This window comes from Staurois parvus, unplaced genomic scaffold (genome assembly GCF_062004578.1).
Source record: "Staurois parvus isolate SC_StPar_1 unplaced genomic scaffold, SC_StPar_1.0 ptg000078l, whole genome shotgun sequence".
In the NCBI taxonomy this organism is placed as follows: domain Eukaryota; kingdom Metazoa; phylum Chordata; class Amphibia; order Anura; family Ranidae; genus Staurois; species Staurois parvus.
The window spans coordinates 100,440-365,705 of record NW_028317874.1 but is presented as its reverse complement, the minus strand read 5'-3'; the positions used below and the strand labels follow the sequence as shown (position 1 = coordinate 365,705).

At 41.5% G+C, this 265,266-nt stretch overlaps 3 protein-coding genes across 3 annotated transcripts; 2 read left to right on the top strand and 1 right to left on the bottom strand.

Annotated features, from left to right (window-relative positions):
• The first annotated feature begins 42,286 nt into the window (after positions 1–42,286).
• On the top strand, positions 42,287–112,920 carry SGPP2 (sphingosine-1-phosphate phosphatase 2). The gene is made up of 6 exons (XM_089669490.1): positions 42,287–42,618; positions 72,562–72,612; positions 79,840–79,998; positions 100,300–100,479; positions 105,573–105,662; positions 111,021–112,920. Exons 1-6 carry the CDS (start codon positions 42,382–42,384, stop codon positions 111,561–111,563), a joined length of 1,260 nt encoding a protein of 419 aa, XP_089525616.1. The 5' UTR covers positions 42,287–42,381; the 3' UTR covers positions 111,564–112,920.
• Positions 112,921–117,436: 4,516 nt separating this feature from the next.
• Positions 117,437–205,943, bottom strand: FARSB (phenylalanyl-tRNA synthetase subunit beta). The gene is made up of 17 exons (XM_089669489.1): positions 205,795–205,943; positions 196,039–196,094; positions 194,829–194,983; positions 194,578–194,650; positions 193,171–193,286; positions 187,600–187,750; positions 182,749–182,857; positions 182,122–182,192; positions 180,319–180,380; positions 178,476–178,527; positions 177,961–178,022; positions 175,191–175,398; positions 173,924–174,004; positions 172,014–172,106; positions 168,852–168,969; positions 144,559–144,711; positions 117,437–118,424 (listed from the first exon to the last, which is right to left on the bottom strand). Exons 1-17 carry the CDS (start codon positions 205,850–205,852, stop codon positions 118,273–118,275), a joined length of 1,770 nt encoding a protein of 589 aa, XP_089525615.1. The 5' UTR covers positions 205,853–205,943; the 3' UTR covers positions 117,437–118,272.
• Positions 205,944–213,289: 7,346 nt separating this feature from the next.
• On the top strand, positions 213,290–264,085 carry LOC149469220 (2-acylglycerol O-acyltransferase 1). Its single transcript, XM_089669488.1, has 7 exons — positions 213,290–213,427; positions 227,213–227,353; positions 238,266–238,444; positions 243,212–243,416; positions 250,959–251,133; positions 255,793–255,992; positions 257,145–264,085. The coding sequence occupies exons 2-6, from the start codon at positions 227,260–227,262 to the stop codon at positions 255,842–255,844; spliced, it is 705 nt and encodes a 234-aa protein (XP_089525614.1). The 5' UTR covers positions 213,290–213,427; positions 227,213–227,259; the 3' UTR covers positions 255,845–255,992; positions 257,145–264,085.
• Positions 264,086–265,266: the final 1,181 nt, after the last annotated feature.

Sequence of the window (265,266 nt, the reverse complement as noted above, 5' to 3'; positions counted from 1 at the left end):
GTTTATGAATGGGCTGCAATCCTCTGGAACCTTGGAAGTGTCCCAGAGAGATGTGGGGGGTGCTGAACTTCCGGCTCAGTTTGTGAACTCAGCCGCAAAATAGAGCGGGTACCTGTTAAAAACAGGTCATTGCTCCCCCCCTAAAAGGTGCCAAATGTGGTAGTGGAGGGGGAGGAGGCAGAAAAGAGGAGCTTCCACTTTTTTTTGGGGGGGGGGGGGATTCCACTTTAATGCATTCCCAGCATTAAGGTAAATATGTCCCAGTAACAGTATCATCCCCTAACCCCCCTAAACACTTACCTCACTCAATCCAGCACTGTGCCTGTCTGTAGCCGCTCCCTGCATTCACAGGACAGAGAGGCAGCAGTGGAAGCCACTGGCTCCTGCTTCTGTCAATCAAATCCAGTGAACAGAAAGTGAGGGCAGGGCTGAGCCATGCTGTGTTTGTCTATGACACACACAGCCCAGCTAAGGATCTTGCCATGGTGGCAGACACAAAAGAGGAGGAGCCAAAATCACTGGTGGGGGACCCCAGAAGAGGAGGTTCAACGCTGCTTTATCCAATTCCATTGCGCAGAGTTGGTAAGTATAACATGTTTGTTTTTTTAAGACAAAAAACCCTCTATAACCACTTTAAATAACATGCACATCTCTGTCATGTATAGAAAGTGCTGCAGCGCCATTTTGTTCTCCTGCTAGAGCAATTTGAATCATGCTTACTGGGTTTTTTTCTTTCCTCTGGATCAACTGTAGGTATAGGATAGTGTTTATGGAGGTTTTCTGTTTCCTCCAAGGGTCTGCTTTATATTTTGGGACATCTTTGGAGGGGTCTGTGTCCTTTTCTTTCTTTGAAAATGTCACTTTTGCTGTAGCACATCCAACAGCAAGAATTACGATACTTTTTTTTTGTGAAAAATCATGCATGTTCAAGCAATGGTAAAGGCACCTCAACATACCTTACTAGTGTGCACATGAAATGGCATGCCAGAATGCATGGTAACAAACTACCATGCATTTTGATGTGGAGTGATAAAAAAAAAGGTAGCTGAGCTTCTTTGGTGCAATTTTCACACGTAGGGCAGCCCATTGAAACGAATGGGCTGTCCTAAATGCGGCACTCAAAAACTCATGCATAGGTGTGAATGGAGCCTGGGTGTTTGTTCAATAGCAGATTCACTGTTTTATAAATATGTACCTAGGTGTGAGCAAAACTGTCCCAGTTGGCCATTTAGTGCAGATGCTTTGAGCTCAAATCTAATTCCTTTTCTTACTGGGGCATAACAAGGCTTAGACTGGACAATCACCCAACTGGCTGCTCCTTATTTGATACCTTCCTTCCAAAATTTCTGTCAGTCATCAGCAATTATTTAAAAAAACAAATAAAGGATATTATATTTCCCTAAAAAAAGCAACATTGCCTCTCTCAAGTAACAATCATTAGTAACAATCATCAGTGTTATTTGCTATTATTCAGTAAATGGTGCTTTTAAAGGGTCTGTGATACTTTAAAACAAACTTTCTGAGTAAATTATGTAATCACCATTGCTGACCTCTCTTTCAAGTACTTTTTACCTGACTGTCATGCTGATTCAGTGACTTTTATGCTATCTGGGTCATGAACTTGGAATATACAGTATATGAAGATCAGGGGAACTGACTTCACTTGCAACATGCTTGTTCAAGGTCAATGGCTTATCGAAGTCAGTATCAAAATGGTTGAATCAGCATGACAGCCAGGCAACTATCAGCTTCAGAAATGGCAGCCCACATGTTTCCCTCAGCTATGACAACACGCATTTCCCTCAACACAAGCCACAGCCATTTAGTATATTGAATAAGAAACTCCTGCACAAGGGTTCCAATGGCTTATAGAAACGTTGGGGAAAATCGCAATTAGTTGCTGACTTCTGTGATTTCTGGCTCTGATAAAAAAGCATGAGCAAACTAATGCTGTACATCCTGCACTGGATGATGAGCTCCACAATGTCAGTAACCCCACATAGAGTACTTTTTGGGAATGCAAGCCTTGCTGCCCTAAACGGACCAAGAAAATCCAAAGGAGCTGTGTGCAAAGAAACAAACAGAGGGTGCACGGGCCTAGTGCATTACCTTCTAAAAATGAGATTTATTGAATAAAAAGTAGTATACTCACAAAAGAATAAAATCAAAGGCACATCACAAAAAAGACAGCATGGTCCAATCTCCCTAGATGGTGGCTGTTTGGGGACTGTAGACCTCCAAAAATCTGACGTGTTTCGAGGGCTCTGAGGAAAAGGTTCTGCCTCGAAACGCGTCAGAATTTTGAGGCCTACAGTCTCCCAACAGCCACCATCTAGGGAGATTGGACCATGCTGTCTATTTTGTGATGTGCCTTTGAATTTATTCTTTTGTGAGCATACTACTTCTTATTCAATAAATCTCATTTTTAGAAGGTAATGCACTAGGCCTGTGCGCCCTCTGTTTGTTTCTTTGCACACAGATTTCTGGCTCTTGCCTGCCCACCCACTTTCTATTTGCCATTAAAGCCATAGTAAACATTTTTTTTAAAGGGTTCCATTCAGTGTTATGCATAATGTGCTAATGTGCACCACATACTGTACTAGCTCAATTGGCAGAATTACCTGTCAAATGCAGCCCTCCAGCAGTGAAATTTCTGGTGTTCTTGCCAGTCCCTCTGCTTTCCTATTAAAAACTGACTACACTAGGAAGAAGAGCACAGCGTGGTCAGTTCTCTAGCTGTGCTGAGAACTCAGCCTGCTCTCCTCCAATAATCAGACTTTTGCTAACACACCCCCCCACCCCACCTGCACAGCCTTTCACTGAGAAGACCAGTGTTCTGCAGTTTCTCCTCCTTCAGCTCTCTGTGCTCCTTATGCAGCTGAGAACAGAGGAATTTGAGGGGTGAAAAAGGGGTATTATAAATGTTTTTTTTATATCTATACACAAATGTTTTGCCTTTCATTTCTATTTTAAATTGAATGGGTTGTTGTACAAGGTGAGGGTTTGCATACAGTATACTTTAAAGGCAACTACAGGTTTCTATAAAGTATTTAGTTTAAATCTTGTGTACAGTATATTGTCCTGTACTAATACTACCAAATCTACCTATTCTATTTCTTGTGTCCTAGATCATGTGATGGCAGGTGATCTGACCAGGTAGTAAAAGCAGTGGTTAGAATGTTTCTATATATTTTCTGTAAATAAAGAGGCAGAATCAACAAGTCATAGTCACTTGAAAGCATGCTGTGAAGCGTCAATATAATTGCTTAGTGAATTTGTGACATGGTACACGTCAGGATCCAGCCAAAAGAGAGTAAGTCTGGATCATATTTTCATAAACATTTTTAAGACCATAGTACAGGCCTGTCATGATTCAGTCAGGGTAGAGATAACTCAGAATATACATGGCATTTTAACAATACAATGTCAAAGGAAGGTCAAATATTTAATTTGTAAATGTTCGCATCAGGGGGTCGAATCTGCCCCTCAAAATCTGCAATCAGAATTTTGTCATTTCTGAGGGGTTAATCTGTGTATTCCTGCCAAACTCAGAAGCAGGAGAAATAGTTTTTCTGTACGTTTGTTTATCCCTTTTTGTTTTTGCATATTTGCATCTTACTTTGTAACCTCTGTTTTTTTGTAACCCTTTCTATGCATTACAAGCTTAATGTTATTAAAGCTGAACTCTGGGTATTACACAAAAACACCCTTGCAGTGGGGCCTCCTTGTACTGCAAGAGTCTATTGAATGGAAAGCAAAGCATTCTTTGACTGGATGAGGTGGAGAGGCGGGTGGTGATGTCATTACCTTCACCTTATTCAATCAGAGAACAATCATTAATTGAGAAAATGTAAAGTGTTTTCTGAATGGCGCCCATACCGACTGGCTGAACTCCTGTGTTCACAGTGCAGCAAGGCAGCCACTCGATATGGCAACCCAAAGCAAGTGGAGGTGCCTGGAGCAGAGGTGTCTACTTCAGTGACTTCCAGTTTCCAGGGGCATTGACCAGGTATGCTATATACATAATACTTTGGTCTAAGCTTGACCAATTTAACTATGAATAAAATATCCATAGTTGGAAGATTACTGGCATGCTGGTTTTGTAACCATTTTTTATTTCCTGTGCCTTGCAGTGTTTATAGATAGCTTGGAGAGACTTCTGATGACAATCTACTGGCAGAAAATGGCAGTTCACTTCCTGATAAAATGACTCATACATACACTGGCACAAAGAATGTGACAGTTATATCCAGTCACTGCTACTGTAAATACCTCTGAAATCCAATCAACCTTTTTAACTTGCTTTGCCTTTGTACATGGAAGATAACCGAGCCAAGTTCTACATGCATCTAGTCAGTCACAGCAAATCATTTCACTTACATCTGAACTGAGCTGGGCAGATTACAGATATCCACAGTTATTTTTATTACTAGTAATGATTTCTAGAATACGTCATTTCTCATAATGTTTTACAACGTAAGTGTTACACACAAGATTGAGTAATAAAGAAGATATACACTCACCGGCCACTTTATTAGGTACACCTTGCTAGTCCCGGGTTGGACCCCCTTTTGCCTTCAGACCTGCCTTAATTCTTCATGGCATAGATTCAACAAGGTATTGGAAACATTCGTCAGAGATTTTGGTCCATATTGACATGAAGGCATCACACAGTTGCTGCAGATTTGTCAGTCGCAGGGGCGGACTGACCATTTGGAAACTCGGGCACTGCCCGAGGGCCTGGGGTCTGTAGGGGGCCCCATGAGATGCCCCTGGTACCTTTTTCATAGGCTTTTTTGAGTTTGGGCAAGGACACAGGGGCCCCATGATCCCCTATTGCCCGGGGGCCCCATGAGTTGTCAGTCCGCCCCTGGTCAGCCGCATATCCATGAACCATAGATTCAAGGCAGGATGGATCCATGCTTTCATGTTATTTATGCCAAATTCTGACCCTACCATCTAAATGTTACAGCTGAAATTAAGACTCATCAGAACAGGCAACATTTTTCCAGTCCAATTTTGGTGAGCCTGTGGGAATTGTAGCCTCTGTTTCCCATTCGTAGCTGACAGGAGTGGCACCTGGTTTGATCCTCTGCTGCTGTAGCCCATGTGCTTCAAGGTTCGACATGTTGTGCGTTCAGAGATAGTATTCTGCATACCTTGGTTGTAATGAGAGGTTATTTGAGTTACTGTTGCCTTTCTATCATCTCAAACCAGTCTGCCCATTCTCCTCAGACCTCAGCAAGGCATTTTCGTCCACACAATTGACGCTCACTGGATATTTTCTCTTTTTCAGACCATTCTCTGTAAACCCTAGAGATGGGTGTGTGTGAAAATCCCAGTAGATCAGCAGTTTGTGAAATACTCAGACCAGCCTGTCTGGCACTAACAACCATGCCCCGTTCAAAGTCACTTGAATCCCCTTTCTTCCCTATTCTGATGCTCGGTCTGAACTTCAGCAAGTCGTCTTCACCATGTCTACATGCCTAAATGCATTGAGTTGCTGCTATGTGATTGGCTGATTAGCAGTTTGTGTTATGAAGCATATCAACAGGTGTACTTATTAACCACTTGGCAACTGCGCTACAGCCGAATTATGGCAACAGCACAGCTGTCCAGTTCTGGGAGGGCATCATATGACATCCTCCCAGAATGGGCCTTCCTGTGCGCCCCCAGCGATCTCCAGGATGGCTGTGTCCTAAAGACACAGATGATCATGTGGTGTGGTAAAAGGCCAATCACAGCGGCCTTTTACCACGTGATCAGCTATGTGCAATGACAGAGCAGATCACCGGGTAAATACAGTTCTCGGTTATCGGCTGCACTTTCTTCAGTGTGAGCAAAGTACTACCAATAACCAGCAATTGTCAGAGAACAGATTGGCACTGATTATCAGGGCACTGATGATCAGTGCCCAGCAGTGCCGCCCATCAGTGCCACCCACCAGTGCCCAGCAGTGCCACCCATCAGTGCCCAGCAGTGCAACCCACCTGTTCCCATCAGTGCCAAGAAGTGCCACCCACCAGTACCCAACAGTGCCACCCACCTGTGCCCAGCAGTGCCATCCACCAGTGCCCCCCATCAGTGCTGCACAGCAGTTCTGCCCATCAGTGCCCATCAGTGCCCCCCATCAGTGCTGCCCAACAGTGCCGCCCATCAGTGCCACCTATCAGTGCCCAGCAGTGCCGCCAGTCAGTGCCTGTCAGTCAGTGCAGCCCATCAGTGCCCATCAGTGCTGCCCATCAGTGCCACCTATCAATGCCCATCATTGCTGTATATCAGTGCCACCTCAACAGTGCCCATCAGTGCTGCCTGTCTGTGCCACCTCATCAGTGCTGCCTATCCGTGCCACCTCATCAGTGCCCATCAATGCTACCTATCAGTGCCCATCAGTGCTGGCTATCAGTGCAGCCTCATCAACACACATCAATGAAGGAGAAAAATTACCTGTTTGCAAAATGATATAATAGAAACAAAGAAAAAAACTTTTTTTCAAATTTTTGCTCTTTTTTTGTTTTTGTAGTGCTAAAAATAAAACACTCTGTTCTGTCTCTCCAATCTAAGCATTGATAGTGTGATCTCTGTAACTTACAGTTGTGATGAGATAGCGATAAATTCAACCTCAGTTGGATACCACAGTCAGTGACTCAATCGATAAGACAGCTTGTAGGTCTTGTGAAGTTTATTCCATAAACTGAGAGAATCTTACAACAATGAACATTCGATAGGTCAAAAGATCATAATGTTTCCTGCTCCATGACATGAGGCTAGAGCTGCAATGCAATTTCTGGAAAAAGGGGAGGGCTATCTATACAGCATTAACTAAACCAAAGGAAAGGGAGGAGCAGAGACAAAATACAGAGAACACTTAAAGGCATATGACAGTCAATATGACATGACACACCCAGTGGTAATTAAATACCACCAAATGAAAGCTCTATTTGTGTGAAATATGGGTACAATATTGTATGACTGTGCAATTGTCATTCAAAGTGTGACAGCGCTGAAAGCTGAAAATTGGCCTGCGCAGAAAGGGGGTACAAGTGCCTGGTAGGCAAGTGGTTAAAGTGGCCGGTGACTGTAGATACAAAGATTGAAACAATGAATGCATAGGATTACTTACGCTGTTCACATTTAAAAAATACATTTAGTGATGTAATAATAATTACAGCGCTGCATTCATTTGTCTCAATTATTCGTAAATTGTGTTCAGCTTGTATTATTATATTACAGTACATTTATATAGCACCAGCAGTTTGCGCGCACTTTACAAAGGCAAGTGAGACAGTACAGTTACAATACAATTAATACAAGAGGGTTAGGAGAGCCCTGCTGTGAGAACTTACAGTCCAAATGGACAGGCAACTGATACAGAAGGTAATAACTGTGTTAGGCTTCCCTAAATAGGTGAGTTTTCAAGGTTCGCCTGATAGCCAAAAGGATTGGAGTAGGGAGTTCTAAAGGAAGGGAGAGGCTCTGGATTAATCAAGAGCTATAAGATCAATCCAGATAGGCTTTCCTTGTTCTGGGCATTGGATCGCTATGACAGCTGGACACAGGGCTACTGATAGAAGCCAAAGGGTCCCATACAGCCATCCTGCCAGGCCCCCCCCCCCCCCCAAGAAAAAAAACACAGTTTACTATGCTTCAGTTATGAATGAACACAGTGAGTGATCAATACCAATCATTGTGTTCATTCAGGAAAGGGAGAGGATGGTAAATGTGACATTCTTACTGAACCCTTCCCCCACTCTCCATTCTGAACGTTCATATTGTGTGATTGCAGCTGTGGGTATGAAGGAGAGGGAAGCAGCCGGCAGCACTTCGGGGGTGGGGGGCACACAGATGGGCCTGGACAGCAGGGGGAAACATATGGTTCACAGGGAGGGTGATGGGCACGGTGGGGGGCAATTACTGGAACCAATCCCCTGTATCATTTTCTGTGTAGCAGCTGAAAACCAGCAGGAGGGAGAGAAGACAAAGCCAGCTTTGAGCTGCAGAGAGAGCCATACAGGGGATCGGTTCCAGTAATTGACCCCCCCTGCTATTCTAATCACCCTGCCCACATCAAATTCACCCAGCTGCCTGGGCCCCCCTGCTGGCCTGGGCCCTGTACAGGAAGACTGGTGGTACCCCCTTATCCACAGCCCTGGCTGGACAACTATCATTTTCAGAAAAAGGAGTTAAATTGGTCATTTGAAGATCTGAAGTTCAAATTGAAAGCAATAAATGTCTGGCAACACTGAAGCAAAATGTTTTCAAATAACAGCTATTTAGTTTTTGAAACAAAATATGCTTGGATTTAATAGATGTAAACCATATGTTCAGGCAGGCGCAGACAAACCATTTGTGTAGATTGTGGAGCAGCACAAGGGCCCTTTGGGATTCAGGGGGCCCATTTATACTAGATGTGATGCAGGGACCTTCTTCCATCATCATATTGACCTAGGGCAGGTGAGGAGTACAGGCATTTTTCAGGATGCTTTAAGTGTGGTTGTTGTAATATATGTATGGTCTGGGCCTTTAGATCCAGAGGCCTGGTCCCTCCTGTCTTTCCCTGCAGCCTCCATTTACAAGGGCTGGAAGGAAGTTTGAGGGCTACCTGGAAGAAGTATAGGGCTGCCCAGAGTAAGTATGAGGCTTTCACAGAAAAAATTATGGGGAGTCACAGAGATAGTTTGAGGGTCGCAAGAAAAAGTAAAGGCCAGCACAAAGAACTATGAGGGCTGCAGAGAGGAAGTTTGGAGTTTTGGGCTGCAAAGAATTTGTATGAGGACTGCAAAGAAGACGTATGAGGGTTAGGTGGAGGAAGTGTGAGCTTGTGGAGGAAGTAGGGAGATTGCAGGTTTGAGGGCTGTATGGAGGAAGTGGTAAGTCTGCACAGGAGACGCATGAGGGCTGCAAGGAGGAGGTATGAGGGCTACATGGAGAAAATAGTAGGGTTTCATGGAGGAAGTAGAAGGACTGCGTGGAAGTAATAAGGCTACATGGAAGAAGCAGGGGCATATTTATCACAAGGAAAGCAAGGCATTTGCCTAGGGCGGCATTATTCACAGGGGCAGCAGCATGTTTCAGGGTCGCAGCGGCATTTTCAGGGGGGCAGGGATGGAAGAAAGGACACACGCAGCATGGGGACCAGGTGGGATCTGAGAGAGGCTGACTCTTGTTCCCAGGGATGTCCAGAGCTGTGAAGGTGAGTGTCTTCTCTCTCCCCAGCGTGGAAGGGGTGGAGGGCAGTGGTAGTGGAAGGCTCTGTTGGGTGGGGTGTTGTTGGTCAATGCCAGACTCTCTTCATGGGGGAGAGGGGTGTTGGTTGGTGTCAGGGTCTTTCCGTGGGGGAGGAAGGGAGCCTAGGGCAGCACGAAACCTAAATACACCACTGGGAAGAAGTATGAGGTCTGCTTGGAGGAAATATTAGGGCTGCTCAGAGGAAGTATGAGGATTGCATAGAAGATGTCTTCCAACCCGCCCAATCACTGTTTTTCCTGGGACACCTCTGCTGGCTTTTTTTGCAGGTGCCTTATAGACAATGCATCATTACTCGTTTTCGGCAACATCAGGAGTGTGTTTATTTAATATCTTCCATGTTGTACAGCTTTGTATTCATGTGTGTGTACATGTCTACATTTGTAATACTTCTAACTATCTCAATGGGTAGTTCTGTCTTTGTATATTTAGACCTCTCCCATGTTGGCTGGTTATTTTTATACCTGCCCATTGCAAGACACACCCTTTTTGATAAGAAAAGGAACAGATCCTTAACCTCAATGAAGCTTGTTCCTGTTCTGATAGACATATGCCGGCTACTATTTCTGATTTCTTTCTGAAAATACCACTTGCTAGTCATGTTGATCTAACATTAGGTGTTCAAGTAGATGTTGGTCAAGTAGAAGTGGTACAAAACCGAAAAACCAAAACATTTTATATATTGCAGCTTACCAATCATGAGATGTGCTGACTGCTTTAGTTTGACTTTTTTAGAGTTTTTCCCTCTATTTTCACCTGGTGATCTGGCCAGTAACACACTTCCTGTATTAGAGTTTCTCCACCAGTAGATTTAGATACACTAATACACTGAAGCCAAATACCAGCTAACACTTTATAAGCAGTTACAGCAACATAACTTTTCCGCTTTGAGATAACGGTTTTACCTAAATGAATAAAAGCTGATCATTGTAAGCACCCTTATCAGTGTTAAATGGTTTATCTCATCCTTCTAACTGCTACATCTGCTGGAAAACTTACTGACCAGATCTCCAAGTGAAAGTAAAAGAAAGAAAGCCTAAAAAAGGAAAATTAATGCAGTCATCACATCTAAGAAATGGTAAGCTGTAATATAATACGTTTGCTTTTGGGTTTAATACCGCTTTAATGGTTGATTGAGACCAAAACATGGTGCAGGAAAGGTACGTTCTGTGCTCCTTTCCTGTGCCGCAGGTGAACACACTGCCCTTGCAAGATTGTGCAGGTGTCAATGAATTGTTAATGGCACCCCAAACACATCTCACAAACACAGCACATTTGCAGGCAACAAATCATATGGTAATTAATTGCAGTTTGGTACAGTGTATTCTGAAAAAGTGGCGTTTGTACTACTGTCTCTGCATTCCAGTGCATTTTGCAGCCTATTCAAATAAATGAATACATAAAAGTGCAGTGCTTCAAAAGTTACAAATAATCATAAGAAGACAGTGAAAAATGTGTCAAAAAAACAGTCCATCCAAAAATAAAATAAAATTAAAGTCCCAAAGGCTGTGATGAAACAAAAGAAATCCAAAGACAGTTGTTGTGTCACCAACTACTACTACAGAAGGCTTACCAGAAAGCCATGACCCCCTGATAAGAGTGGTCAATCACGCTTTGTTAAAGTCTGACACTCAAATCCTCCTCCAGATCATCAAAACAGCTGATAAGGATCTTCCAAACAATGGACCTTAATTAGGGTAGCTAAACCATTCAGGATAAGGCTTGGACTCCTAGTGGGAAGCATGCAAAGAAAGAGCGCTCCACATAGTGTAAAACCATAATCACAACATTTATTTAAAGTATGGTTGCACTCACATGTAAGCAAACATCATTAGGCATTGATTAGGCATCGGTGCCCCTGATGATGTTACCTGTGATGAAACGCGTAGAGTGGAGCTACACACACATGCTACTGCTCATGCGCAAATGGCCATTTTGGAAACTGGAAAATTTAGATTTTTTTGCCAATCAGTGCCTTATGATGTTTGCTTACATGTGAGTGCAACCATGCTTTAAATAAATGTTGTGATTATGGTATTACACTATATGGAGCATTCTTTCTTTGCATGTTTTCCACTACAAGTCCAAGCCTTATCCTGAATGGTTGAGCTACCCTAATTAAGGTCCATTGTTTGGAAGATCCTTATCTGCTGTTTTGGTGATCTGGAAGAGGATTCAAGTGTCTGGATTTCTGGATTGTTTAACAAAGCGCGATTGACCACTCTTAACAGGGGTCATGCCTTTCTGGTAAGCCTCTGGGACTTTTCTTTTCTTTTTGGATGGACTATTTTTTTGACACATTTTTCACTGTTTTCTTTTGATTATTTGTAACTTTTTAAGCGCTGCACTTTTATGTATTTATTGTTGATTGCCTAGTATCAGGTTTTTTGTGTTCAGCTGCTATATGTTTTACACCTCATTTTTGATTATTGATTATCTATTGTGGTTCTTATTAGCACAGGTTTATATATATATTTATCCTTATTCAAATAAATGGGCTGCAAAACTGGACTGTGCGGGAAACGTGCATTCTGGTGTGAACTGCCCCTAAGGTAGAAAGTGGCATTGCTAGTCGGGTGCGGAGGGTGCGGACAAAACACAGGTGACACAGGCCAGAGAAGTGATACCCAGGGCCTTTCATCGGATTGCCTCCATTGTCCGCTGTCACCAACACAGCAGAGTAGACAGCAGAAGGCAGAACACATACAGAGAAACAGCAGCGCTGAAAAGAGGGGGGAGATGCCAGAGTTAACTTTCCAAGTTAAACAGCAGGTGATTGGTCGCCAGGTGGTCTTAGCAACCAATCATCAACTTGTTAATATTAAAATTAACTACAGCAGCTCCTGCCTTCTATTCAGCGCTGCTGTATCCCGCTCTGCGTGCCCAAGCTGACTAAGGTAGGAAGGGGCAAAGTTGAGGAGGTTGTGTATTGTGAAGAAGGGGGAAGAGCTGCAAGGGGCTGTGTAATGTGAAGGAGGCTGTGTAATGCAAAAGGCGGCTGTGTAATGTGAAGGGGGCTATGCAATGTAAAGGGGTCAAAGGTGGAGGGGCTGTGTAATGTAAAGGGGTCCAGAGGTGCAGGGGCTGTGTAATGTGAAGGGAGCTGTGTAATGCGAAGGTGGCTGTGTAATGTGAAGGGGCTATGTAATGTAAAGAGGTCCAGAGGTGCAGGGGCTGTGTAATGTAAAGGGGTCAGAGGTGCAGGGGCTGTGTAATGTGAAGGGAGCTGTGTGATGCGAAGGTGGCTGTGTAATGTGAAGGGGCTATGTAATGTAAGGGGTCAGAGGTAGAGGGGCTTTGTAATGTAAAGAGGTCCAGAGGTGCAGGGGCTGTGTAATGTAAAGGGGTTTTTCGTGCATTTTACCCGCAGTTATAGCTGCAGTCCTATAGAGTTCTAATAGGTTATGAATTATTTTCTGCATATACTGAAAGCACACTAAAAGTCCTGTGTGCTGTATCTTTGGTGCACTTTCATAAAACAGGAAATAAATATTTGGGGGGGAGGGTGTCACCATGTTGACACCAACCCTAGTGACATCACTGAAGGCAGAACTAGCAGTTAACTGTTGTAAATGCATATGAAAATGCAGAGAAAACAAAAGATATTGTTAATAAGAAAATATGCAAACCATGCTGATGGCATTATGGATATGACAGGTTTTTCTAGGAATTGTATTTTTCTAGGCTTAGAATATAGTGGCGTCCATAACAGTGATCTGCACCACTGTTGCTGCTCTTAAAACCCTGTATATTGTAGAAACCACACTGTACAAGTAAAAATAAGGTGAGTTAACACATTTCAGCCCACACGGCTTTAGTCATAACTAATAATGCAACTTAATGGACATATGTTACAGTTGTGCGACTGTAGATCAGGCACCCGTGGGTTCTACTGATGCTGGATTAATTAGGTAGTAGCACTAAATATTTTTTTACTTTATTGTTAGAATGTGCTGGACACTATAGATAACACTATAAATAACAGACAGAGGTTCTTCATCGGCTACCAACTGCTAAGAGTAAAAAGAATCAGTACAACTGTACTTATTTGAGAATCTGAGTGATCAAAAGTGAACTTTTCAGTAACTTTACAAGAACAAATTCCTGGTATTTCACAATATGCTGCAGCGGTATATTATTATTTTTTTAAAAGCAGTCCATGAAGTTTAGCTCTAACTTTTAAAGTAGAACTAAATTCCTCAGCGCCTACCTCTCCTTCAACAGTCCAACATCCCTTATTGGCACCAGCATCTTCTACCTGGCTTCTTCTGTGTGCTGGGCTGCGGTCGTCTTCATTGGGGGGCACAGGATGATATCACTTCTGTGCATGTGCAGTAGTTCAATATTCCACGCAGTATATGTGCTGGGATGTAAACTTAGCTGTGCTTGTACTTTCTAAAGAAAACTGCAAACAAGCAGGTAGGTTTGTTGTAGAAGAGACATTGCATGTGTTTTCTGGAATAAAGGCCAGGCAGCTCATAGTTTTTAAAAAGGAGACTTTAGTTCCACTTTAGTTTCACTTGTGTGAATCATCCTCACATAAATGAAAAAAATTAAATAAGTTGATATATATATATACCTGCCATGAAGACAAAGAGGCCGGACCAGTGCTGTCAATAGGAAGGGCCGGACAGCAAGAGGAAGTTGGGAACCCCCAGGGTGACAAAACACCAGGACCCAGTCACAAGTGCAATCTTTGCAACCCAGGTAGTTCAGCCACTGAAGTGGACCATTATATGGAGTTCCCTGATGTGCTGGTGACAAATCTCTTGCTTTCCTATACCATGGGGGGCCCCAAAACAGCAGGAAGGGGGCCCGCTGCAAACACGTGAAAAGGTTCCACTGTGGGACCGTAATACAGGACCCTGCCACAAGATTAAAGGGCCCCAGGATTAGTGGGCAGGGCGCCAGGCCTGGAGGGAAGGGGCAGGTTCTTTTAAGCTGACCATACTTACCTAACAAGAATGACTGTAATTCAGTAATTTGCCAAACATGATATATGTGGCTTACAAATAACTGAGACAAAGGAAACAAGTGCCAGTGAAGTGACAGAGGAATCTGTCAAGTTGGAAAATTGTATCAGATCTGAAGCAACAGTCTATATAGATTACTAAGCACCTTGCTGACAAGCATTGTAAAGTGGATATGCAAATTGATTTCTAATGATATCTTTTTAGGCTTCCAGGCAATTGGGCCAACTTTGTGCAGGGCTTCTGCCAGTTTGTGTAGCATAATCAGCATGATATTTACTCCTGAATGACCCAAAGTAATGTTAGTGGTAATGGGCGAGCAGACTGTTGGACTTGCCTGGCTGTCACCATTGCAGATGTAATAAATGGTGGGATGGCCTAGTGCTCTAAAGCTTTTGTTGGGTTAAAAAAGCCCTGAAAATTTCAGTGCATCCCTTTGATTTTAATGTACCCTTATGTAACCCCTAAAATACAATGCAAATATGCAACAACAATCACAAGCATGCTAATCTGTGCTGGCTGCATGGACCTCTCAGTGTTTTGTGCTCTCCAAGACCAGTGTTAATCTTAACACCAAATTTCGATTTAGTTTTATTCATATCATGCTTGTGCAGTCACTTGAAGCCGGGCCTGGTGACGTCACACACCGTCTGTCGGGTTGCATATAACGCCGCAGGCTGGCGCTCTGTCCCCTGTGACTTCTGTTAGGGCAGTAGCTCTAGATGGTGTTCTTGCTTTTTGTGATGTTATGGCCAAGTACTGGTAAGCTAACTTTGATCCAAGGGAGGCAATTGCTTGACATTGTATTGGGGAGATAGCTATACGGATGTGTAATGTGATTTGTTTCCCCTTTTAAGCTCATTTGCCGTTGTATGCCACGCGGCGGTAGACCGCCAATGTGGGACTGATATATACAGTGTGGACACAGTTATGGTCCTTTTTGAATGCTATTACAACCGTATTATTGTGATTAGGGGCCATTGCCCTGACGGGTAGGTTTTTCTTCTTTGAAAAAGGAATATGATTTTAGATGCTTTTGTATTTATACTAATGTGGTGATTATATATCCCATTGTTTGTAGGTCTATGTACCTTCCTTTTTCATTCTCGGCCTTCTGGTGTTTTCCACCGAGTACAAGCCCCCCTGTTTTTTTCTGGGACTGCAGGTGATGCGGTTATCCTCTAATTTTTTGGTGTAAGAATATACGCATATATACTATACTATAAGGTAAAATACTACCTAGAAAGTTAGTTTCTGTGTATTAACATTACTGAGTAGAAAGCGGCATCCTTAGCCTGTACATATATTTCTATCTAGGCCCTTATTGGCTTTCCAACTTTTGCCATTTACATTGGGAACCAAGCCTCTTGAGGTTTCCCTGAGTTTCCGACCTGCTGCGATCTTTGTACCCCCACATCTGACCCCTGGAGTGTCTCCCCTTCACCTTAGACTCAAAGGAGGCTTTCCCCTTTATGATTGAAGGGTCCACTGCTATCTGATGCATAATGGTCTATTTTGAAAGTGCTAAACTCTTTAACAATTTTACAGTGCTTAATTGTGTTTGCTGTTCATGATTTTCTGTTTGCCTAAGTATATATATATCTCTTTTAGATATACAATTGGCCCCTGAGGAAGCTACTGTCGTCGCAAAACATGTCGGGTATTCTCTTCAGTCTTTGAATGTTCCTTCCCCTCCCACAGGATTATTTGGTGGTAACTTCTATGCTGTATCACTGGTTGTCATCCTTTTGAATATGTGGTGGGCTTTGGGCCATTCATTGCAGGTACACTGTACAATAATATTTTATCCAAAATTGTCTATATGTGATGTGATGTTAAATGAAGGAACATTGATCTTACTTTTCTGTATGTAGTCTCTGTGCCTATAAAGTCCATTTATACAATCTCCTCTTTCATAAATAGTTTTATTCATAGTCTTTTGACTAAAATGCTGTTTTAGTCATATTTTAGTCTTTTGACTATAAATATAATTTTAGTTTTAGTCGTATTTTAGTCTTTTGACTAAAAATGTCATTTTAGTTTTAGTCATATGTTAGTCTTTTAACTAAAATGCCATTTTAATCATCTGAATTGTTTTAGTTTAGTCGACTCAAATCTCCGGTACATTTTAGACAACTAAAATCTTCAGTACATTTTAGACAACTAAAATCTCCAGTACATTTTAGACAACTAAAGTCTCCTGTATATTTTAGTTGACTGAAATCTAATGGGTTTAGTTAAATTGTAATACATTATTTAGGCATTTCTCTAGAATTGCTGACCTCAATATGTACTCCTGGAATAAAAATCTAACAACATGTTATTATTTATGGTATTAAGGTTTGAACATGCACTACAGACACAGATTTAGCTATTGTGATTTATAATGTCTTTATAAATAAAACCAAGTTTCATAAACAATCCTGTATACTGTAAATCCTGTATAATAATCCCGTATAATAAACAAACAAAAATATTTATTTTTGACAAACAGAAATGCAAATTTAAAATATAAAAAACCCTAAAAACGGTATTGCAGGGTCCTGTCCACGGCAGGAGTTCTGGAAGATCTGGCATTTCTGCCAATACTCTACATGGCCGCAGAAGGACACATCAGCCTCAGTGTGGTGCCAGACGGCCTTTATAAGGAGGCTCATCACTTCCTCTGGTTGCTGGATGATCTCTAGCTCCCCGTGTCTTGTTCCTGGTTCCTGTGACCTGTGACTTCCTGATACCGACTCGGCTTGCACTTGGACCTGTCTACTCTAATGAACTCCTGATCTGACCTCGACTTGGCTAAAGTATACTCTCTCTCTCTCGCTCTTCTGTGTATGACCTCGGCTATCCCATCTGACTACGTCTGCTCTGATTCCCACCTGGTACCTGACCTTGGCTTGAAATGACTATCCAGTAAATGTCTAAATCATGGAAGGGCTTGCATACCACGCACAGGCGCCTCCTGTCTGCAGACCTGTCTCCATGCACCAGCTGTGCTTCTGAGTGGACCACCCACCAGCACTCCTACAGGCGACCTGTGCCACTTTGGGCCTGACTCCCGCTGTCCCACTCTCAGGGGAGTCTGGAACCTAGCCGCAAGGGAAGCCCTCTCTCCATTGGCCTCCACCACCAGGTACGTGACAGGTAAACTCTGTTGGCTTTAATGCCATTGCATATATCACCTAAATATATTACCAACATTAAATATTAAGAAAAAAAAGGAAAAGCCTTTTGCCTAATGTTTTTTCTTCTAGCAGCTTAGTAGTTGCCCCCTACTTATTCTTATGTGGTAGTGCAGTGTTAATTTTAATGTCAATGTTCAATTTAGGTTTAGTCATAGTCTTTTGACAGTAAGCCAGCTTTCAGCTTTGCTTCCTAAAACTGCTTTTAAAACACCCCAGGATGTGGTCAGCTAGGAAAGGGTGCCTACTTTTAAATGTTGTAGCTTTATATAATATTCAATATAGAAAGGTTTATTTTAATATATTAACACAGATCATGCGGGGTTATAATAGCTATGCAGAACCGTGACTTGCTGACAAGAAACATAACTCCTGATGGCTGAGAAATGCTATTGGAAAAAAAACATTCCCAGGACTGAGCCTTCATAACCCAAAACCTAAAAATTGGGGATAGTAAACAACTTGGTACAAAAACCACCCTGGCAGCTATAAGCACATCTTATCTGTAAAGCACTAGGCAGTATCATCTGTCAATAGCACAAAGTGCATATTTACACTTGTTGACAGAGTAGAGGAGAATACGCAGGAGAAGGTAGGGCATTACTAAAGAGATCCTCTTACCTACATTATGAAACTATCTACTGCATAATCAGTCCTTATCAAGGATCATGATCTGGTAGACTAGATAACTTTAAATGTGGCCATACACTATAATATCAAGCCAGTTGAGCTAATTCTTGGATATCGGCAACTTGACAATACACCTTCATGGCTCAGTCTATAAGATCTGAATCTTCATTGCTGCAGGTATAATAAAAATAGCTGCAATATAGGTGAGCACAGACAAACCACATCAGGAAAAGCACTGCAGCAAGGAGTACTGGTAGCAAGAGCCTGGAGCTGGTATTGGGTCTAAGTCAAGCCTGCATTACCTGTCTTTCTGCTAAGGTATATGGGTTGACAGGTGCCTTACTATTCAGACCACGGAGGATATTGACCACTTTTTTTGGCGTAGTGTGGGTTCACACTACAGGAAGGACAGCAGATTCCTGGAGCACTTTATTTTTGGTTTATTTAGCCTGCACCACCTGTTGATTTGGTAAGGTATATGGATTGACAGGAGGCACATTTGATTGCACTTTATGATCACTATTGGCAGTGTGGCATGGCACATACTGTTTTTCGAGGAGTGTGAAGTATAAAGTTATTGTTCGTGAATTTTGGCTAGGGGAGGAATTTATCACTACAGATAAATGATCACGGTGATATTGATTGTGATATACACGCACTTCTAATATTTGCATTTAAGGATAATGCACTATGTCTAGTTTATTTGCTTTGAGGTACTTGGAATACAAGAGAACATATTGGTTTGATGTATACAAAAAAAGTGGAAGAGCACCAAGTACTGGGGGACTATATGGAGATCCTATAGGGTGCATGCACTTATACTGAAAAGCAACATTTATTGAACATTCGGTTTATACTCACGGTGACTGACACTGTTTACATATAGGGTGACTGGTAACTGTTTACATTTATTGTTCACTTCCAGGGTGGAAGGATAGATTATACAGTCAAAGGGATTCTATTTTGTAGGTGGATGTAGTTTATTATATATATTACCTTTTGTGCAGATGCAGTCATACTCTGGCCAAATATTCAATCTGATATGTGAAAGAACGCAGAACAGGCAGGGTAATGCTACCCAAATATGAGCCCATTTTAGTAGGTTAAGTCTTAGTTCTTATCTTCTACCCCAATATCAGGCTATATATGAGTATGATTGGGCCACAACAGTTAGGAGACAATTACTAAAGGCTTATATGCTGTTCACTCGGCTTAGTGAATGAGGTGAAGCTCTGCTGACTTTCATCATCCAATCATACACAATCAAAAATAAGACTTTATTTAAATTCACATGATTGGGTTTTCTTTGCAATAAGGATTTTCCCCACATTTCCCTTTCAACGCTTATTTGCCCTTGGTAAATCAATCCTAATGCCTCCCAAAGGTTTGTTTTATTAATAGGCCAAAAGGTAATTAGTCCCAAGGAATGCAGGGACATAAATCTCAACAAATTAACTTTCAAGCAATGATGCTTACAGTAGATTGTGTAATGGTAAAAAAAAAAGTTCAGAGACCTATTATTTTAGTGAAGAAATGATTATCTTTCATTTTATGAGCTCAATGTTATTCTATCTGAGTTAAGATGTTTCCTCAGAAAAATAAAAAAATGTTTCATTTTTACAAGGTACAATGGGCGTGAACTATCATGTTAAATACACAGGGCATGCAGTTCACCTTTTTGACACATTTGTGATATATGTACATGCAGTTTTCCTTCCTTGGACCACTTTTGGTAGACCCAGACCACTGCAGACCAGGAACATCCCACAAGATCTGCAGTTTTGAGATACTCTGACTATAATTTGGTCAAAGTCACATAAATCACTCAAATTACACTTATCTGATTTTCTGCATTCAACACATCACACATCAATTTCAGGGACAACATATTCACTTGTTGCATAATATATCCTACCCACTTTCAGATGCTATTGCAATGAGATAGTCAATGTTATGCACGTTACTTATCATATATATATATATATATATATAAATTATGGATGCATGAATACTATTTTTTTCATAACAAGTAGGAGTACAGATATGTTTTTTTTACTCACCAATTACCGATACCTGCTGGCAACTGTTTTCTTTACACTTCAACTATCAGCTTGAGAAAGCCCACTGACAGCTGAATGCGGGGGCCCCACTCCTTAACCACTTTGGTTCTCCCACCTGTTTACCCCTTATGAACCAGAGCAAGTTTTAATTATTAATTGTTTATAAAATAAAAATGAACAAAAAAAATTATCAGGAAAATAAAATAAATAAATAATAAAAAAAAAATAATAATAAATGGGGAAGAAGAATAGTGAGTTAATTAGGGCTGATTCAAGTAAATTAAGGGTTAATAAGGAGTTAAATAGAGGAAAATTTTATTAAAAAACAACGCCTTTTTTTACTTGATAGGTAGCTCCCCCCCTTGCAACTGCTGTGTCCAGCTGAATGAAGATCCTGGTGAACGGGACCCAGTGACCCAGTGACGGTGACAATGTAAGCAAAACTGTTATGAATCAATCTCATTCATAACAAATCTGATCCTCTTCCTAGTGAGCTGTGATTGGCCCACAGCTGTCACATGATACATGGAGCCAATCACAGCACCCTGTACCATGTGACCAACTCCAGCCAATCACAGATCACTATCTTGAACTGTCAAAAACCTAACTCATTCATGACAGTTCATGACAGCAAGCTCTGCATTGCAGGAGCATTGTACTGTTCTAATAAATGTATTAAAAAAAATAATTAAAAAATAAATAAATAAATAAATAAAATAAAATACAAAATACCATATTGAGAACTTTTTTAAAAATATTTTTTAAGGGTTGTTTTTTTTTTAACTTGCCAACCCCTTACCACCAACTACGGGTGAGCAGCAGCTCTTGGCAAAGCGGCGTAATCTTGCGTTGCTTCCTATTTTGGGCTGTGAACAAGCCTGTGCCCCCTTCATCTGTCCAGGGAGAGAAGAGAGAACACGCCACCAAGTAAAAGAACTACATTTTACAGACACACATGTTAGATTAGCACATTTAACCTTTTGATCACCCCTTTTAACCCTTTGATTGCCCTGTCACCCAGCCAGTGCCATTAGTACAGTGTCAGTATATAGAATTTTTCACTGATCACTCTATTACTGCCACTAGTGACATCAGATAGCGATTAGGTCAGTAAGCACCCCTCCCAGCCAGGGTCAGATAGCACACTATCGCACTCACATTATAGGTCACTGATCACCCCCATTACTAGTATAGTGTTTGTACGGATCAATATATTGATTATGAACAGACCTATACTAGTGGCTGCTTAATATAGTGTCCCCAAAAACACAGTGTTAGCAGGATCAGCCTGTTCACTGCTAGCACTAGTGTTTAGCCCTTCCGCTATATAATGTTTGGGGGTTCAAAGTAATTTTCTAGCAAAATAACTGTTTTTTCATGTGAATAAAACGTGACACAAGAAGGCTTTGGTCTTCAAGAGTGGGTGGTGTGTAGAATAAGCTTCTAATCTTGGCCCTGAAATGCCAGGATAGTAGAAGCAACCCCTCCTAATGACCCTTTTTTGGAAAGTAGACACTCCAAGGTATTTGCTTAGAGGCATGATGAGTATTTTGCAGATCTCATTTGCTGCCATGTTTTTGGAAAGCAAAGAAAGAAAACAAAAATGTATTTTTTCTTTTTTCAAAACGCTGTGCCAAAAATGATATCTGTAAAATAATCACTATGCCTCTTATCAAATTCCTTGGGGTGTCTACTTAACAAAAAGGGGTAATTTGGGGGGGTGTTTGTATTATTCTGGCATTTTAGAGCCTCCAAAACTGTGATAGGTAGTGAGGAAGTGATATGAGGAAATATGCCCTTTGAAAGGGGGTATGTATGTAGCTAGGCTGCCAAAAAGTCTCTCACATGTGGTATCCCCATACAGAAGTAGAAGAATGTGTTTTGGGGTGTTATTCCACATATACTCATGGAATGCATGAGTAATATATAATTAAAGTGAAAACTTATGTTAAAAAAAAAAATTGTAATTTTCAAAAAAATTGTGGCAAAAATTAAAATATCCCATGGACTCAACATGCCAATCTGCAAATTTCTGGGGGGATCTACTTTCCAGAAATGGTCACTTGGTGGTGGTGGGGGGGGGGGGGTTGTAGTGCCCTGTTTTTTTTAACACCTCAAGAAATGTGATAGGCAGTCAGGAAGTAAAAGCTACCTAAATTCAAATATATATACCATAGTTTGTAGATGCTATAACTTTCACACAACCAATTAATATACATTTGGATTTTTTTACCAAAGACATCTAGCAGAATACATTTTAGCCTAAATGTAAGACTAACTTTGAGTTTATTGTATATCTTTTATAACCAAAAGTGGAAAAATATTGCATTTTTTAAACATTTGTGGTCTTTTTTTCTATATAGCACAAAAAGTAAAAACCGCAGAGGTGATCAAATACCACCAAAAGAAAGCTCTATTTGTGTGAAAAAAATGACTAAGTTTGTTTGGGTACAGCATTGCATTACCGCACAATTACTAGTTGAAATAGCGCAGTGCCGAACAGCAAAAATTGGCATGGTCATGAAGGGGGGTAAATCTTCTGGAGGGAAATTGGTGAAGGATGAAGAAGTGCCAAAGTCGGGTTGTTATATAACCAGCTATAATCACAAGACCAGTCTCAGTGATGTAATAAGAGAAAGAGTGTTGGGAAAACCAGTGAGTCAATAACATTTTTAGAAATGAAATTTCAATGTTCTATACATGAACAGTAGACAGGAGTATATAGGCTTCTAGTGTTGCCATGTCTGTGAGGAATTTTTTGATTCTTGGCAGTTATAATAAACCATGGCTGACTACAGAACAAGATGTTGAAATATAAAGGTAATTTGTATTAACAATGAAATACAAAATAGCTTGTGTAACAATATTAAATGTTACATACATTATTAATCTAAGCAAAAATTTTACATCCCCCATCTCCTGTCCTACTGTGACAGATCCTGTGTGAAAATGCCTTCCTTATATAACCTAAGGAATATTCATTAGCAGACAGGTAACATCATAATGTTTGTTTCCAAATCCCTTCAGCAGATTCTTTTCAGAAATATATTTTGAATGCACTCCATCAAGGTGAAACTGGACATTCTCCTAAAGCTAGCCATAGACGTCCCTGCAAGCACCACCCATATACCCATTAATAAAGTCGGCTACTTTGCACAGTGAACCTTTTCCTTGATACTGATTTTTGAGTGGTGGTATATTGCATTGGAAGAAATCGCATCCTGGTACTTATGAATGGTCAAGTTGGTGACAAGATGCACAGTGGGTCCAACCAAAGATGTGCAGTGAGACCTGTCTAGTAATAGAAAGTCCATCCATTGCGGTGAGTGTAAATCCATGTGGGGTCACCAGGAGCACCTGGAAGTGGTCACCTGTTTATCTGTTACTAATGGCACCAGCACCTGTTCACCTATGTTTTGGTTTTTAAGCAACTATTATTTGAATGGGAGTTACTGATACATTGGACATAAGTTGTATTTTCTGGTGTTGTTTATTTATTTATCTATTTTAGCACTTTTACATGTGGCAAACTGTATAGCAGCCTTGATTCACATTCTTGACAGCGCGGTCTATATACAAATTTATAGGGTTCGCAAATGTAGAAATTAGACACATTTTGAAGACTGCAGCAGCCATAATTACATTCATCTATGTTTCCTTATTTTTTTGGTGTCTTTTGGTTTCCTCTGTGACGCAGAGTTTTCATTGTTATTTGACGACAAAGATGCAACCTGCAGTATGTGTATCAAAGAGGAGAACACAAAACGTGTGTTGCTCTCTTGCATTCCAAGTTTAATGTGAGCTTGTTGGTATCATTCTCCTGAAGTCACACTATAAATCATCAGAACTCCCTCTAGCTGCAACCTAGTAATAGCATTACTGCAAGGTTTATTCATTTACTTGCTACTATAACAGTAGGACAGAGATTGGTCTGCCACTAGGATTCACATCAATAAATTATGGGCAGCTACAGGTAAACAGCCAGACCAGAGGAATAATGGCCTAATAGTCTTTTCTTCTGGTCTGGATAAAATTGCAGCAACAGCTCCTGCATGTGGACATGTGGAGTCCAGAAACTTCTCTATTTACTTTTTTCCTCTGAGGCTTTTAACCCAGCCTCCCAGAGATAGGAAGTGCATACATAAATAACTGTGTAATATTAAGAGCACAAGTATTCACCAGCACAAACAGTAGAGGGTAGCAGATCCCTACACTCTTTATACTAAATCTACAATATTTACACAAAAGGAGACACCTGCTAGAAAAAATCCTTCTGCAAATTTTTGTAAATGGCAGTCATACACAATGAAATTCTCAACAGCCTCAGAAGAAAAGTGCATTCACGGCAGACTGTAGACTTTATCCCTGCCTATAATAGACCAGAACCAAATTGTAGACACAAAGTTATATAACTACAAATGGCACAATTGTCTAATAATTGACAAGAGCATATGGGAAGGATCCAGGATGTTCCGTCATTTTCAGGACTGTAAAGACCATGTTTTATTAGTTACAATTGTATATCATCTCTGGTCTCCTTATAAGGATGCATGCACACAAGCACCAAGCTAATACATTTGACACTGACACATTTATCTGTCTTAAACTAAACATAGACATAAGACAAATGTCTCAATAAAGGTTCAGCTTTAGGATGCACGTTCCTTTATTTAAGAGTCACGTTTTCCTTAGATTTGATCTGCTAGATCAGCTAAATATATTGATAATTAAATATGTAGTGCAACATCAACTATAAGAAATCTATAACTGGTGTTCCTGAGTTTTTTTTAGATTTATAAACAACTAGTGCAGTGGTTCTTTCTGTGATCTGTCTACCAGTTTTTCAGCCATACCTGATTGGAAGCTCCATGTAAGTCTGTTGGCACTGTATGTCCACACTCTTAAGCATTCTCTATTGTAGCAAATAAAAGGTTGGCCAACCTGTAAGATAGAGTAGGGTCTGGCCCAGCAATGGGCAAACTACGGCCCGGCGGACCTTTTAATCCGGCCCGCGGATAAAAAAAAAAACAGCCAGGGCAGGCAAACATTGGCTGTCAGGATGTGTGTAGGCGGGGCAGCGTGACGAACGGGTTGGAGCTAGGCTCCTCTCACAGTCCGCCCTGAAGACTGGAACGGCGCGGGAACACGGCGAGAGGAACGCACGGAGCAAAGGTAAGTAAATTGACACAGGGGGGACTTGGCTTACTACTTGGGGGGGAATAGTACTATGGGGGATGAAATACTATATGAGGGATGAATTAATATGGGGGATGAATTAATATGGGGAATGAATTACTATAGGGGGGATGAATTACTATGGGGGATGAATTACTATTGGGGATGAATTACTATATGGGGGATTAATTACTATGCTTACTATGGGGGAATATTACTATACTTACTATGGATGGCATGGTAGTGGCTGGGCCGGCCAGCAGCTAGTGGGGGGCGGGGCTCATTCATCTACTCTTGGTCCGGCCCCCGGGTCCAATATATGAACCCATTGCGGCCCTCAAGTCAAAAAGTTTGCCCACCCCTGGTCTGGCCAGAAAGGAATCACTTCAACATAGTTGGCCAGCTTGAACATGCATTGCAATATACTGTATATGAACTAATAATCAGCATTTTATAAGCAAGAGTTTGCTATATATAAGGATCAGGACTGTCTTCAATATTGATTGGACCCTGGGAAAGCATTTTCTTGCCCCCCCCCCAACACACACACACTTTGAGACATACAACAAATAGCAGGTAGACTCAAAATCAGTTTACTACGGCAGATCACACAGCAATTGCATTTGGTTTCAAGAGGCTAAAGCAAATCATTACTACTCACTGATGTTGCTAGAGGTTAAAGCCCACATTCTGGCTCACAGATTAGTTGCTAGAGGTTACTGGACATCATCACTGCTCACTGATTGGTTGCTAATAATTACTGCTCACTGATTGGTTACTAGAAGTTACTATACATCGTTGTGAATATTATATTAGTGAAGCACAACACAATTATGTGTTATACCATCAATCAAACAAAAACATAAAAAACAAATTTCTCTCTGATTCTTAGTCCATAAACATAAACAGGCCTACTGAAGAAGCCAAATTGAAAAGAGCAACGGGTCTAGGAGGGAAGAGCCGAGCTTGTATTGTCACAATATTTGAGGGTGCAGTGGTGAGCAGACGGATGACTATATACTGTATACAAAGCACATTGTGATTTTTATCTTGTAAGTGTATTGTATCTGCTGATGTTTAAATAAATGTTTTAGAAACAGAGAGCAACATGTTTTTGCCTTTCTGTTCCATATGATGTATATTTGATGACACACGTGTGCATTTGGAACTGGAGGGTGTATCCATTCAGTGTCTGTGGAGAGCTGTAGAGGGTGTGCTGAGTTCAGGATTACTGCCATTTGGATGATACAGATGAGCCGGTGTTGAGTTTGTTTGAGGTAAGCAGGTTTTTCACCTGGTTGGTGGAGGTGCTGTTTGGGGTGCTGGACAGTTTATACATACTTTACTTCACCTTTCATGTTGAATGTTTATGGACTATGAATCACAGAGGAATAGGTTTTTTATGTTTTTGTTTGATTGATGGTACAGCACAGTAGTGGCGAACCTATGGCACTCGTGCCGCAGCAGGCATGCAGAGCCCTCTCTGTTGGCATGCTAGCCAAATTGCCACAGCAGCCAAGCATCGGTGCACATAGGAGCCAATGCGCATTCTCAGAAAGGAGTAGCGGCGCCAGGCGATGACGTCATGAGCTGCAACTCATTACCCGCAACTTGTCGGGTCAGTGTGCTGCAGGAAAATTATATATACAGTTGCAAGAAAAAGTATGTGAACCCATTTGGATTACGTGGAGTTTTGCATGAATTGGGCATAAAATGTGCTCTGAACATCATCTAAGTCACAACAATAGAAGAACACAGTCTGCTGAACATAATACTACACAAACATTAGATGTTGCCATGGTTTAATTGCACATAACATGTAAACATTCACAGTGCAGGGAGGAAAAAGTATGTGAACCTTTGGACTTAATAACTGGTTGACCCTCCTTCGGCAGCAATAACCTCAACCAAACGTTTCCTGTAGTTGCAGATCAGACCTGCACAACGATCTGGAGTAATTTTGGACCACTCCTCTTCACAAAACTGTTTCAGTGTAGCAATATTCTTGGGATGTTTGGTGTGAATCGCTCTCTTTAGGTCATGCCACAGCATTTCAATCGGGTTGAGGTCAGGACTCTGACTGGGCCACTCCAGAAGGCGTATTCTGTGCTGTTGCAGCCATTGTTTTGTTGAATTACTTGTATGCTTTGGGTCATTGTCCTGTTGCATCACCCATCCTCTGCAGAGCTTCAGTTGGCGGACAGATGGTCGCACGTTTTCCTGCAAAATGTCTTGATAAACTCTGGAATTCATTTTCCCATCAATGACAACAATCCGTCCAGGCCCTGAGGCAGCAAAGCAGCCCCAAACCATGATGCTCCCTCCGCCATGTTTTACAGTGGGGATGAGGTTTTGATGTTGGTGTGCTGTGCCTTTTTTTCTCCACACATAGTGTTGTGTGTTCTTCCCAAACAACTCAATCTTGGTTTCATCTGTCCGCAGTATATTTTGCCAGTAGTGCTGTGGAACATCCAGGTGCTCTTTTGCAAACTTCAAACGTGCTGCAATATTCTTTTTGGACAGCAATGGCTTCCTCCGTGGTGTCTTCCCATGTACTCCATTCTTGTTTAATGTTTTCCTTATTGTAGATGTGTCAACAAAAATGTTAGCATGTGCCAGAGATTTCTGTAGGTCTTTAGCTGACACTCTGGGATTCTTCTTTACCTCATGCAGCATTCTGCGCTGTGCTCTTGCAGTCATTTTTACAGGACGACCACGCCTAGGGAGAGTAGCAACAGTGCTAAACTTTCTCCATTTGTGGACAGTCTGTCTTACCATGGACACATGAACATCAAGGCTTTTGGAGATACTTTTGTAACCCTTTCCAGCTTCATGCAAGTCAACAATTCTTGATCGTAGGTCTTCTGATAGCTCTTTTCTGCGAGGCATGGTCCACATCAGACAGTGCTTCTTGAAACCAGTAAACCCAAAACAGGTGTGTGTTTTTTAAGGGCAGGACAGCTGTCAGCAACACATCCAATATCATCACACTGATTGGAGTCAAGGTTGGCTCACTCCTGGCTCCAATTAGCTCTGGGAGAAGTCATTAAGCTAGGGCTTCACATACTTTTTCCTCCCTGCACTGTGAATGTTTACATGTTATGTGCAATTAAACCATGGCAACATCTAATGTTTGTGTAGTATTATGTTCAGCAGACTGTGTTCTTCTATTGTTGTGACTTAGATGACATTCAGAGCACATTTTATGCCCAATTCATGCTAAACTCCATGTAATCCCAAGGGGTTCACATACTTTTTCTTGCAACTGTATATTTACTTTGACTGGGATCACTGGACTTGATTTTAGCAGAAGCCCCCTACAAGGTGGAAAATGCACTCAGATGCCTTTTTCAGAATAGGCCAAAAGCTGGTGGTCAGTGGAACACTGCCCGTCTGTGCTGGTGGTCAGTGGAACATTGCCCCCTTGTGCTGGTGGTCAGTGGAAATTTGCCCCTTTGTGCTGGTGGTCAGTGGAACTTTGCCCCCTTTTGCTGGTGGTCATTGGAACCTTACCCCATTGTGCTGGTGATCAGTGGAACTTTGCCCCCTTATGCTGGTGGTCAGTGAAACTTTGCCCCTTTGCGCTGGGGGTCAGTGGAACTTTGCCCCTTTGTGCTGGAGGTCAGTGGAATATTACCCCTCTGTGCTGGTGGTCAGTTGAATATTGCCCCTCTGTGCTGGTGGTCAGTGGAACATTGCCCCTCTGTGCTGGTAGTCAGTGGAACTTTGCCCCTTTGTGCTGGTGGTCAGTGGAATATTACCCCTCTGTGCTGGTGGTCAGTGGAACATTGCCCCTCTGTGCTGGTAGTCAGTGGAACTTTGCCCCTTTGTGCTGGTGGTCAGTGGAATATTACCCCTCTGTGCTGGTGGTCAGTTGAATATTGCCCCTCTGTGCTGGTGGTCAGTGGAACATTGCCCCTCTGTGCTGGTAGTCAGTGGAACATTGCCCCTCTGTGCTGGTGCTGAGTGGAACATTGCCCCTCTGTGCTGGTGCTCAGTGGAACTGTGCGCCCTTTTGCTGGTGGTCAGTGGAACTGTGCCCCCTTGTGCTGATGGTCAGTGGAACTTTGCCCCCTTGAACATTGTGTAATAAAGCTCTGTTATAGTGTTTTTCTTTTAAGACAAAAGATATTAATGTATGAGTAGTTTTTTTTCTAAACTAAAACTTCAGTATTCAGGTTTAATTGCAGTGTTGGCAGTTTGTGATAAATAAGTGGGTTTTGGGTTGCAGTTTTGGGCATTCGGCCTTTAAAAGCTTTGCCATCACTGGTATAGCACATAATTGTGTTGTGCTTCACTAATTTTTGTATATTTACTTTGGTTGAAGAATTGTGATATCACCTCATACTGTTATAGCTAGCTACACATTTATAAAATTCATTGTGGTTGGTATAATTTTTAAGGGGTAGTGAGAGTTTGCGCTGATTGTGTTATAGTTATTACTGGTTGCTAGAGGTTACTGCACATCATTACCACTCATTGAGCAGTGGACCAATTCCAAATAATAGAACAAGTAAAGCAACACATTAAGGATCAGTTCGCACTGCTACAATGGCCAAGTCGTACGACTTTGCCCTGTGATTTCCTTCCGACTTTGTTGCGACTTTAGACATTAGAGTCTAGGGGCTGAAATCCTACCCATGTTGAACCAAAGTATTACATGATTCAGAGCGACTTGTGTAGTTTCAGTTAAGATAGCTCTCACAGGGAAACATTGAATTTCACATGTCATACAACTTGGGGTCTCACAAGTTGGATCCTATGTCACAGCATTGTGAACCAAGCCTAATACACATACTGCAGGAGATGGTCAGAGCTTACAGACATATTATGGGAGATAATCAGAGACTGCAGATGTACCACAGGAAATGACCATAGACTGCGGATGTACTACAGGAGATAACCAGAGACTGTGGATGTACTACAGGAGATGACCAGAAATGGCGAATGTACTACAGAAGGTAATAAGAGACTGCAGATCCTCACAGGGAAACACTGAATTTCACATGTCATGTAACTTGAGGTCTCACAAGTTGGATCCTATGTCGCAGCATTGTGAACCGAGCCTTATACACATACTACAGGGGATGGTCAGAGACTGTGGATGTACTACAGGAGATAACCAGAGACTGTGGATGTATGGCAGGAGATAATCAGACACTGCAGATATACTGCAGGAGATGACTAGAGAATGCGGATGGACTACAAGAGATAACCAGAAACTGCGGATATACTACAGGAGATAATCAGAGACTACGGATGTACTACAGGAGATGACCAGAGACTGCAGATTTACTATAAAGACTGCGGGTCCTCACAGGGAAACTCTGAATTTCACATGTCATGCAACTTAGGGTCTCACAAGTTGGATCCTATGTTGCAGCATTGTAAACAGAGCATAATACACATACTGCAGGAGATGGTCAGCGACTACAGATGTACAACAAGAGATAATCAGAGAGTGTGGATGTACTACAGGAGATGGTCAGAGAGTGCAGATGTACTACAGTAGATAACCAGAGACTGCGTATGTACTACAGGGAATGATCAGAGAATGCAGATGTACTACAGGAGATGGTCAGCGAGTGCAGATGTACTACAGGAGATAATCAGAGACTTCAGATGTACTACAGGAGATAACCAGAGACTGCAGACATACTACAGGAGATAATCAGAGACTGCAGATGTGCTACAGGAGATTAGCAGAGTTTGTGGATATACTATTGAAGATAACAAGAGACTGTGAATGTACCAAAGGAGATGACCAGAGGATATATTACAGGATATGGTCAGAGAATGCGGATGTACCACAGAAGATAATCAGAGACTGCAGATGTACTGAAGGAAATGAGAGACTGCGGATGTACTACAGGAGATGACCAGAGGATATATTACAGGATATGGTCAGAGAGTGCAGTCGTACTACAGAAGATGGTCAGAAACTGCAGATGTACTACAGAAGATAATCAAAGACTGTAGATATACTATAGGAGATGGTCAGAGAGTGCAGTCATACTACAGGAGATGGTCAGAGACTGCAGATGTACTACAGAAGATAATCAAAGACTGTGGATGTACTATAGGAGATGGTCAGAGAGTGCAGTCATACTACAGGAGATGGTCAGAGACTGCAGATGTACTACAGAAGATAATCAAAGACTGTGGATGTACTATAGGAGATGGTCAGAGAGTGCAGTCGTACTACAGGAGATGGTCAGAGACTGCAGATGTACTACAGTAGAGAAGATAATCAAAGACTGTGGATGTGCTACAGGAGAAAACCAGAGAGTGCAGATGTACTACAGGAGATAATCAGAGACTGCAGATGTACTACAGGAGATGACCAGAGACTGCGGATGTACTACATAGGAGATGGCCAGAGACTGGGGATATACTACAGGAGATGACTACAGAGTGCGGATGTACTACAGGAGATGGTCAGAGAGTGTGGATTCACTGCAGGAGATCACCAGAGTCTGCAGATGTACTACAGAACATCCTGCCTCGCTGCTGGCTATCCCCTCTTCAGTCGATCCTGAAAACGGCTGCCAGACTCATTCACCTTTCCAACCGCTCCGTTTCTGCCACCCCCCTCTGCCAATCCCTCCACTGGCTTCCGATTGCCCAACGGATCAAATTCAAAATCCTAACACTGATGTACAAAGCTGTCCACCATACTGCCCTGAACTACATCACTGACCTAATATCCAAGTACCACCCAAAACGCACACTCTGCTCCTCACAAGACCTCCTTCTCTCTAGTTCCCTGGTCTCCTCCTCCCATGCCCGCCTCCAGGACTTCTCCAGGGTGTCACCCATCCTCTGGAACTCCCTGCCCCAACCCATCAGATTATCACCTACTCTCCTCTCCTTTAGGCGCACCCTGAAAACCCATCTCTTCAGGGAAGCCTACCCCACCCCCTGCTAACTTGCCGACCTCCTCCACTCCTCCTACCACTCCATCCCCCACAGCTATCTCCTCCTGTACCACTATCCCCTCCTTCTTAGATTGTAAGCTCGAAAGAGCAGGGCCCTCGATCCCCTCATGTTTTGCATTGTATTGTTATTGTTCTGTCACATGTTCTGTCCCCCTTTGTAATGTACAGCGCTGAGCGAACCATTGACGCTTTATAAATACTGTATAATAATAATAATAATAATAAATAATAATAATCAGAGACTGCGGATGTACTACAGGAGATGGTCAGAGAGTGTGGATGTACTACAGGAGATGACCAGAGACTGCAGATGTACTACAGGAGATAATCAGAGACTGCAGATGTACTACAGATAATCAGAGACTGCGGATGTACTACAGGAGATAATCAGAGACTGCGGATGTTTTACAGGCGATAACCAGAGACTGCGGATGTTTTACAGGCGATAACCAGAGACTGCGGATGTACTACAGGAGATAATCAGAGACTGCAGATGTACTACAGATAATCAGAGACTGCGGATGTACTACAGGAGATAATCAGAGACTGTGGATGTACTACAGGAGATAATCAGAGACTGTGGATGTACTACAGGAGATAATCAGAGACTGCGGATGTACTACAGGAGACAATCAGAGACTGCGGATGTACTACAGATAATCAGAGACTGTGGATGTACTACAGGAGATAATCAGAGACTGCTGATGTACTACAGGAGATAAACATAGACTGCGGATGTTTTACAGGCGATAACCAGAGACTGCGGATGTTTTACAGGCAATAACCAGAGACTGCGGATGTTTTACAGGCGATAATCAGAGACTGTGGATGTACTACAGGAGATAATCAGAGACTGTGGATGTACTACAGGAGATAAACAGAGACTGCGGATGTACTACAGGAGACAATCAGAGACTGCGGATGTACTACAGATAATCAGAGACTGTGGATGTACTACAGGAGATAATCAGAGACTGCAGATGTACTACAGGAGATAATCAGAGACTGCTGATGTACTACAGGAGATAAACATAGACTGCGGATGTTTTACAGGCGATAACCAGAGACTGCGGATGTTTTACAGGCGATAACCAGAGACTGCGGATGTTTTACAGGCGATAACCAGAGACTGCGGATGTTTTACAGGCGATAATCAGAGACTGTGGATGTACTACAGGAGATGACCAGAGACTGTGGATGCACTACAGGAGATAATCAGAGACTGCGGATGTACTACAGGAGATAATCAGAGACTGCGGATGTACTACAGGAGATAACAGGAGACTGCGGATGTACTACAGGAGATAATCAGAGACTGCGGATGTACTACAGATAATCAGAGACTGTGGATGTACTACAGATAAACAGAGACTGCGGATGTTTTACAGGCAGTAACCAGAGACTGCGGATGTTTTACAGGCGATAACCAGAGACTGTGGATGTACTACAGGAGATAATCAGAGACTGCAGATGTACTACAGGAGATAATCAGAGACTGCTGATGTACTACAGGAGATAAACATAGACTGCGGATGTTTTACAGGCGATAACCAGAGACTGCGGATGTTTTACAGGCAATAACCAGAGACTGCGGATGTTTTACAGGCGATAATCAGAGACTGTGGATGTACTACAGGAGATAATCAGAGACTGTGGATGTACTACAGGAGATAATCAGAGACTGCGGATGTACTACAGATAATCAGAGACTGCAGATGTACTACAGGAGATAAACAGAGACTGTGGATGTACAACAGGAGATGACCAGAGACTGTGGATGTACTACAGGAGATAATCAGAGACTGCAGATGTACTACAGGAGATGACTAGAGAATGTGGATATACTATAGGAGATAACCAGAGAGTGTGGATGTTCTACAGGAGATGACCAGAGAATGTGGATATACTACCGGAGATAAACAGAGACTGCGGATGTTCTACAGGAGATAACCAGAGACTGCAGATGTTCTACAGGAGATAACCAGGGACTGTGGATGTTCTACAGGAGATAACTAGAGTCTGTGGATGTACTGAAGGAGATCACCAGAGACTGGGGATGTACTACCGGAGGTAATCAGGGACCTTTCACCAATGCAAAGATTTACAGTTGGTCAGGTTTTAGGATAACAGTCCACAGGCAGTCTATAAGGGAAGGTCCTACCTGGCCAGCCAGCTTCTTCATCCACTCTCAGAGGTCCAGGAGCAGGGTCAGAAAATCAGTGGAGCTCCTGGCCCCATCCCCTCACTGCTCCCTCTGCATGGGCTCAAGGGGCAGCTGCTTTGGGCCCCACAGCAATGACTGGGCCCACGGCAGCTGCCCCTTTTGCCCCTCGTTAAAGATGGCCCTGATAAGGAGTAATAAGTGGTTACACCTCTTTAGTATCTGATGTGTTGTATATATGGAAGCAATTCAGGATCTTAACACTCATACCTCTTTTTCCACTACATGGTGCAAGGTAGTAATTAAAAACAGCAGGAATGCCAGAAGTTGCTATTTTTAAAATAAAACTATAAGTCTATGATTACGGTGCTGTAACCCCTTTTTATTATATACTGATTACTTTGGTGGGCTTTTTTGGGGAACACACCTGATTATGTGTGTAGATAACTAGCTTTACCTGATGGTGCTGTCCAACCTCCTAAACTTTACAGGAGAATTTGAGGCACAGCCTAACTACTCTTATAAATGCTCCCTCCTATCGCCTATGCTGACTAACCTGTGTAAGAAGGATCTGTGCACTTACCTTTTTTCAGGTAGCTCTGGTTGGGTCACATGATCTGTCTCCGTTCTGTCAGGTAACGGCTGCAGAGGAGAGAAGGGAGCACTGACAATGGAGGCTATGGGTATCATCATTGCTCCCAGGCACTACCAGCTGCTGTCAAGCACTCTTTCCTATCCCGTGCAGATGGCAAAGGCTGACCCAGGGGAGATCACATGACTGGATCAGTATGGCCTGAAAATTGGTAATTGTACAGATTTTTCTTACACAGGTTAGTCAGAATAGGTGTTAGGAGGAGGGAGGGAACATTTTTAAAAGAAATTAGGTTATGCATGAAATTCTACTTTAAGTCTATGAGCTGGCAGATGTAAACAGGTGTGTATCTGTTTACATCCGCTTGCTTCTGAGTTCGTCCACATCCAGAAACAAACTGTAAAAGAGCTGCATCTTTTTCCATATTTCTGGACCTAAACATAATAGATCAGGGGTAGCCTGATGTACATGGGTACAAGTCCGCTTTCATTCTACCGCCCATAATTCAAACACAGGTCCAGAAAGGTCAGCTGTCAAAGTCCAGAAAGAACTGTACACGCATGGATGTCAAAAAAGTGACACCAAAGAAGCAGGGTATCTGTTCACAGAATCAGTATTGTACGCTGCTACATCCAGGAGATGTCAGAGGTCCCAGGAATCCACTGCTCCAACCCATGTGATGGACCACTGTGTCCCACTGTGTTCCAGGAAGCTGGGAACCTTCCCGGGGCCATTCCTGGGAATTCAGTTGGCAAGGCCTAGCATTCCACAGCCCCGGGTAGGTTCCCAGCTCCCTGAAACACAGCGGGACACAGCAGTCCGAGCAGTGGATTCCCGGGACCTCTGACTTCTCCTGGATGTAGCAGGAACACCAATCGGTGTAGTGCAATCTGTGCATGTCCTTCTCCCAAATGTCAGTTACCACTTGTTGTTTAATAAACTTCTTATGTTTTTAATGATGCACCCAGAGTGGCACCCGTTGTTGTTTTTCATTTGGAAAAACTACCCTTTATCTGGAATTCCTTCTTAAAAAATATCCATGCACGTAATGGTAGGTGGATGTGCCTAGGCACGTCTGTGCTTACAGTCTCATAGCTGTATATCTGCAGACTGAGAACTAAGGCACTGCTGTCTCAGGAGATACTGAGTGAGAATTGGTGGTGTCACTACTGTGCTGCTCACTGTTCTTGCTGATGGCTCTGAGGAAGCAAACCCGGCCTCTACAAAGATGGCTGCCTCCATATAGGGAAACAGTGCACAACATGGTGTGGTAAATCAGTAATGAGGAAAGATCAGTGGCAGGAGAACACAGGCAATAATGATAACTAGTATGTGGGGAGGTGCAGCATTGTGCGGTGGCAGCAAAGACATATGATCCGGTTGCAACAAAACTTAGAACATGTACTGAAGAGAATGCAAATACAAACATACCAGCCAAATAACACAGTTTGGGGAAAACACTCACAGTTCAGTCAAGATGCTGAGGGGAGAGATTCGCCAACAGAGTCTGTTTCAGGGGGTGAAGTGCAGCGTGGCCGATCCAGTCCTAAAAGGGGAGGCTCCCTTGAGAACAGCCAATCCCTAGCCTGTCCCTCCTTGTCAGAAACCTTTCCCTGCCACAAATCACATTCCCTGTCACACAGGGTCTCTCTGCCTACTCTACCCATGTTGCCAAAGTGTGCCAAAACAGGAATTATAAAGACCCTGCTGACCCAAGATGGCCACCAGGGGTCACATGGATGCAACTTAGCCAATTGGCACGCTGATCTGCGACCCAGGAAACCACAGATAAACTGTACCTGCCTAGTCCTTTTCCTTGTTCTTGCTCTTTTTTTTAGCACAGGTATCAGAGTTCACATCCAAATATTTAATATATGGGAATATAATTTTAAACCAATTTTTTTAGCAACATTACAGTTTATGGAGCAATCCTGAAAAACAGCAATCCACTTCCTGGTAGGTGAGGGTGCCTAGGCACTTCTGTGCCTAAAGTCTCATAGCTGTTTATGCGCAGTTTGAGATCTAAATGTTACCAAGGTTACCATGTTATAATCTGATCATACAATCACCTTTAGATTTGCCAAAACTATGTAAGACTTGCCATACATGAGTCTTTTTTTTTTCGTTCAACTAGCATGTTGTGTCTTTCAGGAACAAAAGACAATGAGTCAATTCTGCACTCGATGTGGATGGGGGAATCCATCCTGTTGAGTCTTTGTATTCTGACAGCAGGGAGATTTCTCTGCCGTCAGAATACACTCATCAGCACAACATTCTATGATCGAGAGAAAATTTTCCAACAGGCTTATTGTACAAAAGTCAATTGATAGATCGACTTGTGTACAACCAGCCTGCCCATATATGGATTTGACCGGTCCTTGCTCAACCAGAGGAATTTCAATCCATGTATGGCAGAATTAACATGAGCACTAACCTAATCAATTTGTATCCAATTAGGCAGGCCCTTGTATTACATAGTTTTTGGTAAATCTAAGGGAAATTGTACAATCAGATTGTAACATGTGTGGTAAGCTTAAAACATTGCTGCCTCTGACTGGTAATCTCAGGAGATTTGGAGTGTGGTTTGGTAATGTCGCTACTGTGCTGCTCACTGTTCTTCTTGCTGGAGGCTCTGACAGGAGGAAGCAAAATCCTATCTGCAGCCTCCATATGTGGACACAGTGCAGAACAAGGCATAATAAAGCAGTAATGGAGAAAGATCAGCTGCAGGGAGACCACAGATAATACTGGTGACTAGTCCTTTGCCTTCTGCTTGTCTTATTTTGGCACAGCAATTAGAGTTCAGATTCTCTTGAATATAATTTTTAAACCCATTTTTTTTTAGCAGAAAATAAATGATTAAAGTTTTTAGAACAATCCTGGTTTAGTGAGCTAAATCTTGTAGACTTCACCTCCGCAACATCTCCAAGATACGCCCGTTCTTAACCTCGGAAACCACTAAGCAATTTATTCAATCCCTTGTTATATCTCGCCTTGACCATTGTAACTCCCTCCTCATTGGCCTACTTCATCGCAGGCTACCCCCTCTTCAGTCTCTCATGAATGCTGCTGCCAGACTTATCCACCTTACTAACCATTCTGTATCCACCACCCCTCTCTGCCAAACCCTCCACTGGCTTCCCATTGCCTAATGGATAAAATTCAAAATATTAACAACAACATATAAAGCCATTTATAACTCTGCCCCAAATTACATCACCAATCTTGTCTCCTAATCACCCAAACTGTACTCTCCGCTCCTCGCACGACCTCCTACTCTCTAGCTCCCTTGTCTCCTTCTCCCATGCTCGTCTCCAGGACTTCTCCAGAGCTTCCCCCATCCTCTGGAACTCTCTACCCCAATCTATCAGACTATCGCCTACTGTGCTCACTTTTAGGCGATCTCTTAAAACCTATCTCTTCAGGGAAGCCTATCCTGCCCTCAGCTAATAATGGAATCTTCTACTCCCCCTACCAGTCCATCCCCCACAGTTACTACCTTTTGTACCACTAACCCCTCCCTCCTAGATTGTAAGCTCCAAGGAGCAGGGCCCTCCTATCCCTCCTGTATTGAACTGTATTGTTGCTGTATTGTCTCCCTTTATATTGTAAAGCGCTGAGCAAACTATTGGCGGCATATAAATTCAGTATAATAATAATAATAGTGAGCTCCGATTTATGTCTGTGTTGAATCAAAAACACCTGTTCCCGTTTATGAGGGATGGAGGTTGCTGAAATATGCAAGTAAATGCCGTATGTAAATTGTCCATCCTATTATAGACATCATGGAGATGAATAGGACCTGTATTGCACCAAAAACTATTACAGCAGAGCTCCAATCTCCTGTCAAAAAAATAAAAGCAGCTACAAAAACTGTAAAAAACAGCCACTCACCTGTCCCATGATCCAGTGGTATGCTCACCCCAGCTGGGTACACCTGCCGTCTTCTGTCCCCATCATCGGCATCTTAGCTGTGGACTCTTGGCTGTGATAGCTTGCTGCTTCATAGCTCGGTGCCCACTGCGCATGCGCAAGTAGCGCAACGCATTGTGAATGGTCCTGCAATCCTCTGGGACCTGTCATGTGTCCCAGAAGACTGCGGGGAGGGAAGGGGGAGGAGAACTTCCACTCCTGATTGCCTAGGCGGTCAAAGCAGAAGTGGAAGTGGGTACCTGTCAAAATCAGGTACCTGCTCCTAATGGTGCCAATTCTTCACGGGGAGCAGGGGACAAGTCCTTAACCATATCCCCGCCGCCCTATAGCTGAGTGTCACAGCTGCTTCCCCCCCCCCCATCAGGATGACCTTCCCCCCTGCTGTTTCTTGTCCTGCCATGGCTCTTTGAAGCCGAGCCGCGCAGCACAAGAGGCGCGGCCCCTCTCACCTTTGCCACTATCTTGTTCCCATCTGTCTGCGGAGAGGTGCGAGCCTCCTGCAGAGATGAGAGGGATCACGGCGACAGGCTGACGCCGCACGATCCCTGTCATCCGCAGCGCGGGCACGGGTTGTCCCTGGATAAAGGTCACACTCACGAGAAGCACGGCCTGTGTCCAGGGGGTGTGCCTCATTGCCGGGCGACGAGGCACGCTGCCCCGGCCTGCCCCCAGTTGCCAGGACGACCGTAGAGCATCCTGCATCAGCTTAAGAGGCAGATGCTGGGCTCTCCCCTCTTCCATTCTGCTGTGTAGTCATGGAAGGAGCCCAGCTGCGGAGGGACCTTCGTGACCAGACTCTGCCTGCGACCCCCAAGTCTAGGGGGAGATCACCCACACCTGCCTGAGACCCCAAGCTAAAGGGAGATTACCTGCTACCTGCCGGAGACCCCCAAGCCTAGGGGGAGATTGCCTGGCAGTCTGCCGGAGACCCCCAGCCCAGGGGTAGATTGCCTGCAAGCCTTGCCTGAGACCCTAGCATAGGCGGGAGATTGTTTGCCTGCTGCCTGAGACCCCAATCCAAATGGGGGAGACCGCACAAGCCAGCTTTCCTGAGGCCCCAGCAAAGGGGGGAGATTGCCTGCCTGCTGCCTGAGACCCCAGTCTAAAGGGGGAGACCGCACAAGCCAGCCTGCCTGAGACCCCTCGCCTGTCCCGGACCTTCAACAGGTACCTGTGTCTTACTTTCTTATCCCTGGGAGACCAGACACCCTGTTGGATCCATGGGCATATGCTTTCCTCTGTTTTACCTGAACTGTCCCCGTGATGATCCCCTAACCCCTCTGTTGGATTACAATCTGCTACAGAGACTTTTTCTTTGCTTGATACTGGACTACAGGTGTTTTAGCCCCTCCTTGCTGTCCCCCTACTGGCGAGATCACCCTCCCTGCCATTTCCCCATTGAGTGACTGTCATTTTGTTGTCTCAATAAAGCTTTGTGCGTTTGCTATCTGCTCTGTGTGTCCTGTCCTGCCTACCCTCCGTCACACAGATATACTGCTACAAGGCATCAGGGGTGCGCAAAATCACATATATATACGTGATTTTGTATTTCCCGTGCCGCCATTCACGACCCCGGCTGTCAATCACTGTGTTCTGGCTGGTGATTATCGAGGATCTCCGATGGGGAGGAGGGCTGCTTTGTTTACTAACAGTCCTCCTCCCTGTTGGCTCGGGCACACTGCTTTGGATGGCTGTGCACTGCACAGCCATCCAATGCAGTGTGATTACAGTAAAGTCCACACACACCGCCCCCAAGTAAAACACTCCCAGCAATCAGTTAACCCTTTGATCGCCCCTCATGTTAAGCCCTTCCTGCCCAGTGCCATTCGTACAGTGTCAGTGCTTTTTTTAGCAAATCCAACACAACAAACACTTTACTCCTGCACTAGGAAAGGACTCAGTAGACCCAATAGGAATTTTCTGGAATATGCACTGCTTGCTGCCCTCAACAGACCAGGGTGGTCCAAATACACTGGATACAAATGGAGAAACAGAAGAAGGGCGCACCGACCTAGTACATTCTCGTTTAAAATAATTTATTGAAGAAACAAAATAGGTATCATACTCACAATGGACATAATAACACAGGCATGTCAAACTGAACAAGATGTATGATCTAAACAACATCTGAGTCCATACGATGGAACCCGGATGACCAACTGGCTAACCTTCCTCAGGTTGGCTCTGAGGAAGAGGTTGTTTCCTCCAAACGCGTTAGCTAGTTGGTCATCCAGGGTTCCATCGTATGGACTCAGATGTTGTTTAGATCATACATCTTGTTCAGTTTGACATGCCTGTGTTATTATGTCCATTGTGAGTATAATACCTATTTTGTTTCTTCAATAAATTATTTTAAACGATAATGCACTAGGTCGGTGCGCCCTTTTTCTATTTCTCCATTTGTATCCAGTGCTTTTTTTAGCACTGGTCACTGTATTGGTGTCACTGGGGATTGTTGCCATTATTAGTATAAAAAAAAAAATTCCAGTATCTATACCACCATTTGTAAATGCTATAACTTTCATGTAAACCAATTAATTAAGAATACATTTTGGAATAAATTTATGACGAAATTTGATTTTTTACATTTTTTTACTGACATGTTTAATAGCATATAGTCAAAAATATTGTTTTTTTTCTCAAAATTGTTGGACTTTTTTTTTCATAGCGCAAAAAATAAAAAACTCAGGCGATCAAATACCACAGAAAGAAAGCTCAATTTGTGGGGAAAAAAGGACATAGATTTAATTTGGGTGCAGCGTTGCATGACCGTGCAATTGCCAGTTAAAGTAACGCAGTGCCATAACGTTAAAAAATTGGCCTGGCCAGGAAGGGGGTAAATCCTCAGGAGGGCAAGTGGTTAAAGCAGAACTACCCCTTTTGGGAGAAGCTGGGCTTTAATGTGCCATCTAATGATATAGGTTGTATACCTCACTCTATACATTATGAATTATGGCCGGTACTGCAACTAACCTACCTGGACTGCAATTTAATATACAATGCTGATAATTTTCTCTTTTTGTATGTACAGTATTAAAATGCATTTAAATAAAGGATTTATTTAAAAGAATTTATGGTTATACAAACACAAAAATCAATGTAAATTGTATGTAATCTATTCACCATCCAAAGTAATATAGTTACTCATTAATCCTGCTCACAGTGACAAAGATCTTCATAAACAATGCTCAGTACTGTACATCCTAAACTGGAACAAAGGTGGAACAGGTCCGACCTGTCTTTGCAGACATGATGGAGAGGACGACTCTTTGACTCATGTAAGGTGTGTTGCTGCTTCTGCTGGGATGGAATTGGCAGGGAAAGTGTTACTGTTGCAGATTCAGGTGCTTGGTAGTAAGGTGTGTGGAGGCGCTAGGACCGCCCTGAACACCTGTTTCCCACGCTCTCTACTTTTTACAATATCAATACTGAGCAAAGGGCATAGCGAGGGCTGGATCTGGTCTATTACCTTTTTTCTAGTCTCAGTTACATAGATCATGGACCTGGAGCTGATCAAAACTCTGCAGGATCCTCAGCTGGTGGCCCAGTTCCAGAAGTCTTGTGGCCTGACCCTTTATCAAAAGGGTGAGGCTAATGGGGCTGCTGCAGGGCATTCCTCTTTAAAGTGCCTACAGGGAACCACAGAGAAGACTGCAGGAGGCAAGGGTGTTCCCCAGGAAAATGGTCACAAGATCTACAGCAATGGATCATATGCAAATGGCACACATAGGCAGGTAAAACACTCACCTTCAGTTGTTTTTGGAATAACAAACACTTGAATGATACTTGTAACCTGAGAATGTGAACTTCATAGGAACCCGAGTCTAAGTTAGTTGTCTAAGTAATATTCTTCTCTTCATTCATGCAAAGGAGAGAAGTTCTAAGACGGATCCATGGAAATAACGCACTTTCCCTTAACAATCAATCGGGTCCCATGCTCTACAGTTTGGTTGCTGTAGACAACAGAACAATTCTACGTCCTGGGATTTAGGCATTAAATGTTGATGGCATGATTGCCTGTTCTGTATATTCCCAATTAGAATTTGATATGTTCTGTGATTTTAAGGCTAGATTTACACCTTTTTGGGACTACATTTTCCTGACATTTATGTGTGCATTTGATGCCTGTTTCAACATGCGTTTTCATGCATTCTGCATTTTTTGTTTAGCAATTGAAAGCCAATAGAATTTGCTAGATGATGGGGCATGTTGTCTTGTGCTAAAAGCACAAAGAGATGCATGTTGCTTATGGGGTTTTTTTTTTTTTTTTTATGCACTGCTATTGAAGTCTATGGGGCCAAAAATGTGTGATGCACCAAAAAAACACATCTTTACTTTTTTCCCATCACAGTGCACAGGTATGAATAGGCCCTATATAGCAACCTATTGACGTGCATTCAAGTAGAACTTTAAGTAAGAAAAACACATTTGGCAAACAGGCAGGATTTTTAATGCAGAGGAGACATATTTTTGTCTTTCCTGCATTAAAGCTTCATTACCTGTCTGTATGCCCTGTACACTGAGATGTACATATATCAGCAATGCAGAAATGAATGAACTCCCGTACATGCACAGGAATGACATCATCTTGGCTGGGCCAACTGTGTACCTTTTTGTGTAATGGATGTGGTATGAAGTTACTTAATTCATATATACGTGTCCCTAAAGTTCAAAACAAGCCCAAGATGTTCCAAACTCAGTTACTTGGTAGGAAACAAAGTGAGAGGTTTCAAAATTTCTCATATCCCCTGTCCCACTCCATACAATATAGTCAAACTCAAAACCCCCTTTTTTAACTTAATTTTTCCTAGGAGTGTAGAAGTTTTACTTCTTTGCATCTTTGACATCACAGGGGCTGTTAAACTATTTTCTCCAGGAGGATATATCCAAAATGATGTCCCACATCATTTTCTCCAAATGCAGGGTGCCCCATTAAAAAATGTGGACTCTCTTGATTGGTACTAAAGAGAAGCGAAGACAACAATCACCCCCCAGCAAGTTAGCAACACAGCTGCACAGGGTGACAACACTGCAGTAAATTCACTGTAGGCCAAATAGCGTTGTCACCCTGCAGGTGGAAAGCTATGTAACTGGCAGGATCACCAGATATTTATGCCATGAAGCAGCAAGTTTTAGAAAAGCTCAGTGAAGCACTTGAATATATTTGTTTTAGATGTTTTATTCCAGTGCCACCTGAGTATGGAAGCAGGGCCATGCCAAAAGGTAGGCAGAAAAGGCAAACACCTTAAGCACTTCAGCAGGAGGGGGGATGCAAACAGAGCAGGACCTGCAACCTATGCTGCCAAAGTAGTTCACTGCTCATTTGGGCAGAGGGCACACTTTGGCCTTTTCACCTTGGGTGCAAGTGGATTTTGTCCTGCCACTGGGTTGTAGAATTTTAGCAATCATCTAGTTGCTAAGGAAAAATTATTTTCTCTATCTCTCTCATTTTTGTGAACTTCTTTACCAGATCTTGATAAAGGCTGCTAAATCAATGTGTACCAGATGTGTGGGAACCATTGATTTCACTAGGTACCCATTATACACTGCTTAGCCCAGGTTCTTATTCCGAGCTGGAGTGATGTCTGATTCCCTAAAAACACAGCTAGCTCCAGGGCAGTGTGGACATGTACCCCCCTTAGAACCCCACCAGTCTTTGAGGACAGATGATCACATCCTCCGATTATAGAAATGAGCCCTAGTTGTGTCATGTATAAAGGATTCTGGCAGGTTACCCCTCATACACACATAGTCATAGTCACATACACGCAGTGACCATGTACGCAGACCATTTGTGCCGATTCTTGCCACCATACTGCCCTAAATGAGACATTTGGGCTGCTGCAAAAATTTTCATTTCAAAATAATTTTTTCCCTTTGTGTGTGTTCATGCTCTGGTTGTTGAGTTATTCGTTTATGATATAAATGGTACGGTGGCAAAAATTGGCACAAATGGTCTGCGTACATGGCCACTGATCTGTTCCTACTCCATTGGAACCAGATAATGTGCAGTTACACGTGAACAGCCATGACAACTTGTCATTGATTTGTACAGGTTTCCTGTAGAGTACTCGTACCTGTGATCTCAGATGCAGATGTATGCTGATTTATTGCTGTACTACGGCCTTAGTCAGCTGTGTAAATGAGGCTTTTAAATGCTGTTGCCCCCCCCCCCCCCCATCAAATTGTATATAATGAAGCACAAATTGCAATGTAAATAACCCCCCCCTTTTTTTTTTTTTTTTTCTTCTTCAATGTGGCCAATGGACCCTGGCCCCTCTGTGTTATGTGAAGCTGGTGGGAGAAGACTATAAGACTACTGCTTCCTCTGTCAACATCTAGAGCAGAGGATGCAGGTGAGTGACATCACTGTACTAGGGAATTCCACCCCATAGTCTGCCCTACACATAGCACAGAGGGTTCAAGGCTTTGTGGTCACGTGACCACATGAAAGTGAAGAAAATAATGTATTTATAGAAATTAGAAACTAGGAGTTATGGTGCCTACATTTTTTTTTCAATATCTTCTATATATATTTTCAGAAGAACCTGGTTTTCATGTGAAACAACAACTATTCTTCTAACTGCCATTTCCTGTCAGGACTCAGTAGTTTGAGTCACTGGCCAAATATGTACGTTAGCAGTTCTGATCTCACTTTCCGCATACTTTATCCAGACTGGAAACCCTAAATATTGAAGCCGAAGGGTCAGCATAACAGAGAGCTAGCAGTTTTACAAGGTTTGGAGCAATTGCAATGCTTGCCTTCTATCAGGATGTGTTTGCTTTAAATGGGAAATGTGGATACAGCTGTCATTACTGATACTAGTTGGAAAGCAGGTGAACTCTTCAGGTAATGGCACCCAACCAGTCTTTGGAAAAAGACTGAAGGAAACAGCCTTTATATGTTTCGTAGGTTTGGTTTAGATTGGCAGACTAGTCCCAGGTTTGGCCTTGTTATTGCATACTAGCTCCTTGGTTCAAATTTCAGTAGCATTATTGTTGTCTGTGGCTTACTGTTGTTAGTTACTCTTCCTTAACACCTACAGGACATCTCTAATGGAAACAACTAATATACAGCATCCAGTGCATGCCTATGCAATGTAAGGGTTCCCTTTTCTTATAAATTTCATATTAGAAAGCTGGGGTAGGGCAGCAAAATCTTAAATATTCATTTATCTATAGAAGTCTACAGGATGCTTACAAAGGTTATTAATTTCATGTACGACACTTTTTAACGGTAAAGCGCAAACTTTTTTCCACTGAAAATCATGAGCCTGCGCAATGGATAAGAATAACACCAAATTAGGGAATGTGTCAGGGTTCAGTTCAGAAGGCAATCATAAAACCCAAATTCTGCCCATTTTCAAGACTAATAGGCAAGAGATTAGCAAACAAAAGGTGTAGGGGCTGGGCACTGACACGGGACATGTACCAATGCAAAAACAAAAATACTTTATGGTGGGTAAAGGGTCCAGCTTTTGGGGTGACTTGGAATAAACACCAATCCTTTCCATTACATGCTTGGGAGATGCATTTAAAGTGATTGTAAATCTACTTTTTATAAATTAAAATAATAAACATGTTATACTTTTTTACCATTGCATAGAGTAGCCCTGAATCTCCTTTTCTGGGTCCATTACAAAAAACAATCTTGTGTAGTGAGATCACATTAATGCCTATCCCAAAAATAAGATCGATAATTAGTGAGGGGCAGGGATTCTAAATGGCACAACACACAAAAATGTAAAAAAAGTATACATAGTTACTTTGTTGACAAGCAGCCAAAAAAAAAGGCTCACTGACTATACATGTATTTAAAAAAATCCCTATATAGCAACAATGGGGTGAACTATCCTAATGCAAAGAGTATGGTCCCAATGTCCATTGGGGTCCCCCACCAGCGCTGTCTCCTCCTTCTATGGGGCAGTTGCATGGGCACATTCCTGTGCTGGGCTGTGTGCGTCCATAGACACACACAGCACAGATTGACCCCACCCTCCACTCTGAGGATTTGATTGATAGCAGTAGGAGCCAATGGCGCTGGATCGAGTGAAGTAAATATTAGGGGAGTAAGGGTGTAATACTAAAATTGGGTGATTACTTGTGAGCCACTGGGGGTTATTATCTATATACAATCTATATTAATTTTATACGTGCATAAAACGAACAAAAAAAAAAAAATATATATATAATTTGTGTACTTAAAAAATAATTTGATTTTTAGATCGCTAGGTACTTCATACACCCTCTCTAGGTGCGTAAGTGTAAACTGATATCCAATATTGTACCGCGCTCTAATAGGTTCTACCTCTTGTGATATATTAAATACCTGTGTTTGTCACCAATTACCAAACAATTTCATCAATCAATAACACTTATATCCATAATTAATGTAAATGTAAATTTCATTTCTATTAATGTGAAAAAACAAAAACAAAAAAATTTATAAAAAAAAAAAAAAATAAAAAATGAAGTGGGAATGATAGTTCACCTTTAAATGGATAGAGATGGTATTGTTCTGACTGGGCTGTATTAAGGATCTGTGTCCACTGCGTGACCCTCTCTCTCCTCAACTCAGCCTTCTCAGTTAATCTTCCTCCGCTGGCTGCTTGATTTAATCCTCCATATATGAGACATGAAAAGAAGGGAAAAGAAACATAGTGTCTTATCCGGGATTTCAGCTGTTTAATGTGCTTTGATTTCTCACTCACATTGTGAAAGATAAAGTAGCGCTTTACATAAAATGTATCCAAATCGTGTTTTTGGTCAGCTTTATAGGTGTGTCTGCCTTCAGTGTGTATACTCGCCGTTCCTCTGTGGATGCGTGATGACGTCACCGCCCCTCCCTGTAGCGTAACGCGTGGTGATGTAGTGGCTAATAAAATATCAGAGTGCATAAAAACATTTTAAAAGCTCAACCCCACGTTCAGTGTACTCCTTCCAATCAGGACTTCAGGTATACGATTGGTAGAAACTGCAGCATGTCTTCTTTAACGTACTTTCTGCCGACAGCAACATTGTGGTCTACAGCATATCAGCCATGGTAAAAGTACAGCAACACATGACCATGCACCAAAGAGCTTGTTGGGAGCAACACCTCAATTAGACAAGTCGGCAACAAAAGACACATGCTTCAACTCAAGGGCACATAGCGGTTTTTTTTTTTTTTTTTTTTTTTAGAGCTCATGCACATGGGTGGTTTGGCCCATACATCAAATAAAACTGGCTTTTTATGACACAGGTGCAGCCCACTCCCAGCAGCCTTTCAATTTTGATGACAGGCTGAAATACATGCTAGCTGTACACTGTTCCAAGTGGTAATTGTGTTTTGGCCCATATGCATTCAGGGACGTATGTGCTAAACACAGGAGTTCTGCAGTTAGACTTTTATATATAACATGTGCCAAACCACAGTATCAGGTACTCAGCTGCCTCAATTTTTGCCCAGAAAACCATACACTAGTTGTAGCAATTGTGCACACAGAAATGGACGCGGTCATCCATCTTGCTAAAGACCCTCTATTTTGTATCTCTCTCTCCCTCCTCCAATCCCCCCTCCATCTCTGTTGAGTGACATGTGGTCTGTATGATGCCGAGAGATAACTGGCCCAGCTGGAGAGCTTCATGGTTATAAACCCAAATTAGCCTGGCCCCAGTATGTCTGTTGGACTCTTGCTTGGAAAGGATCGTAAAGCCATGAACCAGTCCTACACTGGGCTTCAAAAACATTCCAGCTAGCTGTAAAACAGACTCACATTTAAAAACCCACTTTTCCATATAATTTTATATCTTAAAGTAGGAAATAATTACATAAACATAAAGCATATATTCGGATAGTTCAGTTTAATACAAGTTGCCTGATATCTTACACCCTCTAGCTGAAGTCTACAGGACAGCAGAAAGCATATAGTTCTAGCTGAAATAGTAAATTATGGCATGTTTGATATCTAAACATTCAGCAGATGATTCTGCATATTAATCTACTCGTGGATAGAATGTTACATGTAACCAGGGAAGGTTATTGCCCTGGTATAACTTGTGAGGGATTTTGGTTCTAGCCTGAGTCCCCCGCCTACAACACCCTCCCCAAATGAGGCAATTGGTTCTCTGCTTCAAGGAGACACCCTGCTGAGTTCCTAGAAAAAGGCTGTTATGCTTGGAGCAGAGAGTTAGAGTTAAGTTGAAGAATTCTCCCTTTTAACATAGGAACCAACTTGGGAGAAATGGCACCCTTTTGCTCTGAATCTTGATCTGCTTAAACCAAGGCTGACGACAAGTATCTACCTCTCTAAACTTTCTTCCGTTATCTCTTTGCTGTGTTATTGCTCTCTGTGTGTGTGTATGTATGTGTATATGTGTGTGTGTGTGTATGTATGTATGTATATATATATATATATATATATATATATATATATAATCTTTTTCTGTAAATATTGTTATTGCACTTTTTGACCTTTTTAGTAATAAATCCTATTATCTGAAAAGTGTTGAACTGTTTCTAAAGCTCTTTAATGCATACTAAGAATCCCTGTTTCTGTGTGTTTTTAAACTTCTGTATAGCTCTACCTGCGGTGACAGTGGTATACAGACGATTATTCAAACATCATAGTGTTATTGTTAATATTGGCGAGTTTCCTCCTTTTCTGTACAAAAAGGCGGTGGTAGCAGTGTGAAGGGTTAATTGTGTAATTAACCTGACCCAGTAACAATCGCTCTCAGGCTGCCGGTACATAGATTGTGGTCCATTAGCTGGAAAATCTTTGTGCAGGGTACAGCTGAGCGTGGCATCGTTACGTACGTGACAGCGTGGTTTTAGATTGGCTAGTCCTTCGGTCACGAGTTGGTGAGAAGGGCTGGGGGTCTGACGCCACGACCGTCACACTAGCCACAATTCTTTTACACAGAAGGCTATCCCTCCACCAGCATGTGGAATGCCATGAAGCAGCAGGAGGTAGAGGAGGAATACTAGGAAGAGGAGGAGGGTTGGCCTTCTGGCGATAAAGAGGAGGATTGGTTTGCTAACAGTGAGGAGGAGTGTTGTGGTACTGGTGGTGAGGAGGAGAATTGGGTGCTGACAGTGAGGAGGAGAGTTGTGGTACTGGTGGTGAGGAGGAGTAATGGGGAACTGGTGGTGAGGAGGTGGAGGTTTGGTGGTGCTGGTGGTATTGGTGAGCAGGAGGAAATTGGTGGGAAGCTTAAAAGGGTATTGTTTCACCCCTACCTGATACAAGGAGAAAATATGGGGAATCTACTGAGAACATCCTAGAAAAAGCCCAACATGCAACAGCCTCCATGTTTATCTCATTAGAGGTTTCCTTTATTCTTTTTGGCGACCACTTCTGAATACTGTAGCCAGCCAAATGTACTCAAATGTAACTCAAGTGTGAAAATATTGAAAGTCATAGTTACATAGTTAGTCTGGCTGAAAAAAGACAAAATCCATCCAGTTCAACCATTAAAAAAAAAAAAAAAGTTATCTTACACCCACAGTTGATCTAGAGGAAGGCAAAAAAACCCCCAGCAAAGCACGATCCAATTTGCTCCTGAAGGGAAAAAAATTCCTTTCTGATCCCCCGAGAGGCAATCGGATATTCCCTGGATCGACTTTAGCTATAAATGTTAGTATCCAGTTATATTCTGTGTATCTAGGAAAGAATCCAGGCCTTTTTTAAAGCAACCCACTGAGATGGCCAGAACCAACTCGTGAGGGAGTCTATTCCACATTTTCATAGCTCTTACTGTGAAGAAACCTTTCCGTGTTTGGAGATTAAATCTCCTTTCCTCCAGACATAGAGTGCTCCCTTGTCCTCTGTGATGACCTCAGGGTGAATAGCTCTACACCAAGTTCACTATATGTACGACTGATGTATTTATAAATGTTGACCATATCCCCCTTAGTATTCTGCTGGTGTCTATGCTCTTACTGGACAACAGTGCATGGAACATGGGGTATATGGGCAGTCAGAGATGGAAGCAAGATAAAGGTCCATACTGCTCTATGGCTTTAGTTCTTATAATACTGTCAGTGGCATACGTTACTGTATTGCATGCTGGTTTTTACACATCAACATATATCTATATATATCGGCGCTCGCTTGTAACTACAGCCAGTGACATTTAAAATTAATATGTAACCAGTGATGCATAAAAATCTACCAATAAATCAATATATGTAATTCAATCATGAAAATCAAAGAAGTCCATAGGCTATGATAGGAGTATAAGGTGAAGAGCCGGCAAGTTGTTTTCCCAATAAAAGTTCTTTATTCATAAAGGGTACAGTGTGCAAGTTACAGCAGCTTATGCTTTTCGGTAAAAAACCTTATTCATAGCCTTTTTTTACTGAGATGCATCAGCTGCTGTAACTTGCACACTGTACCCTTTATGAATAAAGTACTTTTATCAGGAGAAAGAGTTTCCGGCTCTTCATCTTATACTCCTATACTGTTTAAAGTGCCAGGACAACACTGTGATCTTTGCAGCACCGTCGGTCTACCTTTTAGGGGAAATCAACCTAGGCATAAAATTGATGCATGTGAAAAATCAATAAATCCAAAGAGTCCCTGATATACAGGCCACCACTCTCATCCACAATGTGCACAGTGCTGGTTTTAAAAGCCTCACCAGAAGAATAATTGACCTCTTACAATAAAGTAGGTTATATAGCGCTTTGCATTTAAAGGGTTAATCACACCAGCTGTTTATTCTGTCTCCTTTCTGCAGTCAATCAGCAAAAAGCCAGAGAACTAATTAGAGCTGGTAATGAGCCTGCATTCTAAGCAAAAAGCCAGCATCTCTGGGTGAATGCCTGCAAGTTCCCAGGTATGCATATAGCCTGCAATATATAAATTGCCCCCACACTGCCTTTTTTTTTTTTCCACACTAGCTGCCACTTCAAACAACCCATGGTGCAGCTATATTCAGGGCATTGTATTTAAAATGGGACAATGGCTTAATGTGTACTGGTACCATCTAGCACTTGTTCTGGGTCTGAAAACTATCCTTGCTGTATTCCTGGGATTCTTGCCCTAGCACAACTTGCCATACAATATTCCTATGTATTGAACCAGTGACCATAGTTCCTATGTATTGAACCAGTAGGAAGGAATGTAGTTCTTTTTATCACATGACCCGTGATGCACCCTCCAACACTGTGCAGAATAATGTTCCACTAGACCCTGGGCAATACACTTTTTATACCGAGCATCAGTTGGTAGGTAATTTACTTTTTTAAAGGTATTAGAGGGGGCATAGACATTGAAATACTTTTTTTTTTCTTCAATGTTGATAATTTATTATCTGTGGAGTAAAAACATGATTAGGCATAAAATGCAATTGCCATAAATGTGAGATGCTCCAATTGAACTTTTTTTTTTTAAAATGTGGCCCAATAAAAATATTATCTGGCACACTTCTTTAAAGATTCTTCCCAGCAGCAAATTTACTGACCTGTGGCACTCTAAATTAAGTGCAATTTCCAGTATGCCTTGCCTATTTAAGCCAGATGCACAGCAGCAATAAAACTCCATGACATAAAATGTTTATTAACATGAAAGTAAAAGTACTGATTTCATGGTGGTCAGTATGGCAAGCACAGGATATTAGTTGTGCTTTTCATTTAGCAGCCTGTACATGCTGGAACAATCTGATCTCTCTGATCTGATGGTTGTAAACTGGTATTTGGTTGTGTTACTGCACTGTCAGGAGTCCTCACTTTCTGTCTGTTTGAGAGGTGTCCGAAAAGGTAGTAAGGGGAAATCTGGAGTAGAAAACTACAAGCTCTATTACTATTAAAGGGGACCAATCAATTTCAGTGAGTTACAAAAATGGTCTTCTCCTTCAGTTATAAAGGGTAAATCTGCTCAGTGGGGACATGAGGCTCAATAAAAACTTCCCTTTTTTGGTGTCAGACAGGACAAAATAGGAAACATGACCAAAGCTCCAACCCTACTCTATCCAAAGCAAAAAGCAAAAACCTTTGGCTAAAGCTTGTCTTTAAAACATTTGTGGATAGGTGCAGCCTGGTATGGCAGCAGTAAATACACTGAGTTCAGTTGAAAATAACAAGATTTGTATTTCAGGAATGTCCCAAATGTACAAACAGCCCAGCAGGAGGGTGCCATGCTGGAAAACACTCAGTTCTCTGCAGCTTGTAGAATGCAGCAGATTCAGATGCACCAACAGCGTCTGTCTCCGAGGGTGCAATGTGGTCTGGCTAGTCTAAGCCCGATGGGGAGGATTCCAATGCAGGATGGCGTGTCCCTATTCGGTCCCTACATGTCCGGAATCTAACCCGGCCACTAATCACTTTCCCTTACAAGCGGGTGCTCTGTCTCTGCCCTATCCACTTGTAATTGCGTGCCAAATCCTAGGGGCAGGCACCTAAAAAAGGCTCTGCTGACCCAAGGTAGCCAGAAGGGTAACTTGAATGTAGTGTGGCCAACCACAAAGCTGCCTCGAGATCAGGGAACCAGAGAGAAACAAGTTTCTCTTGACTTCCCCTCCAGCTGTAGTACCGCTCTGGGCAAGCGCCACCTGCAGTGGAGAAAGCAGACTGCACCTCCCAACACATTAGCTACATATAGTTGTCCTTTTATCATGCAGAGCAAAATGACCGCTGCTCAGTTCTCCGGAATTCTCAGAGGAGAGAGTTCTCCTCCGAATGTCTTTTTATGAAGCGGTGTAGATCGCTTCTCCGAATGAAGAGAGAAGCAATCTACAAATGCTTTCAACGCTGGAAAACGGCTGCTGTTACTATAATCTCACGAGATCACAGTAAGAAGTCAGTCAAACACCATTTACTAAGCAGCAGTAAATTATCCCTGCTTCGTTTGCGGTTCCCCCCGATTCTCCACCTCTGGGCTGGAGAATCTGGAGGGAGAACACAGATCGCCAGTGAAGGGCTGACATCGCTACTGGCCATCTGTGTGCTGAGATGATCAGTGGAGAACATGTTCTCCGCTGATCGTCTCTGTTTCCTAAACCACTAATGATTGGAGATCAGCTACGATCCTTAGGATTGGCGCTGATCTCTGTTTCATAAAAGGACACCATAACCTCCAATCTGATGCCTCTAAACTGGTTGGAAAGTATTGACTAGTTCAGCTTTATTTTCTTCATACTGTACAGCTAAATTGGCACCAAGTATTAACATACAGTATAGCATCCACATTTCTGACCAGTGGGTGGGCATATCTGGCAAGAAAGGATCATCTGAGGGTCTGAACATTTGAACAGAAAAGACCAGAAGCCCTTGTGTATGGGCCCCAGCGTGTCTGGCCATAATGTGCAGGCTAAGTTTAGCTCATATAATATTTAATACTATACTAAATAATTTGTGTGTGTGTGTATTATAATTTGCAGGCATTTCACTTTGTTCTTTGAATATGTGTGTTTTTTTTTTTGTTTTTTTTTTAACACTTAGAATTTAGCAGCACTTACGATGTTTTGTAATATGTGACTTACCAGGACCTTTTCATATGGTGTCTCCTCTGATTCTTCTGCATGCAAGCATTGCTATAGGGCAGCTGAAATTGTCTGAGGTTCCTCTATACTACAAATTGTGGTCAATCAGATGGACAAGGACTATGGATGGACGAGGACCGGTTGAGGGATGTGCTTTCTCTTGCATAATCAGACACTCAGCTGGGATTCTCCATGTTTGCTGTGTGATAGATATTTTGACTGCTACACACGCATTTAATTGTGGGGAGTGCGCCATCACACAACGTAATCGCATGATAATATTCATCCTTCACATGTTCTAAGACACTGGAGACAAAGTATTACACACAAATAGAAAGCTTTCTGTGTTCTTATGCCTTTGTTAACTTTTATATTGTGGAAAACAAGAACGTGTGGATTGCTATGAGCAATGCAGATACTTTTCTAAAGTTTGTATAATCTTAATGCTCCATCTGTTTTAAAATGAAAGTGACGCTGTTACAAGGACGTTGATAGATGGGTTCTATAAAGCATCCTTAGATATTAGTGAATTCAGACCATGATCTTGTAATACTACCTAGAAAACTTTTAACTTTTAGAATATCTCTGATTCTGGGTGGTACTCCATCATCTTGTCACAGGATTCTGAGCAGTGAAGATTGCTCTTATGTTCTAACGTGGTTGAAGCTGCTTCACTCCTTTCCTACGTACCGCTAAATTTGTCCGTTGTTAACAAAAAGTCCGTTGTTAAACACAAGGTGCTTCTACAAACTCCCAATACCTCTTTAAAGTATACACTCACCAACCACTTAATTAGGTACACCTGTTCAATTGCTTGGTAACAAATTGCTAATCAGCCAATCACATGGCAGTAACTCAGTGCATTTAGGCATCTAGACGTGGTGAAGAAGACTTGCTGAAGTTCAAACTGAGCATCAGAATGGGGAAGAAAGGGGATTTAAGTGACTTTGAACGTGGCATGGTTGTTGGTGCCAGATGGGCTGATCTGAGTATTTAAAAACTGCTGATCTACCGGAATTTTCATGCACAACCAACTCTAGGGTTTACAGAGAATGATCCAAAAAAGAAAAAATATCCAGTGAGTGGCAATTGTATAGATGAAAATGCCTTGCTGATGTCAAAGGAGAATGGGCAGACTGGTTCGAGGTGATAGCAGCACAGTGGCTAAATGGTTAACACTTCCGCCTGGCAGTACTAGGGTTGTTTGTTCCAATCCTAACCATGGCACCACCTGCCTGGAGTTTCTGCCTGTGTGGGTTTCCTCTGGGTACTCCAGTTTCCTCCCACACTCCAAACACATACTGGTAGGTGAATTGGATCCTGTCTAAATTGGCCCTAGTATGTGTATGTATGAATGTAAGCTAGGGACCTTAGACTATACCCCCCTTGAGGGTTAGGGACTGATGTGAATGTGTACAATATATATGTAAAGCGCTGTGTAAATTGACAGCATTGTATAAGTACCTGTAATAATAAATAGGCAACAGTAACTCATGTCAATATGGACCAAAATCTCTGAGCAATGTTTCCAACACCTTGTTGAATCTATGCTAGGAAGAATTAAGGCAGTTCTGGGAGCAAGAGGGGGTCCAACCCGGTACTAGTAAGCTGTACCTAATAAAGTGGCTGGTGAGTGTAGGTTCATCAGCTGGGAACATTTTTCAAGAAATCCCCCTATGCAATTCCATGTCTTCTGAAAAGTACATATCAGCACGCCTGTTTTGTAAATGCTGCACCTCCTCCCATTACAAAAGCAGACATGGTAGGGCCTCTCCACAAAAATTGCTGGCCCATTGATCCCCCTTCGTCCTTCCGTTTGCAGGTCAGGCTGTACTCTACAGTGGGTGCTTCCAAGCAGCAGCTCTGTGGTGTTCAAGCTGTGTGTGTACACACTGTGCTCTCTACTAATCTAGCTAAAGAACCACTGGTTCAGATCAGACATACTTGTGGATGTATCATGAAACCTAAAAAATAGTTTTTTTATATTTTCAGATGTCTGATTTACTTAAAATATAGGTTTACACAATTCTACTTTAATTGGTAAGCCTATAATGTGTGTTTTTATCCTTAAAACATGGCTACCGGGTTAGAAAAAGTGAGCAGAGAAAGCTTTTATCATGTAGCTATGTGCTTGTGAGCAGTTTGTGCAAAGCGTTATAAACTGGCGTTAAACAAAGTTACATTCACTTACTGACTTCTACTCCTTTTATTGCCTGCATTTTGATTAGTACAGATCCTGGAAGGCATTATTCTATTTAGTTTGGACAGTATATTAGTCATTTATGTGAACACGCACTGTGATGATGGGAACTACAATACTCTTCCTGGCTGAAAGGAATGTAGTTGAAAACAGACTTTTCTGGTTTGACTGCAAAAAAATTCCACTTCTGTGAGCAGTTAGGTGTGTACCTAGAGCTAACATTTATTCATTGAAGCAATGCTTTATTTTCAATCTTCTCAGTTCCTATACAATCAAATAGATTAAGTAACCTTTATAATATTCATGAGCATATCTGTCCAATTCCATTACGTACTGACTTGGAATGTTTGCTATTAATAATGGTTGTTGTACCACTGAAATCAAATGATTTTATGACCCGGTGTTAAGGCTAGGTTCACACCTGTGCAGGCCGCGATTTGCACGGGATCGAGAGCCCATTCATTTGAATAAGCTTCCGTGCCCCAGGACATGCAGGAAAGACATCTCTGCACCGAATCGAGGTTCCCAGTACCGCTGCGATTTCCAGTGCGGGCGGCGTGCCATAAGAATTAATGGCACACGCCTGTGGGTCCCACATTTCTCTGTGTGGGTGGTTGCGGCTGCCAGTATTTATGCATCTTTCGCAGCAGCACCACCTGCACAGATGTGAACCTCGCCTCAAAGTATTCTTTTCCGTAATAACCATAGTATAAACATGCAGATGTTCTCCAAAATAAGTTTTTTTTTTTTTTTTTTTTTTCCTGTTTTTATGGTCATACTGAACCTACTTTACCTTTCTGCTATGGGAAGTCTGTCTGAATCTAATCACAGAGTATGTGCATAAGACCTTTTATTGAAGCAATTCACTTGGCATTTAAAACAAACCGGTTCCTACTAAAGGCTTAGTAGTAAAGGCCTACACTGATCAGCCATAACTTTGACCATTGACAGGTAAAGGGAACGCAGTTCTCTTGTTACAATGGCATCTGAAACTCAGTTGGATATTTTAGGCAGCAAGCAAATATGTTGTCCGTGAAGTTGATGTGTTGAAAGCAGAAAAAATGGGCATCGTAGTTGGTTGCATATAGGGCTGCATATCTGCAGACCAGTCAGGGTGCCCATGATGATCCATGTCTACAGCTAAAAGTGACTACAAAGGAAACATGAGCATCAGAACTGGACCACAGAGCATTGGAAGAAGGTGGCCTAGTCTGGTGAATCATGTTTTTTCTTTTGCACCATGTGGCTGGCCGGGTGCGTATGTGTTGCTTACTTGGAAAGAGATGGCACCAGGATGCAGTACTGTATAGGAAGGTGGCAGAGGCAGTGTGATGCTTTTGGCAATATTCTGCTGGGAGACCTAGGGTCCTGTCATTTGTGGATGTTACTTGACATGTACCACCTACCCAACCATTGATGACCAAGTACACCACTTCATGGCACCAGGATGCAGTACTGTATAGGAAGAAGGCAAGGTGGCAGAGGCAATGTGATGCTTTTGGTAATATACTGCTGGGAGACCTTGGATCCTGCCATTTATGTGGGTGTTCCTTGACATGTACCACTTACCCAACCATTGATGACCAAGTACACCCCTTCATGGAAACTATGTTCCCTGATGGCAGTGGCCTTTTTCAGCAGGATAATGCGCCATGCCACACTACAAAAATGGTTCAAGAATGATTTGAGGAATATAACAAGGATTTTGAGGAATTTGGCCTCCAAATTCTGCAGGTTTCAATCCACTCAAGCATCTGTGGGATGTGCTGGAAAAACAAGTCAGATCCATGGAGGCCACACTTCACAGCTTACAAACTTAAATGATCTACTACTGAAGACTTAGTGCCCGATACCACACCACTCAAATATTTCAGTACAAGAGAGATCAGAGGGCCCTGCTCATGAGAGCTTAGACTCTAAAAGGGAGTGTTCAGTGATACAAAGGTAATAATTGTGAGGCATAAGCTGATGGAGAAAGAAAAAGTACAGTTTATTAGGTGGAAGCGTGGTAGGCCTGCCTGAGGAGATACGTTTACCACATTCTCTGAACTAAGGGAAAATTTCCTTGCAAAGTGAAAAACCTATTTGCCTTAAAGGAGAAGTACAGCCAAAGCTCATTTGGCTGTACTTTTCCTGGGGATCACAGGAGTGCAGTTCATTCTACAACCTGTGACCAGTTTTCAGCCAACAGCTGGCTAAAGCAGATCCGGGCAGGGGAAAGATCCCAACCTTTGGGATCCACAAAGATGTCTGGACCGCCACCTGGCTCAGCCTCTCAGTGATCCGCTGAGAATCTGAGCCACAGGTGCTCACAGTGGCAGAGAGAACCGAGCAATCAGTGGTGTCTGATTGCTCAGTTCTCAGCCATCGAATCGGCGGGGGACAGATGCAGCATCCACCTCTCTTTTAGTAAATTAACCCCTATGTGTGCTAGCATGAGCACATCTGGGAGGCCAATGTCCACCCCTTCAAAGGAAGTACTTTAACAAGGATCTTTATGGCAGGATCAACAGGTGGTATGTAAATAAATGCTGTAGTGCATATTAGTGGGATTTGTCTCTGCTCATCTGCATATGAAATTACATTTCATTGACCCTATTATTTTTGTAAAAGTTTGTATATCCTCAAGTGCAAGGCAAGGTAAAAGTTCAAAGCCAACCTAAATCAAGCTTCTATGAATGTTCTTGCTAGAAGGCCTTGGTGAACCCAGTGTGGTTGAATTGGGTTGAACAAGATACAGTGCAGCTCAGCTGGTCACCGTGTACATGTTATTTTATACATTTCTGCTTTTGCTACGTCTTTCTTTTTAATACACCTTTTATTGCCATGTCAGTTGGCATTCCTGCTTTAGCAGCACATTTTAAAAAAGATGTGTGTATTTATATCCTATGGAGATAATGTAGCCCTCTGCTTTTAGTGCAGGCAGTAAAGGGTAATAAGAAAAAAAAACATTACGTCTATGTATGAGTTGCACTTTTATCTTGACTATGATGGATTACATGACCTCTGCACATTTCTAGTGCGCAAGGAACACACCCTCCTCTCTCTCCACTCATTGCATCCAATAAACACTATATCGACTCTGTACGTGTATATGGCTAAGCAGGAAATCTCATACAGCTCAGCCCTGGGTATCTATGACACACTATTCATATAATGAGAATACATTAGTTCTAACTGTACAGTAAAATCCACAAATGAAATAAGACCATATACCATGAAGATGAACAGCTATATTTCTTCCATTGTGGGTGGGGTAACTAAATAATATTAGAAGGGTTGCTGATGAGGAAGGTAACATTTCTTTTTATTGGGGTCCTTCAGTTTATTTACATTGATGGAGCCCCATCTATCACAGCTATAAAAATCAATCAATTTAAGGGAAACCTATGTGATTATAACTACAGCAACTGCCATTGCTGGGTTCTTTTGTAGATGAGCAGGTAGCTGTCTTCATCTTGGCATGACTATCTAGACAGTAACTGATATGGACCAAGCATTCCAGGAAGGAAGTTACATTTTTTTACAATACACTGACAAAACTTTGTTCTGGGTCAGTTATGTAGTGAGTAATGAAGCTAGGCTCAATATGACAGCTGCAGAGTCTGCACCTTAAATAACCAGAAATGGCAGCTCCCATACGTCACCATTACAATGCAAAAATAGATTTCACAGCAGATATCTCTACATACAAAATGTGTAATTGAAGGGATGTGTGCTAAAAGAACATTATTCCCAATTCACTAAGCTATAGCGATCCCCTTTGTGCCACAATGACCGTTATTTTCCTAATGAGACATAGATGAAAGTAATGACCATAACAAACCCTCTGTGCGGACCTGTAATGTAGGACAGGGGACTGAGGACTCTGATGTGAAGGAAGGGCTCTGATGTCAACGGAGGCCTGTAAAGGGGTATCTCCGATATGAGGGGGGCTTTGATGTGAAGTGTGGACTTTGATGTGAGTGGGTGACTTCTGATGTGAAAGGGGGACTCCAACTTTTGTGTGAAAGGTATCAATGCACAATCTCAATGCAGATGTTCTTCGAAAAATGTGTACGTAAGCAGGTGCTGTAGCAACCATAGTTTGGAAACGAAGATAATCCGAGCAGAAGAATGTCACCAGCACAACGTGAGTCCAAAGCTTTATTCAGCGATCATATTTTTACAGCAAGAACAGTGTTTCGAAGCCTCACAGGACCCCTTCATCAGGCATGTGACATGTCTGATGAAGGGGTCCTACCAGACTTCGAAACGTTGTTCTTGCTGTAACAATATGATCGCTGAATAAAGCTTTGGACTCGCATTGGAGATTCACTGTGTGCTGGTGACATTCTTCTGCTTTAATGTGAAAAGGGGACTCTGGTGTGATGGGGGGCTTCAGATGTAAAAGGGGGGCTTCTGATTTGAAGTTATTTCTCAGAACATGTTTATTCATTCTTTTTATATTTTATTCATTGATTTACAGGTGAAACTCGAAAAATTAGAATATTGTGCAAAGTTCATTTATTTCAGTAATGCAACTTAAAAGGTGAAACTAATATATGAGATAGACTCATTACATGCAAAGCAAGATAGTTCAAGCCGTGATTTGTCATAATTGTGATGATTATGGCTTACAGCTCATGAAAACCCCAAATCCACAATCTCTGAAAATTAGAATATTACATGCAATCAATAAAACAAGGATTGTACATAGAACAATATCGGACCTCTGAAAAGTATAAGCATGCATATGTACTCAGTACTTGGTTTGGGCCCCTTTTGCAGCAATTACTGCCTAGCCAGGACAACTGGCTACCTGAAAGTCATGTATTCCTTTACTATTCAGTTCTATAGGGCTATAGTTTTTCAACTGTATGTGGACTATACCAAATTAAAAAAGAAGAAAAAAGCGCCACTTACAAAAAACACCAAAGTGTCAGCAGCATATCCCACCCAAAATAAATTTTGGCAACAATAATCCAAATTAAAAGGTATGCGCTAATAACAAACTTATACAAAAGTGTATGTCATCATCCAAAAAACATTAGTGTTTTAAATAAATTAGAGTGTCCAAACATAAATTAGTGTCCAAAAAAATATATATATCTTCAGTGACTTGAACCAATTGTGAGAAATCCACCACCAAAGGAGATTAAATGAACTCACCAGAGCTAATGGCTGGTCAGATTATAAACCAGCAACAGTGCTTGTGCTCTGGGAGCAATAAACCCGATGTCCAAATAGATATGGGGATGTTTCAGATACTTCCAGATAATAATCACAGACAAACAACTTTGCAGCCCAAGCTCTTATGATGAACTTCTCCACTCTTTCTCATACCTCCATGAGAGCATGCAGTACACTCAGGGACAAAAAAAGAGAACATAATAGTGCAATACGTTTTTTTCATTTATCTCTTTAATAAAAAAGGTATAAGGAAACTCACAAACAAGGTGTCCAACAGACACCAGCTTCAATCGCAAAAAAGGGTTGAGATACAGTTAACGCTCACCGCAGATCTCTCCCATACAGCACAGACCAGCAAGGCTCTCTAACATCCACATCAAATAGGCTACGCCCAACCGGTTTCGTCACACCGACGTCATCAAGGGGTGGTACAGATGGGAACCTCAGACAGCTCTTATAAATACCACCCTTCATCTACATAGTTTTAACACCCAGCCAATCACTGCGTTCCTAGTCTCCTTAATCACGCCGGCTAGAACAGGTGTTTCCCAATTTAATTATACATATACTCTATTATATAAACAAAAAAGCTAAATATATATACCCTGCAGGTTTGAATCAGCACAATACCGTTCTCCTTCAAAATCACCCACAAAAAAATATAAATATAAAAACATAAATATATGCAGAAAAGCAATATATACCATCCTGTGCATGGCTCTTCAAACCACAGAAAAACCCTTAAAGGGCCATGCACAGAACTTAAAGCACAACTCTTCTCATACACAAAAAAATTAAAAAATATTTTTTTTTTTTTTTTTTATAAAAATATAAACCAAATTAAAATAAACTATATATAACGATCACTACATGTAATCAATATTTTAAAATATTTATCTTAAAAATTAGTCAAACAATTTAAATCAATATCTATGTTTAAACCTCTTGGTACTAAAGACTCCAATTCATATATCCAAAAAGTCTCCTTTTTTGATATTTCTTTAATCAGATCTGAACCCCTCCAATGACTTTTTACTCTCTCAATTCCATAAAATGTCGCTAAACTCGGATCACTATTGTGTCTTAATTTAAAATGTCTTGAAACACTATGTTTGTCAAACCCTCTCTTTATATTGTTCAAATGTTCATTTATCCTAGTCTTCAACTGTCTCCCTGTTCTTCCAACGTACTGAAAATGACACGGGCATTCCAAAACATAAATCACATGAGAGGAATTACACGAAATAAGTTGTTCGATCTTATATTATTTCTTAGTTATATTTGAAATAAATTTCTTCCTCTTTATTTTATTCGATCTATTTATCGTTCTACATGCTTTACACCTGTTACAATGAACAAATCCCTTCAAATCGGGAAAAAAATCCACCTCTTTTGGTGGATCTAAAACATTATGCACTAATTTCGTCCTTATAGATAGGTCCTTAAAAATGTAAGTAAATTCGATGTTTTTATCGATCTGCAAAAGTTCGTTAGAAAGTTGAATATAAAAAAATGTTTTGAGAAAAATAAAGATAATAAGAAAGAAGGGATCAGTAAAGTACCTGCAAAGGTCTACATGCATAGTAATCTGAAGAATTCTTCTACGTTTAATCCCAAAAATACAGGGAATGAATATTTAGATGTTTTTAAAAAAATGGTTGAGACTGAAATTAAAGATATGAATCTTAAAAAGAGATATTATACTTCAAAAGAACTCGGACAAGGTATTAAAGATTTAGAAAAAAGAAAAGAGATTGTTATTAGAGGGGCTGATAAGGGTGGTAGCATTGTTATCTTAAATAAAAAAGATTATGAACTTGAGATGGATAGATTGCTTAAAGTTGAAGATACATATAAAATTCTTGCATCAAACCCTACTAAAAGATTGAAGGGTGAATTAAAACTGCTGATTAATAAAGGTAAAGACTTAGGAGTCTTAAACGAGAAAGAGGCGAGATATTTATGTATTAATAATCCAAGAATTCCTACTATATACTACCTACCCAAATTACATAAAAATAAAAAAACACCCCCTGGTAGACCCATTGTGAGTGGGATTAATTCTATTTTCTCTCGAGTCGGAGAATACATAGATTCATTTTTACAACCGATAGTGAAGAACAATCGTTCCTCTTTAAGGGATAGTGGAGAACTTATTGGTATTTTGGCGAGTTTAGAGAATATTGAAGGTTGCTACTTGGTCACTATTGATGTTGAGTCCTTATATACCAGCATTAAACAAGATGATGGTTTGAAAGCAGTTAAATGGGCATTGAAACATTAATCACATATTAAAAGAACTCAAAGAGCATTTATTTGTGAATTACTAGAATTTGTGATGTCAAATAACTTCTTCTGGTATAATAATACTTTTTTTCAGCAATGTAGGGGCGTTGCTATGGGTGCTAAGTATGCTCCCAGTGTAGCTAATATCGTTATGGATAAATGGGAAGAAGAATGTATATTTGAAAAATGGCCACAGGTGGCGCTGTATAGGCGCTACATAGACGATATTATAGTAATTTGGAGGGGTTCTGAAATAGATCTTGAAGGATTTTCAAACTATATTAATAAAAACCGTTATGGGTTGAGGTTTACTGTTACTAAAGATTTTGAAAAGGTTAATTTTTTGGATTTGATCTTATATAAATATGATGGACAGATTTATACTAAAACTTTTTTTAAAGACATTGATAAAAATAGCTATATCCCGGTTTCAAGTGGACATCATCCTAAATGGCTATATAATACCCCAAGAAGTCAGTTTACAAGAATTAAAAGGAATTGCAGTTTAAGGAAAGATTTTGTTGATCAAACTGATGTATTGATCGGTTTATTGAGAGGATATAAAAAACCTTTTTTGTCAACAGAAAGGGAAATGATTGATAAAAAGGATAGAAGTACTTTTCTGTCTAATAGAAAGATAAAGAATAACAACTTTGATATGGCTTTTATTACCAACTTTAATAATCAGTATAAAGAGATTGAGGGTATTTTCAAGAAATATTGGCCGATTTTGTTAAAAGATGAGGTATTGAAAAAGATCATCCCAAAAAAACCTAAATTTATTTATAAGAAAAATCGATCTATAAGGACGAAATTAGTGCATAATGTTTTAGATCCACCAAAAGAGGTGGATTTTTTTCCCGATTTGAAGGGATTTGTTCATTGTAACAGGTGTAAAGCATGTAGAACAATAAATAGATCGAAAAAAAAATAAAGAGGAAGAAATTTATTTCAAATATAACTAAGAAAGAATATAAGATCGAACAACTTATTTCGTGTAATTCCTCTCATGTGATTTATGTTTTGGAATGCCCGTGTCATTTTCAGTACGTTGGAAGAACAGGGAGACAGTTGAAGACTAGGATAAATGAACATTTGAACAATATAAAGAGAGGGTTTGACAAACATAGTGTTTCAAGACATTTTAAATTAAGACACAATAGTGATCCGAGTTTAGCGACATTTTATGGAATTGAGAGAGTAAAAAGTCATTGGAGGGGTTCAGATCTGATTAAAGAAATATCAAAAAAGGAGACTTTTTGGATATATGAATTGGAGTCTTTAGTACCAAGAGGTTTAAACATAGATATTGATTTAAATTGTTTTTTGACTAATTTTTAAGATAAATATTTTAAAATATTGATTACATGTAGTGATTGTTATATATAGTTTATTTTAATTTGGTTTATATTTTTATAAAAAAAAAAATTATTTTTTAATTTTTTTGTGTATGAGAAGAGTTGTGCTTTAAGTTCTGTGCATGGCCCTTTAAGGGTTTTTCTGTGGTTTGAAGAGCCATGCACAGGATGGTATATATTGCTTTTCTGCATATATTTATGTTTTTATATTTATATTTTTTTGTGGGTGATTTTGAAGGAGAACGGTATTGTGCTGATTCAAACCTGCAGGGTATATATATTTAGCTTTTTTGTTTATATAATAGAGTATATGTATAATTAAATTGGGAAACACCTGTGCTAGCCAGCGTGATTAAGGAGACTAGGAACGCAGTGATTGGCTGGGTGTTAAAACTATGTAGATGAAGGGTGGTATTTATAAGAGCTGTCTGACGTTCCCATCTGTACCGCCCCTTGATGACGTCGGTGTGACGAAACCGGTTGGGCGTAGCCTATTTGATGTGGATGTTAGAGAGCCTTGCTGGTCTGTGCTGTATGGGAGAGATCTGCGGTGAGCGTTAACTGTATCTCAACCCTTTTTTGCGATTGAAGCTGGTGTCTGTTGGACACCTTGTTTGTGAGTTTCCTTATACCTTTTTTATTAAAGAGATAAATGAAAAAAACGTATTGCACCATTATGTTCTCTTTTTTGTTCCTGAGTGTACTGCATGCTCTCATGGAGGTATGAGAAAGAGTGGAGAAGTTCATCATAAGAGCTTGGGCTGCAAAGTTGTTTGGCTGTGATTATTATCTGGAAGTATCTGAAACATCCCCATATCTATTTGGACATCGGGTTCATTGCTCCCAGAGCACAAGCACTGTTGCTGGTTTATAATCTGACCAGCCATTAGCTCTGGTGAGTTCATTTAATCTCCTTTTGGTGGTGGATTTCTCACAATTGGTTCAAGTCACTGAAGATATATATATTTTTTTGGACACTAATTTATGTTTGGACACTCTAATTTATTTAAAACACTAATGTTTTTTGGATGATGACATACACTTTTGTATAAGTTTGTTATTAGCGCATACCTTTTAATTTGGATGTATGTGGACTATCCCTGAAAAGTAGTAAAAGCCATAATCAAATATGGAATATGGTCACGATGAGAAACTTCTTCAGTATCTTCCCCCAGAGCAGTATTTAGACACAAGTAACTTAAATGTAAGAGCATTAACATATAATTAGTTACATATTTATTTCAGGGCAACTGAGAAGGACCTGACTTTCTGTCAAAGATCAGTCTATGAAACTGTGGAAAGGTGTTCTGAGACACTGTTAAAGTTGTTACAACTGGATGATGATCTAATGTCTAAGGGTACATTTTTTTCAAAACAGAACTCTGAATGCTATAGACTGATAAGCCAATAAGAATTTTATTTTTATTGGTTCTGAGTGTTCTAAGTCCATGAAAGCTGAAATGTTACTAATTGCTGTGGGTTACATGACATTAAACAAAGGCTGTAGTTTTAGCAGCTAAAATAAGGAGCAAGAAATGTTCTTTTCCCCACCAAGAAAGTCAAAAAAGCTTTGATGTTTTAAAGAGATTTATGTGGCAATGACTGCAAACTCAAGAATGTGATACTTTGAAAGTAATGTTGCTCATTTATAGCTGGTATGGTAACACTACTTGGATGTCCTGTACAGTCCATAAACAGTATACTTTAACCGTCTGTCACACCAGTGAGACTGTCCTGTTTTTATTCAGTGACAAGAAGAGTTTTGTAGTTGGGGCATTTCAAACATGTGACTGTCAATGAGCTAATCCTCTGGAAATAATACATCTCTGTGCAGCTGCGTGCTACATCCATTTTGTTCCGTTAAATCGTATCTGTCATCCTAAGTGTAAGATAACAGTGCAATTATTAGGCTGGCCATGTTCTTCAAGTCCAAGACTTTCTGTCATTGCATCCCTGAATTTAACTCCATCTTCCCACTTACAACCCATCACTTTGTGTCATTAACCCCAGGAATGGCTATAAACAAGCCTTTATTAAGAACAATGGACAGTGAGATGTCTCTATCTGCTTTAGAACCCGGTGGAATCTTCTCCCCAGCTCTGCCAGTATATTTATAGAGTGCACAAAAGGTTTGTTCCATTTTTCCCCATTAAAAAAAAAACTAACATTTCTGCATTGACTAACAATGCTTCTAGCTCTCAGAACATCTTTTCTGCTGTTAACCCTTACACTGGAAAGGTATCTAAGGCTTGGTTCACATTTATGCATTTTGCATTTGATACTTTTCTGCAGTGCTTTTTGCAGTTTTTGTTTTGCATTTTACATGCGCTTTTTATGCATTTTTTTTTACGCGTTTTGCGTTCAGCTTTTTTTTTTTTTGCTAAAGTGTATTTTTTTTTTTTTTGGCAGAATAAAAATGCAAAACGTATGAAATGCCTCCCTTCTTACCTATTACTATGTTAACGTTGTGTAATGTTATATGTTGAAAAACACAATAAATATTCTTATAAAAAAAAATGCAAAACGCGGCAAAAACGCACTACCATGCTTTTCAGCAGCTTCTCCATTGAACTCTATTGTAGCAACACTGCTTTTTGCTTTTAAAAAAGTCCCTGACCCTTTCCAAAAACACAGCAGCTTAAAAAAGCATAGATGTGAACATGTTCCATAGGAAACCATGTTAAATGGACTGTAGTGGGTTTCTGCAAAAAGCACTAAAAGACGCATAGGTGTGACCAGAGCCTAAAGTAATAGACTGTTGCATAGCTTGCTTTTATGGGCCATGTATGGCTAGACACTTTCCTGGTGTATTTATACATTCTTGATAAGATTTATTTAATAATTGTAGGATTTACATTTTATTGTCTGTCTGTGAAGACCGTGAAAGCTGCATCTATGCTGAATGAACGTTGTTAGTGCATCAATTATTTCTCTATACACTGCTCAAAAAATTAAAGGAACACTTTGAAAACACATCAGATCTCAATGGGGAAAAATAACATGCTGAATATCTATACTGATATGGACTGGATAATGTGTTAGGAACGTAAGGATGTCCCATCGTTTGATGAAAATGATCAACCTACAGAAGTCTGAGTTCAAAGCCCCCCCCCGAAAATCAAAGTGAAAAAATTATGTAGCAGGCAAGTTCATTTTGCTGAAATTTAATTGCAGCAACTCAAAATGGTATTCAGTAGTTTGTGTGGCCCTCACGTGCTTGTATGTATGCCATACCATGAGACAATGGATAGTGTCCTGGGGTATTTCCTCCCAGATCTGGACCAGGGCATCACTGAGCTCCTGGACAGTCTGAGGTGCAACCTGGCAGCGTCGGATGGAGCGAAACATGATATCCCAGAGTTGTTCTATTGGATTTAGGTCAGGCGAGAGTGGGGGCCATTTAATGGTATCAATTCCTTCATCCTCCAGGAACTGTCTACACACTCTAGCCACATGAGGCCGGACATTGTCGTGCACTAAGAGGAACTCAGGACATACTGCACCAGTGTAGGGTTTGACAATAGGTTTAAGGATTTCATCCCAATACCTAATGGCAGTCAGGGTGCCATTGTCTAGTCTGTAGAGGTCTGTGTTGTCCCTCAATGTATATGCCTCTGTTAAGTTAGCCTTTCAATGAAGAACATCAATGCTAATCAGCTTGCATTCTGTATATGGTTTATTCAGAATATACGATGTCATCGGACCACAAGAAAGATGCAGTGTGGTGATTACATGTTTTTAACATCCACTTTTTATACACATATTTTTTGGCACTCTAACTATGAACACATATTCAGGGAGGATGTTCCTTTCCTTTCTAACCTTTTACAATCTTCTCAATCATGCCAAATGTCAGCACGTTTCAATATTCTCATCGCTTATTGTTTAGCCAAGTCTTTAACAAAACAGACCATCACTGACTCACCACCAAAACAGTCATGCTGAACGATGTTACAGCCAGCATAACGTTCTCCGGGGCTTCTCCAGACCCTTTCACATCTGTGACATGGGCTCAGGGTACACCTGCTCTCATCTGTGAAAAGCAGAGGGCACCAGTGGCAGACCAACCAATTCTGGTGTTCAATGGCAAATGCCAATCCTTGCACAAAGGAGCAGATATCAGTCATACTGATGGGGTTAAGGACCTTCTACGGCCCTGTCCAGTATTCCTAGAGTAACTGCCTGTCTCCTTGAATCTCCTCCATGCTTTTGAGTCTGCTGGGAGACACAGAAAACCTTCTGGCAATGGCACGTATTGGTAAGCTCCAAGGAGCAGAACCCTCCTAACACTCTTGTATTGAACTGTATTGTTGCTGTATTGTCTCCCGTTATATTGTAAAGCGCTGAGCAAACTGTTGGCGCTATATAAATCCTGTATAATAATAATAATGTGCCATCCTGGAGGAGTTGGACTGCCTGCGCAACCTCTGTAGGGTCCAGGTATTACGTCATGTTACCAGTGGTGACACTGACGCTAGCCAAATGAAAAACTAGTGAAAAACAGTCAGAAAAGATGAGTAGGGAAAAAAAATGTCAGTGGCCTGCACCTGTACAGCCATTCCTGTTTTGAGGGTTGTCTCATTGTTGCCGATCTAGTGCACCTGTTGGTTAATTTTATTAACACCAAAGCAGCTGAAACTGATTAACAACCCCCTCTGCTACTTAACTGACCAAATCAGTATCCCAGGAGTTTAATTTAATTGCTATGCTCTGATTAAAAAGTGTTCCTTTAAATTTTTTTTGAGAAGTGTAGCAATAGCAGTGAGTGCCATGTAAATAAGGGAAACATCTATTTTCTCTACTAATCCATATTTAAAGGTACAATGGTTTTGTTCATAGTTTCTTTCTTATGTTTAAGAATACAAAATACAATTCTAAAATTAACTATTTTTTTAAAAATGTTTTTCAGGTTTTATTTTTTTTAATATTTTAGCTAGCGGTTAGGGCTTAAGTCACCATTTCAGATGTCTTCAAGAGACTGTCAAGCAGTTTGTTCTAAAAAAAACTTCAGTACAACCAGCCTGATCATAGATGGATCAATGACCGAATTTTGATCTGTCTATGGCCAGCCTTGGACAAAGCCAGCCACAAGGTTGTTACTGCTGTTGTGTCCTTTTAGATAACTCACAGCCTCTCATGAATTCTTTATTGTGTGTTAAATGCTTATTTGTAAAACAAAGACTGCATAGAAATAGTAAAAAAGCAACATTTATAAAATAACAAATACTGTCCCCCTCTACTTAAAAGATGTAGGCAGCAAAGCTGTTAGTATCCCAGCCACATCTGTGAGGATAGGGAGTCTTCGGAAAGACCTCGTTCCCAAAGTGCCATTAAAAGAATGCCACATAAAAATTGGCTGCGCACCAGATGGAGGTTGTTGGCTTATTTAATGCAGCAAATATTATGTATTGCTCGTGGATGTTAACCTAGATCAGTGGTGGGCAACCTTTTTTTTCAACTGAGCCAAATCTCGCCAAAACCATGATTGAAATTTATTTTGAGAGCCACATTTTTAAAACTGAAAATACATCTCCCATATAGTAATTCATCCCCCATAGTAATTCATCCCCCATATAGTAATTCATCCCCCATAGTGTAATTCATCCCCCATAGTGTAATTCATCCCCCATAGTAATTCATCCCCCATAGTAATTCATCCCCCATATAGTAATTCATCCCCCATATAGTAATTCATCCTCCATATAGTAATTCATCCCCCATAGTAATTCATCCCCCATATAGTAATTCATCCCCCATAGCAATTCATCCCCCGTATAGTATTTCATCCCTCGTATAGTATTTCATCCCCCGTATAGTATTTCATCCCCCGTATAGTATTTCATCCCCCATATAGTATTTCATCCCCCATATAGTATTTCATCCCTCATAAAGTATTTCATCCCCCATATAGTAATTCATCCCTCATATAGTATTTCATCCCTCATATAGTATTTCATCCCCCCATATAGTATTGCATCCCTCATATAGTATTTCATCCCCCCATATAGTATTTCATCCCTCATATAGTATTTCATCCCTCATATAGTAATTCATCCCTCATATAGTATTTCATCCCCCCATATAGTAATTCATCCCTCATATAGTATTTCATCCCCCCATATAGTATTTCATCCCCCCATATAGTATTTCATCCCTCATATAGTAATTCATCCCTCATATAGTATTTCATCCCCCCATATAGTATTTCATCCCCCCATATAGTATTTCATCCCCCCATATAGTATTTCATCCCTCATATAGTAATTCATCCCTCATATAGTATTTCATCCCTCATATAGTATTTCATCCCTCATATAGTATTTCATCCCCCATATAGTATTTCATCCCCCCATATAGTATTTCATCCCCTCATATAGTATTTCATCCCTCATATAGTATTTCATCCCCCCATATAGTATTTCATCCCTCATACAGTAATTCATCCCTCATATAGTAATTCATCCCCCATATAGTATTTCATCCCTCATATAGTATTTCATCCCCCCATATAGTATTTCATCCCTCATATAGTAATTCATCCCCCCATATAGTATTTCATCCCCCCATATAGTATTTCATCCCCCCATATAGTATTTCATCCCTCATATAGTAATTCATCCCTGATATAGTAATTCATCCCCCATATAGTATTTCATCCCCCCATATAGTATTTCATCCCTCATAAAGTAATTCATCCCTCATATAGTATTTCATCCCCCACAGTACTATTCCCCCCCCCCCTTCTAGTAAGCCAAGTCCCCCGTGTCAATTCACTTACCTTTTGCGTTCCTCTCGCTGTCTTCCCGCGCCGTTCGGGTCTTCAGGGCGGACTGTGAGAGGAGCCTAGCTCCCCTCCCCTCACGTTCGGCACGCTGCCCCGCCTACACACATCCTGACAGCCACATCCGCAAGCCGGATTAAAAGGTCCGCGCGGACTTTTGGGGCTGCCAACCGAGAGGAGGCAGGGGAGCGGCCGACCGAGAGGAGGGAGGGGAGCAGGCGCCCGGCACACAGAAGAGCCGCATTAGACTGGGTAAAGAGCCGCATGTGGCTCGCGAGCCGCGGCTTGCCGACCACTGACCTAGATTGTTGTCTGAAACTTTCAACATTCGCTTTAACACCAGTCCAAAACCCATAAACAAAAATACATTTTGAAATATTAATACATTTGATGTAATCTTTCTGCTTGCTCATAGAGTCATAATAATGGAAATATGGAGACCTGTGTCACTACTTCAAGCCATCAGGTGGGTTGCAATATTTAATTTGCTATTATTCTTTTCTGATATGAAAAAGTTTTAGCTATTGTCCCATTAGACAATTGACTCATTCCGTGCTTGGCTAACCCTAAGCAAACACATGTACATTTCAAGTGATAAAAGAATTAGGTGGCAGTCATTAAGTATGCAAAGAGCAACTCTATTAAATTATATTTTACCAGTTAATGTTGTTGCAATATAACTAAACATGTATAGACATGCATACTTTTTATGGTGACATCGTGGATTTAACTATCAGGTATATGTAGAATTAATGCTATTTTTTTTATTTCCTGTGTTAATAAAACAGGATGTAACCAGTTTAGCTCCCAAGATGCATCGGAAAATTATCTTCTCTTCTCCAGTGCTGTCAATCAACACAATAAAGCCCCTTATACACAATCAGAAAATTGTACAAAAAATACAGCATCTGAAACGATCGTACGATAATCTGATCATTAGTACACAGCAATCGCCTGAAAATTATTGAAGGGAACAAGCACGAAATTTTTGTCATATGATACCAGATCATACGATTTTTCATTTAACCCGTACAGTTTTCATCCGAAAATACAATACTAATACACTATATCACTTCCAAATTTTTATTATGTCATACAAGAATTTTCATAATTTTAGTAACCTCTTCACTTTCAATATGAGACTAGTATGCAAAAAAAAACCAGATGATCATTCGTCCGATATTCTCAGCATGTATACGGGACTTAAGCCTAGTACACATTATGAGAATATCGTGGAAAAATAATGCTTTCAGTGCAGTCATCCAATAATCTGATCACAGCTTTTGAGAGCCAATCACGACAGTTAATGCAAAATTATCCGAAGGAACAAGTATGAAAAATGTTCTCGTAAGATAAAAAATCTATTTTCATTTTAATAAGTACAGTATTAGTCTGAAAAAATTGAGTAACCAAGACCGCGCATGCTCGGAAACGAAACAATATATTACTTCACTTCTGATGTTGTATCCTGTCATACGGGAATTTTCGTAACTCTAGTAACCTATTCATTTTTGATATGAGACTAGCATGGACAATCATTCATTTGATATTCTCATTGTGTGTATGAGGCATTAGACTGTAAAGAGTGAGCCTATATCATATCATTAGTAAATAGATAAGAAAGCATATCCTTTTTACTTAAACACTTTTTTGTTTACATTTCTTTAATTACTTCCTAGTTTCCATGCCTAGGCAAATGATGTAATACATCCCAGAAGTCTTTAGGAAGGGAGGGAGGATTCTCAATTCAGCCTATGCCTGGGCAGATGGATTCTAGGAGGTAAATGATATATGAATCGCATGCCCTTAAAGCAAAGTTCCACCCAAAAGGGGAAGTTCTGCTTTAAAGATTGGTCCCCCGCTCCCCATTAAGGATTGGCACCTTTAGGGAGTGGGGGCACAGGTAACCGAATTTGACAGGTACTCGCTCCCACTTCCACTGCAATCACCTAGGCGATTGGAAATGGAAGTTGTCCTCCTACCCTCCCTTCTTGAAGTCTTGTGGGACACGGGACAGGTCCCAGATGATGACTGGGCCATTCAGGAAGCGCAGTGCTACTCGCATATGTGCAGTGGGTACCCGAATGTGAAGCCACAAGCTGGCACAGCCAGGTGCCCACACTGAAGATGCCGGCCTCCTGGAATACAGGACGGCCGGTGAAATGGGCTGCGGCAGGGGCAACGCGAGATCATGGGACAGGTGAGTAGCTGTTTTTTAAAAGTCAACAGCTGCAGTTTTTATAGCTGCTGACTTTTATTTTGTGAGTGAGTGAAAATCCACTTTAGGATGGCCACTGCCAGAAATACTTGGTGTTTTTCAAAATTATTTCTCGGCCAAATAAATCATGGGGACATGATGGATGGGGGAATTTGCTTTGAATATTAAAAATGAATTAGAGCATTTTGGTTTGTGATGCCCATATGCAGTGCAGTTCCACTTTAATTTTTTTTTTTCAGTTTAAAAGTTGCATTAGGCACATTTAAAATGTGTGGGCCAATCTTGAATACAATCAAGAGAAATCGGTACTGTGGTATAGAGCTAGTGGCATATTAGAGGTCACTACTGGTTTATATAATGCACCTCTCTACTTTTAGAAATAATATTTGTAAAGTCTGTGAAGCATACAGCAAAGTGTTTATCTTCTGTATTCTATACAGAGTGTTACTGTTTCTTTTGTAACTCTACCATTAAATATCATTAGTTTTGCTCTGACAATGACCACCATTATTAGTGGGGTAATGGTATGAATACGGCACCAGCCATGCTAATGTCAACTATCCCCCCTGCCCGCCCTTTTCACATATTTTCTTCTTATCATTAGTGTCTGAAACGGAGACTTCCTGCCCATTTGCTCAGCAGTTCACATGCAGTGATTTTGTCTAAGAAAGGAAGGATCTAATGTGCTAGCAGCTGACACTGTGTTTCCTGGGTTAATATAGACTGTTCTTCTAACCCATTAAGGATGCCTATTAATTGTAGAGCATCACATGTCATCAGTAACTTAGACTGGGCATAGGAACACAGTCATCAGTGACAATGTGAGAGATTCCGATAATTACCATAAGACATGCTTTCATTGCTGAATATTAACATATGATATATTAACGCTTTTGTTTCAGTTTAGCTCAGCTATCTGACAGTAGTGTGTCTGGCAGGTATAACAATGTAGTATGACCTATGTTATCGCACCATCCAATATTTGCCAGGCATATCACACCATCCATTGTCTTTGCCAGGCTTAGTGGACCATTATTATTTATATATTGGCATTATAGCATATACATGTCATACCATTGTGGGAACCAACTACAAGAAGTGTACAGACTGCTCTAGCCATGGTAGCCAACACAAACTCACTCTGCTAAAAAAAAAAAAAAAAAAAAATACTACAAAGTAGTAAAAAGAGGACTCTAGTGTAGACATTGCTAAAAACAAGGCAGACCAGCCCATCTGAGATATGTTGAAACTGAGAGAAGCCAGTTGAGGTTGATGCTATATATCTGGTATATTTCTGTTGTGTCCATAGAATTGTTGTATGAATATACTTTTGGTATCTGCAGGAATCCCTCCCTTCTGAAGTATAAAATGAAGTAAAACAAAGAGAAGCTTCAAGTGATCTATGCATGTGTATAGGGCTCGTAACGCCAGTAAATAACTTTTGCAACAAATTTTTGATGGATTTGTTTTCTGGGAATTTTTTCCAAGGTACTTTGAAATCAATGGGATAGAGAAAATACTTTTTTATCTTTTTTTAGTTTCAGATTCCTGTCATGGTTTTTATCTCTGCAAAAGAAATTCATGGAGTGCGGTTTTGATTCCTGGTTATATTATATTAAACAATACTTTTATTCATAAATATCAAAACCAATTGCTAGTGCACGTAAAAACACAGACTGGCAAACAATATTTATAACCATATACAACACCAGAAAAAAAAAAAACACTTGAAATGCTACTACATATAGAACATTGTGTCCAGTTCACGTTTCCATATTCTTCTTTAAATAGGGATATTATAGAACTGTGTCCTATATTTAAGACAAATCTTTCACAAAAGCAGCCTTGTAGATGCAAAGTTGTCTGATCCATTCATAAGCATGTGGGCTAGGCAAATTGGTTGGTACCCAAGGTCGAGAACAGGCACACTGAGACCAAGTGGAGTGGCAAAGTTATTTGGTGAAATGGAAGTAACAAATAGCAGGTGGAGAACAGCAGCAGTCTCAAGCAAGTTGGTAACATCTCATTGACACAGGTGTCACAGGTACAGAAACTCTCAGCAATATTATTGGCACAGTGGAATAGTCCCAGCACTATAGTGTCTTCTTGAGGCTTACATTACTGTAATAGTATCTGGTTGAAGAGGGACAGCAGTTTGGTGGGGCGGAGATATAAGTAGCACTGCGTAGACCAATGGCCGATCCTTATCACCAACTCTATAGTCCAGAGGTAACAAAGCCAGCAGAGGTGTCCCTATTCTGCCCCTCCTCCTCAGGAACCTTTCCCAAAGACGAGATGCTCTGCCCCTAGCAAGCCTTTATCCTGTCTTTTGTTTGACTTCTCAAATGCACGGCAGTGCTATAGGTTAGCACGTCCCACACCAAAGACAACTGTAGAGGTCAACCAGTGTTGCATTGTCCAATCAGACCACTGTTCCACTAGGGACATCTCCATTCCTAAAAAGCAGGGATTAGTACCTTTTTTTTTTTTTTTTTTTTTTTTTTTTAATATATATATATATATATATATATATATATATTGAGGTCCCCCAATAGAGCTGGTGGGTGGAGTTGTGTTTCTCTATATATTCTGGAGCAGGAGGTATCTGAGGCTGAGGAGTAATGGGAATAGGCTTCCCCTGGTATACAACCTGTAAGTCTGTGGGCTGAGGAAGAGAACTTTCAGGGTAGGCCTCTGTAGACTCAGGAGTATGGAAGATATGGCTGGACATTTTGTGTTTAATATAAATTTGCAACCTGGTGGAATATGATGCTGGACCTAAAGCTGTGAAGGTTGGATGTACAGAACTGTTATTGTGCGGCTGCCACAGTAAAATAGTATTAAAAAGTCTGTACACGTAGACATTCCTTTATTACTGGAGGTGGACCTCAGGCCAGGAGAATGTGAGTAACTAATGGCTGGATCTAGGGGGGTGCTGGGGAGGGTGGATGTTTTACCTGGCCACTTCCTTCAAGCCCTTCACTCAGCACTGGTAGAAGCCGGAGGGCAGCCTGGAGCAGTGCAAGCCTGAAAAGGAAATGTGGCAGAGAGGAGAGAGGCTATAGCAAGTGCTGTGCTTTCCCCCCTATCAGAACAGCATTCCTCCATGTGGCAGATAAAACAGGATCACACTTCTGTCAGGCTGCACACATGCTTTGTCTGCTGACTCCTGTACACTGCCTCACTGACCCCATCCTCTACCCTGCTGACCCCCTATATTCTGTCCTGCTGACCCCTGTACAGTGCCCTTCTGACCACTGTCCTCTGACCTGCTGACCCTCTTTGCTTTGCCCTGCTGACCCATATTCTGCCCTAATAACACCTGTTCTCCATCTTGCTGATCCCTGTCATCTGCTCTGTTGACCCCTGTCCACTGCCCTACTGACTAACTGTACACAGCCCTTGTACACTCTGCTGCTGACCTCTCATCCTCTGCCCTGTTGACCCCCTGTAAACTGCCTGCTGAGCCCCTGCACATTACCCTGCTTACCCACTGTATACTGCCCTACTAACCCTGTACACTGCCTTGATAACCCACTGTGCACTACCCTACAAACTAATGGTCTCTGTACTCTGTCTCCTAAAAACTGCTGACCTATTTTCTGCCCGGCTGACCCCTTTACACTGCCCTACGGACTCCAATACACTGCCCTGCTGACCTCACATCCTCTGCCCCCCACATCAGACAGGCTAGATCCGGCCCTGTTGCAGGTGTGTATGTACCCTATCCCATCCCTAGCATAAAGAAGATAGGAGGTGCCCTTGACCAGTTTGGTGAATCAGGGCTGCCAACACATTCATATAAGGGTATAACACCTAAAGTAAAGCAAGATAAATCTGATTCCACAAGTTCATCCAGACACTTTTGTAATTTCAGTATCTTCCTTTAACCAGATCAAGTGTCAGGGCCTAAAACACCTCTTAAGTGATGAATATCCAAAGATTGAATAGAGTTCAGCTTTGTGTAATCCTTTTAACTAATTATTGGTATTGAACTAGACTTGGGCCTCTCTCCAGAGTTAAATACTCAAGGCTTCTTGTACACATTGATGACAGGTTGTGTATGTGCAGTGCTATGGCAGTGGTTTTTATTAGACTGTAATAGAAAGTCAACAAGCTATGAGTTCAATTGTTTTTTGTAGATGCATAGAGTATGGGATTCCAGTATGGTTTTAGCTTTGATCATTTACAAGAAAGATTAAAAAAGTAATTTGGTCATATAGAATGAATGTTTGTTTTTTTTATTTCTGTCATTGACCCCTTTTAGTTGGAATTTCCCTCACTGTGTTCTTGTAACAGCCATTTAAAAATAGAGGTACGTACTTCTCCAGGAAAAAAGGCATAGACCCCAATAAAAAAACATTGCCAGAGGTCCACTAACCCAACTCCAATCTGTGGTCCCATGTCAATGCTGGTTCTAGCTAAGGTTGGCCATACATGGCCCAAAAGTTGTATGCTTTGGACATATTTAAAGTGGTTGTAAATCTCAGTCATGAAATATGCACAAAGCGTCTTTGTTTACTTGGCTGACGAGCCTCTCTTTACAGTTACCTCTGTTACAGGGCACCTCAAGACTTGTAGTATTTTCAGTTTCTTTGCAGAGGATTTTTTGCAATGTTTGACTATCTTTGCACAATCCTACAAGCTTAATAAAAGCTTAAACCAGAAATTTGAACAAAGCATATCCTTCTATAGTGTGTACGTGTCTCAATCCAGAGCACTAAGTGTCATTTCTGTCCACTACCTTGTTCCTCAGCTATCAGCATGAGTCACTTCTAACAAGTTTTTCTGACACCAAGAGAAAAAAAGTGATGGGGAGGGAGCTTCAGCACACAGCCTCAGCTGTTCCTATGTGCAGTGTGAAAGGGAGAAGTGCCCCCTCCCTCCATACAGCTCTCACTGAGATCTGCAGAGTGTACCTTCTGCAGTCCCCTGCCCCCTACTTTCTGGAAGCTCAAACAAGCTTTATAAATTCTGGACTTCAAACGGATGTAGAGAAGAGAAGATTGCAGATAAACAGGTACAACCTATGTAGGAGGATATGTTTCATCTCTGTGTATTACCTGAGGCCAGTTACTTTACTTGGTATATGTAAGGGATTGCAACCACCTTAAGTTAACTACAGGGTAATCACAAACACTTCTGAGCATCAGAATTTGACTAGAACATGTTGAAAAATTGCTTTACAGCTAAACACGGCCATTCCCTTTTCTGTGGAGAAAAGTATTATTTTTGTCTAATTCCAATTTGTTAGATCTTAACTTTGTTTAGAAAGCAACTGACTAATGTACTGTATAAAGGTGTATGAAAGACTTTTGTCAATAGCAACCAACAGTCACTCCATTTGTCAGAACAAAATACATTTTAAATAGTTGCTATGGCCAAAGGAGATATGTAAGGGCCAGTGTATATGTTATGATTGTGTTACACTTCCACATATGTCGGTAATATAAATGCTGTGTGTTTTTATTGTAGGAACGGGTCAGAAAGTATGTGGTGCGCAAATACTTGCTGTATTACCTCTTCAGATTTGCTGCTGCTCTGGGGCAAGAAGTATTTTACATCACATTCCTGCCCTTCACCTTCTGGAACATCGACTCCTTCATCGCACGAAGGCTGGTTGTTGTGTGGTGTGTAAGTATCAACCTGTTTTTCCCAAATATGAAAATGGGTACTTTTATAGGGCCCACTTGCTAATTTTTACTTATGGAATTCTATGCAAGGGATGAAAATGTAGAGCATACCTTGGATAAAAATATACTTTTCCTTGACCAACTTTAAACCACTAACATGTCATCAGTTGGCAGCAGTGGCGGTAAAGCAAATGGATAGCACTATTACATAGCATAAGCGTCTAGTTGCAATTGGTAAAACAGCAGGGAAATCTGCATAGTTCCAGGATGCGAACACTTGCAATGCAGTGGTAGCCTATTGAAGGGAAGCTTCACTTCAGTTATGTCTATTGAATGAATTCAAGCTGTATGGTTCCACAGCCACCATATGCAAATATGTAAAAGATACATAAGAGTATGAGAAAAGAAAACAAGGGGGTATAGCAGGGAGTGACAATCAGCACTTCCTGTGCAATGACCCAGTAGAGTGGATCCACTCAACAGTGCTCTTGTTTCCTTCACATAAAAATGGCTCTGCCAATCAAGAAATTTGTTACAGCGCTCTCTGACAAGCTTCCCTGCAACTGTTAAACCTTTTTTTAACACTTACCTTCACTTCTTTACATGTACACCTGTACATGGACTAAACATACGCAAACGATAATCTCATTACAAAGCACATACAGAGCACGCTAGATTTGGAGTGTTATTAGGAAGATCTTGACTTCCATTTTATGATGTTTTCATTGGCTGTGCCCACTGCTTTTTCTGGCATCTCAGTGTAAAGCTGACCATAGATGGAAATAATTTCAAATGAAAATTCTTACGAAAAGTCTTGGGAATATTTTGTATAAAGATTCTCAGAACATTTCAATGTAATTTGAAAGATTTAGTTTGCTTTTAACATTTGACTTTGGAATGAATGGACTTGGAAAGGACTGAATAAAACGACACACACTGTTAGAAATTCATTTGTTTGAGAGAAATTTTCCATCCTGCTCCTTCAACTTTTCTCATTATTGCTGTTAAAAAGGAAAACCAATTTGACTCACTAATGATTAGAAAAACAAATGAACTTTTTCAGAACATTCTATTCCTAAGAACTTTTCGTTATAAATTATACATGTGCAAGGCAGAAATGTTTTGTTTCCTTTCAGATGCATTCGTTAATTGAATAATTTAATTTCGTTATGTTTGCTAACTCATTTTCAGAATTTTGTTTACGTATCTTCAGTATTCATTTTGTATATTTGTTGGTCCAGATGGATTCTAAAAATTTTTCCAGAAGATTGCTATATATTTGATATATTCCTAAATCTGACAGATTCAATATTTTCAGATGCTGGTCCAACCCATCAAGAGAAATTGCATGAGCTGATTGAACATTCGAGTGGTGCCATGTGCATCCGAATGGAACGAATTTTGGATCCATTTATTTCCAAATTATCAGATGATTTCGAAAAATGTAATTAATTTCCCCATGAGCCGAAACTACTAGCTTGTGATGTCATCTGAATGAAACCAATGCATTAGTTGTCTTATAAATCTTTTTCAGATGAGTTGATATTCATTACTATGTACATTCAGAGATTCATATACATCTGAATCTCTGAAAATTAAATTTTTGTCTGAAAAATGAATCAAAACAAAACACGTCTATTAGAAATTCTACCCATCTATGACCAGCTTTAGTAAGTTCATAGTCGTGGACAATAAAGATGCGGCGTTTCCCTCTGTACCAAGTGTTCCCAGTTGTCCTCAGGCTTGATAAAGGGACAAACCTCAAAACACCTTGAATGGTCCTCCTGTTTGTTGCTATCTTCAATTTGTAACCATGCAGGTACCACTGACAGCCCGCTATTGCTGCCAACATTACATCCTTGCAGTAGGTCCTTTCTGAGGATCTGACAACTGTACTTGGGCAAACTCAGTCCTGCTACTGACAACAGCATGTGGGCTGCTTTTGACATTCTCCATCTGGCCTGAAGTCAGTGCTCACAAGTTGGAAAATTGTGAATAGCTACTTTATCTTGAACTTCAATAATGTACTGCATGGGATCAGTGCACTTTTCTCAGTTTAATCTTGCTAAAACTGTAATAACTATAATGCCTAAATTGCTGTATTTGATAAAACATTTTAAGTAACATATTTAATGATCAACATTTGTTAAACAGTAAGTAAAAAAAATGTATATAATGTTGTTCAATGTCATCAAGCCCATCCAACATTTCAGGTATTACAAGGAAAAAACTAACACTTACTGCATGACTAGTGTGTAACAAGTCACCTCTAAATCTTGTGACCTATATAAAATCTTTTCCTGGAGGCTATTGCATATGAGTATAACTGGAAATGCTATTTGTGTACACTTTCTACTATTTCAGGACACAGTTGATAAAATACTGAAAACAGTTTATTTTTTTACATACAATTAATTCTGCTTTCCCAGGTTGGTATATTGCATCTACTTTATTAACCATCTGTAATAAAGCCGGGTTCACACGCTTGTGCTGGTTGGGAACGTTCGCAAAATCGTGCACATTCCCGATCCACTGGCAAAACACACTGCTCTTTAGCAGACATGTGATGGGTACCATTATTCTTAATGGTACCCCTACACATTGGCAAAACATCCGCATTTTCGCTTATGTGTAATTGCATGATGCTGCAGCGTGCAATTTTTAAAAAAGGGTCAAGGACTTTATCCATGTTTCTGCAGGCAGGGCACCAGTATCTTTTCAATGGGCTTGCAGAATGTGGGTCACACTGATGTGAACACAGCCCTAAAATGACTCTATACAGTGCAAATAATAATGAACAAAAACAAGAAGCTTCATGCCTTGAAGTGCTCTCCTGTCTTAATCTACCTCTTGAACCCTGATTAAATCCGATACCTAAAATTATAAGGAAAACAACTGAATTCCCACACCACGGTGCTCAGCGCCTGAGTGGCAAATCGCCAAGTGCAAGGCACTGTCATATGCATGGGAGGTATTTTGCTCTTCCTTTTTTTTTTACCCAACAAAAGGGGTTAACTTTAACGCTCAACAGCTGTGTGTACAATTAGTGACACTAATGAAAAAGCCGATTTTTAAAAAAAAATTTTTTTGTTTAGTGAGCTGGTGTATGGGAACTCAGTATGGATATCCCCAATAGGAACTGTAAAGCAGGATTTTTGTACTTGCTGTGAAATCCATTTTTTTTAGTTCACTAAGGAGCACAGGATTCAGTTGTTTCGAAACAATTGGGTTGTATTGCCAACTACAGAAGGATTTAGAGGTAGACTTTCTACCTTTTAACAGTGCAGGTATTACCAGTTCAGAGAGGCCCCAGTCTCTGAAGGCCTAGGCTTCAACAGCCATGCCATTAAAAGCCTGCGATCAAGAAGCTAGATGGTAGACTGGTCTTTGGGAGAGCTCACAAGATGTCTGCCAGACGTGTGACTAGTTCAAAGTACCACATCTGCCTGGGCCAATTCAGGATCCACCAGAGCATCCATTGCTTTCACCATAGGATCTCTGCATCTGTAGACAAACCTGTGGTTGAAGCCAGAAGGTCCACATCCAGTGTTCTATACTCGAGACACAGGTCCTAAAACACTTCAGGTGGTTGGACATCATGTAGCAGAGCAGGAGAGTGAGCAGAATTACAGCACATAGCCCCTGGACACCACAGGCATCTGTAGTGCTTGATGACCAGGTTTCCCAAAGGCCAACAGACTTGACACCCCCCACTATGGAAAATGGGGGCATCACTTCATGCAGAAGTGGATCTATCTGTGGGTTTGGGGGGGGGGGGGTAGATGCTGAAGGTTTATAGCTGAACTAGACCACTGCCTTGGCTCTGAACTTGGAGGTTTAAACCTGAGAGTAACAACAATAACTATTCTTGTGCTCAGAGGGAGAAGGAGTCTTCCGAGTCTGAGGCCTAGGCTTCTTCAGATAGGGCAAATATTTTTTTGTTACTGAAACCAATAATTTGGAAAAAAGTTTTAAACATTTTTCTGTAAGATCCTTAAACATTAGTGCATCATTAACCAGTATGGTCAGTGACTTTCTTAAGATGATGTATCACCAAATCCACAGTGGGTACAGCCCACATATTGATAAAGGCATCCTCAAATAGATATTGGTTTGTAAAATGTTTGGGAAAGTGAATAACTTATCAGATGTTTTCCAGTCTTTATAAAGAATACCTTCAGGGCCTCATTCACACCATATGTGCAGAAAAATTGATGCAAACTGATGTGCAGAGGCATCAGTTTACATGCGTGCTTCAATGAGTTTTATACATGTGGCAGATTCCTGCACAGAACCTGTATGAGATACTAGTGTAGTGGTGAGAACAGGGCACATAGAGAACAATTGATTTAGTTGTGCCCTTGCAGAACACGTGCAGAAAAACTGACATTTCTGCACCATGGTGTGAATGAGCCCTTTAACCCCTTCACGCCAGATCGTCCCGGCGTGAAGAGGAGTTCCTGCACCGGGAGGTGGGTGGGATGGGGCATGGCTTAGTGTCATGTGGCCGTCGTGACGTCACAGCCAGTCACATGATCGGGAAAGGTCCCGATCGAAAGAGTGGACCGGGACCTTTCCGTGAGTACCTCACATGCGTGCTGGGAGCGTGCAGGGCGCGCGCTCTCAGCACATATGTTTTTTTTCTACATGAACGCAAATGTGTGGCCGCTCGGCGACTAGGCCCAGACGCCGGGAGGCCGCACATTTGCGTGCGGCCGTCATGAAGGGGTTAAGTAAGGAGTGTACTGGAAAAGTTTTGAAAGTTTTTGCAACAGGTCATACCATTTGTAAGGGGGCATGCATCTCGTAAAGAAGAAACAATATACTGTCTTTAATCCATGGAGCTGAGGAAACTGCCTGAGGCTCCTCAGGAAAAAAAAATCATCCATTAAGGATTTGTGAAACTCCTCATCAGACAGAGCCTTCACGGCAGAAGGCTCAGAGGCTGCCACAGCTGCAGGTGTAAGTCAGACAAAGTTTCTGGATGGAGAAGGCTAATAAATATGCTTACAGACTCTGTGTCCCTAGTCAGCAATTTGACCCATAAAATCCAGATAAGCTGGAGAGGACTCCTCTCTGGAACAGGCAAAAAAGGCAGCCACACTCGAAGGAGCTAAAAGACTCTGAGGAGTTCATGGCCTCAAGCAGGGGACAACGATACAGAATGTTGGTGTCTGGTTCCTGAGGTGGAACTGCTGCCATGGGACTGTTAGTGGCTTCTGAGCTGGGCTGCTCCTCTTGCACTTGGGATCTAACATGTAGCTTTGGTTAGTGGGAACAACTTAATGGGGAACATCAAGTAAGAACCTTTGTTGCTCACAAACCAGCTGCTGAAAGCAGGAGAGGTGTAAATCGCTGGAAGCGACTAAGTTACTGTAAGTGACAGCAAGGCCTTATGAGGTGAAACCACTTGTTGCTTGCAGAAGGAGAAATGTTGTTAAGATTTTAACTCAAGCTGAAAGGGTGGGAGGGGACTATGGAGTGTGCACGAGTAACATTATAGCTAGTTTGGCAGCACATTTCTCTGCGTGTTAATCTTTTCCATGGAAACAAATGTAAAAAAAGTAATAATAATGGTGCTCAATGAAGCAAACAAATTGTAGTACTTCCTAATGCTGGGCCCCATTGCATACTCCTTAAAAAGTCTTCAGAGACTGGTTCACACTATAGGCTGTGCCACAGCTCTGAACCTGGAAAGTGCTCTTTGCCTGGCTAACACAGAACACAAAGGTCTAGAAAATGCCACAAGCAGAACTCCATGTCTGAAGGTCATATTCCAGGCAGTTTCTCTAATCTTCAGTCCAGTGGGGTCTGGGTCCAGTCTTTAAAGCTAATGATACCCTGATCCAGATAGCAGTATAAAGAACCCAGTTCGGCAGCATGTAGAGGAAGTCTTATATTGTTGTTTTTTTGTTCAAGCTTGAAAAAGAGAAAATGGCTATTAAAGTTTCCGCAGCAGAGAAATTATGTCCATCCTCCGAGAAAATATAGCAAAAAAAATGAAGTATACAGGGTGTGGAGGGGTTGTACCTGGCTGGCCAGGTAATGTTTTTTGGTTTGCCTGTATCTAAACTCTTCTGTAGGTGGAAGTACAACCCAATTGTCTCTGAAAAACTGAATTCTGTGTTTCTTAATGAATGAGAGAGAACAAACTTTATTCAGAGTTATTTAACCATACTGGGACAGCTAAGAGGGTCACTGTACTATAGGAACTCAGGGAAGCATGTGCTCCATGTCTCTCCAAGGTTCTTGGTAGCCCATGGCTGCAAGAATGTCCTGTGTAAGTTTAAAGCACAGCTGCAACTATGTTTTTATAAATATGCATTTCTCCTTTAATTTTGCAGAGCCAGTCCTTTAATTTAAACAGAGCTGTGTACATTCTTGAGCCTGTCAATTGGCCTAACAGGCACCAAGCCATGCATTTCTGGCAATTAAATATATTCCCCTATGCCAGGAAGTATTCCTCCAGGTTCTTTTGGCAAATCCATGGTGGTTGCAAAGCACAGAGATACAAGTGCACACTCCCACCAGTATAGTGAACCTATTACCTTGCCCAATATGGTACAATTACAGGTTAATTTTACAGGTGTCATGGAACTGGTAGACGCCGAGCTGACATGAGGGCTCTCCTTACACCTCCTGTCCAATGCTCTCTGGAATTGGTGATGTGGTGTAGTAGGGCGAGGAGTGGCATAGGTGCCTTGAGTAGGTCCAGTGGGAGGTCAGACAATAGTCTGGATGCTGCAGATACTCAAACAGGAGCTTATGCAGAATGGTAGCACACATACAGTATGGAGCACAAGAGCTTGTTGATGCAAGATCTAAGCTATAGTCAAGAGAAGTCAGAGTCCGCAATAAGAACGTAGCAGAGGAACCAAATTGGAAGACAGGAGTAGGATCAGAAGCCAGCCAGGGTTGATATCGGACAAGTAGCAGAAGTACCAAAGCAGCAGACAGGAGACAAATTCGGGACACAAGCCAAACTTAGCAACAGGAGATCAGGATAAAAACTGGGTCAAATACAAAAGCAGGATGCAGGTCTGGTCACGAGTCCCAGAAGCTGACAACCTATCAGCAACTCTTAGTTGTGCTGAGCTTTGAATATGCCTCTAGGCACCAAGAAACAGTGCTGGATGTGCACACGCATTAGCAAACACATGGAATCATGCGCAGCTTTAACCATGTATTGATCCATGAGCTGCACCATGCGCATGCAAAGATCCTTGGGCACCGCCATTCTCTTGATCTTCCTGACAATGTGTTAATTCTTAAATGGAATTAGTCATGTGAGATTAAAAGGGCTTCCATTGTTGATCTCTTGTTTTGAGAATGCTAGTTCCATGGCTGTCATTCTGATGCTTTGACTTCAGTACTATCTGATTAAAACCTGTAAGTATACAGATAAGGAGATCTGACATTTTTCTGACAGTCATTTACAGCATGCTTGTTCTGGGTTTGTAATTCAAACATGCAAAATGTCAGGCACAGGCAAGTGTTTAGCATTTCTTAGAAGGTCTGCTCCCTGTGCCTGCGCGGGTTTCCTACTTGTTGCAAAGGCTATTGATTTTAATATAATTGTAAGTGCAATACTTGAGATTTTTTTTCCGTAATAAAAACAGTATTACACTATGGGGGCATCCTCTTTCCTTTTGGTATCAAAGAGTGTACAGGATATCCAATGTTAAGAATATGGCTGGAAGGAAGAATTGACCAGCAGTAGGAAGATAAAACGAAAGAAATATCCACCACTAGATAAAGCGTGTTTTGACTCTATTGCGAAAGCAAGGGGTCCACCAAATCTGGTGAGTGTGGTCACTAAGGGGGTCATCACAAAAGGAGCACCGGTTAAGAGCACATTTTTTTAAAGGGCACTTGTCACTTTATTTATCCTTTTTGAGCATGGAGCATATTTAAGAATTGACACGTACATTATGAAATTGATGGTTTATTTGGACATTTGAAAGGACACTGTAGATTAAATTACCGTTGAGCGCTGTATATATGTGTGTGTGTGTGTGTGTGTGTGTGTCTATGTATGTACTGTGTGTGTGTGTGTGTCTATGTATGTACTGTGTGTGTGTGTGTCTATGTATGTACTGTATGTGTATGTATGTGTATTATGTATGTACTGTGTGTGTGTGTATATATATGTATATGTATGTGTGTGTGTGTGTGTATGTATGTATGTATGTATGTGTGTATATATATATATATATATATATATATATATATATATATGTGTGTGTGTGTGTGTATATATATATATATATATATATGTGTGTGTGTGTGTGTGTGTGTGTGTGTGTATATATGTGTGTGTGTATATGTATATATGTGTGTGTGTATGTGTATATATATATATATATACAGTCATGGCCGAAATTGTTGGCACCCTTGATATTTCTCCAGGAAATCATGTATTTCTCACGAAACGTATTGCATTAACACATGTTTTGCTATACACATGTTTATTCCCTTTGTGTGTATTGGGACAAAACAAAAAAAGGGAGGAAAGAAAGCAAATTCGACATAATGTCACACAAACCTCCAAAAATGGGCTGGACAAAAGTATTGGCACCCTTTCACAACTGCGGATAAATAAGAATGTTACAAGCATGTGATGCTCCTGTAAACTCACCTGGGGCAAGTAACAGGTGTGGGCAATATAGAAATCACACCTGAAAGCAGATAAAAAGGAGAGACGTTCACTTAACCTTTGCATTGTGTGTCTGTCTGTGCCACACTAAGCATGGACAACAGAAAGAGGAGACGAGAACTGTCTGAGGACCTGAGAACCAAAATTGTGGCAAAATATCAACAATCTCAAGGTTACAAGTCCATCTCCAGAGAACTAGATTTGCCTTTGTCCACAGTGCGCAACATTATCAAGAAGTTTGCAACCCATGGCACTGTAGCTAATCTCCCTGGTCGTGGACGGATGAGGAAAATTGATGAAAGATTGCAACGCAGAATAGTCCGGATGGTGGATAAGCAGCCCCAAACATGTTCCAAAGACATTCAAGCTGTCCTGCAGGCTCAGGGAGCATCAGTGTCAGCGCGAACTATCCGTCGACATTTAAATGAAATGAAACGCTATGGCAGGAGACCCAGGAGGACCCCACTGCTGACACAGAGACATAAAAAAGCAAGACTACAGTTTGCCAAAATGTACTTGAGTAAGCCAAAAGCCTTCTGGGAAAACGTCTTGTGGACAGATGAGACCAAGATAGAGCTTTTCGGTAAAGCACATCATTCTACTGTTTACCGAAAACGGAATGAGGCCTACAAAGAACAAAACACAGTACCTACGGTAAAATATGGTGGAGGTTCAATGATGTTTTGGGGTTGTTTTGCTGCCTCTGGCACTGGGTGCCTTGACTGTGTGCAAGGCATCATGAAATCTGAGGATTACCAAAGGATTTTGGGTCGCACTGTAGGGCCCAGTGTCAGAAAGCTGGGTTTGCGTCCAAGATCCTGGGTCTTCCAGCAGGACAATGACCCCAAACATACGTCAAAAAGCACTCAGAAATGGATGGCAAAGAAGCGCTGGAGAGTTCTGAAGTGGCCAGCAATGAGCCCAGATCTAAATCCCATTGAACACCTGTGGAGAGATCTTAAAATTGCTGTTGGGAAAAGGTGTCCTTCCAATAAGAGAGACCTGGAGCTGTTTGCAAAGGAAGAGTGGTCCAAAATTCCGGGTGAGAGGTGTCAGAAGCTTATTGATGGTTATAGGAAGCGACTGATTTCAGTTATGTTTTCCAAAGGGTGTGCAACCAAATATTAAGTTAAGGGTGCCAATACTTTTGTCCAGCCCATTTTTGGGGTTTTGTGTGACATTATGTCATATTTGCTTTTCTGCCTCTGTTTTATATTTGTTCCAATACATACAAAGGGAATAAACATGTGTATAGCAAAACATGTGTTAATGCAATACCTTTTTTGTGTGAAATACTTGATTTTCAGGAAAAATATCAAGGGTGCCAACAATTTCGGCCATGACTGTATATATATATATATATATATATATATATATATATACACATAATCTGTTTAACCACTTGCCTACCGGGCACTTATACCCCTTTCGTTACCAGGCCAATTTTCAGCTTTCAGTGCTGTCACACTTTGAGTGACAATTGTGCGGTTATGCAACATTATTTATTTATTCCAGGTACTTACGCAGCGCTTTACATATATATTGTACATTCACGTCAGTCCCTAACCCTCAAGGAGCGTACAATCTAAAGTCCCTAACTCACATTCATACATACAGATACTAGGGCCAATTTAGACAGGAGCCAATTAACCTACCAGCATGTCTTTGTAGTGTGGAAGGAAACCGGAGTACCCGGAGGAAACCCACGTAGGCAAAGGGAGAATATGCAAACTCCAGGCAGGAGGTGCCGTGGCTAGGATTCGAATAACGACCCTAGTACTGCCCGGTGGAAGTGCTAACCATTTAGCCACTGTGCTGCCCATGTACCCATATGAAATTTTTATCATTTTTTTTTTTCACAAATAGAGATTTCTTTTGCCACTGGGTGTTTTTACTTTTTGCACTCTAAACAAAAAAAAGAGCAAAAAATTTGAAAAAAGTGTCTTTGTTTCTATTATAAAATTTTGCAAACAGGTAATTTTTCTCCTTCACTGATGTGTGTTTTTTTTTTCTATAATTTAAATATTTATTAAGTTTTTCATTTTAATACAAAATCCCAAATAGGGAAAAAAAAAATTTTCATACAAATAAACATTTATGACATTTCTATCTTTCCCTTACTAAAAACTCTTTTCCTTCCCCTCACACGAACCCCCCCTTCCCTCCCCTCATCCCCATCCTCTCCCTCTGCAGACTCTAGCCCATTCTACCCTCTTGAGGCTTGTTAACATCCTAATTCATATTTTCCTATATTTCTCTTTCAATCCTGCTCTTTGCCACTTTTCCCTTCTCCTAAAATAAACTCTCATCCTATCTTCCTGCATATGATATGATCTTTCCATTCTACCTATCTGGTTTACTCTATTTATCCAGTCTTCTTCCTTCGGTACCTCAGCCTTCCACCAAAACTTAGGTATCAACCCTTTCGCCGCATTCAAGAAGTACCAAATACCTGAATCTTTATATTTATTTATAGATGTCTCCACATTGTGTAGGAGGCACGTCGTTGGGTCTAATCCTATGTCAATTTCAGTTATTTCTTTAATCAATTTGACTATTATCTTCCAAAAAGTCTGAATTTTCGGACATTCCCACCATATGTGAAACACCGTGCCCATCTCTCCACATCCTCTCCAACACTTATTTGCATTTTCCCCATTCATCTTGTGCTCTACACTCGGTGTAATGTGCCATCGTGTCACACACTTATAATTAACCTCAACCTCTCTCATACTAACATTATCGTGTATCAATCTAAACATCTTTCTCTGTCTATCTTCATCAAACCTAACTCCCATATCTCTTTCCCATTTAGTGATAAAAGTTAGCTTTGTGTTTGTGTCTAATTCTGTGAGTATTTTATACACTTTTGAAATACCGTGCTTCCCATCTCTGCGTGTCTCTAACAACCTTTCAAACATATTCCACTCCTGTTTTATTCTCAAAGGTTTCGGAAGACTTCCAATAAAACATTTCAATTGATAGTATTTCCACTCATCCATTCTAATAAAGATATCTCCCTTCTTCTCTATTAAGTCTTTAAGTGATCTCAATTCCCCCTCCACCAGAACATCTCTCAGTTGGGTATCCTCCCTTCTAAACCATCTCCCTGATATCTTGTTCTTTCCCGGGGGAAAGTAATCAGTATTTGTGAGAGGCATTATTATAGAATTAAATTCCCATTTCATGTTTTTGTGTAAGTTGTCCCATACCCTAAGAACATTTAAAGTGTAAATACTTGTGCTATCTTTGATTCCCCTAAACTGTGGTGGGACCCATATCATCTGGTTCAATCTAATGCCACTAAGATCATTTTCTATTGTTACCCAACTTTTCCCCTTGTGGTTAAATGTCCAGTCATATATTCTTGCTAAAACCACTGCTTTATAGTATCTCTTGACATCTGGTAGACCCAATCCCCCTTTCTCTTTAGTCCTACTCAATGTTTCATATGCTATTCTGGGTTTTTTATTCTTCCATATGTATCTTGCTAACATTTTTTTCGTTATCTTAAAGAAGGTTTCTGGAATTTTAATTGGTACCATTTGAAATCTATACAGTATTTTAGGCATAATTACCATTTTGACTAGGTTTATCCGTCCTATCCAGGATGGATTTCCTCCTTCTAGTCTTTTTAAATCTTCCCTGATCTCATTTACCAAAGAAATATAGTTTAATCTATACAAATGCTTAGATGAGGCAGTGAGTTTTATTCCTAGGTATTTTATCTCTTTTTCTCTCCATATAAAGGGGAATTCTTTTTGTAGTTTTTCTTTTTCATTCTTTGGTATATTAATATTCAGGATCTCTGTTTTCGTTGGATTAATTTTTAAATTTGATAGTTCACCGTACTCCTTCAGAATCTTCATTATATTTGGGAGTGTTATTCGGGGATTCCCCACATATAACAATAAGTCGTCCGCAAAGGCCGCTACTCTATGTTCTATGGATCCTATCTGAATTCCCTTTACCGATCCACTATTTCTTATTATTGACAACAAAGGTTCGAGTGACAATACATATAGCAGGGGGGACAGTGGGCAGCCTTGTCTTGTACCATTAGACATTCCTATGGGTTCTGATCTCTCCCCATTTACCGTGATGATTGCAGTGGGCTCTCTATATAATTTACTTATCCACTCTCGCATTCTATCACCTATCCCCAGCACTTTTAAGTTGTCCATCATAAAGCCCCAGTCCACTCTATCAAATGCCTTCTCTGCATCAATTGACAAGAGCGCCACCGGGGCTTTCCCTTTTCTACTTTTCTGAATAAGCATCAGGGTTCTCAAGCCATTATCTCTGCCTTCTCTCCCCGGTACAAAGCCCACCTGGTCTCCATGGATCCATTCAGGCATCAGATCCCTCAACCTATTTGCTAACACCTTTGCATACAGTTTAGTATCAGTGTTCAATAGTGAGATAGGTCTATAGCTGGAGCACTGAGATGGATCTTTTCCCTCCTTGTGAATAAGTACTACATGGGCCTGTAGGGATTCTCTCCTCACTTCCATCCCACCTCCCAGAGCATTCATATATTTCTCCAGCTTGGGTATCAGTACTTCACTAAATTTCTTATAGTACTTAACTGTATAGCCATCCGGACCTGGGCTTCCCCCCCCCCCCCCCCTGTGCTTTTTAATGCTTTTTTAATTTCTTCCTGGGAAATTTCTGCGTCTAGGGAGTTCAACTGTGCTTCGCTTAGTTTTGGTAATCCCGCATTTTTTAAGTATGTCATCTTTTTTTTATTAATTCCCTCTTGAGCTTCTTTTAGAGGGCCTTGGGGATTAATATTATATAACTTTTTATAATACTCCGTAAATACTTTATTAATCTCTTTGTTTGAGTGGACCAACTCCCCCTTTGAACTTTTTATCTTTTCTATATAGTTCCTATTTTTCTTTTTATTCAAAGCTCTCATTAGATATCTTCCTGGTCTGTCTCCCCATCTATATCTCTCATTCAAAACCCTGTTGTATACTCTTCTCTTCTCCTCATCCATCAACCTCATCTTTTTTATCCAATAACTTCTGTCTCGTATCTTTTGTTATTTTCTTCTTATGTATCTGCTCCAAGTCCAATATTTCTTTTAATAATCCACTGACCCTCTCTCTTCTTTCCTTTTTCTTCCTTGCTCCTGCCGCAATCAAGATACCTCTTATGAATACCTTATGGCTTTCCCAGACTGTAGCTATCGATACTTCCTCTGTTTCGTTCTCCTTAAAATATACCTTGATCTCTTTCTCGATTTTCTGAACTACATCCTCATCCAGAAGAAGAGCCTCATTTAACCTCCACCCTAATCCTCCAGACCCCCTTCTTCCCCATCCCATTTTCATTACGACCGGAGCATGATCCGAGAGCGTCCTTGTCTCTATATATCAATTTTAACCAGATGATCTATAAGTTGATGGTCTATTAAGATGTAGTCTAATCTCGAGTACATCTCATGTGCATTAGAGAAGAAGGTATAGTCTCTGTCTTTCATATGCGTTATTCTCCAAGTATCTACTAGTTGATATTCATGCATCACTTTCTTCAAAGCTCTCCCCTCTCTCTGCACAGAAGAGGTATTATCCCTTTGTGGGTCCATACAGAAATTTAGGTCTCCAGCTACTATCAAACGCCCTTTTTTAAATTCCATTAATTTTTTCAACAGACCCTTCATATACATCTCCGGATTTTTATTAGGACAGTATATATTGGCTAAAGTACACTCTATCCCCTGAAGTCTACCTTTTTAAGAATAAAAACCTCCCCTCCGGGTCGGTTCTTCTATCCTCCAGCTCAAATCTTATATTCTTTGCCAAACCTATTGCAACCCCTTTTGCTCTTTTAATTGGAGAATCTGCATAATACCATATTGGATAGTGTTTGGATTTCAATTTCACATTTGCTTCTATCTCAAAGTGCGTTTCCTGTAAAAATACCACTGACGTCGCCCTATGATGTAACTCATTAAACAACCTAAATCTCTTCCCTGGACAACTCAGCCCGTTCACATTATAGGTTATAAACTGTATTTCTTCCATCATTCCCAATTAACTCCATCTCTCTTCCAAGTGCCTCTTCCTTTTTATCCTTACTGTCCTGCAGAGTATTAACCCAATACCTCCTCTCCTCCCTCCCTCCCACCCAACTCCCGTCCCACCCCCCTCCCATCCCCTCCAAACCCCCCCCCCCTGCCCATGCCACCCCCCACCGCCCCCCCCCCCTAATTAGGCCTTCAAGCTGCCTATCAATCATTTGTGGTAATAAACCCACCTTTGATTTTTATACCTGGGGATTGAACTCCTCCCATGTACGGCTCATCCCTCCCTCCAACCACCACGGTTTCCCACCCTTGCTTTGTTTCTTTATCCTTAGCGGTACAATTTAAAGAGAAAGTTAGGGAAGAGGAGAAAAAAAAAAAAACCCACACCACCCCAACTAACTCCTCGCTGCCCCTCCCCTACCTACTTCCTGCCATGCTTCTTTTTCCCCTATACCGATTTCTATCTCTGTTTCCCACCCACTGATCCTCATTCTCTGCAATTCCAGTCTGTCACAAAAGTCTCTTAAGTCCTCTGGAAATCTCAGATATGCTGTAACACCGTTTTTCCAACCGATTAAACACTCTGGGTTACCCCATCTGTATTGCACATTCCTTGATCTCATCTGCTCTAATAGGGGCCTCAAAGCTCTTCTTCTCCACAAAGTCTCATGCGATAAGTCCGCAAAAATCTGTAAATTTATATCACCATATTGAATAGTTGTTCTTCCTTTAATCCTTCTCCAAATCTCTTCTTTATCTCCATAATTTTGCAACTGAACAATCACATCTCTTGATTTTTCCTTCGCATTACCTTGTTGGAACTTTCCTGCTCTAAAAACTCCATCCAGTTTAATTTCCTCTGTTTCAGGTCTATCCATGATGGAGTTTAACATTTTACAGACTATATCTCGTAGATCTCCCCCTTTCAGAATATCTGGGATTCCTCTTATCCTCAAGTTGCTTCTCCTGGATCTGTTCTCCTGTACTTCTATTTTATACTGCAGTTGTTTCTGCGTATTCCTCATCATAGCGGACCTTTTTTCTAAGTCCGTGATGTCTTGGGTATGTTTGTTAATTTTTCCCTCCATTTCTTCCATTCTTATTAGCAGGTGCCCTAGATCCTGACGTATATTTGTCATTTCTTGCTTAATAGTTTTTTCCAGATCCTTAAACATTTCAGCCATCTCTCTTTTATTTGGCACTTGTAGATCTTTTGCCAGATCTATCCTAACGGAATTTTCTTTCCACTGTTGGTTACTACTTTCCAAGCCCAATGACATTCTAGGACTGTTCTTCAAGGAAGTTTCCATTTCCCCTTTTTCATTTCCACTATTGGCCCTTTCTAGAGTCGCATTCCCCTGGGAGGTGTATTTTTTAATTGTACCTGTCTGAGACCCTTTTAGCCCACTTCCTTTAGCGCTTTTATTCTTCATATCTTCTGCAATAACTGTGCTCTTTAATCAGAGGGTAATTTTAAGCTGTATATTGGGGTAATGATGTCAGACAGGTTCTGTCAGTTTAACACTTCTTTTTACCACTTCTCACTTTCCAAATCCCCTGGGAATCCCCCATTTCTCTTTATGGGCAATATTTAAGTCCTTTCCCACAGATCAGCCAGCATAAACAGTTACATGTGGTTCTTGCGTGTGGACTCACCCTTCTTCACCCACTCACCCAGTGGGTCGACTTAGATCCTCAACCGTCCACTCTTTACACCTGGCCAATGTCTCTGGGGGATTCCTGCAGGGTCTCCTATACACTGTGGGTGTGGGTCCTGTTTCTCTTTCTTCTCCTGTAGGTTTGGGGTGTAAACCGGCGTCTCCGCTCTCCTGTCTGGGACCCGGCACTTGGCAGGGAGCCGGCCAGCGTCTCCGCTTCCCAGAGCTGCCTTGCGGCCAACCCACATGGTCACTCCTCCTTACTCCATCTCCCCGGCAACCGAACAGCTGATCGCTGGTCACCGCGGCACGCTCACCTCCCCGAGCTCCGCTCCCGTCTCTCCAGAGCGCCGGCGTCTCTCCCCCTGGAGACCTCCTCACTTAGGTAGGTCTCCAAGGTCTAAACATAGGGGGTTTCCATGGTGGTCTATGCTCGGAGGTTATCGGAGAGCACTCACATCGTGCTCTCCAGCGCCGCCATAGTTAGGCTCCTCCCCCTCACCAGTGTCATTAGCGCTTCACTGATGTGTGTTGATGAGGCAGCACTGATGGGCACTGATAGGTGGCACTGATGATGGGTACTAATAGGCGGCACTGACTGGCGCAGCTGCTGGGCACTGACTGGCGGCTCTGCTGGGATGCACTGATGGGCACAGGTGGGTGGCACTGGTGGGCACTGCTGGGTGGCACAGGTGGGAGGCACTGCTGAGCACAGGTGGGCGGAACTGGTGGGTGGCACTGCTGGGCAACGATCATCAGGGCACTGATCATCAGTGCCGATCACTGCTCTGACAACTGCTGGTTCTTGGCAGTACTTTCCTCGTGCTCTGCAGCCAAGAACAGGCAATTGCATTTCCCGGTGATCAGCGTGTCATTGGACACGGCTGATCACGTGGTAAAAGGCCGTTGTGATTGGCCTTTTACCACACCACGTGATCATGGAGATCGGCGGGTGCGCGCCCCCAGAGGGCATGCAGGAGAGTGCATTCTGGGAGGACGTCATATAACGCCCTCCCAGAACTAGCCGGCCCCAGTGCAGCTGTCATTCGGCTATCTGCGGTTGGCAGCTAGTTAATAATGCTGGTAGGGTAAAGGATAAGTTCACTTTTGGGAACATGTTATATGTTCCACCCATTTTTTAGGGTGGAACATGTAACATATTCCCATAACCACTGCCGCCACCTCGCCCCCCCCCCCCCCATTATAGTATGGGGAGAAGTCTCCCCGTATTATCTGTCAAATTTGATAACAGCGCGGCTGTACAGGGCTCCGCTCACACAGCTGCATCATTCCTTCACGGACTTCTGTGAATGAATGAACTGTAAGTCCCAGCAGCCTTAGTGGCTGTTGGCTTGTAGTTTTCAATGAATTACCACCATGCTGTGGAGCACCATGGTAGTTCATTGAAGCTTCCTGTCAGAATATATCCTTCTTGTATATCTGGTATGGGCCAGCAGATATTCTGACAGATCTGCAGGAGACCTGCGTGGTATCAGCAATCTGATCGCTGGTGCAATGCTTTCCAGGCTCCTGTAGACAAAAATAATAAATGCACATTTTTTTTTTTTTTTTACCTGCAAAAAAGTATGCATTTATTATTTATGTCCAAAAGGTGAACTTCTCCTTTAATTGGCTCAAGTATGTGTATGCATGAATGTGAGTTAGGGACCTTAGATTGTGCATTCCTTGAGGGTTAGGGACTGATGTGAATGTACAATATGTATATGTAAATAGACGGCACTATAGAAGTACCTGTAATAATAATGGCAGCCCCCATACTTCTCTTCTGACAGTCACGTTAAATGCAACCAACTGAAAATCGCCCTACAGACCAGTGGATTCTGATTAGTTGTTGGTAACTGTACATTTCAATTGGCACTAGTTATTGAATGAGGCCATACATGATGGGACATGAATTATTAATCTAGTTGTTGTACAGATAATATGTTCAGCTCATGTACCAGATTGATCTGTATGACAGGATTTAATATATGGCAATCCCTCCGCCTGACTCACTGTCTGTGCTCTGAACACGGCTACTTCCTATGTTTCCCCCTCTGCAGCCAGACTTATTTTTAGTGACTTCGTCAGCCCAGAGTCTTCTCTGGTTTTGTTGCCATAGGAACGGCTGTTAGAGGTACCAGAGTCACAGCCGAAGGCGTCTTCCTATTTTTTCTGTGCTGGGAAAGAGTTCTGCTCCCCATAATAAAAACACATACAAAAATTGACATCCATCAAGGGATACAACCATGTATTCAGATCAGCAACCTATATATTCAGATCAGTGTTCTAATGCCATGCTGTGAAAGTTAATCTTTAGCTAAGGGCTTTTTTTTATTTCTTTGTATTAAACATTTTACAAGTGGTATTGAAAGCAAAGTTGCAGAAAATTCTAAAAGTAAGGTAAATAACTTAACAGATTTGAATTTCTGTCTTTTATCAAGGCTAGTGAAATGTGAACAAAGGAATTGCCACTGGGAAAGCCAAACTGAGAAAAAAACGACAATGGTGGTTGAGTCATGCTTCTGCCTTACACACATATTTTGCATAAAATCTGCTACGTTTCTGTAATATGGGAATTTATTTTCTAAAGAATAGATAATCACTAAAAAATAATAAATGCCTAATCAGTCACTGAGGGCAGGCTTCTGTTCAATTGCCATTTTAAGGCTTTTTAGGATTGTTGGGGTTCTTATGCCCAGATTACACTATTATTGCCATTTAATAAGTCCTTTATGAAGGGGGTCCCTCAGAGCCTCAAAATGGCATGACTATTTATTATAGAAGACCTTAAATGAAAACTCTGGACTCTACACACCTTTAGGGCTTTCTTCCATACTGTATATCTTTAGGGCCTGTATCAGCTGGCATTTGCTCACATCAAACGGGTTTTGCACTCCCATGCAGGTCTATGGAAATGGAAACCTACCTTACTGCAGGCACCTGTTCAACACTTGAAGCAAATCAAATCCAGGTCAAGAGGTGGTCAACTGCAGGCTATATGCACCTGTCAGTGAATTTTGAATGATCTCAGAAGTGTCTTAAACTGGTACCATCAACACAAGACCAAAGCCTGTTGGCACAGTTCTTTAAAGCAGAACTAAACTCATCAATTTAACCGTTTCATTCCTTGCACATGCTGGGAACGTAACTGTCACATTTGCTTGTGCTCCCATCTAAACTGTCAAACCATCAAATGGCTGGAGTGATAACTGATCACATGTGCAGCATCATGGCAGTTGAAGATCAAAGATAGGCTTGGATGGCAGCTTCCTTGGCTGAAAACGATAGGAGGGATTAGTTCCGCTTTAGATTGATGTGAGATACAAGTGACTGATGGCCCCCTGTTCTCTGGAGAGCTGCCTAATGGGAAATGCCCTATACCAAATGATAGAAACCAGTAACTAGTCTACGAGATCCAGCACCTCAAACTGCTATCCTTCCATTATCATGAATGACTTTCAAAACACAATTTTCCAATATTTTGAACACTAAAAACTAAAAAATTAAAGCCCAGGTTATGAAATATTAACATGTGAATTTAATAAACATAACCAAAAGAAAATCTAAACAGATATCAAAAACTATATTTTTTTTCAAGGTGAGCTATACAGGGAAAAATGACATAAAACTGTATATCATGTTTATGCAATTAAAGATCTTGACTGTCTTTATTATAAGGGTGGAAGTTGTCAAAAGTGATCACAACTTCATGCAGATTTCACTTGGCAGAAATTAAAAAGTACACAGTGCATCAGTGAATTTCCTCCATCTGTTCTAATAAGTTTAATACAATCTGCTGAGCCATCTGTTATTAGTTTACAGCTTCTGGCTGTTGTCAGATGGCTTTTATTGAGCTGCTGTATACCTTCTATGTACACAGTGTCACTGTTCATGAAGTAGAGGTGCCAATACCTGTCTCCAGGTGTGAACTGAACAACTTGTGTATTTCAGATTGTCATGTACATAGGTCAAGCGTCCAAGGATCTCTTAAAGTGGCCTCGTCCTTCTTCTCCTCCTGTGGTAAAGCTGGAAACCAGGGTGGAAGCTGAATATGGAATGCCATCAACTCATGCCATTGCTGCTACTGCAATTTCCTTCACTTTCCTACTGGCCTCCATAGGCCGCTATCAGGTAAACTGCCCTGCCACCAAATCTGAAATCAGGTTTTTTATTGCTATTTCTAATATACGGTACAGCTTCTATATTCAAAAATTCAGCCGCTATGGGTGTACATGCAGTTACATTGGTATACCTTCCAGCTGTATGAGAGGAGAAAAATGATTTCTTTTAGCACAAAGCATATAGACAACAGATACATGCCTTCCACACTCCCCAATTACACTGTTCAACAGGTAAAAAGTTTTGGGCATAAAATTAGCTAATCTTACATAATTTTGGGGTGCTGAAAACGAAAATGACCCTAAAAAATGTTGATTGGCTCTAGTTTCCATGATATATTCACCCATCTAATGACGTAAGCCATTCAAAATTATGATGCAACTTCAGCTGCATATTGCGCAATTGATACTGGTGACCAATAGAAAATTGCATGTATACTGAGATGATGCAATATTAGCCTTTAATTGCATCACTTCACTGCATAAAAGCTGCAGTATCTGTAGCTGATTGTAGTTCGACAGCGTCTTTACATTTCGTTTTATGCTTATATAGGCTACTCAGTAATGCCTCGAACTTGTGTGAATAAAGCAGATAATTTCTGCTATATCTGCGGTGAAATAACTTTTATCTCACAAAAAAGGAGGATAACAGGAATGATTAAGAAAGCCTACAACTTGTATTTTGGCTGCAAGATAGGAGACCAGGACAAGAGCTGGGCACCACATATATGCTGCAATTCTTGTGGGACGGCACTGGAGCAATGGTTGAATGGAAAAAAGGCATCTATGCCTTTCGCTGTGCCAATGATTTGGAGAGAGCCAACAGATCATGTTAGTAATTGTTACTTTTGTATGGTGCCTCCAATTGTAAAAGGGCTAAATAAGAAGAAAAAGTTATCTGTGCACTATCCAAATATTCCATCGGCAATACGTCCAGTTCCTCATGGAGAGGGGCTACCAATTCCTAAAGCACCAGAATCCTTCGTGGTTGAGTCAAGTGAGGAAGAACCTGAAGCGTGTAGTCACGTGCAGTTGGAAGAGATAGCCCTTTCCTCGAATACAAGAGAAAAGCCAAGAGAAGCAAAACCGACACAAACTGAAGACAAAACTAGTGAGAATCCTAAGTATTAAAATGATTCAACTTAGCTTATGGCTATAATTTTTCTTGGTAATCCTATGCAATATATTATGCCATTTAGGCTTTGTTATGTAGTCAATATCACTTGCTTTATATTTGTGGAAAGACATCTATCTATATAATTATTGTGCATTATGTAGTCATTACGCCTATAGTAGAAAACTTTCCGTTTACAGAAAAACTAGAGCCAATTGACAAATTTCATTGTTATATTTGAACTCAGAATGTGAAATTCATTAAGAAATGGATCCTTTTGTTTCCAAAACTGGCAAAAAATAAAAATTTGTTGAACAGTGTTACAGGAACAATGAAGACATTATACACAAAAAAGTATACTTAAACCTTTACACTTTTTTTTTTGCACCACTACTTTCCCTTCATATTGGCTTTTCAAAATCACAGATATAATCATTTAGTTTGGATAAACATTTTATTGTAGGGTAATATTTTTGATAGCCAAATAGTACTTTTTAAATTTCTCTTCTATCTTTTTCTCTTACTTGTGTCAGTGCAGCACAGCCTTGAACTCTCCCAATCAACCATTACTTCTCATAGTGGAGAATATGTATGTACCCCACAATGCAATGCTCCCTGCCTTGGCAATGCCACATGAGTGGGGGAAGGTGGGGGTGGGCTTTTCTATTGTTGTGCTAACAGAGATTTGGAAAAACGTTTTGCTTGCACGCTACAGGATAGAAGGGTAGAAGTTCCAGAAATGCTTATGGGGTGCTGAAAAGAGTTTTTTTTTTCTTTTGTTTACAGAGATGTTAGTAACCGAAAAAATGAAATTTCCCCTCACTGAAAAAAAATACATTTCCCTATTACACTGGCATTACTGGATGTACAGAACACAAACCTAATGTCTATCATTTTCAAATTTAAGAAAGTACAAAAACTGCTGCATTGGAATGCATATGATAGTAATCTAATAGTACTAACACTGCAAAATTGTAATTTACTGTATATGGTGTTAACTGAATGGTAACAACCCTGCAACTTTGTAATGAATGTGGTATTAATGTGATTTTAAAGGTTTATTTTTTTTGTTTTTTAAGAAAAATTAACAAACTTGTCTATACTTACCTGCTGTGTGCAGTGGTTTTGCCACTCCCACAGATCCTGATCTTTTTGGGTCCCCTGCAGGCTCTTCTGGCCCCGCCCTCCTGTCGGGTGCCCCCCACAGCAAGAAGGTTGCTATGGGGGCACCCACCACTCTGTGTGTCCATTCACACACAGAGCTGCGGCTCGGCCCCACCCCCTCTTCTCAATGGCATACTGGCAGTAGTGGGAGCCAATGGCTCCCGCTTTTGTCTCAGCCAACGAGAAGAGGGAGTCCCGGGATAGCCAAGACCCCAGTGCACGTCACTGGATCAAGAGGGGTCTTAGGTGAGTATTAGGGGGGGCTGGGGGGATGCTGCACACAGGTTATTTCAAGAAAACCTTAAGCCTTTAGAACCACTTTAATACAAGGCTAGAGGTACTGCCACTTTCTAATGTATGATATTAAATCAAAAGTACCAACACCTGTTACGTTAAGAAAATTAAGCTGGGGATATATTAGAAATATTATACACCTGGAATTATTATTATTATTTTTTATTTTGGGGGGGGGGGGGTCAATACATTACAAAATAGGAAATATGACAAAAAAGGAGAGCATAGAGCCTGAGGCATATGTTGACATGTAATTCTTAGAAACTACAAGCAACGTTTAAATAGAGATCACATAGGTAAAGTGGAACTTTAGTCAGAAAGCTAAGACCCGCTAGATCAATTTATGCTGGCCCTTTTTGCAGGTATAGCTATTAAAATATTAAATTCACCTTTGGGAACATGTTACATGTTCCACCCATTTTTAGGGTGGAACATGTAACATGTTCCCATAGCTGCAGCCATACCCGCCACCCCTCCTACCTCTGACAGATAATACGGGAAGAAGTCTCTCTGTACTATCTGTCAGATTTGAAAACAGCGTGGCGGTGTGGGGCTCCGCCCACACTACCGCGTCACTCATTCACGGAGTTCTGTGAATGAGTGCCTACAAGTCCTGGCAGCCTTAACAGCTGTGGGCTTGTAGTTTTCCATGAACTACCATGGCGCTGTGCAGCACTGTGGTAGTTCATTGAAGCTGCCTGGCAGAATATCTGCTTCACTGTACATCCTGTACGGCTAGCAGATATTTTGACAGGTCTGCAGGAGACCAGCATGGCAATCAGGGACCTACTGATCACTGGTGCAATGCTTTCCAGGTTCCTGCAGACAAATATAATAATTGCACATTTTTTTACCTGCAAGAAAATGTGCATTTATCATTTTTGTCAAAAAGGTGAACTTATCCTTTAAAAATAAGTGCTTATACTGTTTACTTGCCTACTGGGCACTTTCACCCCTTTCCTGCCCAGGCCAATTTTCAGCTTTCAGTGCTGTTGCACTTTGAACAACAATTGCGCGGTCATGCAATGCTGTACCCATATGAATTTTTTTTTTTTTACCCAAATAGAGCTTTCTTTTGGTTTCTTTTAATCACCACTGAGAGTTTTATTTTTTGCTAAACAAATTAAAAAAGACCCAGAATTTAAAAAGAGTTTTTCTTTGTTTCTATTATAAAATTTTGCAAACAGGTAATTTTTTTCTCCTTCACTGATGTGCGTTGATGAGGCTGCACTGATAGGCAGCACTGATATGCAGCACTGATGGGCACTTTTGGGGCTGCAATGATAATCAGCGCACTGATAAGCAGTACCCTGATTTTCAGTGTAGATGTCTCCTTTCACATTTGCCAGTTATCAGCAGTACTTTCCCTATGCCGTGACAGCGTGAGGACAGTACTGCTGATAACCGGCAAGTGTGTTTACATGGTGATCAGCTATGATTGGACACAGCTGATCACGTGGTTAAAAGCTGCTGTGATTGGCCCTTTACCATGTCATGTGATCAGTTGTGTCCAAAGGACAAAGCAATCACAGAGAGTGCCGGATGTGCACTGCTGGTGGCGCACATGGGGTGCGTTCTGGGAGGACATCATATGACGCTCTCCCAGAACTGAATGACCATGCTCTAGCAATCATTTGGCTATAGTGCGGTCAATAAGCGGTTAAAATCCAGTAATGCACTGTCTTATCCTGCTCTGCACATGCTCAGTTGCTCTTCATTTTTGGCATTGTGCTGAAAACCAAAGCCACTAGAGGCCAATCTGCTGACAGACTAAACTTTTGCTTCTGCTTAGGGGCTCTGGGCTTCAGCATAGTGGCAGCCTCCAGCAAGAAGGGACGGGAACAATGCTAGAGGCAATTTATAGCACACTTTTAATTTTGGTAGCATAATTATTAATGTAGAATGTATGTTTCTTGTTATATATAATTTTAGATCAAGTTGTTAGGGGTAAAATTCCACTTTAATTCCCACTATAAGGTGAAATGTACCTGTGGTATTCGAACCAGAAAGAGAACGAATTGCATTAGGAAAAGTAAGGCACATACATTGTCTCAACCCTGTAGGGTACAATATATAGAAGTAGACAGGTCCTGGGGTTTCAGGTGACCAAGTCCCATTCATGAGTATGCATGGTAAAACCTAGCCACGTGTTAATGCCAGTAGGGAGATATAAATCCCCATCTCTATGGATCTCCATGATTGGAGTACAGACAAAGAGAGCCACAGAGAAAAGGTTCAGTGCAAAAACAAAGACACACATAAACGAAGAAAGGCCAGAGGACCTGAGATTAGTTTTTATTATCTGCAGTAAAAACCTAAAATGTACAGTAGCTATAGTAAACAATGCTATAGTGTGATAACCTATTTTCTGGATTGTACATTTGAACCTTCTATGACATATTATCTATTTAATGTACAGAACACGTAAGTAACTGCAATCTTCCTTTTTTTTTTTTTTTTTTTTTTTTAACAAGGACTTTTGTTTGCAAAGCTCAGCAAAGTGTGAGTTGACCTGTTGTCTGTTGTCTCTGCAGTTCCCGCTTGTCCTGGGATTTGTAGCTGCCCTCTGTCTTTCTACTCTAGTGTCCCTCAGCCGCTTGTATACAGGGATGCACACAGTGCTGGTAAGTGTCCTGGATTGTCACTCCGATTTTAGTTTATAAAATGTAAAATAACATTTGATTGGCTACTTTTGCCAGCAGCCGTATTTTTCTTTCCTCTAGGGTTTAGAAATTCTTCCTTGACAGCAGCGAGGTAACACATGTCACAGGATTCTAATGAGCTGTGTCCCTAGTGGCTACACTGAAAACATAAATGTGTATTTCAGGAGCTCTATGGATCCCATAGAATTTGAAATACTGAGGACATTCCACACATGTATTTGCTTCACATCTTCTTTGAAGTAAAATTTTTGATGTGCAATCATTTTCATCTAATGATGCCACGATTGACTGAAGTCAACATTAAGATAAGTTTAATTAATATGCGCAATAATTTTTTTTTTTTACCATACTCTACATGCATTAAAATGGAATTGTTTGATATTTACCATATTTGTTACATCCACATTTCTCTTTGATTTGAGGTAATCCAGTGAATCACACATGCTTTAATAGATATGATCGGGATATTATAATTATTACAGGTACTTATATAGTGCCATCAATTTAAGCAGTGCTTTACATATATATTGTACATTTACATCAGTCCATAACCCTCAAGTGGCGAACAATCTAAAGTCCCTAACTTACATTCATACATACACATACTAGGGCCAATTTAGACAGGAGCCAATTTACCTCCCAGCATGTCTTTGTAGTGTGGGAGGAAACCGGAGTATCTGGAGGAAACCCATACAGGCACAGAGAGAACATTCAAACTCCAGGCAGGAGGTGCCATGGTTGGGATTTGAACCAATGACCCTAGTACTGCCAGGTGGAAGTGCTGACCATTTAGCCACTGTGCTTCCATATTACCCACATGCCCTCCAGAGGATTTACCCCCCTTCCTGACCAGGCCATTTTTTGCATTACGCCGCTGCATTACTTTAACTGAAAATTGCGCAGTCGTACAACGCTGCACCCAAATGAACGTTATGTCCTTTTTTTGCCCATGAATAAAGCTTTCTTTCAGTGGTATTTGATCACCTGTGTGTATTTTTAATTTTTGTGCTATAAAAATTATTTTATATAAATCATTTTTTACTAGTAATGGCAGCTATCAGCGACTTGTAGTGGGACTGCATCGGGCATTCTGACACTGGGGGGAACTGACTTGGTGTCACTGACATCCTCAGTGACACCAATACAGTGATCAGTGCTAATAAAAAGCACTGACACTGTACTAATTGCATTGGGCAGGAAGGGGTTAACATGTGGGGCGATCAAAGGGTTAGCTGTGTGTGTTCTTACATTGGAAGCACACTGCTTTGCATGGCGGTGTGCAGGAGTTGACAGGGGAGAGAACTGTATTGTTTACTTACAGTTCTCTCCCTCCTTTGGTAATGCTCTGTGATCACAGGGTGCCGGCGCGTAATCACCTGCCGGGACCCGGTGATTGACAGCCAAGGCCGCAAATAATGGCGTGGGTAGGGAGCGCATGCCCCCTACCCGGAAATGCAAAATCACATATATATGTATGTATGTATATGTATGTGTGTGTGTGTGTGTGTGTATGTGTGTGTGTGTGTGTGTGTGTGTGTGTGTGTATATGTATATCTATCTCTCTCTCTCTCTATATCTATATATATATTACACATGATTTTGCGCACCCCTGTAGCAGTATATCTGCTATAGCGGTTAAAATGGATTATCAAATGATGGATTGAAGCACATGTGGCACTTTTTGACCATCATGTCCAGAAATGTACATATGGAAATGTTAGGTTGTTCTCTGTTTTTGCTAGCCTGATTTTTCATCTTAAAGTATAATTATTGTAAAAATTAAAAATGACATGTATGATGCAGTCTGTTAGTAGCATGAAGACATCCATTTTTGTTTTCCCCCTGTAATATATAGATTTATTACCTGCCAGTAGATCTGATGATTTTACACTTTCTGTAAGGCTTGGTTCACACTTACGTGGGTGGTTGCAGGTGCGGGACAGCGTGTAAATCACACCTGTTCCCTTACTTGCTGCCAAACTGTGTGGGGCTTCCATTCATTCTTAATGGCACCTCCATGCATCTGAAAATGCAGCTGTTGCACCATGCGATTTCCCTGCAGCTGTTTAAAAAAAAAAAAGAAAAACAAAAAAGAGCAGGAACATTATTCCTGCATGAAAAGCAGGCACAGCAGCCCATTCATGAATGGGTTGCCATGACCATGCAAAAGCGGCTTGCATGAACCTAGCCTAACAGGATAACAATGCTGTTCTTTCTGTAGAGAGAGTACACAGCACCCTATAGGCATGGTATTTTTGGATGGATATGTAGTTTTTTAAATAGACTTTAAGGAAGAGACACAGAAATTAAAGTCCAACTCCAGCTTACAATTTTAAAACAGGTACACCAACTGGTGTTTTTCTTCAAGTTTGGATTAAGCCATATGATTAAAAGCAGACCTGGCAGTGTTAGAGTTTGATCCAACCCCTGCAATGGAAACTTTTGCTGGACAACTTGGCCTGTCCATTGTGCAAACTGCTGGCACTGTATACATTTTATATAATAATGGGAATATTAATAATGGAAGTGGAAAAATAACAGATCTACTGGTAGGTCCAACAAGTAATAAAACGGTGGGGGTTATTTACCAAACCTGGAGAGTGGTTTCTATGCGGAGTTGCACCAGATTTTGCAATCAGCTTCCAGGTTTTATTGACAAAGCTTAAGAGCTGATTCACACATGTTCGGTGCAGATTGATACTCATGTTTCACAGCTAATTGACACAGTAGTTGTTCAGCGGTTCAGGTCAGGTCAGGTTTACATCAGGTTCAGGTCAGGATTTTATCCTGTTCACAAATGTGTGATTTAGAAACGGTTCCCATAGAAATCAATAGCCTATAATTCGCACCTGAACTGGACCGCACTGCTCAGAAATCTGACATGACTCTTTTTCAATCCGCACTGAATCCACGCTGCCAGTGCACCAGACATATGTGAACAGGCACTATAGGAAGCAGTGTTATTTCACATGTCATGCGAATTGGAATGCAGTTCAAACCACATATATGTGAACCGGCATTGATGGAACAAGCTGAAGTTAGAAGCTTACTGGTTACTATGCACAGCTGCACCAGATACAGTGTGGACCCGTTTTAGTAAATCTACCCCTATGTTATGGGGGGACTTAGGGGGGGAAAACAAAAACTGTTGTTATTGCTTTTGACAGGCTGCATCCTACTGAATGTAATGTCTTACTTTTCTCAAAGTTCCACTTTAAGTTAATTTGATGTTTGAATACTGTGTACATGGCTGAACTTGAAAAGATTGTATACATATTATCTGGCACCACCAGATGTGTATTTTCTTTTCAATATAGAAATGTTGTACTGTTCATGAAATAAGCATTCGTATGAAAGAGAGTTCATTTGAACGGTAACCACAAGTCTAGGGAGGGTAGCCACTCTTGTCTTTAGCTAACCTAGGAAATAACTAACATTCTATATATCAGAAGTTTTATGAACTACAACATTTTGTACACATAAATCTGTGTCAGTATGCCAAGATATCTGTCTCATATCTCATATTCACCTGAAATAAAACAAAGAGGTTCATAAATCCCGAAAACAGATACATTTCTGCATAGATACTTTTTCTGCCACGCTGTCAGTGCCCATGTAAAATATACACCTAACTACTAAGGTAATAAAAAAAGGTAATAAGGGAATATTTTCACCACTATACTACTGTAATTTTCAACAGATGGTACCAAAACCACCAACTTTGGACTGCTGACGCACAGCAATCAGTGTGAATTTAAAAGAGTAAAAAGAACCCCCAAAACGAATTTCTGCATTGCCTCATTCCTCTCTAGAAGTTGTGGTGGTGATAGATTTGCTTTAAATGTTAGCCTTGTAATGGGAGATTTGCTGATTTCACATTTCTATGTATATTTTTCACATTAGAAAGTATAAGTTAGTTTGTAAAGGAAGCTTTATTCTTGTGTGAAGCCAAATAGCAGAACACAAATGTGTATTTTGCTCTCTCCCTGGCCACTTTTGATCAATGTTTCTTCAATGAATAAGATCCCCATAACTCAGGGAAAACAATAGTGTATGTTTGCTACTATTGACCTGTTGAAGTCATCCAGGCCCAAGACGCCTCTCTTGAGATGGATGGCAGCTGTCAATTTACATTCCTGACCTTATTGCTTCCCTTACACAGGCTCCTGGGATGACTCACTAAAGCATATATTCCTCCTCTGTATCTCAATGCCCCTTTCAGTTTGCCTTGTGCAGCAGCCCTGGGCAAGAGAAGCATGCAATTAGTGCACCATAGATATTTCAATGAAAATGATTACCCAGAGAGGAACAATAGCATCCTCTGGTCCCCTCACAGCGGGAGTTCAGGGTAGTACAGTGCAAGTCAGTGATTTGCTGCCTTTTCCAGCAGGGAATGGATTAGACTTCAGAGACGCATTACCATGGCTTATGTGGCTACTAGGCATTTGGAAACTGCCAATAAGTCTTTAAAAACTTCTTTGATTCCCTCAAAATACTTTCAACACTGAATCACGTGAAAGTTTCATGGGATAATGACCATCCAATACAACCTTTTGAAGATGAAATGGGGATGTCTTGTAGTGTTAAGATTTTTTTTATTAGTCTGGTTTTTGAATGACTGTCAAAGGGAGTCTTTGAGTTTCATCAGGAGTTCACAATGTGCTGTCCAGACATTAAAGCACTAGTGGTTAACATGAAGTCTCCCCAACGTACATAATTTACTCTTTGGCCTTATTCATATCTCTCAGGTTATTTCTAGCTAATCGGCTGAAGAAAGCCAGTACAGAAAATGTTTCATATAGACAGTTATAGGTTCTGGATACCCCTGGGCAAACTATAGCTCTAGAAGCCCCCCTCCTTGGCCGGAGGAATTCCAATTTATTACTGGTATGGTACACAAGCTGCTAGTTTAATGATTTACTTAAAGTGTAAAGCGTAAAAAGTGTTTTTCCTTTCTACAAGCCCTACAGATCTCGTGGCAAGGCACCATGACAAGACACCATTGATTACATTGCTTGCATGGCTCCTTTACCCTATGTCCCCATCGGGGCCAAAAGTGTGCACACACAGACATTGGGCTAAGAAAATGAAGCAATGTAAACAATGCCTTGGGCCTCTGCACCATGTGTGTAAAGATTTGGGGGGGTTACATCTGCTTAAAAAGGGTAAGGAAAATTTTGTGGAAAAATTAGTTTTTCCTTATTCTTTCAAGGAGTGCTTTTTTAAGGTGTTCATTTCAAATACTTTATCCAGTCCTCTGCAGTAGAACTGAAAAAAAATTTCACATGTGAATTTCTTTTTTTTTTTTTTCCTTCACAGGATGTTATTTGTGGAGTTCTCATTGCCCTCTTGTTTTTGGCAGCAACTTTTCCTATGTGGGATTTAGTTGATCATCAACTTTTGACAAACTCCATTTGTCCAATCATAGCGGTAACTGCTGGTTTCCTTCTGAGCTACAATTACCCAGAGCTGGATCACTACAGTACCACCAGGGCAGACACAACCGTCATACTGGGTGTTGGAGCAGGGACCTGTGTCGGTGTCTGGTTAACCAATCAAATGGGCCTTACTTACATTCCAGCTGGTGATTTCCCACTGACTATGTCACCAATAACCTTTAACATGTTACTTGCGGTCATACTGAGATTTATTATTGGGGTTGTCCTTCTGGTTGTCACAAGGTATGTTGCTAAAACACTCTCTCTTAAAGCACTCGGCTCATGGTACAAGGTTTCAACACATGACCAGCTGGTGAAGCAAAGGCTTGAAATTGAAGTTCCTTATAAATTTGTGACATATACATCTATAGGAATTGTAGCAACAAGTATAGTTCCTTGGTTATATCACGTGTTGGACCTGTAAATTTTCACCAGTTCTACATTCTAAAAGCTGTTCTTTAATGAAAATATGATGATATTCAGGAACATTCACATTCTGGGACTCTGAAAGTCATTGGCACAGAAAGAAAACCAAAAACAATGCTTTCCCTTAAGATTAATACGTGGAATGAAGCCATGTCAACAGCCAAGGTTTATGTTTATTTTTCCTGAATTTCGGATATCAACATTGAACTTGATTTCATGTTGAGCAATGTGAAATGTCTCATTGGATAAACAGCTTCATGCCAATTTTTGTGGACTATATATTGTACCTGCATCTATTGAAAGTTTACAGAATTTGTACTGCACTGATTTTTTTTTTTTATGTACAGTTTACAAATAGAAATGATGACCATGGGTGGTATTATTAAGCAGTAGGAGCCTCACCCAGAAGTCTGACTGAATTTGCACAAAACCGTATGTGTATATATATTTCAACAGTGATATGTTATTGGGATTTGATGTGCATATATGAGTCACATGGTGATGTGTATCTGATCCAAAATCATAAGCTGGAGAATTTTAACATGACTTGTCAAGTGTTTTTGAAAAATATGGTCAATATCATAAAGCATATTGTTAAGAAAGGGATTCCAATAAACGTTACTTTAAAGGAAATAAGCACTTAAGCATAAATGATGCCTTTGCAGATCTCTGCTACTGAAATTGCTAGTTCCCTCTCATGCTGATCCATTGAAACATTGACTTCAGTACTTCTATGTCACTGATCTGAAATGAGTTTGTTATTTAGGAGTACTGACACTCATGACTTTACAAATCTGAATACGTAATCCAAGCCAATGACTCAAGTACTGACGCCAGAGACCTAGGTAACTAGCATCTTCGGAAAAAGGTCAGCAATGGCAGCCTTCATTTTTATTTCAATACAGACGTCTTTTAAATAAAATGGTTACTACTTGTTATAACATGATACTGCACATAAAAAGCCAGTATAGTAAAGATAGTTTGTCTTTTCTTTGGATGTCCTACGTAATGGAATTTGTAGTCAATCTGTGAGATGAACTAGGTAAAGTAGAGAAGAAATTATGTATAGTATCTATTTCCACACACAAGACATTGGGAACTTGTCATCAACTACTACAGACCTGGAATATCCTGCACTCTGAGACTTGTGGTTCCTATACTTCAGGAGGTGCACAAGTTCATACCACTAGTAATTCTTTACACAAGAAAGAATAACAGTAGTGAAGTTAAAATTAGGCATGTGAATGTAACCAATAGCAATCAGTTCAATTTGTTTTTTTTCTGTCCCAGGTTCAGTAAAAAATGAAAAGCATATATCCTATTGTTTTACATAAACTAAAACTGGTATTGTCTCATAGGTTTGTCATGACTTATTTTGTGTTCATAGGCCTATAAAAGATGTATTTCTTTTTGGAACAATGAATTGCAGTTGAATATCTACAATTTTTTCCTATCATTGCACATACTTCAGGTTAAAAGCTGACTGAAAATACTGGAGGAGAGCCACTAGAGTCTAATCTGCACATACTCGCCAGTTGTAAGTGGCGGTGCAGTTATTCTGACATAAAATAATCATCAGATAGTAAATTATCTGTACTCGAACAAGTGATGTTGCTGAGCACAAAATTCTATAATTGCAGTAAGCTGAAGATAATGGAAAGTACAAAGTTCTGGGCCATTATACAGCTTCGTGTGGCCTTGTCATAATACGGTGTGACTGACATTCAATATTAACCACTTGCCTACTGGGCACTTTAATCCCCTTCCTGCCCAGGCCAATTTTCAGCTTTCAGTGCTTCAACATTTTGAATGACAATTACGCGGTCATGCAACACTGTACCCCAACCATATTTTTAGCATTTTTTTGAGACAGAGCATTCTTTTGGTGGTATTTAATCCCCACTGGGTTTTTATTTTTTGATGAACAAACTAAAGACAAAATTAAGAAAAAAAATTCTTAGTTTGTTATGAAATTTTGTAAAGTAATTTTTCTCCTTCACTGATGTGTGCTGATGAAGCTGCATTGATAGGCGGCACTAATAGATGGCACTGATGATAGGCGGCACTGATAGACTGCATTGATAGGTATCACTAACTGGCACTAATTGGTGGGACTGATAGGCAGCAGTGATGGGCACTGATAGGCATTACTAATGGACACTTAAAGGCAGCTCTGATGGGCACTGATATGTGGCATTGATGGACACTGAAAGGCATCACTAATGGGGCAGTAAGCGGTATTCCTGAGAGGGGACATCTACACTGATAATCAGGGCACCGATGATCAGTACCCTGATTATCAGTGTAGATGTCCCCTCTGCAGAATACCGCTTACTGCCTCTCCACTCGTGCTATCAGCGTGAAGAGAGGACTGCTGATAACCGGCATTTCCTGTTTACATGTGATCAGCTGTGATTGGACACAGCTGATCACATGGTAGACCCTACACCCTCGGCTCTTTACCGTAATTGGTAATACGCTATGTCCTAGGGATATAACACACCACCAATCACTGTGCTGTGCACCGCTGCGGGGGCTCATGTGCAGCTAGAGTGGGAGGACGTCATACAACAGCTTCCCAGAACAAGAGAGCTCACTCCTGTCCGTCATTTCCTTATACGATGGGCGGGAGGTGGTTAAACATACACAAAGATGGCTCCACCTACCTGTGATACATACAACACTTCTTCGAATACATGTTCCAAACACTTATGGAGATGTGCCTCATTTATAGTTATTTTTCAAGTCACAACCGTTCTACATTACATCTCATTTTAAAAATCTGACTGTTATATGCATATTGTGTTCATTTATTTTGGACCAGAGGTCTCCAAACTATGACCTACCTGCCACATCTAGTTCATTCCAAGATTTTATCCAGCCCACAACTAGGGTCACTGGCATACAGAATCTACAATGGGCACCAGGGCCTACTGGGCTCTCAAACACTGGACCATTTTAGGATTTAGGTCAGCAGAGGCTTCCTGTATTCTCTGTTTCTATGGTTTCCCCCAGCGCAGGTAACCCCTCCCCACTGTGCTGTCATCATCCCTGTTCCACCCCAGCATTCACAGGAAGAGGGAACTTCCTCCATCCAGACCTGCTCTGCCACCTAGCTTCAGGCCTGCTTCTGCAGCCATACTGTAAGGCAAGGATGGACTCTGGAGAGCCAGATGTTAGGGGTACACTGATGTCAGGGCAGAGTCTGGTAGGGACTCCTGATGTAATAGTTACCAAGTTGTCACAGCTTGCAGCCCTGTTTCTAAGTAGTCACTATTTTATGAAATTCTTCATATATGGTATATATTTATGAAAAGTGTGGAAAACCTGTTTTAGACCAACAGAGCTGTAAGGTTGGTTGAGCTTGCAATGTCTCTTTATGTTGCAATTTATTCCTCTCCTCCCAAATATAAATATATATAAAAACATAACAAAGGCTATAAAAATGTAATAAAATTGTGACAGGTACTAATCTTACATACCAGCTTTGGGTGACCTCAATGGCATCCAAAGGAAGCAGGATGTAGGGTATTGGTTTCCATTGTTCATTAAATGCTTTTCTTTATTGATTTTAAGTAACATTTTTTTTTATTTGGGAGAGGGGAGAGCTGCAACATAAGCAGACCTTGTATTTTCTTGCAAGGTGTATACACTTTAAAGAATATCTCCTCCAAAATTAATAGGGTGGAACAGGGTAAGAATCTCATTTCCCTATGATTTTGACCCTCCAAGTTAAAGTCCTATACATCAACATTTTCATTTTCCAATGCCATTTTGACTGAAAAATTTCTGATCCCCAAAGAGGGACAAATGTCAAAAAGGACAAAGATGGGATTACCATACCCTGACAAACCTCTTTGGTGGTATTCTTCAAATGGCAGGGTAATAATGATGATATAGCCAGAGTTCATTCCAGAATCACTGTATTAGAGAAACAAAAGGCAAAGGGACATGCTCCATAGCTACATTTTAGGTGTAGTTCATATACTGTGCCTTGAAAAAGTATTCATACCCCTTGCAATTTTCCACATTTTGTCAGGTTACAACCAAAAACATAAATGTATTTTATGTGATAGACCATGATAAATTGGCACATAATTGTGAAGTGGAAGGAAAATGATAAATGGTTTTCAAAATATTTTACAAATAAATATGTGAAAAATATGTTGTGCATTTGTATTCAGCCCCCGAATCAATACTTTGTAGAACCACCTTTCGCTGCAAGTCATTTTGGGTATGTCTACTGGATTTGCACATCTAGAGGAAAATTTTTGCCCATTCTTCTTTGCAAAATAGCTCAAGCTCTGTCAGATTGGATGGAGAGTGCCTGTGAACAGCAATTTTCAAGTCTTGCCACAGATTCTCAATTGGATTTAGGTCTGGACTTTGACTGGGCCATTCTAACACATGAATATGCTTTGATCTAAATCATTCCATTTTAGCTCTGGCTGTATGTTTAGGGTTGTTGTCCTGCTGGAAGGTGAACCTCCACCCCAGTCTCAAGTCTTTTGCAGACTCTAACAGGTTTTCCTCTAAGATTGCCCTGTATTTGGCGCCATCCATCTTCCCATCAACTCTGAACAGCTTCCCTGTCCCTGCTGAAGAAAACATCCCCACAACATGATGCAGCCACCACGTTTCATGGTTTTGCTTTTAGGCCAAAAAGTTCAATTTTGTTCTCATCTGACCAGAGCACCTTCTTACACGTTTGCTGTGTCCCCACATGGATTCTCGCAAACTGCAAATGGGACTTCTTATAGCTTTATTTCAACAATGGCTTTCTTCTTGCCACTCTTCCATAAATGCCAGGTTTGTGGAGTGCACGACTAATAGTTGTCTTGTGGACAGATTCACCCACCTGAGCTGTGGATCACTGCAGCTTCTCCAGAGTTACCATGGACCTCTTGGCTGCTTCTCTGATTAATGGTCTCCTTGCCTGGCCTGTCAGTTTAGGTAAATGACCATGTCTTTGTAGGTTTGAAGTTGTGCCATACTCTCTCCATTTTTGAATGATGGATTGAACAGTGCTTCATGAGATGCTCAAAGTTTAGGGGGTTTTTATTATAACTTAACCCTGCTTTAAACGTCACAACTTTATCCCTGACCTGTCTGGTGTGTTCCTTGACCTTCAAGATGCTGTTTGTTCACTGATGATCTCTAACAAACCTCTGGAGGGATTCACAGAACAGCTGTATTTATACTGAGATTAAATTACATACAGGTGGACTCTATGTACTAATTAGGTGACTTCTGAAGGCAAGTGGTTCCACTAGATTTTAGTTATGGATATCAGAGTAAAGGGACTGAATACAAATGCAGGCCGCACTTTTCAGATATTTGTAAAACATTTTGAAAACCATTTCTCATTTTTCTTCCACTTCACAATTATGTGCCACTTTGTGTTGGTCTATCAGATAAAATCCTAATAAAATACATTTACATTTTTGGTTGTAACATGACAAAATGTGGAAAATTTCAAGGGGTATGTATACTTTTTTCAAGGCACTGTAATGCTGTACAAAGGCTGTGATGATGTTGGCTGTGAACAGAAATCCGGATAGAATGGAAAATAGCATGGTAGCTTCAGCATAGAAGGTTTGTCTGCTTTTAGATACTAAAAAGCCACTCCGGTTATAAAAGCAATTGGGGGGAAAAAAGCTTTCTAAATCTAACTGGATATTGGGTAGTGAATAATTCCTGGCTACTAAAATCAGTCATTGGTAAGTAGCTTTGGGTCATGCTGGCCATATACTGTCAATCTATTTATTCTGTGGAACACAAATCTGAATGTCATTTTCAGTAAAGCAGTATGTAACAAACTACTAGAAATACAACTTTTAAGAGCAATAAAAAAAATCTTCAACACTGGTGTTAGAAATCTTCCAGCATGATAGAAAGTATTCTTTATTCAAGCACAGAATTGTTTTTACAAGTAGCAATTCGTCAACTGCCCAGAAAACTTCATAACTAAAGACTGTATGCGCTATAGCTGCTAAAAAAAGAACCTGGTAACAATTCAGAGACTGGGCATTTGTCAAATACTTCAAAGTCTCAAAAAAAGTCATAGTATGACTAGGACTATCTGCAAGGTTGGATGTCAGAGTGGCTAACAGCCAGATACATACAGTATAAAAGTCGTAACATTCCAGTATAGCTTGTGACAATTGGGCCATGTGGGTTACAGTCACTTCTAATTATTGCATACAGATGTTGGTAACTGTAACCAGAAGCATATTCTTCTTTTTGTTATAGAAAAAGGGACAGGACCATTACCTGCTACTGTCACTGTAATCCTAAAAAGTACAGTTGTGTATGGTAATCCAAAAAAGCTGATCTCTCTCCTTCACTTGTATTTAGTGGAAACACTATAAAATGCTCTTTCCAACAAATCAGCCCAAAGTGATCTCTTCAATCCTCAGTGCATGACAACATGGAATGCCATTTTTGGTATTATGTAGGCTTTTCTCTTTTCCAAATAGTGACTAATGCACGCATGACTCAACCACAGTGGCAAATCATATTATTCAGCTCAGAAATTAGTTAAATAAAAGAACTTCTATAGTGTGCTCTAGTCAATATTTGACAATGTGGTGGATTGGGCCCTTCCAGAGCCACTATTGAATGCCAATAAATACATTATAGAGCGTTTGGGACAATTCTCCTCTGACAAGTCTCTGAATAAAGGACCTTCTTCTGTTGGATTAGGATCACAGGAATGGCTCCACATTTATTTCTATAGCCGAACAGGGCAGTGTCAGGTCAAACTTTGTGATGACATCAGGGTGTAAAACGCCCAGTTTCCCGATACTCTTGCCACCAGCCAGTATTTCTGCACAGCGTCCAGGAAAGAAAGCAGGATCTATAAAACACAAAAAAACACCATGATACAACAACCAGAGCTATAAAGGCAATCAGGCTACTACATTGAGAGAACATACCAGTAAAATTAACTAAAGCATTTAAATGTAAAAAAAAAAGTCATTTTTTAAAACATAGTATATTATAACATAATAACTCATTCAAAACAATATTTACAGGTTAAAAAAGCACAATTAATATTGTAATGCCTTTACCCACAGTAACTTATTTGATAATGTTAAAGGATAACTGTAGTTTTCAAAAACCTCTCTCATATGACCTGCTTCCTTGCTTAAATAAAAATCTTAAATGCTGATTTATGCTTTTTGGGCTATTGCAACCTACCACAAGTTGAGCAGCATTTGTCAGAGCTGGAAACCTGCTCTATATGGAGCAAACACATGCATCTGCTATAGACAATTATTACACGAATGGTAGATACTGTGACTGGTCATGAGGGGAAACATATACAGACACCTTCCTTTCAAACACTTTTACATTTTGCACATATTTACTTAAAAGTGACACAACACTTTTGTTTAAAGAAAAAAATATATATTCAAGTACGTATTTTTCACTCAAGTACTTTCTATTACTTTAATAATATTTTTGGGTACTCTTAGGCCCCATGTATATGGGACACTTCTGAACAATGGAAACTGACTGCTGGAAAACGTAGGTTAAAAACCATCTGTTTAGCCGTGTTTATGTGCATTTGCATTTAAAAGCGTTTTTTAAGCACAGGAAAACCTCCCAAATGCCCAGAATGCGCTGAAAAGAGGCAAATTAACTATTTCAGACTGTTTCAGAGAAATACAGAGAGTAGAAGCAGAGAAAGCAGTATGTGTTGAAATTAGCTTAGGTGTAAGTTACTCATTAACATTTCTTGTTTCCAAGGGTTGGATAGGTGTCTGGTAGAGTGAGTCATTTAAAGCCACCTGGCAGGGGGTCTTCATGAGGAATTTGAGGTGTGAATGGTCATTAACATACAGACAGAGATCCTCCTGCGCAAAAGGGAAATACACCTACTGGAAGCTGCCAGCACTTAACCTGCTACCCAAACAGTGTAAATATTATTAGAATTATAAATAGTGCAGCGCTCAAGAAACAATACTAACTCAAATAATACAATAAATGTGCTCACATGCAATAGTGTCACAAAATTAATTAAAAACAAATCATTAAGTGAGATATCTTCATTATAAAGTGCCACTCAGTATTATTCCCTATCACTTAGTGCCCACATAATCAAACAAATATAAAAAATAAAATACCATTTGAAAAAACAATATTCACAGTGCTCCAAGTGTAATAAAGTGACCACACTTTATATACTACTCAAAAAAGTCCAAAAAATAGTAGAAATGTCCATAAAAAACTGATAATAAATTCATGCAATGTGCAAACAAAAGTGCAAAAAGAATGTGTTCATATTCCGCAACCGTGCCACTCTTCACCTCCTAAGGCTAGATTGCCTCCTCACCTCCTTAAACTGACCCCAAAGGGCCAATCAGCTTTCAGGATCACTCTGGATCCTTATCCCCTGGCGACAAGCACTTCTCCTGACGTTGTGGATCACTTTAGGGGACATCCATTACCCCCGATCGGAAGCCTCTGGAGAACAATTGCTCACCAACCTTATAGCGACCACTCTGCTTGTTCAAAATACGTCGTACTAGATTCAGCACAGACTCTTACTGTGTCGTTTAGAAAGTCCTTGCAACCAGCCAGCCATTAGAAAAGAGCAGTAGAAAAGAATATCCTATCGTTTTCCATCAGTCAGTTTCCATCGTTCAGAAGTGTTTTCCAAACGTCCCGTGTACATGAAGCCTAAGGCAGCATTTCTCACTCCGTTTGTGAATCACTTCCCCAGAGGCTTCCGATTGGGGGTAATGGATGTCCCCTAAAGTGATCCACAACGTCAGAAGTGCTTGTCGCCAGGGGATAAGGATCCAGAGTGATCCTGAAAGCTGTTTGGCCCTTTGGGGTCGGTTTAAGGAGGTGAGGAGGCAATCTAGCCTTAGGAGTTGAAGAGTGGCATGGTTGCAGAATAAGAACACATTCGTTTTGCACTTTTGTTTGCACATTGCATGAATTTATTAATATCAGTTTTTTATGGACATTTCTACTATTTTTTGGACTTTGAGTAGTATATAAAGTGTGGTCACGTTATTACACTTGGAGCACTGTAAAAATTGTTTTTTCAAATGGTAGTTTATTTTTTATATTTGTTTGATTATGTGGGCACTAAGTGATAGGGAATAATACTGAGTGGCACTTTATAATGAAGATATCTCACTTAATGATTTGTTTTTGATTAATTTTGTGACACTATTGCATGTGAGCACATTTATTGTATTATTTGAGTTAGTATTGTTTCTTGAGTGCTGCACTATTTATAATTCTAATAATGGTCATTAACATATCGTTTGTTTCCAAGGGTGGGAGAGGTCTGAGGTGTGAATTGGTCATTACAATATGTGACAAGCTTGGAAGGAACATCCTGTTTTCAGTGTTTTGTCCATCTGAGTGCCTTGAAAACGCTTTACATGCATTTTTCATGATGAAAAAAGGCTCTGGACAGCAACGGGATCTTGAAGAGTTAAAAAAAAAATTTAGATGCAAACGCTTATAAACGTGATTTGCTGCGTTTACAAGCATTTTGCGTTTGCAAAGCTGATAAAATCGACTGTTGACCACAAGTTTTCTGCGTTCAAAAAAACGACTGTAAACTCAAATGCCTGTAAATGAAAATGTGTACATGGACACATAGGAAAACATTAGGGTGAGTTCAGGGGCTGCTGGAAAAACCGCTGAACAGCTCCTAAATGTGAATTTATCAGCTGCACTGTACATGAGCCCTTAGCTGTGTGTTTTGGGTCATTATCCTGTTTGAAAACTCATGACCTTTGACTGAGAATGAGCTTTCTGACATTTGTGCCAGATGCAGCAAAGCACAAAACATAACCAAGCCTCCTCCATTTCTTACAGTAGGTATTGTGTTCTTTTCTTTGAAAGCACCATTTTTCATCTGTGAACAGAGCTGATATGGCTTGCCAAAAAGCTCCAATCTTGACTCATCTGTCCAAAGGACATTCTCTCAGATACACTGTGGCATGTCAATATGCATTTTAGAAATTCCAGTCTAGTGTTTTTCCTTTTGTGGTAGAGTTCTCTTGGTTCTTGTTCCCTTGAGTCCATCCGCTATCACTCAAAGAGCAATACATGGTGCAATCAGACATTGATTTACCTTGACATATAGGCTGACTGACTGATTACAAAATTGAAGATTAAGGAAAACAGTAAGAAATATCATTATGATCACATTATTTATACTCTTTTCTGGGGGTAACAACAAATCTGTCCCAGTTACTTTAGAATATCTTTGTAGAATAATCAATAGTTTGTCTTTTATCACTTTCTCTCCTTTACTCCATTACACACCAAAGGCATGTCTTGTAGTTTTGACTCTATTCAAGAGGAATGAACCATTCACTCAATGAGCTGTAAGGGTACCAACAACTTTGTCTACATTTGTATATGTAAACAAATTACTGCTTATTATTTTACCACACTGTGCTGTCAATATTATACAGTCAGGCTTATTTAATAAGGCAGTACAAAGAGCAGCAAAATCCATGAACTCTGAACAAATCAGGAAATCTCTTTCAATGAAGTTATATAAAACTTGGTTGATCGCTGTGGGTTATTGATTTTGCACTGTCATTGTGTATTTGGACTCCCATATCAAGCATATATTTAGCAGACTCCTCTGGTGTCATAACACAGTAAAGAGGACTAGACTGGGGAAGATGCTTTCCAAGCAGCAATTTGTTTGATTCTCACGGTACTAAATTGCCCGGTATGAAGCCCTGAAATGTTCCTAAATCTACAAGGTTCTCTCATTAGGGAACAAGAAAAAAAATAATTGGAAGAATAAAGCATGGACATGGCATAGGAGTAGCGTGCAGCAGAATACATGGAAGACACTGGTTCCATGAATGCTTTCAAAATTTTCCTGCTGCACTTAGAAAGAGGTGTGAAATCAGAGAATGGAGCACACAACCACCAATAGCTGTGAAATGGGCTTAGGACCCTTCTGCAATAAAAGGTTTAGGATAACACTTATTCAGCCCGTGGCACCCTTGCCTTAAGAATCCATACTGATAATTAAGTCATTATGATAATTACTCCAGAAGTGATACAGATTCCAACTTACAATTGGGAGGCTGCTCACTTTCTGCATTATGCCTGATTATTTAGTAGATACAAAAAGGCAATCCGTGATCTTTTAAAACAATCATGGCATGTAGTAAAAATGCATCTCGGGAAACATTAATAACCAAAAAAATGAATCAAACCTTAAATTGATACTTCAATTCTGCATGGATGCAGGATGCCTGCTATGATCCCCAACTTCTCTCTCAGGAGGTCAGGTGATGAGACCACTTTGTTGGAGTCTCACCTGCTACAACTACCATGAGGGATATCACCCTTGCTATTTTGTTATGTTTAGATGTGATTAAAAGAACCTTGTACTGAGAATAGAAATGGAGCTTGTCTTTGCCGACCTCTACTTTAGGGAATGCTAGCTGTCTTATTGTCATGTTGATCCAGTAGCTTCAATATTTTGTGGCACTGGCCTGGTTCAAACACACAGATTGGGAGTTCCAACTTCCCTTTCATTTTTAGTGTGCATGCTTGCTCCTGCTCAGTAATTCAGAGAACACTGACACCAGAGAACTGTCATTCTTAGGCAGTCAGCAAGGACACCCCACTATTTCTCTCAGTAGAGGTTTCCTTTAGGGGGAGAAAGCGGCACAGACAGCAACACACATTAGCTTCATGATAAATACAGAAAAGTAGAAGGGATTAGTGGGTGCAGACTTCAGCACTTATGGGTGTACCTGAGAGATTTAAAAGGAAACTTTTTTTAGACAGTTTCACAACTGCTATCTAGGTATTACTAACGAAAAGAAAATAAGATATTGCTAAGAAGAAAATGAGTGGGTGACTTTAAAGGATAGGTTTACCTTTTGACCAAAAACAATAAATGTAAATTTTTTTGCAAGTAAAAAAATGAGCACTTATTATTTTTCGTTGCATGAGCCTGTAAAACATTGCACCGGCAATTAGCAGATCACTGGTGCCATGCAGGTCTCCTGCAGTCCTGTCAGTATATCTGCTTATATACAGGATGTACGGGCAAGCAGATATACTCACAGGAAGATTCAATGAACTACTACGGTGCTCCACAGCACCATAGTAGTTCATTTAGAACCACAAGCCGACAGCCCCTAAGGCTGTCAGGACTTGTAGCTCATTCATTCACAGAACACTGAGAATGAATGATGCGGCCGTGTGGGCAGAGCCCTGTACGGCCACGCTGTTTTTAAAAAGTGACAGCTAGTACAGGGAATTTTTCGCGTACTTCTTTCACAGGGAAGGGGAGGATCTGGCAGCAGCTGCAGCATTGGGAACATGTTACATGTTCCACCATACAAACGAATGGAATATGTAACATGTTCCCAAAGGTGAACTTATCCTTTAAAGGACTACAACTAACTAGAATCTATTACATAAGCCTAATGCATAGTCTGGCTGAAAAAAAGACAAAAGTTCATCCAGTTCAACCATTTAAAAAAAAAAAGTTATAATCCTACACCCACAGTTGATCCGGAGGAAGGCAAACAAGCCAACAAAGCATGAGCAGGGGAAAAAATTCCTTCCTGATCCCCCAAGAGGCAATCGGATATTCCCTGGATCAACTTCACCTATAGTGGTTAGTAACCAGTTATATTCTGTGTATCCAAGAAATAATCCAGGCCTTTTTTAAAGCAATCTACTGGGCTGGCCAGAACCAAATCTTGAGGGAGTCTATTCCACATTCTCACAGCTCTTACTGTGAAGAAACCTTTCCGTATTTGGAGATTACATTTCTGTTCCTCCAGACGTTAAGTGTTCCCCCTTATCCTCTGTGATGACCTCAGGGTGAATAGTTCTACACCGAGTTCACTATATGACCCACTGATGTATTTATACATGTTGATCATATCTCCCCTTAATCTCCTCTTCTCAAGAGAGAATAAATTCAGTTCCCTCTAATCTTTCTTCATAGCCTCTTATCAATTTAGTTACCCTTCTCTGTACTTTCTCTAGTTCCTCAATGTTCTTTTTGTGAATCGGTGCCCAAAACTGAACTGCATATTCCAGATGAGGTGTTACTAATGATTTGTACAGGGGTAATATGATGTCTCTCTCTCTGGAGTTTATACCTCTTTTAATACAAGAGAGGATTTTGCTCGCTTTAGAAACCGCAGCTTGGCATTGCATGCCATTATTAAGCTTATGATCTACCAGAACCCCCAGATCCTTCTCCACCATTGATTCCCCCCAGTTCTACCCCCCTAGTATGTATGATGCATGCATATTCTTAGCCCCCAAGTGCATAACCTTACATTTATCAACATTAAATCTCATTTGCCACATAGTTGCCCAATTAAACAGTGCATTGAGGTCAGCTTGTAAGTTGAAGACATCCTGTAAGGACGTTATTCCACTGCACAGCTTGGTGTCATCTGCAAAGACTGCAATGTTTTTTTAATCCCAGACCTTATATCGTTTATAAATATATTAAAAAGTAAGGGTCCCAACACTGAACCTTGGGGTACACCACTGACAACCCTAGACCATTCAGAGTATGAATTGTTAACCACTACTCTCTGATTACAATCTTTTAGCCAGTTTTCTATCCATTTACATATGGATTTTTCCAAGTCTGTAGACTTTAACTACACATTAGCCGTGTGTGGGGAACTGTGTCAAACGCTTTTGCAAAATCCAAGTATACCACGTCCACCGCCACCCCTCTGTCCAAGTATACCACGTCCACCGCCACCCCTCTGTCCAAGTATACCACGTCCACCGCCACCCCTCTGTCCAAGTATACCACGTCCACCGCCACCCCTCTATCCCAGGTTTTGCTCACCTCCTCATAAAAATAAATCAGATTTGTTTGACAACTTCTGTCTTTCATGAATCCATGCTGTCTGTTGCCTAAAATATTTTTTCCAGCAAGAACTCATCTATGTGATCTTTTATTAAACTCTCCAGTATCTTCCCAACTATAGAAGTTAAATTAACAGGTCTATAATTGCTTGGTAAAGATTTTGACCTCCTTGGTTTATTATTATTTGTCTGGCCATTGCTGTTGTGTTTTTTTCCAGGTAGGTGGTAGTCTTGAATATGAGGAATTGCTCTTGTTGAGCTCACAGGCCTTTCATTATTCCATAAAGGTAACACAAGACATCAATGATGCATAATATCAGTGCTTACTGCTACTCCATCATTCTCTCTTGGACAGTGAAAACCATATTATTCCATACATATCAGGCAGACTTTATACATTTATGAAGGCTACACTAGGACAGCATCTACCAAATTTAACACATTGGTCATTAATATATGTTTAGAGAACCTGAACCTCAGAACTTTGATATCCACCCTCCTGTATAATTAATTTCTCACAACACTGAGCATTTCTACATGGTGGGAGCTGACAGATGTGCCTGTGAACTGAGCATGAACAGATGTGAACTTCAGCCACCATGACACTACAGGAGGATAGATGCTCATTCCCCTAAAGCCATAGATGTCACTTTATTTTCCAGAGTCCACTGGCTTGTGAATAATCACATAATTACAGCTTCTACAGACGGTCCTATGACTTCTATACTTGGATAGACAGGTCCATCTATACATGCAAGTCTGCCTGGAACATACTGCAGCCTTTACTGCCATGTCATGAACCACAGAAAGGGTTAAGAGCTTGGGGCCCAAGTGTCATTTGTATCGACTAATCTTTATCACATTTTATGGACAATTAAATATCAAAGAGAGGGCTCCTCTTATCCACTAGAATAATGCATTTCAGTTTCTTTCTTGTGTGTGCTTCAAAATGAAAACTGGGAATAAAAAAATCTTTAGGGTAATATTATAGGCTTAAACATACCTGCCCAGGCCTATAATTTGATAGGATGTGCGGAAGCGAAGGCTTACAGGCAGCAATTGAGAAGCAGCTTTAAAGGCTAGAATCTGAGAAACACTTAAATGTTTCTTTCATCTACAGCTGAGCTCTGCTGGTAACATTTGTAAGCTCCAGTTGACGTTTGATGCACGTTCACCCAACAGACCTGAACATAAGGAGCTTCATCCAGTAAGGACCATTGTGCTAGACACTTTCTCACCTTTCTATTTGGAGAGTACACAATTAACATTTTACAAAGTAGTAGAAATGTGGTTAAAATAAACTCAAGTCAAATTTATTAAAATAAATCTTTCATACTACTGAATCTGCACCAAAATGATTAAACAAAAAAAAGCAACTCAAAGTTATTAAAATAGACCTTTCATATCTTCTGTAGAAAGACATCTGCTGCATCGTTACCAAAAAATGATTTAAAAAACCCATCTCAAAGTTATCAAAGTACTGTAGGCGTGTCTGTAGAAACAAGTTTACCACAGCACCTACAGTATACCAAAAATGATTGAAACATGTACTGCATATTTCTTGGATGCTTCTAAAGCCAGAATAAATGTTTCATCTCCAACAGCAGTATAAATACTTCAGGCCCTGAGAGCAGGCTGCAGAAAGGGCTGCTGCTATCTGATTGTGAGCAGCGTCTCTTTGCAGCAATCCACAAGTTCACCCACCAGGTCAGAGTTAGAATTGTGCAATCAGAATGGTCATAGATGTACCTCAGCAGAGGCATGTCAGATTGCTGTACAAAGACCAATGCTTACACACAGATAGCAACATTCAGCACAGTCAAATATGGGGGAAGCCCTACACTTGCTTTAGAGAGGTGTGAATGAATCACACAACAGTGAGTACTTCAAATTTGCTCAGTCTTCACACAAGCCATACTGCCACATTCTACATCTCCTCAGTGAAGGTGTTCAAACATTCAGTTGTTATTAAGTGTTCTTGCATGGCAAGACCACTTACTGTTATCTCACATATATATTCTTATTATTATAGCCAAATTTACCACCCTAACTCCTCCCACAGTTTTTACACTACATGGACAAGTGAAATACCGAAACGTGCGGATTGTTCCTGATTACTTTGTGGAACATTTCGCCAAATGGTTCACAAAATATTGGCGTTTTTGTGGTGAAATTGATTCCATAGGAATGAATGGCGGAATGTTCAAAACTAGAGTGGGAGCTGACAAAAGCTAGAGTGTGAGATGAAAAATCAGGACATGATTTCTAAACTGCCATCACTCCCTCATTTCCAAGCCCACCTACACAAATCTTATATCAAAATGTTGAGCTATCCATGCTGCCACTAAATATGCCCACGGCTAAGCCATAGTCCTGATAGTTTTCACAATATGACATTTGTTTGCAACTCACGCCGCCCATTGACATTCATTGAAACTCCACTCTAGCCACCTCAAATGTGAAGGCCAATTTCTAAACTGCGACTGTGCCTTCATTTTTAATATTTCAGAGACATACTATGCATCAAAATGTAGGTCTGGCTCTTCGCTGTAGGATTTATAGTTTTCAAAACTACAACCATTTGAAGACACCAGTGAAGTGAGCAATTTGGAGCAGTTTGTTTTTAACTGCTCTTCTCTGCCCTATTTGAAATCTAATTTTTAATTTGTGACAGTTTGGCCGGCTTCTGGTTAAAGGTTTGGAAATAAGTTTTCTACAGTAGAGAGTATTTGAGGTGATAATGCTGCTAAGGTTTTTATAAATGTATGTTTTAATGTAACTGTGAAGCACTTTGGGCAACAACATTGCAATTAAATGTGCTATATAAATAATTCAAAGTTGAAATGCATTTCTCACTCTATCAAGCTTGCCATGTGCACTTTTTAAATTTGATCAATCAATTGGTTAGTGTAATGTTTACTATCTTTACTCACTCCAAACACTCCACACAGTTACTCTGCCCACTCCAACCTTTTACTCCAGCCACTCAAGCCACTCCACCCAGTTACTTCGCCCACTCCAGTTGTAGACTACTGGTGGAGGCAAGAACACTTCACACAATTTCCCCAGAAATTGTAGCTTTTCTAGTTGAATATATATTTAAATTTTTTAGTGCTTCTTTATGACTGCACTGCTTCATACAGCCTAAATCTTACAGTGGTTGTGAACACTGAAATATACCCAGTGAAGTGACTGGCCTCACTACACAGAGATGAAACAAATCCTCCAACATAAGTTGTACCTGTTTATCTATCGCTGTCTGCCCCCTACATCCATTCAAAGTGCAGAATTTACACAGGATCGACCAATTCTGCAAAGCAGAGGGAGGGGAGCTGAATTTACATTCAGTGAGGAGAGCTTTGAGAGCTGATTGGAGGGGAGGGCAGGGCAGGGACACCCCCCTTCACACAGCACACAGGAACAAAGCCGAGGCTGTCAATCAGTGTGAGCCTTCCCTGTCACCTTTTTTCTCTTGGTATCAGGAAAACTCATCAGACGTAACTCAAGCTGTTTGCAGAGGAATGAGGCAGCACACAGAAATGTCCATTAGTGCTCTTGATTGAGACATGTACACACTATAGAGAGATTGTAAGCTCCAAGGAGCAGGGCCCTCAAACCCCTCGTGTGTTGAATCGTATTGTTACTGTACTGTCTCGTGTACTGTCTCCCATTATATTGTTATAATGAACAGCGCTGAGCAAACTGTTGGCGCTATATAAATCCTGTATAATAATAATATGCATTGTTCATATTTCATTTCTGAGGTTTACAACCACTTTAAGCCTTGGTTCACACCTATGAGTTTTTTTAGTACATTTTGCAGAAACACACTACAGTCCATTTAACATGGTTTCCTATGGATCTAGTTCACATCTGTGTGTTTTTAGCTGGTGTGTTTTTTGGAAAGGGTCAGGGACCATTTTCCCACAGCAGATTGTGTTTTGCGTGTACTAGACTTCAATGGGCTCGCAAACAAAAATGCAAGTGTTGGGTTTTGCGTTTTTTTTTTGGCCAATAGGAAAGTATGACAGTTCTATTCATGTAGTGCAACTCTGATGTGACTGTACACTCCCTCGCACTCAAGTAGCATTAAAGTCGCATCAAAGTAGTGCAAGAGCCTTTATGTGTCCAAAATTGCATTGTTTTTGGCAAATTAGAAGGTATGACTGTTCTGTTCAGGTAGTGCGACTTTGATGCAATTTTTATGCGACTTTACACTCTCTGGCACTCGACTAGCAACAAAGTCGCATCAAAGTAGCGCAGGACCCTTAATGTGTCCAAAGTCGCAAGTGATGATTAAGGGCTAGGGTTTTTGTTTGTTGTTTTCATTACACGTACTTATATAGCGCCATCAATTTATGCAGCACTTTACATATACACTCACCGGCCACTTTATTAAGTACACCTGTTCAATTGATTGGTAAAACACAAATTGCTAATCAGCCAATCAAATGGCAGCAACTCAATGCACTTAGACATCTGGACATGGTAAAGACGATTTGCTGAAGCTCAAACTGAACATCAGAATGGGGAAGAAAGGGGATTTAAGTGACTTTCAATGTGGCATGGTTGTTGATGCCAGACAGGCTGATCTGAGTATTTAAAAAACTGCTGATCTACTGGAATTTTCACACACAACCATTTCTAGGGTTTACAGAGAACGGTCCGAAAAAAGGAAAAATATCCACTAAGTGGCAGTTGTGTGGACGAAAATGCCTTGTTGATATCAGAGGAGAATGGGCAGACTGGTTTGAGATGATAGAAAACCAAACAGTAACTCAAATAATCACTCATTATAACCAAGGTATGCAGAATACCATCTCTGAATGCACAACACGTCAAACTTTGAAGTAGATGGGCTACAGCAGCAGAAGACCATAATGGGTGCCAGCTAAGAACAGGAAACAGAGGCTACAATTCGCACAGGCTCACCAAAATTGGACAACAGAAGGTTGGAAAAACATTGTTGATGAGTCTTGATTTCAGCTGCGACATTCCGATGGTAAGGTCAGAATTTGGCATAAACAACATAAAGGCATGGATCCATCTTGCCTTGTATCAACAGTTCAGACTGGTGGTGTAATGTTGTGGAGGATATTTTCTCGGCACACTTTGGGCCCCTTAGTACCAATTGAGCATCATTTAAATGCCATGGCCTACCTGAGTATTGGTGCTGACCATGTCCATCCCTTTATGACTACTGTGTACCCATCTTCTGATGGCTACTTCCAGCAGGACAATGCACCATGTCACAAAACTCAATCATCTCAAACTGGTTTCTCCAATGGCCTCTACAGTCACCAGATTTCAATCCAATAGAGCACCTTTGGGATGTGGTGGAATGGGAGATTTACATCATGGATGAGCAGCCAACAAATCTGCAGCAACTGCGTGATGCTATCATGTCAATAGGGACCAAAATCTCTGAGGAATATCTCCAGCACTTTGTGGAATCTATGCCACGAAGAATTAAGGCAGTTCTGAAGGCAAAAGGGTGTCTAACCCAGTACTAGCAAGGTGTACTTAATAAAGTGGCCGGTGAGTGTATGTATTGTACATTCCCATCAGTCCCTAACCCTCAAGGAGCTGGAAACTGCAGTACACGGAGGAAACCCACGCAGACACAGGGAGAACATGCAAACTCCAGGCAGGTGGTGTCATGGTTGGAATTGGAACCAATGACCCCAGGGCTGCTAGGGGGAAGTGCTAACCATTTAAGCACTGTGCTGCCCTAGGGTTATGGTTAAATGTTAGTATTAGAGTTAGCAGTAATTGTTAGGGTTAGCAGTAGAATGCGAACCCTAAAAACTGCCGCTGACCCTTACATTTACAACTAACCCCAACTCTAGTTCTTAACCCTGATATTTACCCTAGCCCTTAACCCTAACATGCAACTTTACACTCTCTGGCACTCAAATAGCATCAAAGTAGTGCAAAGTCGCATCAAAGTTGCACTAGATGAACAGAACTGTCAGTTTTCTATGAGCCAAAAAATGTGACTTTGAACACATAAAGGTTCCTGCACTACTTTGATGCTACTTGATTGCCAGAGAGTGTAAAGTTGCATCCAAGTCACACTTCATGAACAGAATGGTTATACTTTCCACCCCCACCTCTGTACAGTATTGTTGCAGCCCCCCAAAACTCCTATGCAAATATTTACTTTCTGAGTTTGATATTTGCAAAAGATTTGGTGTATTCAACCCAGGTGACAATAATTTGTTTGTCAGACTCTGAGCAATGCCTAGAAGGAGGTGGACTGCACATTCTCCCTTTGTCTGGACATTTAGACTTTAAGGTTTAGGGGAGAGGTGTCTACTACAGAAATTTTGAAAATTGTAAGGTAATGCACTTCGGAGCCAAAAATATGCATGCATGTTACACACAAGGGGGGAAAAGGATCTGCATCACAGACTCAGCCTTAGCATGCAATCCCAAGCTGCAGCAAGCAAGGCTAGCTACTAGCATGCAATAAGCAGGTGATTTACTCAAGAGATAAAAATATATTTCTGCCACTTTCCAAAACTCTGCTTACACAACTTGAGTTTGCGGTCGAATTTTAGTCACCCATTTTCAGGAAGAGTACGCTTGAATTGGAGAAAGTCCAGAGAAGGACAACAAAGCTACAAAGGAGGCTGGAGGACCTCAGTTATGAGGAACAGCTACAAACATTAAAGTGGTTGTAAAGGCTGAAGGTTTTTTACCTTCATGTATTCTATGCATGAACGTAAAAAACCTTCTGTGTGCAGCAGTGCCTCCAGGCCCCTCAATACTTACCTGAGCCTCATCGCGATCCAGTGATGTGAATGACAGCCTTTGCTGTCTTGGGTCTCCCGCTGCTGTCAATCACAGCCAGTCAGCCAATGAGGAGAGGAGGCGGGGCCAAGTTGTGGCTCTATGTGTGAATGGACACACGGAGCAGTGGGTGCCCCCATAGCAAGATGCTTGCTGGTGGGGGCACCCGACAGAAAGGAGGAGCCAGGAGAGCCTGCGGGGTCCTGAGAAGAGGAGGATCTAGGCTGCTCTGTGCAAAACCACTACGCACGCAGTAGGTAAGTATAAGATGTTTTTTTTTTTTTTAAGGAAAATAACAAACAAAAAAAAAACCACAAACTACTTTAAACTTATTCTCCAAGGAGAAGAGACGTTTAACAGGGATATGATAGCGACATGCAAACTTTTAAACTGTGACTATAGTATTGGGAAACTATTTAACCAGAGGTCTCTAATGAAAACAAAAGGTCCCACAATGAAGTTGAATGAGAAGCAGTTCAATCTTAAACTGCGTAAGGGATTCTTTGCTGTTAGAGCTGTAAGGATGTGGAACTCCATTCCACAGTTGGTGGTGTCAGCAGGGAGTGAAGATATTTTAAAAAACATTTAGATGTATTTCATAGCGAACGCTATATACAGGGATATTGAAAATCGTAGTGACATAAACAGACACTTAGGTTGAACTGGATGCAATGGTGTCTTTATTCAACCATATCTACTATGTAACTATGCCTGAAAAGAAGCTTGTATATACTTATGACTCCCAATGCCTATGCCACACAGCTGAAGAGATATCCCCTTTTGGGAGTGTCAATTTCTTGTGTCCTCTGTTGCACTCAGTAGTTCCTCTCACAACCCCTATGTCACTACAGGACACAGCAAGTAGGTGGTGAGAGGAACCACTGAAGGTTGGTGAAAGAACCACTGAGCATAGTATGAGTTGAATCTTCCACTATCACCTACAATTTTGTGATAAAATCTTCCTGCTCTGCTTCATTTCCCTTCAAGTATATTCCTCAAACAGAATTCTCAATAATAAAAAGGTTGAAGCAATAGCACTCAAAAACAAACAAAAAAAAGTAGTAGGTGTTGACTGCCGACGGATGTACAACTTTACAAGAAGAGAAGTACTGAACGTTTGTGAGTCTTATAGGTCCTCTTCAATGTGACCCGGCCATCCCTCTCGCCATCCATCTAACAGTAAAGGTTGTTGTAAACTATCTTCTGTCACCGTTTTCTAGGAATCTCTAGACATCAGCTGTGCAACTCTGAACAGAAACTTATTCCTGGCTATGTGCAAGGCAGAGGTACTGAGTGGCTGCTGTTTCACACAGAGCTGAAGTGAATTTAAAGGAAGTAGGCAGCTTCCCGCCCAGGAGAATCACAGGGTCTGGTTGCTTTTTTGTAAACAACAGCAGCATGGTAAAGCTGAACTTCAATGAGTTTCTCTTTTATTTTAGTTCTTCTTAAATAACGAATCCTGTTGGAGCTGATGCACAAATATTTGTGAACATTTATGCATGTAATATTATATAGAAATAAATAATGCCTAATAAGAGGGGAATGTAAATCTAAGAATGGCTTTACAAAAAAGCCAAGGGGTGTGAGGCCCACTAAGGTTTGACAATGTTGTCAGATAACCAAACCCATGCAGTCTTCCAGCTCCTCAGTAATCATCACACCATTAAACAAAAGGCATTGTAGTTAGTTATTTACATTATTCTTAAAGGATAAAATCACCTTTTAGACAAAAATAATAAGTGCACATTTATTTGCAGGGAAAAGAACGTGCATTTATTATTTTTGTCTACAGGAGCCTGGAAGCATTGCACCAACGATCAGTAGATGACTGATATCATGCAGGTCTCCGGCAGACCTGTCAAAATATCTGTTTGCCATACAGGATGCACAGTCAAGCAGATATTCTGACAGGAAGCTTCAATGAACTACCACAGTGCTCCACAGCACCATGGTAGTTCATTGAAAACTACAAGCCCACAGCCACTAAGGCTGTTGGGACTTGCAATTCATTCATTCACGGAAGTCCATGAATGAACGATGTGGCCTTGGGGGCGGAGCCCTGCACGGCCACGCTGTTTTCAAATTTGACAGATAGCATGGGGAGACGTTGTGGCAGCTGCGGCCAAAGGTGAACTTATCCTTTAACTAAAGGGTGCTATTAGCTGATACAGTTGTTCAAACTCAGAAGATGCATTTTCAGGTTGAGACAGGCAACTCACAGAAAGAAATCATATCTCTACTCTATCATACCTCTAATGTTGGCCATACACATGGCAATTTCTTATGCAATTTCAACCAGTTTTTAATTGCAAAAAAACCCGCCCCTATCACGCACAGTTCCTATTAACACAGTTAAATAATCTAAGTTTATGCATTTGGTTACCTTAACCCATGAAGTGTCCATCATATCACTCAGGGGCTACAGTAAGTTCAAGTAGAACCATGAGCAAAACGATAGGAGGGTTAAAGGGAGGGGATATAACCTGTCAATATTTCTTTTCACTGTCTGTGTCCCATTGCAGAGATTTTCCTACACTTCCTGTCCCATACCCAAAGAGGAAGCGAGACAAATCCCTGCAAATTAAGGGAATTTCTTGGAGACCCCCAAGTCACCCATTGGAAGATTTCCCCTTTATTACTTTTCTGGGGACAACCCAAAATGTGGGATTTTCTTTGACTTTCAATGATAATGGTAAACAGGACAAATAGAGAGGAAGAATCTCTTTAACGGAGGTACAGACAGCAATAAAAACTGACAAGTCTTCTAAATCCATCTCCACTGTATCCAAAGCTAAATAAAAAGTTTAGCCTTTAGTTATACTTTTAAGTTAAAATGACATAAATATAAACCTTTCATTGAAAAGTCTGCATTTTATGATAACTTAAGACTGTATATGTAAATTCTTGCATAAGCTAAACTGCGACTGACTCTTTTCAAAATGGAACAATACTTAGACCAGGCAGGGTCATGGTGGTAGGGGCAGTGTATGTTCTGTACACAGCAGGTACAGACAGGCGTGGTATAAGAATAACAAGACTATTATTAATTCAATATACAGTGCAGATTAAAGGCACTAGTTACACAAGGGACCCCACAGGGAGCTGATAATGACCCATCAAACTGTATCTACACTCAGGCAAAATCTCCAGCTGTGATGACATAATTGAATGCCTTAGACATCAATTAATTTCCTATTCTGGGTTTCACTAGCTTTTCTTAATTATTATTTAAAGCACTCCCTGCATTTCATGCCCGCTTAGTGGACCTCAGATATTTCAGGGAAAGTGGCAGTTACAGGTGCGACTAACATTAGGGTGCCTGCTGGCTCCAGTAAATTGTGATACGCTTAATGCACGAGGGGGTGCCACCCACCCTGTAAAGTACAGCACATATTCAGCGTGTAAGGGTGGAGGGCTTGAAATACAATTATCTACACTTGTGTGTCAGCAGGTGCAAACACCTCTAATACACCTGTTCATTGTTTCAATAAGTCACTTAGAAAATGTTAGAATAATAGGGCTCAGGGTTCTAAGCAAGTTTTCCACCAGTCAGTAATTAGTCCACCCAAAAGTCATATTCTGGCTATAGGTTGAGCCTATTAGGCTGAATTAGCCATGGCTTTATCTGCCTTGGTTCTTGTCCACATGTGCATTTGGAGTATTCTCACCCATATTTGAGTTTCAGTCCCTTTTGTGACATTCTTCCTAATAAAATATAATAAAAGCCAACAGGGAGACTGGAAACCCTCATGATGGGCACAGTCAGTGTGCAGACCCAGGAATCTAAGCTCAGACATCACAATAAGCCCAAAAAGGCCCCTTTTACACGGACGGTTAGATTTCAGCTTTTAGCTACAGTTAGAGAAACTTATGCATCCCTATGGCTCCATTCACACACTGCGTTTCGCAACGTTTTCATAACATATGGTTTTATGCGTTTAGGAAAAATAAAGTTGACAGCGTCCAGGAGTGATGTACCGCAGCTATCTGTACATAAATGGAGTTAATCTCAGTACAAAGAAAAATACAGTAATCAGTTGCTATAGAAAAGGCAAGAATTTACTACCACAGCTAAACGCAGCCACATGTAAACACATGTAATCCCTGATAAACACAATGTACAAATGTGAGTGATCTCTGTGCCAGGAGTGTTGAAATTTTAAAATGAAAAAAAAAAAAACATGCATTTACAAGCGGCAGAACAACCGCCCGTGTGAAAGAGGCCTTACTAGTGGCAAGATCACTATATACAGATTGCTTCTGCTTATACTGTGTCGCTCCCTCTGTTGCAGCAACTGAGCGATGTCTTGCTTATGTGGTCATTAGGCAAGGAAGCAGGTAAGGATTTCTCTGCACCTATAAAGCTGTCCTGTCACTTGCAAGTGTGACATGAATCTAATGGAGTGCCTGAGAGATTTAACAAAAGGTCAGGTTAAAGTGGAAGTCCAGACAAAGCCTAAACCTGCTCCCACCCCCATTCTAAACCCTATACTGACTATCCTGTAAAGGAAAGATGTGTATACTTAAGCTAATGTAAGGGTCCTCCGGTTCGATCACGTGATTGGCTCTCAGGGGAGAGTAACGACAGACAACAATAGATGCCCCATAGTAAGTCTATGGGTGTCATCACCACCCAGGCTCTGTGGCCATTGTCGGTGCTCTTCCCTCTCCCCTGAAGCCCACTGCTGGGGAGATCACATGACCAGACCGGAGAGCCCTTAGATCAGGTAAGTAGAAGCATTATACAGGGTAGTTAGTATAGGGCATAGATTGGGGGTGGTTTAAGGCCAGCTGAACCAGACGACTTTTAGTACGTGTGTACAACAGAAGCTGGTCCAATGATTAGCTTCTACCGAATGGTCAAGCTGGAAAACCAGCGTATTCCGGTGGGAGGAGTCCCAGGCCCCGCTGTCAGAGTACAATGTGTCAGCAGAAGAGATTCCTGCATTAACATCACTTGTATTGATACAGGGATCTGTCATTTTGTTTTTCATTCAACATGCTGGTTGAATGAAAAATAACTGTGGGTGTGTACCCAGCTTTACTTAGGTTGTGACCAGACTTCCACTTTAACCTTTCAGCATCCACCAATAAATTAAATATCGATTTGGGTGAACTGACCAAAACAAAATGTTATTTTCATTCTGTATTGAGTGGGGACAGAAAGAAACTTCAGTTGAGTTTTCACTGCTACCCGTGCCTCCGTTACAAATATTTACCCTCACTTACTGTTACGGTGACAACAATTGCAACAGGAATAGAAAAAAAAAAGTTGGGGGGTTCTAGTCTTCCATTACTTCAGTGAAAAATGTTTTCTGTCTACACTCACCAGCCACTTTATTAGGTACACTATGCTAGTGCCAAGAAAATATCTCCCACACCATTATAATACTACCACCAGCCTGAACCATTGATACAAGGCAGGATGGATCCATGCTTTCATGTTGTTTATGCCAAATGCTGACCCTACCATCTGAATGTTGCAGCAACTAGTCTGCCCATTCTCCTTTGACCTCTGACATCAACAAGGCATTTTCATCCACACAACTGCTGCTCACTGGATATTTTCTCTTTTTCAGACCATTCTCTGTAAACCCTAGAGATGGTTGTGTGTGAAAATCCCAGTACATCAGCAGTTTTTTAAATACTCAGACCAGCCCGTCTGGCACCAACAACCATGTCACGTTCAAAGTCAATTAAATCCCCTTTCTTCCCCATTCTGATTTTCGGTTTGAACTTCAGCAAGTCAACTTTACCACTTCTACATGCCTAAATGCTTTGAGTTACTGTCATGTGATTGGCTGATTAGCAAATTGTGTTGCCAAGCAATTAAACAGGTGTACCTAATAAACTGGCAGGTGAGTGTATATAGATGTTGAACGTTTTCCTTCACTTCCTGTTTAGAGAAACCATTGTTATTGAGCCAGAAAAAGAGGGAAGATCTTTCTAATGGAGTCCTGGATAAAATGGTAAAAGACGTCAAGGTCCTTCCCCGCTCTAAAAACTAAACAAATTTTGTCTGGACTTACACTTTAAACTTTGTGAATTATTCTGTGTGTCCCTGAACTCAATTTTGCACACCATTGGGGTTTTGGTGCCTTTTAAATCTGTAAGGAATATTCCATGTTGGAGCAAATCAGACCAGGGCTTTTTTTTGCCTCTTTCTGGATCAAATGCAGCTCCATTATCACTTACTGCACTGCACAATGAGTGCAGTAATAACAAAGCGAATCCATAGCCCAAACTTAATTTTTTTTTTTTTGGAGGGAGCAGGGAATGATCAGCACTCAGAGATTCCTTTACATCCAGTCTGGCAAACAGGTTGTCCCCAGGTCAGGAAGTCAGGGGAAAGCCAAACAGGGTTCTAACCTTTCCCTATTCTATCCAATACAAAAAAAAGTTTGAGATACCCATACACTTTATTAATAAAAAAAATTGTCTATTTTTAGACTTTATTAATAAAAAAAATTCACTATTTTTACCTGGCCTTCTATATGTTCTTGCTTCTGCAACAGTACAGACACACATTGTCAGGTAAAATTCTGTATTTATGCTGTCACAATCACCAATCAGTAGTAATGAAACTCCATTTAAGTAAAAACCTGATGTGTTAGGATACCCATTCTATCAATGTACACCGATTTGCCAAAAATACACTTTTGAGTCTAAGAGTGGTTTCCACTTTGCTTCCATGTCTTTTTATCACCAATGATTTCTGGGGCTCTGTAGAGCAGAAGAGCTAATGTAATTCATAACAAGCAATTCCTGAAGATCTCAGCCTTGCTGATAATAATCCAATTCCCTAACAGAATAAGACAACAGCTAAAACACAGCTTGGGTTACAATGATTGCTCTTGCAAATCCTAAGCCAAGACATCACAATTTCACTGTGCTAATTTTTCACGGCTCCTGCCCATAGAGAGGAGCAGAGGTTGTGACCCGGGTCAGGTGTTCACTCCCTGAGTGTGTTAAAGGGACAGAAGGTGCGTGGAAATCTCAATATTATGCATATGCTTTTAGAGACTTTTTATAGAGGCAACAGCTGTAAACATATGGGGATCAGTGGGGCTAATCTAGAGTGCAACACAACCAAAGACCTCAAGGAGCGGCTAATGTGCACATTTAAATTCCAGCACATCAACAGCCCACATCCATCTACTACAATTTTCAGAGCTTGGTAAGGCTGAAGCCAGAAATATGGATATCTATTTAGACCTGCAATTATGTTTAGGATCCAAAATATTACCACTGTTGTACTCTAACATGACATGAGATGACAGTCAACTCCACAAACATTTATATTTGAATTTTGGTTGACACTTTTTTTTGGCAAAATAGTCCCAAAACCTGAAGCAAAGCAGCAGTACTGTACCAGCTAGAATACCCAATTAATTGTTAATTGGAACTGGCACTAAGGCAGACGGCCCCTTGACCTTCATTTTTGAGGCGACATCAGCCATCTATGGGTAGCTTAAGGTCTGAACAACCCTATGAGCTTGTTCAAACCAAAACACGGTGCAGGAAACCTGCGTTCTGTGTCAATTTTCCACACTGCGTTCCAAACGCACTGGGTGTGAGATCTGCTGCGGGTGTCAATAGATTATTTATTACAGGTACTTATATAGTGGCTCAGTTTATGCGGCGCTTTACATATTTATTACACATTCACATCAGCCCCTGCCCTCAAGGGGCATATAGTCTAAGGTCTCTAATGCACATTCACACATACACTTACTAGGGCCAATTTATATGGGAGCCAATTAACCTACCAGCATGTCTTTGAAGTGTGAAAGGAAACCTGAGTACCTGAAGGAAACCCAAGTAAGCACAGAGAGAACAAACGCCAGGCAGGTTGTACCGTGGTTGGGATTTGACCGTCGACCCTAGTGCTGCCAGAAGAAAGTGCAAACCACTTAGCCACTGTGCTGCCATCTGGCGGTACCCCAAACGCAGTGCATTTCCCTGCACCGGATCGCATGGTACTGCATTGCCATGTGATCCGGTTACAGAGCATTTTTAACAGTAGTGCATGCACTGCTTTTGCTGCATCCAATGCAATTTCAGCCCATTCAAATGAATGAGCTGAAAATTGCATCACACTGAATGACAAAAGAATTGCCAAGTGAAAGAGCACACATGACAATGGCTGAAAATGCTGCTGCTGGCAGGCTATGGATATGTGTTTTCAACCTACAATAGAAAGTACTGTCACTGGGGAGGGGGAGAGGGTGTTAAAATGCCACCGACCACCAAATATTGTGGAACATTTTTTTTTTTTACCACCTCCTGGCCCTTTAAGAGATTCTGTATGCAGGGAGGCATAAGTGGACATTCCGATCAAGTGACCACTGCAATTGGCAGTCAGACCGGTCATATGATCAGAAAGCTCCCAATCACAAGTAGGCAGTAACTGATGGGAGCATGCAAGGCATGCGCTTTCAACACTAAAATGTTTATTTTTGCGAAGGATATATGCGGCCTCTCAGCATTAAAGTCCAACTGCCGAAAAGCCACATATATACGTACAGCCAGTGGGAAGACATTAAAGAAATGTAAACAAACCAAATTTTTTAGTAAAAAATAAAGTGATTATTAAACACCACTAAAAAAATTGTCTAAAAAAAAAAAGACATAAAATTTATTTGGGTACTGTGTTGCATGATGAGTAATTGTCAACCTATTGCAGCACTCAAAACTGAAAAATGGTAATAAACTATACAGACTTGTACTCAAGTGGTTAAAAAAAAACATATACATCAGGACAGCTTGCCAAAACATATTAAAAACGGATTTTGTACAAAATGATGTACAGTATATCATATATGCCAATTTAGAAGTATTGAACATGTATACAGAACACATACTGACAGATAAAACATCATTTAAATACAGTACTACTTATGAAATTAATACAACACATATATATAGTTCTATATCTACAATCTTTTACAGTAGAAACAGATATCACACTTTTTTTATTTTTATTTTTTATTAGTATAATTGAATTGAAGCTTCTGAATCAGCATGGCAGCCATGTTATTAGCATTTGCCAAAGGAGAGGTTAACAGTGGAAGCCTCCTTTTTTTTCATTACAAGTTGATATCATTGGATTGGGTTGGTAAGGTAAGTCACATCACATAATTGCTGATAAATAGTATTGTTCTGACAGATTAAATTCTTTCAGGTCTCTGTTTACAACCACTCCACACTATCCCTAGTGCAATTTTAGTAAACATGTAATTTGGTGAAAAAAATATACATGCAGTAACACAGTAAGGGGTCTATATATAAAACATTTGCTGTTTCATTCACACATGCACCAAGAATGTTTGCTGTATTGTGTGTAATATAATTACCTGCTATGATCATCAGCTCCATCTAGTGGCTCATATGCAGTATTTTTTTAAAATGTTTTTCAGGATAAATGCTGCATAATGCAGCAGAAGATCATAGGGAATTATTATATAACCAACAATACAGCAAACCTTTGTAGTGCTTATGCAAATAGTTAAGACCAGGGCACAGTTTCACCACCTGTGGCTCAGACCTTCTGCTCCCTGCTCACCACTATCACTTGTAAACACAGAAGTCTGGCTTCTGTTTTTACAAGTGACAGCTTGTCCCCCAACGGCTTCCACAAATCTCCTGAGCAGCCCCCACTGAGTGCTCATGAGGACAAGGGAGATGCAGGTCCCCGGGGTGCAGTGCGAATGCCAACACCCCCAATGGATTATCTCCCTACAAGTGAGAGATGTGGAGCCTCCTACAGTGTGCAGGTACAAGAGTCGGCTGGGTGCGTCAGCTCAATACAGAAATAAAAGAAAGATATGTGGAAGATGGTGGAGCTTTTAAGGAGGAGGGGGGAGAGATGGGGGCAGTGGAGGGTGGGGGGTGCATTCAGGGATCAGAGCTGAAGAGGGGTAAGAGTGAGATGCAGAGGTAAGCAGCTGTGGAAGGAGGCTGAACTCTGCACTCTGTATGCAGTGCATGCCTGAACTCTGCACTCTGTATGCAGTGCACGCCTGACCTCTGCACTGTGTGTAATCCCCCCAAACTCTGCACTCTGTATCTAATGCACTCCTGGTATTTAATGTCCTTTTAAGACCCTCCTACTGTTAGTGAAAATTTGACCACATCCACTATTTGATGCAGTTTGGAGGGTGTGTGTGTGAATAGGGGAAGGGGAATCTGAGGGTCATGGCACCTATTTTCTTAAAAAAAAGAAAAAAAAAAGCCCTGATTAAGACATCCACACAGTGAATGTTTTATAAATAGACTCCTATGAGTTGTGCTACTACATGTGCTTTTCATATATTAAAGGTATCTTCTTGGTAATATTTGCTCAACATAGAATGCTTGTTATATGGTGCAAAACAGGTGCAAAAACACGGAGGAATGGAAAATCTCCATAGAAAATCCGATGAAAATACAAGATACATGCATTTTTGTGCATTTACCATCTATTTCAGAAGGAAAACAGAGAGAGAAACTGATCTCTGAAAGCTGTGGCCAAAATAAGGTGGTAGAAGGCAAAGGACTAGTCACCATTATTGACTGTGGTCTTGCTTTAGAAAATCTTTCCCTACTGCTGACTTACTTTGTTCTTGTTGTGTCGCTGTGTGGAGACGGCCATCCCATAGAGGCAGGAGTTTGTTTCTTCATGTCAGAGCATCCAGTAGGGAGAACAGTAAGCAGCGCGATAGTGATATCACCAATTCTCTGAAGATTAGCAGTCAGGGGCAGCAATAACTAAAGCTGGCCATGCACTGTAGGTTTTTTTAATTCATTCGGTCAGGACATTGTATTCTGACAGTGGCACCCCCTGTGGCTGCAGCCTCTAACTGAGGAAAATTTTTCAACTTGTCCAGTCAAGAGAAGTCGACAAAAAAAAAATCAACTTCTTTCAAGAGGGAAATTCAGCTGCTCCCTCCTGAACCAGACAAATTTCAGTCACTGTAAGGCCAGCTTTAATCTCAAACTGCAGATATACAGCTATGAGGCTGTAAGCACAGGAGTGTCTAGGCACACTCACATACCAGGAAATTCACTACTATTTTTCAGGAGGAATTCAATATAAAAAGGTCTATTTTCAGGCCACTGCATGCACAATTGTTCCTTATAACATAGTAAATCATAACTGTTTGAGTCCAGGCCTCTATTAATTTATATTATTGCGAACAATGCAACCTGCTGAAATGTTTAGTGCTGTACTGAAGTACAATGAGGTGAACATGCTTTATAGAAATAATGAATTGCATTTATCTGCAGCAAGACATCTGAATAACAATGTATAAGTGGGAACAGGTCCTGTTATTCCAGTCCACAAGTTTCTGACAGCAAGGCAAGTAGAAGAAGTCAAGCTATTAAGACCTGCACACGGCTACTTCGCCTTAGCAATTCATTGGTGACCCAGGAAAAAACTCAGGTCCCTCTGGAGCAGAAGAGCCTTTATCTATTTTATGCTCTTTGACTTCTTTATTGGCGGTTTGCCCTATGTGCGGCAGCACAGCAGTATGCTTTAAGAGAGCTGCCACATATATGCCTATAACCAGCGTCTCTTGTTTGTACTGGGAGTTCTGACCACTCAGTGCCCTGGACATAGTGACCACATGGTCACTGACTGCTTCCGGTCACTGGTTATGATCAGGAGCACATGGGGTAGACTCCCAATCCCGTGACCAATGTGACAGCCAATAACAGTGGTCACATCACCAGGGAGTTCATGCAAAGCCTCTGCCATTACAAAAACTTTTAAAGGGCTGACTTTTGCTGGCTGGAAAGGTTTGAGTTGTGCTGTCAATGAGCATGGACTAGAGAGGTGCAGATTAGAAAGGGAAAGCATTAGAGCCCCTCTCAGAAAGAGTTTCCCTCCCTTTCCAGTTACAACAAGTTTTGCAAAACAGAGAAAGCTAATAAAAACTGACAGGGGTTCTAGCCTTCCCCTACTCTACAAAAAGTGTTATTATTTCTGCTGTGCTACAGCTGGAGCTTTATCCTCAATTCCTGTCTAGTGAGACTGTTGTCAGCAGATCAAAAAGTGAGGAGATAGATCTCTATTAAAGCCCTAGATAGCAGTAAAAACCTAAGAGAGGTATTAAACCTTCCCCACTCTATCCAAAATTTGAAAAAGCTAGACATACAAATTAAATCATTCTTCATCTTACTGCAACATCTTTTCTATTATGTCAGAGATTTTTTTTTATAATGCACGTCCATATTTCTGATATTTATATAGTAAATTAGCCAAAGACACTTGGCTGCTCCTATATTCATGTATATTTTGCCACTTAATATTTTTTAAATATCAATGTAGAATCAGAATGGGATCCTACCTTCTGCAGCCTTGATATGGTATCCTTTCTCTGTGCTGGGACACACTGCCAATAACTGCATTATCCGGTCCAGCAGGCCATGTATCACCTCAAAGCCAGGATTTTTATTGTAGTACACAGCACACAGGTGTCGGTGATTCCGGGCTCCAACATCTAAAGTAACACAATGATAAGTGCTTATTTCGCTATGTTTTACAGTATTAAAAAAAATTATATATATATATATACATACACACACACACATATATATACACACATATACACACACACACACACACACATAAACACGCGCTTATTGCCAAAAGTATTGGGACGCCTGCTTTTAAACGCACATGAACTTTAATGCCATCCAAGTCTCAGTCCGTAGGGTTCAATATTGAGTTGGCTCACCCTTTGCAGCTATAATAGTTTCAACTCTTCTGGGAAGTCTGTTCACAAGGTTTAGGAGTGTGTCTATGGGAATGTTTGACCATTCTTCCACAAGCGCATTTGTGAGGTCAGGCACTGATGTCGGACGAGAAGGCTTGGCTTGCAATGTCAGCTCTAATTCATCCCAAAGGTATTCTATCAGGTTGAGCTCAGGACTCCTAGCAGGCCAGTCATGTTCCTCCACCCAAATAAAATATTAAATGTGTCGCGCTCCACTACTCAAAAGTATTTACAATACTCTCCCCTTCAAACGTGCATAATATGGACTTCTATACTAGTTGATAGTAAATAATATAAATGAATAAATCTAAATAAATATTAATCCATAGTGGTATAATTTAAAATTAAAACACCCCTTTGCTCCTCCAATTTAGGCCATGAAAAAGAAAGATTCCCACATAGTGGGAATCTGATTGTATCCCCCTGAGGAAGCCACGTGACCCTGTGGCGTAACGCGTAGAGGAGGGGCTCTGACGTCACGACGCCACTTTCAGCAGAACGGCGAGTACTGTTATTGTGCAAGGGCACACATTGAAAAACGCTCTGTATTGCTTTGTGGAATGTGAGTTCGCATTTTACCGGAGACAAATTAAAATCTTTTGTAAAGGATAAAGCACTATGTGGGAATCTTTCTTTTTCATGGCCTAAATTGGAGGAGCAAAAGGGAAGAAGAGGAGATAGGAGATAGACCCCCACAGGACGAGGGGAGATATCCGTATCTATCCATCCAGCCCTCATAACCCAGAAGAAATTGGGAGGCCACCTAGTGGAAGGAAAGTAACATTACAGTCCACTTCAACAGCAATATATTTTCCATATATTTTTATATACAGATTGGGACGTTTATATTTCATCTAAGTTAAGGACAATTAGTATATAGCTCTACTCACTGATTTAGGCTGTATAAGTGAGGTGAGCACACTATACCATTTGCACAGTAAGATTAAATAGAGGTTCCTTTTATTATTTATTATTTTTAAAATTGTTTTGTGTATTTTGCATTTTTGCACATATATGTTTTGCACATATATATTACTATGCATGGAGGTTTTTTGTTTATCTGATTTGATTAATTTTAATATCACGCACATAGAATTTGAATAGATTTATCAATTTTATTAATTTAGCAGTATTGTATTATAATTAATTACAGCACAAGGGGTGTTTTAATTTTAAATTATACCACTATGGATTAATATTTATTTAGATTCATTTATTTATATTATTTACTATCAACTAGTATAGAAGTCCATATTATGCACGTTTGAAGGGGAGAGTATTGTAAATACTTTTGAGTAGTGGAGCGCGACACATTTAATATTTTATTTGTCTATTTTCACACAGTATCATGAGTATGTGTTTTTGTGTTGATGCACCATCACACTTTTAGGAGTTAGCTATTTATAAACATTTTTTTATATCACCATAGTAGCTCACAAGTACACATTATTATAAAATTCATGTTCCTCCACCCCAAACTAGCTCATTCATGTCTTTATGGACCTTGCTTTCTGCACTGGTGCACAGGAAGGGGCTATCCCCAAACTGTTCCCACATGTTGGGAGCATGAAATTGTCCAAAATGTCTTGGTATGCTGATGCCTTAAAAGTTCCCTTCAGTGCCCAACCCCTGAAAACAACCTCACACCATAATCCCCCCGTCCAATGCAATCAGGCAAGTACCACTCTTTTGGCAACTGCCAAACCCAGACATGTCCTCTGGATTGTCAGACAGAGAAGCATGATTTGTCACTCCAGAGAACACGTCTCCACTGCTCTAGAGTCCAGTGATGATGTGCTTTACAACACTGCATGTGATGCTTTGCATTGCACTTGGTGATGTAAGGCTTGGATGCAGCTGCTCAGCCATGGAAACCCATTCCATGAAGCTCCATATGCACTCTTGCTGTGCTGATCTGAAGGCCACATGAAGCTTGGCGGTCTTTAGCTACTGACTATGCTAACAGTTGGTGACTTTTGCGCAGCAGGCATTGAATCTGCTGTCATTTTACATGGCCTACCACTTTGTGGCTGAGTTGCTGTTGTTCCCAGTTGCTTACACTTTGTTATAATACCACTAACAGTTGATCGAGGAATATTTAGTAGCAATGGAATTTCACAGATGGACTTATTGCACAGGTGGCAATCTATCACGGTACCACTCTTGAATTCACTGAGCTCCTGACAGCGACCCATTCTTTCACAAATAATTGTAGAAGCAGTCTGCATGTCCAGGTGCTTGATTTTATACACCTGTAACCATGGAGGTATTTGGAACACCTGAATCCAATGATTTTGTTAGGGAACAGGCTGGCCATTCCAGCGCTAAGTACATGGCACTTAGAACATGGCACTTTAACTAAGGCAAGTACAAACATTACTGCTCCACCCCAAGTAGCCTGCAAGTGCTCTCTCCTCTAGCCTTCCTTTTTTATTTCGACTCACTCTCCAATATGCTCTTACTAACTTTCTTTTTTGCTATAATGCCCTCTATCCTCAAAATCTCTTTTCTTTACCCCTCCTCCCCACCTCACAACCTGTACAGATCACCCTCACTTCTGCCCTCTCAATATCATTGCACATATCTCCTGCTCTCTTAGCCCACATAATGTCACTGCTCCAAAATCACTGCGGCATTTGCCCTCATATAAATCCAGCTCCTACATCACCTGCCTCAGCCTCCTACTACTAACCTCCGGAGACATCGCTCCAAACCCTGGCCCTTCACCATCAAACTCCCACCCACAGAAGCAGCAATCTCCCTTCTCTGGCAGCAGCCGCAACCCTCACTCACTTATCTCAATTCCCCTGCTTCCACGTGCCAGCCCCTCCTTACAGTCAGGTCCATAAATATTGGGACATCGACACAATTCTAACATTTTTGGCTCTATACACTGCCACAATGGATTTCAAATGAAACAAACTGGATGTGCTTTAACTGCAGACTGTCAGCTTTAATTTGAGTTTGCATATGTGCCTCCCACTTGCTAAGGGACCAAAAGTAATGGGACAATTGGCTTCTCAGCTGTTCCATGGCCAGGTGTGTGTTATTCCCTCATTATCCTAATTACTATGAGCAGATAAAGGTCCAGAGTTCATTTCAAGCGTGCTATTTGCATTTGGAATTTGTTGCTGTCAACTCTCAAGATGAGATCCAAAGAGCTGTCACTATTAGTGAAGCAAGCCATCATTAGGCTGAAAAAACAAAACAAACCCATCAGAGAGATAGCAAAAACATTAGGCGTGGCCAAAACAACTGTTTGGAACATTCTTAAAAAGAAGGAACACACCGGTGAGCTCAGCAACACCAAAAGACCCGGAAGACCATGGAAAACAACTGTGGTGGATGACCGAAGAATTCTTTCCCTGGTGAAGAAAACACCCTTCACAACAGGTAGGTGTATGTGGTGACGTCTTCTCTTGATTGTTGACTTTGACACAGAGTGAATACAGAGGGTTCACCACAAGATGTAAACCACTGGTGAGCCTCAAAAACAGGAAGGCCAGATTACAGTTTGCTAAACAACATCTAAAAAATCCTTCACAGTTCTGGAACAACATCCTATGGACAGATGAGACCAAGATCAACTTGTACCAGAGTGATGGGAAGAGAAGAGTATGGAGAAGGAAAGGAACTGCTCATGATCCTAAGCATACCACCTCATCAGTGAAGCATGGTGGTGGTAGTGTCATGGCGTGGGCATGTATGGCTGCCAATGGAACTGGTTCTCTTGTATTTATTGATGATGTGACTGCTGACAAAAGCAGCAGGATGAATTCTGAAGTGTTTTGGGCAATATTATCTGCTCATATTCAGCCAAATGCTTCAGAACTCATTGGATGCTGCTTCACAGTGCAGATGGACAATGACCCAAAGCATACTGCAAAAGCAACCAAAGAGTTTTTTAAGGGAAAGAAGTGGAATGTTATGCAATGGCCAAGTCAATCACCTGACCTGAATCCGATTGAGCATGCATTTCACTTGCTGAAGACAAAACTGAGGGGAAAATGCCCCAAGAACAAGCAGGAACTGAAGACAGTTGCAGTAGATGCTTGGCAGAGCATCACCAGGGATAAAACCCAGCGTCTGGTGATGTCTATGTGTTCCAGACTTCAGGCTGTAATTGACTGCAAAGGATTTGCAACCAAGTATTAAAAAGTGAAAGTTTGATTTATGATTATTATTCTGTTCCATTACTTTTGGTCCCTTAACAAGTGGGAGGCACATATGCAAACTGTTGTAATTCCTACACCGTTCTCCTGATTTGAATGTAAATACCCTCAAATTAAAGCTGACAGTCTGCAGTTAAAGCATATCTTGTTCGTTTCATTTCAAATCCATTGTGGCGGTGTATAGAGCCAAAAATGTTAGAATTGTGTCGATGTCCCAATATTTATGGACCTGACTGTATGTGCCCTCTGGAATGCCCACTCAGTCTCTAACAAACTTTCCACTGTCAATGACCTCTTCCTCTCCCACTCCCTTAACCTACTTGCTATTACCAAAACCTAGCTCCAGGAATCCGACTCTTGCCTCCTCAGCTGAACTGTCCCATGGTGGTCTCCTCTGGACTCACTCGCCCAGACCCAGTGGACAAAAAGGGGGCAGAGTTAGACTTCTTCTTTTCCCACAAAGAACATTCCAATTTATTCCTACACCTCCCTCTCTGTCCCTCTGCACTTTTGAAGTGCACTGTATTCGTCTTTTTTCTCTTGTTTGTCTGAGGATTGCAATCATGTACCCACCTTCTGGCCTAGTTTCACACTTTCTTAATGACATCTCTGCATGGCTACTCTACTCTCTCTCCTCTGAGGTGCCTGCCATCATCCTTGGTGACTTTAACATCCTAGTTAACACCTCAGCCACTTCTCAACTACTCAACCTAACCTCCTCTTTTAACCTAACACAATGGACACAAACCACCACCCACTCTAACGGCAACACCCTCGACTTTGTATTCTCCCACCTAAGCACTCCCTGTAACCTCTCTAACACCCCTTTTCCTCTCTCTGATCACAACTTTAGCAGCTTCACACTCTCCCTACCTCCTACATCCCTCGCCTCCAACCAGCAAACAGTTACCCGTAGAAACCTCCACCACCTCAGCCCTTCCCTTCTTCACTCTGCTACTAAGTGCCTTTATAATAAAATTGCACTCAGGTTGTATCCAGACCTTGCCACATCTGCCTACAACAACTTACCATCATCCTCCCTGGACTCACTTGCTCCTCTTTCTACGCCCAGAACCAGGCCTCGCCTGTCACACCCCTGGCAAACAGATGACACCAGACGTCTCAAGAGACGCAGCCGTGATCTTGAGCGAGCATGACGTAAAACTAAATCCCTGCAAGACTTCACCCTTTACGCTGCTAAATAAACCTACTACAACACTTTCATCAAAACCCTCTCATCCAATCCTCAATTTTTTTCTACCCTTAATTCCTTACTCCACCCCCCACTCACTCCACCCACCAACTTACTTACTGCCCAGAAGATTGCCAGTCATTTCAAGAACAAGATCGACACAATTCGTGATGAGATCTCCAGTGTCAAGCTTCCTCCTCCAAACAACGTACCAGGCCCAACATCACACTCAATACTCTCCTCCTTCGACCCTGTTACCAACAAGGAAGTTACCGAACTCCTTTCCAAGGCTCACTTGACCACGTGTCCCCTCACAATTATTACAGCCTCCTTCCTGTTCCATCCTAAACTGTCTAACCCACGTCTTCAACCTCTCACTCTCTACTGGCACGTTTCCCACCCCGCTCAAACATGCACTGGTTACCCCCATACTTAAACAAAACCCCTCGCTGGACCCTACCTGTTTGAATAACGTAAGACCCATCTCACTGCTCCCATTTGCTTCCAAGCTTTTCGGGCGCCTTGTTCACAACTGTATGAATTGCTACCTCACCGACAACAACCTTCTTGATCCTCCACAGCAGTGTTTCTCAACCGGGGGTTCTGCGGCAACTCTACATTATAGCGGATGTATACCGCCAAATGTATTTTCAATGCTGTGCATAAGGAGCGCTGGCAGTCAGTATTGTCAGCGCACATGAATACCCGGTGATTCCTCTATATTTCCGGATCCTATAAAGTCAGGGGGCGGAAAAGGAAGGAGTGCAGAGAGCGGGAGCCGAAGAAGGAGGTGGCTTGTATATGACAGCGTGTGACTCAGTTGGAAGGTGACCTGACCTATTGTACAGCCAGCAGCTGTCTGCATCCCCCCTGCACTGTGAAATGTGCTCCAGCAGCTCTTGGTCCCCCCTGCACTATGAATTGCCACAGCACAGCCAGAGTCCTATAGCTGCAGTAATGCAGAGTGCAGGAGGGACAGAGAGCAGTCAGAGGCACAGGGCCGTCTTTAACCTCTTCAGCCCGTGCTAAGTGCATTTTGCTGTTTTCCCTTCCCGGTAACTTTTGTATCCGGCATGGCCTAAATGTACAGACTCTGTGCAGTGTCCCCTCCCAGACTGGCCCCACTCTCCCTGAGCTAAGGAGTGCATTCTTCCCTGGAGATGTACAGCGACCCTCCCCAGGGAGCGGCTGCCGGGTAACTCCACCCTGCAAAGTGTCCTTTCCTGAACCAGGCTCCCCCCCCACTTCTGACAACTTTCCTTTCCTTCAGTTGCTGCAGAACTTCTTGGAGGGGGCCAGGCTGCAGGGTGCTATAGTGCGGGCCAGTGATTGTGATCTCTACTCTCAACAATAGGCCCCACACCTCCACCCTCCTCTCCACCCTCAACACAACCCCCTCACCTCTCCACCCTCAACACAACCCTCCCATCTCTCCACCCTCAACACAACCTCCCCCACCTCTCCACCCTCAAAAATAACCCCTCACCTCTCCACCCTCAACACAACCCCTCCACCCTCAACACAACCCCCCCACCTCTCCACCCTCAACAATACCCCTCACCTCTCCACCGTAAACAATACCCTCCACACCTCCACCCTCTTCAATACCCCCTCACCTCTCCACCCTCAACACAAACCCCCCACCTCTCCACCCTCAACAATACCCCCTCACCTCTCCATCCTCAGCAATACCCTCTCTCCTCTCCACCCTCAGCAATACCCCCCCACCTCTCCACCCTCAACAATAGCCCATCACCTCTCCACCGTAAACAATACCCTCCACACCTCCACCCTCTTCAATACCCTCTCACCTCTACACCCTCAACAATACCCCCTCACCTCTCCACCCTCAACACAACCCCCCCACCTCTCCACCCTTAACACAACCCCCCCACCTCTCCATCCTCAACAATACCCCCTCACCTCTCCACCCTCAAAAATACCCCCTCACCTCTCCACCCTCAACAATACCCCCTCACCTCTCCACCCTCAACAATACCCCCTCACCTCTCCACCCTCAACAATACCCCCTCACCTCTCCACCCTCAACAATACCCCCTCACCTCTCCAGCCTCAGCAATACCCTCTCACCTCTCCACCCTCAGCAATACCCCCCCACCTCTCCACCCTCAGCAATACCCCCCCACCTCTCCACCCTCAACAATAGCCCCTCACCTCTCCACCGTAAACAATACCCTCCACACCTCCACCCTCTTCAATACCCTCTAACCTCTACACCCTCTTCAATACCCCCTCACCTCTCCATCCTCAACACAACCCCCCCACCTCTCCATCCTCAACAATACCCCCTCACCTCTCCACCCTCAAAAATACCTCTCCACCCTCAACAATACCCCCTCACATCTCCACCCTCAACAATACCCCCTCACCTCTCCATCCTCAACAATACCCCCTCACCTCTCCACCCTCAACAATACCCCCTCACCTCTCCATCCTCAACAATACCCCCTCACCTCTCCACCCTCAACAATACCCCCTCATCTCTCCACCCTCAACAATACCCCCAGAAGCGGCGAGCTTCATGGTGTGATAGGCGGCTCCCCTCTAAAGACGCGTGCATGAAATGCATTAGAAGGAGCCACATCACGCCGTTGATGTCACGCCGCCGGAGCAACGTGCAGCTCCGGCGGCCATCTTTAAATATCGGACGGTTAGTCCTGTGTACCTGCATACTATCATATTTACTTGCTTATAACCACAATTTACTGCATCAATTTTAAAACAGTTTAGGAATAAAATTACTCTTTTTAAACCTTGCTACACTATGGGTATGTCCCTATTTTAACTCCCTGGGGGAGTTTTAATTTTCAAACACCTGACTGTGCCCTGATGATACAGCAATGGCTCCAGCAAATATGAAAAGACACTTTGCTACAAACCACAGCCATTTGGTATCTAAAGGTGCCGATTATTTCCAAAGGCTATTGGAATCTCAAAGCAAGCAAAGAACAGCTTTTGTTAAAAAAAAGTCTCCATTAGTAAAAAGGCTCAGGCAGAAAGATATTTGGTGGCAGAAATTATTGTCCAGAAAAGGAAAAGTCACACAGTTGGTGAGAATATAATAATGCTAGGATGTAAAATAATTGTAAATCACATGCTAGGAGCAGCTGCAGTAAAGGAAATTGAAAAGGTTCTACTCTCAGACAGTACAATAATTCAGCGTATTGATGACATGTCACGTGGAAGAGGTCTTGTGTGATATCCTGAAAAAAACTGCTTCGCTATCCAGGTCGATGAGTCCACTGATATCACCAATGCATGCCATCTTGTAGCATTTGTACATTTTGAAAATAGTGGTGAAATTCAAGAAAACTTTTTCTGCTGCAAAGAGCTGACTGAAACAACCAAGGATCAAGATATATTTAATGTTTTGTCTGCCTACCTGGAATCACAAGGCCTGTCTTGGAATAGTTGTGTTGGAATCTGTACTGATGGTGTGCACCATCAAGGTTTGGCTCCATGAAAGGCTTTTCCTCACTTGAAAAAAGGAAACCCTAATGTCACAACACACTGCTTTATTCATAGAGAAGTGCTCATGTCCAAAACTCTTGGCGCTGAAATGAAAAGTGTTCTCGATGATGCAACAAAAATGGTGAACTTTATTAAACAAAGACCAGTTCACTCATGAATGTTTCAAAAACTGTGAAAGCATGAAAAAAAGACCACGCAACTCTTGTTACATACAGAAATCGGGTGGCTTAGCAGAGGACAAGTTCTCTAGAGTATTTGAGCTGAAAGAAGAACTAAAAGTACTTTCAAGAAATTAGTAGGTCAGATTTTGCTGTGTGCTCTGAAGATGAAGAATGGCTGCAGAAACTGGCACACTTAGCTGACATTTTTAATCGCATAAACCTGCTGAACAAGTCTCTGCAAGGTTCTAGAGAAAATATCCTGACTTCAAGTGACAAGATACTTGGATTTAAAAGGAAATTGAATCTTTGGAAAAGCCATGTTGTTAAAGGAAATCTGGAGATGTTTCCTATGTTGCTTGGCCTTGGAAGTGAGGAAGGATACCTGCAAGTTTCAAGTCTAATTGAAAGCCACTTGGATGTACTGCAGAGCAAAATTGAATATTATTTTCCTTCTCTTTCAACACAAATGTATGATTGGGTGAGCAGCCCTTTCTCTGAGTCTTCTGTTCAGTCAGAGAACTTGAGTTTAAAAGAACAGGAATAACCTTGTGATCTGCAGTCTGATCGTACCCTCAGGATGAGGTTTGAGGATTTATCCTTGGACAAATTCTGGATTTCAGTCAAAGAAGAGTATCCTGCCATTTACAGAAAAGCTTTAAATGTTTTGCTGAAGTTTTCTACTTCCTACATGTGCAGGCAAGCTTTTTCCTGTTAACAAGCATCAAGAGCAAGGAACAAAATTGTTTAATTTCAGTTGAAGATGAAATTCGTGTGTGCTTATCTCAAGTTCAACCCAGAATTGAGCATCTGTGTGGAAAAAAGCAAGCCCAAGTTTCACATTAAGAAGGTAAGTTAAATATTTAATCTATTATTTGATATGGTTTTTTTAATTGCTGTAATATCTACAGCTCGCTGATCAGATCCAATGTTCCGTGCACTGTAGATGTGAAACTTTTATTCAGGGGTTCCCCAAGATCTCAAACCTGTTGCCAAGGGTTCCCCGAAGGCAAATAGGCTGAGAAGCACTGCTCTACAGTCTGGCTTCCGCCTACAACATTCCACTGAAACTGCACGACTAAAACACACTAATGACCTACTAACTACTAAAACCAATGGCCATTACTCCATACTCATACTCCTAGACCTTTCCGTTGCCTTTGACACAGTCGACCACTGGCTCCTCTTCAGTAAACTCTACTCCCTTGGCCTCTGTGACTCTCTCTCCTGGTTCTCCTCTTACCTTTCTCAGCGCACTTTCAGTGTCACATACAACAACTCCTCCTCCACTCTTCTTCCTCTTTGTATTGGAGTACCCTTTCAATATTTCCTTCAACACAATCCCCAGCTTGACTTTACCATTAAGATCAACAGTACAACCACTGATCCTTCCCCTCATGCCAGGGTGCTAGGTGTAATCCTAGACTCTGGCCTCTTCCTCGGGCCCCACATCCAATCACTGGCTAAATCCTGCCGCCTCAAACTGCATAACGTTTCCAAAATCCACCCCTTCCTGACCAATGACACCACAAAGCAACTTATCCACGCCTTGGTTATATCCCGCCTTGATTACTGCAACTCTCTCCTCACTGGCATACTGTTACACAGGCTATCCCCCCTTCAGTCTATTATGAATGCTGCTGCTAGACCCATACACCTTACCAACTGACTGCAGCCTCTCTTTACCAATGCCTTCACTGGCTTCCACTAACCCAATGTATAAAATTCAAAATACTAACCACAACATACAAAGTCATCCACAACACTGCCCCTAGCTACATCACCAACCTCATCCACAGATATCGTCCAAATCTCCCGCTCTGCTCCTCCCAAGATATCTTGCTCTCTACCTCCCTTGTCAACTCCTCTCATGCTTGCCTCCAGGACTTCTCCAGAGCCTCTCCCATCCTCTGGAATGCCCTACCCCAGTTTATCCGGTCAGCCCAGTCTGCCTTTAGGCGATCTTTGAAAACTCACTTATTCAGGGAAGCCTACCCTACCTCCACCTCAGAACTGTACTTGAGTCACCTCCATCAGATCATCTCCTGCAGCTATCATCTTTTGTACCACCTCCTGCTTCCTTTAGATTGTAAGCTCCATGAGCAGGGCCCTCCTATTCCTTCGGTACTGAAATGTATTGTAATTGTACTGTCTCCCTTTATATTGTAAAGCGCTGCGCAAACTGATGGAGCTATATAAATCCTGTATAACAATATTAATAATTTGGAGGGGTGTCCCTATACTTTCAGCAATATATTGTGTATGTATACACACATACATACACACACTCAAAATGTCAACTCACATTTGGTGAGTGTAAATACTGTGGGGAAAAGCAGGCGCAGACTTGGCATTTGCCCAGTGGGCCGGCAAATCCTAAGGATGATAGATTAGATAGCCGATGGTCATGGAGCCGGGTGCAGGTGCAAGGAGTAGATCAACCATTCTGGCACTCAAACACTACCTGAGGGCCCAGGGTCAGTAGGGGGCCCTATGACATGCTCTGGAAGGATGGGGCGGGCCACAGGATGGATTGCGCATTGCGGGTCCGGTCCTCAGAGGAGAAAGAGAGAGACTGACAGAGCCCGAGGAGGAGGAAACTTCTCGGACCGGTGAGAGAACTAAGGATGTAACAATGTTAGGAAGGGGGAACAGCTGTGTGTGACCGGAGAGCTGAAAACAGGAGTGTGACAGGCTGAGAGGAGACGTAATTGTGTGTGTAGTTTGGGGGGGGGGGGGGAGGGCTCTGTATTCACTTTATGTAGTAGGGGGGCCCTGCGTATCTTCTGGGGTAGGGGTGCACTGTACCATAATAGAGACCATGTGTTCTAAGAGGGGCGTTGTGTGCGCATTATAACCTCATATTATGGGGGAATGGTGCTATAATTGTGAGTAGCAGACATACTGATCACCCTCCTTTTTCTCCCTTACCTCCCTCCTTTTTTCTCTCCCCCACTCACCCCCTTCTCTTTTGCCCTCACCCCCTCTCTCTCATCCCTTTCTCTTCCTCACCCCCTTCTCTCTCACACTCCCTCACCCCCCTTTCTTTTTTGTTCACCCCCTCATGGCTGGGGGGTGAGAATGGGAGTAGAGTACATGGCTGTGGGAGTGGGTGTGTTTTAAGCAGAGTAGAGGACATAGCTGTGGGGGGGGAAGGTGGTATGAAGGGAAGTATATATTTATGTAACTTTATTCTGCACAAAACATTTAACAGTGTAATTTAATGAGAGAATATACGAGGGCGTGTTTAGGGGCGGGGTATGTGTTGGGTGTGGCAATTAGTAGCGAGTAATTCTGTAAGCCTGGCTAGTAGCTGAGGATTTGCAATTTTGAGCCCTGATTGTAGATGTTTGTGTGAAAATTTAATAATAATGTTTGCAGTCCAATTGTTAGCTGGAACATACTACTGAGAACACTTGAAAGCTGATGTATTAAAAGTATAAGAAAAATTTCCTCTATAGCAATGTATTACAAAATAGATGCTATACTTCAACAAAAAATATACTTTTTACCAGTTTTCATGAATCAGTTGCTTAGCGTCAGTCTAAAGATGTCCGCAGACATCAGGCACTGACCGATGTTTCAGCCTTCTGACAGCCGCAAAGCCATTCTACATGTGTGTGCAGGTCTATGCATTATACCACACTGCTAGTGTTATCTAAAGTCAAAGAAGGTATCTGTACGTGAGTTCATTCTGATCTAGGTGGAGTCTGTTGTTGTCATTGATCTCCTGGCTTCTTATAAAACCAACAAGGTCTCCCTACAACAATTTGCAATACTGTTCCTGCTCAGCCTAAAGTTTTGAATGTTCCCACCCATTATGCTGTGCTCCAGCTCCTCCTATTGTATACTGCATCATTTAAAATAAAGTCAGAAAATCTAAAAAAGGAGGACGGGAACACCCTATATTCACCATTCACAGATGTGCAGATCCAGGAACTCAATACAGAGATCTCAGAGTCCTAAGATTTAAAAAAAAAAAAGGCAGATTCTTTAACTCTCCAGCATCTACTAATGAAATATCAATGTTAGGTGGACTGGCCCTTTGTTCTCTAAGAAATTTTTTTGTCATTCGCTTTTTTTTGAGTTTAGAGGGAACACATGGTCACCACTTAACAGATTGATACTGACAAGAATGTACTGGAAGCACAAGTTCCATTTTACATTGTTTGTGGTTTTAAGAGAGGTACTATGTGTATCCACATTTATCAACAGAAATTGTTAAATTATTGTTCCCAAAGCTAAAGTCACAATAAACGCTAATTGTAAAATTAAAAAATTCTATTCAAGTATATATTCTTAACTAAGAAAAAAAAAAAGATCTAATTTTGTTTTGGCTACTCTGACTTCCTGTTATCCTGTTACAGGGTGGCTACGTTCATTTTGCATGGTGTCACAGTATGTAGGAGTGTAGCCACCTTCTCTTGCACACTCCTGAGGTGGACTAAGGACTAGGGATATGGGATCTGTAGTGAAGATAGAGCAGTACATGTGACCACAATTAGTATGCGCTGCTTGTTGCAAACAAACGAAAGTGAGGGGGGAGGGGTGGTTCAGAAGCTCGCAGAGGATATTACAAGGATGCAGAAAACAGAGTAAAAATTTTTCATGAAAAATAGATACAGGGCCATTAAGTAAGGGATGTGTATAGACTTACAAAGCCACCCACAACTCGGCCCCCAGATACATCAGTAGTTAGTCTCACAATACCAACTAAATCATTCTCTTCATTCCTTCCAAGACGTCTTGCTCTCTAGCTTCTTTGTCACCAGCTCCCATGCTCGCCTCCAAGACTTCTCCCGAGCCTCTCCCATCCTATAGTACTCCCTACCCCAATCTGTCTATCTCCTACTCTGTGCATTTTTAGAAGATCCCTGAAAACCCTTCTCTTCAAAGAAGCCGATCCTGCCTTCACCTGACAACTGTACTTTTATTTTCTCCATTGGCTCATCCCCCACAGTTATTACCTTTTATATCACTTAACCCTCCCTTTTAGATTGTAGGCTCTAATGAGCAAGGCCCTTGAAGTCCTCTTATATTGAATGTATTGAAACTGTACTGTCTGTTCTCATATTGCAAAGTGCTGAGCAAACTGCTGGCACTATATGAATCGTGTATAATAATAATAAATTATTTTTGGAGAATAAGAATATCATTTAGTTTCACTTTAAAGTGGTGACAAACCTCAAACATGCAATATGAACAAAGCATTTCTCTCTATGGTGTGTATTTTTCTCAATTAGGAGCACTAAGTGTCCTGTGTGTTGACTCAGTCCTCTGCTACCAGCATAAATCACTTCTGACATGTTTTCCTGACACCAAGAAAAAAATGGTGATGGGGAGGGACATCCAGCTAACCGACAGCCTTACATCTGTGCTTTGTGGAAGGGGTTGTTTCTTTTTCCTCCAATCAGCTCTCAGAGTTCTCCTCACTAAGCTCTGAAGTGTGTAATTTCAGCTCTCTGCCTCCTTTTTTCTTAGCTCTCAGACAAGCTTTATAATTGTGGACTTTGAACGGATGTGGAGAAGAAAAGACTGCAGATGGAAAGATACAACTTATGTAGGAGGATTTGTTTCATCTCTGTGTATCACCTGAGGCCAGTCACTTTATTGGGTATATGTGAGGGTTTACAACCACTTTATGTACCATCATCAGGTTTTAGGTGCATTAGCCACCTGTCTGCTGAGATTTTGCCAGCTATTTTCTCCAAAATTATGCTGATTTTACACGGATCCTAAAGGGGCTCATGCACAAGGATTCACTAGACATGCATATACACAATTAAGTAAACGAGAGCTAATTTCCCAGCAAGCAGTATCCAACGACAAAGACTCAACGCAAAGTTGCTGTCCCAACCTGTCTGTCAGACATTCAGAAGACATCTGTGGTACAATATTAATCAGTGCATTACTGGTGGCAAATATATTTATTTATTACAGGTATTTATATAGCACCACCAATTTACGCAGCGCTTTACATCTATATATTGAACATTCACATCAGTCCCTAATTCTCAAGGGACGTACAAATCTAAAGTCCCTAATTCACATTCATACATACACATACTAGGGCCAATTTAGACAGGATTCAATTAACCTACCAGCATGTCTTTGGAGTGTGGGAGGAAACCGGAGTACCCGGAGGAAACCCACGCAGGCACAGGGAGAACATGCAAACTCCAGCCAGGTGGTGCCGGGGATGGGATTCAAACCAACGACCCTAGTACTGCCAGGCGGAAGTGCTAACAATTTAGCCACTGTGCTGCCTGATATAGCTGATTTGCATCCTTTTTGTACATTGGGTGGTTTAATCCAAAAAACAATTGCACAGAACACACTGTGGTGTGGACGACAGCAACCAACCAGATATGAATTTTCTCTCTCAAAGATTTAAAACGTTTGTTAATTGTCTACAATTTGAAACACATTCTAAAGTGAAACACAAGCAAGAAAAATATTGGTGTATTGGGAAAGATTCTCTTTATGTGTGAAGTTTCTGTGCCCATGTATGTAAAATGAGCATCTTTGTATAAGAAGGAGATAAATACATGTTATTGTGTACTGCAACATTTAAATATCAAGCATAAATCCGTTTAGCTAACAGTACAGATGATTATTATTATTCTAAAAAGCGTGAAGCACCCATAGAAGAAAGGCAGTTGTTGCTTCATCTGGTGATGATTCCCCACATCAGACACCCATTAGGTGATAGATATTGAAAAAAACTGATTAGCCATATGCAATATTTCCATACTTTTGCCATTGCCTAGAAATAACCTGGCAGCAGAGGAATCTGCCCACACTTTCCCCATCTCTCCATGCATGTTCTACAGGTCTGGTCATAACCATATACTGTGTCTGACCAGTTCTTAATCTCTATAGCTACCTTTACAACCAGTACAATATATATGTGGATTATAAAGCATAGCTGTGCATGTAAAGGATATATAGAAAGCCTTGACAAGTGGTAATCAGTATGATGAAGACAAAGAGAAGAGGATTATATGAGAATGGCATAAACGGTAGACAAACAAGATAAGGAAAATCACAAATGAGCTGCAGACTTGGTCTTTGTAGAAGTAAGGAAAGAAATTGGTAACAGACCCGAGAAAGCCGCAACCCAGCTGTACATTGTCAAGCTTCAAAAGGTCTGTATCTCGAGCGTACCCAACATGTCCGGAGTATGGGGGCCCAGAGAACTTCTTATGTTCATGAAGCAAGCCGTGCACTTCAGTGAACTATTCATACACCCAGTGCATGCATACAATGGGGGTTGTTTTACAAAGGTTAGACTGCAGAGAGTACTGGAGTTAAAATATAGCAGCTGCCCAAGAGAGATCAGGACTTCCCTTTTAAATGAAGGACTCCGATTCATTTCTGATTATTATTATTACACAGGATTTATATAGCACCAACAGTTTGTGCAGCGCTTTACAAAATGAGGGTAGACATTACAATTACAATACAATTTGGTACAAGAGGAAACAGAGGGCCCTGCTCATTAGAGCTTACAATCTAGGAGGAAGGGTTGAGTGATACAAAGGTAACAGCTGTGGGAGATTAAAAAGTATACACATTGGGGTAAAAAGTTAATAAATAGTTAAGTAAAAGAACAATAATTTCTGTTTAGGGCAGAGAGAACTAACTCAGTCTGGTGGCACTTTTCACTGATATGACTGGTTGCTGTGGTCTGCCTCACCTTGGATATAATCACTGCTCTATGTAAGTTTCCAAGCATGCCTCTGTGGATAGGATTTGTTCTATGTTGTGTTACCCTCTGGTGGTGAACAGTAAAAAGATCAGGTACTTTTACAATGACCAGAAGAGGTGGAGCACCCCATTCATTCCATTGTATTTAGGCTAATTATACCACACCTAAAAACTGCACCAAAAGCATGGCGATAGTACAAGAAGGAACTTAGAAAAGGCAAGCAGACTGCATTTTGCTTGTGTTTGAACATATGCAGTTGCAAAAAAAATGTGCATGATGGCTTCCTTAATACCTTTCCTTCAAGGAAAATAAATGTTTGTAAATACGCACTTAAACTCATCTAAAACACATGGATTTAAGGCCCCAGGGCATATTAAGAGGAAAACATTTATTTTAGTATTTCTTTGACTATACAACACTTACAGGAAGGAATCCAAAAGTGAAATTTAAATTCTAAGTGCTGACAGAAAACAAGACTGTTTATAAGATGATGAGACAGTGTTTTAAGTATCTATAAATGAACTAAAAGCAAAACCAAGTAAGACAGCAATGTCATGGAGGGTACTGCCCTCTCCTTGACATTATAGGAATAGCAGAGAAATAAAATTTGCAAACTCCACAAAATGAATCTTTAGAAATTTCAGGCAATTTAGTTGTTTTCCTTTTTACAAATATCAACCATTCCAGCTGTAGATGTTTTTATTTTTAGAAAACAAAAGTAAAAAGACTTATGTGGAGAGAGCGAAAAAAGAAAAATTAGGACTAAATACACAAAGTCTTGATCCTAGTTCAGTTTTTGTTTGTTTGTTTTTTTTTAATGTCACATTAACTTTTTTTTTTTAACTACATAGAAATGTGGTAGGAAATTGTGCATAGGAATGTAATGCTGTGTAAAGCCCAACCAGCATTATAGCAAGGGGAATTTTAGAAAAAGGTCAACTGAGGACACTTGCAAAGATGATAGTTTTTTATTAATCATAAAATTAAAAATGCATCTGTCACAAAAAGAAAGATGGGAGCTAAACACAACAGATTCAAAAGAAACTGCTTTAGTTTGTGACTCCTGCAATGGGATGAAAGAGGACTACATTACATACTAGATACTAGTGGCCACATCCAAGGAAAGCCCATCTTTGACCATCTGTTCTTATTCTTTTTGTCTGGCTATTTCAAGGTTAGAATTCTGCACTGGAGGATTCCCTGGAGTATACAGGGGAGCTAGTAAGCTATTTGTAGTTCAGATAATATGCAGGCAATGCCACTTGATGTGAAGGGATTATTTACACATGAACATTTCTGCAACACAACACACCTGTGCTGCAGAATAAATACATTTTCATCTACTGAATTTCATTTTGAATTAGCTTCCTAACAATATGCCTCAAAGTATGAAAAACTATGTGTTACAATGCAGCGTGTGAAAGGCCCCCAAAGTGTATTGTGTATGGGTTTTTCCTGCATACTTACCAATGCCTGTAAAATCCATTTCTTGGAGTACATCACGGGACACAAAGCAGGCTATAATCATACCTATCTGGGGTATGCACCACCCATAGGTGAATGGACACTGACAGATCAATCAAATAGGAAGTACTTCAGTTTTGTAGCAAGCATTGAGATTCCCAAAAAAAAGAGGGAAGGGACCTCTGTGTCCCATGATGTACTCCAAGAAATGGTTTTAAAAGGCAAGTATGTAGAAAAAAATGTTCTTTATTGTACACCACGGGACACAGAGCAGGCTATAATCATTAATATCTGGGATTTCCCAAAGCAATACATTTGAGGGTAGGGAGACACAAATCCCAAATACTCGTCAGTCCAAGGACCTATTCTGCCGTCCGTAACACACTGCAGCCAAGGGCAGCATCCTCTGTAGCTCTAACATCCACTTGTTAGAACCTCATGAACGTATACACTGAAGACCAGGTGGGGGCCTTGCAAACCTGAGCCACTGACACCTGATGGTAAATTGCCCAAGAGGTTCTAACACTTCTGACAGTGTGCGCTCTTACCTGCAAGGGTGCAATCTTGCCCTTTCAAACCATAGGCTTGAATGATTAACTGGCGGACACAATGAGAATTAGTTGACCTGGATGCCATTTGCCCTTCCTGTGCCCTTCTGGCAGTACAAACCAGGATTCCTAACCTATGCCGACAAACTCAAGAAAATCCTGACCGGCCAACCTACAATCAGAGTATGCAACGATCTGTCCCCTGCTGACTATGGACAAGGAAAAAAAGAAAGACAAGACACTGTCCTGATTCAAGTGAAAACTAGAAACTATTTAAGCAAGACCAAGAGTGGCGGCTCCTTGCATGAAAGAGCCACCAGCTGACACTCTTCTTGAAGTGATAGTAACCAAAGAAGCCACCTTTTGAGTCAAAGGACTAATGGAGTCTCATGAAGTAGTTTAAAAGGTGGCTTTTGCAAGGACAGCCCAGACCAAGTTCAAGTCCCAAGGACACAAGGGTGGCCTGATAAGTGGGACTGTTCGCATTACACCCTGCATGAAGTGTGAATCAAGGAGAGAGAAACCAACAGTCTCTGTAAAAAAATGGATAGATCTAAAATCTGACCCTTAATGGTACTTAAGGCCAATTGCATTTCCCCTCCTGATTGGAGAAAGGACAAAACCTCCTAATCACACCTTCCCACGGGTGCCACTTCATAGTTTCACACCACGAAAATAAGATTTCCAGGTCCTGTAATGGAAGCTCCCTGACGCCAGCTTCCTGGGGCTCAACATTGTGGACTAAACAGGACCCAAGACCCCCAGGATTGTCCAGACCTGGGCTTAAATAGCCAAGCCTTCAATCCTAGCGACTGTAAAGCAGGATACACTATTGGACCCAGGACAATAGGTCTGGCTGGATTGGAAGTGCTCAAGGAGGGTCCCCTGCCAGATTCACTGGTGTACCAAGCTCTCCTGGGCTAGGCTGGGCTACCACTTTTATCAGTATTACCACCTCCCTAATCCTGCACAAAAGATGTGGCAATAGTTGAACCAGGAAAAAAGCATAGATTAGGGAGAACTGGTCCCAAAAGTGTTACCAGTGCATCTACCCTTATTGCCAGTGGGACTCTCGTTCTGGACACCACTTGTCCAACTTGTTGTAGACCCTGGTATTGTTGCACTGAACCCTGACCACAACCTGTGCCACTGGTTCGTCCAATAATCCAGAGCAAGGTGTACTGCCCAAAGTCCCAAGATATTAATGGTCAGTATTCTCTCCTCTGGAGAGCAATGCCTCTGAACTGTAGCCACCCCCCAAAACAGCCCCCCGCAACCAGAGAGACTGGCATCAGTGGTTACCATCTTCCCTATCACTGGAAGGAAACATTTGAACTCTGCAATAACCCAGGGACAGATCCCTCTGGCAATTCGGAAAAAGCTTACTGCACCTGGTATTCCCAGGCAGTCTCCAGTCCAAGTACTAAACAGGCCATGCTTAGCTTCCGGGCTCATATGAGATCAGGAGCATTCAGGGAGATGCAGCTGCAGTCCATTGCAGCTGCCAAAGCCATCGCCGGGAATAGCTGCAATGCAAGTCAAACACAGTGGCCCAGATACCAGACACCACTGCTCTATCCGGAAATGCGAACACTGCCAGATTACCCCCAAGTACACTGGACCTGAGGGTGGTGCACCTGCCTCCTGGCTGCCTCCCTCTTCTGGGACCATTTATCTCATATAACAGGAAAATAATGTAGCAAATATACAGCTGGTAAAATATGTATTGAACACATCACCATTTTTCTCAGTAAATATATTTCTAAAGGTGCTATTGACATGAAATTTTCACCACAAGTTGGTAACAATCCATGCAATCCATACATACAAAAAGAAAAATAAGTTCAGAAATTAAGATATGTGTAATAAAATGGAATGACACAGGGTAGAAGTATTAAACACACTCTGTGAAATGTAATACTTTGCACAAAATCCTTTCTTGGTAATGAAAGCTTCAAGATGTCTTCTGTATGGAGAAACTAGTCGCATGCATTAGACAGGTGTGATTTTGGCCAATTCTTACACAGTCTTCAAATCTTGAAGGTTCCTTGGGCCTCTTCTATGAACTCTGATCTTTCCATAGATTTTCTATTGCATTCAAGTCAGATGACTGGCTGGGCCATTCCAGCAGCTTTACCTGCTTTCTTTGAAACCAATTGAGAGTTTCCTTGGCTTTGTGTTTGGGATCATTGTCTTGCTGAAATGTCCATCCTCGTTTCATCTTCATCATCCTGGTAGATGGCAGCAGATTTTTATCAATAATGTCTTGATACATTTTTCCATTCATCCTTCCATCAATGATATGCAGCTTGTCAGTACCATATGCTGAAAAAAAAACCCCACACCATGATGATCCCAACATTTTGGGGTGATGTGCAGTGCCATTTGACCTCCAAACATGGTGTGTATTATGGCATCCAAAGAGTTCAATTTTGGTCTCATCTGACCAGACTACATTCTCCCAGTATTTCACAGGCTTGTGTAAATGTTGTGCAGCAAACTTTAAACAAGCTTTTCTTCTGCAATGGAGTCTTGCATGGTGAGCGTGCATACAGGCCATGGTGGTTGAGTGTATTACTTTTGTGTATTGTTTTCTTTGAAACAAATGTACCTGCTAATTCCTAGTCTTTCTGAAGCTCTCCACAAGTGGTTCTTGGCTCTTGGACAACTGTTCTGATAATTATTTTCACTCTGCTGTCAGAAATCTTGAGAGGAGCACCTGGTCATGGCCAGTTTATGGTCAAATGATGTTCTTTCCACTTCCGAATTATGGCCCCAACAGTGCTCACGAACATTCAGAAGTTTAGAAATCCTTCTGTAACCAATGTCATCAGTATGTTTTGCAAGAATAAGGTTGCGATGGTCTTGAGAGAGCTCTTTGCTTTTGCCCATTATGAGATATTTCTTATGTGACACCTTGGTAATAAGACACCTTTTTATAGGCCATCAGTTGAGACTGAACCAGATGATATTAATTTGCACTGATAAGGGGCAGGATTGCTTTCTAATTACTGATAGATTTCAGCTGGTGTCCTGAATTTCCATCCTTTTTTGCACCTGCCTTTCTTCATGTATTCAATACTTTTTCCACGTGTCATTCTATTTTATCACACAACTTAATTTCTTAACTTTTTTGTTTTGGTTTCTTTGCATGTATAGAATGCATGGGTTGTTACTGACATGTGGAGAAAATTTCATGTCAACAGCACCTTTAGAAACGTATTTACTGAGAAAAATGGTGATGTGTTCAATACTTATTTTACCCGCTGTATTTGCCAAAACTCAATTATGCAGTCCCACATAGATGCAGGTTCATAGCCATGTTGGTCAACAGTTATACAATCAAGCAGGTATGCAAGCATGCAGCTATGCAGTTATGCAGGTATACAAGTATGCATTTATGCAGTTTAAGCAAGAATGCAGATTATAGACATATGCATAACTGTGTATATACACAGTATTATACACATATGCAGTGCACGCAAGTATCTAGTTTATGCAGGTATGCACATATGCTGTTTATGCAAATACACATGTAAGTATGCAGTTTATGCAAGTATGCATGTAAGCATGCAGTTTATGCAAACATGCAGTTCAAATGCAAGTATGTAGTTTATGTAGGGATGCAGGTTCTGCAATTACGAAGATATGCGCACAAGCCCCACTTTGCTTCCTAAAAGCATACTGTTTCATTTCTCAGGAGTCTCACTGATCCCTCAGCCCATATGTGACTTCAACCATAATCAAATGGCTGTCCCTCCACTTCCTGCCTCCATTGCACAAGAGTAGGCTACACAGAACGGCCCAGCACCCTCTAGTGGCTGGAGGAGAAAACTACAGCCCAATACTCCTTTTTTAAGCACGCAGAGCACGTCCCAGCCAGACCAAAAAACACACTGCCCTCAGTGGCCACTGAGAGAATGACCAGACAGTCAGTTTTTGTTTTTTTACCAAAGAAACACTGCAAATGTAAACTTACCATTCCCGCTGCAGGACTCTGAATTATAACAGGAATCCAACCTTTACCCATTACTGCTGACTCTGTCATAAAAGACCTTCAAGGATGTTTTCCTGAGGTCCACTCCCTTGGACCTGTAGAGCACCCTGCCAAAAATGCCTTGGTCATTAGAAAATGCACAGGGTTCTGTAACGCAGGGTTCAACCCCAAAAAGGTCACATTACAGCCAAAACCCTGAGGATTCTTTTCCTTATCCAGCAAGGCTTGGGTATCACCCCTTTTGGCTAACAGCTTTTAGAATAGATCCACTTAAAGTCCTTGATTCTCAGCAGAACCGTTCTGGACCTCTAAGTATGCTCCAAGAGAACATGCAGCACAAAAGTGACCATCCATTTTACAGGCACCAGCAAAAAAAAATTTAAGTACTTCCTGTATAGGAGGGGTTAAATAGGAGAGGACTTCCTGTTTGATTGATCTGCCAGTGTCCATTCACCTATGGCGCTCAACACAGAGAGTAATGATTATATCCTTTGTGTTCCGTGATGTACAATAAAGAAATCATATATTTGTGTTAACATTGCAGTTAAATTTTTTCTATAAATAAGATTAAGAGGTTCCTCTTCTTAACCTGTATGATCTTGAAGTTTGCTAGTTTACTTTGTGAAGATTCTCATGCATTTACTTTAATAAATTATGTGACACGTATTCACCATGCCCTGTGCGTAGGCACTGCTTTGTCACACAGAGCCTGCCTTCTGAACTACAGAGTTGCTGAGAAGAGGAGTTTTAGGAGGCAAAGTCAGCAGAGGAATCACAGATTGCAGGCAGCAAGGTACCACGGTTATGTAGTCCCTAGAAATTGAATGTAAATGGCAGAAAAGGTGCAAAGCATGGAGGGAATGTAGCAGACATGCAGCGCTCGCAACATGAAAGGAGATTTTTCAGCAATTATCAAGTAACCTTATATTGGATTGTCAATAATAGCTATTGTTAGTATTATTACAATGCTAATGTTATAAAATGAAAGAGTATGCTGTGACTATACATCATCTTTAAGCATAATAGTACAGGAATAACAATGCTGGTGGTGATGAAAGATGAAATGGGTGTGGCCAATATGACCATGATCTCTCTCTCTATTGGGTAAAAGATAATTAACTGATGTTTACCTCTAGAGGAGTCCTTCATTACAACATCTGAGATCTCAAACAGTTTCAAAGGTAGCGGCATTTTACGATTTGCAGCAATGGTTTTCAGTAAACCTGGGAGTAAGGTTGTACGAGCCACCTAATCAATGAGGATGCAAGATTAGGTTAGAGATTAGTTACATGATCTGAACATTTAACAGAATGTCAGAGAGGAATTTACAATTCTGCACTCATTTTTTCAGACATTAATATTTCAGCAGTAATAATTAAATCAAATAGATTTAATTTATAGTTTTTAACATCCAGGCCATGGCAATAAATTAAGTTAGGGCTTGTTCACACACGTGTGAAGACTAAACAAATTAAACAATTGTTTACCATGTGCCTTGTTTATACTTGAACGCAGGTACGGAATCCTCTGGCATGTCTGCACTTTTCTGAACTGCACTGGGGCCCCCTGTCTGTACATTTATATATATTGCAGCTGAGCTGCGGTACATAGAAATGACTCTCTCTTTGTGACATTTCAATAATATTAGGAAGAAAAAAATAAAAAAGGAAAACAATGCCCTGTTGTAATAACATAAGGCACTGATATTGTCTTGTTTTCCTGTGCAGGTAGCGTGCATGAGTATTTGGCATGCCATAACAGTGCTATATGATTACATAAATTCACCCTCACATGAAGAATGTCCTAAACATAATCTCAATAGAATCAGCATTGAACATAACCTGAGTGTCAAAACACAAACTTTACCTTGACTAAGCACTATATGCATCTGAAAATGGTCACATGACATAACTGAAATAGAATGAAGAACAATAAAAAAAAAACAACAAAGCTAACTACCACCCTTTAACACTTTCCAATATTCTTATGGCTGCTCACAAGTGTATGCAATAAAATGCATAAAAATGCTTGAGAATTGGATGTGCGTTGCCTTCCATTGATGTGCATTTTTATGCACATCAAGAAGCCTTTTAAAGCACATTGACAAGCAATTTTCTGTTCATTAAATTGCTGTGTGTTTTGCAGGTTATTTCCTCTGACATCACAGAGATGAACACATATTTGTTTTGGAGAGGCACTGGCAAACGGGATATCTAGTGTAACAGTCCTAAACATTGTGATTGTGCTAGCTATACTGAGGAAGAGGGCAACCGAAATGGTGCTATTGAGTGCATCCATTGCTCATACAGAGTGAGAATAAAGGGCAATTTATGACCTTTTTTCAGGCTTTACAACATCACTCATCTGTTTCAAAAACCCTGCCAAAGAGATACCTCACCAGCCAGCTTTCTACTGTACACTTTCTACTTCCCCTCTAAGATGGTCTCCTCCAGCTGTTACCAATCTAATGAAAACTTCTCATTTGGTATGGCATAAGGCCAGAGCAAAATACTTCTCTTCACATATACCCTGTGGGGCAAACCTAACCTTCCACAGTTGCAAAGTATCCCACATCCACAACTGTGAAAGGCATGGGGGGTGGTGGGCCTTAAGCATATTATGTTGGGTTTTCCGATCTTAGAACTGAATATAATCTTCCGAATAGGATGGGTTTTTTTTTTTCTTTTTCTTTTTTTAAGGTGTTTGCAGTTGCGAAATACAGTCTAGGCACAATTCCCTGCTCCTACTACTCTAGAGTCTGACCCTATTGAAAGACTGCCAACTTCAAGCATTATGGAGAAACCACTTTCCTTGTTATACCTTAGACTTTCCCTGGCTTATGCAACCACGTCAAATCACACATACCGGAAATGGCATGTTGATTTCTCAGAAGTGAATGAGGAAGACTGGGATACTTGTATGAGCCACTAAAATTTCTGCTCAAGATAGGTTTATACAGCTAATGTTTCTTCACAGAGCCCATTTTACCCTGCAACAGTTGGCCACTATGCCTCCTTCAGCTGACCCCTCCAGCAGATGATCATTCCTCTGTAGGCACCTTTCTCCATATGGTGTGGTCATGTCCCTCCGTTCAATACTTTTGGATGGTAGTGGTGGCTGAACCTAATAGAATAAGTAACTCAACCCTTGAATTAGACCCTAAAGTACACATTCTGGGTATCTTAGCTGAGGTAGAATTGGGTCATCTTTAGAGATAGTTTAAATTCTTTGTTCATAGTTTTTTGGTTTTTTTTAATTTAAACATGAAAAAAATCAGTACACGGTGTACATGCATGTATAAATGCAGGATCTGCATTGCAGTAGTTGTGTTTTACTGCTCCCAAGATGTGCAAGTGTATAAGTCATGAACTAATGGAAAGCAATGCACTCCCTGTGAGTTATCTTATGTGAACATTTACATTGCATAATTGCATAGAGCGCTCCCTCAAAAGACTAAACTGAAAAAAAACTTTTATACAAAACTACAATCCTAATGTTAAAAAAATATGTATGTAAGTGTATGTATACAAGTTATAATCCTATACTCACAGTTGATCCAGAGGAAGGCAAAAAAAACCCCCCAGCAAAGCATGATCCAATTTGCTCCTGCAGGTGAAATAATCCCTTCCTAATCCCCCGAGAGGCAATCGAATATTCCCTGGATCAACTTTACCTATAAATGTTAGTATCCAGTTATATTCTGTGTATCTAGGAAATAATTCAGGCCTTTATTAAAGCAATCCACTAAGCTGGCCTGAACCAACTCATTTTCATAGCTCTTACTGTGAAGAAACCTTTCTGTATTTGGAGAATAATCACAATGGCTGAAGATGCTAAACCCTAGAAAGATTGAGCAAAGATGTCGGCGTGAACAGGGGAGCTCATGGATGCCACATTGCTGGTAACTATGTCACCTTTCCAGTGTGGTGGAATCTTGCATTCTCCATAGCACTGTGGTGTCACCTGCTGGTTCCTGTGTCACTACAGGTCATAGAAGTGACATATGGGCATGGGACAGAGCCACAACACACAGCACGGGATACAGGCATCTGCTCTTTATTTTTACTGCAATACCCAAAATACCTATTCAATGAAAATACACTGAATTTTCCCTTTAAGTCTAAAATTTCATTTAAAAACTGACTGCAACCATAGAAAGCAAAATATATATACAGACCCGCAATATAGATTATCACTCACCCACAAATTCATTATACGCCCAAGGCTACATTTCTGGTTTTAGAAGAATGAACTAAAGAGAAAAGTGCCGACATTGCTCAAACAGAACTAACCTGAAACTCGGCAGTCTTGGGATTTGCAATGTGGGCTGCTTTGGTGGATGAGACAGAAACACTCAGTTTATCAGCAATGTCTTCCACTGAGCACTGCAGGCACAAGACATGAAATACAATTGTCATACAGGAAAGAATGATGAATTAGGGACAACATAATCAATATTATACCCTTATTAGACTGATTCAGTAAAGTGAAAATAAACCTAACTTTTAGAAAAATGTGAGTAGACAGCTTTTTATTGCAGAAGAGACATGCCATGTCTCTTCCCAATAATACAAACTTACCTGCCTGTTTGCAGTTTTCTACTGAATCTACACTGAGCTGTGCATGTGCATCTCAGCGTGCATTCCTGGAACACACTTCGGCTGTACTGGAATGACGTCAGCCCCGTCAGCCAATTAGGAAGCTGAAAACTGTCTCCTCACTGGATACTTTAATCCCTTGAACCCCACAGTTGTGGGGCACTTGCAAAGCAGCCCTATCCACTTGTAAATGACAAGGGGTATGTGTACACTCCAAGCTGCTGCCTCTGCAGCTAAAGGGGGTTGACGTAGGGTTTTACAGCTCCCCAAGTGCTAGTGTGAATGGGCCCCAATATGTAATTATTGAGGAGCACAGGAGTGTAATTTTATTGGCAGCTGGCAGGGTTGTAAAAGGCATAAGTGGTTATCATTTACAGCGCGGTTTTGATAAATATTTGATCAAGCCCTAAGTCCCCTTTCACACCAGGCGGAAGCAGCTTGAATCTAGTTGCTCAGCGGGGGATCTATCTTCTGATCCCCCACTGAACAGAGATGAGCAAGCCAGACGACAGGACAGTGTCCTCTCTGGTTATGCAGAGCGAACACGGACACAGCCCACTCTGCTCTGTGGGCAGTTGGATGGAAACGGATGGGCTGTCTGTTTACACCCAAATGCCCTTCAATCTGATCTGCCCAGACAGAGGGGAAAGGAATCCCTTCCGTTTCTCTTTAGCGGATCGGATTGGATGTTGATGGGTGTAAACGGACACAAGTCCATTTACATCTGCCGCTCCATAGAGGAGATTGGAGGTTCCGATTGGGTCCACCTGAAAAATGGACAGGCAGACCCGATCAAACCACTAGTGTGAAAGGGGCCCAAGTCTGATTTTTTTTTTTTTTTCTTCCTTTAACAGACCAAACTGTCCAGACAAAGTAGCAGTTAGAGGGTGGATGGAAATCATTTAATGTTAACAGAGAGGCTTTTATTCATTTATGTAAAACATTTATCGCAAAAAGAAAAAAAAAAACCTGTTGCTAAAACTGCTTACAAATTATTAGCTGGAGTTCAGCTTCAATTTGTTAGTCTATGTCCATCTAAATCTGCTAGTGCATCCAACGCTACCTTGTCCCCAGACTAACAATGGTGCTGACCAAAGGGGTTTCTTTTGCTCCTCCATCCAGAGTGGAGACACTCTATGACAGAAAGTGTGTTACTGACCAAAGTACCAGGTAAAAATAACAGAAAAAAAAAACTAATGCAGAAGCATTTAAAGATTGGTAAGTCACAATATATTTATATTTTCTTTTTGGGTTATTACCACTTTATGTGACTTTTATTATGAAATTTTCATTTTTTTGCAAACACTATTATCATTATATACACAAGAATCATTACTACAGAATCATTATATACAAAAGTACAGTGGCACATAGCCATTTATGTTAACAACAGGCTGCATGCTGCACCTGGGCTGCCTGGATGAAGGAAATATGGCTGCAGATACAATAAACGGGCTCAAGCACCTCATGTGCAAGAACCCTTAAACTGTATCTCATGTTTACAAACATCACATCACAGACACACAAACTGTGAATACCTTTAAATATTCTCCTATATCTTGAAAAAAAAAAAAAAAGCCCAAGAAGGTAAAGACAGAACGTACCAGGGCAAAAGTCAGAGCTTCTGTAAACCCCGCTGCAGCCAGATCCTGTCGCAGCAATTCAGTCAGCTTATTTAAGGGAAACTAGGGAATAGAGATAAGCATTTCTGTTACAACAAGCATGAAAATAAAAGAGTATAAAAATGCAACTGTTATACAAGTATTTTACATAGAAATAAGGAAAGCTGCTGCTATCCATCCAGCATAGCACTGACATACCAATCATCAATACATTCACCAAAAAGCAGAGGGTAATCAGCCAGCATTACACAGAAGGTAATTTAAGAGAGTAATTTAAGAGAGTACTAAACAACTCATTCACTCCCTTATTATCTCACGACTCGACTACTGCAACTCCTTCCTCACCGGCTTTCCTCATCACAGACTCTCCCCACTTCAGTCTATCCTGAATTCTGCGGCCACACTCATCCACCTTACCAACCGCTCCGTATCCGCCACCCCCCTCTGTCATTCCCTTTACTGGCTTCCGATTGCCAAACGCATAAAATTCTAACTACTAACATTGACATACAAAGCTATTCATAATACTGCCCCAAACTACCTCACCGACCTGATATCCAAATACCACCCAACCCGTACTCTTTGCTCCTCACAAGACCTCCTACTCTCCAGTTCCCTGGTCTCCTCCTCCCATGCCCGACTCCAGGACTTCCCCCATCCTCTGGAACTCATTACCCCAATCCATCAGACTGTCACCTACCCTCCTCACCTTTAGGCGCACCCTGAAAACCCATCTCTTCAGGGAAGCCTACCCCACCCTCACCTAACAGCCGATCTCCTCCACTCCTCCTACCACTCCATCCCACACAGCCACTTCCTCCTGTACCACTATCCCCTCCCTCCTAGATTGTAAGCTCCAAAGAGCAGGGCCCTCGAACCCCTCATGTATTGTGTTGTTACTGTATTGTCTCATGTACTGTCCCCCCACTACAATGTACAGCGCTGAGCAAACTTTTTGGCGCTATAGAAATACTGTATAATAATAGAGGAGATGCCATAAATCCTTCCACAGTCCTCCAATCATCCACTGAACGTTTCCTATTCAGACTTATTTATTGGTGGATCTGGTAATGCCCAATCAGATTCATCTTTCACTGGTAAAACCTCAGCAAAAAGGTAAAAAGCTAATTACTACACATTACAAATATTCTCATGTTTTTTTGTACTATGAAATGACCCAACTTATGTCTGTTTCCTTATACCCAAAGAGATTCTCAACATTAGCTAAGCTGAGGGATGGACTTCCCACCTGGTTAGCGATGGTGTATGTTTTGGGGATGGTCATTGGAATATTATTGAAACCATATGCTACAGCTGCATCTTCTACAATGTCACAGGCATGAATAATGTCCGCTCTTGTTGGAGGAATCTCAATTCCTATTTGATCGCCATCTTCCAACACATGCGATTTCAAACACATTCGGGTGAGTAACTTGGCCAAATTAGCTGGTGTCTCCCTGTTGAAAAACAACACACAAACGTGTCCTTCAATATACAAAAAAAAAATTAAACTTTTAACTTTATGTAAGCTTTTTAGCTTCAAAATTAAAATAGAATAAATAACACAGCTATAGGTTTTGTCAACCCCTGTTACTTTTGCTGAACATCATAGTGTGCATGATAATGTAAAGAAAATTATCAATAAGAAAATAACAAAATTAAATCTGTGAACTCCAAGCAAACACCAATATACACAGCTAAAATACATACAAGGAAGCAGTTCTACCTGCCAAAAGATTTGTATTTCTGTCCATCAAATCCTAAAACTTATGCAGCCCTGTCAGATACCACAGCCATACTTCCAAGCTCAGTTCTCTTCTTAAAACTAATAAAGCCATGCCAGTTCCCTACCCCCAGCTTGTAATTGGAGTATGATGAAGCAGCAGTAGACTGATATCATATGAATATATATCTTTATAGGCCATAAAGATCTTTGTCATTTACAGCAGGATAAGAGAATTGGTTATTATCCCATTTGACCTTATAACCCTTTAACTGTGTAATAGACTGCCTATGATCAATCATCTATATATGGATCTTAAGCATGGGCCCCTTTGAGACACATAACTTATTTATAAATGCTGGAAATTTTGGCTTCTTTGACACCCATATGGGAATGTTCCTTTATTATATATCTACACTGAAACAATTGTTCTTGTTTTTATAACTCAGCAGGGCATATAATGAGAGGTTCATATTACATCTGTATTTGCAGTTTAGTAATATGAAACAAAACTGGTAATATGTTGCCTTGAAATGCTTCTCATTAGCAACATGATAGAGGTTTATTGGGCAAATGTTAAAACATTGGTTTAGAAGCAAGAATCCTCATTGAGTTGAGCCTCTGGTGACTAATATAATATCAAATACAAGTCACATAAAGCCTACTATAATATATAAATACATTAGTTTGGACTAATAAGAGAGAAAGCTCTAAGTTAGCCCATCACTCTGTGACAATAGGAATGATTTACTCGACTGGAGAGTGCAAAATCTGGTGCAGGGCTGCATAGAAACCAATCAGCTTCCAGTTTTTTTAGTCAAAGATTAATTGAACAAGCTGAAGTTATAAACTGATTGGCTACCATGCACAGCTGCACCAGGATTTTGCACTCTCTGGTTTTAGTAAATTAACCTCAATGGGTTGGAAGTGCAACATTACATTTGGGGATACACCACTTTCTATAGAATGTGGCTTTTTCTGCATGTGACTAGGTATATTTCAAGTGTTATTTCAATTTGCTTATCTTGATAAGATAAAATTTGGTATATAAATAAAGATTTAGTATTTTGTTGCAGCAAACTGGTGCACATTTTGTATTTTTTTTTATTCTTTATTGTTGTGGTTAAGTAAGTTTTTCAGGGTGTTCCCTATATGATTGCAATTAACTGTAAAGCATACATAACTAGTGTTGCGCTAACTCATATAAATATAATAGTCCATAAACAGATTCAAATGTGATAGTTCAATCAAAATATGAAATATAAAGTGCTTGAATGGTGAAAAATCAATACGATGTGCTCCGGATAACTGAAGTCTATTTAAAAAAACACAGTGCTCCACCTTGACTTCGTGTTCCTTCACCTAAAAATATATATGGATGGCTGCTCACCTCCTACCTTGGAGCCATAAATTAATACAGGGCAACCAAGCATGGTAATTCCAAAAAGATGCTCTAGATGGCTGCAGAGAGCTTTGTGGTTGGTGGTGTACCGCATGGGGCGGAACCTAGTGACATCATTGCTGGCTTTTTAAGGCGTGGGAATTTTAAATTACAAGTCGATCTGTTACTGCTTCTATCGAACTATTTTATGTGAAATTAAAAAACAGTATTACACTATGGGAGATGTCCTCTGTTCTTTCTATATGTGGAGCTAAGCTGAGAAGACTCCCATTTATACGGTCATTGAAGGGGTGCCTGTCATCAGCTCTCTGCATCCATCTAGCATCTTTTTGGAATTACCATGCTTGGTTTACCTGTATTAATTTATGGGTCCACGGTAGGAGGTGAGCGGCCATCCATATATATTTTGAGGTGAAGGAACACTAAGTCAAGGTGGATCACTGTGTTTTTTTAAATAGGCTTTATTTATCCAGAGCACATCGTATTGATTTTTCACCATTCAAGCACTTTATTGATTTTCACCATTCAAGCACTTTATATTTATATTTCATATTTTGATTGAACCATCACATTTGAATCTGTTTATGGACTATTATGTTTATATGAGTTAGAGCAACACTATTTATATATGTTTTAAGTGTGGGATCACCTATTGCAGCAGCTCTATTTTATTAGCTGATTTGCAAGATTGATAGCGCACATTGTTTATTTTACTTATTTATTCAATTATCTGTAAAGCAAAGTACACAATAGTATGACCTAATTCGTTTGAGGACCCAACCATTTTTCTTAAGACATACAAAAGAAAAGATCTGCCTCCTGTTTTAAAAAAAAAAAAATTAAATACTAACTGTACACTAATGTGACATCAAAATAAATTCTGATGTTTCTTACTTGATCCCAATCTTACTGTTCATCTTCTCAGCAGAGATAGTTTCATTCCTGTATGGCAGTTCCTGCAATAAAAAAAAAAAAAAAAAAAAACAGCTCAGCTGTACAGGAATTAATGATGGAGAATTACTGACCAGGAGACAGTGCAGGAGAAAATCATAAGCCCACAGGCAAATACTGAAGAAGTTAAAGAACTTGCTGAATTATTTTACACAGGAGTATAATAATGAGCAAAAATAATAAAAAGGGAAGTTGATAAAAAAGAATACATGTTCAGTATAACAGAAAGAAAATGAAGAGATATCAAGGATACAGCAAACACAAGTATTTTGGGATAAATAATAGTGACAGCCAAACTCCCACAGGGGTCAGTTGCAGCAAGGTGCAGAAAGTGAGTGCCCCTGCTGCTAATTGTAATCTCTCTAATAAATACATTTGATGATGTCATGTATTAGAGAGATTTCAGATTATATTAGCACAAGGCTAAAACATGTCCACCTAACAGAATGACCTCTTACCGGATAGAAATGGCTTTTTCCATCTGGATAAATAACCTCAACAGCTTCAACACTGTAAACAAACAAACAGGTACAAATAACTAAAACCTGTGAAATACAGTACAAAAGAAAAGCTGGACATGTGGTGCAGTACATATTATAATCCACATAACAGAGCAATATGCATGAAGTGTCCAGGTATGTATGATGCACATAAGTAAAGCTTGCATAAGGCCACCGTCAGCACTGCAGTGGATTAGGCTGGACTGAGAGATGAGCAGATGATCTCTATGAGCACTTGTAGACCTCTGCAGACTTTCTCTTTCTAAAAAATATCAAACGTGATTGGGCCAGTGCCATTCCAATTTTGTGCCCAAGACAAGGCTGGAAGTAACAGTGCCTGCACAGTGCTTAATTAGGCATGATTAGCTGACAGACGTGCATACACTAATCATTCTCAGGAATGAAAAAAGAAAGCATGAATCCCATCAACTCTGACCAGCTTCCCTGTCATTGCTGAAGAAAAACATCCCCACAACATGATGATGCCACCACGTTTCACGGTGGGGATGGTGTGTTCAGGGTGATGTGCAGTCTTAGTTTTCTGCTACACATAGTGCTTTGCTTTTAGGCCAAAAAGTTCAATTTTGGTCTCATCTGATCAGAGCACCTTCTTCCACGTTTGCTGGGTCCCCCACATGGATTCTCAACAACTGCAAATGGGACTTCTTTTGGCTTTCTTTCAACAATGGCGTTCTTCTTGCCACCTTTCCATAAAGGCCAGATTTGTGGAGTGCACAACTAACAGTTGACCTGTGGACACATTCTCCCATCAGAGCTGAAGATCTCTGCAGCTCCTCCAGAGTTGCCATGGGCCTCTTGCCTTCCTCTCTGATTAATGCTCTCCTTGCTCAGCCTGACAGTTTAGGTGGATGGCCATGTCTTGGTAGGTTTGCAGTTGTGCCATACTCTTTCCAGTTTCGGATGATGTTCAAAGCTTGGGATATTTTTTTTATAACCTAATCCTGCTTTAAACGTCTCCACAACTTTATCCCTGACCTGTCTGGTGTGTTCCTTGGCCTTCATGATGCTATTTGTACACTAATGTTCTCTAACAAACCTCTGTGGGCTTCACAGAACAGCTGTATTTATACTGAGATTAAATTACAAAGTGGACTCCATTTAACTAATTAGGTGACTTCTGAAGGCAATTGGTTCCACTAGACTTTAGTTATGGATATCAGAGTAAAGGGGGCTGAATACAAATGCACGTCACACTTTTCAGATATTTATAAAAAATTTGGAAAACCATTTATCATTTTCTTTCCACTTCACAATTATGTGTCACTTTGTGTTGGTCTATCACACAAAATCCCAATAAAATACATTTACGTTTCTGGTTGTAACATGACAAAATGTGGAAAATTTAAAGGGGTATGAATACTTCTTCAAGGCACTGTAAGCATAATACTTCCTAAAAAATGGGTAGATACTGTGTAACTTGTGGGTTTAGATGCAGGTGGGAAGAGTGAACAAAACTGCAATATTTTAAACATAAAGTCAACATTGTTACCATATCCATTAAGCATGCAAAATTTTCAATATTTTAACAGGGTTTCCAGTAAGATGCACATTTGTTTGGCCTGTGGCTTATTTTTGACATTTGACACAACTGCTCTTCTCCTTAGTGTTTTAGAACTGGTTATTGCAGCTGTCTGTGCGTCTCAGAGATCTGTCAGGGGAGTGGAATTGCCTAAATCACACCACAAACTGCTGACGAGGCTTTGTACAAATATTTCACAATTAGCTAAAAGTAACAGAAGTCTAAATTGGGTTAAGCAATCCTTTGGCATATTTTACTCACGTGAAGGGCTCATCGCAGTATTCGCTGAACATAGTGACCATAATATCCAGGACTGTTTTAGCCTATACAATATGAAAGATTAATCCAATTTAATATATAGCTTAATAAGCATTCTGTTCAAATATTTGTGAACATTAAAAGGTAGACAAACATGGCTTAAATTTTAGACAAATTCCTGCTAAATCAACCAAATTTAGAGCCATGGATGGCACTCAGTTTGACAAAAGTGGACTGAAAAATCGACTGTGTTGGACTGAAATTTGTCGGAGGAAGTGTGACTACATCCTATTGTATGCAGGCACTGTTTGGGTATTCAGACAGATCCGGCTGCCGCAAACAATAGCAGACAATGCAGATTCCTCCATGCACGTCATTTAGCATAGATAGTGAAGAAAAAAATAAATACATAAATAAATCGCCAAATTTCTCCCTTTTGGCCTACAAGGCTGAATGACAGAAATCTACAGGTGGCTACAGCAGGAATAGGGTGATATTTAGAAAAAACACAATTAAAATGTTTGCAAAAGCAGAATTGTTGCTTATAGTGACATATTATGTTTTATCTTTTCTTTCCAGAGAACATGAAATAAGGAATGTGACTGTCACTGTTTTCATCACCAGTTTTACTGTACAAATAGGTATATAAAGCTATGCATATTAGAATTTATTGGTAGAAACTATGTGCAATGTTAATAAAGCCTAAACGCACCTTTGAAAAAAAAAAAAATGAATGCACAGGAATTTGCAGGAAAAAATATGAATTTATTATTTTTTTCACAGGAGCCTGCAACGCATTACACCCCTTATCAGTTGATCGCAGGTGCAATGCCAGGCTCCTTCAGATTCTTCCTCCATCTTCCTTGTCCATACTTAGGAACAAGCTTTCAGTACAAATAAGGGAGGAAGTGTCAATGGGCTAGGAATTTGCTGATTACTGCACTTGCATTCCATTGAGAAGGGCCGCAGTGGTAGGCAGGACTGTGGGTGCATGACTGAAGAGTGTCGATTTCAAAAGTGACAGCATCTGTGGGGGAGAAGAACCAAGCTGTCATGGGGGACTGGGGGGTTGGGGGAGTTGCACAGCAACATGCTACACCCCAAATGCAGCTGTAACATGTAACATGATACAAAAGGTGGGGTAAGTCTTTGAGACTTAACTCGTTACAAGGGCATCCATAATGGTTTAAAAATCCAAAGAAGATTGTACAGGTTGAAATGTGTGTGGCCAGTTTTAAAGAAACCTGGTGTAAGAGAAATCCCCAGTTCTGCCATTACTGACCTATTATTGAAATTTGCTGTACTCCTGGCTGACATGCTGATTTACTGCCTAATGCAGAACAGGTATGCAGCAAGCATTTACAAGATCAAGGTCAGAAATTAGGCAAGTCTAATTCTACCTCTCATCTGAAGCCCATTACGTGCTTCAAAAGCGATTGACAGGCAGTGAGGTGATATGACACCTCCTTCTCCTTACCACCTATTTTAACACCATTTTTGCTGACAAAGGCATCGCAAACGTATGTACTGCAGATGTTTGCAGGGCGTTTGCATCGCTTCCCCATTCCCCTGAATGTGGCACATTCGGAGGGCTTGCCACCAGCTGATTGCTACATGTTAGGTAGATTTTGCCGCAAGTCTGAAGTATTGTGACCATGGACCCGTGTCCACTGCAACTTAAGGGGGAACGGTTGGGAGGTGGCTCAACAGCGCATTTCTTATGCCTCCCCAACCAAAACACTAAACTTAGTCTTACAGTTCCTATATTTCTCCTTGTAAGTAACAGAAATTTGAGCTCTCCATCACCTTTGTCAGATCTGTGGCAGTGCATTCTATGAAGACATTATGAGTATTCAAGCTGATTTTTGTGTGATCCCCTGAAAGAGACAAAAAGCAAATCTAAATTATGAGGACAGAAAAAAGTTGGCATAACAATGAATGTGTCTTTTATCAACATGTCCTAGGAGGACTCTCAGCACATATGTTAATTGGTAGTTTCGATCTGAAATCCTGTAGCTCAATGGTTAAATCCAACCCTCGCTACAATTGGTGTAATCATCTAACCTAGGGAGGAAAAAAGGCTAAACTGGCTGCATGATAAAAAGACAAGCAGTGCAGTTATTTATAGAATACAGTTTTCTGTCACTTGTGACTTTTTCTTTAAAAAAATGCAAGTTCTCTACTTAGCCCAATGGCTTCTGTACTTTGAGTCACTGACCTGAAAGCAAGCAAATTATCAGATCTCCACTGACTTTTCTAATCTGCATGCTTGTTACAAGTTAGTAATACTGAAAGGACTGAAGCCACACGCCAGGCAACTGGCATTTTCATAAGGGGTCAGCAATTAAAACGTATACATTTCTGTATGTACAGGTTTCCAGTTTTAAACTACTTTTCAAACTCTTACAGGAATTAGGATGTAAACATGGTTACCATTGATAATAGGTGGCATGGAGAGTAGAATCTCATTACTATCATATATGACAGGGTAAACTGGTTTATCTTCAATGATGTGCAGAAAATGTTTCAGGTGGCTGTCAGTCTGCGGGCGATAAGAAAAAATATTCTAACAACATATAAAACAAGTGGTGTTACACTATAGTGTGTGTGTGTGTGTGTGTGTGTGTGTGTGTGTGTGTACATATATATATATATATATATATATATATATATACACATATATTCACACACACATATACACCCTGTTCCAAATTATTATGCAAATTATATTTTTCTCATTTACCTAAATAATTGATGTAAATAACAGTCAGCATAATTCTCATGTTATCAACTATTAAGAGTACAATTCACATTTTATTGAACAAACCTCCTAATGATAACAGTGTTTTTTTTTAAACATAAAACACTTACAATGCACTGTTCCAAATTATTCCGCACAGTAAGTTTCAAAACACTTTATAGGTTGTAAAGAACTGAAAATTGTCATTTGTTGTGTTTGCAGCATATTTACTGAAATCAAAAGCTATTTCAATCAAACCTTTAACAACATTTTAACTTTTTAAACATTTTAACAGGCCGCGTTACATTGAAACATAGGTCCCTTTATTTGATAGCAGCTTCACAAGTCTTGCATCCATTGAACTTGTGAGTTTTTGGACAGTTTCTGCTTGAATTTGTTTGCAAGATGTCAGAATAGCCTCCCACAGCTGCTGTTTGGATGTAAACTGCCTCCCACCCTCATAGATCTTTTGCTTGAGAATGTTCCAAAGGTTCTCAATAGGATTGAGGTCGGGGAGGATGGAGGCCACACCATGACTTTCTCTCCTTTTATCCCCATAGCAGCGATTGATGCAGAGGTATTCTTTGCAGCATGAGATGGTGCATTGTCATGCATGAAGATGATTTTATTACGGAAAGCATAGTTCTTCCTTCTGTACCAGGGAAGAAAGTGGTCAGTCATAAACTCCACATACTTGCAGAGGTCATCTTTACACCTTTGGGGACCCTAAAGGGGCCGACCAGCTCTGTTCCCATGATTCCGGCCCAAAACATGACTCCACCACCGCCTTGCTGACGTCGCAGCCTTGTTGGAACAGGGTGGCCGTCCACCAACCATCCACTACTCCATCCATCCGGACAATCCAGGGTTGCATGGCACTGATCAGTGAACAGCACTGTTTGAAAATTAGTCTTCATGTATTTTTCTGCCCAATGCAGCCGTTTCTGTTTGTGAGCATTGGTTAGTGGTGGCCGAATAGAAGGTTTATGCACAGTTGCAAGACTCTGGAGGACTCTACACCTTGATGTCCGTGGGACTCCAGAGGCACCAGCAGCTTCAAATATCTGTTTGCTGCTATGTAATGGTATTTTAGCAGCTGCTCTCTTGATCCGATGCATGGATCTGGCAGAAATCTTCCTCAATGTGCCTTGATCTGCACGAACCTGTCTGTGCTCTGAATCAGCCACAAATCTCTTAATAGTGCGATGATCACGCTTAAGTTTTCGTGAAATATCTAATGTTTTCATACCTCGTCCAAAGCATTAAACTATTTCACTCTTTTTGGCAGCGGAGAGATCCTTTTTCTTCCCATATTCCTTGAAAATGGTGCTCTGCTTAATAATGTGGAACACCCTCCTTTAGTAGTTTTTCCTTAAATTGGGCTCACCTGCCAATCTAATTATCACAGGTCTCCGAGATTGTTTTCAGTGATCAAAAGAGCCCTGAGACAAAATGCCATCCATGAGTTAAACTGAAAAACAAAATCTTTAATCTTTGTGACACTTAAATAGAATTTGCATAATAATTTGGAACAGGGTGTGTGTATGTGTGTATATATATATATATATATATATATATATATATATATACACACACACTTTTTTCTTGTTAAAAGTAAATCCATCATAATAGTGCAGATTTTTATCAATTCAGTTAATAAATGTAAAACAGACCTGTCTAAGAAATTTTAGTTATTTAAAAACATAGGGGATGGTTGGAAATATAATGTACATATTTAGTGGTGCTTATAATAAATATGCTATTCTTAAGGGCAATCCATACCAGGGTGAATAAGCAAACATTTTCTATAATGAATAGGAACGAAGAAATTTAAAAAAAAAAAAAGCAAAAACACTCTGTGTAATAAATAGTGCACAACCAAACCATGAAAGGAAACAAATGTGTTTTTCAAGCAACAAATCCTGTATTGTACATATTTAAGAGAACCAGTCCCCGCTGGTCTTATGTAATCTTAATATAGCTGTGCAGGCTTACCCATTAAACATTTATATCTGCTAACCTATTTACCATTTTGTAGGGCAGGTGTAGACAATTCTAAAACAAAGGATCTCTTTAGCGATACCACATACTTGTCTTGGCCTGACATTTCCACTTTTAGTAGTGGAATACAAAATGGAGGTCTTTACTACCTAGCAGGACTTAAAAATTAAGACTGGGGAGAAGCAAAATTCTTCAGCCTAAAGGCTATGTTCACCGTTAAAAATAAATGACTGTACTGTCAAACAAACATGGCCCAGCTTAGAAAAATGGAGCTTAGTTTACATGACATTACCTGTAGGCCAACCTCTATTTTCCCCAAGACTGGCAAAAATACTACCATGACAGATCTGCCACATTCTGACAAAAAAGTACCCCCAAGTGTCACAGGAACAAATGCAATATGCACCCCCTTCCCCTGTTGTTGCAGTGCTGAGCTCAGCCACTGATGAAACAGCAGGAGGGGTATTTTTACACTATTGGGGCCTCTTGACATCATAGTAATTTTCTTTAACCCTTTCGCTGCCAGGTCCGTACGGCATACGGACCTACAGCACTGCTTCTACCTGGCCAGATTTGTACACCGCACAGTGACCATGAACTTATGGTAGAATTGTTCAACAGACACTGCTGAAAAAAAACTAACAGCTTTGATCAGAGCTACTTACCTATGTGACATACCCCCCCCCCCCCACCTCCCCCTGTCGCCGCTTCTCTGCCCCATGTCTCCCGCCCCTCCATCTGCCTATGTCGATAACTAAAATGCCCCTACCCCATTCTAACTCTTCATTACCCTGCCTGCTGTCAGCGTGGAGAGCAGAGGGTGCTGGTAAACGTGTTTCCAGAAAGCGGGGGGGGGGGGGGGGGGGGCTGGTAAACGTGTTACTAGCCCCCTTCCTTTCCTGAAAGGATACTGATCGCTGACTGACAGCTGCACTGAATTGCACAGGTGTTCCATGTATTCCTGTGCAGGCAGTCCTATCCATATCAATACAGGTGCAGCGGCTATATCAAGACAGCCTCTGCTCCCAACTTGACATCCATGTGGGTGTATGTCACTGAACTCACACCGTTTGCGTATGGGGCCATGGACATACACCCGCACAGATGTTAGATCTGTCCATGCAGCTGCTGTGTCCCAGTTGATGTGAATAGGACTGCCTGAACAGGGATACACAAAACACCTGTGCATCCCAGTGCAGGTAAACACGGCTCTCCATGGACGTACGCTTTAGTAGACCCCATCAATTTAGCAGGAATTTTGTAGAGTACGTTGTAGTGTTGTGTGCAAATAAGGATTTTAGTGTTTTTTGTTTTTTTTTAAATAGCAATTTGTGGGGCCTAAAAGAAATCAGCAGCACTTTCTTTTTATCCTACTGGTCGTGTTCTTTTACAAAATATATGGTTTTACTAACTCTGAAAGCTGTAAATGAAAACCTCTAGATTTTTAGAGAGATGTGACTATTTACATTTTTGTGTATGTTTGATTTTCACCATTTTGCAAAAAGAAGCAATTTAAAATTGAAAAATGTTTATTTATTAACTCAATACAGGTTAAGATTTTATATTTAGTAGGAATTTAGCGGGAACTTTGTAAAATTTGCTTTGTATCTGCTAATAATGATTTTAGTGCATTTTTAGCGAACATATTGTTTATATCGCGGGGCCTTAAAAATCAGTAGCACCTTCTTTTTATTCTACTGATCATGTGCTTTTAGAAAATAAATGGTTTGGGGGAACTTTTACAAACTCTAAAATCTGTAATGGAAAAATAAAAAAGCAATGGAAAAACTGCACAAATGGTCTGGCCCCCTGAGTTTAAAAATGGAGCGCAGTGCCTGGCAGCAAAAGCGTTAAAAAGGACAAATTTAGCTTTTAAAGCAAAACTAAAGTAGAATAATAAAACTAGACAGTAGAATATTTTTGGCAGAAGAAACATGCAAAGCCTTGCTTCTAACAGTTTTTTTTTTAATTTAGCATATACAGCCTGTGGCACATACACTGGGCTATGTACTACTGGGTATATTCTGTGCATGTTTAGGAGTTACACCATCAAAGGCTGCCTAACCGCAAACATACCAGAAGCTGGACCCAGAAGATGAAGAGTAGCAAAAGTTGTCAGCTGGAACAGTGATGGAGCGACAAAGGGAATGCCAGATGCTGCATAGCTTAAGGAGAGCATTTTAAAAAGAAAGTATACAGTCCGCGTTTGCACATTATGACAATAGCCCACCCACTACAAAATTGTAAAGTTCTGCTTTAAATATTTCTATGCTTCCAAGGAGTGTAATCCTGTATACAGTATGCCCCTGGGAAAATTGCCTATTTAGCAGATTAAAAACACTGTTTTCCTTATAAAAGTCAGCAAGAAAAATTACAGATAACAGATGGAGAGACTATTTGTCATTCCTCATTGGTTATAAGAAGCAAGTTAGTGATACTTAGCCCATTGAAAACAAACCACAGCAAAGATACGCTTTAGATAGAGTTATCAATTCATACAGTATATGTAAAATATCCCCCAAAATTAGAAAGATTTTACTCACCCTGTACAATTCCATAACCTCAGGAGCAGTGTACTCTTTATTTTGGTTCAGTGGTCTGAATTTGATACTTGTTGGTGGCCTAGCAGTGTAGATAAAAGGACCCTTTATTGTGTCTAGATCATGAGTTCCAATTGCGACCAGTGTCCTTCTCCTGTTAAAAAGAAACAAACATGTAAATAGTACGACCATCTTACCAATTAACCTCTTGCCGTCCGCCTGCTGTTTATAAACGGCAGGGCGGTGGCAGTCCAAGGTCGGGTTGCCGTTCCTAAACGGCACCCGCCTTTTCTAGCTGTGCGCGCTCCCTAGGAGCGCGCACCACCGCGATCCGGTGTCCGCTATGTCCTCCGGACACAGTGAAACACCGATCGTCGGACGGGACCTCTGTACGAGGTCCCGGTCATGTGATCACTGATTGGAGAATCAGTGATCACATGCAAAGTAGTAAGCAAGATGTCACTTGTGACATCATTGCTTACTACGTGTGAAATCTGTGAATGATCACAGAGGTCACATGGTACAAGGCTATTCACAACAGCCTTGTACCATGTGACAAGCTGTGACCAATCACAGCTCACTCAGTATTTCTCAATGACTGCAAGAATGCAGACAGAGAGAAAGAGAAATGATTGCTTTTACATCCTATATGGGTGTAAAAGCAATCAGTGTAAAAAAAAAAAAAAAAAATCTTCATCACCCCCCACAAGTAGTACAGTGTCACCATGGTGACACTGTACTGCTAGGGTGACAGTATGTAAAAATAAAAAATAAAAATAAAAAATAATATAAAAAAAAATAAAATAAAAATGTAAAAAAAAATGTTTAAAAATTATAATGTTTGGTTATAAACTAATTTGGATTTTTTTTTTTTATTAAAAAAATAACGGAATAAATTTTGGCCAAGATTTAGGATGAAATATTATTTATTTGCAAAAAAACCACTTTTTTTTTTAAATTTTTGGACTTTTTCATTTACATAGTAAAAAAAATAAAAATCCCAGCGGTGAATAAATACCACCAAAATAAAGCTTTATCTGTCTAAAAAAAATGGTAAAAAATTCATATGGGTACAGTATTGCATGACCGCGCAATTGTCATTCAAAGTGTGATAGCACTGAAAGCTGAAAATTGCCCTGGACAGGAAGGGGGTAAAAGTGTCCGGACAGGAAGTGGTTAAAGATTTGGAAAGAGGAAAGCCAAAGAGCAATTTGCTGCAACCTAAAAAAAATGAACTCTGGTTGCTGTCAACTACTGTGCTTTTTGAATAAGCCTGACACTGACAGATTTGCTTTAAAAATTAAAAATGAGAAGAGGAGAAAAACAAAATGCAGCAATTCAGTGTGAGTTGATAGATATGATATGTTATTTTTTAACATTTACTTTAACTTTGACGCAAAACTTTTTTTATTTAGTAAAACAAGTAAATTAAGTTACCACTAAGCCCTGGTTCACACTAGATCCGACTTTGAAATCGTGCAATTTCAAGTGATGTGTATGCCAGTCACACCCCAAATCGGCAAAAGTAGTGCAGGAACTATTTTTCTAATCGGTGCGACTGACTAAGTAGAAGGAGACAGTACAATTACAATATAGTTTAAAACTGAAGTATTATGGAGGTCCCTGCTCTTAGAAAATACATTCTGAAGGGAAAGGGAGGTGGTACGAAAGGTAATAGCTGTGGGGGAGTATCTATGATCAGATGGCTGTAGTGTATTGTACAAGTCCTATCTTCCCTGATGCCAGAAACTAGCACCCATCTTTCAGAACTGCTACTGATAGTTTCGACTCTCATACAGTGCATGGATCCTGTTGTGTAACTGCCCCTTCCTCTCCCGTTACAAAAAAACTCATATTCCTTTCACAAACTACAAGGCTGACTGTAATTGAATAAAGATACATCCTGTAATTTACCTGCACCTTTTGTCGTTTCACAAGGGGAGTTCCTGTAATTTACCTGCCCCTCTTCTGCCCTTGTCCATTCACAAAAGCACCTTGTATTCAGTAAAGAGAAAACAATGCTTTTTGAGAATGGATGAGGGGAGAGGAGGGGCAACTACAGAGCACAATCTCAGCACTGTGTGAGAGCAAGAACTATCAGCTGCAGCACCAGAAGAAGAGCATTATGTGTAATATCTTCAGTCAATGAAGATTGGATTTGAAGAGTAAACAGCATCATCCAAGGATTCAGCACCTTATAAGAGGTAACTCATTTCACTTGTGCTATTCCCCAAATTATTTTCTGCACCCTGGAGTTCCACCTTATGTTTTTCTTAATTTAAAAGGAAACCTGTACTGACATGAAAGCTTCCATCACTGGCCCTTCCATACAAAAATCTTAGTTTAATTGTTTCATGGTGATCCACTGGCTTCAATACCTTCTGAGCCACTGGCGTAAAATAAGTATGCAGATTAGAAGTTCAGAATTTACTTCGGCTTTCTAACTTCCATGCTTATTCTAGGTAGGTAACTCCAAGTATCGAAAGCAGACCTAGGAAACTTGTAGATGTAGAAATTGGGAAAACAGTAGCAATCCCCATACTCCTCTCAGTGCAGGTTTAAAGTGTTATTTGTGTGGATGAATCCCTAGTCCACTTTACTGGAAGGCTTGGCATCAAACGGGCCAAATATGGAGTAACATTCTACAAGGCATGTGACAGGGCCATGGGATATACCTACAACTTCCAAGATTTATGAGGGAAAGGACAGCCAGCCAAACTTCCCTGGATGCCCTACCTATATGGGGATAAGTGGCAAAACTGTTTGGCAGCTTATAGAACCGCTGTTTGAGAAGGGTTACCATTTGAATGTAGATAATTTTTACACAAGTTTCCCATTATTCCACCATCTCTATTTGAAGAAAACTGTGGCCTGTGGGACAGCACGAGCTAACCGCAAGGATTCCCACAACGATTGGTCACTACAAAATTAAAACGGAGTGAAACAGCCAGTTTGCAGAATGAAGAGATCCTAGCTCTAAAGTGGAAAGAGAAAAGAGATGTCTATATCCTTTTCTCCATTCATGATGGTCTCGGCGTCCAGAGGGCAAAATGCATAAATGACTATAACCAGTTCATGGGGGGTCGGGGGGTGGATATGAATGACCAGAAGTTACAGCCGTACTTAGCCACCAAGAGATCACTCTATTGGTATAAAAAGGTTGCCATCTACTTGTTTCATTTATACCTGTACGATTCCTGTGTCATCTTTTTTAAGTACACACAAAGATCCCTAACCTACCTGAAGTATCAAGAGGATATTGTTACAGCCCTTCTCTATCCGCATGGCCATGCCCCTGAACAAGTTCGCTCCGATTCATGGACTAGACTCCATGAGAGGCATTTCCCCGATATCCTCCCTCTTACCCACACAGGCCACAACCCCCCAAAAAATTTTATGTATGTTCCAGTAACCAAATTCGAAGTGACACCCAGTACTACTATCCCCAATGTTCTTCCCAGCCAGGACTCTGCATTGAAGAGTACTTCCGGATCTATCACACAGTCTGCCTGGACTGACCTTGGACTGTTTATTGACGATGCCTCTGCCTGCTGCTTGAACTATCAACCACATTTCTGCCTTCCACGTGAATTGACCTCGGCCAGTTAATCGACCATGCTTTTTGCCTGACTCCTGAACGCATTTTATGCCCTGCGACTCTATTAGTTGGATTCAAGACAACACAGGGGTCTCATGTATGTGAGGGGCTCCAGAATAGATTTTCAGAGTGGAGAAAATAACGTTTTTGGTTTTCTCTAGGTTTTGTAATTCCCGGAAAAGGGTCTGACAGTTCGGAGGCTTCGAAGAGATTGGGTGGGACTAAGCCTCTACCCTTGCCCAGGTCTTACCTGACCAAGGCCCTAAGCCTGATATTTCTGCCTGCTGCTGACTTACTGCCATCATGCCTCTGCCTGCTGCATAACTGACCACACCTCTGCCTGCTGCCTGTACTATGGACTGTGTTCCTGCCTACTACCAGGACTGATATTTTGGCTGTGCGGACCATGTGTCTGCCTGGACAACTCATTTGGCTGTTGCTGACCACATGTCTTCCTGCTTCCTGGACCAATGCTTTGGCTGTGCTGGCAATATCTTTTCCTGCTGCCTGTAGTGACTATGGACAGTATTCCTTCCTGCTGCCTGGGCGATTCCTTTTGCTGTCGCTGACCATGTCCCTGCTTGCTGCCTGGGCCAATGCTCTCCTCTGTGGACAACTGCACTACTAAAATCACAGGTAATTTTTTTGTTTACCCTTTGCTCAGCAGAATGTATTTTTAGGGTGTAATTCTTGATATGTACATGCTATGTGTTAGAAATATCTAATAAATATACAACTTTGTGTAAAAAAAAAAAACAATTGTGTTCTTTCCACATTTTCCAAAAACACGTTGAAAAAAATATGTAAAAAAGACACATTATGCCTCGTAGAATATACATTGGGATGTTTGATTTCCAAAATGTGGGTAATTCCATTGTCCTGGTGCTCCAGGGCCTTCAAAATTGTGATAGGTAGTCAGGAAATGAGGTGTAATTTATGCCTCCAGAACGCCTGTAGGTACTACTTGGATGTTGGGCCTCTCTATGGGGCCAGGCTGTGGAAAAGTCTTACACATGTGGTATCCCCATACTCAGGAGCAGCAGAATGTATTTTGGGGGGAAGCTGAGAGTATGCATATGCTGAGTGAGAGGAATAAGCTGTTAATATACCAGTTGTGTGAGAAAAAACAAATTTTATTTACTTTCTTAATTCTCCAAAGAATTGTGGGAAAAAAATTACAGGCTCCAAAAACTCACCATGCATCTTACTAAATACCTTAGAATGTCTACTTTCCAAAAAGGGGTCATTTGGGGGTATTTGTACTGTTCTGGCATGTTAGGGTCTCAAGAAATTAGAAAGGCCGTCAGTACATCAGGTTTGATCAGGTGTGTTCAATTTTTAATGATTGGTACCATAGCTTGTAGACTCTATAACTTTCACACAGACCAAATAATACACACCGATTGGGATTATTTTTACCAAAGCAACATAGCAGTATACATTTTGACCCATATTTATGAAGAAAAATTACTTATTTGCACACTTTTATAACAGAAACGAAGAAAAATGTGTTTTTTTTTCAAAATGTTTGGTCTTTATTAATTTACAGCACAAAAAATAAAAAAAAACAGTGCTAATTAAATACCACCAAAAGAAAGCTCTACTTGTGTGAAAAAAAGACAAAAATTTCATTTGGGTACAGTGTTGCATGACTGAGTAATTATCATTCAAAGTGTGAGAGTGCGCTGAAAGCTAAAAATTGGTCTGGGAAGGAAGGAGGTAAAAGTGCCCTGTATTAAGGTGGTTAAGCAGCAAACAAGTATGTGTAACTGATGGAAAAGGATGCCAAGACTATATGATTAACAGAAAACTATTTAAAACAAGATCTGTTAAGAACAAATACTTCTTATAAGATTACACAAAATAACATAAGAGATGTTCATAATATTCAGTCTGTACATGGTGTTGCTATGACATTTACATCCATTGTAATGACTCAGAGAGGACGGAGGTAAGCAAGTGAAAAAGCAGGCTACCTGCATATGTTCTGGTGAAGCTTATCTTGCAGATCAATGAAGTTCTCATATCGGTCCTGAGTGAAGGTTATGTTGCGAAGAACAGCAGCCACTGCATAGGGACGTACTGCAGCAGTCTAATACATAAAATATGAAAGGATTATGAATATATTCAACTTTTTAAATAACTATTACATTAGGTTATATTCAGGTAATAGTATTTATTAATGTGAGTGAAGTTAAAGAAAAACTGTGAAACTAAACATTCAGCTGAACACTGTACAGATGCATCTATGTACACAGTCAAAATGCAAAACGTTCACAAACCAATGGCAAAGCTATATTAACATACAACCCACAATTAGAATATGCCAAATAATGAAGCATGGAAAATAGCAAAGATGCGCTAACTGGTGCCTGCAGCAGCACATTTTATTCCACTGATTATCCACTAGAGCCGACTCTCAATTTTCCTTAACAGAAGACATTGCATCCATAATGGGGCAATAAGTCTACCTTACCAACCGTTCAGTGTCTGCTACCCCTCTCTGCCAGTCTCTCCATTGGCTTTTGTTCACCCAACAAAAAATGTCAAAATACTAACAACAACTTACAAAGCCATCCACAACTCTGCCCCCAGCTACATCACTAATCTGGTCCCATACTTGCCTCCAGGACTTCTTCTGAGCCTTTCCCATCCTATGGAACTTCTTACCCTAATAAGTCTGACTATCTCCTAATCTATCCATCATTAGGCGATCCCTGAAAACCGTCCTCTTTAAAGAAGCCTATCCTGCGTCCAACTATTACACTGTTTTTACTTTCTCCACCAGCTCCACCACCCCAAAGGCATTACCTACAACTTCGTCCTCCCTCTTGGATTGCAAGCTCTAACGAGCAGGGCCCTCTGATTCATCTTGGACCGAAATTGTATTAAAACTAATGTCTGCCTTCATTTTGTAAAGTTAACAGTTGGCTATATAATTCCTAAATAATAGTAATAATACGTTTCCCCAATAATCTGGTATTTGAAATGGACATTCAGAGTGAAAACTCAGGGTCCAATTCATTAAAGTCTGAATCTAAATTAATGGCTATGGAAGATACGACATGTCCTCTCTCAAACACATTAATAGGAGAAACTATGCATCTTGTTCATAATAGCCATATTTACCCCTTATTCTCCCATAATGTGCTTGGATAATCTAAGTATAAAGCAATATGGAACAGGGTCAGTTTTTAGGCCGCCATTTTCTCTAGTCTTTATATAGATCCCCACTTCCTTGTCACATTTCAGGTTCTACTGATGATAAAAAATTCAATTCATAGAGATCACAAAGGCACATGGGCAAGTGAGCTTCAGTTTGGTTTATTAAACCACTATGGAAAGCATTTAAATAGACATTTCAAATCATTTGCTAACCTCACCTCCTCTGTAATAAAAAGTCGTTGCAGTTGGTTATCAGGCGGTATGATCCTTTTATATCTAGGGGCATCTACCCTGCAAAGGGTAAAAAAAACAGTATACATTATTACCAAACATCTGCACATAAACTGGAAATTGTTTACTGCAGTAACACTTGAGTATTAGTCCATAAATGACACCAGTAGTCAGGACTGCTCTTCCATTTAGTAAGGTTACTGGTTTCCTAGATCTAAGTGTATACCTCCGGTATTACCTTTCTTTAAAGACCTGCAGCCCTCGCACCAGGCCTTCAAGGCACAGGAGATCATAGCGGTTGGCGGGCACGTCAATCTTAAAAAGGATAACATCTGAGGCTCCATCAGCTTTTCCATCCCCTTTTTCTTTACTGATGATTTCTCGTTCTGATGTCTGAAACAGTAATAAATTACATCAACATTTCTAATTTACAACGCACTGGATGTTTTGGATTTCGAGATTTTGTTTGGTCAAAAGGCTTCAATAAATTATTTTCAGTTTTCCTAGATTTCCAAGGTTACATGCCTTGTTGACTTTATTATTATTATTAATAATATATATGCAGTGAACACATCTTCCATATTGCTGCACAGGGGATTTTGCATTCATGCACTAGAAATGAGATCCCCCCTCTAAAAAGAAAGATATTGTGTCTAAAATGACAGATAGTTAGATAGATACTGTACAAGAAGTAAGGGAGATCTGGCAGTGGTGGTAGTGTGTGAGGTGTGTACTAAAAGAATAAAGGGGGGGGAGAAATGGTTGTAAATCACAATTGTATTTCTGAAAAAATAATTAGAAAGGAGCATTTGAAGATTAATGGCAAGGCCTGATGGTAACTTGAAAGGAAGGGAGCAGCTCAAGAAAAATTCCAGAGGTTTTTCGAGGGTAATCAGGAAGATAGGAGTTCTTGTTCTGTTGGGGATACGTTCACACCACTGGGGGGGGGGGGTGTTAAAAAAATAGGCAGTTGACCTTTGTTTTTAACTGTCCACCTTTCAGTTTACATGGCAACTTGAGAGGCAAGTACACATTGCCACTGCCGCTATGCTTCGCAGTGCGGCAATATTAATTTGGCATTATGAATTTGACACGTCATACCACCTATCAAACTTCTCCATTGAAGTCATTGGGGCATTACTGCAACTGCATACAATATGGCTATGGTAGTTCAATGTATCCCCATTGAGATACAGAAAAAAACCCTGAGGAGTGATCAAACAGGTGTGTAGGAAGTGGCAGCCTTTTAAATGCCTGTAAATTTGCTGTTAACCACCATCTGAAAATCAGTCTACCATGAATCCCTTTACAGAGGACGGTAAAGTTTGCCACCTGTATGAAAGAGGCCTTATCATTTCTAACAATACTTTTTCCAATATTTGACTTAAGAGAGAAACCCAATTTTCAGATGTTGTTACCAAAAGTACAGAGTTCAAAATAATACTTACAATTTCATCTAATTCAAGGCCAAACTCAAAGCACAGCTCATCAAACTCTTCATCAGCTGTTAAAGCAAAACATAGAAAACAAAGTGATGAGGTTTTTCCTATTAAATTGATAATTTTATTAGTTTAGTTAGCTTTGTTTATTACAATCTGGCCAGAGAGCTGAACTATGAAATTAAATCATACTAAGTAGAAATACAGTGCCACGATAAACAAACCAAATGACAAGCATCCATGTATGAAGGCAAGATAAGTAACACAGCCACACATTCTAAGTATAGGTTTGTGCACTTACCTTTCTTTTACAGAATGATGCATTTAAGTCCGCAGTCACATTTGCTTTGCACTCGTAAAGCAGCAGTTGGGCTTATGACATCATAGACTCTGTCTGAAAGGAACGCTCACCAATAACAGAACCCCTTTGCAAAGTCTGAATGGGAAACTATGTGAACACACTTCCTTATCCTGTCAATCTAAGGGTATGAAGAGTGTGTGTGGGGGGAGGGGGTGGCTGAATGTCACCAAGAATTCCCTGGTATCAGGTATATTAGGCAGCAGCTTGAAGACAAACAGAAATGAAGCATAGTGTAATAGATTTATGAAGGTAAGTATAGTACATGGCTGGTAACTGTACACTGGGTAATTATAAGGTGACGTTCTACTTTAACCACTTCAGCCCCAAGCCATATCTGGCACATTTTGTTTACATTTTAAAATCTCTATTTTTTTTATAAAATGTCATAGAACCCCTAAACATTATATATTTTTTTAAAGCAGAGGTCCTAGAAAATAATGCGTGCATGCAGGACAGACGTGTCTGCGCGTGAGCAAGGGGGCACTTAAAAAAAATGTTTTTTAAATGATATTGTAAAAAAAAAAAGTTAATCACTTACACTACTGTCACAAAGAATATAAATATCCCCTATGATAGCAATAGACACGTGATAGGTATTCTTTATGCAGGCATCTGGGATATTTTATATTTCCATATAGGACCCCAAATCCCACCTCTGCACCTGAAAGCATTCAAAACACAAAGACTTTTTAAAATGGTGCCAAAAGTTTCCGAATAAACTAGAAGTGATGTCAGGTCATTGCTTCCGGTTTACAATAAAGGAGAGCTACTCACTGATTCCAGTGGGAATCCTCTTAGATTGTAAGCTCCAAGGAGCAGGGCCCTCCTATCCCTCTTGTATTGAACTGTATTGTTGCTGTATTGTCTCCCGTTATTTTGTGAAGCGCTGAGCAAACTGTTGGCGCTATATAAATCCTGTATAATAATAATGGGAGATCCCGAGAGAGCCGCAAAAGAAGGAGGGAGGGAAGTCCTCTCCCGCTGCTTGTACAAGCAATCGAGCGGTTAGCTAGCCGCTCGGATTTCTTGCACAAGACAGTCGACAGCCACCTCTAAAAAATAGTACCAAGGTGATGCGTGCAGCTGCAGGCAGCACTCTGGTACAACAATTGAAAGTCCAGCGACGTCCGGAAGTGGTTCAATTGAAATTAAACCCTCAGTTTTTGAGCACTTTCTCAGCTGATTGAATCACTTACTGAGTATACAGCTTTTTCATCTTGTATTGCCTAATCATCATTTAAGTCCTATTCAAGTTGAAGCCATGACTACTGCCCCAGATGTCCTGTTTCAGGGTGGCTCCTTTATATTACAGCATCCTATGAAGAGAGACATCCGTGCATGCAGTGCCTCCCTACACTGTGTTCATCAACAGAAACACACAGCCCCATAGCCTAGGATGGCAAGACACTCCCCTGCTCCTCCGCTTCATCCAACTTAACAGACTGGCTTGAGGCTCCACTGTCCACTGTTAACTCTTTCCTGTGAAGACTGGAAGTTCAGGGAAGCAGCACTGGGATAGCAGTAATCAGCAGCATTGAAAGTTGTAAACTGCAAGTGCTGGGACAGAAATTAAAAAAAGAGCTGGGGAATGTTGATTTTATTGTGCCCAATGTGTTAAGCTAAAAAACACTGAGGGTTTTGATACTACTTTAAAATGTCTGTAGACCCCAATGCTGTTTAGTTTTAGAGGGCAAAGTGCAGCAAAAGTGAGATCCACTCAATGTGGAACTCTGGGAATAAACATATTTGCTTTATAAAAAATAAATTACTTCTAATGATGAGTGTCTCATGCATGGATGCTGGTGACTTATTTACATTTCACACATATACTACTATAAGCACCAAACTCCTGGAGCTGAAAATGACAAATGCAACTCTAGAACAGTGATGATAGCGCATTCACAAAGCATCATATGCGTAAAAAAATGTTGCTAGCTTTTCTTGGGATATGTCATACATGCAAGAAAACTGTCCAGCAGCACAGATTTTTTTTTTAACTGATCTACACATACTGCAAGATAACACACCTAGTACATGCCCGTTAAAAACAATGGGCTGAATTTAGATCAGTAAAAAAAAAAAAAATCACTTGTATTAAAAATAGACAAAGGTAATGCATGATTGGTGACCAATGTTGTAAAGTGAAGGTCAAGGGGAAGTTTGACAGGTCCCACTACACCAGGGATATTTCAGGCCTCTGCTGACAGATCAGGGGAGTGGGGAAGGGATTCTGTCACACACCCACATTCCTGTATGTGAAGCCTCAGATGGAAGCTGCTATTATTATTATACAGGATTTATAAAGCACCAACAGTTTGTGCAGCGCTTTACATCATAAGAGCAGACAGTACAGTTACAATACAACTCCATGCATGGAGAATCAGAGGGCCCTGCTTGTTAGAGCTTACAATCTAAAAGATAACTTCGCATACCTGTTCCAGCAGAGTGCCATCACTTGCCTATGTTTAACCACTCGCCTACAGGGCACTTATACCCCCTTCCTGCCCAGGCCAATTTCCAGCACTCAGCGCTGTCACACTCTGAATGACAATTGAGCAGTCATGCAACACTGTACCCATATGAAATTTTTCTAAATTTTTTTGTGACAGATTGAGCTTTATTTTGGTGGTATTTAATCACTTCTGGGTTTTTTTTATTTTTTCTTAAACAAACCTAAAACCACTGAATATTTTGAAAAAAAAAAAAGTTTTTTCTTAGTTTTTGTTATAAAATTTTGTAAATAAGTGATTTTTCTCCTTCACTGATGTGCGCTAATGAGGCTGCAGTGATGGGCACTGATAGGCTGTACTGATGGACACTGATAGGTGGCACTGATGAGGAGGCACTGGTAGGTGGCACTGATGGGCATTGACAGGCATCACTGAAAGGCAGCACTGATATGGCACTGACTGGCACTGTTAGGCGGCACTGATTGGTGGCACTGATGGGTGACACTGAAAAGCAGCTCAGATGGGCACTGATATGTGGCATTGATGTGCACTGGTAGGCACTGATACAGTTGCAAGAAAAAGTATGTGAACCCCTTGGGATTACGTGGAGTTTTGCATGAATTGGGCATAAAATGTGCTCTGAATGTCATCTAAGTCACAACAATAGAAGAACACAGTCTGCTGAACATAATATTACACAGACATTAGATGTTGCCATGGTTTAATTGCACATAACATGTAAACATTCACAGTGCAGGGAGGAAAAAGTATGTGAGGCCCTAGCTTAATGACTTCTCCCAGAGCTAATTGGAGCCAGGAGTGAGCCAACCTTGACTCCAATCAGTGTGATGATATTGGATGTGTTGCTGACAGCTGTCCTGCCCTTAAAAAACACACACCTGTTTTGGGTTTACTGGTTTCAAGAAGCACTGTCTGATGTGAACCATGCCTCGCAGAAAAGAGCTCTCAGAAGACCTACAATCAAGAATTGTTGACTTGCATGAAGCTGGAAAGGGTTACAAAAGTATCTTCAAAAGCCTTGATGTTCATGTGTCCACGGTAAGACAGACTGTCTACAAATGGAGAAAGTTTAGCACTGTTGCTACTCTCCCTAGGCGTGGTCGTCCTGTAAAAATGACTGCAAGAGCACAGCGCAGAATGCTGCATGAGGTAAAGAAGAATCCCAGAGTGTCAGCTAAAGACCTACAGAAATCTCTGGCACATGCTAACATTTTTGTTGACACATCTACAATAAGGAAAACATTAAACAAGAATGGAGTACATGGGAGGACACCACGGAGGAAGCCATTGCTGTCCAAAAACAATATTGCAGCACGTTTGAAGTTTGCAAAAGAGCACCTGGATGTTCCACAGCACTACTGGCAAAATATACTGTGGACAGATGAAACCAAGATTGAGTTGTTTGGGAAGAACACACAACACTGTGTGTGGAGAAAAAAAGGCACAGCACACCAACATCAAAACCTCATCCCCACTGTAAAACATGGCGGAGGGAGCATCATGGTTTGGGGCTGCTTTGCTGCCTCAGGGCCTGGACGGTGTGTTGTCATTGATGGGAAAATGAATTCCAGAGTTTATCAAGACATTTTGCAGGAAAACGTATGACCATCTGTCCGCCAACTGAAGCTCCGCAGAAGATGGGTGATGCAACAGGACAATGACCCAAAGCATACAAGTAATTCCACAAAACAATGGCTGCAACAGCACAGAATACGCCTTCTGGAGTGACCCAGTCAGAGTCCTGACCTCAACCCGATTGAAATGCTGTGGCATGACCTTAAGAGAGCGATTCACACCAGACATCCCAAGAATATTGCTACACTGAAACAGTTTTGTGAAGAGGAGTGGTCCAAAATTACTCCAGATCGTTGTGCAGGTCTGATCTGCAACTACAGGAAACGTTTGGTTGAGGTTATTGCTGCCAAAGGAGGGTCAACCAGTTATTAAGTCCTAAGGTTCACATACTTTTTCCTCCCTGCACTGTGAATGTTTACATGTCATGTGCAATTAAACCATGGCAACATCTAATGTTTGTGTAGTATTATGTTCAGCAGACTGTGTTTTTCAATTGTTGTGACTTAGATGACGTTCAGAGCACATTTTATGCCCAATTCATGCAAAACTCCACGTAATCCCAAGGAGTTCACATACTTTTTCTTGCAACTGTATGTGACATTGATGTAGCACTGATGGGCACTGGCACGTGGCACTTCTGGGGCCACACTGATCATCAGGGCACACTGATCATCAGTGCTCTGATGATCTGTGTACGTCCCCTCTGCGGAATGCCGATTACCGGCTCTCCTCTCGAGCTGTCAGCATGACAGCTCGTGAGGAGAGAAATACCGATAACCGGCATTTCCCTGTTTACATGTGATCAGCTGTGATTGCACACAGCTGATCACATGACCGAGCCGACCTCTTCGGCTCTTTCCGTGGATTGGTGATCCGCTGTGTCCGAGGGACACAGCGCACCGCCGATCGCCGCGCGCTACCTGAGCCGCGCATGTGCGGTGAGAATGGGAGGATGTCGTATGACGTCCTCCCAGAACGAGAAAACCACTTTGCGCCCGTCATTGGACTATATGGCGGGCTGGAGGTGGTTAAAAGGACAGTAAACATTTATTTATTTAGTTATTTTAAGTTAAAGTGTTAGTAAACCCACAACAGTAAAATCAGTCTGTATATGCAGAAAAGTATGCTTGATATAGTCACTGTGGAACCTATGGGATTAATCCTCAGAATTGTGTAAAAAATCTGCAGATCCTGTCTTCTTTAATCCTCCCCTTCTTCCAGTGTTCCCCTCTTATCACCTAAGAAATCATGTGGAGACACTCGGCACATGCTCAGTTTAGTGTGCATTGCTAAAAAGGTTTTTTGGGTTTTTTTTCTTGGGAGAGTGCATGTGATCAGCAGTGTCAATCAGCACTGTTCAGAAGAGGTCAGGGGTTCTGCATCCTCCTAGAGCAGGGAGAAAACTCCTCCTACACGCTTTAATCAGTGCTCTGCTGAACACTGATAGAAGTCACAAGACTGCTCTAACTGCTGATGAGAAAATGTATTTAGCAGTTTATATTTACTAAAATAATTGCATTTCCATGTTCTGTGTACTGCGGGAGACCAGATAAAGTGAGTGCAGGGTCCTGGTTTAGTAACACTTTAAAGTAACAAACATTTTATACTTACATGCTCTTCTAGGGTCCCCCACTTGAACTCTCTGATCCTACTCTTCTTTGTGTGCCACCATATGTATCTGTTTCCTATGGGGGCACACATGTGCTCACTCCAAAACCCTGTTGTGTGGATCCATTGACATACACAGAGCAGCTCAGCCCTGCCCCTGCTCTCAGGATCTGATTGACAGCAGCAGTCAATGGCTCCTACTGATGTCTCTATGTCCCGTGGAAGAGACCAGAAAGCCACTATAGACTATCGTCACATGCCTGATGAAGGGGTCTTGCTCAGCTCCAAAACATTGCACTTAATCCTTTTTTTCTGCATCAAAAATGTAAGCGCAGTGTTTTCCATGTATTCCAATGGCCCTGTTCACACCAGTGCAGTTTCTGGTGCAGAAAAAAAAAGGAACATGCTGCATTTTTTCTGCACAGAACCGTACTGGAACATGGCAAACTGCATCAAAACTGCACCGGAACTGCGTGTGGTTTGAACTGTAAGCAAAAACGTATCCGGAGTGCATTTTTGTAGTGTGAATTGGCCTAAATGCCTTCACTGCCGAGGAGGCTTCCATCTTCACCCAGTCTTCCTTCTGGGCATGAAGACTTCAGCCTCTTGGTTGGCTGAGCCGCGATGGTATCACCCCCGTAGCACACAGCTCTGAAGGAATTGCAGGAGTATGCCGTTCCTTCAGAAACATGCATTGGTGACGTCACCAGCTGCCACTCACAAGAATATCTCCTAAACGGTGCACATTTAGGAGACAGTCACTGTACCTACAGGTAAGCTTTATTACAGGCTGACCTGTAGGTAAAAATTGAAAAAAAAACACTGTAAGATAAAAAATGTTTTCCCTTCAGAACCAATGTAACCAGTTGCCAACAGCTGCACTGCGGCCGGCCAGTTCTGGGAGGCCGTCATATGACATCCTCCCAGAACGTGCCCTCCTGCACGCCCCCAGGGGGTGCGCACCTGCCGATCTCTGCGATCACTGATCACGTGATGTGGTAAAAGGCCAATCACAGCAGCTTTTTACCATGTGATCAGCCGTGTCCAAGGACACGCTGATCACCGGGAAATGCAATTGCCGGTTATCAGCTGCACTTTCCTCATGCTGTCAGAGTGTGAGGTAAGTACTGCCGAGAACCGGCAGTTGTCAGAGCAGGGATCAGCACTGATGATCAGTGCCCAGCAGTTCCACCCACCTGTGCCACCTTTCCCTGCCGCCTCATTAGTGCTGCATATCAGTGCCGCCTCATCAACGCACATCAGTGAAGGAGAAAAATTACCTGTTTGCAAAATTTTATAATAGAAACAAAGAAACATTTTTTTTTTTTAATTTTTTGCTCTTTTTTTGTTTATAGTGCAAAAAATAAAACACCCAGAGGTGAATAAATACCACCAAAAGAAATCTCTATTTGTGAGAACAAATGATAAAAATATCATGAGTACAATGTTGCATGACCACGCAATTGTCATTCAAAGTACGACAGCGCTCTAAGCTGACAATTGGCCTGGGCAAGAAGGAGGTATAGGTGGCCTGGGCAGGAAGGCGGTATAGGTGGCCTGGGCAGGAAGGAGGTATAGGTGGCCTGGGCAGGAAGGAGGTATAGGTGGCCTGGGCAGGAAGGCGGTATAGGTGGCCTGGGCAGGAAGGAGGTATAGGTGGCCTGGGCAGGAAGGAGGTATAGGTGGCCTGGGCAGGAAGGAGGTATAGGTGGCCTGGGCAGGAAGGAGGTATAGGTGGCCTGGGCAGGAAGGCGGTATAGGTGGCCTGGGCAGGAAGGCGGTATAGGTGGCCTGGGCAGGAAGGCGGTATAGGTGGCCTGGGCAGGAAGGAGGTATAGGTGGCCTGGGCAGGAAGGAGGTATAGGTGGCCTGGGCAGGAAGGAGGTATAGGTGGCCTGGGCAGGAAGGCGGTATAGGTGGCCTGGGCAAGAAGGAGGTATAGGTGGCCTGGGCAGGAAGGAGGTATAGGTGGCCTGGGCAGGAAGGAGGTATAGGTGGCCTGGGCAGGAAGGAGGTATAGGTGGCCTGGGCAGGAAGGCGGTATAGGTGGCCTGGGCAGGAAGGCGGTATAGGTGGCCTGGGCAGGAAGGCGGTATAGGTGGCCTGGGCAGGAAGGAGGTATAGGTGGCCTGGGCAGGAAGGAGGTATAGGTGGCCTGGGCAGGAAGGAGGTATAGGTGGCCTGGGCAGGAAGGCGGTATAGGTGGCCTGGGCAAGAAGGAGGTATAGGTGGCCTGGGCAGGAAGGAGGTATAGGTGGCCTGGGCAGGAAGGAGGTATAGGTGGCCTGGGCAGGAAGGAGGTATAGGTGGCCTGGGCAGGAAGGAGGTATAGGTGGCCTGGGCAGGAAGGAGGTATAGGTGGCCTGGGCAGGAAGGAGGTATAGGTGGCCTGGGCAGGAAGGAGGTATAGGTGGCCTGGGCAGGAAGGCGGTATAGGTGGCCTGGGCAGGAAGGCGGTATAGGTGGCCTGGGCAGGAAGGCGGTATAGGTGGCCTGGGCAGGAAGGCGGTATAGGTGGCCTGGGCAGGAAGGAGGTATAGGTGGCCTGGGCAGGAAGGAGGTATAGGTGGCCTGGGCAGGAAGGAGGTATAGGTGGCCTGGGCAGGAAGGCGGTATAGGTGGCCTGGGCAAGAAGGAGGTATAGGTGGCCTGGGCAGGAAGGAGGTATAGGTGGCCTGGGCAGGAAGGAGGTATAGGTGGCCTGGGCAGGAAGGCGGTATAGGTGGCCTGGGCAGGAAGGCGGTATAGGTGGCCTGGGCAGGAAGGAGGTATAGGTGGCCTGGGCAGGAAGGAGGTATAGGTGGCCTGGGCAGGAAGGAGGTATAGGTGGCCTGGGCAGGAAGGCGGTATAGGTGGCCTGGGCAAGAAGGAGGTATAGGTGGCCTGGGCAGGAAGGAGGTATAGGTGGCCTGGGCAGGAAGGAGGTATAGGTGGCCTGGGCAGGAAGGAGGTATAGGTGGCCTGGGCAGGAAGGAGGTATAGGTGGCCTGGGCAGGAAGGAGGTATAGGTGGCCTGGGCAGGAAGGCGGTATAGGTGGCCTGGGCAGGAAGGCGGTATAGGTGGCCTGGGCAGGAAGGCGGTATAGGTGGCCTGGGCAGGAAGGCGGTATAGGTGGCCTGGGCAAGAAGGAGGTATAGGTGGCCTGGGCAGGAAGGAGGTATAGGTGGCCTGGGCAGGAAGGAGGTATAGGTGGCCTGGGCAGGAAGGAGGTATAGGTGGCCTGGGCAGGAAGGAGGTATAGGTGGCCTGGGCAGGAAGGAGGTATAGGTGGCCTGGGCAGGAAGGCGGTATAGGTGGCCTGGGCAGGAAGGCGGTATAGGTGGCCTGGGCAGGAAGGAGGTATAGGTGGCCTGGGCAGGAAGGAGGTATAGGTGGCCTGGGCAGGAAGGAGGTATAGGTGGCCTGGGCAGGAAGGAGGTATAGGTGGCCTGGGCAGGAAGGCGGTATAGGTGGCCTGGGCAGGAAGGCGGTATAGGTGGCCTGGGCAGGAAGGCGGTATAGGTGGCCTGGGCAGGAAGGAGGTATAGGTGGCCTGGGCAGGAAGGAGGTATAGGTGGCCTGGGCAGGAAGGAGGTATAGGTGGCCTGGGCAGGAAGGAGGTATAGGTGGCCTGGGCAGGAAGGCGGTATAGGTGCCCGGTAGGTAAGTGGTTCATAGAGTAAGCTTCTCTGTCCTGTAACCAGCCTCCATCCGCGGCTTCTGACACACATGGCTGGCCCACGTCCCCCGTGCTGTGTGCGGACACTTACTATAGGAGCGGCCCAGGGCCTTGTAGAGCACATCTCTCTTCACGCTGACAGTCGGCATGCTTCAGCTGTCCACCGGCACCCTGAGGACCCCACAGCTACGAGTCAATCGGCCCTCACATGCCGCGCTGCCCATCCCGCCTGAATCCATACTAATGACAAGTAAAGTGTTAATAACCTCGTAGAAAATCTAATACGTTTGCTCATTATTTTAATCTTTGTTTTTGATTGATATCATGTTGGGGAAAAACCTTATCTCTCCAAGGTTTTCTGGAGACTTGAGTCTGGCAATAACTAGGGCACCGTAGACTCCTTACTATGTATTGCATCACGTTTCTTGCTGCGGAAGCCGGGCCTTTTCTATCGCCCAATCAGAGCGTAAAGATGTCAACCAATCGCTGGCCTTAAATGCCATTTCGAGATCTGGAACGCAAGACAAGCTGGGAGGGGGAGGGGTGCTGAGACACGTGACATGTGTGGAGGGAGGGGGTTGCTATATGTGTATGTCTGGGCATAATTCATTCTGGGAGTGTAGTTCCCTAGAGGGAGGTTGTAGCTCTGTGATAGATTCCACAGGCAGGGGAGAACAGGATTCAGCTGGTTCTAGAACGATGGTACTGTAGTAGAGAACGAGGGAGAGTTTCTATTTACCTGAAATATCTGCAAGAATTAGGAGAGTTCAGGGAAATGTTGCCATTTTAGTAAAATGCTTTGGACTGTAGCTTAGTGGTTAGTACTCCTGCCATGGCAGCAGGCCTGGACTGGAGCAAAAAAATAGGCCTGGGCACTTTGGACTGAGCAGCCGAAAGCCCGGGGACCCTTACCTCAGAGCCCAGTGGTGGAATGCCAGGGCCTGGTCACAAGAGCAACCTTTGTGACCCTGGTAATTCAGCCACTAGTGTCAGGTTTTTATTTAATTTTTCACAATTTTACTATTTTTTTTATAGGCAAGAAAGAGGGAGGGAGGGAAAGAGAGGTAAAGAAAGGAGAGAAACAGGAGACAGAGTGAGAAAGAGAAGCGTATAGAAAGAGAGAAGGAAGGAGGGAAAGAAAGGGGAGGCAAATGGGACAGAGAGAGAAAGAAAAAGAGATGTATAGAAGGAGGGAAAGAAGGAAGGAGAGAAACAGGAGACAGAGAGGAAGAAAGAGACGTAAAGAAGGAGGGGAAAAAGGAGACAGAGAAAAACAGTTGTATAGAAGGAGAGTAAGAAAAAAAACAGGAGAGAGAGATGAGGGAGGGGCTGCTGGAGGAGATGAGGGGGGCCGCTGGAGATGGAGGGGGCGCTGGAGGAGATGAGGGAGGAGGGGCGGAGGGAACATACAGGAGCCGACAGCATGCAAGAGATTGATAGGAGAGGTGGCTGGGCGGCACATAGAGGAACCGACAAATGCATGTCTTCTATGTGCCGCCCAGTCGCTTCTCCTATTCAGGTGGCCCCGGCCCATTGGGCAAATGCCTGTTGTGCCCTATGGCCAGTCTGGGCCTGTATGAGAGCATTGGGATCTCTGGTCTGAACTATCAGACGCCATCTGCATGGAGTTTGCATTTTCTCCCTGTGCTTGTGTTGGCTTTGTGCTCCAAAAACATGCTGGTAGGTTAATTGGCTAAAGCTGGTCATACATGGATTGAAATCTGCAGAGTTCAGCCGGGACCAACCATATTTTGATCCATAGATGGGCGGGCTGGTTGTACAGAAGTCAATAAATCAATTGACTGTCGTACGACTAGCCTGTCAAAAAAATGCCACTCAATCAGCACTGCAGAATATAGTCGGCAGCATCGATCGTTGTATTCTAATGGTGGGGGTGTGATTCCCGCTTGCACATTGAGTGTGTAGATAGGGGATCGGGTCAGTTTTTTTTTTTTTTTTTTTTTTTTTTTTTTAACCTGCTGGTAGAAAAAAAAATGGAATCATCAATGGTCTGCTTTAATTGGCCCTAGTATGTATGCACATTTTTATGTTATTACATATTACAGGTACTTCTACAGTGCCATCAATTTACGCAGTACTTTATATATTTCAAAAGAAGACTATCTTGTTACAATACAGCAGAAGTCCACAATGTGGTGCAATAGACATTCAGTGCAAAGAATGTAGGAGCAATTAACTCTTAATGAGATATGTCCATTTCAAACATTAATTCCTAAACATGTTTAACAGGAATCTCTACCTGCTTCCTCAGGAGGGTAAAAGCCAATGTTAAAGGAAGAAAAGCTTATATACAGTACATACATATAGAAAATAAAAAAATGATTTGACATACATAAGTACACAGTTAAACTAAACACTGTTATAGAATTTGATACAGTTGTATGCAGATGTTCATCACTCCAAAAAATCCTTCATGTGGTGAGTACTAGGCTAGCTAAGAAGGCAGAGGGGATGCCAGTGGACTCCACAGATCAGTCAGACACAGGTGCCCCGCATGTGGATTGCGGGGGGCACATGGGGTCCCAAGGAGAAGACCAGATAGTATATCAGCACTATAAAGGAAACCACAGTACTATAGCCCAGGCTGGGCCAGGGGCGGACTGACCATTTGGAAACTCGGGCACTGCCCAAGGGCCTGGGGTCAGTAGGGGGCCCCATGAGATGCCCCTGGTACCTTTTTCATAGGCTTTTTGAGTTTGGGCAAGGACACAGGGGCCCCATGATCCCATATTGCCCGGGGGCCCCATGAGTTGTCAGTCCGCCCCTGGGCTGGACTATATATACTTTATATCATACAGTGCAGCGCTTAATTTTAACAGTAAAGTGACAAATGCTGAAAAAAATATGATAAACCTAAAGTAATATGTGAAAAGAAAAGCCCCTGTAGCAATCCAAAATGTAATATTAAGTAATGTCCAGTGCAAGTGCAAAAGAAAAAATGTATTGCTCCAATAAGGTAAATTAAGTCTTCCAAGTGATCTCACCAAAGGCTCAGAACCCAACTTTAATCCGCCCATGAAAAAAAAACAGAAATCAGCTGCTTTCCAGAGAGGACATGACCCATGCCTATCAAACAAATGGTCAATCAGCACTTGTGGGGTTAATCAAGGCCCACTGGCCGATGGATCACCTCTGCTGTAAATCCTTGGGCTGCAATATCGCTCAAAAGACAAATGGAAGCACTTCCATAGTGTAAAAACCTGGTAAACATTTATTAATAAAAACAGCTTAAACACTCACAATGTAGCAAAGCCGAGATTGACCATATAGCGTATGTACAGAGTGTAGCTCAGCGTTCCTATGGGCTATCTAGATTTGGTTCTGATCCATGGAGGAACATGGACATATGGAAAGTATGCTGTTTGGAGCTTTGTGTCACAGGCTTTATTTGTGCTAGCAGCTCACCTCTTTGTTACATACCCGAGCGCAAAAAGAAAAAAAAAAGTATATTTGTTAAAGCTAATAAACATACCTAGATGTAGTAAGCTATATGTTAATATGGTGGCAACCAAGGGAGACCAAAGAGTCCATAATCAGACCAAAAGAAAAGGCTTGGCACATATATTCTGCTATTTTATCTCTAGGACATCAGATCAAGATTTCCATAAGCGCCCGCCACCAATATATCTGAAGATGACAAAAGAACCAGAGATGTAAGCCACAAATGAAAAACCCCAAGAAAATACCCAAGTGAACCTGCAAGAGGGAACCTTATCAAGGCTTGAAAAACAGGAAAAAAGTATAGTTGTCCCCTCCAATGTTAGCGGAGTCTTAACTGCAGCTCTCAATTTGGATTCACCATTTATGCCCCCCTCAGAGTATGCTCACGCCAGATATAGTTAACGTGTGACATCACTTCTCACCTGGCGCTGCAGAGAGAGCATGCGCCAAAACAACCAAAATGGCCACCATCCATGCATGTTAGGGCCATTGCAGCTTAAATGTGACTTAATCACTTGCCTACCGGGCCCTTATACCCCCTTTCTGCCCAGGCCAATTTTCAGCGCTGTTGCACTTTGAATGACAATTGTGCGGTTATGCAACAGTGCACCCATATGAAATTGTTATTTTTTTCACACAAATAGAGCTCTCTTTTGGTGGTATGTACTCGCTGCTGGGTGTTTTATCTTTTGCGCTATAAACAAAAAAAGAGCAAAAATTTTGAAAAAAAAGTTTCTTTGTTTCTATTATAAAAATTAGGTAATTTTTCTCCACTGATGTGCGTTGATGAGGCTGCACTGATAGGCGTCACTGATGAGGTGGCACTGATATGCAACAATGATGGGCACTGATAGGTGGGACTGATGGGTGGCACTGCTGGGCACTGACTGGCGGCACCGCTTTGCTCTGGTGGGTGGCACTGCTGGGTACTGATCATCAGTGCCGATCCCTGCTCTGACAATTGCCAGTTATCGGTAGTACTTTCCTCACGCTGTGACAGCGTGAGGAAAGTGCAGCCGATAACTGGCAACTGCATTTAACGGTGATCTGCTGTGTCATTGGACACAGCTGATCACGTCGTAAAAGGCCGCTGTGATTGGCCTTTTACCACATCACATGATCAGCTGTGTCCATAGAACACAGCGATCATGGAGATCGCTGGGGGCATGCGGGAGGGCGTGTTCTGGGAGGACGTCATAGGACACCCTCCCAGAACTGGCCAGCCGCAGTGAAGTCATCATTCAGCTATCTGTGGTCAGCAAGTGGTTAAAATGGTTCTAAAGGATGAAGGTTTTTTTATTTTAATGCATTATCTGCATTACAGTAAAAAAACATCTTCAGGCAGTTCTACCCCCCCCCCCCCCCCCCCATACTTACCTGAGCCTGATTTCAATTCAGCTATGTTCACAAGAGCAGAGTCTTGCTCCCTCCTCGTCATGTACCTGGTAGGAGACTAAATTGACAAGGTTGGCCTCCCTTGTATCTCCAGCCCAGGCCCCACTGAAGGTGAAAAAGATGGTACCAAGGGACAGGAGGAAAATGAGTGTCGGCAGGTTGATAGCAGAACTTGCAGCAGGAGATGCAGGGTTGAGAAGTCAGGCAGGACATCAGGCCAGGAGCGGATGTGATGCACGCTGGAACTGGCCAAGGCAAAAGAGGCACACCGCATGTACTGCAGGTTCTGGAAGCGTGGCTTGCCTAAGCTCTCAGCAAGCTTTAGGCAGGAACACACCACGATGACTGGAGCTGTTATGAAGGACATCCAAAGCAGACACTCAGATGTACTATGCAGCCAAGTTGGATGTAGGAGTGAAGTCACAGAGGTATACGAGGTCATTAGCAGGTGGGCAACAAGGTACAGAAGCGTAGTCAGGAATGAAGCAAGGGTCAGGAACAGGTGGGCAAAGGTACAGGCAGAATCCAGTATCAGGTCAGTAACAAGCCAGGTCATCAACGGAAATCAGATACAGGATACACTAAGGACACAGGAAAAGCTGAAGACCAGTCAGCACTGACAGTAAGCAAAAGCAACCCTTAAATAGCCCATCTAGCCCCAGAAGCCTTGGGCACACTCCCGCATGCCATGCATGTGTGTGCACATTCCCGCGCACATGTGCAAGCCTGTTCTCATTTTGATTAGTGATGCGTCTATGCTCATTTCCATGAGCAATGCTATGCGCCAGTCGTACTGGAATTCTCTTACACTCCTCATTGGTTCCTACACCTTTTTACAGAGAAGGAGGAAACTCACAAATCTTAGCAGTAACATGATATTAGTATAAGCGTCTGTAATACACAGTCACCGCAGACAGGTATATTCAGAGGATTATTACATATAGTAGCACTCTTCAAGAGACAGGGATTCTTTAGTTTGCATTAGTTTAGTTTTAGAGACAGTTCAACACTTTTCAGAAAATAGGATTTATTACTAAAAAGGTCAAAATGGTGCAATTAAAATATTTACAGAAAAAGATGTAACAAAGATATAAAGAGAGCAATAAAATAAAAGAAAGGAGTCCAGAAGGCAGAATACTTGCAAAAGTCCTTGGTTTGAGCAGAGTCCAGTTGTCCGAACAAAAGGTTGCCTTGGCTCTTAAGTCTCTTAGATGGTTCCTGATCGATCTTAAAGGAGAGCTTTTTTTTCTCCAGGCTGTCAGTCTTTTTCTATCATCTCAAAGGGGTGTCTCCTGAGAACAAATGACAAATCGTCCAGTTTGGGGATGGGTGTTAGGGGGTAACCAAGGTTATGAAAAAATCCCTTACAATTTCATACTAAGGTCAATAACCTTCAGTAGGTACAGGTAGCATCCTAGCAACTGGCAGATTAATATTTAGAATTATATTCCAAATGCAATGGTACCAAACATAGCATATCCTTGTCACTCAGGATAAAAGAGACTGCTTTCTTCTGTCTTGTAGGTATAGTGATATAAGGCATAAGTGATGTAGGCATAGTGATATAAGGTCTTCTGTGACTCATATTAAAATTATCTATCCGAATATCTTATTACATCCATTAATGAACATCTTTTGAACATCTTTTTACATCTATTAATGTCCACATCCATTGTTTTGAATGGAAGAAAACCCTATTTTTCTTCCACAAAAAAACCCCAGAACGGATGAAAAATGAATGTAAACGGACCAAAAACGGATGTAAACCAAGGTAAACAGATGAAAAATGGATGTATACAGGTGAAAAAATGGATGTAAACTCATACGTTTTTTCTTTGAAAAAACGTGACTGAACTGAAGAAAAAAAAAACGTAACACCCGTGTGAAAGGACCCTAATGGTAGTAGCAAGAAATCTGCAACTAAATTTAAATTTTTTTTTTTTTTTTTGTGGCCAGTTTTCCTTTGGTAATGAAAAAAAAATCAGAAGATATCCATTACCATTTACCACCAAATGAAAGCCCAATCTGTCCTGAAAAAAAAAACAATCCACCTGGATGTAGAAAGTAGTTGTGATGATATGTACGGTTTTGCTAACACGTGTCAAAAGTTGCAAAATTTTGCTTAGACGTTAAGGCTAGGTTCACATCTGTGCGGGTGGTGCCGCTGCGGATCCGCATGAAAATCCGTGCACCACCCGCACAGGGAAATGCGGACGCGCGGGCGGGTGCCATTAGTTGTAATGGTACGCCGCCCGCACTGCAAAACGCAACTTTACTGGGAACCAAGGTTTCCGTACGGGCTGTGTTTTCAGAAGTGCAGGGACTTCTCTGCTTGTCACGGGGCACGGGAGTCCATTCAAATGAATAGGCTCTTGTGCCCATGCAAAACGCGTCCTGCGCAGCCGCATATATGTGAACCGGAGCTTAGATTTGTTTTACCCTTAGATGTGAAGGGATTAATTCAAATCTGGGGAATAGGGTGCATCATTCAGCCACTGATCTGTCTTCACATTGTATTCTCTCCTATCACCAGATGATGAATAAGTTGTGGATACTTTCTTTCTGGCACAGGACAAACACAGTCCATATAATGCTGATAAACCCAAGACACAGCAGAAAGTGTTACTTTGTTCCAACACCCAGGACATGCCTGCATGTTTGGGGAAGGATGTGGCAATCACCCTGGCTGGGAGGGAAGGGGTTAAGCTGTGATCAGCTGGGTGTAGGACTCCCAGCACCTCCCCTGGTGTCCAATGTCACAGGGTAGCCCACTGCTTGTAGGAAGTAGATGGGGTGTGAGTGATCCCAGGGATCCAGAGGACTGGCAGCCCCGATCACACACAGAGGATCCCCCCACCACTGACTAGGTGAGTGTCCCGGAGTTCTCACATAAACTGCGTATGGAGAAAGATCTTCCTCTGACACTTGGCAGATCACCTTGTTGATGAGTGTAATATTTATCCTTCGAAGGTTACAATGTATAATCAGCATGGTGCATGCAGGGTACTCTGAACTTGCTGGGGTTTCATCCTGCAAAGAAAAAAAACTAAATGTCAGTAGCTACAAGTACCATAGCTGCTGACTTTTACTACATGCACTACTTTAGAAATCTGTGATGGAATCGCACCCATATGACCGCTGTAATTGCGGACAATAGGGTGCAAATTGCCATGCGATCTGCAAGTCGCATGGAAAAAGACGTCAAGTTGCACCGGGTGTGACCAGGGTCTTAAAGGACACTTACCTGTCCAGGGATCCAGTGCTATCCTCACCCAGGCCAGTTCTTCTTTGGTCTTTGGGTCCTCTGCGCTGGCATGTTTACTAAGGGAAGCCAGCTTGTAACTCCTTGTGACTTCCCACCGCGTATGCACGAGTTGCATTGCTCTTTGTGAATGATCCCCCCTCTTTCTGAGACCTGTGATGTGTCCTAGGAGGCTGCAGGCAAAAGGGGGGCAAACTGTCACTCAGATTACCTATTCGATCCGGCCGGAAGTGGGAGCAGGTATCTGTCAAAACCAGGTACCCCCGCCCCACCCAAAAAAAAAAGTACTAAAAGTTAAAGAGGAGAGGGGGAGGAAGCTTTAATTAAAGATTTTAGTGGTGGTGGCATTAGGTGTTGTGCTATTATTGTAGAAATTGATTCTTTATTATAAAACAGTCACCAGAACTAGTGTCCCCATTGGAACATTTCCTCTCTATTCCTGTGCTAGTGACAACCCACAATTTTAGATCTTCTGTCACTTTCACTCCTGATAACAGACAAATACAGAAGGAGAATCAAAGACAGCAGTAAAACCCTGACCAGTGTTTTAATCCCTCTCCACTCCAAAAAAGTTTTGGCTATAGCTGCATTTATAACTCTTGGAGCACACCTGTTTGTGAGAAGGGATACAGGTGTAGATTCATGTTCTACTAGATTAGTAATGGCAAGGAGGAGGCCATGGGTTTTTATTTGAAGTGACATGTACATTGATGATGGATCGTCCCTCTGCCTGCTCTCTAATGGTGTGCTCACCATGACATGCTGCTTGTCCTCTGCAATACTGTACAAAGAGAAAACAATGTATAAAAACGCAGGAAACGCAGACACAAAGGTGTGTTCATGCAAGTACTGGCTTGTTCCTGTACACAGCCATATTCTGGAGTTCTTTTGTACAGGTGACTGTATGCAACACCTTTAGCACCGATACTGATATTTTACACCTGGAAGCATGAGCCCTTAACCTCCCTAGCAGTCTGATTATGTCCATATTTTTGTGCTCAAAGCGGTACATTGTTTTCAATGGAAATATGTAGTTTTTTATTGTAGGCCTGTAATTCTTAGGAATAACTCACTGAAATCTGTCCGAACAAGAGTCTAGTAAACATCCCGGGTATGATACAATTTGAAACATGAAATCATAAATTATAATATAATAAATAATCATAAAAAATAATATAATAATAAATGTAATTCAATATTATAATCAAACCAAAAACACTGAAATTTGAAATATAGCCCCAAGTTCGCACATCACTGAGCAAAGTCGCAGAATCGTTTTCAGTGTCTGATGACGAATTTCCCCATGAATCATTATCACTCAATTCTGCAAGTAGTTCTAATTTACTATCGCTGATCTCTAGCTGGTCTAAAACCACTTTTGACCTAAAGGGACGCTTTTTGGATGCCATGGACGTTTCTCAGTTTCCAGGCAGAAAGAACAGTACAAGTGCAGGCAGGGCACAGGACAAAGCACTCGGGACAAAATGTATGTGAAATGGTTTGATACAGTAATGGAATACTTTCAGATTTTAGTGAATTAAGTGAATGTCAGATTTTTACATTTTTGAAATTCCCGCCAGTTCTGTCCCCTGTACATCCTGACACTCGCAGGGAATGGAACCCGGAAGACGGATGCCGGCATTGGCCGGGGACGCTGCAGGGGGGACATCGTGGGACTGCCGGACAAGGTAAGTGCTCGAGGGATCCCAGAGCAACGCTGCAGTGTAATCCAGAGTGTAGCTCGGGGTTACTGCTTCTGATACTGAAAGTTAACCCCGAGCTACACTAGGGAATACCGCCAGGGGGGTTAAGCAGGCCATACATGGGTCGATTTGCGAACAATTTTTCGATCGAAAACATAATTCGTTCTGTAATCTGATGGTGCCACCAATGATTTCGAAAATCAGTGGTTTTTCACAACTTTTCCAGTATGCCCGATATATACGAAATGGGGAGGAACCACGAAAATCGGCTGGTGCCGGGAACGGCTGTGGCTATGCCAGCAGAAGTCTGGTCACTGGAGAAGTGTACACTGAGTTCCCGGCAAAGATAGAGAACTGACCACACTGTGCTCTCATGCTTGGTGTGGTCAGTTTTTATTAGGAAAGCAGAGGAACTGGCAGGAACACCAGAGATTTCACACAAAGCAAACAATACAAAGCGAACAGGATACTTTTTCATACAAATACATGGTACAGCAGGCACATATCAGGAATATGAAATATTTGGTTTCTTTAAATATTAGCATATTCCTTTAACAATCCTGTGTACCTTGTTATGGTTTCTATGTGAAGGTTAGAAAAGTACGCATAATAAAACCGTTTACTTGACACACGTTTATGGATGTAAGCAATCACTTTATTATGGTATTTAGTTCTCTTTTTACAAATTCCTTGTATTTTGTGATAAAATTACAAAAGAGAAGCAGTTGCTTCATATACCGTATATAAGTCAGAGAAGCTGATTTCGTGGCATTTAACTAATCTTGCAACATAATGTTGCACATAGAGGGGAAAAGTCTTGTGCTGTTCTGACATAGCTGAATGTTTCTACATACTTTATATGGCGTAACAGGCTGCGGTCAGACGAGAATATTCTAGATGTGGGCATAAGAAACACAAAATGATTCTTTTACTGTAGAACTACAAGCATCCCCATGCTCACAGAGTTTCCCTAGGTTCACACCTAAGCCTCTTCCGCTTTGCAGAAATGCACTACAATCCATTTAACATGATTTCCTATGGGATAGGTTCATATCTGTGCGTTTTCCCCCTTTGCGTTTTTTGGAAAGGGTCGGGGACTTTTTTAAACACAAAAAGTTGTTTTTGGTTCTACAGACCTCAATGGAAACGCTACAGAAAAGAATGTAGTGCATGTGTTTTTGATGCATTTTTGCAGCGATTTGCATTTTAAATCTGCCTAGCAACAAGAAAAAAATGCAGCAAAACCACATGTGCAAAAACGCAAAATGCACTGGAGAAATGGATCGAATGCAAACTGCATAGGTGTTTTTGTTGCATTTTTTGCTGCGCTTTGCATTTTAAATCTGCCTAGCAACAAGAAAAAATGCAGCAAAAACGCAGAAAAAATGCATCAAAACCACGTGCAAAAACACAAAAAGCACTGGAGAAATGGATCAAGCGAAAACTTCATAGCTGTGAACCTAGCCTTTGACACCATTAGCTGAGTACATCAAGGTGAACATGAGAAAATGTGTTCACTAAGCATCCCTTTAGTTTGTTATAATACCCTGGGAGACATTTATCAATAAAGTCACACTTGTTTTGCTTACAATTGCTGCATTTTGTATTCAAAATGTATTAATTGAGTGTGCTGTTTTGTCCAAATATATAAGAGTGTGATAGATTTTCCACAAATGTCATTTCAGTTTGCTTAATATCAACCTTCGGCTGTGAGCCTGGGGCTGTATGACCTAAAATTTGGGTGTATTTCCTCACCTGGGTGCCACAGGTGCTGCATACTGCTACCCATATAAATTGATGGCTGTCCATGGGTATACATTGGTACTTGTGTACAGGAGCGGACTGACCATTTGGAAACTCGGGCACTGCCCGAGGGCCCGGGGTCAGTAGGGGGCCCCATGAGATGCCCCTGGTACCTTTTTCATAGGCTTTTTTGGGTTTGGGCAAGGACACAGGGGCCCCATGATCCCATATTGCCTGGGGGCCCCATGAGTTGTCAGTCCGCCCCTGCTTGTGTAGATAAAAGGAAGCCATCAGCTCGACCTTCCACAATAAATTAATTTACTAATCCAGATGTGGTAAAAAATAATCTAGGGTTTACGCGTTTCGGCATGTAGCCTTAGTCATACCCATGATTGATGGCTATGACTAAGGCTACATGCTGAAATGCCAAAGCCCTGGATTATTTTGTACCATGTTTGGATTAATAAATTCATTTATTGCGGAAGGTTGAGCTGCTGGCTTCCTTCGGGTGCTAGGAGGACACTACTAACCAGTACATCAACCACAAACCACCTCGGGGAAATAGGTGTTTTCTATATTATACACACTGGTACTTGGATGAACACATGCATTCTTGCACACATATGCCCCGGATGTGGACAGACTGCATCCAGAGGTATATGTCCATCATGTACTTGTACACACAAGTACTGGCGTATACATGGATACAGCCATTGAATTTTATGGGCTTTGTACATAGCACTTTCGTTCCTGGGTGAGGAAATACTCAGGAATTTCACCTCATATAGACCTTGGAGTCCATGTGGAGTGCTTTGTGGCTCTTGTCAGTTCTCAAAGGGTTAGTTCACCTTTACAAAAAACTGCCTGGTAGGGAGCGTCTGTAGACAAAAAATAAACTGTGTAGCTTTGACTAAAGCTGAATATTGCCCTTGCTATAGGTATAAGCCATTTATGTCCTACAACAGAAAAAAGCTCTCTCACCGGGGTCCCATGTGGAAGCTGCGAAACCGGTGCACAAGCTGATAGTGTATCCAGTATCGTTTGTAGAACTAGATGCAATATAGGATACAGCCGGCAACTCTGTAAAATCCATTTGTGATTATATTTATTTACTTTAACCACTTGCCCTTTAGGGGATTTACCCCCCTTCCTGACCAGGCCATTTTTTGTTACAGCGCTGTGTTACTTTAACTGACAATTGCGTGGTCATGCAATGCTGCACCCAAATTAAATTTATGTCCTTTTTTTCCCCAACAAATGGAGATTTCTTTTGATAGTATATGATCGCCTGTGCATTTCTTCTTTTTTTGCTCTATAAACAAAGACCGACAATTTTGAGAAAAAAACAATATTTTTTGAGTTTTAGCTATTAAACATGTCTAGTAAAAAAAATGTAAAAATCAAATTTCGTCATAAATTTAGGCCAAAATGTATTCTGCAACATGTCTTTGATAAACAAAAAATCCCAATACGTGTAAATTAATTGGTTTATGTGAAAGTTATATAGTGTTTACAAATGGCAGTATATAATGGATTTTTTTTTTACTTGTAATGGCGGCGATCAGCGACTTATAGTGGGACTGCGGCGGAGATTCTGACACTGGGGGGAACTGACTTGGAGTCACTGACATCCCCAGTGACACCAATACAGTGATCAGTGCTAATAAAAAGCACTGACACTGTACTAATGGCACTGGGCAGGAAGGGGTTAACATCTGGGGTGATCAAAGGGTTAACTGTGTGCTGTTTTATCACTTGGGCTGTGTGTGTGCTTCACTGTAAGCACACTACTTTTGTATGGCTCTGCTGTGCAGTGTGCAGGAGCTGACAGGGGAGAGATCTGTGTTGTTTATACACAGGTCTCTCCACCGTTGGAGATACTCAGCAATCACCGGGTCCCGGCGAGTAATCACCAGCCAGGACCCAGTGATTGACAGCCGAGGCCGTGAATGGCTTGCAGGTAGGAAGTGCGCGCCCCTCCGTACCCCAAACTCAAAATCATGTGTATATATACGTGATTTTGCACACCTGTGCTGCCCTGTAGCAGTATTTCTGCTATACGGCAGCGCAGAACTGGTTAAAGGGGAGTAGAGCATAAGTATGCAGAGATGGCATCATCTTGCTCTGCCTTGTTGCTAGGATGTTGCTAACACACTGCTTACCCCCACCATCACAGAAGCAAGCTCTCACATCCCCGCACATGTATGGTATCTCTGCCACAGCATCACTTTTGCTCAGAGCTACTGTGTTAGGATAGAGATGGCACATGTGAATGAGTAAGAATTGGTCGGAAGTGTCTTAGCAAAGACCTAGCAGCAAGGCAGGATGGGATGATGTCATCTTTGGGAGTTTGGAATGGCCTACACCTATAGCAAGGGCATTATTCAACTTTAGTCAAAGTTGCATAGTTTGTTTTTATCTACAGACACCCCTTACCTGCATAGGCAGTTTTTTGGTAAAGATGAAATAACCTCTTAATTTAGGACTAGATCAGTGCCCTAATTCCAACATAAACTAGTTTACAGTACTGTGTTAAATTTGTGAATTTGTTCCAGGTTAGCAGGTAAATTTGCTAAATTTATTAATCTAGATGTGGTACAAAATAATACAGGGTTTACACATTTTGGCATGTTGCCTTTGTGGTGTGCCCCTCACAAAGGTTTAGCTGTAACCAGAACATTTTGTCCTGTATATATGTTCTGAATACATTCAGATACTGCAAAAAAAAAAGCACATATGTGTTCAGAAATGTCCCCCTGTGTATGCTGCTATTTCATCTTGAAATCGACACTCCTGGAAGTGTCGGATTGTTGTGGTTCCCCTTGCTGAAGGCCCCTTCTAAGAGAAAAGCAATTTGTTCCTTTTGAAGTAAGAGACAGTTCTTGGTGAAGGTGCTGGGATCATACCACACAGGCTAGAGATCCTGGATCTCACTTGAGACAAAGCTCCATAGCTGCTGGCCCTTCTGATCTCAGAGAGAAGAATGCGGCACCCAGCATCTGGCAGTGTGAAATGAAGGCACCTTTCAGGGCAAACAACTGGAATGAGATATTTGGACTGCAATATGATTGGGTATTTAAAACGTTGGGAAAATTAAAGGGGAATGTATTTTTAACCTGGTTTTAGCATCTTTTCTACAAGATTTTAATTTCATAACTTTAAAATGAACTTAGTATTTGATTTTTTTCTTTAACAGATTAAGTTAGTATTTGAATTTTAGAATCATTTCCCACATGGAAGGAAAGAAAGAATCCTAATGTGGTTTTCTCCATAAGGGGTTTACTTGCAATGTCTATGACTAAAGGTACCTGTCTGTGTCCGTAGCCTTACTTTTTTTTAGCCAATCGGTAGTAGGATAGCACATGTACAACCAGTCACCTAGTTATTTAAGCTCCTCAAAGTATGAGTTCCAGACAGACAGAGCAGCCACTTAGAGCAGGATCATTTGTCATACTAAACTGTTAACCTCTTCAAGTCCAGACACTTTCACCCCCTTCCAGTCCAGGACAATTTTCAGCTTTCAGCACTATCACACTGAGTGACAATTACTTTTACAATTAAATTTTTTTGAGACAGATAGAGCTTTTTTTTGGTGGTATTTGATCACCACTGGGTTTTTAATTTTTTGCTATATAAATGATAAAATACAGAAAATTTTGAAAAAAAAAAAACTTTTTTTGCTTAGTTTTTGTTATAAAATTGTGCAAATAGATAACTTTGTTTTCATAAATTTAGGCCAAAGTTTATTCTATTACATTTTTGGGGTAAAAATAACCGAAAACAGTTTATATTATTTAGTCTGTGTGAAAGGTATAGAGTCTACAAACTATGGGATATATATTTGAAAATTGGTCAGTTGAGATGCTAAAATGTCGGACGCTGCTATGGCATATGGCAGTGATCAGGATGCTGTCATGGGTATGGCGGCGATCAGGATGCTGGTATGTGGTATGGCGGTGATCAGGATACTGATACGGGTTATGGCGGTGATCAGGATACTGGTACAGGGTATGGCGGTGATCAGGATGCTGGTACGGGGTATGGCAGTGATCAGGATACTGATACGGGGTATGGCAGTAATCAGGATACTGATACGGGGTATGGCGGTGATCAGGATACTGGTACGGGGTATGGTGGTGATCAGGATGCTGGTACAGGGTATGGCAGTGATCAGGATGCTGGTACGGGGTATGGTGGGGGGATCAGGATGTTGGTATGGTGTATGGCGGTGATCAGGGCATTGGTATGGTGCATGGCGGTGATCAGGGCATTGATATGGTGTATGGTGGTGATCAGGGCGTTGGTGTGGTGCATGGGGGTAATCAGGGTGTTGGTATTGTGCATGGCAGTAATCAGGGTGCTGGTATGGTGCATGGCGGTGATCAGGGTGCTGGTATGGTGTATGGAGGTGATCAGGGCACTGGCATGGTGTATGGAGGTGATTAGGGCGCTGTTATGGTGTATGGGGGTGATCAGGTCACTGGTATTTTATATGGGGGTGATCAGGGCACTGGTATGGTGTATGGGGGTAATCAGGGCGCTGGTATGGTGTATGGGGGTGATCAGGGCGCTGGTATGGTGTATGGGGGTGATCAGGGCGCTGGTATGATGTATGGAGGTGATCGGGGCGCTGGTATGGTGTATAGAGGTGATCAGGATGCTGGTATGATGTATGGAGGTGATCAGGGCACTGGTACGGTGTATGGAGGTGATCAGGGCACTGGTACGGTGTATGGAGGTGATCAGGGCGCTGGTACGGTGTATGGAGGTGATCAGGATGCTGGTATGGTGTATGGAGGTGATCAGGACGCTGGTATGGTGTATGGCAGTGATCAGGACGCTGGTATGGTATATGGAGGCGATTAGGGTGCTAGTATGGCATATGGCAGTGATCAGGGTGTTTGTTTGGGGTATGGAGCTGATCAGGACACTGGTATGGTGAGGATCAAGACATTGGTATGGTGTATGGGGGTGTTTTGTGTGCACTGGGACAGGTGCAATTATTTATTATTGATATTGTGGGGCAGTGTTCAGGGACACGGGCACTAAACTGGGGCACTGGGATGACAGGCTGCTGTACACTCACACACTGCAGGATCACTTCTCTCTGCTCTCACACTGAGAGCAGAGAGAAGTGATCTTTACTTTGTTTCATTGTTTACCATGTGAGTGCTGTGATTGGTCACAGCAGTCACATGGTAAAACACCACGTGATTGCCCGAACACAGCCGCAATGTGAACAGCTGTCTCCGAACAACACACCGTTCACCTGGTGTATGCGCTCTGTGAGCCGCGCAGGAGCCATCGATGCAGGCTGACATACAGGAACGTTAGACCGCATCGGCGCTGCTTCCCATCCACCATCTATGTATAATGGGTGGGCAGGAAGAGGTTAAAGAGTTCTTGGTATGCAGCCCAAATGTTTCCTTTTCTGTGGAGACAGGTGAGCTTATAAACCATATGCTGTGCACAGAACTTACACAATGACTTTCCAGCCTCCCCCTTATGACAATGACTGGGCATACGGTGATTGGCCACTGAGGCACCAAGGTTTGCATCGTTGGAGGGTCACATGCAGAACTTCTGCCTTTCCTAGTTGGCTTACTTGTTGGAATGCTACAGTCAAGCAACATGCATTTTCACAAGGAAAGGACATAGAAACATAGAAGAGCGACAACCAAGTAGTCCATTGAGTCTGCCCCATTTTCTTTTTAGTTAAAGGTTATTTTGTTTCCAACTTTTTTGTCTGAGTAAATTCTTCCAAAACCCTTCATGCCCCAACATAGAAAAAGCCTACATTCATACAATAAAAGTATGGGTATACAAAATATGTAATTGCAATGTACTGAATACCAAGATTTGTAAGCCTTCATTATTTGATATTCTTATTTGTAACTGCACCCCTTTTCTACGTTGCAATCATATGTCTTTACCATTGATGGTAGGAAACTATGACTGGACCTTCTGGATTTCCTACTTGGGGATACAGCAAAATATATATGCCAAAGATTTGAGCTCCTTAGGTGACTCTGAGCTCAACAAACTGTATTAATTACCCAATGGTGTTGTTCTCCCCAGGATGAGTGAGAGCACTATTTTTGTAACATGTTCCCAATGCTGCAGCTGCTGCCCGTTCCCACCCTTCCCCCCCATGACCACAGTAATGGGAGAAGTTTCCCATACTAGCTGTCACTTTTTATAAACAGTGCGGTCATACGGGACTCTGCCCACACGGCCTCATCATTCATTCACAGAGTTCTGTGACTGAATGAACTACAAGTCCTGACAGTCTTAGTGGCTGTCGGCTTGTAGTTCTCAATTAACTACCACGGTGCTGCGGAGTGCCGTGGCATTTCATTGATTCTTCTTGTCAGTATGTCTGACTGCCACGGGCCAGCAGGTATATTGATAGGTCTGCAGGAGACTTACATGGCACCAGCAATCTGCTGATCTTTACAAGCTCCTGCAACAAAAAATAATAAATGTGCATTTTTTTTTACCTGCAAAAAAATCTGCATTTATTATTTTTTGTCAAAAGGTGAACTTATTCTTTAAGGTTTTAATACCACATGGATGCTTGCTTATAGGGTATATGTATGTAACTAGAACATCATGCAGAGTCCCTTTCAGGATTATGTTATCAAGGCATGATCCCTATTGATGGGCACAATGATCCATTGTACTACCTCTGCATGGATCTTTTACCAATTTTATTTTTATTGTATATTGCATTACCTAATCTGTATATGACAGTTGCACATGTTTAATTAGAATTTTGGCTGCATGAACTAGGGAATGTAGGGAACTCACTAATGATCTACTAACTGCTAAAACCAATGGCCACTACTTCGTACTCTTACTACTTGACCATCCTCTCCTCCTCAAAAAACTCCACTCTCTTGGCCTCAGAGACTCTGCTCTCTCCTGGTTCTCCTCCTACCTATCGCAGCGCTCCTTCAGCATTACTTATAACTCTGGCTCCTCCTCTTCACTTCCTCTTTCTGTAGGGGTCCCTCAAGGTTCTGTCCTTGGACCCCTTCTCTTCTCCATCTACACCTCCTCCCTTGGTCACTTGATAAACTCCCATGGCTTTAAGTACCATCTCTATGCTGATGACACCCAAATCTATCTTTCTACCCCTCACCTCACCCCTTCAGTCTCCTCTCGCATTACTAACCTACTAAGTGACATATCGGCATGGATGTCACTCCACTTCCTAAAACTCAATCTTTCCAAAACTGAGCTCTTAGTATTCCCTCCAGCCCGTGCCCCCTCCCCTGAGTTTTCCATCAAGATCAATAACACAATCATCAGTCCCTCCCCTCATGCCAGGGTACTAGGTGTAATCCTAGACTCCCATCTGTATTTTCACCCCCAAATCCAATCACTGTCCAAATCTAGTAGACTTCACCTCTGCAACATCTCCAAGATACGATCTCTGAAAACCTATCTCTTCAGGGAAGCCTATCCTGCCCTCAGCTAATACTGGAATCTTCTACTCTTCCAACCAGTCCATCCCCCACAGTTACTACCTTTTATTCCACTAGCCCCTCCCTCCTAGATTGTAAGCTTCAAGGAGCAGGACCCTCAAATCCATCTTGTATTGAACTGTATTGTTGCTGTATTGTCTCCCGTTATATTGAAAAGCGCTGAGCAAACTGTTGGTGCTATATAAATCCTGTATAATAATATTAATGTGCTTTATTGCTCTTATGGATGTGTGAGAGGGGATGCTCTAGACCAGGGGTCTCCAAACTGTGAATGCAGCCCTTTGCTTGCCTTTTTCTGGCCCTTGGGACACTATTCCTCCTATTAACACCAACAAGGGGGCACCATTCCTTCCAATGACATCAATAGTGGGGAACCATATCTCTCACTGACACCAGCAATGGGGCATTTTTCCTTCCACTGATATAAACAATTAGGCCCTATTGCTCCCAGTGATACTAATGATGGGGCACTATTCTTCCCAGTGATACCAATTTTATGGCACTATTCCTCCCACTAACACCAATAATGGGACACTATTCCTCCTACTAATGTCAATCATGGAGCACTATTCCTTTTCCAAGCCCAAGACATTGTTTACTGCTGACACTGAGGCATTTTTTTTATTCCCACTGGCCACTCTGCCCCCCTAAAGACTGAAGAACAGTAACCTGGCCCTTTGTTTAGAAAGTTTGGAGACCCCTGCTCTAGACACCAAAGAGGTGTAGCAGCAGCTGTCAGAGCAGACAAGAAGCCTTGACCCAGGGAGGGAGGCCACATCCCAGGGTGAGATGCACTGCTTTAAAGCGAATCTAAATCCAAAAACAAAAATGTAATATGTTGTAGCTTACCACTCCTTAGGTGTTGTGGATGTATTAGTTTCCTTTTTACATACTAATTTCCTTGTACTTTTACCTGGTAATTCTGCAAGTATCACATTTCCTATCTGCTGTATCTATGGAGGGAGTCATGAGTGTCACACAGGCGCAACTGCAAACATACCTGCCTTTGTTCATCTCCATTAAATGGTACTTGATGGGATTAGTAGTTTATAAAAGAAAAAATAGCATTGCTTTTGCTGTCTTTTCATCTCACATGCAGTAACAAGGATATACAATTTCTAGCACGACCAACAGGGGTTTTCTGTACTTGCTGAAAATGTTCTTAGCCTCAAAAACTAATGCATCTACCACATCCAAGGATTGGTAAAGTTTCAATATTATTTTTTGGGGGGAGGGGGGTAGATACGCTTTACGTACATGGGGGTTATGGGAGCCAATCTAGCCTAATGACATAATCTAACCTATAACACTATAATTCTTCAGATCAGCAGCATTCACTTATTTTTTGGTGCAGGCAAGGCTGTACAAGCAAAAACTGTGTTTGACCGCATTTAGCTACTGTATCTTTACTGTATTTCTAGTACACGGAGTAATCCTTCTTTACCTTCCATAGATATGTGTGTGCTACTGATGGCCATGAAATCTTGTTGAAAACAAGGAGGCAGCTCTCCGAACATTGACTGTAGGAGAAATGTTGTTCTAACTCTTTAATATATGGCAGTGATTAGGCCCTGAAATCTGCACTATTGTGAGCATGTGACTGTGAATGTGTCAGGAAAAACAGAGAATGCCCAGGCGCACATTTATTCACCTATGCAATTACCTATCAGCCATTGTCAGGGAAAACAGAGAATGCCCAGGTGCACCTTTATGCGCCAATGCTAATTATCTATCATCCGTGCCCGTGCGCATGTGTGTGTGCACGCCGGCCTGCAGACCTGCCACCAGACTGGTGCCAGGCGGGCTATTTTAACCACTGCTGTACTAGGTGTCCTTGCCTTCTGGTCTGCCACGTTCTGTTGTCTGCTGTCTGTTGTATCCTGATCCTATTGCCGACCTGACCTGTCTTGACTTCGCTTGAACTCTGCCTGCACCGACCCAGCTTACCCTTTGACTATATCTCTACCTGTTCCCCTGCTATCTGCCTATGGTAGCTGACTTCTGGCCTGAACTTCGACTATCCGCTTGCCTGCTCCCTGTGCCTGATCCACCTTATAGATCCCGACCCGGCTTGGCTGGCTCTGATTCTTCTCCAGCCTGTGCCTACCACTTGCTACCTACTGTCTGCAGTTACCGAGGTCCTGCTAGAACCTACCAACTGCTGCTTCTGCTGACCTGCATCCTCTGCTCACCAGCATCCGCAACTGACCTGCATCCTGGTCATCCGGACTACCCACCTGTCAGCTGACATCGCAGACTTGCCAGGCACTCGTGCCACTCCTGGCTCTCGTACCTTCTGTTTGCTATATCAGAGGCACCGAGCAGGAGGTGTAAGAGGAAGCTCTCATCTCCACGTCAGGCTCCCTCACCAGGTACATGACAGAATGTGATAAGCAATGCTTCCTTTACATTTAGTAATGAGTTGTGTTTTTTGTTTTTTTTTCTTCTTCACAGGGTCTAATGAACCAGGGAGTTTTACAGCTAAAAATATAGGGGCCAATATGAAGGTGGAGTTTGCACCCCTCAATGTCCCTCTGGTCCGAAGGTTGCAGACGGCGGCTGTGTCTCAGTGGGTTTTTTCTTTTTTGTTACTGGGTAAGGCCATTAATAGAACTTATATTAGCAAGCTTTCGTAGGCAATACTTAAAAGATGTGATTTAGTAAATAGAACATTAGCACACCATGGCATCTGTGATGTTGCAGGTTAACGGTTAATCAAAAATACAGTTGCAAGGGTTCCTTTATGGGATTATTATGGGATTACTATAGAGAAAGAGTGCTGTGTACTGGACAATATTGCACCCATTACAATACTACATTTATTTTTAATATCTCTATGGCAATTGCTTGAAAAACGTTCATATTTATGTTTCAGCTATGGAACTAGTTTACATAAGACACACCAAAAGAACTATATAACGTAGGCACAGTGACCCGTCATAAACAGCAAGTACGATTGGTAGCGTCCCATAATTCTGTTACATGGAACAAAGCAATTATCCTGGCACTGGAGGAGCTACCAATTGAAACACTTTTGTAACATCTCTTTTTATTTTTACTTTCCATTCCCCCCCCCCTTATTCTCACTTACTGATTGCTACACTTTAATATGAGTTTGAATCCTGGGACATGATACCTTTATTGCTTGTACTTGTTGTCTTATGCATATTGAAGTTGATCATTTAGTGGATTATCTCACTCTGCAGTCAGGCATAGCTTGGATTGTGCCCCATTCTGATAGGCCATGCATGGATAGAGACATGAGGCTCCAAGTGTCTGCTGGTCTTCTGTGTACCCCCCCCCCCCCCTACTCACCTAGATTTGATAGGAGACAGGGCCTTCTCCTGCTATGCCCCACAACTCTGGAAATCACTTCCAAGGAACATCAGAGAGTAATCTTCTCTAAACTCCTTCAAATGAAGTCTTTTTTCTTTAGACAAGCTTTCACCCAATTGTTCTTTTTTTTCTTTGTTTTATACTGTGTATTTCTTTTTTATGATTTATGTTTGTTTTCTTTGTACAGCACTTTGAGAAGCTACCTTTAAAGGTGCTATATAATATAAAGTTTATTATCATTAATATTGTTATATAAATCTTTTTTTCTATTTTCGTGGGGTATTCCATGTAAACTTTTTTTTCGCTGTCCATTGTGCCTTATTCGAACCTCTGTCTCAAATGAACATTTGTAATTCTTTTTTCTACTAAACCAATACAAATTATTGAAAGAGAAACAGAAGCAATGTAAGCTTAATTTGAATTTGTTGCCAGATGATGGACTTTCCAGTAAATTGATTGAGCTTTTAAACGAGCCCTCACTGACTTCCTGTACCTGCAGCACTGGGGGGAGCAGCTCATCCTCAAAGCTCACCGCACAAGCACAGGAGTCATTCTTTCAGCAGAAAATTCTCATCCTGCTCCCAATCTCATCAGCGAGAGCTTCTAGCATTCTATTGTAATGTAAACAAAGAATGAGTACCCTGGGAGGGGAAACAGGGGTAGTCAAGCTACTATGAACGTCACTGCTTTTGTTGGCCTTTTAAAGATGGATTTCTCCATAGTACATGCAGCTACAAATGTCAGTAATGGTTTGCTTATGTAAGGACCCTGTTTTGAACCTGCCACCTCTGCTGTGTCTGTTGATGTCTCTTCTTGCTGAGCTACCTAAGGTGCTGTACAGCACCCTGTCTGATCCATTAGACAATCCTGCCTTGTTTCTGTTAAACCTTGAACTTCTTGCTCCTCCAATGAACTTCCTATTTAAGCCATGTTTCTGCACTTCCTGTTTGCCGTAGTAGTGCTTGACAACGGTTCATAAATGTAGGAGCCGTGACGAAATTCATAGTCTCCCATGTCCCAACTAATTGTCCCCCCCCCCCTTTCAGCTTGGCCATCCCTCTTCTCTGCAGCCTCGGCTAACTGACACAGAGAAGCTAGAGCTACAGATCACATGTTCTGAGTGGAATAAAAATAGGTAAATACACAGGACTTTTTTTACGTAGGTTAGGTAGCAGGAGAGGAGGGGGGACATTTTTAGGCTGGAAGTCAACTTTAACCACTTGACCTTGAGTTACTTTTGGTGGTATATAAACAGCCACATGTTTCTTAGTTTCTGTTAGAAAATTTTGCAAACAATCTTTCTTCATAAATTTAGGCCAAAATGTTGTCCGATACATTTCTTTGGTAAAAACAACCCAAATCAGTGAATATTATTTAACTCCTTCACACCTACGTAACACAAATATGAGGCCTCACAAAACTGGTCTTTTTTCCGCGGGGCCGCATATTTGCGTACCTGTCTTTGTGCTGGGAGCGTGCCACACAGCGTGCTCCCAGCACAAAGACCGGGGTGTCACTGAGAGCCCTGGGTCCTAACACTCGGGACTCCCAATTCCGAGTCACATGATTGCTGTGATCGCCTCTGATTGGCTTTCACAGTGGTCACTGTGAAGCCTGCCCCCTTGGGGTTTTTTTTGTCTCTGAATGGAGGAGAGAGATACATTGTATCTCTCTATCTCTTTGCAGAGAGAAGAAAAAAAAACCTGTTTGTAAAAAAAAAAAAAAAGAAATATTACAAAATAAAAAAAGAAATAAAGAAAAAACTAACTAGATCAAGGTTTGATCTAGTTCAGTGCCAGGGTTAGTGTTTTTGTCAAAGGTCAGGATTTTTTTTTTAACTGGTATCAGTGTCAGTTAGTGTCAGTGTGTTTTAGGTAAAAAAAAAAAAAAAACCCAAAAAACAAAATGCGCACCATTGTTTCTGGGCTGTAGTACAGGTACAAACAACAAATAACATACACATATATGGTATCGCTGTGATCGTCACAAACTGGAAAATGTATTTTTGGGTTTTTCTTTGGTGGTAGGTTATGGCAGTAACAAGAAACACACAGCTAAATTTACTATTTTTTTACTATTTTGGTCCAGTTTTCATTTGATAATTAAAACAAAAATCAGGAGATATCTACTACCATTTACCACCAAATGAAAGCCCAATTTGTCCTGAAAAAAAAAAGGTATAATTCACCTGGATGTACAAAGTAGTTGTGATGATATGTACGGTTTTACTAACACATGTCACAGTTGTAAACTTTTACTCAGGCTTTAAGATTTGTTTTACCCTTAGGCGTGAAGGGGTTAATTTGTGTGAAAGTTATATTGCCTACAAACTAAGGTAAATATTTGAAAATTGATCAGTCCTGATGTACTGACAGCTTCTTGAAGCCCTAAAATGCCTGGACAGTACAAATACCCCCCAAATGACCCCTTTTTAGAAAGTAGACAGTGCAAAGTATTTAGTAGGAGGCATGGTGAATTTTTTGAAATTGTAATTTTTGTCATTTTTTTCGAAAATTAGGAAATTTAATTTTAAAATGTTCACAATTATTTTTTTTACATACTGTCACCAGTGCAGTACAGCGTCATCATATGATTTGTATGGCGGTGATCAGGGATACTGACTGATGACAGTATGTAAAAAAAATAAATAAAATAAACTTTTTTTTTTTTTTCTTACAACTTTTTTGGGCCAGTCACAGCATCACGATAGTAATCAAGCTGTCATGAATGGAAGCCATCCATGACAATGTTGCTTACATGCTATCATGTGATCGCTATGATTGGTCATAGCGATCACATGATAGCCCCGCCATTCACAGCAGCCTGGTACTGAGCACTGTGATCTGCTGCATCCACTGGACACAGTGTGCCACTGTGCATATGTGCACCGCGATATATGGGAACGTTCCGGTTCCTAGGGAAGCCACCCACCAGCAGTAAATGTACTGTTGGCAGGTGGCAAGTGGTTAAGAATATGTTAATACTTGAATGTCCATAGCCTGGCCACAGGTTTACTTTAAAGTAAATTGGTCATAAGGAATAACATTTTTCCTGAGACACACAACGAAGTTAACATTGCTAACCCTACTTTCTAAACATTTTAGTTGGTTGACTAGAATGCTTGACTGTCTGACTTTACCGCTTCGAGTCGGACATCTGAAACAAATATATGTGAATAAGTAGTGTTGACATTTCCCAGACATGATCTGCATATATTTTCCCGATCAATGATTCAAAAGGTATTAAAGTCAGTGGATCAGCGAAAATTGGTATGAACATTGTTAGAAATTCATTTGTTCAAGAAAAATTTAATATGTTGCTCTTTCGAATTTTCTTGTCAGTGTAGTGGAAAACAAATGTTGATTTGACCCCACCAATAACAGGAAAATTGAACTAACGTTCTTGAAATAAGAAAATTGTAACTAAATTTCTACTAGTGTTCCAGCTTTGTATTACATTAGGATGTGGTCATGCTAGGGTAACATGGCCAAATAAGTATCTCCACCACTGATTGCTGGTGAGAAATGTAACATCCCTTGTAGCCCTAGAATAAAATGGACTTCTCTGGGGTGTTTTTGTGTTGTCCATGGTCAGATTTCCTGGTATCTTAATAGCAGTTTAAAATGTTTACCAATGAACTGGAATCTCAATCGCTTTGCCTTCCCTAGACAGATGAGCCAATGGTAAGAAAAACAGACATAGTGGGGTTGATTTACTGAAACTGGAGGGTGCAAAATCTGGTGCAGCTGTGCATGGTAGTCAGTCAGCTTCTAACTTCAGCTTGTTCAATTAAGTTTTGACAAGAAAAAAATGGAAGCTGATTGGTTTCTATGTAGAGCTGCACCAGAGTTTGCACTCTCCAGTTTTAGTAAATTAACCCTCTCGAGAATTCACCTGCTTTGTAATGACCTTTTATTCGTCCTCCTTGTAGAACCACCTATTTGAAGAAGTCTACCGTGTTATTGTGTGTTTTGTAATATCTCCAGTGCAGGAACTAGTAGATATCTTCAACAAAGTTTGTAAAAAAAACTTGCAATGTTGGTAACACACCTGTTATTTCCTACTTAAAAACGCTTGAGCTCTGTTTTAGATACCTAAATGAACTGAGAAAAGATAGGCGCAAGCAGAGACATAAAAATCGCCAATCTAGAGAAAAAGCATTAGACCATTTACCATAGACTTGTGACTCGTTAGTGTGTGATTGTAGAACAACACAAGGTCATTTCACACTCACCTTTATCCCGCATTCAGTTTAGCTGAAGTTAAAAATAGTTGGCACACGTTGTTCTTTAGAACTCAGACTCAGTCTTGAAACCTTCCTAGAACAATGTACATTATAGTACATGTCAAAAAAGATACAGTATGCAGGCCTAGTACTAAATCCAGATTTTCCGGTGATATCAAGCACTAATAATATTTGGGAAAATGCCTTTGTGGTGATCTTGTGCTTTGCATGGCTTTACCAGCAATGCAAATACACATGAGTTTTCCCCTCCCTGCTGTTATCTGTAAGAACAATGCTGATAAGGGCCCATGTTTTGTTGCTGACCTCACAGACTCATTCTAGTTATTTTAAATGAACAGCACTACACTGTAAAATGATCTGTGTTTGAAAATGTATGGAGGCGTCCATTGCTGACCTCCATTTTAAGTCTATTAATTGCCTAACTGGATTCAGTAGTAAGTCACAGGCATGATATGACAGCAAGCATTAGCAGGTCAAAGTGAATATTCTTCCCCAACTTGTATTTTTGTTCCAGGTCTATACTTTTGGAGGTATTGAAGCTATTGGTACTACAAGACAGCCAGACAACTGGCATTTTCAGAAACAGAGGTCTTCAAAGACAGTTTCTTTATACTCTCAGTACAGGATCCCATTTAAAGTCATCTGTATGATTTATACCTATAGGTAAGCCTATAATAAGGTTTACTTGTAGGTTTGGTAAATATCTAATTTAGGAGATATTGAGTTTAGTAGCACGCTTTAGTGTCACACGACTGTGAGTGACGTCATCGCTGCTTGGCCATTCAAGCGGCTGAAGCCCACAAACTCGGAAGGCATACCGGGTGAAGATGGGCTTTGTTTTTTTTTGCTTCTAACCTTCATAGCCTTTGCATAGCTCTTAGCCAGCATCAAGCAGCTTTATTGAAGACTTTAGTCACCGGTCACACTACTGAGATTCAAAATCAGGTGCAATTTTTGAAGACTTTATTGCGACTTTTGAAGATTTTCAGTGATATCTTGTGATTTGCAGTGCAATTTCCATTGTATTCTATGTATGTGAAATCGCAATAAATTGCAGAAAAAGTAATGCAAGAACCACTTTAGAAATCGTGCTACAGCAAATTTGCAAATCTTTAAGACACTGACATTCACATTCATTAGATGCGATTTCAGGTTCAATTCGCAAATTGCACTGGTATGACCTGGCACTTAAAGCAACTCTTAGCTCTAGTTTTGGCATGTTAAATGCATATACCAAAAGGAGTGCTGAATGTCATTTTAAATAGGTTGCTAGTAGGCTCACTTTGACTTACACTTTAACACTTTGTGGTATATTACTGAAAGTCAGGACAAAACATGCACAGTATATCTGTGTAATGTATGCGCATTTACTGTGTGTTTTATCCCTCTAATGTCCCTAAAAGTACAGAAAAATCACTCCACTTCCAATTTCATGTGACCTGACAACACACAGCAAGTTTGTAGACTGAGTGATGTCAGCCCTTCCCAATTTCCTTTTGCTAAACTACGCAAACCTTACCACTTGCCGGTTTCTACAACATTCTGACCATTCTGTAGTCCCAAGAACTAGAGGCAAATTACTCTCTTTGAGATAAACTGAAAGTGTGCATAAGACACAGGACAGCTCTAAATGTCTGATATCATAAACAGGTATTTTTTCACACTTATTGAACAGATATAACAAAACACTTTCAATGGTATCTTTATGATTGTTGCTTTATAAATATATTATGTATGTTTTTTTGTGTGTGTTTTTTTTTTTTTTTACAGCAATATGGCTTCAGTAAAACTAAACCACTGCTTTAACCACCTCCCGCCCGCCATATAGGGAAATGACGGGCGCAAGGTGGTTCTCTCGTTCTGGGAGGACGTCATATGACGTCTTCCAATTCTAACCGCCCATGCGCGGCTCTGGGAGCGCGCGGCGTGGCGATCGGCGGTGCGCTGTGTTACTCGGATTCGTGTGATCAGCTGTGTCCAATCACAGCTGATCTCATGTAAATAGGGAAATGCCGGTTATCGGCATTTCTCTCCTCACGAGCTGTCACGAGCTCGAGAAGAGAGCCGGTAATCGGCATTCCTCGGAGGGGACATCTACACAGATCATCAGGGCACTGATGATCAGTGTAGCCCCAGCAGTGCCACCTGTCAGTGTCCATCAATGCCATCTGTAAGTGCTCATCAGTGCCACCTGCCAGTGCCCATCAGTGCAACATCAATACCACATATCAGTGCCTACCAGTGCACATCAATGCCACATATCAGTGCTCATCTGAGCTGCCTTTCAGTGTCACCTATCAGTGCCAGTCAGTGCCACCTGTCAATGCCAGTCAGTGCCACCTATCATTGCTGCCAATCAGTGCCAGTCAGTGCCACCTATTTGTGCACGGCAGTGCTGCCTATCAGTGCCACCTAACAGTGCCAGTCAGTGCCGCCTATCAGTGCCATATATGAGTGCTGCCTTTCAGTGCCCATCAGTGATGCCTGTTAATGCCCATCAGTGCAACCTACCAGTGCCTCCTCATCAGTGCCACCTATCAGTGTCCATCACTGCAGCCTCATTAGCGCATATCAGTGAAGGAGAAAAATCACTTATTTACAAAATTTTTAAACAAAAACTAAGAAAAAACTTTTTTTTCAAAATGTTCAGTTGTTTTTGGTTTGTTTAGCAAAAAATAAAAAACCCAGAGGTGATTAAATACCACCAAAAGCAAGCTCTATCTGTCTCAAAAAAATGATAAAAATTTCATATGGGTACAGTGTTGCATGACCGCACAATTGTCATTCAAAGTGCAACAGCACTGAAAGCTGAAAATTGGCCTGGGCAGGAAGGGGGTATAAGTGCCCAGTAGGCAAGTGGTTAAAAGTGGAGCCCATTCAGTTATCAAAAACAGTCATACAAGCCATGTGTGCTCTTTTTTTCCTCTTGAAGTGGAACTAAACCCTCCTATCCCTTACAGCCAAGGGAGCTGCCACTTAGTCTATGCTTGATCTGCAGTTGCCATGATGCTTCACATGCAACACCAGCTATTCGTTAGCTTGGCAGTATGGTTAATAGAACAAGCAACCATGACGGTTATCATTTCTGGCATGCCTTAAATGTAACTGGTTTGGGAAACAATTCAATTGATAGGTTTAGTTTTTCTTTAAGCCTTTTATGGCTGTTAATGGTGGAGAAGGACACAGACTCAACATACCTCTCAATAACTCTTAATGATATTAAAGGAAACCTGTCATAAAAGAAATATGGAGGCTGACATTAACTGGCTGCCTGTCATGCCCACCCATTGCTTTTAGTACATTCTAACTGAGCCACTCAGAGCAATTGAATTCAAGACTTCTAATATGCAAACTTTTCTGGTGAATGCTCAGTACATAATACCAAAGGATAACCATACCTTTCCAAAAGTAGTATTATTTGAAGGAGGTCACATATTCCATATTCTTCTTAGGACAGATTTCTTAAATAAAGCCATCAGTAATTCTGGGTGTCTGGCAATCTGTGAATTGGCAACCCTCCTAGCTTCAGAAAATTTTACAAAATTCATAAAAGGTTATATTTAGAGATGTAAGGAGTTATTCTTTAAAGTGTACCCATACCTAAATCTTTGTATTTTTAGTTTTGGATACAAATAAAATAGAAATGATGTACCGCTGCTTGCAGAGTATTAAAAATAAACATCAATCCAGCATAATAAACAACCAAGGTGAATACAAAGTGCTCGTAATATCTAAATATATAAGAGAATACAAATATCATCCATTAATATGCAAAAAATAAACTGATATTAAAGTGCTCCAAACAAATGATTCCAAATATAATGCAATCCAACATCAAAAAAATCCATGTTTAATGTGAATTCCATGCATTAATTGGTGTCACTTCTGTGCTCTCATCTCCAAACGCATGTAAAACTGCATGTTTAATAAGACATCTCCTCAGTAGATCACTATTACCTTTAGCCACTAGGGGCTGTCCACTCCTCCTCCCATATAATAGTTGTTAAGGTGGCTTTAGAAATCCTCCATTTCACTGGGTAACAGTAGCCTCACCCAAAAGAAAATACGCCTCATATAGTGTAGCAGAGTAGTAAGAACGTCCAATTTTTATTAAAATTGCACTTACATTCAATTACAATTGATTCGCTTTACAGATGAGAAATCGCTGCTTGTACTTCCTTAAGCTTTTTGCACTAGCCGCACGTAAATGTGCGGCCTCCCGATGTCTGGGCCTTGACGTAATTCGTGCAATTAAGAAAAACATGTGCTGAGAGCACGCGCCCTGCGGACTCCCAGCACACGTCTGATACTCACGGAAAAGTCCCAATCTCCTCTTTCGATCAGGACCTTTCCCGATCATGTGACCGTCGTGACAGTGAATCACGGCGGTCACATGAGCCTAAAACCCTGCCCCACTTCCTGGCTTCTGAAACCCTTAAAGGGCCGGGAGGTGCCAGCTCCAAGGGGTTAATCTGCCTCTGCTTACGCCCGATGCAATGTGTCACCGTCAAGTGACTTCATCAGGGGATAAAAGCGGGCAGATAGCATGTCTTTAAATAGTCTGTACTATTGATTTGATTGGTGGACATTTTGTTGAAGTCCAATGTATGGTGGCCATTTTGCCTATGATTTACAAAGGTGATGAATGGCCATATCTTAAATCACTAGGTGGCAATTTTGTTGAAGTCCAAACACTGGTGGCCATTTTACCTATGATGTCCAATAGTATCAGATAGCCACAATGCTACTATGCATACATGCTAATATATATACATTGCATAGCTCATATAATAAATAATACACCATTACTAATCTAAATGGGCATGGGAATGATATTTACCACAAGCTGTCCTGAGGTTCTAAATGAAACAAAATAACTATAATAAATATTTGTAAATTATACATATAGCAAAGGAGAAAAATAATGAATTTCAATATCATAGAAATGATAAGAATAATGTGGCAGCTACTAATAATCAAATGAAATATAAATCAAGATCTGGGTATCAATTACTTCTAAATGTGGACAATAGTCCTAACAATCATCAATAAAGCAATTTAAATCAAACTCCACGTTGAGATCACTAGGGGTCAGCGTGTTCAACTAGAAAATCCACATAGATTCTTTATACCAGACAGGAAGTGAAAGAATCTCTCCATTAGAGCATCCAATGGCAATGAAACCTGAGTTCTAATCCTTCCTCACCATATTCAGAACCAGGGCTTTTTTTTTCAGCGGGAATGCAGTTCCAGCACCTCCAGCATCAAATGTATGTAATGGCAAGGGGTGCTGGGGTGTGCTGGAGCGTCTAATGATGCTGACTACTGGGGGATCTATTGTCACTGGAGGGGATCTGTTTTTTCATGGTGGTCTATTGTTGCTGGAGAGAGATCTGTTGTTGTTGGGAGGTCAATTGTTGCCTGAAGGGATCTAGTTTTGAGGGAGGGGTCTATTGTTGCTTGCTCATGGGAGATCTTTTGTTACTGCTTGGGGTCCATTGTTGCTGGGGGAATCTATTGTTCCTGGGGGCGCTATTGTTGCTTGCTGCAGGGGATCTATTTTACTGCTTTTCTTGTTATTATTAACAAAATGACACTTGGCTCTGTATTCTCTAAAAGGAACGGTACTGGGAGGTGGGACCAAAGGGCGGTGCTGGAGAGGTGGGAAGGGGGGTAGAAACAAGGTGTGACTCAGAAGGAGGGGGGTGAGTGTCCTGCACCTATTCTCTAAGGTAAAATAGCCCTGTTCAGAACTATCCAATTATGTTTACTTGTAAGTTTTTGTTTACTTTGGTTCAAATGTAAGCATTTGATATTTGGAAGATACAAAATAAAAGTTTTTGAACAGACCATTCATTCTACTGCTAGATATGAAGCTCTGCTATGGGACATGTATTTTATAATGTGTCCATGTTTTCTCTGCAGCACAATGCTGTGTAGGAATATTCCTCATGCTGGTACTTGGCAGGTTCTGGCTACTGACAGCCCTCTATGTCCTCTGGCTCTATTTGGACTGGGAGACCCCACAAACTGGAGGCCGCAGGTGGGAGTGGGTGCGGAGTTGGACAGTGTGGAAATACTTCAAGGATTATTTTCCCATTAAAGTAAGTTACAGAACGCCTCCTAATTTACTATGTGATAATATTTCCACTGCCTGGTATGCTAGCCATTACTATGTGTCTGAAAAATGTCATAAAAAGCAATATACTGTATATCATCCAAGCTGCACAGCTCTTAAGGCAAATCCTCCTCACTCCTCCTCAGATCCTTCCGATTCCAAATATGCTCGCATATCAAATATAGATCACATGAAACAGAAAGGCGATGAAACAGTGCTCTCCATTTTAAAAAATTATTCAAATACTCCATGCAATTAAAGTGCACTTACAACAATGTAATAACAATGTAATAACAATGCACTTTGTAAAGCCCTGTCATCAGCCTGTTCACCACTATACACTGAGGTGGAGGCGGTGTGACATCACAAGCTCAGCTCCTCCCTCCTAGACGCGTTACGTCCCATGATTGGGCTCCCTCACTAGGAGTTGTTCTTTGTATACAGGCAGGTATAACAGCTCTTTTGCATTAATTGTGATTTGCAGAGTACATTCCACTAAATTACAAAAGTGGCTTATAAAGACCTATGTGCTCTAGACTGTGTTTGGAAATCATGTCTTTGGAACCAATGTAAAATGGCTTTGTGTCACATGAGTGAAAGAGTATCCTGTGTTTGCCCTCAGGAACCTCTGCACCTTTCATCTTTTAGTTGTGATGAACCTATTGGTCAGTTTACATAAACTGATTAAAGAATAAAAAAAAAGTTAAATGTAGATAGTAAATGGGGCAGCACAGTAACTAAATGGTTAGCGCTTCCGCCTGGCAGTGCTAGGGACCTTAGATTGTACGCTTCTTCACGGTTAGGGACCGATGTGAAGCGCTATATATATATATGTAAAGCACTACATAAATTTACGGCTCTATATAAGTACCTGTAATAAATATTGTGCTTAGGTACTGTCATACAAACATGAAAACGTCATGTTCTAAAATATTGTGCTGGTCAAAACAAAAATAAAATCATGATTTTATCATCCATGGGATCGAAAGAGCACCATCCAGTAAAGGAAATACGTATTTGATCCCCTGCTGATTTTGAATGTTTTCCCACTCACAAAGAAATGATCAGTCTAAAATTCGAATGGTAGATATATTGTAGCACTGAGAGACAGAATAGCACCAAAAAATTCAAAAGAAATGCATGTCTAATAAATGATGCACTGATTTGCATGTTCATGAGGGAATTAAGTATTTGATCCTGTGCACAAAACATGATTTAGTACTTGGTAGCAAATCCCTTGTTGGCAATCACAGAGGTCAGGCGTTTCCTGTAGTTGGCCACCAGGTTTGCACACATCTCAGGAGGGATTTTGGCCCACTCCTCTTGGCAGATCCTCTCCAAGGCATTAAATATTGGTATCTGACATTTGGCAACTCGAACTTTCAGCTCTCTCCACAAATTTTCAATCGAATTAAGGTCTGGAGACATGCTAGGCCACTCTAGGACCTTATTATGCTTCTTCTTCAGCCACTCCTTTGTTGCCTTGTTAGATATGCATTTTTTTTTATTTTTTGTTGCTATTCTGTCTCTCAGTGTTACAATACACCTACCATTCGATTTTTAGACTGATCATTTCTTTGTGAGTGGGCAAACATTCAAAATTTGCAGGTGATCAAATACTTATTTCCTTCACTGTATATCATACTAACAAAAACTGTGTAAGCATGCCATTATCTTTCTCTGTCTATAGTAGCTGGAACTTCCTGTGTTGACAGAGACATCCGATCTATGATGTATACGTGCAGTCATATCCTTGTCTTTTGTTGCTGCCTCTCTGGGAAAAAAGTGGTGCTTTTACATGATTGAATTTATAGCTAGTGTGAAATATAGGCTTAAGGCATATTGATGCCAGTTAGCCACTTCCCAGAGTTGATATGATCACAGTCTGACCTGTACATTCAGGAACATTAAGGAGAACCTGTCATCAACTTAAAACACAGAAAATGCAAGTATTTTGAAGCTTACTTCTATTGTTTTCTATGCCAATAACAGCCTGCTTTATTGGCTTGCGACAGGGCCAGATTAATTATTGTAGGGGTTATTGGTGCTGCAACTCCAGTCCTCTACCCTGATATAGGCCCAGGCCCAGCCGCCCAAAAAGAACAGGCCATGTGCAGAAAGTAATGGGTCTACAGCAGGGATGTAGATAAGAGGGGGAGTCAGGGGGATCTGAACTCCCCCTCCCCAGAGCAGAGTTACCGACCATCCATTATAGAGAGTGTTTGTTCCCATCCGTAACTGTCAATGGACAGGAGCACTGCACATTTGCTGCTCTGATATCAGCTGATTTCTGATCAGCTGTACTTGGAACACTGGCAGTCTGTATCTCCCCTCTCCTTCCTCATTCCAGGCTGCTTCAGTTTACATCTCTCCATGTACATCTCAGGCCATCTCGGCTTGCTCAGGCGGACCACTGGTCCAGGTGCGCACTGTGGGCTGACAGCATAGCTGTCGGCTTTTCCACCAATTTGAAATAGATTGCAAGGAGGTGGTGTGGGAGGAGAGGAGGATCTTGCCTTCAGTGCCCTCGCTTGCACTGGATAATTTTCTGTTACAGAGGTCTGTGCCTGACAGCTCCACGTTACAGAGAGACTGCCCTGCCATCTGCCGACAGGAGTCTGTAGTGGGTCACGGATGTAAAGGGGGAGTAGGGACCCTAAGGTAAGTGGGAGCACTGATATAAAAAGGTTCCCCCTTATATCAGTGTTCTCACTCTCCTTCTTGGTCAGTGTCCCCCCTTACCATAGTGTATTCACTTTGTGGATGCTAATGTTGTAAGGAAGGAGCTCTGGTGACCAGAGATTCCCTTACCTCAGAGTTCCCATTTGACTGCAGAGTTTGCAGTGTTTCCCTTTATATCAGGGTCTGCAGAGTTCCCCTTTGCCCTGTATGGGCAAACTCTGCCGATTATGATGTAAACGGGAACTCTGGAGACTCTTATGTATGGGGGGGATGCTAATGTAGTAGGGGGGAACTGCAGACTATCATGTAAGAGGAACTCTGCAGACTCTAATGTAAAGGGGAACTCTGCAGACATTGATGTAAGGGGGATCTCTGCAGACTTTGATATGAGGGAACTCTAATGTAAGGGGGGTGCTCGGGTGACCAGAGAACCCCCTACATCAGAGTTCTTCTTTTCACTGGAGTTCACAGTGTTCCCCCTTACATCACGGTTTGCAGAGTTCTGTAAGGGGGAACCCTGCAGGTTCTGATGTAAAGGGGAACTTTTGGATTCTGATGTAAGGGGGGCTCTGGGAACTCTGATGTAAAGGAGAACAATGTGGACTCTGATGTAAGGGGGAACTCTGTGGACTTTCCATAAAAAGGCCCAGCAAAATCCTCAGCACCAAGCCCATGATGCTCTTAATCCAGCCCTGTGCATATGTGATGTCGTCCAGTGCATGGCACTGGTGAGTGATGTCGTCCAGTGCTGACCAATGAAGAGGCCCAAAGACCGGCACTCAGAAGAAGATGTTGGCGCTGACAAAGGACCGTGGGATAGGGGAGTATTCACCCTTTCTTTCTACTCTAACTACTTGTCTGCAGTTGGGCTTTTTAATACTTGCAACATATAGCAGTTATCCAAAGAAATACAGAACATCTATTCACTATTTTAAAGTGGAACTAAAGACCACAAAATTTCACCCTTGCTCCAGTGATGTGTCCTCTGCAAGTTCCCTGGGCAGCAGCAACAGCTGCTCCCTGGATTCATCTGGATGCCAAGTCTTTGGTTGTCTTTATTGACTGATGGGGGGTGATGTAACTCCCATGCCTGCGCTAGAGAGTTCATTCATTCCAGCATCGAGGTGTATCAAGAATATACACCTAGCTATGCATATACAGTATTTTTTTCTGTCTGTGTTCCAGAGTCACAACAGGAAGTAAGAAGAAATCCCCCAAAGTGAGGGGAAGACCCCATTAAGACAGTTTGCACCAAAACAGGTGTCAGCATTAGATTTCCCCTCATCTTTTTGTTCTAGTAAGGGTGAAGCTCCCTAGTGGGAGCGCACCGCAATAAAAACTTGACAAAGTCTAACCCTTCCCCACTCTATCCAAACCTTAAAAAGAGAAAGTTTTCCTTTACATAATCTTCAAAGTAAATTGTATAATCAAGCCAAGTGTCACATATGTGTTCATGTAAAGCTGATCTAAAATCCAAGATACTTGATACTCTGCTGCAACTTTCTCATGCCAGTGGTAGCATTTTCTCTCTGGTGTCTTCTGTTTGACGGTCTTTGGCCCTCTTGATTGACTGCTGTCAGATGACGTCACTCCTGCGTATGTGCAGGAATGTGGTTATTGTGGCACACAGAATATTGTGAGCAGGCAGGTAGGTTCATTTTATTGCAGAAGAGACACTGAGATATTGCATGTGTCTTCTGCAATAAAGAGCCTGACTGCTCACAATTTCTTCTATTTAGACTTTAGTTCCATTTTACATGGAAGCTCTCTGAGCAAGGTGTAAATGTAACAATTACAGGCTTTTTTTGCTTTCCAAATCAATCACAGTACTTGCTGGCTAGGTCATCATCTTCTATTCTTAGAGACACTGGGTTTGGCTGATTTGTGTCTATTCTGTCTGCCAAAACAGGGGCTCAGTGTATATACAACATACCAATGGCACAGCCAATACAGAAATTATAAACATATGATTTTTACTGCTATGCTTTTGAGCAATTTTAGTTTGCACACCTTATGACCTTAAGATACAGACCACGCAATTTCACAATTATATGCTGCTCTCTTTCTCCAGCTCATCAAGACAGCTGATTTAGATCCTCGGCACAATTACCTTTTGGGATTTCACCCTCATGGAGTCCTAGTCGCTGGAGCTTTTGGAAATTTCTGCACAAATTATACTGGGTTTAAGGAGCTTTTCCCAGGCATGACCCCTCACCTGCACATCCTTCCCTTCTGGTTCCGCTGTCCCTTCTTCCGAGAGTATATCATGAGTGTTGGTCAGTAAAAGGACCTTTTCTACATTGTAAAATGTTGTTTCTTGTTGGTATTTTGAGAAAATGGTGCAGTATGCATAGGTAGATAATGATGTCCTGTCATGCAATCTCCTCTGCTTTGTGTCTCACTATGCTATGTGGCTATGCTCACAAATATTAATACTATAGAATAGCACTCATTGCGTGGAATTTACTAAGACTGGAACAGACAGAACCTGGAGCAGTTATGCATGGCAACCAATCAGCTTCTGGCTTTCATTTTCAAAGCTTAACTGAACAACCTGAAGTTAAATGCTGATTGGTTACTATACAAAGCTGCTCCAGATTATGACTGCTCTAGTTTTAGTAAATTCTCACCATCAGGTGTGGTGCCTGCACTGGTATGGTTCACAAATTAAGAAGAAATGAGAAAAACCAAGAGAAAAACAATGGCACCACTATCAAATTATTTTTTTAGAGAAACATTATTCTTTGCTCATCATAAATTGCCTTGCTATGGATATTCCTTTGACTACCTACATTTGTAAACAAATTGTTAATCAAAAATATAAATTTGACAAAATACATTTTCAAAAGAGGAAATGCCCTGTTAAATTCTATACAATTTGAAAAGTATGGAATTACTTTCTGTTTTTACCAGTGACCTTAACTGAAATGTATTCAAGAGTAAAGCAGCACAAATAGCACCTTGCTTACCTCCATTCTAATGGCCCAGGTCTCTCGCCGGTGCTGGCATCTTTTCCTGGTTGCCAGCCCTAAAAAAATCTCCATTGGCTGGTACAGGATGACATAACATGAATCAGTCATTCTGGAACACAGGGAACATGCCAGCAATGTGCCTGATCTGCGCATGTGCAGCTCAGTTTACATGCTGCAGAAGACTATACACAGGCAAGTAGGTGTCTTTTGTTGCAGAAGAGACATTGTACAGTCATGGCCGAAATTGTTGGCACCCTTGATATTTCTCCAGGAAATCATGTATTTCTCACGAAACGTATTGCATTAACACATGTTTTGCTATACACATGTTTATTCCCTTTGTGTGTATTGGGACAAAACAAAAAAAGGGAGGAAAGAAAGCAAATTCGACATAATGTCACACAAACCTCCAAAAATGGGCTGGACAAAAGTATTGGCACCCTTTCACAACTGCGGATAAATAAGAATGTTACAAGCATGTGATGCTCCTGTAAACTCACCTGGGGCAAGTAACAGGTGTGGGCAATATAGAAATCACACCTGAAAGCAGATAAAAAGGAGAGACGTTCACTTAACCTTTGCATTGTGTGTCTGTCTGTGCCACACTAAGCATGGACAACAGAAAGAGGAGACGAGAACTGTCTGAGGACCTGAGAACCAAAATTGTGGCAAAATATCAACAATCTCAAGGTTACAAGTCCATCTCCAGAGAACTAGATTTGCCTTTGTCCACAGTGCGCAACATTATCAAGAAGTTTGCAACCCATGGCACTGTAGCTAATCTCCCTGGTCGTGGACGGATGAGGAAAATTGATGAAAGATTGCAACGCAGAATAGTCCGGATGGTGGATAAGCAGCCCCAAACATGTTCCAAAGACATTCAAGCTGTCCTGCAGGCTCAGGGAGCATCAGTGTCAGCGCGAACTATCCGTCGACATTTAAATGAAATGAAACGCTATGGCAGGAGACCCAGGAGGACCCCACTGCTGACACAGAGACATAAAAAAGCAAGACTACAGTTTGCCAAAATGTACTTGAGTAAGCCAAAAGCCTTCTGGGAAAACGTCTTGTGGACAGATGAGACCAAGATAGAGCTTTTCGGTAAAGCACATCATTCTACTGTTTACCGAAAACGGAATGAGGCCTACAAAGAACAAAACACAGTACCTACGGTAAAATATGGTGGAGGTTCAATGATGTTTTGGGGTTGTTTTGCTGCCTCTGGCACTGGGTGCCTTGACTGTGTGCAAGGCATCATGAAATCTGAGGATTACCAAAGGATTTTGGGTCGCACTGTAGGGCCCAGTGTCAGAAAGCTGGGTTTGCGTCCAAGATCCTGGGTCTTCCAGCAGGACAATGACCCCAAACATACGTCAAAAAGCACTCAGAAATGGATGGCAAAGAAGCGCTGGAGAGTTCTGAAGTGGCCAGCAATGAGCCCAGATCTAAATCCCATTGAACACCTGTGGAGAGATCTTAAAATTGCTGTTGGGAAAAGGTGTCCTTCCAATAAGAGAGACCTGGAGCTGTTTGCAAAGGAAGAGTGGTCCAAAATTCCGGGTGAGAGGTGTCAGAAGCTTATTGATGGTTATAGGAAGCGACTGATTTCAGTTATGTTTTCCAAAGGGTGTGCAACCAAATATTAAGTTAAGGGTGCCAATACTTTTGTCCAGCCCATTTTTGGGGTTTTGTGTGACATTATGTCATATTTGCTTTTCTGCCTCTGTTTTATATTTGTTCCAATACATACAAAGGGAATAAACATGTGTATAGCAAAACATGTGTTAATGCAATACCTTTTTTGTGTGAAATACTTGATTTTCAGGAAAAATATCAAGGGTGCCAACAATTTCGGCCATGACTGTATGTCTCTTCTGAGACAATAGCCTGCCCACTCATTTTGATAAAAAAATGCCTTCAGTTCCATTTTAACTGTGTACTAGGGTTTGTGATGTGCTAGGAGAGAGAAAAGGTGGGAGAAGCAGGAGTTTGGTGAAAATGACGATTTATGATCTCATGTTATCATTGCTATTTGACTCTGTATATGTAGCCCTCAGGGGTGGACTGACCATTTGGAAACTCGGGCACTGCTCGAGGGCCCAGGGTCAGTAGGAGGTCCCATGAGATGCCCCTGGTACCTTTTTCATAGGCTTTTTTGAGTTTGGGCAAAGACACAGGGGCCCCATGATCCCCTATTGCCCAGGGGCCCCATGATCCCCTATTGCCCAGGGGCCCCATGAATTGTCAGTCCGCCCCTGATAGCCCTCTAACAGATTGATACCTGTAAACCTTAACACCATATATATGATGAGCTGGACTAAAAATACTACTCTATATACACATGCAAAACTTTAGGACTTTCAATATTTTACAAATGTTTAAAAAGCATTTAAAAGAAAAAAGAGCCATTGCAGAGAGGTAGAGGCTGGCTTTCAGATCTTGTGACCACTGTGACTGGCTGTCACAGGAAGTCCCTGATCACAAGTATACATCAGAGCTGCCTTGTGATATTTTGCTTAATGTGCTGGGAGCGCACAATGAGCATTCTCTCAGCACAGAAAAGTCATTCCGCATGGACACATGTATGCAGCTACTTGGTGCTAGAGCCCACCTGCCCAGTGTCCGCATATACAGTTGTGTCCAAAATTATTCAACCCCCAATGCTGTAAAGGGGTTTAGGGACTATAGTGTACATTTGGAATTGTATTCAGAATCAAATCCTACAAGGACGTTGTAACTACCCAAATGCAACTAAAATGACATCAATTGTTTATGTAATACAGTAGTAAATGGTTCTTATGTGGTTTCTTCATTGCCACAATTATTCAACCCCTTAAAGACTACCACTCTGAAGAACAGAGGTTCATACAGGTGCTTTCCATCAGGTATTGAAAACACCTGTGGATGTCACCGAGCAGCAATCAAGCATAATAAGCACCAATTAGGCAGCTTTAAAATGACTGTGATACTCAGCTCCTTCTAGACATTTACTGGTGTGGTTACAAACATGGTGAAGGCAAGAGAATGGTCCAGGAAGACAAGAGAAGAGGTGATTTCTCTTCACAGGAAGGGCAATGGCTATAAGAAGATTGCAAAGATGTTAAACATACCAAGAGACACCTTAGGAAGCATCATTCGCAAATTCAAGGCAAAGGGCACTGTTGAAACGCTACCTGGTCGTGGCAGAAAGAAGATGCTGACTTCGACTGCTGTGCGCTACCTGAAGCGTAGAGTGGAGAGAAGTCCCCGTGTGACTGCTGAGGAACTGAGAAAAGATTTGTCAGATGTGGGTACAGAAGTTTCAGCCCAGACAATAAGACGCACACTGCGTAATGAAGGCCTCCGTGCCAGAACTCCCAGGCGTACCCCCTTGCTGTCTCCAAAGAATAAGAAGAGTCGACTGCAGTATGCCAAAAGCCATGTGGACAAACCACAAAAGTTGTGGGATAGTGTTCTGTGGACTGATGAAACAAAATTAGAACTGTTTGGGCCCATGGATCAACGCTATGTTTGGAGGAGGAAGAACAAGGCCTATGATGAAAAGAACACCTTGCCTACTGTGAAGCATGGTGGAGGGTCAATCATGCTTTGGGGCTGTTTTGCTTCTGCAGGTACAGGGAAGCTTCAGCGTGTGCAAGGTACCATGAATTCTCTTCAGTACCAGGAGATATTGGATGGAAACGTGATGCAGTCCGTCACACACCTGAGGCTTGGGAGACGTTGGACCTTTCAACAGGACAATGATCCCAAGCATACCTCCAAGTCCACTAGAGCATGGTTGCAGAGGAAAGGCTGGAACATTTTGGAGTGGCCATCGCAGTCACCAGACTTAAATCCGATTGAGAACCTCTGGTGGGACTTAAAGAAAGCAGTTGCAGTGCGCAAGCCTAAGAATGTGACTGAACTGGAGGCCTTTGCCCATGAAGAATGGGCGAAGATACCCGTAGATCGCTGCAAGACACTTGTGTCAAGCTATGCTTCACGTTTAAAAGCTGTTATAACTGTAAAAGGATGCTGTACTAAGTACTAAGATTGAATGTCACTTGGGGGTTGAATAAAACTGATAATGCTGTGAGCACAGAAAAGACATTTGTGGTTATTTCATTATAACTGTTATGTTATATTTGTCTGACCTACAAGTGCCTCTTTAATGTAAATGTAAGCAAGATGACTGAATGATCAAAAGCAATGTCAAACTGGCCAAAACACTCAATTTCAGTGGGGGTTGAATAATTTTGGACACAACTGTATGCATACTGCAGAGCAATACAAAGCAGCATGTCAGTGCTGACAGGGGAGAGATCGGTGTTGTTTACACACACACCTCTCCCCTTTCACTGTTCTTCGACGAAGGTCGGCTGGGAATCTCCATCTAGGACCCAGTAATCGACAGCTATATCCGCCAATGGCAGCGCACCACCCCCCAGGAAATACAAAATCACGTATATATGCGTAATTTTGTGCAGCCCTGTAGCAGTAGTTGTGCTATAGAGTGGATAAAACTCTGGATCATTGACATGCTACTTTGGTTTAAGTTATGGTCACAGAGGAAATTTAAGACTTTGTTAATGGAACCTTTTTGTATTTACAGAGAACCGACCTTCCAACTTAAGACCTTTTAAGTCCAAGAAAGTTTAGCTGCATTATTTGACTTTTAAATTATACTGAAATATATTTTTGTCACCTTGTACTGGTGAGAGCTATGTTGACTAATATAGATCTATGCAAAATGAAATTAAAGTATTACTAAACCCAGGAATCCTCATTCACTATATCTGGTCTCCCACAGTACACAGACCATAGAAATGCAACTATTTTAGTAAATATAAACTGCTAAATACCTCTTCTCATCAGTAGTATATAGCAGTCTTGTCACTTCTATCAGTGTCCAGCAGAGCACTGGTTAAAGCTTGTGGGAGGAGTTTTCTGTAGGAGGATGCAGAACCTCTGTCTGGGCAGTGCTGGTTGGCCCTGTGCTGATCACATGCACTCTCCCAAGAAAACAAAAAACCCTCTCTAGCAATACACACTAAATTGAGCATGCGCAGTGTCTCCACATGATATGTCTTATCAGGAGATAAAAGGGAGACACTGGAAAAAGGAGAGGATCAGAGAGGTCAGGATCAAACAGCATTTTTACACAATGCAGAGGATTAAGCCCATAGGATCCAAAGTGAATATAATAAGCATGCTTTACTGCATATATAGACTCATTTTACTGTTGTGGGTTTAGTAACACTTTAATAGCTCTATATTGCCAAATGTATCATAAAAGGAAAGATTTTCAAGGCTCTGCCCACTATCATAAACCAATAAACCAGTTTATTGTTCAAAGAAGCTGGGTAATACACAGCTTAAATTACACTAAAGGCTCCATGCATACTAGCGTTTTTTTAAGCTCCTAGAAGCTGTTATTAGCATTTTTTCTGCTCCTGGAAGCTAAATAGTGTTATCCTATGTGTTCATGCACACTACTTTAGGCTATCAGCTTTTTTTGAGCTTCAGCATCTAGGAGCAGAATAAAATTGTTTTTGTAGAGCGTTTCTCCAGCAGAAAAGAACGCTAAATGCTGATAAATGCTACTAAAATGCTCCTAACCGCTTTCTTCTAGCTTTTTTTTTTTTTTATATATACATACTCTGTAAAAACGCTAATAAAATGCTAACACTCCTAAATGCTTCCAAATGCTACTAAAAAACACTATTACCTGAGTTTTTTTATCCAGCATTTGTTCCAGCACGTTTTGAGCTTAAAAAAACGCTGGTGTGCATGGAGTCTTAATATACAAATACAATATACAAAAGCTGAAAGTTAGGCTACGTTCACACTAGCGTTGTGTGCAGGCGGCAGAGAGGCGTTTGAAAAGCATTTTTACCGCTTCCCAAATGCCTCTGCCAATCCTGCACATTACAGCACATGGTGCTGTTCTAACGGGAGCGTTTGCGGCGCGTCGCGGCAAAACGGACGCCTCTGGTCGAGTCAGGAGGCTTTGAAGCCTCCTATTCTCGTCTATGGTGCCGGTCCGCAAACGCCCAGCCAGCGTTTGCGGTGCGGTTGTGACGCGGTTGCGGGGCGTTTGCGGAGCGGTAACACCACTCAAACTGCATTATAGGCGTTTGTGGGGCGTTATTAACGCTCGGCAAACGCCTAGCAACCGTCGCTAAACCGCGCATGCGGCGTTTGCGGAGCGTTAAAAAACGCTCCGCAAACGCCGGACGAACGCTTGCCAAACGCTATAGGGGCGTTTGGCAAGCGTTGGTAAAACAGCCAAGTGTGAACGAGCCCTAAGAGTGGAATCTAAACATCTATATTAGAAATGTATTCTACAAGTATTAGAAGGAAAGCATATACGATAATGAAAAGCAGGAAGGCTGCAGTAGATCTCCTCCAGATGCATATAGCAGTATCAGCCTTATTGCTATGTGTACTTGAAGGTATACACCCGACTCTTATATTTTGAACATATGGAACAAGGGTAGCGATGGGGGTGAGCCCAACCCCTTACATGGTAAGAAAAGACCTCTAAAGCAGGTTACATCCAGCCGGCTGTGAAGGTGGGCCTAATCCCTCTATGGAAGAGTAAGTCCATTTACACCTGGCCACCCATAGAGCAGAGCGGCCTCTGTCCATGCCCACTCTCCATAAACTGAGCGGATATGGACTTGTCATCTGCCCGCTGTGCTCTGATCAGCTGGGGATCCCCTGCCAATCCTAACAGAGTCCACCCTATGTTAAAGGGGCCTTAAAACGGAAACAAAAAAGAGAAACCAAAAAGTAGGGAAGTTGGGGAGTGGGAGTGCTGGGAGATTATTGAATCTTGATGTGTAGTTTGTGTGTTGTTCACAGGTCTAGTATCATCTTCTAAGAAGAGTGTCACACATGTCCTGAGCAAACCGCAGGGTGGAAATGCTGCTGTCATAGTGATTGGGGGAGCTGAGGAGTCATTGGATGCTCATCCTGGAAATCTAACACTCCATATCCTGAAGAGGAAAGGATTCATCAAAGTGGCATTGAAGAGAGGGTGGGCTCCTTTAAGAGTGATGTTCAATAATTGAACTTGTGAACACTGGATCATATAATCAATTCTTATGCTGCACTGAATTTGGTACTGCTTATTAATTAGTATGTAGGTGGAAATGACACCTAACTGAGTTATTACACACTGGTTGAGCTTTACTGCTCCAACACTTCAAGTCTATGACGTGGCCAGCTCAGGGGAAACAATGCACTTCAATATGGAAGAGCAAGATTGTAAAAATGTATATCAGAATTTATTTTAAATAAACGCTGCAGTAATAGCTACAGATATACAGTCATGGTCAAAAATATTGGCACCCCTGCATTTCTGTCAGATAATGCACCACTTCGCCCAGAAAATTGTTGCAATTACAAATGTTTAGGCATTCTCATGTTTATTTCTATTGTTTGTATTGGTATGATACAAAAAGTGGAGAAACAAAAAGCCAAATCTGACACATTCCACAAAAAAAACCCCTAAAAATGGACTGGTCAAAATTATTAGCACCTTCTCAAAATTGTAAGAAGTCTATTGCATTTTTAATTTCATGATGCTCCTGTAATTTATACTTACACTCACCTGTATCAATTAACAGATCTTAACCACTTCCTGATCGCTCAATAGCAGAAATACTGCTACAGGGCGGCACGGGTGCACAAAATCACGTGTATATATACGTGATTTTGAATTTCCGGGTAGGAGGCACGTGCACCCTATCAGTGCCGCCATTTGCGGCCGCAGCTGTCAATTACCGGGTTCCGGCCGGTGATTACCAAGCATCTCCGACGGGGAGGAGGACTGTTTTGTTTACCAACAGTTTTCCTCCTTGTCAGCTCGGGTACACTGCGCTGGAATGTCTGAGCAGAACACAGCCATCCAGAACAGTGTGATTACAGTGAAGCACACTGACACCGCACCCTAGTAAAACAATCCCTGCGCACAGTTAACCCTTTGATTGCCCCTCATGTTAACCCCTTCCTGCCCAGTGCCATTAATACAGTGTCAGTGCTTTTTGTTTTGCACTGATCACTGTATTGGTGTCACTGGGGATGTCAGTGACACCAAGTCAGTTCCCCTCAGTGTCAGCCACAGTCCCGCTATAAGTCAGTAATCACTGCCATTACTAGTAAAAAAAATAATTCTAGTATCTATACCGCCATTTGTAAACGCTATAACTTTCACGTAAACCAATTAATTTACACGTATTGGAATTTTTTTAGCAAAGACATGTAGCAGAATACATTTTGGCCTACATTTATGACGAAATTTGATTTTTAAAATTTTTTTAAAGTCAAAAATATTGTTTTTTTTCTCAAAATTTTTTATTTATAGCACAAAAAATAAAAACCACACAGGCGATCAAATGCCACCAAAAGAAAGCTCAATTAGTGGGAAAAAAGGACATAAATTTCATTTGGGTGCAGCATTGCATGATCGTGCAATTGTCAGTTAAAGTAACGCAGCACCGTAATGCAAAAAATGGCCTGGTCAGGAAGGGGGGGGTAAATCCTCAATAGGGCAAGTGGTTAATGCACCTGTGCCCGATGTGCGAAAAATATTCAAGAAGTTTACAGCCAATGGCACTGTAGCTAATCTCCCTGGATGTGGACGAACAAGAAAAATGTTATCAAAGATTGCAACAAAGGATTGTTGGAATGGTGGATAAAGAACCTCGATCAACTTCCAGACAAATTCAAGCTGACCTTCACGCACAGGGTCCAACTGTGTCAGTTCGCACTATACTTCACAATCTGAATGAAAAGGGACGCTATGGTAATGATTCCCAGGAGGACCCCACTGCTGACACAAAAACATAACAAAGCCAGATTGGAGTTTGCCAAAACTCGAGGAACCTGAGGAAGCCAAAACCTGGGAGGATGTGGCGAAACAAAAATAACAGCTTTTTGGTAAAGCCCATCATTCTACTGTTTACAGAAAAAGAAATGAGGCCTTTAAAGAAAAGAATACAGTCCCTATAGTCAAACATGGTGGAAGTTCACCGATGTTTTGGGGTTGCTTTGCTGCTTCAGGCACTGGATGCCTTGAACGTGTGAAATCTAAAGAATACCAAAGAATTCTGGGGTGTAATGCAAGGCCTGGTGTCAGAACGTTGGGTCTCCATCAGAGGTCATGGGCCTTACAGCAGGACAGTGACCCAAAGCACAGGTCAAAAATCACCCAGAAATGGTTTCAGGCAAAGCGTGTACTGAACTGGTTAGCAATGAGTCCAGATCTCAATCCCATAGAACACATGCGGAGAGATCTCAATACAGCAGTTTAGAAAAGGAACTCTTCAAATCTGAGAGACCTGGAGCAGTTGGTGAAAAAAAATTGGGGTGTAAGAAACTTTCTTACAGGAAACAATTGATTTCAGTTGTTTTTTATTAAGGGGTGTGTTACCAAATATTAAATTGAGAGTGCCAATAATTTTGTCCAGTCCAGTTTTGGGGGTTTTGCATGGAATGTGTCAGATTTGGCTTTTTGTTTTTCAACTTTTTTGTGTGGGTGGCAATCTACTTGGCCATGACTGTATGCTACACTCAACTTTCCTATCTTAAGGACTTATTTACAGCCTGACTCTTGTCAGCCTGTCATTAACTTGTACATGCTTCCAAGCCATGGCTGTCCGCAAACACTTGGGCTCCTGGCGACAGATATCTGCAATATATCTGCCATGCCATTGCTGATTTGGACATGTGAACGAGGGCTAGCTCTTCACATGGGACAGAATATGTGCTGAAAATAGCTAATATGTAAGCCAGGAGGAACATCTATTTGTCCGCTCACTGAGCACAAATCCTATATGCCAACTGAAACCAAACTTTTTTTAAGCTGTAGTAAAATAGGAAGAAATAAAAAAAAAGGGTTTTAAATCAACAGAAGTGCCCAAAGTATGCTGTTCTTTTAAACACCAAATATACAACACCAAGGGTTCCAAATCACAATATAAATAAAAAAGGAATGCGCTAAATAAATAAATAATCAAATATAGAGTGAGCACAGTAAATTCAAAATACATATTGTGAATACACATAATAGATATAAATGTCCACGTAATCTGTGTAAAATAAAAACACCATAAATGATAATCAATATTGAAGTGCAGTCTTCAAACGATAACACTGTGATTAAATCCATCACCAAATGAATTGAACAAACTCACCAGAGCTATATGCTGATCAAATTATAAATCAGCATAAGCGCTATTGCTCTGGGAGTGATGATCTCTGGAGAATTCCAAGGTCTGGGAGCAATGGTCTGCAGTAAGCCAATCAGCACAGATGGAAAAAAACCCTCAATCATATGGTCATCATCTCTCCATAGAATGTGGCAAGACTCTGGAAATTAAGAAAGGACATTTTTTTTCCAAATCACAATACCTAAATTAATAAAAACATGCTAAATATCATGCTCCTCACAAAATGAGTATAGGAAGAATAGAGCCCCTGGAAAATGAGAGTTTCAGTATTGTGTGGCCGTAATTCCTTCAAAGCCCATCAGCAGTGACTAAATGACCAATGTCTAGCATGTGGCACATCCTTTTAGTGACTAAATGGAAAACAGAAAAATGGGATGTTTCCTTTTGTTTTTGTAATGTTTATTGAAGACCACTTGTTGTCATAGTCATGCAGCCTGACAGAAAATGTCTATATATTCGGGAACTTGCATAATGCCATTTTTTCTGTTCTAGCAGTTTTACAAGTTGACTGTTCAGTCCAAAAGGCCCCAGAATTAGACCCAGTGTTCTCCCTAGTCAGATATCAGTAACAGACCTGGTTAGATACACTCCTCTTTTCTTCTGCAAAACAAGTCTGTGTGAGGACACTTGTGCTGAGGGGTGTGACTATTACTCAACACTGCCAGCACAGAACTCTGAAGAGAAGGGTGGGAAGCAGCATTTTTACTAACAGAAAAAAGTTAATGTATCCCTAGACAAAAATCAGTCAGAAATCATAACCTGTATGGGTTGAGGTCTATATAATGAAACAAAAACTTGGTAGACTTTATGCTTTAATATACGTCTTGTGCTTTTTAGTCTTCTATGGAAAGTCAAAGAGAGTAGCCTGACTGCTTTGACTTGTCACATACCAAACTAATAATAATGAATGACTATATAACTTTTTTTTCCAGTGGAGGGGGGCAAGCATTAAACATGTAGAGATCAAATTCACCAAGCAATAATTCTCCACTTCTGTGTGGGTTCATGTGATTCAACTGCTTCCAAGATCCTGACGAGATTTTCCTGGTGGAGGTCCCGTCTCTGCCCCCCACATTGAGGACACTACAGCGTGTCATGTCTGGAGGTCCAATCTCTGACACGTTTCCTCCCTCCCCCCATTGAGGATACGATAGGGTGTTCTGTTCCTCCAAAATACTCCAGAACACTAAACACATACAGAAACCAGCATGGAAGTGGTAACAGCCTATGTACTGGCACAATGGACATGGGGAGTGGATCTTTGGTAGCAAAGTCTCAAGATCTTATAGGACAATAACCCTGCAACTTAAACAGAGAATCTGTAAATAATTTTGGGCTTTGGTTGTCCTATTGAAATATGTATGCTAACATAAATTAGATGTCCTCTTGTAGTCTAATGTATAATCAGGGATTTTTCATGAGCAGGTGCTTGTTAATATTTAATTATTTTCTTTTTCTTACAGAGCCCATTTGGTGCCAGTATTCTCTTTTGGGGAGAATGAACTGTTTCTTTAAGTGTCCAATCCTAAAGGGTCTGTGCTGCGAATTATACAAGAGAAGCTGCAGAAGATGATGGGCTTTGCTCTACCACTATTTCATGCCCGCGGCATCTTCCAATATAGCTTTGGACTGATGCCATATAGAATGCCTATCCACACTGTTGGTAAGTTGTAAGGATTTAAGAAATTAATGCTAAGAAAATGGAGAAGACCACTACCATCTGCATGTATTCTCATTACTAATATGTAGAAATTAGATTAGGTAGACAGAGAAGGGTTGTGTGTCTCATCAGCTGACTTTAGAAAAAAATGTTTTTCCATGCTACCTTTTGAGTGCCAGGATGCTAGAACAAATTCGACTCAATCTGCTTCTGGCACACTAGCCATGGCATCAGGGCCTCTCAGTGGTGGACTTTGTTTTATCTCAGACATACAGTCCCATGATCTCCCAAACACAAAGAGTTCTTTTATGGCAGAATGTTTGTACTTTTAAGGAGATACAAGCAGGAGCTGTCTGCCAACTTCTCTTTTCTTTAGCAAAATAATCAAATGTTCTGTAGCTGTTCTTGCAGGTGGGTTTCAGGCTGGCTTCCGTTTCTTCATGATTGTACATTATAATTCTTCAAAACCTTGGGAATACCAGTCTTGCTAGTGTTCTCCCAGGCAACACCCCAGCTTGGGTTGACTGCCCATATCGGCAAGGTCTTACGATGTGCTCTTTAAAGCAGCCTTTATGGTGTGTTCAGATGATTACTGGGACCTGCCATGATCCTTTCATGGTGTTAGTGATGCAAGTGTAGTGAAATACTTGTTCCATTTTTCTTCTTCGAGAAGGGAAAGGATGCTGCTTGCTTGCACAGTGTACAAGCAGGTTACACCAGTCAGAATAGCTTATGGTTAGACGCATTCATTATTGCCCCCCTCAAGGAATCTCTAATTGGTCAGAAATGCATGGCCTGGTAAAAGCATTGCTAAGACAATATCTATACCTGTCCTAAGAGTGTGTCTTCAAACCTAATTTATTTATTTCAGTTTTGGCTTGCACAGAGAATATTTGCATCCTCATTGAGTTTTTTTTCAAATTACATTCAGTTGAATAGATATAACATGGAGGGACTGGTAATCTCTCCAAAGCAATTTAAGGAAATATCATGCCTGGAGGTAGGTTTTGAACAAAGACAGAAGGGCCTCTGAAACATTGCGTGCATTTTTTTATTTTTGAACAAGAGGGTGATATTTTGTTCTTCCATTAAGTGGATTATGAATGATTGGGCAAAAGGTAGCGTGTATCTGAAGGTTGTCCTTTGTTTTTACAGTAGGCAAGCCCATCCCAGTGAAACAAACATCCAACCCCACTCAGGAAGAGATTGACGAGCTTCATCAGATCTACCTTAAGGCCCTCCAGGAACTGTTTGAGGAAAACAAGGCACAGTATGGCGTCCCTGAGCATAGATCCCTGATCTTTACATGACCTTCAAACACACGGCTCTTTTATAGGACTGGAACTAGTAGAACAGACCTGTGGTCCAACATATTAATAACAGAGTGGTATAGATGATTCATTGGACCTGTTATCTACACAATATCTCCAAATCGTTTTCACACAGTGTAATGTTTTATATTCGCACGTTTACTTCTGAAGACAAAAACACTCCAGTGTTCACAAAGAACCAGTATCACGTGTCTCTTATCTTCTGCATCAGAAATGGAAATGCCTTATTGGCTTGCTGGCTGAATGAGCATAATGGCGTGTATAGTTTTATGAATGGATTTGTCAGCGTGTGTCCTATTATACACTGTATGTTAGGGATATTTTATTTATCCTTCACTATTGCAATAAATAAATATATGGGTACTGGTGTTTTATTCCGTTTTAGTTGTATCGTTCCATGAATGCCTACAGGTGGCAGCAAAACCAATGGCAAAAATAATTTCTATCAAAATGTACATTATCGTATAAAATGATATTATTATATTCATAGAATCTTTAAAAGTATATAAGTACAAAGTACATGTTATGTAGATTTTGTCACAGTTAAAGCCCATGAATAATCTACTTATTATTTCTGTCCAAATGAGAGACCTCATGTCAGACTTTATCAATAAAACACAAACAGAGCAGCAGTAAGGCACATTCAATCTTCAGTCACAGCCAACAATTAGTATTTTATCTGATTTATAATAAAATGAAAGCTATTTGAAATGGTGAATAAAAATAATCTTTATACAGAAAGTCTATATGTATTCCAAAAAATATTTTAGTCTAAAAATTGTAATCAGTTAAACGCATTTAATTATAGTATTCAGTATATAATGTGTTTGTGTTTTTTTTCACAGTGTTAAACAATATCCTTAGTCTCCAGGAATAATCCATACACATTGACTACTAAATGGCCCTGTAGTCTAGTTTTCATGAAATTTTTTCTGTGTCTCGGGCTATGACAAGCCTGAGTTCACACAGAGGAAACTGCATGCAATTTGGACAGGAATCACATTCCTGTTCAAATCGCATGCTAATCTTTGCAGTGCAATATGCCGCCATTAACACAAATCGCACCGCAAAGTATCAGTTAAGGTATCAGGAGTACGAGTACTCATGAAAATACTCAGTATCGGATCGGTAAATCCCTAGTTTAAAATCAGTTTATTTGAATGTTTCAAATGGTTTTCTTATTCCATCACTTCCCATAGATCTTCTCTTAGCATTCACTTCTTCTTGTAGGCCATCTCCAAAAAGCCTTCACTTCCTTGTTGCATTGCAAAAGAGGGTGTTATAGGGTGTGTTCAACACTTTGGACTGCACCTCCCTCATTACAATACTACCTTCCACCCACTTTCTATACAATCTGAATGTACTATCTCCTTTAGATCTCCCATAAGATATGTAGTGCAAGATCCTGCCTGATTTGATACAAATTGAATGGATGGTTAATGCGAGTCCTCCTATTCCATAGATCTGGTAAATGTAAAGGAAATTGTACAATGATTGTTCAATCAGATTGCATAGTGTATGGCCATCTTTATACAAGTACATAGGAGGGAGTGGACAGAGATACTCAGTTGTCAGGAACCATTCACATCTCCATTTAGCGAAAACTCACATTCCTACATGCGTTTTTTTTTTTTTACTGTTTTGGAGTATTTTCCCTTGGCATGCATAGGGCAGCCCAATCTCTTGAATGGGCTGCCCTACGCACAACAATCCCCCCAGAGAAGCTCCAGAACTTTTTTTGGGCAGAGCATGGTTCGTTACTGCCGTTTTTGGTGCATTTGTCGCATTTAGGATCTCCTTAATCGCTTCCCAACCGCGCTATAGCCGAAAGACGGCTACAGCACGATTGTCCTGTTCAGGGAGGGGGTCCATGGACGTCTTCCAAGATGCTTCCCCAGCAGGGTGCACCCAGCACTGTCCTACGGACACAACTGATCACGTGATTAGGTAAAAGTGGCCTTTTACCACGTGATCAGTTGTGTACGACACAGCAGATCAAATGTAAATACAGTTGTTGCCGGTTATTGACAGCACTTTCCTCACGGAAAGTACTGCCGATAACCGGCAAATGTGACATGGGAGATCTGCGCTGATAAATAGTTCACTGATTATCAGTGCCGCCCAGCAATGCTGCCCAGCAGTGCCACCCAGCAGTGCCGCCTGTCATTGCTATCAGTCAGTGCCACCTCATCACTGCTGCCTATCAGTGCAGCCTCATCAATGCACATCAATGATGGAGACAAATTACTTGTTTGCTAAATTTTATAATAGAAACAAAGAAAACCTTTTTTTTTTTTCAAATTTTTTTCTCTTTTTGTATACAGTGCATAAAATAAAAACTCCAATGGCGATTAGATACCACCAAAAGAAAGCTCTATTTATGTGAACAAAATTATCAAAATGTCATATGCGTAGTGTTGCAGGACTGCACAATTGTCATTCAAAGTGTGAGAGGTCTGAAAGCTGAAAATTGGCCTGACCAGGAAGGGGGTATAAGTGCCCGGCAGGCAAGTGGTTAACTCTCTCTCCTGGCTCTCATCCTACCTGTCACAACGCTCTTTCAGCGTTACCTATAAAGCTACCACCTCCCTCTCACTCCCCCTCTCTGTTGGGGTCCCTCAAGGCTCTGTCCTCGGGCCCCTTCTCTTCTCCATCTACACCTCCTCCCTTGGCCAACTCATACACTCTCACGGCTTCAACTACCACCTCTATGCCGATGACACACAAATCTATCTCTCAACCCCCCACCTCACCCCCTCAGTCTCCGCCCGAATCACAAGCCTACTGAATGACATATCAGACTGGATGTCGCTCCACTTCCTTAAACTGAACCTCTCCAAAACCGAGTTTCTTGTCTTCCCCCCAGCCCGGACACCACCCCCCATTGACTTCTCCATCACATCCAACAACGCCACCATCAAACCCGCCCCACAGGCCAGAGTACTTGGGTGTCATTCTGGACTCCAACCTATCCTTCCAGCCCCAAGTCCAATCTTTAACAAGCTCGTGCAGACTCCACCTCCGCAACATCGCCAAAATACGCACGTTCCTAACTCCAGAAACCACTAAACAGCTCATCCACTCCCTCATCATATCACGACTCGACTACTGCAACTCTCCCTTACTGGCCTGCCTCGCCGCTGGCTATCCCCGCTTCAGTCGATCCTGAATACGGCTGCCAGACTCATTCGTCTTTCCAACCGCTCCGTCTCCGCCACCCCCCCAATCCCTCCACTGGCTTCCGATTGCCCAACGGATCAAATTCAAAATCCTAACGCTGACGTACAAAGCTGTCCACCATACTGCCCCGAACTACATCACTGACCTAATATCCAAGTACCACTCAGCACGCACACTCCGCTCCTCACAAGACTTCCTTCTCTCTAGTTCCCTGGCCTCCTCCTCCCATGCCCGCCTCCAGGACTTCTCCAGGGTGTCACCCATCCTCTGGAACTCCCTGCCCCAACCCATCAGATTATCACCTACTCTCCTCTCCTTTAGGCGCACCCTGAAAACCCATCTCTTCAGGGAAGCCAACCCCACACCCTGCTAACTTGCCGATCTCCTCCACTCTTCCTACCACTCCATTCCCCACAGCTATCTCCTCCTGTGCCACCATCCCCTCCCTCCTAGATTGTAAGCTCGAAAGAGCAGGGCCCTCGAACCCCTCGTGTATCACATTGTATTGTTATTGTTCTGTCACATGTTCTGTCCCCCTTTGTAATATAAAGCGCTGAGCGAACTATTGGCGCTTTATAAATACTGTATAATAATAATAATAATGTCATGACAACACAAGCACGATGCACATTTGCAGAGTGTTCCTGAAACAAGCCAATTTCACTTTCAGGCCACATTCACACCTATTGTGGTTGGAGCGCACGTTTTTTTGGTCTCATGGACATTTTGGCATGTTGCGGTTTGCATTTTTTTTACTGTATGTTTTCTGTTTTTTTTCACATGGCAAAATGTTTGCTTGTACATTTGGGATGCTATTAGCAAATTTATGGCCGAACGTGCCACTGGTTCATTTTAGGTATATAAAGATGTCAGCAGCTGGGCGGGGAGCTCCAGGATAGTACATCACTGGATCTTTGGGTGACATCTGACATCTTTGGGTGACCGGCTTCCGAGTCCCGAATGCCGGCTGCTGTCATTGGCCAGGCAGGGATGGCATCACTCCCGCACACATGTGGGAGTTCCATCAAATTTGGCATTGCCGAATTTGTACAGTGAGCTGCACCTCCATGGCTCACTGTACAGTAGCGGACAGGCAGGTAGGTGGCTTCAATGTCAAAGAGACAAAGCATGTCTCTTCTGCATTAAAAATCCTGCCTGTCCACCCATTTTTAATTTTTTTTTTACCTAAAGTTCCATTTTAATGAGGTCAGCTGGTGTACTACTTCCTGTGTCACACTGGTTTTCCCAGCCTAAGGCCCGTCTCCATAGATCAGAATGATGCCTAGGAAAAAACAATACCATATTTAAAATGCACTGTTCACTGTAAGGCACTGGACACCGCAATGCACTGTACACTGTAAGGCACTTTAGACTGCAATGCACTGTACACTAATGCACTGGACACTGCAATGCACTGTAGTCTATAAAAGCACTGTACTCTGATACACTGGACACCGCAATGCACTGTAGTCTATAAAAGCACTGTACTCTGTTACAATGGACACTGCAATGCACTGTACACTGATACACTGGACACCACAATGCACTGTACACTGATACACTGGACACCACAATGCACTGTACACTGATACACTGGACACCACAATGCACTGTACACTGTAACACACTGGACACTGCAATGCACTGTACACTGATACACTGGACATTGCAATGCACTGTACCAGGGGCGGACTGACAACTCATGGGCCCCCGGGCAATAGGGGATCATGGGGCCCCTGTGTCCTTGCCCAAACTCAAAAAAGCCTATGAAAAGGTACCAGGGGCATCTCATGGGGCCCCCTACTGACCCCGGGCCCTCGGGCAGTGCCCGAGTTCCTAAATGGTCAGTCCGCCCCTGCACTGTATACTGATACACTGGACACTACAATGCACTGTACACTGATACACTGGACATTGCAATGCACTGTACACTGATACACTGGACACTGCAATGCACTGTACCTGGGGCTTGGTGTGATCACCTCTCCTGTTGCTCCTCTGGCTGCAGCAGGTGAAATCCGGTGCTTCCAGTAGCCTAGCTATTTGCCGGGCAACTGACAAAGGGATGGAGAGACAGCAGAGAGAAGGTACCTGGGAGACCGGGGAGAGGAGGAAGGAGCAGGAGCATCCAGGAGGAGGTAGGGGGGGACACCAGTGGCCATGGCTGCACCTTAGGTGGCAGTGCGCCCTAGTTGCCTAGTTTTTCTAGTTGTAGTGCCCTGGGGGCACTACACTCCATGGGACACACCCCCTCTACTTTCTCACTGGCTGTGATTGACAGCAGCCAGAGCCAATGGCTGCTGCTGCTGTGTCTCAACCAATGAAAAGAGAGAGACCAGGGGGAACCAAGGCTCCCGTGCTCATTACTTGATCAGGATAGGGCTCAGGTAAGTATTAGGGGAGACTACGGAGGAAGGAGCACACTGAAGGTGTTTTCCCTTCTTGTGTAGAATGCATGAAGGTAAAAACCTTCAACATTACAACCACTTTCACTTTCTGTCTCATAGCCAAACAGAATGGGAGAGGAAATCTGGTGACAACCCAAAAGGTTTTTTTGTTTTTTTTTTTGCTCTTGCTTTCACTCTTGCCGATAAGGATAAACAGGACAAATAGGGCGGCTTTCTCTAATGGGGACACAGACAGCACTGACACTTGGGGCAGTATTAGTGCTGTCATAGGTCGCTGTAGACCATGGTGTTTGTATGTCACAGCTTGTCATTAGAGAAACATGGAGGCACCACAAATTAACCCCTTCTGAAAATGCTGAGCCTTTTTTTTTCAATGAATACTACTTTGACTTTCCTGATCTGCGTACTTATTCTAGGTCAGTGACTAATAATGTTGCCACCTTTTCCAGGAAAATATAGTGGCCTGATATCCATCCCATGTATAACCTTGGCAACAAATTCTATTTTTATTTATCAGGCCAGTAAAATACTAGCCAGGTGGCAAAGCTAGAGGCTCAAAGTACTGAAGCCAGTGCATTCCCATAACAGCCAGGCAACATGCATTTACAGAGGCTTATCTGCAGAGGCAGCCAATGTATTTTTCTTGTGATAGGTAAGTAAATGATTATGCATATAGCTGCCTGCATAAAGCTCAGTTTTGCCTTCTCGGCTTGGAAGTTGGGCAATTTTGCTCCATGCTAAATCATCTACAATATAGAGACAAGTAGTGTGATGTTTGTAGTGCATCATGCCTCAATTGGGTCACTAGATGAAATATGAAATAACATGCTTCTATATAAATGTTGTTATAGCCCATAAAATTGTGGCCTGTTCTGTGCGTATGGACGAATGGTACGCTACTAAACACTTATGTATTATGCAATGACAAAGGAATGCTCTCCCTACGGAAATGTCAAGATTCCATGTGTATGGGTTCCTAGTAACAGGACTCCTCTGTTACAGCAAATTACATCCTATGTTACTGTAATGTAAATCTGTATTTTTTTTTAATATGAGATAAATAGCATGTGAAAGGAACTGTCACTTAGCTGACTGGAGCTTGTGTCATGTACCATCTGCTCCCGCTATATTGTATACATTTGAAGAAGTGATACATAATAAAATGCATTCTAAAGTTCCTGATTGGCTATTTGACTTGATTACCATGTAATTGTGTGTAACTAAATCTGTTCATACACATTATAATATGGATGGAATGTACTGTGGTAAAGCTCTTCCTCTAATATAGATACATACCTACTGTACACGGAGACCGTATTGGTTCATCCTTATGTAAAGTAGTTTTGCATTTTCACATATAGGCTCCATGTACACAGGACACTTCTGAACGATGGAAACTGACTGCTGGAAAACATAGGTAGGGCAGCACAGAGGCTAAATGGTTAGCACTTCCACCTGGCAGTACTAGGGTCATTGGTTTGAATCCCAACCACAGCACCACCTGCCTGGAGTTTGCATGTTCTCCCTGTACCAGTGTGGGTTTCCTTCAGGTACTCCGGTTTCCTCCCACACTCCAAAGACATGCTGGTAGGTGAACTGGATCCTGTCTAAATTGTTCCTAGTATGTGTATGTATGAATGTGAGTTAGGGACCTTAGATTGTACGCCCCTTGAGGGTTAGGGACTGATGTGAATGTACAATACATATGTAAAGCGCTGCGTAAATTGACTGCGCTGTATAAGTACCTGAAATAAATAAATAGGTTAAAAAACGTCTGCTTAGCTGCGTTTGCATACCGCGTTTATGAGCGTTTGCTTTTAGAAGCGTTTTTTAAAGATAACCTCAGGAGACCTTCTAAAATGCCCAGAAAGCACTGAAAAACAGTAAAAAAATAACAATTTCAGACATTTTGAGAGAAATAGAGAGAGCAGAAGCAGAGAGAGCAGTAATTGTTGAGATTAGCTGTCTTTTTTTTTTGTTGTGGTGTTTGGATGTGTTCCGGCTCATTTCTGTGCAGGAATTATTGCAGCAGTGTCTAACATATTTTCTTTCATGCAAAACCTCAAAGTATGGTGTACCAGGTCCATTTGAGTGACGGGAAAACGCTTTGCATGCATTTTTCATGATGAAAAAAGGCTCTGGACAGCATCTGGAAATGGAAGAGTTAAAAAAAAAATTTCCAAACACAAACGCTTATAAACTTGGTTAGCTGTGTTTACACGTGTTTACAAGTGTTTGACATTTGAAACGCTGATAAAATCTACTCCAGAATGCAAGTTTGGTGCGTTCAAAAAAACAACTGTAAACTCAACTGCCTGTAAACGACATAGTGTACATGGACACATAGAAAAACATTAG

Bases quoted from the DNA above. Each gene is read 5' to 3' on its own strand.
- LOC149469220 (XM_089669488.1), top strand. From the start codon at position 227,260: ATGAAGGTGGAGTTTGCACCCCTCAATGTCCCTCTGGTCCGAAGGTTG. The intron at 243,417-250,958 runs GTCAGTAAAAGG...TGTTGTTCACAG, and splicing joins AGAGTATATCATGAGTGTTG to GTCTAGTATCATCTTCTAAG. The intron at 251,134-255,792 runs GTGGGCTCCTTT...TTTTTCTTACAG, and splicing joins AAAGTGGCATTGAAGAGAGG to AGCCCATTTGGTGCCAGTAT.
- SGPP2 (XM_089669490.1), top strand. From the start codon at position 42,382: ATGGACCTGGAGCTGATCAAAACTCTGCAGGATCCTCAGCTGGTGGCC. The intron at 100,480-105,572 runs GTAAACTGCCCT...TTGTCTCTGCAG, and splicing joins CCTCCATAGGCCGCTATCAG to TTCCCGCTTGTCCTGGGATT. The intron at 105,663-111,020 runs GTAAGTGTCCTG...TTTCCTTCACAG, and splicing joins CAGGGATGCACACAGTGCTG to GATGTTATTTGTGGAGTTCT.
- FARSB (XM_089669489.1), bottom strand. From the start codon at position 205,852: ATGCCGACTGTCAGCGTGAAGAGAGATGTGCTCTACAAGGCCCTGGGC. The intron at 182,858-187,599 runs GTGAGTAAAATC...TATCGCCCGCAG, and splicing joins AGGTTATGGAATTGTACAGG to ACTGACAGCCACCTGAAACA. The intron at 178,023-178,475 runs GTAAGAGGTCAT...TTTTTATTGCAG, and splicing joins GAAAAAGCCATTTCTATCCG to GAACTGCCATACAGGAATGA.